General features: G+C 48.0%; 29 protein-coding genes, 5 long non-coding RNA genes and 1 pseudogene across 50 annotated transcripts in view; 21 read left to right on the plus strand and 14 right to left on the minus strand.

The window, feature by feature from the left end:
- The first annotated feature begins 2810 nt into the window (after positions 1–2810).
- LOC120697684 lies at positions 2811–4965 on the plus strand. Its single transcript, XM_039980978.1, has 4 exons — positions 2811–2970; positions 3190–3433; positions 4165–4225; positions 4336–4965. Exons 2-4 carry the CDS (start codon positions 3222–3224, stop codon positions 4606–4608), a joined length of 546 nt encoding a protein of 181 aa, XP_039836912.1. The 5' UTR covers positions 2811–2970; positions 3190–3221; the 3' UTR covers positions 4609–4965.
- A 586-nt stretch (positions 4966–5551) lies between these two features.
- Positions 5552–7330, minus strand: LOC120697685 (protein NEN4-like). The gene is made up of 2 exons (XM_039980980.1): positions 6727–7330; positions 5552–6554 (listed from the first exon to the last, which is right to left on the minus strand). Exons 1-2 carry the CDS (start codon positions 6995–6997, stop codon positions 5938–5940), a joined length of 888 nt encoding a protein of 295 aa, XP_039836914.1. The 5' UTR covers positions 6998–7330; the 3' UTR covers positions 5552–5937.
- A 3621-nt stretch (positions 7331–10951) lies between these two features.
- LOC120701231 lies at positions 10952–13807 on the plus strand. The gene is made up of 2 exons (XR_005686010.1): positions 10952–11374; positions 11497–13807. It is a non-coding gene; the product is annotated as an uncharacterized LOC120701231 (long non-coding RNA).
- Positions 13808–20429: 6622 nt separating this feature from the next.
- LOC120697686 (probable jasmonic acid carboxyl methyltransferase 2) lies at positions 20430–22133 on the plus strand. Its single transcript, XM_039980981.1, has one exon. It carries the CDS (start codon positions 20745–20747, stop codon positions 21915–21917), a length of 1173 nt encoding a protein of 390 aa, XP_039836915.1. The 5' UTR covers positions 20430–20744; the 3' UTR covers positions 21918–22133.
- A 694-nt stretch (positions 22134–22827) lies between these two features.
- LOC120697687 lies at positions 22828–24838 on the minus strand. 2 transcript variants are annotated; one of them, XR_005684585.1, is made up of 2 exons: positions 23217–24838; positions 22828–23126 (listed from the first exon to the last, which is right to left on the minus strand). It is a non-coding gene; the product is annotated as an uncharacterized LOC120697687 (long non-coding RNA). The 2 variants fall into 2 exon arrangements; XR_005684586.1 differs by having other exon boundaries at positions 22828–23145.
- Positions 24839–26619: 1781 nt separating this feature from the next.
- LOC120697688 lies at positions 26620–28718 on the minus strand. The gene is made up of 2 exons (XR_005684587.1): positions 27419–28718; positions 26620–27243 (listed from the first exon to the last, which is right to left on the minus strand). It is a non-coding gene; the product is annotated as an uncharacterized LOC120697688 (long non-coding RNA).
- Positions 28719–32926: 4208 nt separating this feature from the next.
- LOC120700612 lies at positions 32927–37421 on the plus strand. The gene is made up of 5 exons (XM_039984860.1): positions 32927–33149; positions 33876–34088; positions 34373–34424; positions 36592–36636; positions 36712–37421. Exons 1-5 carry the CDS (start codon positions 32927–32929, stop codon positions 36842–36844), a joined length of 666 nt encoding a protein of 221 aa, XP_039840794.1. The 3' UTR covers positions 36845–37421.
- A 904-nt stretch (positions 37422–38325) lies between these two features.
- Positions 38326–41711, plus strand: LOC120700390 (abscisic acid 8'-hydroxylase 4-like). Of its 4 annotated transcripts, none has more exons than XM_039984605.1 (8): positions 38522–39817; positions 39933–40012; positions 40129–40215; positions 40310–40388; positions 40486–40592; positions 40680–40804; positions 40920–41052; positions 41406–41711. In XM_039984605.1, exons 1-7 carry the CDS (start codon positions 38674–38676, stop codon positions 41011–41013), a joined length of 1716 nt encoding a protein of 571 aa, XP_039840539.1. In that variant the 5' UTR covers positions 38522–38673; the 3' UTR covers positions 41014–41052; positions 41406–41711. The 4 variants fall into 4 exon arrangements, with proteins under 4 accessions (XP_039840536.1, XP_039840539.1, XP_039840538.1 ...); XM_039984604.1 differs by lacking the exon at positions 41406–41711 and adding an exon at positions 41160–41401; XM_039984603.1 differs by lacking the exon at positions 41406–41711 and adding an exon at positions 41135–41384 and having other exon boundaries at positions 38523–39817.
- A 419-nt stretch (positions 41712–42130) lies between these two features.
- LOC120700391 lies at positions 42131–43703 on the plus strand. Its single transcript, XM_039984606.1, has one exon. The coding sequence runs from the start codon at positions 42261–42263 to the stop codon at positions 43398–43400; it is 1140 nt and encodes a 379-aa protein (XP_039840540.1). The 5' UTR covers positions 42131–42260; the 3' UTR covers positions 43401–43703.
- A 1920-nt stretch (positions 43704–45623) lies between these two features.
- On the minus strand, positions 45624–49707 carry LOC120700392 (peroxisomal membrane protein PEX14-like). 5 transcript variants are annotated; one of them, XM_039984609.1, is made up of 11 exons: positions 49547–49707; positions 49210–49424; positions 49063–49114; positions 48450–48625; positions 48188–48371; positions 47946–48116; positions 47721–47752; positions 47585–47627; positions 47425–47492; positions 46488–46532; positions 45624–46383 (listed from the first exon to the last, which is right to left on the minus strand). In XM_039984609.1, exons 1-11 carry the CDS (start codon positions 49596–49598, stop codon positions 45946–45948), a joined length of 1476 nt encoding a protein of 491 aa, XP_039840543.1. In that variant the 5' UTR covers positions 49599–49707; the 3' UTR covers positions 45624–45945. The 5 variants fall into 5 exon arrangements, with proteins under 5 accessions (XP_039840543.1, XP_039840541.1, XP_039840544.1 ...); XM_039984607.1 differs by having other exon boundaries at positions 47425–47495; XM_039984610.1 differs by having other exon boundaries at positions 47425–47495; positions 49210–49418; positions 49547–49704.
- A 27931-nt stretch (positions 49708–77638) lies between these two features.
- LOC120700393 lies at positions 77639–84515 on the plus strand. Its single transcript, XM_039984613.1, has 21 exons — positions 77639–78004; positions 78097–78159; positions 78347–78633; positions 78710–78806; positions 78881–78958; positions 79023–79082; positions 79194–79298; positions 79697–79807; positions 80224–80265; positions 80375–80482; positions 80569–80756; positions 81462–81742; positions 81825–81946; positions 82070–82112; positions 82223–82314; positions 82818–82866; positions 83127–83197; positions 83293–83412; positions 83813–83901; positions 84120–84165; positions 84260–84515. The coding sequence occupies exons 1-21, from the start codon at positions 77855–77857 to the stop codon at positions 84305–84307; spliced, it is 2250 nt and encodes a 749-aa protein (XP_039840547.1). The 5' UTR covers positions 77639–77854; the 3' UTR covers positions 84308–84515.
- Positions 84516–85771: 1256 nt separating this feature from the next.
- LOC120700394 (proline-rich receptor-like protein kinase PERK8) lies at positions 85772–89357 on the plus strand. 2 transcript variants are annotated; one of them, XR_005685884.1, is made up of 9 exons: positions 85772–87052; positions 87141–87560; positions 87643–87729; positions 87832–87902; positions 87993–88069; positions 88164–88311; positions 88508–88594; positions 88689–88850; positions 88932–89357. XR_005685884.1 is itself a non-coding variant. In XM_039984614.1 (8 exons), exons 1-8 carry the CDS (start codon positions 86386–86388, stop codon positions 89136–89138), a joined length of 1839 nt encoding a protein of 612 aa, XP_039840548.1. In that variant the 5' UTR covers positions 85780–86385; the 3' UTR covers positions 89139–89357. The 2 variants fall into 2 exon arrangements, 1 of the variants encoding a protein (XP_039840548.1); XM_039984614.1 differs by lacking the exon at positions 88508–88594 and having other exon boundaries at positions 85780–87052.
- Positions 89358–91239: 1882 nt separating this feature from the next.
- On the minus strand, positions 91240–96993 carry LOC120700395 (putative phospholipid-transporting ATPase 9). The gene is made up of 10 exons (XM_039984615.1): positions 94637–96993; positions 94378–94488; positions 93972–94248; positions 93801–93889; positions 93602–93710; positions 93159–93362; positions 92918–93043; positions 92724–92822; positions 92429–92620; positions 91240–92303 (listed from the first exon to the last, which is right to left on the minus strand). The coding sequence occupies exons 1-10, from the start codon at positions 96478–96480 to the stop codon at positions 91617–91619; spliced, it is 3738 nt and encodes a 1245-aa protein (XP_039840549.1). The 5' UTR covers positions 96481–96993; the 3' UTR covers positions 91240–91616.
- A 1389-nt stretch (positions 96994–98382) lies between these two features.
- On the minus strand, positions 98383–101572 carry LOC120700396. The gene is made up of 2 exons (XR_005685885.1): positions 98991–101572; positions 98383–98784 (listed from the first exon to the last, which is right to left on the minus strand). It is a non-coding gene; the product is annotated as an uncharacterized LOC120700396 (long non-coding RNA).
- A 5867-nt stretch (positions 101573–107439) lies between these two features.
- On the plus strand, positions 107440–115260 carry LOC120700397 (paired amphipathic helix protein Sin3-like 4). Of its 5 annotated transcripts, none has more exons than XM_039984616.1 (20): positions 107440–108113; positions 108196–108294; positions 108371–108502; positions 109258–109528; positions 109669–109802; positions 109947–110022; positions 110134–110163; positions 110237–110502; positions 110578–110732; positions 111327–111451; positions 111567–111821; positions 111938–112603; positions 112692–112780; positions 113018–113644; positions 113724–113824; positions 113896–114034; positions 114105–114257; positions 114481–114644; positions 114723–114834; positions 115004–115260. In XM_039984616.1, exons 1-20 carry the CDS (start codon positions 107796–107798, stop codon positions 115154–115156), a joined length of 4065 nt encoding a protein of 1354 aa, XP_039840550.1. In that variant the 5' UTR covers positions 107440–107795; the 3' UTR covers positions 115157–115260. The 5 variants fall into 5 exon arrangements, with proteins under 5 accessions (XP_039840550.1, XP_039840555.1, XP_039840552.1 ...); XM_039984621.1 differs by having other exon boundaries at positions 108371–108451; positions 113896–114022; XM_039984618.1 differs by having other exon boundaries at positions 107441–108113; positions 108371–108451.
- Positions 115261–123796: 8536 nt separating this feature from the next.
- On the minus strand, positions 123797–126078 carry LOC120700399 (annotated as a pseudogene).
- A 3937-nt stretch (positions 126079–130015) lies between these two features.
- Positions 130016–134704, plus strand: LOC120700400 (rho GDP-dissociation inhibitor 1-like). The gene is made up of 6 exons (XM_039984622.1): positions 130016–130187; positions 131714–131896; positions 132036–132102; positions 133186–133404; positions 134081–134205; positions 134321–134704. Exons 2-6 carry the CDS (start codon positions 131738–131740, stop codon positions 134399–134401), a joined length of 651 nt encoding a protein of 216 aa, XP_039840556.1. The 5' UTR covers positions 130016–130187; positions 131714–131737; the 3' UTR covers positions 134402–134704.
- Positions 134705–135723: 1019 nt separating this feature from the next.
- LOC120700401 (histone deacetylase HDT2-like) lies at positions 135724–138491 on the plus strand. Of its 2 annotated transcripts, none has more exons than XM_039984624.1 (10): positions 135724–135859; positions 136532–136602; positions 136688–136902; positions 137013–137041; positions 137113–137154; positions 137263–137441; positions 137527–137610; positions 137687–137786; positions 137921–138056; positions 138143–138491. In XM_039984624.1, exons 1-10 carry the CDS (start codon positions 135847–135849, stop codon positions 138201–138203), a joined length of 930 nt encoding a protein of 309 aa, XP_039840558.1. In that variant the 5' UTR covers positions 135724–135846; the 3' UTR covers positions 138204–138491. The 2 variants fall into 2 exon arrangements, with proteins under 2 accessions (XP_039840558.1, XP_039840559.1); XM_039984625.1 differs by having other exon boundaries at positions 137690–137786.
- Positions 138492–138967: 476 nt separating this feature from the next.
- On the plus strand, positions 138968–139751 carry LOC120700402. Its single transcript, XR_005685886.1, has 2 exons — positions 138968–139265; positions 139377–139751. It is a non-coding gene; the product is annotated as an uncharacterized LOC120700402 (long non-coding RNA).
- A 2265-nt stretch (positions 139752–142016) lies between these two features.
- On the plus strand, positions 142017–143558 carry LOC120700404 (reticulon-like protein B12). Its single transcript, XM_039984627.1, has 3 exons — positions 142017–142347; positions 142433–142837; positions 142959–143558. Exons 1-3 carry the CDS (start codon positions 142296–142298, stop codon positions 143135–143137), a joined length of 636 nt encoding a protein of 211 aa, XP_039840561.1. The 5' UTR covers positions 142017–142295; the 3' UTR covers positions 143138–143558.
- Positions 143559–143622: 64 nt separating this feature from the next.
- On the minus strand, positions 143623–152130 carry LOC120700403 (protein argonaute 4B). The gene is made up of 23 exons (XM_039984626.1): positions 151898–152130; positions 149071–149335; positions 148763–148968; positions 148441–148665; positions 148190–148326; positions 147979–148076; positions 147781–147878; positions 147387–147540; positions 147182–147298; positions 146970–147077; positions 146806–146868; positions 146604–146717; positions 146299–146464; positions 146105–146217; positions 145882–146016; positions 145633–145760; positions 145472–145537; positions 145259–145322; positions 145051–145162; positions 144893–144966; positions 144332–144426; positions 144205–144236; positions 143623–144125 (listed from the first exon to the last, which is right to left on the minus strand). The coding sequence occupies exons 2-23, from the start codon at positions 149308–149310 to the stop codon at positions 143950–143952; spliced, it is 2721 nt and encodes a 906-aa protein (XP_039840560.1). The 5' UTR covers positions 149311–149335; positions 151898–152130; the 3' UTR covers positions 143623–143949.
- Positions 152131–158713: 6583 nt separating this feature from the next.
- LOC120700405 (putative RING-H2 finger protein ATL12) lies at positions 158714–160478 on the minus strand. The gene has a single exon (XM_039984628.1). The coding sequence runs from the start codon at positions 160265–160267 to the stop codon at positions 159017–159019; it is 1251 nt and encodes a 416-aa protein (XP_039840562.1). The 5' UTR covers positions 160268–160478; the 3' UTR covers positions 158714–159016.
- Positions 160479–162223: 1745 nt separating this feature from the next.
- On the plus strand, positions 162224–164243 carry LOC120700407 (double-strand break repair protein MRE11-like). Its single transcript, XM_039984631.1, has 3 exons — positions 162224–162451; positions 162567–162766; positions 163758–164243. The coding sequence occupies exons 1-3, from the start codon at positions 162377–162379 to the stop codon at positions 163999–164001; spliced, it is 519 nt and encodes a 172-aa protein (XP_039840565.1). The 5' UTR covers positions 162224–162376; the 3' UTR covers positions 164002–164243.
- A 225-nt stretch (positions 164244–164468) lies between these two features.
- LOC120700406 (aspartic proteinase NANA, chloroplast-like) lies at positions 164469–166432 on the minus strand. Its single transcript, XM_039984629.1, has 2 exons — positions 165747–166432; positions 164469–165614 (listed from the first exon to the last, which is right to left on the minus strand). Exons 1-2 carry the CDS (start codon positions 166430–166432, stop codon positions 164702–164704), a joined length of 1599 nt encoding a protein of 532 aa, XP_039840563.1. The 3' UTR covers positions 164469–164701.
- Positions 166433–179991: 13559 nt separating this feature from the next.
- On the plus strand, positions 179992–185249 carry LOC120700408 (leucine-rich repeat receptor-like serine/threonine-protein kinase BAM3). The gene is made up of 2 exons (XM_039984632.1): positions 179992–183019; positions 184163–185249. Exons 1-2 carry the CDS (start codon positions 180313–180315, stop codon positions 184525–184527), a joined length of 3072 nt encoding a protein of 1023 aa, XP_039840566.1. The 5' UTR covers positions 179992–180312; the 3' UTR covers positions 184528–185249.
- Positions 185250–186430: 1181 nt separating this feature from the next.
- Positions 186431–189432, plus strand: LOC120700410. Its single transcript, XM_039984634.1, has 8 exons — positions 186431–186618; positions 187578–187726; positions 187816–187927; positions 188023–188105; positions 188239–188302; positions 188391–188508; positions 188632–188786; positions 188937–189432. Exons 2-8 carry the CDS (start codon positions 187608–187610, stop codon positions 189048–189050), a joined length of 765 nt encoding a protein of 254 aa, XP_039840568.1. The 5' UTR covers positions 186431–186618; positions 187578–187607; the 3' UTR covers positions 189051–189432.
- Positions 189433–189986: 554 nt separating this feature from the next.
- On the plus strand, positions 189987–193283 carry LOC120700409 (rhamnogalacturonate lyase B-like). The gene is made up of 5 exons (XM_039984633.1): positions 189987–190883; positions 190965–191298; positions 191375–191725; positions 191808–192220; positions 192692–193283. The coding sequence occupies exons 1-5, from the start codon at positions 190771–190773 to the stop codon at positions 193074–193076; spliced, it is 1596 nt and encodes a 531-aa protein (XP_039840567.1). The 5' UTR covers positions 189987–190770; the 3' UTR covers positions 193077–193283.
- Positions 193284–193698: 415 nt separating this feature from the next.
- Positions 193699–194350, plus strand: LOC120700613. The gene is made up of 2 exons (XM_039984861.1): positions 193699–193917; positions 193988–194350. The coding sequence occupies exons 1-2, from the start codon at positions 193699–193701 to the stop codon at positions 194348–194350; spliced, it is 582 nt and encodes a 193-aa protein (XP_039840795.1).
- A 16526-nt stretch (positions 194351–210876) lies between these two features.
- LOC120700411 (nucleoside diphosphate kinase IV, chloroplastic/mitochondrial) lies at positions 210877–213790 on the plus strand. 2 transcript variants are annotated; one of them, XM_039984635.1, is made up of 7 exons: positions 210877–211289; positions 211425–211562; positions 211737–211774; positions 212130–212180; positions 212864–213031; positions 213110–213222; positions 213397–213790. In XM_039984635.1, the coding sequence occupies exons 1-7, from the start codon at positions 211199–211201 to the stop codon at positions 213518–213520; spliced, it is 723 nt and encodes a 240-aa protein (XP_039840569.1). In that variant the 5' UTR covers positions 210877–211198; the 3' UTR covers positions 213521–213790. The 2 variants fall into 2 exon arrangements, with proteins under 2 accessions (XP_039840569.1, XP_039840570.1); XM_039984636.1 differs by lacking the exons at positions 210877–211289; positions 211737–211774 and having other exon boundaries at positions 211437–211562.
- Positions 213791–214417: 627 nt separating this feature from the next.
- LOC120700412 lies at positions 214418–218429 on the minus strand. Its single transcript, XM_039984637.1, has 4 exons — positions 217978–218429; positions 215614–216159; positions 214948–215112; positions 214418–214837 (listed from the first exon to the last, which is right to left on the minus strand). Exons 1-4 carry the CDS (start codon positions 218140–218142, stop codon positions 214742–214744), a joined length of 972 nt encoding a protein of 323 aa, XP_039840571.1. The 5' UTR covers positions 218143–218429; the 3' UTR covers positions 214418–214741.
- A 26553-nt stretch (positions 218430–244982) lies between these two features.
- Positions 244983–245811, plus strand: LOC120700415 (pathogenesis-related protein PRB1-3-like). Its single transcript, XM_039984639.1, has one exon. It carries the CDS (start codon positions 244988–244990, stop codon positions 245594–245596), a length of 609 nt encoding a protein of 202 aa, XP_039840573.1. The 5' UTR covers positions 244983–244987; the 3' UTR covers positions 245597–245811.
- Positions 245812–247520: 1709 nt separating this feature from the next.
- Positions 247521–252239, minus strand: LOC120700414 (UDP-glucose 4-epimerase 1). Its single transcript, XM_039984638.1, has 9 exons — positions 251834–252239; positions 250561–250610; positions 249696–249831; positions 249058–249159; positions 248724–248951; positions 248542–248626; positions 248306–248388; positions 248102–248193; positions 247521–248006 (listed from the first exon to the last, which is right to left on the minus strand). Exons 1-9 carry the CDS (start codon positions 252026–252028, stop codon positions 247910–247912), a joined length of 1068 nt encoding a protein of 355 aa, XP_039840572.1. The 5' UTR covers positions 252029–252239; the 3' UTR covers positions 247521–247909.
- Positions 252240–268015: 15776 nt separating this feature from the next.
- On the plus strand, positions 268016–269235 carry LOC120700416 (probable pathogenesis-related protein CaO19.6200). Its single transcript, XM_039984640.1, has one exon. The coding sequence runs from the start codon at positions 268171–268173 to the stop codon at positions 268954–268956; it is 786 nt and encodes a 261-aa protein (XP_039840574.1). The 5' UTR covers positions 268016–268170; the 3' UTR covers positions 268957–269235.
- A 79-nt stretch (positions 269236–269314) lies between these two features.
- LOC120700417 (sm-like protein LSM8) lies at positions 269315–271810 on the minus strand. Its single transcript, XM_039984642.1, has 5 exons — positions 271621–271810; positions 271485–271525; positions 271314–271388; positions 269743–269795; positions 269315–269569 (listed from the first exon to the last, which is right to left on the minus strand). Exons 1-5 carry the CDS (start codon positions 271658–271660, stop codon positions 269479–269481), a joined length of 300 nt encoding a protein of 99 aa, XP_039840576.1. The 5' UTR covers positions 271661–271810; the 3' UTR covers positions 269315–269478.
- Positions 271811–272796: 986 nt separating this feature from the next.
- LOC120700418 (notchless protein homolog) overlaps positions 272797–274276 on the minus strand; it is a 4833-nt gene continuing 3353 nt past the window's right edge. For both annotated transcript variants that reach the window (XM_039984643.1, XM_039984644.1), the window contains exons 10-14: positions 274266–274276; positions 273794–273936; positions 273659–273713; positions 273230–273286; positions 272797–273139 (exon numbers count right to left, since the gene is read on the minus strand). The exon at positions 274266–274276 is cut by the window's right edge and continues 127 nt beyond it. In XM_039984643.1, coding sequence (XP_039840577.1) covers positions 273056–273139; positions 273230–273286; positions 273659–273713; positions 273794–273936; positions 274266–274276 — 350 coding nt within the window. In that variant the 3' untranslated portion in view covers positions 272797–273055. The remainder of the gene's footprint in view (positions 273140–273229; positions 273287–273658; positions 273714–273793; positions 273937–274265) is intronic.

The raw sequence follows: 274276 nt of genomic DNA on the forward strand, positions 1-274276 counted from the left end.
TACTCCATGCATGGGTTATTTACTATATTTAATGTTTCGATGTGATAGGAGATGTGATGGATGTGATGGAAAGTTTGAAAATTTGGTGAGAACTAAACACACCCATGGGCGATGCCTCCAGTTGAATAACCCATGGGTGTGTTTAGTTCCCACCAAATTTCCAAACTTTCCATCACATCCATCACATCTCCTATCACATCGATACATTAAATATAGTAAATAATCCATGCATGGAGTACTAAATGTAGTTAAATAAAAAAACTAATTGCATAGTTTTGATGTACGTTGCGAGACGAATCTTTTGAGCCTAGTTAGGTCATGGTAGGATAATATTTACCACAAACAAACGAAAAGTGCTACAATGTGCTACAGTGACTGATGTGACTTTTTCTCCTTTTCACCTCATCTAAACACAGCCCATGTTGAAGTGATGATAGCAACTGGAGGCATTTATCCGTGTACTATCTTGGCAGAACAAGTCCTCTTTTTATGCATTTGAACCTATTCCTCTTATCCATTCTCGTCCAACTTTTGTGTTGGAGAGATTCCATCTCTCTCCATGAAGTTTGTTGTATCAATAGGCCTTTCAAAAGATAAAATCACTCGTCTCCGATTAGAATCAGCCATTTGATGATTACTGCTATCTGTAGCAGATAGCATACATGCATAAGCTAGCGAATTCTTTCCTGCTTCCTTTTCATGTCTAAAGAAATGGAAAAAGAAAAGGAAAAGAGACATGATGTTGCCCCAGGGATTCCCAACCCAACCAACAGAAATATTAACTAAGGGAAAAATAAAAGAAAAGAAACACCAGGAGACTTTTCATATTCGTTGTCTTAAATGTGGGTGCTGCATAAAAAAATATAAGGGCAAAATTTAGTGCAATTATCACCTATGGCATGGTAGGGAAAACAAATGAACTTCCTATAGATGGCGATATTTTAAAACACTGTTAAATGACAGGCAGATCTTTCATCCTCACCCAGATAATTTCATATATCAACGAGTAACCTAGCGATCTACTTTATTTTATAGCATAACTACCAACAATCAATTGACAATCTGGAACAACAACTGCGATAAAATTTTATTGAAATAAGAAACATGCCTACTTGGTTGTTCATGCAGCAAATATGTACTGATCATGTGCCCACACCGTTGGATTGTGCCGAAAGATTGGACCGTGAAAAAAGATCTAAAGGGTTAATAACATAAAATATTCACCTATACCCCATAGTCTAGCAATTTACATTTTGCTACGCCTGTGACATTTTTCATTGTACATATCCCAAAGAATCTAACTTAGGTCAGTACGAGTTTTATGAGCACAATTATTTAGACCGAGAACTAGGTAACTGAGCCAGATGAGTTTCATAGTGATTAAAATCTCCTCACATCTCATGAAACTTTATTCTTTTCTCTCCTGGGCCAGCAAAATTGATGATATTTAATATTATGAAATCCTCTATAAAACTCCATCGAGACTGGCCTTAGACCGCCTACAATTTTTAAGTGCGTTTGAGTCTTTTCATTTTGTGCCTCCCCCCCCCCCCCCCCAAATATGAGGTCAGAACTAGCGGGATCAAATCCCAAACACCATCACAAATCTTGGACAAGACATTAGTACATTACATTGCCGTCGCTAAATTTCTTGAAATGTGTTATTTTACACTATTTTTTCCTTAAACAAACGCTCATCTAATATGGAGGGATGTTTGAGTTGATGCAATATTGGCATGTATGCGTGATGCGTGCCTCAATAAAGTAGCACACACTGCAATGCCATTGTAAAATACTATCAGTGGATGCCGACACAGCCAAAGTCGTTTTCTTCTAAGCTCAATTTATTTAGTTCTCGAGCGGCTTTGGTGCCTACTATTTTGCTGAAAAAAAAACAATGTACACCTTGTTTCAGTTTGCCTTGGAGGCTGGCTTTTGTAGTTTTGTTTGTCCAGGTCCTTGCGGAATACAGGGATTTTTTTACCGACCGGTCCCCTGAAACCGCCGGGGTTCGGTTCCGGTAAACCAGACCGGTTTGACCGGAAACCGATAAAAACTAGTCAAATTCAAATTTCAAACTATAGATGCCAGTTCAATTGGTTTCCACCGGTTAGCTAACCGGTTTGACCGGTAAATCGATCCGGTTTGAGTGGAAACTAGTCCGTTGAACAAAAAAACCGACTTTAGTTCAAAATTTGAATTTTTGTATAACATATTTTTAGCTTAAATGAACCCTCCAACCATCTTTTGTACTACTTTTACATTAATATAATGTATAATATATTTTATATTATATTTGTATACTTTTGTATGCACGTTTTTTATTTAACTTTAAATGCCCGCAAAGTATACTAAATGAATGAATATTTGAAAAAATTTAACACTATTAGATTCGTCGCAACTTGAAGTATTTTTAAATTCTTTTAGAATTTTATCATTTTTTTAAATTCAAATTCAAATTTTAAATTTGGGCCGATTTGAAACTGCCCCAAACCAGAACCGGTACGACCGGCTACCGCGGTATCCGGTCGGTAAATTTAACCCTGGCGGAAGACCGGAAGAGAGCGGTTTGCAATGCTGGCTGACCGCTGACGTTGCGAACCGTCCAAGGCGCGGAAAAGGGTGATCGGTTACGGGGGTGTCCGAGGGAAATGCGCCAACGCCAGTACTAAAATGAGACAAGGGTTTTGTACAAGGGGCTCGATGCAAAATACCACGCAAGCTCCCGCCGCATCGATCTGGCCCGTTGCTTCCGCATCGTGCGGGCGTGGATGGACGGCGCCACGGCCGCACCTCCCCTGAGGTGCTCGTAGGCTAGCGCCCGACCCGAGCTCTTCCCTCGCCTCTCCTCTCTCTTATCTCTCCGGGCTCCGGCCTTCCCCTTCCTCGTGGCGACGGCTGCGCGGGCGAGCGGCGCCATCCTCGGCCAGGTCTTCGTCGGGCCCGGCGCCGGCGACGAGTACCCACCAGGTACGCCGCGCTTCCATTCCGTCCCACCACCGCCCCCTCCCCCGCCCGCGCGAAACCGAGCTCCCCAAACCCTAATGCGAGTTGTTTTTATTCGGATCTGACCCGGCTGCAAGATCCGCCCCTGATCTTGCTGTCCGGCGCTTTCGCTACGCTAATCCGATCGACACCGCACCTGGTGCTCTCGCCGCTGAGCGATTTCATCTCGCCTCTGTTTTTCAGGAGCCACTCTACTTGAGGAGTCCGCTGGGGACATGGAACACTACATGATGAGGCTCGGCGCGGGGGGCGGCCAGCAGCTCTCCAGGGTAGAGCCGATCCCCGACCGAAGGTCGAGGTTTTGGCAGATGGATGCGCATGCGCAGCCTGGGGCTCGGATAGACCTCATCTGCCCTCAGCCTCGCCGCGCCTCCCGCCCGCCCTTCCTCATGGACTCGCTCAATAGACCCAGCCCCAAGCCTAACGGGTTAGTTCTTTCTTGTCTCCTCTGCCCACCACGTACTTGCATGGACCTCGGATTTTTTAATTCTAGGCTACTGTTAGTTGATTTATCTAAAATTGTGGTACCTGCTGGATGCCATAGGTTGCATGTTTGTGTAATGATTTTTAGTGTCAATTGGTAGGGCATAGGCTGCATGCTTGCTTACCTGCTAGATTTTGAACGCCAATTGGTTGGGCGTTACTTGCGTATGCTGATAGCGAGGACAGCAGATATAGTATCGTTATGCATATGCAAGCTTGCTTCAAATTTATGATGCAGTATAACGCGACAAATGTTGTGAGATACGTTCACACTAGCTGCGTGCGGATAGGGTTACATGTGGCGACAAAGGGTACTCATTCAGGCAGTATTTCACACATGTCCGTTACAAGCTTTCGTCAGATTTGGCAACAAAAGCAGGTGATTTATGCTATATAGTGTTGCACGTGCTGCTCAACATACCTGTTGATAGACTGCTTTATGTCGCAAAGTCTTAATTGCAATCGTGCACATTTATTAGCGAGGCGAACTGGAAACGTTGGGTGCGGTTACATATACTGGTAAAGTAGGTAATAATCACTGGATAGGATTTCATATTTTGCATAGTCCGTTTCAAATCACTGAATGTACGATTGGCAAACTTGGATGCTTGACAGTTGCAGCAGCCAAGCAAAAGACTGGCCCTTTTTCTGACAGTGTGTGTTCTGTGATGGCAGGGCACTCCCAGTGTATAGAGCGGACTCCGCTTGTGATATCCTTGACCTCATCCTTAACAAGGTATAAGTGGTTTTCTTGGTATTGAAAATTTAGAGACTTCATGTTTTTGGGCAGTATCGTATTCTTCTGGATATCTGGAGTGATGGACAACTTTCTCTCCCCTGTTTCAGAATGACCCTGATGTGGATACTGATTCAAGCAGCCAGGCGGGCTTTTTCTGTGGCTCGCCTCCTGTGCGCACTAACAACCCTGTTATCCATGACCCACTGTTTGGTAAGAAAACCCCATCCTTTTCTCCTCTAGGGAGCTCTTTCGGCAAAATGGGAGCTGGAAGAGTTGAGGTAGGTTCTCCGTCTTGTGGGGCGAGCAGCCCAAAAGTAAGAATCGAAGGTTTTGCTTGCGGGAACAAAGAGCCCACCAACTGTGCAGTTACATTTGCCTGAGCATTTGATGATCCCCATTGACCCTAATGCTATTTTGCACCCTCACAACCTGTACATTGTCCAGCCCGCCTGAGGATATAACTAGTTTCTTTCTATAAGCTGCTAGCTGCTCATTCAAGAGCTGAGTCAGAGTCTTGAGTCCAGTGCCTGATGCCCTTGCGGTTGTGGCTTTTGAAACTGCACAATCGCAGGGAGCAGAGGTTTCGAATGTACATATGAGTTGTTTGTTGTACCCAGTAGATGTTGTATGTCTAGTAGATGCAGTAAGGTTGGGTCCATGTGTCGGTGTCTGTAAATACCGTGGTACATTTGGATTTAAGTTGAAATATGAAATTTATCTTATTCTGTTGGTGCGCTCTTCATTGGTTATGAATCATGAGCATATCGTGATGCTGCTGCAACAATAGTAGTACCTTTTTCTTTTCGAAAGACACAATAGTGGTACCTGAAGAGGCGGCATCTGAAATTCTTAATGTCTGTTTTATGTGGCTCTGTAGTGTGTGAGGCAAATGCCTCGAGGGCGTGGGTTAGAGATGCTAGATGCGGTTTCGTTTTCCTGGTCTGGGATTGGCAAAATACAAAATGTTAATTCCTGTGTTTTGCTAGTTTGGGCTTGGCAGCTACTTGTATCATTCAAGTTGGTATGTACCTTATCAAAACAGTATTATATCTGTGTATGGTATGATTTTTGCGCAAAAGCAAAAAGGTTTTTCCTTTTGAGAAAGTCCAGGAAGTAGTAAAGAAGAATCTCTGCCGGCCCGCCCGTCCTGCCCTGCCCCTTACAGAGCTAGCTTTTGTCCCTATCGATCATGTGAAAGAATCGAGTGAAAGAAACGTGCGTGCGCAGGGAAGACAAGAAGTTACGACCGTTAACCCTTGCCCCTTGGTGTCATCAGCAGGTATGATCCGTTTCCTGAAATTCCTAGGACGCAAGCAGAGAGCATTTGCAACAACATAGTTGTACATAATTTACAACAGCCAATGGTACTGGACATGGGAAGAGATTTACAAATGGAATAAAGAATGGCGTGCTATGTCAATCAATTTACAAATGAACCAATACAAGAACATCAACCTAAATGATCTGAGTCATTCAACTAGCTTGCTGCTTGCATGTACATGAACAGGTAACTGAATCAGGTGCTTGGATGAAACGAATCATTGATCTGTACAAATGAATCCAATTAGTCGATGGACCGATCGAATGGATCTTCGATTTAGTATGCTGCGACTGCGAGCTGGGGAAAAGATGGACCGAGCTCAAATCTGTCAGCTCCATGTTTTCCCCAAGCACAGCACGGTTGCAAGCATCATGCAGTAGGGCATCCATTATCTGAGGATGGCCCTGGAGTGCCTGAGGATCATGTGGAAAGGCGTCACCGCCGTTGGGCGCCTGGGCGGCCTGGCGCTCAATGCTGCTGGAGCAGCAGCGGCTTCTGCCACCGGCTTATTGCTGGTGGCGTTGGCCGCCCTCCCCACCGGCTTGCCCAGGCTATCCCGCTTGCCGCCGCTCTTGTGAGCAGTGCCAGCCGCCGGCACGGCCTTCACAGGGGCGAAGGGTAGCTTGGTCTGCGACATGGCGGGCCGGTGATGAGCGGCGGAGGCGGTGGAGCCGCTCCTCCTGGTGACGGCGCCGTCGCGGCCAGCCAGCTGCATGGCCTGCGGCAGGGTGGACTCGAGCAGCAGGACGGTGGCGCAGTGCTTGAGCACCTCGAGGTTCATGCGCGCGTCGTCCAGGCTGCGGTGCTTCTGCGTGCCGATGCCGAAGTAGGTGGCCAGGGTGGCCATCTTGAGGTCGCCGGCGCGGCGGCCGAACTCGGCGGCCAGCACGTTGAGGGAGTCGATCACGCCGGCGGGCTCCGGCGCCGGGCGGCCGATGTCGGCGAACGCCTCCCGGAGGCGCGGGCAGTCGAAGCGCTGGATGTTGTGGCCGGCCCACACGCGGCCTGCAGTGCATGTCCGGCAGACAGCAGGTTTCAATTCGTGCGTCAGAGGCCGGAAAGCTAATTAATTACTAATAGGCGAAGCTGATGTCGTCGACGCAGCAACATATATAGGGCAAATCCCCAATGGAAGGAGGAAGAGGGAGAAGAAATTAAAGGAGGCGTATGCATGTACCGTCGAGGATTTCGAATATCTTGTCGGCCACCTCCCGGAAGGTGGGCGCGGAGGCGATGGCCTCGACGTCCGTGAAGCGCCTGGAGACGGCGGAGAGGTCCCCCGGGCGGATGAGCGTCTCGTAGCTGGCCACCTCGACGAGCTTCCTGGGGCACACGAGGATGGCGCCGAACTCGAGCAGCCACCACCGGCCCGCCGGCGACGGCGCCGTCGTCTCCACGTCGAAGAAGACGATCTCGCTCATCCTCCTGTTATTACCGCTACCGTTCATATGGATCAACCGGATGCCGTCACGTCGTCTATCAAGGAAGCAGCAGCAGCAGCAGCTGGTCTAATACTCGATCTAATCTGGGACGCACAAGTTGTTGCTCTTCCTTCTACTTGTCCCTATCGAATGATCTCTGGACCCTGGAACCTGGATGGAAATGGGATGGAATGGAATGGAATGGAATGGAATGGAAATGGGTTGTTGGTTGATCTCCGTGCTCTTTCGTCGTACCGTTGCATATATACATATGCATCAAAGCCGATCGACGATAGGAGAGGGGATGCGAATATTTGCATGCGTCGGTGGTGGAGGTTAGCAGTGCCCGCCTTGGCTCGCTTGCAGCTCAAGTTGTGCTCTCTCTCCTTGCTTCTCTGGCGCCTGGCGGCGGCGGCCTCGCACGCATTGCCACATTCATTTCGTGCGCTTTCCTGCTTGCTTGCTTTGTTGCGGTCTGATCGAATGCGGCGGAGTCTTCCCTTTGCAATGCTCCGACAGCTAACAGTGCGTGCAAGCAAGGCCCAAACAAACCCAAAAGCTTAACGCCTTAACCCATGGAGCGAGGCAACCTGCGGCTGCATGCCCTAGATCGCCGGCAAAGCCTTGCAGCCCCCCCCGGCGGTGTTTAATTTCGTCTCAGCTAGCTAGCTAGCTAGCTAGTAAATCTAGCGGATGCATCGGATCGGATCCGAGCATGCATCACGCTTGGCTGACGATTTCTAGTAGACAAAAAAAATCAGCAACTCCTAACAATGCGATCTTTTTTTTAGAAAAAAATATCAGGCCGGATTTTTCTTTTCCCAGCATCGAATAGAACATGCTGAACAAGGTCTTCTTCAAACGAAAACTTGAAAAAAAAGATGCCTTATTATATTCTGACACGGCACGGCCGGGACGACGTCCATGCGATACATATATTGTTTTGTGTTGTGAAGCGAGGTTTCACCGTGCAGTTTAGCTTATTGTTAATTAGTTCGTTATAGAGATCATCATCGATCGATCTGTTGCCTTTAATTTTGCTCGCTTGTTGCATGTGCAAGCAAAGCGAGCATCTCCATCGGTCTCTATTTCTCTAATAAACTGATAATATTATGAATAAATTCCAGCAGATCCTTAAAATCTCTCCATTTCTCAATATTTCACTCCAAATACCCTCAAATAAAAGAAGAATTTTGGTTCTCCCAATATATTAATTGTATTGGGAGAAGTTTATTGGAGAACTGTAAAAATATCTTTCTCAATAATCTACAAAAGTAGTATTAGAATATTTCAATATTATTTTATTGCGGGATGTTTACTGGGGAACCGTCAAAGATCTCTTGCAAATTGCCTGCCGAAGATCCCCGCGACTTTAATTCAGGTAGGTCGATGCATGCAGGGGATAAGTCAGCCCGGGGGAGGACACAAATATTCTCTTCTCCGCCATGGAAGGGAGGGGAAGGGAATTGAAGCAAAGCAAGCAAACTTTATTTGGAGAGGGAAGAAAGTAGTGTTTGCTTCCGTGAGTGCAGGGGTCGCCGTTCTACCCACGCAACCTGCCCGCCCTTGCTAGTAGATTCCGCCGTGGTTGATTCCGCTAATTAAACTTGTGAGAATTTGACCAAGCAAGGCTTCTTTGCTTCCGGCCAGTAATAAGGGGGGTAATAAAGAGAATCAAAGTAGCTCCGCAAGGGGATGCATGGGAATGCGGAATATGTATCTAGTTACCGTACTCCTTAGTTGGAGTTTTATAGGCACAATTATTTAGATTGAGAACTAGATAACTGTGACAGAGTTTTATGCTCCTCATATCTTATGAAACTTCATCCTTCTCTCTTCTAGCCATGTCCAGTGGCGGAGCGTAATGGAGGCAAAACTGGGCCCCGGCCCCCCCTTGTTTCGCGCTCACCTTGCCTGTCCCTTGCTCTCCGGCAGTCCGGCAGATGCTGTGCTCACTGGGCGCCACCGCAAGGAACGCGGGAGAAGATGAACGGATGGCTAGGGCAGTGTCTTCACGTGCTGCGAAGGGGTATGTGGGCTAGATGGGCTGTGAGTACATTAGTTAGTTAGCAATTACATGAGCCCAACAAACAACATGTATCATTGCAGCCCAACTGAAATAATGATGGTCAAGCGCATGCAATCTAGCCATTGGCTCGACGCTTCGTTCTTGACAGGCCTGGTTCTTGATCCGTTCGGTGAATGTGATGGGCAATAGTTGATAGCAATCCATGTCGCCCCCCTTGGTTTACTTCCACGCTCCGCCACTGGCCATGTCAGCAAAATTAATGATATTTAATATCATAAAACCATTCGTAAAACTCTATTGAAACTGACCTTACAATACCTAGATAATCCCCACCTGCAAATTAGTAGGGTCTTATTGTTAATACCCAATCAAGCTGAGCTCACTTCCTTACGGTACTAAACCTGCAGATTAATTTCACGTGTTTTCTTTTATTAAGTATCCTGCGTCTCAAACTCTCCAATGACCTACTGCTCGCGCTGCTAGCCTGCCTAACGGGTAGAGGTGGTAAAGGGCTCTAAATTTTGGTCTGAAAAAATTTAAGGGCTGGGCCCTAAAAGAATTGAGCTCTAATCTTATATAATTTTGAGCTGGATAATTTAAAGATTTTGTTGGGATGTGAAGAGACCACTAGTGTCATGACCCATTATCACCCCTACTCACAAGGCCGGCCCATTTTCTTTGAGGTCATATATCATCATAATTGTCCTATGTGGTCTCTCATATCTACAGCACAATTATATTCATGCGACAACATCTTTAATTTAGCACGATCTGCTCATCCATGGGATGAGCCAAGCAAATCCTGAGGTCAAAGGACAACTATTTTCAGCTGGTCAACATGTATAAATGGAATATAAAAACACATAAAACCTAATGTAAAATGTTAGACTGTAAAGAAATGAGATGCTTCATTTCTAAAATGACGTACAAGAGGCTTTTAGCTAATTGCATTGCTTTTACAGACTGCAACATTTTCCAACACTGCTACCACCTAAACTAAGCCAACAGCTAAATGCATCTTGATGTTGTTTCCTTACCCAGCTAGTGCAGTACAGATCGGGCTAAGTAAATATAACCGACAACCGAACTGAACTGAACGAACTAAGAATCAGAATCGAAAAAATCAGAACCGAAAATTCGGTTTCTATTTCTCAGAAACCAAATTTACTCGGTTAGTCGGTTCGGTTCACCGAGAACGGTAAACATTCGGCCCATTAATTCATTATTAAGCACATCGAGCACCGGCCCAACTGACAAACCCTACACCCTCCACCTCGCAGCCAACGCACTGCGCACCTCCCAACCGCCCCCTGATCGTAGAGGCACAGACCCCTGTCCCGCCCAAGACCGACCCCCGCCTCCGCCATCCGCGCAAGGCGCGACCGGCAACCGCCCCCTAGACCCATGCGGTCACGCCCTCCGGCCGTCGACGCTCAGCGCCATCCACTTGGACCTGCGCCCCTAGCCCTCGCTGTCGTCCAGCTCCCCTGACTCCGGTCGCCCAACGCGGCAACGCCCTCGACTCCAGCCGACGCCTCCGACTCTGGGCCGCGCCCACAACTCCGGCCGCCCAACGCCCCCAACTCCTGCCGGCCAGCGCTCGCAGCCGTCAGATAGGCGGCCGGGCGGATAGCCTTTGGATTGGGCCAGTTGCGGGTGTTGCAGAGGCACGCGAGCTCCGCACACTCTGAGGACATGGGTTGCCGGTGTTGCAGAGGCGCGCGAGCTCCGCACACTCTGAGGACATGGCGGCGGCGTCTGTAACATCCCACCTCCCCGAGGCCGGGCCCGCTTACATCTGGCAACTTAACTAAAACACAGACTATCCTCACAGACTTAACCTCGGAGTTTTTTAGAGACTGGCTTTCGAAAAAAAAATTACAACTTATTAATATAAATATCCTATTAACCCTGTTAAGTCCTGTGCTGGCGATTGGTCGCCGGGCGGCGAGGTGAGAAAATACTACTCCTGCGTCTCCCTCGCATCGACAGAAAAATGACCTCCCACATCTGTTGCCTGCCGCTCGCTTGATCCTGCGAGCTCTCCCGGCGATCGACCTTCCGCATGCTGCCCACCTCCGACGATCTCCTAAACGGAACCCATACCACACCCCAGTGCTAACCCTTGCCCGCCCTCAAGCTGATTGCGCCGTCATCCGCGCCCTCGCCCGCCCTCGCGCGCGCCCCGTCCACCCTCGTGTTGGTCGCGCCGTCGTCCGCGTCCTCGCGCTAGCCCCGTCCGATCGATCGCAGGCAGCGCGACGCGTCGATTGGGAGACGGCTGCCCGTGCAGGTCTGCCTTCGATCGGCATACTTTCGAGGAAAACAGATCGAGTCCAGGCGCCTCTCCCATCTTATTGCCTGAACCAGTCCAGGTATGTTGCACACGAGCTGCTTGATCCATGCCATCTCCCTTTCGTACTTGTCCAGGGTTGTGCCGCTGACGGGCCCCTGCGCTGAGCCACTGCTATTTTACGCCACTACCGGCTCCGATCAGATCACCTGGTGATTGCCTGGATGAGCGCACCCTTCTCCGACGGGTCGCGGCAAGTTTGCGAGGCTAGCTGCCAGCTCCAATTGGATCAATAAGGTATGCCAAATCTGATCTGGAATGCACATCGTGGAAACTGAAATTTCTAGGGCAGCAGGAGATTGTTTCTGTGGTGTTTCCTGAGTTTGCGGCACCGACGTGATCTGCTGTTCCCAAAGTGTTGCTTGCATGACTGTATGAACGAATTGGAATTGGATTTCTTAACGTTATGTTTCTATTTCTGATCCATGCTAAGTTTCTGTTTTTGATCCATGTCTCCAAGAATGAGTGCCTCTTGTATCCCAGTTAGAGTAATGGCGTTGCCTGATTTCTTTGTCATGAGTCTATGTCTCTATCAGTTCCTTTTCTCTCTACGATAGCTAATTTTTCTCACTACAATGCCTGAGTACGCATGCCTAATGGCCATTACAGTTTGTAGACCATAAAAGTAGCCGACTGATTTACTGCATCTCGAGGCTTAACCTTGTTTCTTTACATGGCCAGGGGACTTATTATTCTTTTTAGTCATAAGCCATGTTTATTTGTGCCATTTTTTCATTAGGTGATCTCTCAATGTGTCTCCACAGTAGTTTTTTTCTCATTCACCTGAGTTATATACGGATTTGATAAATATATGTTTAGTGGAGATCGTATTATTCAAAATGCAAGACTGGTTTCAAATTTTTTCCTAAGCGGTAGAAAATGGTCTTCATTGCTGTTGCTACAGTAGGGCTAAGCCTTCATGCTCTGTGATCGTTGATCAACTGCGTAGAGTCCATTACCTTGAACACCATTATCCTGCTTGAGTAGCCCCATCCATGCAGTAAATATTTTTTTTCCTGATATTGGATTGTTCACAATCTTTATTGTTTCCAGTACCCGAGCCATTTTGGGTTGAGAATTGAGTGCAGGACAAAGTAGTTGGGTGCTGAACCAGTAGTTCAGTACAAGTGCATTAGATATTCAGCAAGAAATGGCTGCACAACGAGGGGTGGATCGATCATATTACATTTAGGTGTATGGACGAAATTTTACAAGCAGAAGTCTTAGCTTACACATGCATCCGTTGTTATGGAAGAAGCCATCAGTGTGAGTTCAGCTTTTATATTTTTAGTTAATATTACATATAGGAATCATGCATTTGATTCTTAATCACTTCATGTGTTTAAGTTCAGTTTCCAACCAATTATTTTGCATTTAGTGCAGTTTAGAAAGTTGGCAATCTTGTTCTGAATCTTCTTTTCTTTTTGCAATTGGTGGCAACTGTAAATATGCAAAATGTTTTCAGTCAAACGGGCAATTTCACCTGAACTGACATTCTAAAATTATCCTAAGTGTAAGGACTTTTTGCAATTATTGGAAGCCATGCAAAAATTTATAATATATCAATTCAATTATTTTGCATGTGGCCCTATAGGTTTATTTTGCATGTGGAGGATGATTGCATGATGGATGGTTAGGTTTGTCCTATCTTAATGCCTTGGACATGATCCTAGCTTTAGAATCTTTGTTGTTTACATATGTGAGAGAACTTGGGTTCATGGTTCATCTTCTATTCACCACAAGATCATCTCGACTGTTTCAATTTTGATTGTCATTTTTCATCACATCCTCTCTTTTTTTTTGGCTTAACCACATGACATAGAATTTTAATGGTTGAGTGATGGATGTAATATTTAGGTTGTTGCAGCTTGGAGCAGAGGTGCAGATCATGCAGCTGCATGGTGACCACAATTCATTTTAGGCAACCACTCTCATACATCTCTGGTAGATGCAGATATGTAACAAGAATTAAGTTTTGTTTGTGCTTAATTTCTGTTTCTCTATTTATGCTTCCCTGTTTCCTCGTGCAACTTTCAACGGCTCGTGGCTCACCTGCCTGACTCGACGGCTCCCGCCGAAGACTCACGCGGATCAGCTAGATAAAGTATATGCATCACATGAATGATGGGATCAGCAAGGGATAGAGATGGATGGACAAAAGCTGCAGTCAGGTATTCAATCTCCGTTTTCTATCTTGTCAAATCTGAAAACAGTTTCTTTGCGGTAACTATTTCACTGATACTGTGACACATAGTGCAGTTTGCCACTAGACCCACGTATTAGGAATACTAGTCCCATTGCCATAATTGCAGAGAAGATTCGTCCAGCGGCGCCGGTGAACGGCGAAGGTGAGAGAAAAAGAATAAAGTTGGGTTGTTTATACTTGGTTGAGTAGACTTTTTTTATGAAATGATTTGTACTTCTATTTAAAAGAATGTAAATTTTCATTACTATATATACCATTGCAAATGTTTCATATGATAAAAATTCATGTTAAATGAAGAGAATTTATTTCGTCCGTGGCAACTCACAGGCATACACCTAGTTATGAAAAAAAAAGTTCATGCATTAGCTGTACGACTGAAATTTTTGTGTATCTGAAATGTTTGCTACTAGTCATTCAAGAGCCAAGTAGACACAACGCGAGGAATGACGAATGCATGATCCAAAGCTGAATCATCACAAGTCCACAACATATCGATCCCAAAGCCGAACCTAAACCCGTCGCGTCGCTGGCTCTCCAAACCCCAAATCCTCGTGTACGATCCGCCGCCGCCTCTCCAAACAATCATGTAACCACTAACCACCTGCCGCCGGCGATCGTCACCATGAGTCGGCGTCCTCCAGCCCCGAGGCTCGTGGCCCCTACCACTACCGGGGCCAAAACCCTCTTCTTTCCCCCATCCGCCGCCCCAGAGCTCGCCCTACCGGCCAGACGGGAACGGCCCTCCGGTGCTACCGCCTCACCCTGACGCGTTGCCTCCCATGGCTTCCTTTGGGAGCACCCAGCCAAAACCGCCTCCTCCGATTCTACTGCAACACCTTCCTTTAAGACACATTCCCCCGACCTCCCCATTTGTCTCGAGTCACGCCAATTGCCAATTCAATTCGCTGCCTTTGCCCCCCAACACCAGCAGCCCCCCCTCATCACCCGTAGCCGACGCATTTCGGGCCGCCCCATCACCCGCAACTGACGCATTTCCGGCTGCCCCCTTGTCACCCGCAGCCACCACTTTTCGGGCCGCCCCCTCATCACCCGCAGCCACCGCATTTCGGGGCATGGGCACCCACCTTGCCATATTTGTGTGTCGAGGATCACAACAACCAGCAGCCGCCGCCCCATCAACACCAGCAGTTGTTGCATTTCGCTCCCCCAGTGCAACAACTACAACAGGGGTCATCAGTGCAGCAGCAACCACAGTCTGACCTATTGTTGCCATCATCAAGCCTGAAGTGACCCTTTCAAGGTACTGAACAAGGTTCTAAATATAGCCTGCTATAGCCTTTGGAAGAGGACAAAACAAGAATATCCATCTTTTAGCTTTAAAATGCTAAATCCGCTAATAACCGGCTATATTCCGCTATAGCCGCTAAATTAAGATTTATTTAGCTACCTAAACCATATAATTAATCTCTATTTATTGTTAGTTAAGTATTGAACTTCGTCATTTACAAAATTTAGTATTTCATCAATGATGTAACAAGGGAATGAAGCCCAAGACGTACTTCAGTATATGATTTTTTTATTTGATGTTTATATATGCAAAATTATTCATAGATTTATGCATGGTGTTGAAGTAGAAATGTATAATTGTGAGAAACTTCTAGAAGATCAGAGAGTATACATGAATCATGATTACCATGCTTCATGGTGAAATATAGAATAGTCTAGAAATTAGATATTTGTATGGTTAGATAAGTATGAGAACAATTCTAAAATTAGATATTTTATAAAGAAGTGTGTAGAAGATGAACACAAGGCAAAACCATATAAGCTATGGAGTCCTATAAATAGGGGTGCTTTCTCCCCTCTTGCCATACCATGGAATAAGAGGTCTCAAATAGGAGATGACAATGTCGTCATATAGTGTAGTAGTGTTATGGTATGATAGTTACATAAAGAGTGCAAGGGTTCTGTGTTGTATTAAGTTATGGTGAATAAATAATTGAGTTCCCATATAGAGTTGGTTAGAGTCGCCAATTTCTCCACACATGGTATTTACAGAACCGCTAAATTTAGCTATATTATAGCCCGCTATTGCCTTTCTTAGCCTCTACAAACACCAACCGCTAAATGTTTTAGCCCGCTATTTCAAATACTGGTACTGAAGATGTGCCGTCTAAAAGGGCAAAGGTGACCAAGAGCGTCAAGTTCGTTCATATGCTTTAATTTGTTGCCACCCATCCTCTAATCCACGTCTTTGAGTTCAAAGCGGGATTTTCCAAAGCACTAGCCGGTGTTGGTAGCATAGACCCTCCAGAAATTGTGGATAAAACAACAGTTGGTGCTTCATTGGCTGATGGGTATGTACAAAAACTTTCAATTGCACATGATAAGGACAAAAGTTGGGGAGGTGGCTTCTAGGAACACGACATGCTCGTATCCGACGAGGGGTCATTATGTGTCTGGATCAGCAAAGAACCAAAACAGGATGCAACTGATGACAATATCGCGCGAGATTTCCATCAACTAGTGGTAACCTTTCTGTTGAAGTATGTTGATGAGGAGGACATGAGACCACCTTATCTTACTGATTTCCTGAATTGAATTAAGAAAATAACAAGCGAAACTGATGACTATAAGAGGGGAGTCAACAGATGGGTGCTAATACACCAGCCTTTCCTGGTGCAATCGGTGAAGTGGCGGGTCTTTATCGAGGACTTTTACACATTTTACAAGACTGTCCATGTTGATAGCGTTCATGATCGGAATGACCTCATTGCCGGTATGAACACATATATCTGTGATAGATGGCATCTCAATATTGTTTCCCGAGACAATTTTCTTGACTTGGTATACTGGAAGGACAATGAGCACAAGCTTCCACATAACTACTACACAATAGAGATTACACCATTAAGCTGGATGGTGATGAGGACCGAAGATTTATTGTTACACTAGCGAAGATGGATACTTAGCTGCTTTTATGAGAACATTTTTCATCCGGTTGCTATATACCGGTACTAACGCACCATTTAGTACCGGCTATACAGACATAGTGCCGACGGGGACCATTTAATACCGGCTGTATAGACATAGTGCCGACGGGGACCATTTAGTACCGGCTGAAGCCACGAGCCAGTACTAAATGCCGCCACCGGGAGCTGAGGGCAACATATAGATTCATCTCAGGCTCATTTAGTACTGGCTTGTGTTACCATTGATTTTTGTGCTGCACCTGCGTGGCTAGGTATTTGGCCAAGATAAGAACCCTTAGTGATTTAGTTTTGATTAAAACTATTTAATTTGATATTCAATATTGATAATTCACCCTCACTATTTCGGATATGTTTGATTATATGCACTGTTAAGCTAAAAAAGCCAATATATTGATATAAACTATTGGTATCTTTTAGGAGCTTGGTACATATATTTTTAAAGCCTCCTATATTCGTTAAAAAGGAAAAATGACCAAAATAAACATAAACAAACATGATGCTAATGGTGTAATCCTAAAATTTTATTGAATTTAAACTAATAAAAAATTGTACATAGTTGAAAAACAACAACCGGATCACCATCAATAATTTTTATTTATAAAATTTAAGAATTATCACTGTTCATCTACTTTGCTTAATATGTTGCTGTTGTAATGGTGGTTAAATAATATATTATTTTTAATAAAACCACAATTAATTTATTTTGAGAATAGAATTATTAGCGTCCATTGCGATATGAATATCTATGATCAAATAATACATTTCAATGTGAATATACTCTTTATTGTGACTAACGTTAGCAAATACATTGTCGTGTAACGTTTGGACTGTGAATACACTAATTTACCAAGTTATTGTATTGAATTAAGTATTTTCTAAGTTGTTGGATCAATCTGCACCCACTTGTCAAGTTCTTGTACTAAATTGAGCATTTTACAAGTTATTGGACCAATTTGCACCCATATGTCCACGTCAGTAGGAAACTTGCTCTAGAAACGAGAGCACACAACGCATACTTTGATTGAGTGGGTCCTTTGGTTAAACCGACCAATCGGTTTTCTCGTCCTCTCTCTCCCGTTGTCTTCTACCTCTCTCTCCGCCCACCAGTTCATGCAGCTTTTTTTTTTTGTTGAGAAAACCAGTTCATGCAGCTCGCTGAGCAGGAATTGCACCTCACCGTTGAAGACTTGAAGTGTTGTCTCATGATGTAGCAAGCACGTTGGTGTAGTCTGGCAAGCAATGACCATCAAATGAAATGGTCAAAAGCAAGCAATGCCAAACTCATTTTTCCTCGTTTCCATCAGTGGGGCCCGCATCCTAGAACTGCCCGCCATGGCCGGAGCGCTCCCCCCTCACGTCCTGCTGCTCGTCACCGCCGTCGCTATTCACCCACGATTCTTTTTATGCGAGGTAAAATTGTGCATGGTGCATAAAAAGAGAGGAAAAAACTCTGTGCGTGCCACGATTTGGCCTCGTTGGATGACCATATATGATCGAGCTTACTCCATGTCGTCCAAATATTGTATGGTTAGAGATCTAATAATTGATTGCCATATCTTGATTACGATGGCCAAATTGAAATACGAATTGGTCATTGTTCATGTATTTTAGCATACATACCAATACCATCAATAATATTGTGCTTTAGTTAGTTGGTAGCTAGGAGATGTGGGTGAGCTCAAATTTGGATATACACAGCATAAAGCCACATACACCGTGTTCGGCTGGTGGGTAGGGCTCCGGCCCTACAGTAATTCTCTCTCACACCACTCCAGCTCTAGCCTCCAGCTACCAATCAGGTAACAGTATTTTTCTCTCACACCACTCCAGCTCTAGCCTCCAGCTACCAATCAGGTAACAGTATTTTTCTCTCATACTATTTCAGCTCCAGCCTCCAGCTCCAGCCTGCCGAACGCGGTGATAGTGTATTCCTTCTAGACTCATATTGAGGCCGTGTTTGGTTCCATAAATCAAAATTCCAAAAAAAAATTTCGACACCTGCATGGAGACTTAAATCTAGACGAAATAAAAAATGCATTGCGACTGCTGCTTGTAAATCGCGAGACGAATCTAATGAACCTAATTAGGACGCAATCAGACACTAAATTGCTACAGTAATGCTACAGTAAACAACCTCTAATGATGGATTAATTAGACTCATTAGATTCGTCTCGCGATTTACAGACGAGTTCTGTAATTATTTTTATGATTAGTCTATGTTTAGTACTTCAAATGTAGAAAGATGCCTTTTCAAAAACTTTACAGAGTGCAACCAAACACGGCCTGAAATTTGCATAATTTGCAGGACGGAGCTGGCTAATACGTTACTTCGTTAAAAACTGAATGTCCGTGAAAGCGATAGGCTAGATCTGTGTGTAGGTCTGTCGGGACATTATTGCGGGCATGTTCTCATGTCCTGTGCTGTACCAAACCTCATTCTGTTGATGCATGTACCGTGTTCGGCTGGTGGTTAGGCTTCCAGCCCTACAGTAATTCTCTCTCATACCACTCCAGCTCCAGCCTCCAGTCATCAGTCAAGTAACAGTGTTTTTCTCTCACACCACTTCAGCTCCAGCCTGTCGAACACGGTGGATGGGCCTTGCTTATTGTCTTGTCTTGAACGTCTGGCCTAGCTATATTATTGCTGCTCATGACGTGGTCCTCCGCAAGCTTTGTCTCTATTTTACACTCAGCCTGTGAGTAGTGATGACTACTATACTCGACCTGCAAAGAAGGATAAAGATTTACTCGGTGCAAGAGTAAAACGATTCTTGCATGCTGATGCCTCATATTCATACTTTTTTTTGTTCGAGCAACATCATATTCATACTCGCTTCTTCCACAAAAATTGAAGTCACGTACGTGCTCCTGGTGGTGTACGCGCGTGGAACCATCTCGGCCGAAAACGACTTCTCTGGCTGTGTGGCTGCATATATATGCATCAAATAATCGGCAAGCAAAGAAGAAAAGTATCCCCGTGTCGTCCATGGTGTTGGATGAGCCAGTCCATGGTTCTCTAGCGAGATGTAGCTAGCTAGTAATCGGATGCCTAGCTAGGAAAGTTTGCGCTGGTCGACGTTTTAGGCCGTGTTTAGTTTCACACTTCAAAATTCCAAAAATTTTGTAAATCACTTGCATGGTGTATTAAATGTAGTCGAAAAAATCGCATTACACAAATGGACTGTAAATCGCGAGACGAATCTAATGAACCTAATCAGACCGTGATTAGGCACTAAATTGCTACAGTAAAGTTACAGTAACATGCTCTGGTGATGGATTAATTAAACTCGTTAGATTTGTCTTGTAGTTTACAGACGAGTTCTGTAATTAGTTTTGTGATTAGTTTATGTTTAGTAATTCAAATATGAAAAAAAATTCCCTTTCAAAATTCCAAAAACGTGAAACTAAACACGGCCTTAAGCAGTGACGTGCATTGAGTAGTAGTAGTGAACGCACAGTGGCCACATATATGCATGGCTAATGCTATGGGTGTGCTGTGTACAAGTATATATTATTTTGGCACGTTTTCCTCATGGCCCTAATACACTCTTGGGAGTACACACGTATTGTAACGATCCGGCCCGTGATAACGGCTAAGATCTACTCTACACTTTGAGTAAACCACACCTGCTAAATAACTCTCTTGCGGTTTTGTCCTCGCTTCGCGCAAAAGATTCGAACCGGAGTTACTAGATTCCCAGGGACCGGCTATTTAAACTGGTTCAGCTCACTCTCTGCTTCCAGTCGGGCTACAGAAACCCACGCGGCCCAGGCGGGCTGTGGGCCGTGACACGTATGGACGACGCTGTATGTGCGGGTACGGTGACTGGTGCTCCGCTAGCACAGTGACGGGGACGCACGACGGCACAAGACACCCACCGATGGAACCAACAGGCGGACACGTACGAGAGTATCTATTCTCTATCTACCACACGGACCAGAAAAACAATCCTGTGGAGACGGTATGCAACAAGCGTTCCCTGCATATTTACCGTCACTCGATGAACTACGCGTGGAGGAGCTAGCTAGGTTCTTGGCTTCCTTTCCTTCACACGACGACCGGGGGCTATAAATACTCGCGATTAGCTAGGCCACTCAGCTCATCCTCGTCGTCTCATCGATCGGGAATTTTAGCTAATCGCGATTAGGCCATTCAGCTAGCTCCTCCGACCCTCGTCTCATCGATCGGGAATCAACAATATCTCAATAATATAGCTACCTAGTACTAGGTGATGCTTCTGGCCAGCTCGTCGTCGGCGGTCGTGAGCATGAACGGCAGCGGCGAGGGCGACACGAGCTACGCCAACAACTCCAACTTCCAGCGTGTCATCGCCTCCGTCACCAGGAAGGCCAGGCGGGACATGGCCGCCGCGCTGTACTGCGCCCTGGGCCGCCCGGCCTCCCTGGCCATCGCCGACCTGGGCTGCGGCACCGGGCCCAACGCGCTGCTCATGGTGTCCGACGCCGTCGACGCCGTGCTGGCGGAGACCAACAACAACAAGGGCGCCTCGGCGGCGCCCCTGCCGCAGCTGCACGTCTTCCTCAACGACCTCCCCGCCAACGACTTCAACGCCGTCTTCCGCCTCCTCCCGTCGTCACCGCTCGCCGCCGCCGGCTGCCTCGTGTCGGCCTGGCCGGGCTCCTTCTACCGCCGCCTCTTCCCGGAGGCCAGCCTCGACTACGTGGTCTCCTCCTCCAGCCTCCACTTCCTCTCAAAGGCGCCGCCGATGGCGCCGGAGCATCTGAACCGGAGGCGCGTGCACGTCTCGGCGGCCGGCCCGGCGGCGGTGCTGGACGCGTACCGGGCGCAGTTCCACGCCGACTTCGTCGCCTTCCTCCGCTGCCGCGCCGCCGAGACGCGGGCCCGGGGCCTCCTCCTCCTCACCTTCGTCGGCAGGAGGAGCGCGCGCCCCACCGCACACGACTGCTACCTCTGGGACCTCCTCGCCGACGCCCTCATGGACATGGCCGCCGCCGGGCTCGTCGACGAGGAGCGGGTGCACTCCTTCAACGCGCCCTACTACGCGCCCTGCCCCGACGACCTCGCCAGGGTCGTCGCCGAGGAGGGCTCCTTCGCCATCAGGACCATGCACCTCTTCGACACCACGCGCTGCCACCTGCTCGCCGGCGGCGGCCGCTCTCACCCGCCGACTAGTAATAGTAATAAACACGACGGCGAAGGCGACGACGAGTTGCCGCGGTGGCTCGCCGCGGAGACGGCGGCCACCATCAAGGCGGTCGTAGAGCCTATGCTGCGGACCCACTTCGGCTGGGCCGCCATGGACGGGCTCTTCTGCAGGTACCGCCTCCTGCTCGAGGCATACTACCGCAGCAAGGCCACCAGGAACAAGGATGACATCACCAACGTCTTCCTCGTCCTGGAGAAGAAACAACGCTGCTACTAGCTAGCTCCCCCTTCGGCCGGCGGTGGATTATTCAGCCGGTCGAGGATCTCTGGTTGGATTGTTTGGAAGCGCGACGGCGGATGCTGCACATAGCCCTTCCCTTTTTTATTTTTCATTCGTGATGTGTGGCGTCAAATTAAAGTTTGAAACGCTATATATATTCAAAGCAGTGTATCATGATTATTTAATATATAAAGTATTTTATAGGTTCGTGCCCGTGTGTTGCTACAGACGAAATTAAAACAAATACAACAAATCAAGACAATATACAATAACTAATAATCATAGAAGATTGAAAGTACATTAAGCGTCAATGAGAATCACTACTAAAAGAGCCGCAGAGCATATATACAAACAAAGCCAAGTAGGCATACAGTGAAGTATAAAAAGATGATTGATTATTCAGTTAAGTTAGAAAAGCTGAACCATTTCCTTGCACTTGGTATTAATATTGAACCTGGCAAAGATAGATGACTCATGATGCGTCAGGCCATACAATTTGATCGCTGGTTACCTAGCTTCAGCATTGGAGCCTGCTAGTCTAAGGCAATGGGTGACATGACCAATTTAGCTATGCCATCTACAGAATGTGGTAAAGCTAGATCAACAATCTTACCATGTATTTTCTAAAAATACGGCAAATAGTTGCACTCAGTAGAGAGCATACATATCACAAGAAAGATGTGACTATGTAGTGTATGCAACAGCCCTTAAGCATATTTTTTTTCTAAGTTTGCAAGCAAGATGTCATGATACAATGTAGCAAGTTTTTCATGCTGAAAGTATTTTACCTGTGCAAAGTTTATGAAAGTGATATTGGAAATACAAGCTGTAGACAGATGTGACAAGAAATGCTGAAATGCAGATAAGTTTGCTACCCGCAACAAAAATCATAAATTCAATAAGTTAGTTTTCATGAGCATTGAACAGCTAATTGAAAATTCATGTAACTTTTGCATGTACAGATGGGTTGATTGTAGTCAATCACAGTTCAGTGCCTATAACACTTAAAATTTGTCTTTTGAGTGCTCGCATTATAATATTTGATTCGGAGTTCAAATGAAAACACGAACATAATAGGTAGAATCCATGACGATCCACAAAGCGCAAATTCAATTGCAGGTTGCAGAACTTATCATGAACCATGCCACTATATCAGCTCTAAGACAGGAAGTGCTTGACTCTTTGAAGCAGCTTGGTGGAGGAATCCTGAAACACAGATAACCAACTACTTCTGATTTAGATACAACAGGTTCACATATGTACCCACTGGTATGCAATGAAGACATGAAACCCTACTTTCTTTTCCTTAAAATGGCACAGGCAAGTAAAATCTGTAGAAAGGTGGTACAAGATCAGTGAGCTTGCGGAGTGCGATATCCTTTCATGCAATAGCCCGCTTCTCACTATGGCAGCACAAAGCATACTATTTTCCTCCTCTCCAATGTCATTTAGCACCTTGACTTTTTCTGGCTAACATACCAGCTCAACGATTCTCGACATAAGAACTCCTCCATGCCTCCCACAGCCACCAAACAATACGAAAATGAACCATGATTAGTAATTTCTATTTCTACCTGCAGAAAAAAGAAGGCACACCAAATTAATCAATATATTGGCATTCCAAATAGATGAATCATGATTAGTAATTTTTCAATAATGACAAATAATTTTTGTATTGTTGCCACATAATGGGTTATCATCATTTATGGAATCAACCATGTAGCAGGCAGGATGCCTCTAGTGGTCTACCTGATAATCACTTTTGACTGAATATATTGAAAAAACAACTGAACAGTAGATTAATAGCTAATGTAACTCAGTTGTAAAAAATGAATATTTAGAGCTCTGCAAGCGGGCTTCACAGCACATTATAACACTATACTTTTTTTTGCAGGTATTATAAAACTGCACTAATGTAACTCAAGGATGAGTACTGTATGTCCAACAACATGAGGGTTAAGCATTTCATCAAAGCCATCATATCATCATGAGTCATATCACCAAAAGTATATCCATCATATTTCATAGCAGAAATAGTAGCACGTATTAATTTCACAGTCCAACACTTTAGGACATCAAAGCAAGGCAGATTGATAGGCGGATTGATATTGGCTTACAGTAGATGCAATCCAAGAAACATAACGTTGCTTTTGCTACTAACACTTGGAAATATGGATTTCTAATTGCAAAGGTTTACTAATTATGTTAGCAATGAAACCTGTCGACTACACTGTCAATTAATCTGTAATAATGGTAGCAGTGAAACCTCAAACCTACCCGCTACATATTTCAAGAAATACTTTTGCACACTATCTATTTTTAGCACAAATGAAGGAATATTGATAGAAAAAAAATATGCAGCTATGGGTAAAATGCAGTGTCTAGCCTAAATAAAGGAATGGGGAAAGGAGGAATCACGGTTCTTCTTCCAGAAATTGTTGGATGGCTAGTTGCTCCCTCAGATGGGATAGGAACATCGGAACATGGACTGGCTCTCTTTCGCATTAATAAGAAGGCAATGCTTGAAGAGGCCTTCAATCTGGAGAAGAAACACTTCTATCTGCATGCTGAATTTGTTTATTTGATCCAAAATGGGCACAATTAAGCATTACAATAAATTAGATAAGTAGCTGAAAGAAGGAACCATTTACTTTGATATCAGATATCAGGTCATGTTTTCTTTTAAGCAATTTTTGGTTCCTGGGCTTCAATTAATTGTATTTTCCTTTTATCCATAAAGAAAGCAACATTGATTTTAAACCCATGAAATAGAACCAGTTATCATAACAGCATATAAGAATATTAGAACAGGTCGAAAGATTAAGTGGGTGGTGAAGGCAACAGAATAAATATTGACAAAATATAATAGGTTTGAAATCACCTGATACATACCGGAAAAACTTGCATATATAGCGAAGTGTGGGAAAGATAGGATGCGTATAATGTGGTCGATGTATTGCATTGAGCCCCTTGGGCGTTATATATAGAGTACAGAGATTTGGGGGGCAAGGCACCTCCTCGATACATATGGCAGTCCGGGATTACATATCGTAACCTACCAAATATACTCTAACACCCCCCCTGCAGTCGTAGCGGTAGCAACACGAACGGTCAGACTGGAGAACAATGGAGACGTATCCCCCCTACAGTCGGAACGCCAGTGCGAAAGTTTTGACTAGAGACTCATGCAGATGATAGCCCTTTAGTGTCGTAGTAGCCGAAGTCGAGGTGGACGTGGTCGAAGCCGTGGAGGGGGCGCGGGTCGAAGCGTCGTCGAGGTGCTCGAGTACGCAAACTCAGCAGCTTCTTGCCGAAGACAGCAACAGGACGGTGCGGCGGATGACGAAGGTAGACGGCGCGGTTTGCGACTTAGGTCACGCTTAGGACAGGGGTGGCGACGGCGCAGGTTGCAGCAAGTGTCGCGCTCAGACCAGGGGTGGCGATGACGTCTTCCTTCAGGAACATCGGCGGCGATGTCCGCGCGAGAAAGGCTGGAGGCGCGGAGGCGGATCGAGCGCCTGTTTGACGAAGACCGGCGGCGAGTGGCGCCACCGCCTGAAAAAGGCGACGACACCAGTAGGGTGGCTTGATCACGAACGTCGTCGCTGCAGCCTGGAAGGCGCAGCAACAACCTCGTCCTTCGGGAGGGTCGACGATGAACGGCGATGAACGGCAGGGCGATGCAAACCGATCTTAGATCGGAAAAAAAATAGCAGCAGCATCAAGGCGAACCTGCGGGTACAATCTCGGGTGCACCAAGTCATGCCCTCCCAAACCTTATCCTCATCCGCCTGTTGGCTAGAGGGCAAAGGAAGGAAGGGGCAGGAGCATCCCGAGCGGCTCCTCTGCTCCGGCCGCGCAGCAGCCCGACGACCCCCAGAAGCCGCCCCCGCTGCCGCGACCTTGCGGACGGCGGCATGGCGTTGAGGGAGGAGGGGAAGCAGGCTCGCGGCGGTGCGTTGGAGAGGACCGGTGGTGGAGGGCGGCGGCAGCGCTGCGGCCCGGCGTGGACGTCGATTGGCGATGCGGCGGCCCGCCGGCCCCGATGGTGCAGTGGCCTGGCGTCCCCGCGGTGGTCCTCCGTAGCCACGCACTCGCGCTCATGGCAGCGGTGCGGCGGCGCTGGTAGGAGTCGAGGCGCCTGGCCTGATGCGCGGGAGGGGCGGGCGGATCCGGATGTGGAGCCGAGGGGGACGACGACGCGGAGGCGTGCAGGCCCAGTGGCGCCCCCATGGCGATGTGGTACCCGACGGGGACGTCGAGCGGTGCCGCCATGGGGCGGCCAGGGAAGAGGTAGGTCCTTCTGCTGCTGGTTGACGACGGCGGCGCGGATCAGAGGGATCCGCGGCGCATCCTACGAGGGCGCTGCCTCCGGCGGAGATTGATCTCCCCGGGGGTGGCGCGGGTTGCAGCGGAAGCGGCGGCGGCTAGGTCAGGATCTAAAACCTAGGCTCTGATACCATGTGGGAAAGGTAGGATGCGTATAATGTGGTCGATGTATTGCATTGAGTCCCTTGGGCGTTATATATAGAGTACAAAGACTTGGGGGGCAAGGCACCTCCCCGATACATATGGCAGTCCGGGATTACATATCGTAACCTACCAAATATCCAAATATACTCTAACACGAAGACCTTGCATCAATTATCTTTATGGATCATAAAAATGTATTTCAATTAAACTACAAAAAAAATCAAAGTGTTAGGTTGTTTTGAACAGTTATTCAAACAACCATTACCACTTTTACCAGGATTGAAGAGGCAGAGAAGATATATTGACTTAGAACCTGGTAAGTTTCAGAGTGAACAGAGGGAACAAAATATTTTCACCTTTTTAAACTAATCAAATCTTTTCTAACATACCCAGACTGGTACGCATCCTTCTAACAGTTGTTTTGGCGTCCATTCAATCGAATGAGTAGAGATTGGATTTGTATAGGTATTGAAGGATTTTTTATCTACCACAGATTTTTTAATGGAAACATATCAGGTGCAAACCAATCTATCCGTGGAAATTATGCAAACTTCAATTTAGACCACCGGATCAACATTTAAGAGGAGTGATCAAAGTTGAAGTAAAACAAAAAACATCAAACAAACTATAATTTAGAATGAAGAGAGTACTAGAGCACTTATTGTAAACTAGCATCACTACTGTCTACTGCAGCATACTTTCTTCACCGTACTAATACGAGGACACAAGGTCATGTGCTCTGTGATAACCTGGCAAAAGAGACCTGCTTGCAGATGCAGAGTTGGAACAGACGTACGGGCGTGTTTGGATGCCGGCCATACCCTGCCACGGAAGTGTGGCGGCGACGCACCTGTGGCGATAAAAACACCACCTAAGCTTTGGTGTCTTTTTTCACTAGAAAAGGCGGTGGCGGCCAAACTTGAATGCTAAAGCAAACAACAGCCATCCATCCGTGGCTGCCCAAGAGCAACTCCAAGAGCTTATGTAAATGGACTTGATTAGATAAAAAAAGTAGAAAAACTTACAAAAACTGGATCCAACAGCTTATGCAAACATTCCCAGTAGCTATTCCATTAACCATTCCCGGTCTCCCGGAAGGCAAAAATGCACACCCAGCTCCGTTCGGGGTCCGCCCCTCACCCCAAGCTTTGCGGCGGCACCGTGGTCCGGTGTGGCATGGCGAGATCTGCGGCGGTGCAACAGTCTTGAGCTCCTGGCAGCACGGCGGGGCCGGAGCGTGGCGGCCCAGCGTGGCCGGGCCAGAGCTCTGTGCGGCGAGGCGGATTCGAGATCTGCCCATCCGGCCGTGGAGCTGCGGCGCTTGCACCCGCGCTGGCAAAGCTCACCCGTGGCGGCGGAGCTTGCGCCCGCCGGCGGGCCGCAGCAGGTGCCGGCCGCAAGCTCGCCATATCCTTGCCCGCCTCCCGCGCAGGTGCCGCGGTCCCTCGGAGCTAGTGTGGCGGACGGCGGCGTCGACAGCAGCGAGGCAGGCGGTGCGGATCGCAGAGAGGCGAGGCGAGGCGAGGAGGAAGCGGCGCAGAGAAGTCGCGGCGGCCGGCAGCATCTAGTGCACGACGACTCCTGCAGGGCCCTCACGCACATGCGTCCTGCGCGGGGAGCTTGCGGCGGCCGGCGGCGTCCAACGCACGGCCGGATCGGAGGTGCGTGGAGGAGGGGTGGATAGAGAAGCTGTTGGATTTCACACTCTTTTGATAACTAAATGGCTAGCTAAATAGAATTTGATTAATGTAATTTGTTGAAGTTCTTGGAGATACTCTAAGTTGTGACTGGCATGTAATTTGTTGAAGTTCTTGGAGATACTCTAAATTGTGAGTGGCAAAGTGAGGTAGCCATCCAAACACCCCATTGGTCACACAGAGAACAGAACAGAGAAAGAAAAGCCCACAACCCGTGAAGAAGAATCTTTCAAAAAACAACCCGTGAAGAACATGGGGAACTATAGCTGGTGGAAAGGTTTCTCACCAGTGGGCTTGGCATGCGTGTGCTTCCACCACAATTGTCGCTTCGCATTTTCGGCAGATCACAAATCCACACCGAATCAACGATGTTTTAGCACTCAACTAGTAGGGGAATATTTTTTTATAAATCTAACAAGTATATCAGTTCAAAGATTTGCACTCAACTATAGTATTAAACACACAGTATTAGACACTAGGAAGAATGGCGCGCTTCGCCGCGCTCGCGCTTGCTATTCGTGCCGGTCCCTGTGAGTAGTGTTGTTCCATCATGGTGGGTGCAGTAGTGACGGATTAAATCCATCAACCTGCCTACATGGAAAGGCTTAGTGTTGCGACGTAGCACATGAGAACATTAGCGTCTGGCTGGTTGAATAACAATAACATCGCTGGCTGGTCTCGTGCCCAAATCATGTAGCCGTGATAGCTTCTTTGTTTAGAGAACATAGGCCATCATGCAATTATCTTCAGTCTCAAAAAATGTAAAATGTCATTTTTCATCACCTATTTCTCTGCTGCAAGAGACATAATGTCATAGCTATAAGACATGCTACTCAGTTACATATAGGAACATTTGGCACTTACTGAAAGATGAGATCAATAACACATGCAAGAAGAGACATGGTTGTTCAGGTTTACTTACTTGGTTTCACTTAAAAGAGAGGCACCCACAAATCATGACGACTATCTTTTCAGCAGTAATTGAACTAAAAGCACAGAAGACTTGAGATAAATATGCCTAGGCATTTCAAATGAATACTATTTGCATTGGCAAACGTAAACCAATTATCGTCTGCACATTTGGTACACCAGCCATAAGGGCAACTAAATGTGCAGAAAATATAGCCTATTTACACTAAAGCTGAATGATGGTTTTACAGTAAAGCTGAATGATGACCACTATAAAGAAAGCAAATATCCAGCCTATACTGCAATTTGCATCCTAAAGCTGAATGCTTGTTTGCTCAACAGTACTATAGAGAAAGTAAATAACATCAATTTTAAAGGTAATTTTTTAGACTCTGTAATATGTGCCTATCCTTCTAACATGTGGAAAATATAATTCACACCAAAACATCATCCAATTAGATCTGCCTAGTCACTCACAGAGCACTCTGGCAGAAACAGAACTTACAATGCACAACTCAAAAGTGAAGCTATGGAGTCACATCCTGCAGCCACAAAAGTAGATGTTAATACATTTTGGGCATACTTTGACATTTATACTTTGGGGTGTGGACTTGTAGAGGTGCGTGGATATGGTCTTTTTAATTTTGCTTTTGCTATATTGCAAGCAACCATGCATTTATGCACATAAGATTTCCCTGAAAGTACGATGATCCAAAACGAACATTCATATTGATAGCAATTAAGATATCAGTAATGCTCTATCACAAAAGATCGAAGAAATGAACAAAAAAAAATTTGCAGCGAGAATTTTAAGAAACGCTACATTGTTTCCTGTCTTATCTGTTTGAACAGGATCTGCTTGTTAAGGGCAGTCCCAACCCAGACTCTACTATGGAGTCTAAGCCTCCTATTTATTGTGTTTTGCTGATGTGACAATATATTTATGGTAGAGAGAGGGAGAGAAATCAAGACTCCAAGTCTTATTTAGACTCCAAGTCTTCACGCAAATCAAGAATGAATGTGAGAGAGACAAGTAGGCCATATAAACCAAAATAACACACTTTGCATTGGGAAGTATAGTTTCTTGTGATGGAGTCTTTGAGGCTTAGACTCTAATAGTAGAGTCTGGGTTGGGACTGCCCTAAGGTAACATGAAACTGGAACCTCATGCAAACATAGTAGCCTGTAACTCAAATATGAATGGGATAGAGAAGTGGAGGCATCTGGAACAGAAGCAGCTAAGGCAATCGAAAACAAATGGACAGAAGGGAGATTACTTGATGCTGCTCTACATCCCAAGATGCCGTTGGATAGAAATGGATTCACCCGTACCCATGCCCACTAATCACCCGTACCCAAATTATCCATCCCCAAATAACGAGGATAATATCCAGTGAGTATGGATAACCAATGGATAAAGATCCGTGGGAATCGAGAAGCAATAAAGCAACAGCATCGTGAAGGTGCAAGCGTGACTGCATGAGCAGGAGGTGGGCAGGTGGCCGCGCGCCTTCATGGAGGCGGTGAGGCGCGCGCTTCGCTGCTGCCTGCTGGTGTCAATTTGATACTAGTTATTTGTTCGGAACGGGTATATGGTTAAATGAGTAATTACTCTCTAATATCCTATCTATACCCATACATATACGGATAACTCATACTCTCTCTAAATAATTCACCGTGTTCGGCCGGTGTACTAGCCTCCAGCCCTACATTATTTCTATTCCACACCGTTCCAGCACCAGCCTCTAACCACCAGCCAGCTAATAGTATTTTTCTCTCACACCACTCCAACTCTAGGCTCCAGCTCCAGCCTACCGAACAGAGGCAATATGGATATGGATTTGAGTATTTGGGTACGGGCAATGATTAACCAATGGCATCTTGATCTACATCGCGTCGGCGTCAGCTCTCCTTCTCAGTCCCGTCATCATGGATCAGAGCTCTGTGCCAGTGTCCGCATCGGGCCTTTGGCGTGTGGCGTGCACGTGGTGCATTTCGACACCTTTCAGCAATAAGTGTAATTTTTCGAGACGAATTTAGTGAGTCAAGTTCCACTATAATTGGCTGCAGTGATACTACAATAACCGTCCTTAATCATCCTCTAATCAAGCGGTCAAATGCCTTATTAGCTACAGCACATAATACAAATTGTTTTGCAATTAGATTTTATTTAAGTAGTGGTCAAAAGAACAAGAAAAATTACGTAAAAACTTTTTCAACCCCCAAACAAGGACGCTGCAGCTGCCTCGGGCGTACCAAGAACGCGACCTCGACCAAATCACGACGGATTGACTGAGGTCTATCTCCGTGGCAGGTGACAGGACAGTTTCGTTGAGCAGCGAGAGGCAACACGGTATATTGCCACGCGACGTGCCTCAGGTGATAACTTTTTTCTCTCTCTCGCCACTAGGGATGTCAATTGCACCCACGGATGCGGGTATCCGCGGATTTTAGACCCGACGGGTGCGGGTGCGGGTTCGATATTCCACCCGTGGGTGGATCCGCACCCGCACCAGCGTATTGCGGGTGCGGGTTTGAGATTCCACCCGCGGGTGGACCCGCACCCATCCACAAACAAAGAAACTCTAACCCAACGTGCTTAGGTAAGGCTTATTCTAACTATCCTAACTATAAAATGAGCACAAAAATTTATAGATTTATTGTTAATTTGTCATTAATAATTTGAATTTGGGAATTTGTTGTTAGTTTGCCCTTATTACTTATAGAAATGTAATGTTTGGCTATTTAAATTAAAGGATTTGTGCATTTTTATTATATCTTTTGTCACACCCGCGGGCACCCGAAACCCGCCCGAAACCCGCGGGTGCAGGTGTAGAAATGCACCCGCGGGTCTACCTGCGGGCGGGTTTTTTCCAACCCCGCGGGTTTGCCTATGGGCGGGTTTTCATCAAACCCGCACCCACATCCGCGGGTGCCATCCCTACTCGCCACAAGAGCAACACGCATTGCGATAGCACTGGTGGAACAGGCAAGAAGCTCTCGCAGAGCTCCTTTTGATTCAGCGATATACATCTACATATATTGGAAAGATGATCTGATAATCGCAAATAAATAGTTTCCTGTTGAGATTTTATTTGTAACTAACGTTATTGAATTCCATGTCCACATAATGATCTAATTATCCATGAGCTTTTTCCCTGCATGTGTATTTGGGATTTATCCATATGGTATTACTATTACGGCCTGGACTTACCTGTTTGGGATTTGACCCATACACGTCGGCGCGGTGGACTAAAGAGTGAGGTGGTTTAGGAAGTTGTCTTAGCACCGTGTAAATGTTAAATTTTCTCTTTAGTAAGTTTCTCCCGCCCGGAAGTTCAAAAATTATGGTGAGATTTAAGAGCCATGTGAAATAGTTTGAATTAAAATTTTGAATATTTTTTACTACTTTCTCCATTCCAAATTGTTGGTTATTTAGATACATAATTTTTTGTATATATCTAGGCATGATGTATATCGTATATTTGGATAAACAGCAAAAAATATTACAATTTGAAACAGAGGGAGCAGTAATGATAAAGAACTTATATTTTCCTTCGGCACATGCTTGCCACATTGAGTTGGTAACAAAGCAGCAGAATGTTCCCTGAAGCTGTGTTTTGTATGCTGACTTGGTTGTGCAAGAGCGTGACACTACTACAGAAATCTTATTGGGGGCAGGTAAAATCGGTTTTCCGAGACGGTTTGGTGCCACTCTCGGTTAATCAAATAAAAAAATTAAAAAAAAGAAAACACGTGGATGAGCCCACGGAGCCCATCCATGAGCAGCCGCCACCGCTCGCCGGATCCGCATTGCCGCTCACCGGATCCGGTCACCATGGGCACGGATCCGCCGCACACGCGCCACAGCACGCCCGGCACCGCGTATGCCCGTCGCCGGCCGGATCTGGAGATGGAGGAGAAAGCATGGCTGATGGGGGAGGGAGCCTCGCCGGATCCGGTGAGGGAGCCCCGCCGGCGTCCTCACCCGCGTCGCCGCCGGCCATCGCAGCCTCTCGGATGAAGGAGAGGGAGAGGCTCGCGGCCCGCCCACCGACACCGTGGCTGCTGCTACTCCCCGTGCCGCCGCGGATGAAGGCTCGGGAGGGGCGGCTCAGGTGGGAGGTGGTCGTGGTCGTCGGATCTGAGGGCACGCCGTGAGGCACCAGTCGGCACCGAGGCTAAGTGTTGAGAGAGAGAGAGACTGCGGCTGCGAGAGGGAGCGAGTGAGGGAGAGTTAGGGTTTTGCTTTGTTATATACTCTTCTTAGCAACTGAGCTCATATGGACCTCGTTTGGGCTGGTCTATTAACCGAGGCGGACCATTATAAGGTGACCAACTTTGAAAATAGTTCTATTAATCGAGGCGGTTATTTTAATGGTGAGGCGGTTATTTTAATGGTGATCGCATTAGTTAATCGATTTTGCGAGGTGGTTTTCTAACTGTTCATTAACCGAGACGGTCAAAAAAATGTGCCTGCGTCCGAGGTCATTTTTAAAGATCGCGGTTAATGTTTTTTAATAGTGTAAATACGTTCATAGTTGGTTGTACATTTCGAATGATCTTTGAATGGCACGTTTTGCACTCTATCTCAGAGGGTAAAAAATTTGGTCATTCTTATACATTATAGTCACTCAGTTTCGAAATGTAGACTATTTTGACTTTTTTACATTCAATAATTTTTCTACGCAATTACTATATACAAGTTGAGACGAAATATATTTCTACAGTAGACGAGGAGCTCGGGACTTGGCGAGCCTATCGAGAACCGAGTTGGAGCTTGTCTGTAGAATCGGCGCGGGATGTCAGGCTCAAATCAACCTCGGCTCGGTATGCTATCGATGCTATGCTATCGAACTCGAGCTTGAGGTGGCAGGCTCGCTCGAGCTCGAGCTCGAGCTCGGCTCGTTGACAGCCCTCTCCCCCTCAGGGCTCAGGGCTTCAGGCTCATCTCTGTTTCTTCCCCTTTCCCTTCTCTCTGACTCTCTCCTCCCTTGGTCTTCCTCCCCTGGCGGCGACGACTGGGCGAGCGGCGGCGCCATCCGTCACGCCTTCGCCCAGCCCTTTGCCGGCGAAGAGCATCCACCAGGTATGCCCGCCGCCCCCTTCTCTTTCCTCCTGCTGTGCGAGGCGGAGCACCCCAAACCCTAACAAAACTATCTGTACCCGGATCTGATCCGCTTACAATTTATTACCTACTAACTTCGATTTCGTTTGCAAAAATTATCGGTGTGCATGTGCACGCCCATGTCCTATGCTGGGTCCGCCTCTGGTGTATCCTGGGTCCGCCCATGGCGCATGGAGACTAGGGTTGGCCCTCCGCCGGCCGCCCCAGATCCTACCCATCCTGACCTTTTCCTCCTCTTGCTGCAGATCCGCTGTACCGCCAGCAAGGAGGCCTCGCAATCCCCTCCGGAGCAGCAAGGTATGCCCTGCTCGATTCCTCAAATACCAGACGCTCGCTGCACGCTCCAGTTTGAGCACTCGAACACACCAGTTGTAGTAGTATAAAGTTAGTTTTGCATAGCATTATTGGTTTGGTTATTTATTAGCTCACTCAGCAGTACTTAGTTGCATGAGTTTGTCGCAAAAAAAAATGCAAAGTATATTGTCATGATGCTTTTTTTTTCATACGAGGGAATTCTCAAATCCTGGTTATAACTCTAAGCTTATCTGAATTATTTCCAATCTTAACTGAACCTTATGCTAAATACACAACATGGGTGAGTTCTGAGGCTGTTTTTCATTTCATATGTGATTTTGATTTGTATCTGTCAATTTCTAATTGCAATTTATCATTTGTTAAAAAGTTTAGATGGATGATTTGACTGTCAAGCGGTGCAAAATTATTGGTCAGGTTGCTAGAGGTGCCGCTGCAATGTGCATAGACGCAGTTTGTGCCACAGACCACCTGTCACCTACGGTCCCTTAGCTGAAAGAGACAAAATTAGGATCCAAACCTTAGGTTCATTTTCTACGATGATAACCAGCACTGTGTAGAACCACTTCTCATGAGGAGAGTCCCCTTTTCCACTTGTGCACATTGCTTAGTACAATAACCGCTTGCTTACAGACATAATTAACAGCTCAATTGAAGAACAGGTTCCCATGTTCCTGCAAGTGGTTGTCCACAATTGTAGGTTTAGGTTGATATATCTTAATTTTAGAAGAATTTTGGAAACAGTCAGTCGTTATTTCACCAAATTCTCTATGCTATTGGAGAGATGCATGGAGAGATGATTCGGCTACCGTCCCTTGAGGTCCACCCTAAAATTAAATCCGACTGAACCAATTGTTTTGCAGGTAAAATTACAAAAATTAACTTAGTTCTACTAGTTTAGTAGCTACAAATAACTCCCATGCTGTTGTCCCACAACAAAATTAGCTACAAAAATTATCTTCCACAAAATCTGTAGCTTCTAAACTAGTAGACTTCCTAAGTTAATGAATGATGGTGCTGAATGTGACTGAGTACTTTGGTACTTTTTCTTGGTTATACTAGCATACCCTGTAAGATGTTGGATTGTTGGTGCAGAATGTGAGTAACTTTTGCTTATTTTTTTTGCTTTAGTAATAATGTTTTCTGTGAATCCGTTAGGTTTTGAGTTTGGTTATCATTTGAATACTACAAACCTCTAAACTCTGAATACTTTGATGGTTCTTTCTTCCAACTGCTGAGTGTTGATGTAGTTTTCATGTAATAGTTTACTTCATCTGTATTTTCCCTACTTTTTTTAGGCTGAGAGGTTTCTTGGATTGTAATGAGGTTTCCTTCATTTTTTCTTGTTTTCGCTTTCCATTGACATGCATTGAAATATTGATTCACCTAATTTTCGGCAACCGCAGGCAGTTATTTTGCTACCTTTTATCGGTTGCAGGTGGAATTACCCAATTTGACATAATGCGTTCAATTAAAATAATTTAACTTGTTGGTTCCTGCCTATTCCTGTTGCCATAGTTCAAAATCAAATTTGGCCAAGGATAATACTAATTACCAATTGGTTCATGTGTTTACTTGAAATCAATGTTCTAATTACTGAACTATTAGCCAAAAGGGGTCATTTCCATGGTTCCCGATTACTTTAAGTTTGAAGGATATTTCACAGGCTACTACGGCTTGGTTGCACGATCCAGGAGTGGTTAAGTAGCTGAGATGAGTTATGACTGCGGCGTTTATGTTAGATGCCATTATTGACAATTCCTAATCCTAAATTTTTATCATCAGGAGCGATACATTACATATTTGTTATGCTATAAATGTAGACATAAATCCAATTTCAAATAGAAAAATCAGTTATGACTTACCAGGATGATTCTTGTGCTCACTACAAGATCAAGTGAGAGGGAGCACCATTTACAGGGTTGTAGTACCTTGTAATATTTAACTAGTATATGATATGACAATGGTCTTTTCCCAAGTACTTTAGGCCGAAATTGAGATCTGGGAATAGCATTTGGATCCATATTGTTACTTGAAATCTTGTAGTTAGTATGATCATGCCATTTGAATTGTATTTTCTAATGTCCCTGTGCATATTACTTATTTAAATTCTTTACTAACATGAACATCTTCTATTATTTCTCCAGTGTAGGCAACAAGCTGTTGGAATATGGACCAACATGGCAGGGATGACCATGTAAGAACTATCAGAATATAACCTTGCATAGGTTCCCAATTACTTCCTCTCTTACGATGGCTAGCCATGATGCAGGAAGGGGTCCATGTTGTTGGATTTGAAGTCCCACCTTCACCGGATGCTAGCTACAACAACCCTGTTCCTGGAAATGAAGATGAAGGTCGGGAGCCCCCGTTGGTCCCTCCTCATCTCCAGCATACCCTTCTGAGCTTCCCACCAAGCCAAGATGAATCGAGCCCCCTACCTCAACCCCAGACCGTGGTGCTCAACCACCTTTACATCGAGAAAGAGAACACAAGATCCGTGGTTGCTTTGGGGATCACACACCGGTTCAGGGCGAAGTTTGTGACAGTTGTTCTTTACAAGCCAGTGCTGAGGCGGTAGGGTGTGGCTATTCTGCGCCTTGCTCCTGCCTCCGTTTCTCTGCTCAGGAATGGTAATTAAACACGCTTGGGTTGCGACCCACCCGAACAAATAGAACCCCCTCTCCTGTTGTAGTTGTGCAGATTCTGCAGAAACAGAAGAACCCCCAGTTGTAGTCGGTGCAGAAACATGCAAGAAATCTAGGCTGCCCGTCATTTTAGAATGATTAGCCTTGTACTTAATTGGCTGTTGGTGGTGGCAATGATGGTCCTGTTGTAGTTATGATCCGCGCAGCTTAACTCTGTTGTGTCGTTGACAAAATAGTGAGAATCTGTGTGGTGATATGTATGTGTGCGTGACTGAAACTTTCGCCCCCGATATGGTTTCTGGTCCTGTTTAGTTGGTGAAAAGTTGTTGATTTTGGTACTGTAGCATATTAGTTGATAAATAATGTTTAATTATGGACTAATTAGGTTTAAAAAATTTATCTTGTGCTAATCAGTTAGATTATGTAATTTGTTATTTTTTCAACTGTATTTAATGCTCCATGCATGTATCTGAACATTCGATACGACGGTTACTGCAGAAACCTGGAATCTTAATCGAGAGTGCATTTTTTAGGCACCAGCTGCTGCTAGTAGTGCTGTTTGGCAGTAATCTTGCGCTGACAAGCTAGATGCTACTTCCATGTGGCGGTCAGCATGATGGTGATGGTGAGGACCGAAAGGCTTGGCAAGGTGGCCTCCGCCCTCCAGGTGCAGGCGTGCAGCCATAAAGCAAGCAAGCAAGATTTCCCCCATCTCGATCGGGAATGCATGATCGACGGCATCCAAGCAAAGGCGCCCGCACCGAGAACATCTGTCGCGTAAGTGACCATGCCGCATCTTTGATCTCAATCATGGAGCTAGCTAGCAGGAGGGAAGGAATGATGGCGCCATGGCGAGACGAATAACACCACCACTCTCGGCCCGGCCCTGATGATCCTGCTGCTATGGATGGATGGATGGTGGATCCACAGTCACAAGAGTTACCTAATCGATTACCGAATCGATGGATTAAGAAACGTGGAACGTGGCACGTTGCTTAAGACACTGTGTCGCTGTGTTATGGCTGGTGGCTGATGAGTACTGCTAGCTGGTTGGTCTGGTACTTAGTTTGGTGTGAAAAAAATACTGTTGGCTGATTGCAGCAACACTAATTGGAACGAAAATGTGCCCGCGTTCCTTGGACGGCGTTCCCAGTACGCGCTCCCGGTGTCTATGGGTGGATCACGCACGGATCCACGACAGGGTTTAGGTGGCCCGGTTGCTAGTGCTCGATCACTGCTCAGCTGCACGATCCCTGAAGGTGCGTGTGCGGCGGCGATTCATCGCTGCCATCATCGGGCCGGGGACTGCGGCGGCGGCTCAACTCCGGCACGCGCGCCGGAACTTTGGCGGCTGGCCGGCCTGTCGTGCCCTGCAACTTGTTGCATCATCGTGACTGACGGACACCAGGCGGCGAGGCCATTGGCTACCGAGGATCGAGGAAACAAGCAGGAGCATCTATCTTCTTCAGTGGTGGCCGAGCTGACCTCCTCCTGACCTGACAAGTGACAAGACACACCACTGTGCCGCAACTTGACGGATTCGAGGGTCTAGGCAGGCTTTAAACTTGAGCTGTTGCGGACGAGCAATGGGGAAGCCAAAGCTCTTCTCCATCGTATCCATGGACGGCGGCATGCGCCACCACCAGCTCGAAGCAGCAGCATGCCAAAGCCAGAGTCTTCCTCCTCCTCCCCCTGCCGGCGCCAGTAGTTTCTGCGGCATCTCCTTGGTCGCCGCCGTCTGCCTCTTCCTCGTAGCAGCTTGGTCGGCGATCTACTGCTTGCGTGTCGTGATCACCTCATCTAACAAGGATAGCCTCCTCCTCAAGCTCAAGGGCTGGATTTCCAAGGAGGAGAAGAGCCGGCGGCATCAGCTGGGCGACAATGCGCGACGGCCGGAGCCGCCGGGAAGGGGGAGCGGCTGGTGGTGGTCCGCCGTGGAGACGCTGGCCTTCGTGGCCGCCAACGGCAGCGGCAGGGGCTTCTACAGCTTCGTCCACGCGCGCCACCGCCGGCACGGGCCCCCCGGCTTCCGCACCGCGCTCTTCGGCGCCACCCACGTCTTCGTCTCCTCGCCCGACGCCGCCCGGTCGCTCCTCGCCGCCGAGCCCGCCGGCTTCTCCAAGCGCTACGTGCGCACCGCCGCGGACCTCCTCGGCGAGCACAGCCTCCTCTGCGCCTCCCACGCCGCGCACCGCTCCCTGCGCCGCGCCGTCGCGCCCCTCTTCAGCGCCCGGGGAGCCACCGCGTCCTTCGCCGCCGCCTTCGACGCCCTCACGCTCCGCCTCATGCGGGGCTGGGCCGCCTCCTCCTCCTCGGGCCGCCGCGGCGCCGGTTCCGTCGTGGTGCTCGACGCCGCGCTCGGCGTAACCTTCGAGGCGATCTGCGACACGCTCGTGGCCACGCTGCCGCGCGACGCCAAGAGGCAGCTCCAGGGTGACGTGCTGGCCGTGACGCGGGCCATGCTGGCGTTCCCGCTCAGGCTGCCGGGCACGAGGTTCCACGCGGGCCTCCGGGCGCGGAAGCGGATCGTGGAGGTGCTCCGACTAGAGATCGCCTCCAGACGGCGGGACGGCTGCCTGCGGCAGCGCGGTGATCACGGCGGCGACGACATGGACTTCCTGCAGAGCCTTCTCCTCCGGAGCCAGCAGCAGCAGCAACCGGACAAGGACGACGAGGCGCTCCTCACGGACGAGCAGATCATCGACAACATTCTGACGCTCATCATCGCCGGTATGTGCCTGAGATCCAACATGGTCGAGTTGAATGAGCACCTTCGTTCTGTGCTACGCATCATAATTATCAGAGAACATCATCTATATATACTGCCTGCTTGAGCTGATTACAGGCCAGGTAACAACAGCGACCGCGATTACATGGATGGTCAAGTATCTTGCCGACAGCAGAGATTTCCAAGAAACCTTAAGGGTGGGGTCAATCAATCAGTTAGTCCGTCCAAATACGAATCTGATTCGTCTGTATCTTATTCAAGGTGGCTGACGAATTTCCTGTTGCTATTCATGTGTGTGTGTGTGTATATTCAGTCGGTTCAGCTGCAGCTGGCGCCCAAGCAGGATCAGGATTCCCTCCTTACGCTCCAACATCTCAGCAGCATGGAGCTTGCATACAAGGTCTGAATCCTGACATCCATCACAGCTGCCCATCTGATTATTCTGATGCAATCAGCTGGAATAATTTGTGGTGTTCTTGCACTGTGCATACTAGACGGTGAAAGAATCACTGAGGATGGCCAGCATAGTTTCCTGGTTTCCAAGGGTAGCACTCGAGGACTGCCAGGTTGCAGGTATTCGATCCGCTCTAACTTATGAAAGCCATCTATCGGTTCTGAAAGTGTGCTCATGAAGAACCCAAAATACTGAACGTACTGCAAGCTGCAACAGGGTTTCAGATCAACAAGGGCTGGATTGTGAACGTCGATGCGAGGTCCCTGCACTATGATCCGACGATTTACGACAACCCCACCACGTTTGATCCTTGGAGGTTCAACGTACGTAAGCCTAAGAAGAAGGCAGCTAGAGCCAGTTTAGTTTTGACTTTGACAGATTAATACACATGTATGCATTGGATTGAACAGGGGGAGGACACGAAGCCGCCGTACAGCTTCCTGGTGTTCGGAGCAGGCGGGAGAACCTGCTTGGGGATGAACCTCGCCAAGATCATGATGCTCATCTTTCTGCACCGGCTTGTTACGACCTTCAGGTTCAGACCATTTATCAGTAGTTACTGATGATGGTGAATGAATCGAAATCTATTTAGCCGATCCACAGGAGGGACTGAATTCAGGCAGGCTAATCCATAAGGGTATTTGTTGCAGATGGGAGATGGCAGACGAGGACACAAGCCTTGAGAAGTGGGCAATGTTCCCTAGGCTCAAGAACGGATGCCCCATTCACCTTACACCCATCTGATGAACCATGGATCAGATCGGATCAGATAATAACTTGGGGGTAGGAATGAATCTCCTGTAAGGTTTTATTTCTCATATATGGCCTAGCTAGTAGATCATCATCACTCATCATACTGTGCTAGGATCGCGCTCGTGGGATCAATGAAGAAAGTCAAGCACCTAACTCTGTATGGGAAAGAATGGCATGCTCATGTGCATACTCCTAAATGCTCCCATTCAATAATACAAGGAATTTCTTTATTTCAACCTAGTCTTGAAGTTGATTAAGATTCTGGCCATCATTAGTTCTGTCACAAATGTATCGTTTATATAAAATGCAATACTCTATTTTTTTTCTAATGGAGGGAGCAGGTGCATATATGTTGCACTAAACTGCATTTGCATGGTGAGCAGATTTGAGTTCCTGATGTCAACATCTGATTTGGGACTGCATTGGATAGCTCATTAGGGGAGGCCACACTGCGGGTGCTCTTACACAAGCATTGACAGAAAGATTTGGAGCAAAGATCCATTATGAATAAAGATCCTCGAAGATTTGGAATAAAGATCCATTATGATCCTTGCAATCTTCAGCACTGCCAGGACGACAGTAGGGCACTCAGAGCTGGGCTGTGCTAGGCCTTGTTTGGTTTCTTCTAGAAATTTTAGAACACGCATTCCAAAAAAAATCTTATATATATGGAATATTAAATAAAGTGTATTTATAAAATCTCTTCAGGGATAGATGCAACTTCCCGTAACGAATCTAAAAATGATAATTAATCGATAATTAGCTACAGTGATGTTACAACAACCATCCTCTAATCATGCGGTCAAAATATCTGAAGTTATTTTATAAACTATTTTTATTTAATATAGTGTTGATTTCTTATGATTCTAGGAAGTCCCGACCAATTCATCTTCGATTACTCCACATTTCATATCATTTCACGTGGGAAAAAGGAGTTTTTTTGGACCTCTCTGAAAATAATCGTGATCAGTGGATAGACGCGTGTCTCAGATCCAGACAGGGGGCCGCACAGGCACAGGGCGCAGTTTGCAGCTTGGCTGCACATAACTTTTTTTTCCCCCGCATAGTGTGCACGTGGAAGGGAGGGAGAGCGCTTATTCCCAGGAGTGGCGGGTCCCACCCTCCACTTCCCAAGTCCCCAGTCCAGCAGTCCACTCCACCCTGCCTCGCCGCCGTTGAGCTAGAGCTTCCTCTCCCTCACCGTCGCCGCCCCGGGCCCCCGGCTGCCGCCCGTTTCCATGGAGTGGGGTGGCAGTGGCACTGGCATTGGCATTGGCGGCAGCCCGCTGGCCCAACCCCAACCGCCTCCCGCCAAGGACGTCGACGAGGCGGCGCTGGCGCTCACCAAGCGCGCGCGCAAGAGGAGCAGGTACCTCTCCCCTCCCTACACCGACAGGGATGTCCAGGAGGAGGAGGTCGCCGGGGAGGAGCCGCCGCCTGATGCCTCCGCCGCGGAGGCGCTGTCCGCTGTCCTAGCCGCTGCGCTCCGGCACGGGCAGGCGGTGGATCCGGCGGCCCTCCGCTTCCTGGCCCTGTACAGGAGGAACAGGAACAGGGCCGCCACCGCGACCTTCGACACTCACCCCGGTTGCCGTGCCGCCGCCGGCGGCGGTGGTAGCAGCAGCAAGCCCCCATTCCCTGCTCCTGCTGCTACTGTTGGTGGCGGCCACACGGTGGTCAACCCCAGTGCAGGCCCTGCCATTAGGCCTGGCGATGGATCCCCAGCCCCAGCCAAGAAGAAGAATCCCCAAGATAATCCTCCTGCTGATGGACAGATTTGGGCGCGCAAATCGGCCGCCGGTTTTGCTGCCAATGCATCAAACGGTCTCGCTAATCCTACTCCCCCACCGAAGAGGAAGAAGAAGTACAGGAACCGGATGAGGGGCGCCGCCGGGCACGAGCAGCAGCACTCGGGGAACCCCGCGGCACTCGTCCTCGACTTCGCGGCGGGGGCTCCTCTGCCCTCCAAGGAGGACCTCGTCTCCGCGTTCCGCGGGTTCGGCGCCGTGATCGACTGCGAGACCGCCATTGCCCAGGACAAGCGCAGCGCGCGCGTGGCGTTCGCCACCAGGGCTGAGGCGGAGGCCGCCTTCAGCTGCGCGGGAGCTCTCGGCGCGTTCGGGCCGCCGGACGCGGTGCCAAGCCTCCAGGACCTCCCTCCCGCCGTCCGCGGCGCGCCGCCGCCCGTGCCAAGGCTCCCGCTCACGTACATCAGGAGTAACCTCGAGAAGATGATCGCGTCCTCGTCGTTCAGGGCGGCCAACTCGCCTGAAGAGGCAGCGCCGGCCATGGGCAACCTAGTGGGGGAAATGCAAGGTCTTCTGGCCAAGGTTGACAAGATGCTGCAGGGTCGTTCTGCTGCAGCTCTTCACCATTAGGCTCAGTGTTTCTTTCTAGCAGCTGATCGTCAGTCTTCTGTAGTTGTAGCGTAGATCCTGCGATCCATTTCAGCAGCTGTAGTCCAAGTCCAAGCCGTCATCTCATTTAGTCGTGTAAATGGTAGACCTGCTGCATGCATCGCTGCTCCATTTAGTGGTAATTTGTACTGGACTCTGCTAGTTATATCGTTATCATCCCCTTTGCTTTTAAAATATTGTGCTGGTGCGGTTCATTAACCTGTCTTCTCAATAAAATAACCTGTCTTCTAAAAAAAAGTTAATTAGCCTGCAGCTGCAATCCTAGTTCCCATCTAGTCCAAAATTCAAGAAGACAAGAATCGAATAAGCACGTGTTTTTCGTTTAAAGAAAAGAATAAGCATGTACTATTTGGGAAGCAGGCTGACGGAATTATCAAAGGGAAATTCCTTGCATGGCCCTGGAGAAAATAGTACTTCCTTGTGTGGCCCTCGAAAACTAAAACTTCTTTGTATGGTCTCCATTTTATTTCATATCCCTTCTATGGCCTTCCCGTCAGCTCCTGTTAGAAACTTTCGTCAACGTCAGACGGATCCCGCCGGCCGTCCGTTCCACATCCCCCCACCCCCGCGATGCAGGCCCCGGCGCCGTCCGCGGCACCGCGCCCTGTTGACCTGCTGGAGGCGCCGCCTCCGTTGCTGGTGAAGGCACTGACGCCCTCCGCCCGTCCCGCCGGTCGCGCCATGGATCCCCCGCGCTGCAGGCCCCCATGCCCCCGTTGACCTGCCGCTGCCGCTGGAGGCATCGCCACCGCCACCGGTGAAGGCAACGACGCCCTGCGCCCGCCCGCCCGCCCCGCCACACGCACGCACCATGGATGCCCTGCTCCTCGCCATGCTCGTAGCCGCGGCCACGACCGCCTCCCTCGCACGTTCCCACCGCCCGTTCCCCACCGCCGATTCCGCGATTCGGTTCGGTGCCGCCGCAGTGGAGCCACCGCCTCCTGCGATCGAGAGTGTGGCATGGGCAATTTGGGAGGGAGGAAAACCCCCCGCGCGCGAGCCTCAGCGAGTGGGACTCGCGTCGCGCCTCCGCCTTCACGAATTTCTGTTTCGCCTGCTCGCCGCGGCGATGCCCGCGAGCTCGGAGCCAACCCGGAGAGAGAGGGGGGGCGGGGAACCCTAGGGTCGAGCGCGACGGACGGCGGTGATGGGGAGCAGGGGAGCCAGCGGGGTGGCGGCGTCGGCGTCGGCGGGGGACCCGAGCAGCCCGAGCGCACGGGCGTGGGGCGAGGACGAGGCGGCGCCCGGGAAGGTGAAGCTGATGTGCAGCTTTGGGGACGGATCGTGCCGCGGCCCGGGACGGGGCGCTGCGGTACGTGGGGGGCCAGACGCGCCTCATCTCCGTCCCGCGCGGCGCCTCCTTCGGGGAGCTCCTGCGCAAGGTGGAGAAGGTGGAGGCGGTGGATGAGGCCGCCGCGTCCGGCTCCGGCGCCGGCTCACACCAACTCGCCAACGCCGCTGTCGACGAGTCCGGGCAGCGTTACATCGACGCCATCAACTGCGTCTCCGCAGAGGTCGTTGCCGCGGCCATGCACCGCAAGGACAGCGTCGCCAGCGCCGGGTCCTCGGCGCACAGCTCCGAGGCCTCTGAGTACAACGGCCTCGTCGAAGGTATGTCGCCGCGGGCAGTGCCGGCGTCGGCATCGGCGTAGCGAGCAGCGGCGCGGCGTGGCGGGCGGCATCGACGGAGGCGGCTGCCTGGCGTGGCGCCAGAACACTGCGTCTCGATGGACCACAGGGATGTGGAGTGTTCTCGGTGGCATTGGCAGTGAAGCAGAGCAGGGAGTGGACGGCCGGCGGGACTCCGTATGACTTTGACGGAATTTTCTAACGGGAGGTGACGGGAAGGCCACAGAAGGGATAGAAAATAAAGTGAAGGCCATACAAGGAAGTTTTAGTTTTCCAGGGTCACACAAGGAAGTGTTATTTCCTCTAGGGCCATGCAAGGAATTTTCTCAATTATCAAGCAATTGGATCCTTCCGTGCAATTCCAGCTGAAATGAGATGGGGTATGCCTTTTGAAAAATCCTATAAGATGATGCATGCACAACAGAAATGCCCAACTGAATCTAAATGATGCGTGCACGACCAGTGAATAGACGATGACAATCCATGTGCACGTCACTCGTTCTCATCCTTGGAAGACCAAGAAAGACAGCAGCTCACCCTGAATGGAAAACAGCAAACAAACAAACAAGCATCTCCATTTTATTCATTATGGTGGTAATAGCAGATTGCACGATCTAAAGACAACAATTCATAAGCACATTTTGTAAGAACCCCCAAATGCACAACCATGGAATCTTATTGATACGTTTTTCTGTGTACAAGTAGCATTAGCCTAAATATAGAAACTATTTGTAAGTTCTTGAATCGTGGGTATCCATCTTCCACTGCTGAGCTGTTGTTCTGATATAGATATTATTCAGAAATGTATGTCAAACTCCAAAATGTACCCGGATCTAGCTTAGATTGCTTCTCGGTTCTTGGTGGACCTCACTTTTGCTTAGATGGCCTCTGATTGTTCTTCGATCTCGCTACGTCCAGCATCACTTGCAGCAGCTCCATTAACAGGCACCTCAGTGACAACAGCCGATGCACTTGAAGCACCATTCACCTGCATCTCACTAGCTGTCTCAGAGACGTCGCTCGATGGCTGCTTAGGAAGGGTCTTTGGTTGACGTATGGCAGCCACTGCTTCTGGCATGATAACACCTGGAGGCTGAGGGGGGACCCAGCGGCGCTGAGGCGGAGGCCTTTCCTCAATCCCAGTGTTGTAGGTCAAAGGCCTAGGCTCATCTGCTTGAAAATCAGGGGCCTTTCCATTCTGGTGATAGGAAGGAGGATAGCTGTCATGGGCATCGGTGTGTGATCCATCATCACTCAGCTGAGAGTTGGATCCATAACCAGGCCGCTGCTGTGAATACTGCTGCATCTCCCATGGCTGTAAATTTTTTTCAGGGGAAAAAACACAAATGATGTGGAATCAGTTCAACTCGAAGACATCATTCTGTCAGTAAATGCAACAGACACGGGACATCTCCTCACCTTACTGCTAGAAGACCTATCCCCTCGGTGTGCAGTGGACATTGTCTGCTCAAAGCACACAGATACAATCAGGGTAGTAGTTAATTCATAATAGGGCACATGCTTTCAGTGACAACTGATAAGTTAAATGGACTACAACAAAATACATGCTGTTATGCATTACAGTTATAGATACGAGAATGGTCAATAATACAAATATGTGAGATATTTATCAATTATGCAGGTGCGTCTATTTAGCTGAGTTCCACAAAATTATAGAAACAGGTGACATCGTGACAGAGCTGAATAGCTTTCAACTGATCAGTAAAGAAATCGTAGAATAAAATATGCTAACCATATGCACATCTCACAAATAAACGTATTTGGAAGATCAAGCAACATGTATATTGAGAAGATGTAATAGCCAATATATTCTAAAAGGACTTTGTCAGGAACATGAACCTCTATATGCCTAGTTAGAAAGGAATAACATATCTTTTAAATTTCCGCCATGTAATCTTATTAAACATACTATTTTAGATCTGATCATATAATGTCTAAGAAGAATACAGAAGCAAACATTTGTGTATGGCGGATTTGCAAACAACTCTTTGGTGCACAATCATATCAAGCTGATGCAATATTTTCTGGAGCTGACCAAGATTTAAACTGTTCAGAAACTTGAAAGAAGGCCGGCGGCCAGCAAATACTAGATGCTCCAGATAGTTGATTAGACTGGATGTGCCACCTCACCTCAGACTGTGCGCAAATCAATCGAACTAATTTTGCAGATGTTAAATGGATGCCAATTAGTTTTGCTTCTTTTGACTGGGTTGTTTCTCCACCTGGGGATCAACCTCAGGTGTCATCACTCATGAGTACGCTCACCTTTGGGCTAACCAGCTGAATTTATCTATGGTTGCAGAGTATGTCAAATATAAACTGGTCAGCTCCTTACCTCCGCATATGATCTTGAAAATGACCCAGACGTAGGTTCCATAGGTGCTGGCGCAAATGAAGACCTCCCTGCTAAAGAAATCCAACGGTAGGTAAAGAAACAAGGAAACACCACAATCAGAAGGCAAAGAAAGAAAAAGGATATCAGAAAAGATACCAACCAGAGCCAAAGTCGCCGTTTGATGCGCCGTAAATGTTAGTTTGCTACAAAAAGGGAAAGTTAGAAATAGGACACTGATTCAAAGCAAGAGCATGCTAGTGGAACAAGAATACGTGATGGACATTCTAAGTGCACACCTGAGAAGCTCTCCATGAACTGTTAACTGGTCCTGGAATTGCAATCAAACAAACAGTAGTGTTGTTAGATTCTCATAGATAAGGGTCAACCATTACATGGGAACAAGAAAGCAAAATTTTCTAATTTATGGCCTGCATGCAGATATTTTACACAGCACGAGGTATTTTCTGATAGCAGAGCCATGCAATGAAGCAAGAAAGACAACATCAACTGTCGACACTGACCATTCCTTATAGCAGGAGGGGCCTGCTCTTCCAGTGGACGGTACTGAGAAAACCTATCCTCCCTGGTAATGTTTATGGACTCCCTGCTATGATTGAGTGACTCACTCAAATATTTTAACTCCTTGGCTTGGGAATCTAGAGCTTGTGTTAATGTCACAAGTATTTTCTTTTCTGCCAACAAGAATACAATAAACATTACTGGCAACAAAGAAGAAGCAAAATATGAACAAGTGGAGTGAAACCTTCATCTTTTGAAGCAAGCAGTTGTTGGTTCGTTTTAGCAATAGCAGAAACAGCAGACGCAGAAGCCTTTACAGCCTCTGCTGTTTCCTCATCAATCTTGGCCTTAAGTTGATTGCCTTGAGTTTCATCGCCTTCTGCTACAACTTTGCGTATCCAAGACTTGAGCCTGGGAAGGAACAGTTTCTACAAGCAAACATGCCTCACTTAGTCAGCCAGAAAGTTGGAAACATTTAGAGTGGTCTGGGCAGCAATGAGAAATACCTTGACGAAGACAGCAGCACTGGCACCAAAACCAAGCAACAGCCCTGCAGCAAGGAATGCTCGGTACCAGCTGAACCTGGGCTGTGTACGAAGGACTACAGGGCCAGCAGTTCCTGGCTGCAGAGACTGCACTGGTGTGTAAGTTTGGACTCCAGTGGATTGATTCTGGATGTTTGCTGAAAATCAGGCAAATCGACACAAGGCAAGCTCGTTAGTGACTGAAATCAACCTGATGGGATCAGAGTATGAGACAAGCAAGAGAGACCGACCAATTTAGGGGCCGTTTAGTTCCAAAGGCAAAAAAATTTGGATGTCTCGTCGTGTGTTTGACCAGATGTCGGGAGGGTTTTTCGGACACTAATTAAAAAACTAATTTCAGAACTCACTTGGAAACCACGAGACGAATCTTTTGAGGCCTTTGACCGCAGCATTAGCACATGTGGGTTACTGTAGCACTTATGGCTAATCATGCACTAATTAGGCTCGTCGTGTACATCCAAACTGTGTAATTAGTTTTGTTATTTAATTACATTTAGTGCTTCATACATGTGTTTAAAGGGGAGGTGAAAATTTTTGGTAACTAAACGGCCCCTTAGCAAGTAGTTTTACTTACCCTGCTGCTGTGATTGTGAAGCTGTAGCAGTAGTGGCACTTGGTTGCGGATCCTGCAGCAGAATGGGAAGCAGGTTATAGGGCCTGAGTAAATCTGCTGGCGGTCTTTATAGGAGTGGATCCAAGGAGGCGGTGCGTGGTATCTTACAGGGACTCTTCGGAAGGCCTCGTCGATCTCCTGGGTGGTGAGGCCCTTCTTCTCGAGGAAGGAGCGCCTGTAGACGACGGGGGAGCCCCTGACCTTGGGGTGGGAGAGGAACTTGACGGCGTTCTCGACGTAGTCCTCCCTCACAGGCTGCGGCGCCGCCTCGAACACGAGCTTGTCGGCCCCAGCTCCCGGGTTAGCATCTGCTGCTGCTGCTGCTAGGGCAAGGATCCCATCCAATCAGGCATCAATCAGGATCCCAAACCCTCGTAGAGTTGGGAATTGAGTCGACTCTAACAGTGAGAGGAGGGACGATGATCGAATTGCAAGAGGCGGGTACCTGTGCTTGGGGATTGCTGCTGGCCGGAGCCGGAGCCGGTGGCGGAGGCCATGGCCGCGCCCACGCCTCTCGCGGGAGTCGTCGGGAACGGAACGGGACGGGGGGAGCCGTCGTTTCCTTGTGCTCCTCAACCACCTCAAGTCCTTAATCACCTCATCAGACTTTCAGTCGTCGACTCCAAAACGGGTTGCCGTACCTCTGGGCGCGTGCATTTTCCCCCCTCAACATTATCGTGTTATTCGCAAGCTCGCAACAAATATTTTTGACATGAGAAAATAATATATGCATACTCCTTTACAAACAAAAAATAGAATTTTTTGTGTGCATTTTGTAATGTAGTGTACTAATAATAAATAGATCTATGTTTGGATACTCCATTACATTTTCGTAGCTAGTTTTGTGTTGTATGTTTTGTGTTTTTTAAATAATCGGTAGGAAATCCTACAGTGGTGAAGATATGAAGTACCCCGAAGTACATAGGATAAAGTATCTAACTTCTAAAATGTTGGCCAAAGGATGACTGGCCAATTGGTTCCGGCAGTCCGGCAGCACTCCAGAGGTCGTGGGTTCGATCCCCGGAAGGGGCGAATTTTCGTCTCTGGTTAAAAAAATCCCCCTCGACTGCCTCATGTCCAAAGCACTGTGGAGCCCGGCATAACTTACAAGGCGACGGGCCCCGTGTACGGGTGGGGCAAGGGTTCGGGGGTTTTCTTGGCCTGCTGTGAGAAAGTCATTCTACCTCTCAAACAATGCCGTGGGGCGGTCTTACCCCCCGCAGGTCAAGTTTTTTTAAAAATGTTGGACCAAGTACCAAAAATTGGACCGAATACTAATTTAATTTAATTTTTATAAATACGTTCCATAGATCAACGGCTAGAAAAAAAATTCAAACTAAAAGTACGTGAAAATACTCATTGATACTTTACAATCATTGTATTGTAAAAGAAAAAAGCTCTATTATTAATTGAGGCACTCGCAAAAAAAAGTATTATTAATAGAGGGAAATATGTTTTGTGTAAGGAGGGAGGAGAAAGGAGATGGATGAGCAGGGTCTTGGGGAGACTCGCAAAAAAAGCACCATGAAGAGGAATTGACGTGAACCAGAAGGCTAGCACGCATCATCTTTTTATTTTTAAGTAGAAAAATCTTAATATCAAGATATTTTGCATCTTCCTCACATCCGAGTATCTGACCTTTTTTTTCATTGTCACGTCTCCGATCGGTGGCAAAGGCAGGATTGAGGTTAGGCCTTGGGGGCTCTCTTATCTTCTCTCTTCTCCCGCTTTACCTTCCCTCATTCCTCCTCAAATTTGTAGGGAGGCTATTTTTTACGATACAAAAAGGGTCATTTTGATCCATGCCACTCCAATTTCTTGAAGTTGGATCTCATGTTCAAAATCATGCCATTGAGTGGCATGATTTTGAACGTGGCACTCAATTTCACGGAGTTGTGGTGGCACGAATCGAATTTTCCCATACAAAAATGTTTGGCAGAGCTTCATCAGGAGTCGGAGCTGGAGCCATTACCAAACCCCAGCTAAACATGAATGAAGCTCTGAGCTGCAATATAGCCGGTCCCCGCAGCGGTGGGACGGCGCCATCGGCCAAGGTGATGCTAGGTTCTAATTGGGCTAGAGTTGGCCTCAGAACTATTATTACAGCAACAATTGAGGACGGATGAATACTCACCCATATTTAGGTACTCTCTCTGTTTTAAACTGTAGGTTATTTTGGCAAATCTAAATACATAATTTTTTATCATGTATCTAGACATATTGTTTATCTGGATGCATAAAAAATATATATATCTAAATTTGCAAAATATTTATAAAACGATCTATCATTTGGAACGGAGGGAATAAAAGAGAGCAGGCCGGCTATAGCGTCATTGGCAAGGTGAAGGGCAGCTTGGGGGCGCGATGAAGTGGATGAAAGATAGATAGAGCAGGTTAATGACGCGTGTTGATCGTAAATCTAAAGGTTCAAAATTCAGGTGTGATGATAAAAAAAAGAAAAGATCGAATACCTCGATTACCATTTTTATTTTCCGCTTACTAGATTATAGCATGAAAATTGTGTAGATTTGTTGCCATGAAACAAGGGAAACAAACTGGTGGTGTCTACTAGGTCTAACACCGGACGATTCCGTTGCTGCGTAGGTCTCTCGTGTGCGGTGCCCGTATCCACGACGCAACGGACTGTACGTGCAATGCATATATATATACACATGACTACTGCATCTACATGACGTCGCAGCCTGCTACTTGGAACAAATCCAATCCAATCCAATCATCGTGAGGATCTGCTCGGGCCGATCCATGTCGATGGCATCCTTGCGCAGCATGATCCGATCCATGTCGACGGCATCGGCATCCCTGCCCGACATGATCTGATCCATGTCGACGGCGTCCCTGCCCAGCGTGACGATGCAGGAGCTGCGGGAGGCGTCCAGCTCGCGCGTCGCCTTCATCGTCAGCGTCGCCCTACTCGCGACCGCCGCCGCCTTGCTCGCCTCCTCCTACGTCGTCGCCATCGTCAAGCGCCGCCGTGCCGCCGCCGGTCTCAAGCAGCAGACGCAGCACGGCAGCGTGGCGGCGGAGGGCACGGCGCCTGGCACTGGCAGCCGCGACACCAGCGATGATCGCCGCGGAGAACCAGCCGCGGCGGCGGCCGTGGACGACGACACCGCGTCGGCGGCGGCGTCCGGCAACCGTAGCAGCAGCAGCAGCAGTAGCAGATCGAGGACGAGGAGCGCCACTTTGGAGGCCGCGGAATCGTCGTCGATCTTGGACGACGACGACTACGATGAGTGCTCAAGCGACGAGGGCACGCCATTGGAGACGGAATCGTTGACGACGGGGGGCAGCCGCGGAAGCCCTTCGTTGTCTGATTGGTGTAGCTGCCATGTCGTCGAATCATGATCCATGGATCCGTCCATTGAAGATCGTCGTCCGAGCTAGTAACTACTACCTACCTATAGCAGATTAATGTGATGAATAAGAGTAGATCACCTCTTTGATTAGCAGTGGCAACTTTTTTTTTTGTTTGGATCGAGAACTCGAACTCGCTGTTCTGTTAATTATCGTTTCTTTTTAATCTGCACTAGCTACTGAATTAAGTGTTCAAAGTTCAAACACCGAGCTGAGCAAGCGATCCTTGTTTAAGCTCCTCTGTTAGCTCGCTCGGTGTAGATGTCAGACCCAGTTGAATTTGTGGTTTGTGCAGTACTATCTAGGATTGGATGAACAAGCAGAGCCCGGAGATCACGCATAGAATCATTGCCATGGTTTAAGCAGTTCGAAAATAAAATAAATGATTCTAGCTTGTCTGATGCACGAAAGATACGTCAATTGAATACACCGTACCTTGCTTAACCCTAGTCCCTCTCCAATGCTCCCTTGTCAATCACTTTGGAAACCCCCCAACTACTCCTTTGCTATCTTGATCTGTTGAATCCCCATCATCTCTCTCATAATCATTGCCAACAAAATCTGTATCATCAATTCATCATATAGTTACTATTATTTCTGTTAGTTCCGCCCTCATCATCAGTATGAGTTTTTCTTTTTAATCTACATGATCACCAGGAGTAGGTCTTTTCATAATATTGGGACAGAACTTATTAGGCAGTTTGTCGCCCACATTCTTCTCAGCACAGCAAAAATTCTCTGGGCTCAAAATTTTGTAATGTCATCCTAGCAATCCCGTGGCATTGCATCCAAGTGGCTTCGCTAACTGTGATCATAAACCCACTAAAAAAAAACTGTTATCATAAACAGGTGTGCTTTCTCCTCTCTGCTTCAAACTACTATTACCGTCCAACGGAAATAGCGTATTTGAACAGGGCCATGGTCGATGGCTCCACGCTCCTCCGGCTACAGATATGATCACTGCCACATTCCCATCGATAATCATTATCTCCTCACTAATCGCCACCGCTCGAATTCCTTATAGAGCGCGCGTGCGTCGCTGCCGATTGCAGCGAACGGTGGCCGCGTGGATAGCACTTCCCTATTTACGTTTCGTATTTAGCCCGTGTCAACTGTTTTGCATTTTTTTTATTCATTTTCTTCTTTTCCCTTTCCCCTTCCTTTGGCCTCGAGGTGCAGGCGAAGGGGATCGCCGGATTCAACCGCTCCAAGGAGTATGCACGAGAAAAGGGCGAAAGCTACGATGAGCTTGCTGCACCTCTGCTTCGCCGCACCACGCTCCACCGCGCCCCCACTTTGCCACGCCAAGCTCCCCTACGCCTCTGTTCCCTTGCATCTGTTTTGTTGTGCCGAGCATCGCTGCGGCTTTCGGTCCCCTACATCGAAGGGAAGCCACGCCGTCGTGGATCGAAGGAGATCGCCCGGATCGAAGGGGATCGGCGACGAGGGGGTCACAATCGCCTGGCTCGGCTGATTTTTGTTGAACGCGCCCTGCTTTTTGGGAGGGATCTATCCTCCTGCTTATCGACCCTCGTCACTGATTTTTTCAATTTCAGGTGAGCTGCATCAGCTCCATCCCTGCCTGCCCCTAGATTTTCATTGCAGACTGTTCGTTCCATTATCAACATATTGCATATTATTTTGAATATTATGCCTAAAGCCGCCCCTAGAAAAAGACATAAATATAGTTTTTAGTCATACCAGTTGTCGGTGTCCTGACCCGGCGGTCCGGACCCAACTAGTAATGATGCTGTGTGTTCCTCGTCCCAGATGGTTGATGCGAGAGGCAACACAGTAACGCACGGGTTTATCCTGGTTCCGGCCGCAGGGCTGTACGTCCAGCAAAGGGGTGTGCGAGAGCACTGTACTATCTTGCACCGGGGGTGCTTGTAGTAGGGTGTACAAGCGAGGCGAGAGAGGGATGGAAGCTCCCAGGTCTCTACTAGAGGAGAAGTTGATTGATGCGAGTGCCAATATCGGGACTCAGAGGAGCGTGTGTGCTCTGTGAGTGGTGCTAGGTGTTGTGCTGCTAGGATCCATCCATCGATCCCCCCTAAGGGAAAGCCTGCCTCCTCCTTTTATAGACACAAGGAGGGGCGGTGTACATGCACAGGGGATCGTGGAAGTCGTCATCTTCTCCCCGAATCGCGGGGGTGCAGTGGTCGAGCACTGTGGAAAGTACACTGTGGGGTATGGCGTCTGGCATGACAGTCGTCCTTGGCTTGGCGGAGATCGCGTCGGCGCCCTTGTAGCTCCAGCGAGCAGCGTGATCGCTGCTGTAGAGGGTACCGTCCTCCATGCGTGGCGTGGTGACGCTCCGAGGGTCCTGCAGGCCAGGACCCTGTCCTGGTCAAGGTCGGAGCCGCTTCCGAGGGTCGTGCCCATGCCATCCGAGGGCTCCGGGGAGGGAAAAGTTTGAAGGAGGTATGGGGAGTTGGCAGCACAGTGGCTGGAGCAGTGCCGAGCACGTCTCGCACTGCGTCGCAGGTTCCCACAGTATCACCATAGTGTCCGGGATGGCAGAGCAGTGACCGGAGTTGGCGGACGGGACTCCGGTCACAGCCACTGTGAGGAATGGCGGCCTGACGCTGTCTGACCCAGGTGCTGTTGGAGGAGTGGTTGGCGTTTAATGCCTATGTACGGCGGACGGGTGAGCGGAAGGGTCGTTCGTCCTTTCCATCGAGGGGTGGCCTCGAGCGAGGTGAAGATGATCCGCTCCTCCGAGGGTAGGCTCGCTACCCTCGAGCGAGGCGGAGACGCGGGGCGCGGTCGAGGGTCTCAGCGGGGAGCCCTCGAGCGAGGTGGAGATCGCCCCGTGGGTCCGAGTGGGGAGTGCGGATGGGCCGCACTGTGTACGTGGGCCGTGTATTGGGCTTCTTTGAGTCTTTTCCTTTCTTCCGGATTGGAAGGAGGTTGTAGGCCTTCGTGGGCCCAGTTGCCTAACATGCGTTTGCGCTTTTTAGGGCGATTTTAGTCCCATGGTTAGGGTGCCCCTAATCATGGTACCCGACAGTAGCCCCCGAGCCTTTGATCGAGTCAGGGGATTCGGCCAAAGGGTATTTTGGCAATTTTTCTTCTTGATGTGATCGATCGGCGTTGCCTTCCCGCCAGGCGCGTCCGGGTGCTTGCCTAGTGGACGTGACAACTCGCCGGTCGGGGTAGTGCGCCTGCAGAAAAAGTACTCCGAGGCACATGCCCCTTCTTGTTTGTTTTGGTGACGAGACGCGTCAGTGTGCTGAGCGGGCCAGGGTTATGATGGCGCCTGCTGCTCTGCAGCCGGTGCTAATGCCGCGCTGTCCCGCGTGCAGGGTCTCAACCCTGCTTTCTCTGGTTGCCTTGCGACGCGTCGTTCGAGGGTGGTCGGCCAGTGCCGATGCTACGCCGCGCAGCGTCCAGGGGCTCGGCTTTGCTTTGTCCGGTCACGTCTCGGCACGGTAACCGAGGGCGTCTTTCGCTCGTGGGGTGCTGTGCCGTAAAGGGCAGTCCAAGCCTTCCCCCTGCGACAGGCTTGAAGCTTGGCGCCCGACGCAGCTATAAATAGGGGTCGTGGGACTCCCTTTCCTCTCCAACTTCCCTGCTCTTACTTCTAGCTTTGCCTAAGTCTATTAATGTTTCCCTTTGCCTTTCATGGCCGGCCCCCAGATTCGGTGGCCTGGCTTCTTTAGGCCTTGAGGCTAGAAGAATGCTTGCGAGCGGCGGGGGAAAGCCGGAGAGGGCGTGCTCACCATCCCTCAGCTTCAGTGGGATTAGCAGAAGAGCATTGGGCCTGTGGGGTCCTGTTTCTGCTATGTCCCTCAGCCTGAAGGGGCGTTGAGACGCCTGACCATGGCGTTGGTGCCAGGTTTGGTGGCCGTTCTTCGCATTGTCCCTCTTGGCAACAATGTCGCTATCGGGGAGGTGGCGTAGATGGTGCTGTCCGCCAGCTTGCCCCCCACAGGGTCTTCGGTGGAGGAGACGCTAGAAGAAAGCTTGCGAGAAGTGCATCCCGCCGGACCCGTGCGGTCTGGGGGCTGCTCCTCGCAATCCCCAGCAGCCTGGCCGTAATGTCGGCCAAGGACTCGGTGCTCTTCATCGGCGCTCGCTCCTCCCCAAGATAGGGAAAATTGCCACGCAGGTGGCAATGCATTTGTACTTTTCGACGGCTTTGAGCCGGTAACCCTTTGTAATCTTTGTTTGCAAAGATCAATAAAGTCTCCCTCTTCTTCGCGGAGAGGATGACCGAGGGTGTAAAGGTGAGCGTCAGCCCTGCAGAGGCTTAGTCCCTCGACGGTGCGACTCGGGGTACTAACCGTGGTGGTCTTGGTTTGCCCGGCGGGGGGCGCTGCGGTGCTCCGGGGAGCATTGTTGGAGGAGTTCGATCCAGGATCGGGGTTTGTCGCTGGGCAAGCGGTGAGGTGGCCACTCCGAGTTGCCTATGCAGATCTTAGTCGCCTCGAGCACCATGGTGCCGCCGCCGGGCATGTTGCCGTCGTGCAGCTGAGGGCGTTCGAACGGGCCTACAGAGGATTTTGATCCTCGAATGCGTGAAGTTTCCTCCGTGGGGGCACGTCAGTGCACCCGTGGGAGTAGCCCCTGAGGCCTTGGAGGAGTGTTTGCACTCGTCCAAGGGCTATAAATATCGCCCTGCTTGGTTGCTTTAGTGGGGAGGCCGCCCAGCTTCCTTTTCAGCCGGCCTCGGCATTTTTCGTGCTGGTGCAGCGACTCGGGGTCCTGTTGAAACATCTGGCGGGCGCGCATTAAGAGTGGGGGTTTGGGTTAGACACGCGGAACTTCACAGTTGACGTTTGTCGATCCACTCGAGGGTGCGGCCTGAGCCGCGGTGTGCGAGGAGCCCCCGAGCCTGGCCTGCGTGAAGGCATTCAGGGGACCCTCGACTTTTATTATGACCCTCGTCGCCCTTCCGCAGGGAAGAGGGGTAAAGCGCACCATGCTACCCATGCCCGGGCCGCAAGCTATGGCTGCTTCGGTGAGCTGTTATTGGGTGGTTCAAGTGGAAGTCCGTGCCCCGTTCGATAAGCGTCGGCTCGTGGTCCGTGGACACATCACATAAAGTGCTCACAAGGGTTCACTAGGCAGTCCGAGGGCTCGATGCTCTCCCTCGATGGGATCCCCCTGCTAGGCACCCTCGACTGGCCTTGAACACTACGTAGGATGTCTCGAACTCCGCGTTCGAGGGCAGCTTGTACGGCACATCCATGCAGTCACTGATTCTGGTGATCTGGAGCGCCTGTCGAACCCTCGACGGGCCAGGCTGCGAACCCCTGATCAGTAAGGCCTCGGAATAAGGTTCCTTTGAGGGTGAAGAGCCCTCGAAGGGAATATTCCGTCATGGTTTACAAACGGCGCGGAGTCGCGGGTCGTGCGTGCGGGTCTTCCGTCGGTCGTGGGCGACGTGGCCTGATACGAGCGTTGCATTTTGGGCGCGCCTTTTCAAGCATCTACCTCGGGTAGGCGAAGAGACGTGGGCGGCAGCTGACGAATGGAACAGTGCTACAGTCGCGCCACGCCCGTCGGTTACCGTGCCGTAATCCGCCCATCTTGATGGATAAAAGCAGGAAGTGGGGATTGTTTGGGCTTACCTGGCCATTTGCCTTCGTCTCCCCTGCCTTCTCCACCTCCCCTGCATCCAGAGCCCAGAGCCAAGAGCGAGAGGAGGAAGAAGGAGAGAGTGAGGGCGCACCTTAGCCACCGTCGAGCTTACTTCTCCGCGTTCCCCGGCGATTCGAAGCGATGTCGGAAGCCCAGGAGCCGTTGCCGTGGGGGAGGTCCACCGCCACCGCGGCAGTTTTGGAGTATCTTGGCATCCCCGTCGGCAAATTCATGTGGGCGTTGTGCCACTACTACGGAGTGGAGTTGCACAACTCAAGCCCCAACTCCATCTCATAGGCGGTGGTCTTCGTCGCCGTCTGCGAGGGGTATTTGGGGATCGAGGCGCACTGGGATCTATGGATCCATTTGTTCCACGGCGAGCTCTTCATCGAGAACGTGCGGGGCCAACCGAAGAGGTTCGCCCGCGCTGACGGTCTGATGCTCCACTTGCGCCCATCCCGGAAGAGTTTGTACATCCCCAACAGGATGACGATGAACAACGCCGGGTGGACCCGAGTGTAGTTTTACCTGCGCAACTTCAGCAACCAGCTCCCGGTGCTCACCAACAAGGTGCTCCGAGAGAGGCTGGAGAAGTGGGACTGGGGGGTATCACCCCCACCGCATCAGGCCAGGCTCTAGGTGCTCATTGACGCATTATGGCATCTGGCGAGGAAGGGGTTGACGGCGGTGGCCATCATCGCAAACTTTCATCGGCAGAGGGTGATTCCTCTCACGGAGAGGAGCCTGCCAATTTTTGAGCTCACCTCCAAGGCCCCGAGCTCGGGCTCGAGGACATCGTACGTGCTGCTCCCCCGTGATATTGCTGCCCGGAGGGCGAAGAACGCGGTGGCGGAGTTCCCCGACAACCTCGAGGACCTTTGGAAGATCAACATGCGCCCCGAGGTGGGGTACCTTTTCTGTGGTGTGTCTAGGTTTCAATTCATTGTCGGCTTGTGCTACTCCTTTCCCCACTCCTTAATCTTGACTTGGTCGCGTTTGCAGGGGGTGAGCCGCAAGGGTTACACCTCGAAGCCCCTGGTCCCGGAGGAACGCGAAGTCAACCGCCTACACGCAGAAGCGGTGAAGAAGCAGAAGGACACGGCGGAGGCGGCCGCCACCAGGTAGAGGAAGAGGAAGCAAAAGCACGAGAAGGCGTGTAAGATTGCACACGCGGAGGGAAAGCTGCGGCTCGCCACGCCGAGCTCAACTTCTCGGACGACGATGAGGGGGCGACAGGCGTGGGTTCCCCGCCGGTCTATCGAGGGGTTGGCGATGAGGATATGCCTGTGACGATGGGTGAGGCGATGCTCACATCAGGGTCGTTGGTGAATCCGCTCCCCGCGGGGATAGAGCGGAGGTCACCCGTGCCGGCGGCGGGACAAAGGTCGCCCACGCTGGTGGCGAGCAGGAGATCGCCCACACCCGTGACGGGGCAGAGGTCGCCCCCGCCGGCGACGGGTAGGAGGACACCTGGGCCCGCGGTGTCGACGGGTGGCGGCGGAGGGTCCGCAGCGAGTGCGGAGACGCCCGCGTAGATGGCCTCGAGGCGCCAGGCCGACCCGAGGGTGGCGCCCTCGGGCCAGTCATCGGGAGGCGTCAGCGTGGCACAGACCCGGAGAAGCGGCACGGGTAAGCGCAGTATGAGCGCCCGGTCAAGGTATGTGATCTTGCTTTTATCCTTTGCATTCGTTTTATCGACCCTCCAGTCCTGCTGACTTCAGCGTTTCTTCCCCGATTACCCAGCTCCGGGGCCATCACCAGGGATGCGGCCCAGCTTGTGCCGACCAAGGCCCTCAAGACCGGGGCACACGCAACGCCGCACACGGCGCCGCTGCCCCTGCCCGTAGTGGACATAGTGGCAGAGGCCGCGAAGCTCCAAGAGGCGATGGCTGGATGTAGCAGCACCGTCCAAATTAAACCGGCTTAAATGCACTAACCATCATCTTAATACTTAATCAAGTTACTGTGCACTTAAAACGGTGTAACCTGACAGGCTGTCGGGTAAAATCCCGATTAAACTACTGTACTCCAGGATCACAATTGCACTTAGACCCGTACGAAGACGAGCACAGGTGTTACCAGCATACAGAAATCTTCAAATAATTTACAATACAGGTTTTACATAAAAGTCTTAATACAAGCGACAGAGTTTAAAACACAGCGGAAGCTTAAAACTGAGTTCGAAATACAATACGATAACTACGACGATGATAAAAGGTGAGCTCCACATCCTGCCCACCGATGTGACGCCAACCTGCCCAATATTCACGGGGAAGACGGGGCCCACTCGACGGTCCACCCAGGAGGAAGCGGCTGTCCAATCCAGGACGCACAGATCTCCTCGAAATCAGCGGGGACACAACCTGCTTAAAAAGGGGTACAACAACAACCCTGAGTATACTAATACTCAGCAAGGCTTACCCGACTCTGGGTATACTTAGCCCATTACCTAGACATGCAAGGCTTTTTGGTTCTGGAGTTCTTTTGCTGAAAAGCTACTAGGAGTGAATCCTTACTTTCAATATTTTAGCTCCGTTTAGTATGCCAAGTATTAACTAAGTTCGCCTAATCATCTAGAGCACACATGGTAAATTAGATTAATCTTCAGAACAACAGGTAAAGCATTCCATCGCTACCTTTCAATACTTATTCCACTTCTTACTAAGATGTGACGCAGTGACCAAGGTTCTCTTAACCGAGAGAGACGGCGAATCGATCTGATTTAACCTTGCAAGGTGGACCTAACTCACACGACACGCGTAAACCCCGTCGGGCCAAACACGTCAACTGTTCCCATCATCACCCCGACGTCTGAATCACGCCTGCCAAAACTCGGGTGAAGGGTCCCTCACGGCGAACTCCCGGAGAACCCGGAGGCGACATACTATCCAACACCCGCCATCATTCCACACCCAGAGTAGCAAGTCGCGATTCAAAGTATCGTTGCAAATCAGGTAATTAGCTTACCGGTTTCGACTACCTCCTACTTCCGGCATGTGGTTAGTACTGTTCAAACTCGGTCATCAGGGCCAACAACGGTACGGTCCTCAATCGACACAGGCGGAAGTTCATTTTCTCACCTATTCCAACTCATTCCCGCCCGGTCTCCAATTCTTTTTACTCATCAACGTATTTCCAAGCCAAAGCTAAGCGATCAAGATCCTAAACTCGCGAGTGACAGCAATCACTCGACTTCTACCAAAATCCTATTTAGCAAAGCATTTCTATCGACACCTGCATACTAGTATAGGCCCACGGTACCTAGGGAAAACATGCATACTATGGTTCCATTCAACTCCTAGAACATAAATGCACAATACTTAAATAAACATTGAATAATTTAAATTATGGTTATGCTCCGGGGCTTGCCTTGCAGGTCAGCGGGGTTAACTAGGTCTCCGGGGGCGTGCTCAACGGCGTCCTCCTGCTGCGCTCCTGCTCGTGGCTCCTGGACCGGCTCAGCAACTAGCTCGTGGACAGCGTCGTTCGTGGCGTCTACACGAATAAAATATGTCATGCAACAAATTAGAACTCAGTGCAATGCATGAGAACCTAAAGCGATAAAAAGATTAACTCAAATTAGCCTGAAGTGGTTCCTTCCAAAATAACTACTACTAACTTGCTTAGAGCAGCAAGGAGTGAGACACAACTAACTTTGCTAAAGCTCCACAAGCATGAAAAATAAACCACTAACAACATTGAAATAAAGAAAAGGGCAAAGCTAGGGCAAAAATATAAGCCAAACCCTAACCTACAAACATGACCTAGCAACAAAATTTAACCAGCGTAACGTGAAAGCAGTAAGCATGCCACCCAAAATTTTCCAACAATTGTTGATGATAGAAAGTATTTATTCTTGCCCTAGCAAGCTAAACCCAACACAAAAAGATCTACACAAAAGTACACAGCAACAGGTCATGGATATTTTACAGTGGACTACACATGAAATGAGTAAGCCACTGCGAATTTTTCATAAATTTTAGAGCCACAGAAAAAGTGGTTATAAATAAACTAGCGCTAACATAAACTGAATTTTCAGCACAGCAAAAGTGACAATTCATATGCACAAGTATTTTTCCTCAGAAGCTTGTGATTTTAGAAACCTAACAAAATTTATTTTGCATTTTTAGCACTTTTCAACAAATTTCTATGCAATTTTGAATCATCAGCTGAAAATAAAGAAAAAAAATAAACTGGAAACATAAAGGATAAAGGGGGGCGCTGACAGCCGGGCCCCACATGGCAGTGGGCGCCGGCCCAGCAGCCTTCCCCCTCCCTTGCTTCGCCCGTGCCGCGCACCACGGCTCTCGGCGGCCAACAGGGCGGCGGCGGCGGCGGCGGCGGCCTGAGCCGCCCGCGGCACGCCGGCGGCGCGCTCTAGCCCGCCCACGGCCAGGGCAGGGCGGTGGGGTAGGGGCGCGCGTGGGGCGCAGAGGGCGGGGCGCGGGCGCGCAGCGGCCTGCGGCGGTGCAGGCTCAGGGAGGCCGAGCGGCTCCCTGGCGCGCGGCGGTGGCTCGCGGGCAGGCGCAGAGGCGCTCCGCGACGGCGAGCAGCGGCGCACGGCCAAGGGCGGCGGCGGCACACGGCGTTCCGGCGGCGGCGGCTTGCGGCGACCGCGGGGTGGGGCGGCACAAGCTCCAGTGAGGCCAGGCGGCCCTAGGGCGCGCGGCAGCGGCGCGTGGGGAGGCGCAGGGGGGGCTGGCGGCGTGCGCGCGCGACGGGCGGCGCGTTCGCGGCGGCGCGGCGACGATTCGGCAGCGACGGCCACGGATTCGGTTGAGGAAAAGGTCGGGGAGCGAGAGGGGGTCGTAGGGAAGCTCACCATGGTTCAATTTGAGGCGGAGGATGGCCGGAAGATGGAGCTCGACGTGGGGGGCGAAGCTTGGGGCGACGGCAATGGTGGCCACGGTCTGGAGCTCGACTTCGGCCGGGGGTAGGGCACGGTCGCGTTCGTGGAGGGATGGACAAGCTTCGGGGCGAGGTTGCGCAGCTCGGGGCGCGATGAATCGAGGCGGGGTGGCGAGCAGTGGCTGGTGCGACGAGCGACGGCGAGCTCTGCTCAACCTAGCTCTGAGCGAGCCGAGGATGGGGATGGAAGGGGAGGACGGGACGAGGCAGGAAGCTTCGAGGTCATCTGCGAAGTGAAGAGCGGCGCTCAGACGCGATGGCCGACGCGTGGAAGCTCGCCGCCGGCCACAGTCGCCGGTATGGCGTCGGGGCGTCACAGTGACAAGCACAGTGGAGACACTGTTTCTTCGTTTGGATGATTTTGACTTGAAATTGACTAGCTGAAACTCCAAATTCCATATGGGAACATGAAATTTGGCCAAAATAAAAGTTGTAGAAGAAAAGAAGATCTACAACTTTCGTTTTGGGCGGAAGTTGATTTGGAGCTCAGATCAAAGACAAAAACGAGATCGAACATCGCTAAAATAAAGGTTTCTATGCGAACCTGATTAGCGCTAACAACAACTTAAGTCCACGATTAGCGAGATAAAACGTGATTAGCGGGACGATTAACACAGGGGTGTTACACCGGAGGGGCTCAGAAGGCCCAACAGGCTCGAGCGCCGGAGAGTGGGGGCGATGCCGGCCAGAGCAGCGTTGTGACAGTCGCTCAGGCTGACGCTGAGGGGGAGATTGGCCGGGGCGGTGCAAATGGAGCCACCCAGCTGGACATCGAAATCGAGGCCGGTCGGGGCAACGCAGATAGTGTCGCCCGGCCGGTTGCAAGAGAAGAAACTGATGGGGGCGCGCAGGAGCGCCCCACCAGCCAAAGAGAGGTGGAGACCCTCGTCCTCGAGCCCCCGAGGGCTGGGGTCGAGGGTGTCACGAAGGAGGAGTCGGTGCCAAGGGCGCCGGCAATGCAGGAAACCTGCGTCTCGGAACCAGCAAGGGCTGGGGACAAGGGTACTATTGCAGTGGCGACAGCGCAAATGGCGTCACAGAACGTGGTGCCGGTGGTGCAGCTGCCAGAGAGCAGCGACGAGTTTGGGGACTCGAGGGACATCGACTCTGCTGCTGCGGCCAGTGCCGCCGACCGGTTCGCCGAGTTCGTGTCGGCCTCCGAAGAGGTGCTTAGCGCGGGGACGTCCGAGGGGCCCCGTCACGGGGCGATCATCCAGTCCGGGGTCCCCTTGGAGTTTCTCCGCAACGAGCAGGAGGAGGAAGCGGTCTGGAAGGCGCGGATTGAGGTCGGCTCTCGGATTATGGCCCACCTCGATCGCGCCTTGGAGCTCCATAGAACGACAGATTTCCAGATCAGCAACGTAAGCGCCTTTCCCTGGAAACCGCTTGTGTTTGGTTTTGTTTTTGTGTGCTTTACTCACGCTCTTCTGTTTGCAGCGGCAGAGGGACATTTCACGCAGAAAGAGCACCGAGCTGACCCGGTTGTACTCCCAAATGAGCTGGCTTGGGCAGTACAACGCCGATTTGGTGCTCTGGAATATCCACGCCAACACCCAATTGACCAGCCTGGGAGCGCACCAGCGCGTGCTGGAGGAGGAGCTGGCGCGGACCACCGGGGAGCGCGACATCCAGAGGGCCACGGCGGAGCAGAAGGCTCAGGAGGCCGAAGCGCAGACTGCCTAGCTGCAGCGCATTAGGACGACGCTCGAGCAGAAAGAGGCCGAGCTCCAGTGCGAGAAGACGATCGTCACCACGCTCACCGGGACCCTCGAGGAGAAGGGCAGAGCCCTCGAGGAAAAGGAGGTGGCCATCCGGAACACGGAGGCCACCCTCAAAGAGGAGGACTCCTTGTCCTCGCTCGAGGGGGTCGCCCGGGTCCAACAGAAAGAGGTGCAAAGGTTAATCGCAGGTAAGTACTCGAGATTTCGCTGTTGTTTTGATTCTAATTTATCGCAGCTTATCTTAGTTCCTCTGATCAGAGCTGAGGCAGAAAGTGGCGGACGAAGCTGCGGCGAAGGAGGTTGTCAACACCGCGCTCATGGCGTCACAGGCTGAATATGCTGACCTGGAGCGGACCGCTGTGAGCGTGTGCCAGGAGCTCGAGGGGGACGGTGCCGTGTCTGGTAGCTCGGTGATCAGCCGCCTGCGAGTGCTAGGTGGCCGTATCGCGGAGCACGCCAAGAGCACCTTCCGCCTCGGTGTCCTGCGAGCCCTCGCCGTGGCCTAGACGCACTACATCATTTACCTCCAGAGAGTGTCGTCGGGGTACGTGGTCCCAAATGACGCCAGCCCGGACACTGCGTCGGCCATCATGGATGACGCCGACGCCACCGTCGGCCATCATGGATGACGCCGACGCCACCGTCGAGGGGTTCGCCACCGTTCTGGCCAGAAAGCTTGAAGCTGACATCCCCCCATAGCTGAATTCGATTCCATTGAAGACCCGCAAGGGGGGGAATGATAACCTGTAGGAAGTCTGGGCCTCGGAGCCCATGTAATAAGTTAGTACTTTATCGTAATAGTACTTTTGGATTAAGAAATCAGTTATTGCAAATTGACAGTGTGGCCCCTCGAGGCCTTGTGCGTTCGAGCCCTCGTTTTCTTTACTCTATTTCCGTATTCTCGTATGCAACCTAGATAAACTTTTGCGAGGAATTTCGTGTTCATAAGAGACTTAGGCGTAGGGTGGTGAGGGGGATGCCATATCCCGGAGGCGTAGGCGGTCCCGCGACTCGGCCGGCCCCGTACCATAGTTGCTTATGCCTCGCGTCCGTTTTTCCAAGTGTACGAGAAACTTAGAAATGGAAATTTTTCGAAAAAACGTTGGCGATTTTTGGGGACGTTCGGGGGTTCCCCCCGTAGTAGCCCCCGAGGGAGGCTTGGCTTTGCCCAGGGTAAAGCCAGGTGTACCTCAGTGTTCGTGCGCATCCGAGCCCCCGGAGGTCCGGAAGGTTCCCAAAAAATAAACAAGTAAAGCATACTCCTTTATTATTTCCGGAATCGTAAATACGAGTACAAACGATGTATAAATAGCTGGGAACTCTAAGGATAGAAGCGATGTAGCTGCTGTATGTTCCAAGCATTGGTGAAGACTTCGCCATTTTCGTTCGCCAGCTTGTACGTGCCGGGCTTGAGCACCTCGGCGATGATATATGGGCCTTCCCACGGTGGTGAAAGCTTGTGGCGGCCCCTGTTGTCCTGTCGAAGCCTCAGCACCAGGTCGCCCTTGTTGAGGTCTCAGCGTCGAACCCTCTGCGCTTGGTATCTTCGTAGGGACTGCTGATAGTGCGCAGAGTGTAGGAGCGCCACGTCTCGAGCTTCATCCACTTGATCCAGCGAGTCCTCGCGAGCTTGCCGATTCTGATGTTCTTGATATGCCTGGAGCCTCGATGACCCATACTCCAAGTCCGTGGGGAGCATGGCCTCGGCGCCATAGACGAGGAAGAATGGGGTAAAGCCCGTGGCTATTCTTGGGGTCGTCCTCAGGCTCCTGATAAACGAGGGCAGCTCCGTGAGCCACCTCCGGCCAAACTTATTCAGCTTGTTGAAGATCCTTGGCTTGAGGCCTTGAAGGATCATACCGTTGGCACGTTCCACTTGTCCATTCGTCTGTGGGTGCGCCACAGCCGACCAGTCCACGCGTATGTGGTAGCTGTCGCAGAACGCCAAGAATTTCTTGCCTGTGAACTGGGTGCCGTTGTCGGTGATGATCGAATTCGGGACCCCGAACATGAGGACAATGTCAGTAAAGAAAAGAACAGCTTGCTTGGATCTAATCCTACCAATGGGTCAAGCCTTGATCCACTTGGAGAATTTGTCGATTGCCACCAACAAGTGGGTGTAGCCCCCAGGCGCCTTCTTTAGTGGGCCAACGAAGTCCAGTCCCCATACTACAAACGGTCACGAGATGGGGATGGTCTGCAGAGCGTGGGCTGGGAGGTGCATCTTTCGAGCGTAGAACTGGCAACCCTCGCAGGTCCGCACGACGTCGGTAGCGTCGGCGACCGCGGTGGGCCAGTAAAAGCCTTGTCGAAACGCGTTACACACGAGGGTGCGCGGTGCATCGTGGTGACCGCAGATGCCAGCATGGATGTAACGGATCAGCTCCTTGCCCTCGGGAATCGAGATGCAGCGTTGCAAGATGCCCGAGGCATTGCGTTTATACAGCTCTTTGTCGATCATAACGAAAGACTTGGCCTGCCTAGCGAGGCGCAGCGCCGGAGCGCGGTCCGAGGGTAGGATCCCTCAAATCATCCAGTCGAGGTACTGGGTGCGCCAGTCTCGCAGAAGCGGGGCCTCATCGATCTCCATTGCTATGGCCTCGTCCATGGAAGAGGTTTCGAAGTCAGTGTCCATGGGCTCGGCCTCATCCGCCGAGGGGTTCCCCCCAGGGGGCTCGGCTTTCGAGGGGCCGGGTTCCGCTGGATCCTTGAAATCGACGGAGGGCTTGGTGATGTCGCGAGCAAAGATGTTCGAGGGGACGGTGGTCCACCCCGACGCGATCTTGGCAAATTCGTCAGCATCCTCGTTGTACTTGCACGGGACGTGGTTGAGTTCTAGGCCGTCGAACTTGTCTTCGAGGCGGCGTACTGTGTTGCAGTATGCCTCCATCTTAGGGTCGTGATAGCTAGACTCCTTCATCACTTGGTCAATGACGAGCTGAGAGTCACCGTGTATGTTGAGGCGCTTGATGCCGAGCTCGATGGCGATGCGGAGGCCACTGAGGAGGGCCTCGTACTCCGCCATGTTGTTGGACGCAGGGAAGTGTAGGTGAATCACATAGCGTATGTGCTCTCTGAGGGGTGAGATGAAGAGGAGGCCGGCGCCGGCGCCAGTTTTCATCATCGACTCGTCGAAGTACATGGTCCAACATTCATTTTGGATTTGCGGTGGAGGCAGCTGAGTGTCCGTCCACTCAGCAACGAAGTCGGCCAAGATTTGGGACTTGACCGCCTTGCGATGGGCGTAGGTGAGAGTTTCTCCAATTAGCTCCACGGAACACTTGGCAATTTTATACTCGGCTTCCCTGTTGCGGACTATCTCTCCCAGAGGGAAAGACGAGACCACGGTGACGGGATGGGCCTCGAAGTAGTGGCGTAGCTTGCGCCGAGCCAAGACTACCGCGTATAGCAGCTTCTGGATCTGCGGATAGCGTGTCTTGGTTTCAGACAACACTTCGCTGATGTAGTACACGGGCCGTTGGACAGGCAGAGCATGTCCCTCCTCTTTTCTTTCGACAACGATCACCGCGCTGACCACTTGGGTCGTCGCTGCTACGTACAGATAGAGGGGCTCGCTGTCTATGGGTGGTGTGAGAATGGGGGCATGAGTGAGTGATGCCTTCAGCTTGTCGAGGGCTTCTTGAGCCTCGGGGGTCCACGAGAAGCGTTCGGACTTCCTTAGGAGCCGATACAGAGACAAGCCTTTCTCGCCGAGGCGCGAGATGAATCGGCTGAGGGACGCTAGGCATCCCATGACTCTCTATACCCCCTTTAGGTCCCGGATCGGCCCCATCCGAGTGATGGTCAAGACTTTCTCAGGGTTGGGTTCAATGCCCCACTGAGAGACAATGAAGCCCAGAAGCATGCCTCGAGGGACTCCGAACACGCACTTCTCGGGGTTGAGTTTTACCCCCTTAGCCCTCAGGCAATCGAACGCGATCCTGAGATCGGCGACCAGGTCATCCGCCTTCCTAGATTTTACGACGATGTCGTCGACATATGCTTCTACGCTCCACCTGAGATGGTCCCCGAATACGTGGTGCATACACCGCTGATATGTAGCTCCGGCGTTTCTGAGGCCAAAAGGCATCGTGACGTAGCAGTACATGCCGAAAGGTGTGATAAAAGAGGTCGCGAGCTGGTCGGACTCTTTCATCTTGATTTGGTGGTAACCAGAATAAGCATCAAGAAAGGATAAAAGTTCACATCCCGCAGTTGAATCAACGATTTGATCAATACGTGGCAAAGGAAAGGGAACCTTCGGACATGTTTTATTTAAACTAGTGTAGTCTACGCACATCCTCCAATTTCCATTCTTTTTATTTACTAGTACAGGATTAGCTAGCCACTCGGGATGGAATACCTCCTTGATGAATCCGGCCGCCAGAAGTTTCTACGGCTCCTCGCCGATCGCCCGGCGCTTGAGTTCGTCGAAGCATCGCAGGCGCTGCTTCACCAGCTTGAAGTCGGGTCGGATGTGAAGGGAGTGCTCGGCGACCTCCCTCGGTATGCCAGGCATGTCCGAGGAGCTCCACGCAAAGATGTCTGCGTTGGCGCGGAGAAAGTCGACGAACACCACTTCCTATTTGTTGTCGAGGGTGGCGCTGACCTGCAACGCCTTGTCGCCGGGGTGATTCGGGTCGAGGGGCACCTTCTTGATACTTTTGGCGGGTTCCAAGCTGCCCGTGTGCCGGTGCGTGGAGTCCAAGGCCTCGCTTGCTATCTTGTCGAGGGTGGCTGCGAGGGCCTCGACCTCTGCTTGAGCCTCCGCGTGCTCGACGCACTCGACATCTCACTTGTAGGCATGCTCGAACGAGGACCCTATGGTGATGACACCCTTTGGACCTGACATCTTCAGCTTGAGGTAGGTGTAGTTGGGGATGGCCATGAACTTGATGTAGCAGGGACGGCCAAGAATGGCATGGTAGGCACCCCGAAACCCCACCACCTCAAAGGTGAGCACTTCCTTGCGGAAGTTGGCTGCCGTGCCGAAGCAGATGGGTAGGTCGATCTGGCCGAGGGGTTATACTCGCTTCCCCGGCGCAACGCCATGGAATGGCGACTTGCTGGGGCGGAGCTTGTCCAATCCGATTCCCATGAGCTCCAAGGTGTGGGCGTACATGATGTTGAGACTGCTGCCTCTGTCCATGAGTACCTTGGAGAAGCGGGTGTTGCCGATGATGGGGTCGACAACAAGTGGATACAGTCCCGGGTGCGGGACGTAGTCGGGGTGGTCCTCGCGGCCGAAGAAAATGGTGTCCTCCGACCAGTCGAGGTAGGATGGCGTGGCCTTGGTGACGGAGAAGACTTCTCGGTGCTCACGCTTGCGCTGCCGAGAGGTCATGTTCGTTGTCGGCCCTCCGAAGATGAAGAAGGTGTTCTCCACCGAGGGGAACTCATCGTCTCCACCTTTGTCACCAGCATCCTTCTTCTTGTCCTCATCGTGATGCGCGATGCGGTTATAGTACTTCCGAAGAATCTCGCACTACTTGAGGGTGTGGTTGACCGAGCCCTTGTGGTAAGGGCACGGCTTCTTGAACATATCGTCGAACAGGCTGCCACCGCCTCGAGGGGGGCCTCGAGGTCCTTTGGAGTCCTCCGCATGTCCCGATCCGCGCTGGTTCGGTGGGGCCGGCTTCTTTCCTTTCTTCCCCCGCTTTTGCTTATTGGCGGGGGCGTTGGTCTTGGCGTTGTTGCCCTCTGAGGGTGCATCTTCCTTGTGCTTGTTCGCTTTGCCGTCAAAGATGGCACCAACTGCCTCCTCGCCGGCGGCGTAGTTGGTGGCGGCATCGAATAGTTTGTTAGTATTGGCGGGACGGCTTCGCGCAAGCTCGTGCACTAGGTTCCTGCACATTGTGCCCTCGAGAAATGTGTTGATGACCTCGACGTGGGTGGCGCTGGAAAGCTCGGTGCATTGCTTGGAGAAGTGCCGCACGTAGTCGCGCAGGGACTCATTGTGCTTCTGCCGACACCCTTTGAGGTCCCAGGAGTTCCCAGGGCGCACATAAGTGCCCTGAAAGTTGCCCACGAAGATCTTGACTAGGTCGGCCCAGTCGTGGATCTGGTCCGCGGGCAAGTGCTCGAGCCACATTCGTGTGGCGTCAGCGAGGTGAAGGGGGAGGTTGCGGATGATGACCGCGTCGTCCATCGCACCACCCAGCTGGCATTCTAGGCTGTAGTCGTTAAGCCAGACCGCGGGATCGGTCTCGCTCGAGTATTTGACGAGGGTGGTGGGCTGTCGAAAGCGCGGGGGAAAGGGAGCGGTACGAATCTCCCGGCTGAACACACGGGTGCCCGGAGGCTCCGGTGATTCGCCCCTGTCGTGCTCGGGCTCGAAGCGGCCACCCCATCAAGGGGTGTACTTCCTGCCATTGATGATGTTGCGGGCGTTGCCATTGCCGGCATGTCCGCGCGTGTCGTGGAGTCTCTCCCTTGCGGGAGTCTTTCCGATGCGGTCATGCACCGAGGGTGCTTTCGCACCGTCTGCCGCGGCTGCCTTTCCCCTCCCTCCTGGTGGAGTGTGCACCGAGGCCTCGTGGCCCTGATGTGCTGTACCTCCGGGCTTCGAGGCTGTCGAGCGCATGCGAGACGCAGAGCTCTCGGCCTGCTGCACAGCAGCCTGCTCGATGAGCACCTGTGCCTCACGGCGCCGGTTGCGACCCGAAGTCGTCGATGGCTCGGGCATTGCTTGGAGTAAGTAGGCTACAGCGATGAGTTTTTCGCTGGCCGTTTTCAGTTCCGGAGGTTTGTCGACATTGTCGTCGGCTAGGATCCGCTCCCGGGCAGCGCATCCCGCCGCCTGGACACACGCGCCATGCGCAGTGCGCTGCTGCTCGAGTGCGGTGCGCAGCTCCTGTGTCTGCCGGCGCTGCTCGTCGAGCTTGGCTTGAAGCTCCTTGAGTTGCGCCAGCTGTGCCTGCCGTGCCGCCGAGCTTGACGAAGAAGAAGGGGTCGCAACAGGCACCACCTCTTGATTTGCCTGCGCGTCTGCCCCGTCGTTCCCGTCATTGCCCGGGGCGTTATCGTTCAGCCCGTCCGCGAGCTCGGCCATGAAGCACTCCCGAGTGGGATCGTAATCCCCCTCGCTGGAGTCCTTGGAGCAGGTGAGGCAGTAAGCCGCCGCGAGCTGGAACGAGTGGAAAGCATTGGGTTCACGGACCCCGGAGTAGTCCTCGGCCTCCTCGGCCGTGAAGTTGTTCATGAAGAAGTTGATGTCGTCGGCGATCGAGCTCGCCGTCTCGGGGTAGGAGTCGTCAGGAGATGATGCGATGAGGTTGCGGATCGACAGGAGGTGATGACCCGGCAAATCCTCGTACTCGGTGAAGTTGGTACTGGACGAAGAGGTATAGGTGGCAGCGTTGCACATCCCGAAGGGAAAGGGCGACGGCGCAGTCGCGCCCCCCTTGGAGGCACTGGGGCTGCAGTCGATGTTGGTACCGGCGCAGATGACGCCGGGGCACGTGATGACGAAGTGGTGGCTCCGTCGACCGGGATGCTGAGCTGTGACATGCCAAACTCAACCCACGTAGGGGAGCTGAGGCGTGCCGCCCTGCGCCACTCCGTGCGCGCTTGTCGCGAGCGCTGGCCCGAGCGCCTGTTGCGTCGGGCTAGTGAAGTCGGAGCGTCGGGGTTGCGTCTGGGCGAGAGGAGCTCCATGAGGTAACCGTTGCCGGTTGCCCTAAACTCAAGACTCCCGAACCAAATCACGTATCCCGCTGGGAGCGGATCCGAGGCGCCCATGGCAAATGGGTTGGATCTGCTCGCCATCCCTGGAGATCAAATGGGAACAAAAGAGAAATGTAACGCAGCGTCCCCTACCTGGTGCGCCAACTATCGGTGTCCTGACCCAACTAGCAATGATACTGCGTGTTCCTCATCCCAGATGGTTGATGCAAGAGGCAACACAGTAACGCACGGGTTTATCCTGGTTCCGGCCACAGGGCCGTACGTCCAGCAAAGGGGTGTGCGAGAGCACTGTACTGTCTTGCACCGGGGGTGCTTGTAGTAGGGGGTACAAGCGAGGCAAGAGACGAAGAGAAGCTCCTAGGTCTCTGCTAGAGGAGAAGTTGATTGAGGCGAGTGCCAATATCGAGACTCAGAGGAGTGTGTGTGCTCTATGAGTGGTGCTAGGTGTTGTGCTGCTAGGATCCATCCATCGATCCCCCCTAAGGGAAAGCCTGCCTCCTCCTCTTATAGATACAAGGAGGGGCGGTGTACATGCACAGGGGATCGTGGAAGTCGTCATCTTCTCCCCAAATCGCGGGGGTGCAGTGGTCGGGCACTGTGGAAAGTACACTGTGGGGTATGGCATCTGGCATGGCAGTCGTCCTTGGCTTGGCGGAGATCGCGCCGGCGCCCTTGTAGCTCCCGCGAGCGGCGTGATCACTGCTGTAGAGGGTACCGTCCTCCAGGCGTGGCGTGGTGACGCTCCGAGGGTCCTGCAGGCCAGGGCCCTATCCTGGTCAAGGTCGGAGCCGCTTCCGAGGGTCGTGCCCATGCCATCCGAGGGCTCCGGGGAGGGGAAAAGTTTGAAGGAGGTATGGGGAGTTGGCAGCACAGTGGCTGGAGCAGTGCCGAGCACGTCTTGCACTGCGTCGCAGATTCCCATAGTATCGCCACAGCGTCCGAGATGGCGGAGCAGTGACCGGAGTTGGCGGACGGGACTCCGGTCACAGCCACTGTGAGGAATGGCGGCCTGACGCTGTCTGACCCGGGCGCTGTTGGAGGAGTGGTTGGCGTTTAATGCCTCCGTACGCCGGGCGGGTGAGCGGAAGGGTGGTTCGTCCTTTCCGTCGAGGGGTGGCCTCGAGTGAGGCGAAGATGATCCGCTCCCCCGAGGGTAGGCTCTCTACCCTCAAGCGAGGCTGAGATGATCCGCTCCCCCGAGGGTAGGCTCGCTACCCTCGAGCGAGACGGAGACGCGGGGCGCGGTCGAGGGTCTCGGCGGGGAGCCCTCGAGCGAGGCGGAGATCGCCCCGTGGGTCCGAGTGGGGAGTGCGGATAGGCCGCACTGTGTACGTGGGCCGTGTATTGGGCTTCTTTGAGTCCTTTCCTTTCTTCCGGATTGGAAGGATGCTGTAGGCCTTCGTGGGCCCGGTTGTCTAACATGCGTTTGCGCTTTTTAGGGCGGTTTTAGTCCCATGGTTAGGGTGCCCCTAATCATGGTACCCGACACCAGCTTAGAGTTGTTAATTGAAAGGGTCAAAGTTTATCTCACGAGTTTGATATATTCATTATTTCCAGACTGAATATTCTAAAATTCTTTGTCAAAAGTTTCTATACATGATTTGAAAGTTTCTGAGTATCTGCATTCAAAGTTTTCAAGTAATGGGTTCAAAGTTTTAGCATGTGCCTTTTAGAGGTTGAGACAAAGGAAGTTTTTAATATGAACTTTCGTATCTTGGATTATAAATTTCTTATCTAGTAGGACCATAAACTTTGTGTCTAGGACTACAAATTTTTAATTGCTCTTGTAGAAAGTTCTTCAATTAAGTGTGCAAAGTATTGGACTTGAGAATACAAACTTTGAAAATGTGCTATTAGAAAGTTCCTGAATTTGAAGTGCAATGTTTGAACTGAAGTGTTGGATTTGGGAGTAGAAAGTTGGAAGTGGGCTACTTGCAAGCTTCTAAATTCAGAATGCAAGATTTTGGTGTTCTACTTATGAACAATATTTTGCCAAGTGTTCCTAAATCAACTATCACATTTGGTGCGTGCTACTTCAATTCACCTGCAACTAAAGCAATTTTCTTAAATCTGCCATTGTTTTTCTTGCATTTTGCTAGTGGAATACCTATTTAGCTATCTCAACGAATTATGTACAGTACTGTTGTCTGCATTCCGCCACTGCATGAAAATATAATAGAGAATGGCTATCCCTAAAATTTTTCAGTTTATATCCATAATTTTAATGCTAGACCAAAGTTCTATATTTATAATTTGTAAGTTTGCAATATTCTAGTAGAAAGGTTTTGATCTAGCATAATAGAGTTTAGAGTCAAAAAATATTCTATATGTTGGTTAAAATCTTTATATGTAAGAGTAAAAAGTTTATAAAAGGCTAGCACAAAGTCCCCAACTTCAGAATGCAAAGTTTTTAGTTAAAACATTCCTAATTTTTTAGCATAAAGTTATGTATCTAGGGGTAATTTTTTTGAAGATGTGCCAACATAAAGACTACGAATACTACTATTTTTTTAAGAAACTACCTGACTGTGCCTAGCACTCTCCATCAGAAAATAAACTAGTGCTTTGAGTTGCTTGTAGTTTTGGCAATTTGTCAAGTTATTTGCACAGTAGGGTCTTTGTTTTGACTAAACGTGGTGAATTTATTTTTGTGAGTTGTGACCATGATGTGTCCACATTAACAAGAAGCTTACTAAACTCCCATTTTGTACAGGTGAAACCAAGACTCATTGATAGCTCTGAAACAATTATTTGGAGCACAACACTTCTCAAGTATTCAGGTGAGACCAAGGCACATTGATTGCTGTGAAAACAAATTCTATACATAATTTCTAGGTTTATAAATTTTAGAACTCAGAGGTACAAAGTTCATGATATGTTAGGTCAAAGTTCCCAATATGGGAATGTAAAGTTTTTTAATTACAAAGTATTAGATCTAAAAGGACAAAGTTTTAAATGTGCTATCTCAAAGTTTCAGATTTTTGAAGAGTAAAATTCGAATTCAAGAGTGTACAAAAGCTTACCACATGCCAGTAGAAAGTTTCTAATTTTGACTGCAAAGTTCAGAGTTTATTTTACTAAAATATTTTTGACAAGTGATTTCAAATATCCTAATTGAAAGTGCAAAGTTATTGAATTTGGCGTTAATCTTTTATTTCAGTATAATGTTTTTATGTAAAAAGTTTATTGATTTTCTAAAAGGTTTCAAATATCCATGTATAAAGTTTGGTTATGTAGTTTTATAGATTTTAAAATTTAATTGTATAAAGTTCTTGAATTTAGTGTACAAAGTTTTGGAATTACAAAGTTGTGGACTTATGTGTAGAAAGTTTGAAAATATATTAGTAAAAAGTTTCTAAATTTAGAGTTTTTGAAAGTTTGCAACATTCTAGTACAAAGGTTTTGGTTTGCAATATGAGAGTTTATATATAGAAATTTTTTTCTATATGTATATATATGAATAAAGTTATATATATGTAAAAAGTTTATAATAGGTTGGTACAAAGTTCCTAGCATCGGAATACAAAGTTTTTTAGTTAAAAAGATCATGGTTTTGGAGCATAAAGTTCTATTTCTAAGGTGTAATATGTTGGTATAAAGTTAACATGTATTAATGTCTGACTTAAAGTTTTGGACCTAGGAGTATTAAGTTTGAATTATTGTCACATAAAGTTTGCAAAGTTTAGGATTACAAAGTTCGGAGCTAGGTGTACAAAGTTTATAATATGCTAGTAGAAAGTTTTTAAATTTAGTGTGCAAAGTTTGAAATTACTAGATTTTGGATCTTTTGAAGTGCCATGTTTGAAATGTGCTAGTAAGAAATTCCTGAATTTTGAGTGCAAAATTTGGGGCTTTTTTTCAAAATAATTGACTAACTTTTGGAATGCAATTATTTTTAACATGCAACTTTGAAATATGAAGATGTGTAAAGTTTTGAAAATGTATTTTAAATGATTTTTAATGTGTTTTTGATTCTAATGTGTTTTTCTAATCACTTCTCCTTATTCTGAAGTGCAGCAGTAAACTAAAACTAGAGAGTTTTAGAACTATCTTTAACATGAAGAATCAAACAGATATGAAGTCATATAGTTTTGGTAGCATTCTTGAATATAATTGTTTTGAAGCACCACGTCCGTGTCTTTCTGGCTAGCAAAAAGGATCCATGTGAGCACAAGGATAAAAAAACCTTTTGATCCTTTCTTCAAAATTACTATTGTCATCTTGATGGTTCAAGCAATAAACGCTCACAGTGGCTCAAGCTTCATCCTGGAACTCTTTCACTATTCACCAAATTATTGTTGTCAAAAATTTGATATTCTCTATTCACGATTCACAATTACTGTTAAAATTATAAAGTTGTTTAATTAGAAGTACAATATTTTAAAACATGTTGGTCTTAAATTCCTAAATTTGTAAGCTAAATATTTGGAACTATAAAGTTTTCGAGTAACACATTTACACTAAATAAATCTAAAGAAAAGAAATATACATTTCAAGCAGAGCTTCTACTTTCATATGTAGGTGACCCCCTCTCGAAAAAAAAGAGAGTAGAAGGCGGAGTAGAATTTAATTAATTAGTGATGCCAAAAGTACTTTCCACATGATCAAATCAAATATGTATTCGCTACTCCAACTATTGCTTCACATGCATGCATTGCTTCCAATTCCAGCGCCGTTCACCGGAGTGCCGCCGCGGGGCACGATCGCCAAAAATAGCAGCCCCGGCCACCGCTCCTCTCCGCTCGATTAACTGGAAGGATGGGGCAGGGAAGTGAGGAAAGTAGGCCGTAGGGGGTTAAGTGAATAAATTTTTTTATTCACGTAATGTCAGATGCTGATGCGGTAGGATTGGGCTGCTAACGATTCACATGAAATTTTTCAGGAAGTCAAAAATGCAATTTGGTAGTTCCGAGGCTCGAATAACATGGAGGGAATAGTATAAGGACTGTTAGAGAAATTTTACTCTCAAAAGATATTTAAAATATGATTTTTTTGAGATTACGCAACATTATGTTGCAGTTTTAAAAAATATTTAAAATATAATTTTTTCACACTACGCAATAATTTGTTGCAGTTATAACTTTTCTCTCGAGAGAGCACGGCCTGGTTGTTGAACATTTCCATTCTAAAGACAGAACATTGTTTTCTTTCAAAAAAAGACAGAACATTGTTGCTTATTTTTTTCCTTAAAAAAGGGAATAATGCGAATAATCTTATTTCTCGTGTGGCTTGTTATTTTGGGCTCTTCTCCTCCCACCTCCATCCACGACTCCCACCCAGTCCTGCAGTCTCTCCACTCTCCAGGCTCTGCTGCGGCGGCCTCCCTTGCAGGCTTGCAGCCCCGTCCACCGTCGTCCCGTCCCCTTCCCTCCTAGCCTCCCTACTAGGGCAGGGCGGGGCAGCGCCGGCGCCGGGCAGGTAGGGTTTCGCGTTCCTCCGTGCCCATCCTTCCCCGCCCGCATCCCGCACCCGCCATGGCCGATCCCGACGAGCTCGGCCGGCGGCTCGCCGCGGTCGGCGTCTCCGAGCCTCCTGCCGCCGCGGCCGCGCTGGAGAGCAGCAACAACAACCTCTTCCAGGTGATGCGCGCCGTGGAGGACGCGGAGGCCACCATCCGCCAGCAGGTAACCCCCATTCTCTCCTGAATGAATGCCCCGCTGCCGAGTGATGGATTCAGTCGAGTGACGCCCGCCCTTCTCCCCCTTCTCATCTGCAGCTGGAGGAGAACAGCCGGTTGAAGGACGAGCTGATGCTCAAGACGCAGGAGCTCCACAGAATTGTAAGCCCCTCTACTCGTGCCCGATCCAAATCCCCCCGCTCCAAGGAACAACTGTCACTGTCTGTGATGTCTGCACGAACAAGACACTGTTGCTGCACTGCAGTATAGGATTCCCTTTTGATTACAACTTCCTTATTATGCGTTATGATGCCATGCTCCTAACAGCTTTCATCTGTGCCCAAACCAGAGGTCGGAAGCCACAAACACAAACCAAACTTCTTCTCGTGGGATCCATCAGGATCGCACCATCGACGCCCATACAAACACCTTCTCTGGTGCTCCGCTTGGGAACGCAGAGGCCTTCAAATGGGGAGCTGGGGAGCCCATGCTGCAGGATGCCACGAGGCACAAGTACCTCGAGGCTGCCCAGTCTAATGGAATTCCCCGGATATTATCAGGGGACCAGAGCGCCGCTGATAGTGCTTTCCCATCGCAGCTATCTACTCCGTCATCTCGTTCCCTCTCACCGACTAGGTGCATTCCAATTCCAACCTCTCTTATAAAAGCATTACATTTTCTTTCTTTACCTTGACCTACCCTTTCCTTGCAGGCACCGCAAAGAACCAGACTATGATTCAAGGTTCAACTTATCTGGACAAGGTGCACTGCCTGTTTCAGAGCTCAACTCAAACGTCATGTGGAAGCAGGTATCAGCTATTTGCTTTGTCTGTCATTGCCATTTCTTTCTATTCACTCTTGATGAAGTTATTTCCTTCCACAGGATCTTCTTGCCAAGGTTAAAGAACATGAGGAGGAGATTGCACAACTGAGAAGGCACCTTTCTGATTACTCCGTCAAGGTGACTATAGATAATCTTTTCCCCATTTGTTCCTTCAATCTTTGACTCATATTGCTTTTAACAGGAAGCCCAAATACTTAATGAGAAACATGTCTTGGAGAAACGCATTGCATATATGCGGATGGTAAGCAAAATTCTTTTTGGTCTTATCAGGCATCAACTACTATCTTGGAGTGCACAAACCTATGTTTCAGTTTTTCCTTTTTCGTTTTCATTTTCTTTTCTTTTTTGCTAGGCGTTCGATCAGCAGCAGCAAGATTTGGTTGATGCTGCATCGAAAGCTTTGTCTTACAGACAAGACATTATTGAAGAAAACATCCGTCTGACATATGCATTGCAGGTAACTTCTTTTAACCAGGCTATTGTATCATCTCCTAAACTTCTGAGAGCTATTACTTTCCTAATTTGCTTGCTTTTACCCCAAGATTCCCTTGTAATCAATTCACTTTTCATTATATTTTTCTTTTTGTATATCTTTTGTTTTGTAGTAAGCTACAGCATTCATATAATCATATACTGAATGAACGTCCTTTCTGATTTACAAAGCAACTAGATTCTGTGCAGAAGTGTTTACAGGGCTTATTTCTGTTAAAATCACTCCATTATCAGGGTCATTCTTACTTTATTCCATTTGCATAAGCTAGACGTGTATGATGCATATAATTTTCTTCTTCAAACCTCATTGTCTGGATTTGGCAAAGTAAAATGAAGAACACTGAGTTCTACTTTATTCTATAGGCAGCGCATCAAGAGAGATCAACATTCGTATCCTCTTTATTACCTCTTTTGTCAGAATATAACCTTCAGCCTTCTGTTCTTGATGCTCAATCCATTGTCAGCAATCTGAAGGTATGTACTGTTGTGATTAATTGCTTGTTTGGCATTGATTAAATACTATATTTTCCACCAAGTGAGCTTACACATGTCGAACTGGGGAGCTTCTTTGTATATTGTACAAGGGAAAATTTACTTGGCTTAGTTGGATATGTCATTCATACTGAGAGGAAGCTAAACTACCATCTTAGTGATGCTGATGCCAAATTTACTGGGAGTCTTGAACTATCTTCTAATTTAAGATATATAGTTTCATTGTTACACAAGAGAAATGATTAACATAATAGTTGCGAAGAAATCAAGAACCAAAAGTAAATGAACTTCCTTGATTTTTCTTATTCCTTGCTTGTTGGAAGCAGGCACTCTTAGTTAACCTTTCTTATTACTTGCTTGTTGCTTGACTTAGGTAACCTTTCATTTTCATCTTGCAGGTTCTGTTTAAGCATTTGCAAGAAAAACTTATTATTACTGAGGTGAGTCACATTCGTCCTTATTTTTATGTACTTCAAACTAGAGCTAGTATAAAACTGCTGCTGGCTAGTTATGCTTGGCAAGTGTATCACAGAAACTTGGATGTTGTAGGAGAAACTGAAGGAATCACAATACCAAATTACTCCATGGCGTGCTGAATCTTCAAATAATACAAGTGCTGCTGCACAGCCACCTTCTCATCCTCCTGGAAATGCATTGGTTGCTTCTATATGGCACTATGCTTTTCATCATATACTCTTGGAATTCATGCATGATTGCATAATCTAACTTTTCACATTTCCCAGGTCAAAGCCAACCTTGACATTGTGCCCCAGCAAGCATATTCCCATGTTCAGTCTCCAGTTTCTTCTCCTGTTCGAACCAGACGTGACTGGGATTTGTTAGGGAATGAAAACCGTCAGGCCATTCCAAGTGAGGTTGCCACAACAAGTGCAGAGCATGATAGCACTGGAAAGACCTCACCTTCAACCAGGTTGCCAGTGGTTATTTCTACAATTCAATTGGATTGCTTTTAGCTATTTTCTGCGATTGAACAATTATTTGTTTTTGAAGTAAATACAGTAGGGGGAGACCCCTACTGTGCTAGACATATATTAGGGAAAAAGAAGAAAAACAAACAGACCTTTTTTTGGATGTGTATATTGTAGTTACTCCCCTGCCCTTTTTTGTCTGACATCGTTGGCTTCTCATCATCTTCAAGGCAGGACTTGCCCACTACTTAATACTTATAAGTTATAATTGATATCAATATACAATAATAAATCTATGTTTTATTGAGCCATTTCTAAACTTATGATTTTTAACATAGTACTTTGTTACTATTTTATTTTATTATTACCTTTTTCTTTATTTCTCTTTGCTACATGTGGCTCTTGTTGGGTTCCGGGGACGCTTTGTTGTTGTACTCATGGTCAAGGTTTTGTTAGTTTCTCTACAGCATATATTCTAGTATTGAAAATAGAAGGAGAATGGAGGGTGTAAACTGGTTGTTTAGAACATTAAATATGGTGTTCTTCAAGTGTTGAGAAGTGAAAGATTGCTTAAGTCCCATACTTGCAAAGAAGCAAAACGTTCTTGTCCCCGGGCTTTCACACAGGAACATCAATGAGAATTTTCTTGGGGAAAAACCTTTGAATATACTGAAATTTTTATGTTCCTCGCTTCTAATGTTCTGCAGCAACCACAATATGAAGGATGTCCCTCAAGGAACTGAACATGATTCTCGTGTTGTTCGATTTAACATTGAATCCAAGGATCAAAACCCATCATTCAAGGACCTTATTAGGAGTGATGCCTCTGAAAATCTGGAGGGAACCGAAGCCCAAATTCCACAAGAACCTTCTGCACAATGGGATACTGAAGGCTCACCAAATTTGGCATCTGGCCTTGATGATGCAAATCCTCCATACCCTTATCTTCCTACTGTCCTTGAGGAGCCCAGTTCTTCTTTTTCTGAAGGTGTTGCATCTTAAAATTTGTGGATCTGGCCTGCCATATTACCTCAGATCTGATGGCAAACAACATTTTTATGAATGGGCAGTTGCTGAGGATGATCCACTTCCAGCCATAGATGGACTGCGAATCACAGGTGAAGCCTTTCCTGGAAGAGAACTTCAAGCAAGTGGGTACTCCATTAATGGGACTACAAGTTGTAATTTTGAGGTGTGCTAAATTGGCTTTGCCATCCATGCTCTGAATATTCCAAATTCTTCTATATTCAGGAACCTTTTCAGTTTCATATTTTCACCATAATCTTTGTTTTTGCATATTCTTTTTGTGCTGCAGTGGGTGCGCCATTTGGATGATGGATCAGTACATTTCATAGAAGGTACCTTGAGATGCAAGAAAGAAGTTCAATGCTTGATAGCTCGTGGCATTTTTGTTTCGTTTTGGACATACTTTTAAAATTTTGGAATTGACATTTATTCGCTGGTGAAGGTGCACGGCAGCCCACCTATCTAGTAACCGCTGATGATGTGGACTCTGTATTAGCGATTGAAGTCCAACCTTTGGATGACAGAAAAAGAAAGGTATATCTTTGCAATATATGCTGGCCATGCTTAAACAGCACTATTTTCAGTCTTACATTTTTTTTTGGATTCAGTAGCTTCTTGGATATTAGATGATGGGTACCTGTCTGCAGTGATATTGGCCTCACGTTAGTGACTCATTCTATTCTATAATTACTGAGAAGCAAATGGATAAAAATACTGTCCATTTGCTGAAAACCTCAACCACAGTTCTTTTTTTATTAATTCCGCAATAACTGAAAGGTGGCAAGGGCTGTGATTAAATTAATGTGGTACGTTTTCTTTATTGGTCAGAAAAAATATGTAAAGGAGAGCAACTATATTGTTTGGCAAAAATATACAGGTTTTCTTTTTGTTAGAATTCATATCACTGCTCATTAGTAGTAGGCTGGCTGAGTGCTGACACAGCTGATGGTTTGAAAACTATAACATGAATGATTATTACTGCAAGTTGGATGCTGGAAAATACTTGGTTTATTGAAAATCTTTTTTTCTTGTTGTAGGGGGAGATTGTGAAGGTTTATGCTAATGATCAAAGAAAAATTACTTGTGGTGAGTTTTCTGAGATGATTAGTTCTTTTAGTAGGGACACCATTTTTCTTCTTCTTTTAGTTGCACCTCACACGTCTTAAAAATCATCGGGTATCTGGGCCCCATTTCCTCTTAATAGAATTGCCAGAATAATGTGAAGTCTGGTATGTTTGTTTGTAACAACAGTAAGAGAGAATAATCATGTTATGGTGTACAGGGGTAACAGTTTCTTTTTGGCCTATTTGATATATCACAGTATTTGAATACCCATATTTGTGCAGATCCTGAAACCAAGGAGCTTATCAAGAAAATTCTTTCTACTGGGCATGTGTCTTATGAAGTTTTGTTACCTGTACGCCCAAATTCTTCTCAAATAGTCTGCCGAAAGCACTCTTGCTACACATTTCCAATGTCATATAACCATGCAAACATTAAACTGTTTTGCAGGTTAGATTTTTAGATATGTGGGAACCCGCTGTCTTGGCAATAAAGAGGGAAGGTTACAGCATTAAGTGTAATGGACAGCGTGGTGTTGTCGTTACAGAGAAATTCCAGCAAGCCATGGCTGTATGGTTTCCAAAATAATTGTCCTTAAAATTACTCTGTGTGGTACTCAGTTTTTTTTAATAAAATTGTCTTGGGATTTGGGACCAACCTTTTATGTTTTTTTTACCAGCATTACCTTTGCCAATGTTTAAATTAGTTGCATGAACTTGTATCAGTAGGTGTGTCATCTCAAGCGCTTTCATCATGGTGAATTCAGTAGGTGTAGTGTAACAATATTTATGCTGAAAGGCGTTCTAATGCGGATTCATCGTTCTAGGGAAATCTAAGGTTCATTGTAGTGTAACAATATTAATGATTTAGAACTATTCCTTTCTTAATATGTTATATGTATAGTGATTTAGAACTATTCCTTTCTTAATATGTATAGTGATTTAGAACTCATCTTGTACAATTTTCGCAGATCAATATTCCATATGGTCGTCCTAATGAATTTTCAATTGTGTCTGCTGATGGTGCGGAGTACAATCTAAAGCCTGCAGAAAATGCCCCGTGAGTTTCATACTAATCACTGGCACTATTTATTACATAGCAGTATATTGCGGTTTGTCTTTTGGTGCATCAATTTACTACTGAGTGCATGTCAGAGGTATGACTTCCCTTTATGAATGCATGACATCTGTTTACTTTTGCATTTATCGTAGTTCTTTCTAAAGTAATGGGCTATTTCATAACAATGTTAGTTACTGAAAAATTTCAAAAAATTGCAGATCACGAGATGCGATTGTTCTAATATTAAGGCTGTTCAGAATGAAGGTACAGGCCTGTTTCTCACTGAATTTTCAGGCTTATAATTTCCTTTTGTAATGCATCGATGATGAGTTTGGAATGTGTCTATGTGTGACTGCAGGCCGTTGAGAAGAGTAAAGGAAGAAGAAAGGGCATATTCTTCAAGTAGTCTCAGGTAGTGGCGAGGCAGGTTGTGTGTTTGTATTTACCTATGTTTTCGCGAGTTACGTATGTAGAAGGAAAGTGTGAGTAGTTTGCGTTGCATGCTTCTACGTGCCAGCATTTGTAAAGGTTCCATCCGATTCAATTCAATTCGATTCAATTGGCACCTTACCCAATTTTGTCTTGTTGAAAAGAGGGATGAATTCAATCTTCAATCTGTGCATGCATCCCGTTTCAACGCTGCTCTGGCAGCCTAATCTCGTTGGCAGATTGCCAGTGCCAGATTGTTGAACTCGATGGGTGTTGCCGTAAAGCAGAAGCAATTCAGATTAGACATCAGCAGAGGTAATCTGGTGCCCTACACATATAGATTCCTAGCATGGCACTTGATCATTGTGTCTGGCTGCGTGCTTACCCAATGATCCAATCATCCACGATCACCAAGCAACTCATCGCCAAGAATGCTAGTCTACTTACCTGTTTGTTGATTTTGGGAGAGGAAATCTGTCAAGTTTTTGCTCAAAGATGCGTGCTGCTTTGTTCACTGTTTTGCCCTTTTGGAGTAAAAAAAACAAAGCACTTTGCAACTGTGATCGGGCCTTTTGATCTCTGGGTTAGTGGTTGCAATGCAATCCGCGTCCGCGTGCAGAGCAACTTATTGATGAGTGAGGGCGCGCCAGCAAAGCAGAGGGGCCGGGCATGTACCTTAACTTGTTGGCTTTGGATGACAGGAATCTACACCGGAAGCAAAAAGTGTAAATCAAACCATAGTGACGCCGGTTCCATTTACACAAGATGAAAGGTTCGTGAATCGTTTAAGAGAAGATGTAGATTCGCTACTAAATTCAACGCATAAAAAATACTAATTTATAACCAGATTTAAAATGGTTGACTTAAACAACACCAAAACGTCGTTTAGGTAAGTTCCTATGAAATTCCACTAAAATAGATGCAATTTGTATATAACGACTTCTAATATCCTTTATTTTTATGCCATGTACTGTTCACTCCCTAATACCCTGAACATGAATTTCCTTTTGCCTTGTCACTGTACAGATTTTCTGATGGAATCTAATGACAGAAAGCTACAAAGTTCGGCAACGAAGCCCTAGAGCAAACTTACATTTAAAAGGAAACGGTTGGTGACCCGTGGAGCAAAACTTGTTTGGCAGCTGCACAGGAGGGGCAAGGCACGTAGCTAAGATGGATCACACACACCTGCCCCGTGAAAGAAATGCTATTGTATGTCATCTCTTGCGGGGATGGAGAGGCACAGTTATCTTGTTTGGTGATGGTCCAACCCAGCACCCCGAGCCTACTCTTCTGCAGCACAGCGCTCGTCCCACCGACACGTGGGCCCCGGTCCGGCCACAGCACTCCAACCCCACAGCAGGAGAGAACTATCACAGCACAGCACTGGTCCAAGTCCAACGACCATCCGGGCGGCGGCCCCCCAGCGGACGGAGAAGAGGAATCATCATCCATCCCCGTCGTCCACTCCTCCGACACCTCCCACTGACCGCTGCTGGGCCGCCACTTGGGTTGCCTTCTTCAACCTTCCTCTCAATCTGGCATCTTTCCCCTCCCTTCCCCTTCCATTGGATAGGTAGATAGATTCATTGGTTGCCCCCCCTGAACTGTAGACTGAGACTGGAGGCTGGAACTGGGATTGGATTTCCGGTACAAGTGGAAATGAAATGAAATCTCCACCCCACTGATCGATCTTTCTGGCCGTTCCTCTCCCTTGGGAGAGGAGAGAGAGAGAGGAGGGGGGAAAGAGGCCGTCGAATCCTTGCATCGTCGTCTTCTCGCTTTGCTTGGCGTTGGTTCCACTTGCACACCATTCGATTTCTCTGGTGGCGTCCGCAAGTCAAGTCCACCTCGTCAAAGCAAGCAAACCTCTCTCTCTCTCTCTCTCTCTCTCTCTCTCTCTCTCTCTCTCTCTCTCCTGCCATCAGTCAGAGTCAAGCAAAGCTCCCATTTTTCCCTCGCAGCAGCAGCGGCAGCCCTCCCTCTGCCATGTCCGGCACCACCACCGCGGCGGCGACGCAGCCCAAGCCCCACCACCTCCCAAAAGCCTGATTCATGGCCCCGGCCCCATCCCCGGCGCCCGCGTCCTCGCGGCCCACTGCCACACCGGCCGACGCCGCTGCCACTCCGCCGGCCGCGGCGGCGCCCCCGCCCCGCCCCTCGCCGCCGCGCGCCGCCCCTCCGCCCTCGCACTCGCAGGCTTCTCCACCTCCCCGGCCTACTGCCTCGCCGCCGTCCGCCCCGCCGCGGACAGTTGCTCCTCCTCCAAGGCCCACGCCGGTCTCGCCCCCGCCAACGTCCCCGCCGCCGACTCCCTCGCTCTCTCCGCCAAGGACGCATCCGCCAGAGTCCCCGGCCCCTGCTTCACCTCCTGCCGCCGCTCCGCCGCGCGTGCCGGTGCCATCAGCACCGACTAGCCACAAACCATTGCCTAAGCCTGCCACCGCGGCTGACCCGGTCCGCCCTAGCACGAGCAAGAACTCAAGTTCCAACAAGCCGTCGGGCCCGGCTCCGCGGCACGGGAGCCCACCTGGCTCCCGTGGGGTCTTTAGTAATGGTGTCGTTGTAGCCATCGCTGTGGTGCTTGCCGTTCTTGTGCTTAGCCTCCTTGTCACAGCAGTTTGGTTCACGAACAAGCGCAAGAGGAAGAAAACTGATGGTTACAGAGCTGGTTTCATGTCGCCCACCTCGCCTTTTTCCTCGCAGCAACCTTCCGGTTCCGGTAATTTGTTTCTGCATTTCGCTTAACGCAGTATTCAAGTCTGCTGGTAGCAACACCGCTACTAAGACTCATCTCCCACTTTCTTCAGGTGACTCGGCAAATGCAGGCTTGCCAATCGATCCTTCTGTCCACACCAGCTTGTCTAATAGTGCTGGGAGCCCCAGGCTGAATCAATGCTTGTCCGATATCAGCATGGGCAACTCCAGGTTCTTCTCATATGAGGAGCTGTATCAGATTACCGATGGTTTCTCAGCCCATAAGCTTCTAGGGGAGGGAGGTTTTGGGTCTGTGTACAAGGGCTGTCTGCCAGATGGTACAGATGTCGCCATTAAACGACTAAAGGATGGTGGTGGACAAGGGGAACGTGAGTTCCAGGCTGAAGTGGAGATAATTAGTCGGGTGCATCACCGTCATTTAGTTTCCCTTGTGGGATATTGCATTTCCAATAACCAAAGGTTACTTGTATATGACTTTGTGCCTAATAACACACTACATTATCATCTTCACGGTATGTTATAGCCCTTTTCTATAATTTTGCAAGAGCATTTCCATTTTTTGCCAGTAAAGCTGAATTGATCTTGCAATCACAGGACGTAGAATGCCTGTGTTAGAATGGTCCACCAGAATTAAAATTGCTGCTGGTGCTGCTCGTGGAATTGCTTACCTACATGAAGATTGTAATGTTCCTTCCTACTTCTTGTCTTCTTTGCAGTTTTCATTTCCAGCAATTTTCTGTGTGTTAATTGTTAAATCCTTCTTCCTTTATTATCATTCTGCAGGCCATCCTAGGATAATTCATCGAGACATCAAGTCCTCAAACATTTTGTTGGATAACAACTTTGAGGCAAAGGTAACTGAATTCCTTAAATAACCCTGATTTTGTTCTCACAGTATAGTAACTATATTTGATTTCTGATTGAATGCTATCCATGAGTTCTAGGTTGCTGATTTTGGTCTTGCGAGGTTGGCTTTGGATGCGGTAACCCATGTAACAACCCGTGTTATGGGCACATTTGGGTAAGTGAAGTGCTGTCATATTTCAAAGAGGACATCAATATATGACATAATCATACAGAAATAATGTCTGGAATATTTTTCCCGTCTCTTTCAGGTACATGGCTCCGGAGTATGCATCGAGTGGGAAATTGACTGATAGATCGGACGTATTCTCTTTTGGTGTAGTCCTCTTAGAGCTTATTACTGGTCGAAAACCTGTTGATGCATCGAGACCGCTGGGTGACGAGAGCCTCGTCGAGTGGGTGAGTGTCAGCTTTGAACTTATTGCTTAAAGCCTGGTGATGTCCCTATGGCACGTTTTGTACACTATGATTTTTGGTCGTTTCTGTTCTCAGCCAGCACAAGATTGTTCACTTTGATTTATATTCTAGAGCACTTTGGTAGTTTGTTCAATTTTGGACTGAAAAGGACTCATTATACATGAATGATGTAACCTAGGCATTATCTTGTGGGTAGAGAATCGATCATGATGTCTGCAACAGCATAGTAGCTAGAGCTTGTCAATGTTTGAAGAATTGCTGCACGGTAGAAATGCTTCATGCCTGCACCGTTAATGTTTCTTTACAATTTACAACTGGGACATTTGTCGGTTGATTCCCCTTTCCCAATTTATTTGCAGGCTAGGCCATTGCTTTCTCGAGCTCTTGATACAGGCAATTTGGAAGGGTTGGTTGACCCCAGGCTTGAGAAGAAGTTGAATGAACCGGAGACGTTCCGTATGATCGAGGCTGCTGCAGCCTGCATTCGGCACTCGGCGTCAAGGAGACCCAGAATGAGCCAGGTACCTAAAAGCAATTCTGTGGTTTTTGTGTAGATTCATGAATCCGAAAATGACATTTGTGTGGTTTCAAATTCGGTTCAGGTGGTGCGGGTTCTTGAAAGCTTGGCGGACATCGACCTAACAAATGGAGTTCAGCCTGGGCAAAGCCAGCTTTTCAACGTGGCCAACACGGCGGAGATAAGGATGTTCCGGCGGATGGTGGCCGGCGCGCAAGATGACAGCTCCGACTTGAGCCTATACGGTTGGAGCAGAGGCACGGACGCTGACCCGAGTTCCAGGATCTTGTGATGATAGCCTTCTAAGCTTTCTGACTGTATGTAGTAACTCTTCAGTTACCTAGTAGCGAATTTAGGTGATTGTATCGAGTGAAAGTGGTTCCATGACCGACCTTAAATTCTTTAGGAAATCAAAGTGATTTGTAGATTATTCCCCGAATCTTGAAATGTAATGTATTTCGATTTGTCCTAAATCAAAGCAGTCTAAGTTTAATCAAAATTAGAGAAAAAATATTAGCATCTAACACATCAAAGTGGATAATGAAAATATATTTCGTAATGGTTCTATTTATTATCATTTGACATTTAAAATATTTTCGCAATTTTCTATAACCTCTGTCAAACTTAGAACAAATCAAAATGCCTTACGTGTCAGGATGGAGGGAGTACACATGTGAGATAGTGGTCGTTCTCTTTGTCTTTGTACGAAGAAAGATATCGATTTATGCAGACTTTTGAGAAACTCGAAGACTTAAAAGAAATTGTAGAGAAACGCATGGCGCAGCCAGGCAGGCATCTTTCAAACTTGTTTGGTTGTCTGTTTCTGTGGTCTAGACAGGACGTTTTGGGGGGTTCTCGAGTCGGTCTGAAGCCAAAGACGAGAGTACTCCCGCTGATGGCGCCGCGGCTGGCGTTCCCGTCCTAAACCCGCCTAACCTGTGCAAAGACATGCGCAAATTGAAGAGGCTGACGATCATGGTCTACAAAAGAGTGCCCCTCTTTCCTGGGGCCTTCTTCGCCTTCCAGAAGCACGAGTCGAGTCAGAGAAGTGACCAAAGAAAGCAAGGCATAAAGGGGCAGGGAACACGGGAAAATGCACCTTGAATTCAGATCGCACAAGACTAGGCATCAGATTTGACCATGCCATCAGGACAGGACCAAAATGCTCGTTGTTCAGGGCACTCAGGGTCAATTTAGGAAGCGCGAGCAGCTTTCCGAATTCCGAACCACCGCATCCATTCATTTAGCCTGGCCTCGTGATTCATGTGATTCTGCTCCACTTAAAAAAAAGAGAGAGAGATTCTGTTGTGTCATTTGTGCGAATAGTCATGCATTGTGAGATTGAGCCGGTCCGGTCGTGGCTAAGTTACGCGTATCGTTTTCATTTAATCAGGACAAAAAAAATCCCAACGTGTGATAAACAAGACCCACGAGACACAAGATTTTTTTATACTTAGACAAGTCTCAGTCTCTCAGAAAGAGTCTCATTAGAAGTTTCATAAAAAATAAATAATACTAGCCTATCAACCCCCACGGGCTAATTAAATTTAATATAAAATAAAGCTTATAGCTAATAATTATAATCATCTATCTCACATCCTTTTCCATCTACTAAATACTCTAATTCATACTCTAAAATACATATTTAAATACATATATATATTATTATCTAATTGCGATAGATTTTATTTTGCATTACACCTCTTATGTGTGTTTGATATATATTTAATTAAACCATTATTTATGAATTGGTTCTTCCATCATACATGAATGCATGATGACACGTATCATACATATTAGTAATGATAGAAATAGTAGTTTGGAATTGTATATTGGTATATTTTTAATATTTATTATAGATTCATATTTAGAAGTTACTTTAACTTTTAATAATGATATAATTGGATAATTTATATGCAAATTTAGAAGGTTATTTGTCTTATTTTTATAATGGCATAGGTGGATAATTTACACAAAGATTAGGGTGCTACTTTAGATATTTTTTATAATGACAGAGTGGGTAATTTAGATTTGTGTTTAGTGGGTTATTTAGTCCATTTTCATAATAGCATATGTTGGTAATTTATTAGAAAAAATAACAAATTCAATTACTATTATGATCATATGTTTCTAATTTTTGTAAGAATTTCTCTATTTTTGTAGAGTATCCACCTAGAATTATACGTGGTTTCACGTGAAGGCTTAAAAGGAGTCTTCAATTAGTTATAATAAGATAAGATGCTACACCGGCAATTTTAGGAGAGTTTATGAGATGTTAGAGGAATTTTATCCTCATAAAACTCAACAAATATAGTTACCAAACTGTGCACTAAGATAGGCCTTACGAGACACAAGATTCAACTCAGACACCCATTAATTCAAAACATAATCCAAGGGGACAAAAGGAAGGGGCTTTATTTCTTCTTATTTCCCACCTTGGTGGTGTATATATTGTTGTTAAGAACAAAAGGAACATCATCCCCAATTTCATTAACCAGGGGAAAATCAATAAATGAAAACGAACTTAGCTTTACCCCTCCCTCCCTCCAAATGTACATCGCCTACCCATTCCTAGTCCATGCAAAAATATTGGCTCCTACTCCCATCCTCATGTACACATCCTGCGTTGACACTACAGCTAGCTACTCTTTCTAGCACCAGCTCCAAACTCCACTGCTTCTCCTCTTGTCCTATATATTTACATGGCAAATATTTGTATGTATAACTATATAGTATACGTCGATGGTCCATGGATGATCCGTGTTGGTTGTCACGACGACACCTCCGGCTGCTGGGGCGAATCCGCGTGGTGAACCTGCGTGCTGTTGAGCCGGAGGAGCACCGCAGCGTCGCGGCGCGCCGACACGCCGACGCCGGTGGAGCGCACGGAGAACTGGCGCAGGGCGTGGCTGAACTCGACGTCGGCGCTGCTCTCCGGATCCGGATGCGTCCTCTCCCTGTGGCTCAGCCACTGGATCTGGTTGTGGTAGTCCGGGAAGAACCACGACTTGGCCACGGAGTAGGTGAAGTAGGGGACGAGCGCGGCGATGGACACGAGCAGGGTGACCACCCAGTAGGACGGCGCGCCGGCGAGCGCGCCAGCGAACACCATGTAGTAGGTGGTGGAGAAGTACGGCGTGATGGCGCCGTAGGCGGCGAGGAACACGTACCAGAGGGCGACGCCGGCCCAGATGCAGGCGTGCTGGACCAGGGTGAAGTAGTTCACCGTGAGCGCCATCTGGAGGTTGACGGCCCAGACGACGGACGTGTAGGCCGTCGCGCCGAGGGTGGCCTGGTCGACCACCTGCCCGCCGCGCCGGAACGCCTGGTGCTGCAGCGACGCCGTGGTGAGGAAGAAGATGATCACGGCGCTGGCAACGCCGTACACCATCCACCCGATGATGCGCCGCCACCGGAACAGCAGGTTCTGGGGGCCCTCCTGGTATAGCATCGGGAACTGCCATGCATCGATCGGCATTATTAATTACAGCAAGTCGATCAGCAAGGATGACGACGATCAATTGTATACTATAGTATCTTGTATGTACTTGTAGTGATTGACGACCAAAACAGATGTCATACCTTGAGACAGAAGCGAGCAGAAACATCTTGGTTGAAGACGCCCATGGCGATCACAGAGAGGGAGGTGAAGAGGACGTTGTAGCTCGCCATTGCCCAGTCGTTGTAGAAAGGCTGGCCTGAGAACGATGTGTACGCCTCGTACAGGAACAGGGTCACACCGAACGTGATGTTCTTGTAGAAGAAGTAGCATATCTGCGGCGAATGAAGCACAGTCAGTCAGTGGTTCATCCAGCCAATTCGATCACAAGGATGTGCGAACGCCAGCAGCAGCATTATTATTCATTCGAGACTATACCATTGCTGAGATCCTGCTGTAGCACCAGTGCCCATGCACAAGAAGCAGACGCTCCAGGAAGCGGAACTGGGCGATGGAAACATCGCTCGCCATGACAGCCTGATGAGCAGTAACAGAGCTGGTTAGGACGGGCCTTCAGAAGATTCCATTTGGAGTTGAAATTTGGTGAGTGTGAGTGAGTAGCAACAACAAACCTGCATTCCTTCAGCGCCACTGATCCCAACCCCAATATCTGCCTCTTGAATCATGCCGACATCGTTCGCGCCATCACCGATTGCCAATGTGACTTTACCGGTGCCAGTTTTCACAAGCCTAGTCACCTGCATCACCAATAAAAGTAGCAATTTAGAAAAGAAATACTTTTCACGCAAAAACAGAGAGAGAGAGAGAGAGAGAGAGAGAGAGAGAGAGAGACTGAGATGCAGTTGAGCTTACAAGCGCTTTCTGCTTGGGTGATGAGCGGCAGCAAATGACCGATCCACAACCAATTGCAAGCTCAAGGAACGTGCCCTTTGTGTCGTCCTCCAGCGCATATGTAAGTGACTTCCCGTCAATAATCAAGGCAAAGGATTCGCCAGCAGACGCATTTGCAAGTTTCTTTCCCTCATTTATTTGCTGCACCACACTATCCTTTGATGCCTGCAATATAGCAGAAAATTGACAGAATTAGATTTTTCCCCCCTGAACGATAGATTGACAAAATCACTATCCTCAAAACATACTCCACAACAAAAACGAAAATGTACAGTATGAAATGAAAATAAAATGTGCAGCATCAACTACTGAGGCGGACACGATTCTGGTGTTTCTTTTGAAACAAAAAACATCTGTGTGCTACATAAAACCTTACTAATTAATAACCGATAGTATTTTCCTACCTTTGTTATGGCAGCCTTGTCACCACCTTTCTCCAACGCAATGATATCTGCTGTCTCAAGAGTAATGATTATTTGCTTCATTCCTTGCCTTAATAAACTGCAGGCATATCTGTGAAACAGAAGTATTGTGTTTAAAGTTCGTGAAATTTACTAAGTATTTATTTCATCAGTACCAAAACTGTCACAAGAGATGGCATACCCAATGTTGATGGCGGTCTCCATCTTGTCGCCTGTCAGCACCCATATCTTGATGCCAGCTTGAGCAAGTTTGTCAACACATTCTGGCACCTAGAGAAGGGAATAAATATGAGCAAACTTAAGGGAATTCTTAGATTCTCACAGATTACCACATGGAAGAAGATTTTCTCACCCCCTTCTGTAGCTTATCCTCAACAGCGGTAGCACCAAGAAGGATAAGATCCCTCTCAAGCAAATCTGCAGCCTCTTCAATCTTTTCATCTCTATCAGTGCTGATAGAATTCTTAGCCGCTGTGAATTTCCTGTCAAAATACGCATATTCATCCTCCTCGAGCTCACGGTATGCGAGAACCAGTGTTCTCAAACCGGCATCAGCGTATTCATTTATGTGCTGTTGGGTCACTTCTCTATACGCACTCTGAGAACCCGATAGCCTTTCAAACATTACACTGCATATATCGAGACCAAGTCAAGAGAGAGGCATTGCATAAAAGGAGATCAGAAATTGATGCATCATGCTATCAGCTTGCAGTATTTAACTCATCCCAGTAGATTACTGAACAGAGAACACAACATACCTGTCAGCGCCCTTACTAAACAGAAATATTTTGCCCTCCTCATTCTTAACTATTACTGACATCCGCTTCCGAGCACTGTTGAACTCAAGGACGTTCAAGATTTGATACGATCTGCCAAAGAAAATTGTAAACATAAGTTTTGTATTACAAAAGTTATCAGGACACTCATGATTTTTTTTAATGCAAACAACGAAAGGATGCTACTGTGTGTCACTCCTAAACTTTTCCAGGAAAACAAAAATAAAGTTCAAGCTCATACCTGTCAACTTGTTTTCCGGAAACGGGATCTAACTCGTGCAGAAAGACATTTGTCTGAGTCCGTTGGTAAAATGTGAAACCGAGTTCCTTTGCTGCAACAACAAAGGCTGCCTCATCAGGAGACTCTGCTTCGTACGAGATTTTCCCTGATTCTTCATCAACTTCAGGTATGCATGTGTGACAGACCGCCAACAACCGGAGGAACATCTCGATGACATCAGAGTGGGGTTCGTTAACCCAATTACCCTCCATGACACGCTCATCCCTGAAATTAAATCCTTTGACTGCAACTTTCCCCTCAGGCTGAAAATACTGAGTGCCACTGTCCATGTCGGCGATCAACGGCGAGCCTTTCCTCTTGGCCATTGCTCTCTCGACCTCCGTTACACCACGGCCATACGCGGTCCCCGCGATTGAACACTTGATGAACTCCATGGAGTTGCAGGTGAGGGTCCCGGTTTTATCTGTGAGGATGGTGTCGACTTGGCCCAGCTCCTCATTCAGGTTGGAGGTTCTGGCATGAGCCGGTGTGTCGCTCTCCTCGTGGTACATGTGGATGTCCTGGTTGATGAAGTGCGCCTGCAAGAGCTTGACGATCTCGATGGAGATGTAGAGGGAGATTGGGATGAAGTAGCTGTAGAGCTGCATGGCCGTCAGGAAGTGGAGCAGTGCTGCAACAGCCGACCTGTCTGGATCGAAGTATATCTCGGTGTCATCAGGCCTGAGGTACCATCTCTTCATCCTGCCATCTCGCAGGTCGTCCCTGGTCGCGACGCCGAAGAAGATGGAGCCGACGACCGAGATGAGGACGAGCGAGAAGAGGAGGAGGTAGATGACCCGGTCCATCTTCCTCTCGATGTTGCTCCTCTTGGAGGGGACCTTCATGGCGTTCTGCATGACCTTGGTGTCATGGCCCGTGAAGACGACGGCGCCGTACACGAACTCGGTGTTGCGGAGCTTGGAGTCCCTGAGGAGGAGCTGCTGCGGCGAGAGGGGGTGCTGCTGCTGCTGGTCCTGGATCTCGATGTTGCCGACGAAGGAGTAGAGGTGGGCGTTGGGGTCCTCGCACCTTATCACGGCCCCGAAGCCGCGGAAGCTCTCGTCGTCCGGGAGCGAGGTGGAGGTGGCCTCCAGGGACTGCTTGAGCTTGAGGTTGGTCTCGCCGTCGAGGTTCATGGTCTCGACATAGCAGATGGCGTCCTCGTAGCTGGAGGAGAGCAGGACGAGGTCGGCCGGGAAGAATTGGTCCTTCTCGACCTTGATGATGTCGCCGACGCGGATGTCCTTCCACTTGGCGTCGCGGAAGGCGCCGCCCTGGAACACCTTGGTGCTCCTGTTGTTCACCTCGGTGTCCTGCTGGTTCCTCCTCCAGTCCTCGACGGCCTCCTTGAGCATGGTGGCGACGATGACGAAGATGAGCGGCGCGATGGCGCTGGCGGAGCTGTAGGCGGCGAGGGGGCTGTAGGCGATGCCGGCGGAGACGAGGAAGTAGACATTGGCGACGCGGCGGAACTGCTCGAAGAGGGACTTGGGGAGGAAGGTGAGCAGGTTGTACTTGGTGGTGGAGATGGAGTTGCTGGAGCTGGCGGCGAGGAGCTGCCCCGCGGAGGGCGGCTGCCCCTGCCCCTGCTGCTGCTGCTGCAGGCGGAGGGCGGCGTCGCCGGCGTTGACCACCCGCGAGAAGCCCGGACCCCCGATCCTGGACCCGGCGTCGTCGTCCGCGACGCTGGGCCTCCGCCCGCACGCAAAGCTGTAGAGCCTGCTCAGCCGCAGCGCGGCCCTCCGGCGGCTCCTCCGCCGCCGCCGCCTGTCGGGGTTCGGGTCGTCCCCTTGCTCGCCGGCCATTGCACGTACTATCCGATTGCGCGCGGCAGGAATGGACGAATCCAAGAAGAGCTTCCGAAGATTAATTGGAGGCCGCCGGCAGAACTCTCGCTCTATCCTCTACCACGCCGGCCGATAGCAAGAAGAAACAATTTAAGCTCCAGGCTGCCCGCCGGACCAATTTATTTGGTTGTGTCCTAGCCTAGTCCTGTGGTGTGTATGCTTGCTTCTTCCCTGGAAAGCTCCGCGCGGAAGCCAAGAAATGGAGCGCCCCGGGCCAGGCAGCCGCGTTGGTGGCTGCCGCTGGCAAGCAAGCAAGCAAGCCGGACAGGGGAGACCGGATCAAATCAAGCGAGGGAGAGGCGCGCCAGGCCAATAGTGCAGGCCGGCCGGCTCGGTGGTGGTTTGGTCCGGTCCGGTCCGGCGGCGGCTAATCCTAGGAGCAAGCAGGTCTGGTGGCGCAGCTGGAGCGGCAGGTGGAGTTGGAATCTCGTGCTCGCCAGTCGTCGCCGCGGGGGACGGCGTTCTATGGTTGACTTGCCTCCTAATTTCCCCTGTTTCCTTCTTCTGTCTCTCTCCTTGGTTGCCAAGAAATTCCTCATCCTCTTGTCTTCGCCTCCCTGAATGATGTGACGTCTCTCTCCCTCTCCCTCTCCCTCTCCCTCTCCCTCTCCTAGTTTTCTAGATGATGTCGGGCTAAATAAACGAGTTGATCAGTGTTAAATTTTGATGTTGTTGTAAAAAGAATGTTAGGAAAAGTAAGAATAAGGGGGGAAGAGCACTACTAGCCAGCAGTCGAGCGTGGCGACCGCTGAAAATTCTACACGCGTGCCCTTTGCGTCAACAAGCTCCCCCACTTTGAGTCAAATTCTGTGACGTGTTGGAGATTACCGTCTGTTGTTACCCTCTGTTTCCTCAGCACGCCTTGACCGCCGCAGCAAATCCGTTAGAACCTCCTTATCGAGAAAAAAAATCCATTAGAACCTTCCCGGCATCTCTTTTCACACAATATGTACTATATTCATTGCGCTCCAAATTGTGACCCGTTTATGGTAGCTTTGTTCTAGTCAAACTTCTCTAATTTTGACCAAATTTATGAAAATATGTATATAAATTCCTACAACTTCAAGCCATGCATTTGTTCGATGTTGTATATGTTAACATAATTTTCTATAAACTCGGTAAAAATTAGATAAGTTTGGCTCGGCACAAAATTCAAATGATCTACTATTTGGAACGGATGGAGTAGCGGAAATTCCTCCTCAATCTTCCTGGAGTTGTATGCATTCCTATTATAGGACTATATATATACACGCTTCTAGAAGGACAAAAGAAAGAAAGAAAGTCCACCTACCTACCTATACAGACTCTGTTTGCCACATGTACGTACGTCCGGCGCAGAAATGTACCCATCAAAATTTTGGACCTTTCATTCGCTACTAATCAACATGCAAATACTCTTCATATTTACAAAGATACATATAGTCAACCTGCACATCAGCACATGTAATCGCATCGGTTTACTCCCAATATACCAACTTTTCTTGTTTTTAAAAAAACATGGGGAAGAGTTTACTGCTTTACTGGAATAACATAATAACCAGACTTGTACACGAAGTGAAGCTTGAGTTTCACAAGTGCCTCTCCTCGGAATTGGAGCTGCCTAGCAGATCCCTTCACGGTCACATGGTCCACGTCGAAGCCTTCAGTCTTATTTCCCAAAAAAAAAAACAGTCTACATACCATGCAGATTGTTCAACTGAAGGATCAATCTCTGCATACGTGCATTGATCTGTCCCCATTGATTAGGCGATGATATTCAATTCCTATTTTTCGCCTTCTTTGCAGCTTCTAGAAGGTCTCGTGTATTATTACCGACACTTTTGTTTCCTGCTTCTTTCCATTCCCACTGAGACAGCTGAATCCTCTACATACCGAAGCTGTTCATTCATCGAGCAGCTGAATATACACTGTATTAATATACATAACGTACTACAATTTTTTTTTGGCAAGGAATATAATGTAGCATACATTAAGATGCCAGAACCCTAGGTTTGTAATTTATCTAGCATTGCACAAGATCAAAAAAGGTGGAGTCAATCGCTTGCTTTTCCATCCACCTGTCGTCCTAATCTTCTAGACCAATACAAGTCGTGCTTCGCGATTTGCCACCAGAAGATAGCCTCCGATCACGTGGGTACCAAACAGTTCAATGCAATTTGCACAGCAAGGGTGTTATTAAATTACGAGCAAATTTTTTTTAGGTTAAATAATGCTCAGAATCTGTGCTTCACGTGATTCCTTTGTAGCCGAGACAAGCTTAGCCTAGATAAGAATTTCAAAAAAAAAACTAATGTCAAACAGGATGCAATCAATGCTAGCTGCTAACAATCTAGTTATTGTAAGTATATAAATCAGCTGGGGATCCAGTGATGCATATGGCTGCTGGCATATCAGATAATATTATGTATATGGATGAGCTACGATTACGGCCACATGGGAGGAGCCGAGCACGGTGGTTGAATACATACCATCAGCTTCGCCTTGCTCTGTGTCAGCATGCATAAGCGCTGACGAAACATGTACATCTGCATAGTCAGGCAAAAAAAAATGTATGAGATTTCAAGGTTTTTTATACTACTATTCTATGCCTGGGTAGTGGTACCTGCTAGTTCCTTCATCTAGTGCTTGATCCGGGGAGGATTAAAAAAAGTCGTGAACTCATGATCGATGCCGAGTACCAGTTTTTTTTTTAAAAAAAAATCTCAATGCAGGACAAGAGAGAAAAAGTCAAAGTGCGTAGAGTCAGCAATTGGGTTAGTTGGTCTCTCTCCCTCCCCACAAATGGAGCCAGCAGCCACGATTGAAGGGTTCTGCCAGAGTTTGACCAGGAAACAAGACAGAATTCCAAAGAAATTTCTCCCATCTTTTCCACGGTTAGCATTGATCAATGCAAGCTATATGGTGATTTTTTTAAAGACGTAGATCATGTGCTCTCTTCATTCTCAGAATTCAGATCAGCCAAAACTTAGCTTTGCTCGCCATCGCACACCAATCCATCTGGAACCCTCAAACCCATACTAGTACTCATGTTTAGCTAAACATGATACTAATGATAGTATAGCACTATCTGGATTATGGCACAATGCATGATCCAGTCAGGGAACTATGATGGAGGGCACACCGCGTACGCTAGTAAGAAAGCTTCCAAAGCTAGGCTATCCTTGGCAAATAAACTGGAGTCTGGAGCTGAAGCCAACTGATGAAACAAACTACTATAACAAATTGGGAACACATACAGCCACCAACTGTCCGTTTGTTGTCTATGTAAGCTTCATGTCAACTTATGCACATGGTACAGTACAACAAAAGGAACAGCCAGGTCTAAACTGATTCACATGAGACGTGAATGAAGATTTGTTCTCATCATTGCTCCACCGTAGAAGCCACATAGTCTATATAGGCCAAGATTATTTTGAATACACCTTCAGTTGCATTGTTAATTAGTCCAACATATGTACCCCACAACAGAATATCCACGAAAACCACAGGATTGATTAATCTGGCTAGCTACTGACTATGCTCCTAGACGGAGACCAAAATATCCAGTGAACAATAAAGAGATTAGCAAAAAATGATCTCACCACGTATACAGCCATCATTCATGAAGTTTTGTAGTTTTAGTAGCCTTGTCGATCCCATGTGGCAGTCTTTAAAGTCGTATATGTATAACCAGGAAAGAAGAAAGAAATTGCAGCTCGCCTATGTAAGAATTGCAAGCAGTGTATTGCTATTAGATATGGCATTGGGGAATATGGGTCTTCTCAGACAAAAAGAAAAATAATTGCAAGAGGGGGAAAAAAAAGAAAGCACAATCAAAAGAGATGCAATGGGTACAAATTTAAAGTTTTAAACAACATATTAGCACACTGATATTGTTCCATGTAACAAAGAGCATTAGCTGCAACATGTCAAATGCTTGATAAAAGGCATATGTATTGCTCAAGGTAATGGAGGCCACAAGCCTATTTGCCATTCTGATGGCAATGACCAACAGGTTTCGTCAATCGAGCAGCTGATGAATGCCAAAGATGGTAGTGCAATCTAGCTTGCAAAACAATGCATGAGCTCCGATGAGTTAAGGAGCTAATGATGAACCCCAAAATGACCATGCAAACTTGGGATGGTGCACACACAGGAAACATATTGTGGGACCATTTCTTCAGAGTTGCTTCCTATACCCAACCAACTCTAAACATTCTGAGGGGGTGAGGGCTCGTATGCCTAAAGTGGGATTACCCCACAGGGAGAAATTAATGCCCATCTTCTGAGACAAATAGATTCCTCCTACATTGACCATGCAAGGTTGTCTGGTTGTGCATCTGTGGTTTTCCCCTGCAAGGGGTTTCCTGTTAAAATAGGTGTATCTCCTTGTTCTTGTTCACCTTTGACTGATGCACCCATCGATCGATCAGAGCAACAGAAAATTTAACTATCAGAACTGAAAACAAGTAGATTAATGCAAATTGTGCAGAGTATTGAAACTCAGTAAAGATGGACCAGAAAAGCGACATCTACACCGACGGTATGGTGTTGATGGGGGCTGATCACGCGGCAGCAAGCCGTGGGGGCCCAGTTCAGGGAGGGGCAGGGCATCGTGGGGTGGGTGCGGAACAAGTTCTGGATCAGAAAAATTGAAAATGTACATATCTGATTATAATAAGTATAGCCTGAACATATGAGGCGGTCTATCCTCTCTGTTTGCATTGCCCTGAAATGAAAACAAAAAAACGCAAGCAATAAACTTAGCTTTTACTTTGAATGGACTAGAATGCGAGATTATTGAACTACAAACTTTGCTTGTGCTGGACATGGATGATGGTCAGCGCCTCATTGTTTTTGAATTTTCTCCAGTTTTGCCAGGGAACCCATGCAATGGAAAGTTGATGGAAATTCATTTTCTTGGCTGGCAAACTCATTAATGGAACAAAAGAGTCTTAAATCAAGAAATTAGTTAGTTTTCATGTGATAATAGCTTTCTTGCTCAAACATGGGATCAACACTAGGTGTGCAGTGTTTCATGTCTTGGTTCATTCATGTCTCTGAATATTAGAAAGCTCTTATTTGATTATCGTAACATTTTTATTTTGTGTGTGTGTGGGTGGGGGGGGGGGGGGGCACAATCTAGATTCTGATGGTAGATTTGCTTTTCCTATGTGTATATCTTGCAGCCAACTGAGATTTTGGAGGATGAAATATAAGTTAGGTCTGGCCTGAAACATTAAACCAATATCTCTTAACAAGGAACAAATTTACCTAGATGCCTATTGAGAAAAGCTTACAAAACATGGATGTAAGGGGGAAGGAGGTGGTTGCATTAAGTTCTAGCAGGAGGAATATATTATATTCCGATTTGCGACTCTTATCACCAATAGATGTAAGTTAATCCACACCATGTAAACCCATATTCTAATGCAAACCCATAACGGTATCAAGCCTTTCAGGCCAGCATGTAAGTTTATCGCCAAAAGAATCTGCAAGGATGGTTCTGGCCCATTGGGATTTGGGGGCATTAATAGTATTTGCCATGACCAATACTTCCACATGACTATGTTTTCAAAAGAAAAAATCCTCAGCAAAAGTAATGGCAAAAGACGAGTTAGAGACTTTCCAAAATTCAAAATATCAAGTGAAAAAGAACATGTGTAGTAATTATTTTAGCTGGCTCAAATTTTCTATGCTGGGTGCAAGGCCCATGCATTTAACTAATGAAACCCCCAAAATTGAAATACAGATCTTGGTCTAAAATTCCCCTAAAACCGACAAAGTTACCAAATCATCACCCTTACATAGTAGATTCCTAAGAAGAGAACAAACTATGCATGTTTCATAGACTCATATTGATGCCCGGCACCAGCCATTCAGTTGTAGCCACGAGTTGCCAATCCAAGTTTGGAGATTTGATTCATAAGCACAACTGTGGCAAGATATATTTCATGCCACAAGGTCAAGCGTATCAGTGACTCATATAAAGTGTGTCCATCTTGCTAGCCAAAGTGTACGGTTGATTTTGATGATCAGAATAAGTCAAATTGGCCAAAGCAAAAACGCATTAAGCAAGAGCTGTCTTATATGAAAAAAGAAGGCTCTTTATCTAGATAAGTAGATAGCATATAACATGTATATGAAAGAACATCATACGACCATAAAGATAGTTCATACAGTAGTGTTGTTGCTCCAAAGCATTGTAGTACTATGCGTGATGTGAAGAAATACTGGAGCAAAGAAAGGGGAATGCGCATACCATCAAAATGCATCGCTCCAATGGTCTTGTTTCTTGGCCTTCCTGTCAGATGAAGTTCTCTGCATTAGGACCATTGAAAGTCACGTTAAAGAACCCATAATGCGAATGGTACCAAGAATGCATCCCAGACCACTAGAGGGGTAAAATGCAGAAAATTGATCTTTAGAATAAGAGAAAATGTACCAACAACAATTTCCGCTCGCCTATCCAACATTTCAGCAGGCAATATTTCTTTCATCCCCAATTGATCTAGGTAAAAAGAAAAGAACTTGCAGTACATATTGTTGACAGATAAAAGGTGTAGAATCACGAATACTCCAATCCCCTCCATGCACTGTCAAGACACAAAGAAATATGCTAGGAGGGAGTGTGGCTCGTGTTCATGCTCACGGCGAAGGCAACTAATTAGACCGGGACGACCGGGCTGCTGCTTGACTCACCAAAGAGAAGACTGCAGCAGAGGTACGATGACGGTGATCGGAGAACATCCATGAGAGGCGCGGGAAATGAATTTGGTGCCTCTACATCACCGCGTCGCTAGGGTTCCGGTGAATCGGTGGGAACCTCCGTCGGCGGCGGCTGAGAACGCTAGCTATCCCGCACCACGGGGAGACCTCGAAAACGGCCATTGCAGACTGGAGCAAGAAGGCATGGGGCGCTGTCACACCCGGGTTTAAGAAGAAAACCGAATACATAATTATATATATATATGTATGTTAGAATCAAATTTTATACATATAGAGATATTATAAATGAATAATCAGTAACAGTATCACGTAAAAGCAATAATTAAAAGATTATCAGAATTATACAGCTTATCCTGGAAACGAAGGCTTCAAACTTCACAGGCAATCGACTGGGGGTTGCGCATGCCTAGAACTCAGCATCATCTTCAAAATACTTCTCACACCTTCTTCTTCTGAGCAGCAGTAAGCAAGGGTAAATACACTTATGGTTGGTACTCAGCAAGGCCACAAGAAATAACCAGAATGTGATTTATATCCATCTTTAAGTTTATTAATCATGTGAGGGTCCAAACCGCTCTTGACCGTGAGCACGGCTAACCGGTTAGTTTTAACTCTGCAGAGGTTGTATACTTTCACCACAATTCGCGTAAAAGTTCCGAAGAACTTTGAACCCAACCACGCAATGTGCTAGCTAGGCACAGTATCACACTTCCGAGGTGTGATTGCATAGGGACGCTACGAGGCCTTTACAAAGATTCCCTAACCCATGACAATCCGCTAAGGTTTCAAGCCAAAGTGATCATAACACTACCCTAATGAGGTGATACCTTGCCAAAGGATCATAAAACAATATCAATTGCCCCAAGAGGACTGAGCTATATCCCATCAATGCGTCCCCTCTTGCCCTTTCGATAAGATTGTCACAAGTTAGAGTCTCTAATTAATCAGCCAAGACCAGAGCCATATAGTATTGTGGTTGTACTGTTTTCTTGGGTGGTTCTCCATGTTCCAATTAAATCAAGTACTCTTGTAAATAAAGTATAGATAGAAGTATGGTTAGGGTCACTTGCCTTTTTCCAACGAAAAGCTACTCTTACTGCCCTTCACTGCTCTTCAGCTTTTGTTCACTTGCAATTCTTGATTTTCAATCTTCAAACAACGATCCTTCTACTCGTAACAATCATCGGGCAAACATACAAAGCAAACAAGAAGATACATCTAAGAACAATACACCAAAACCAAAGAAAGACTTTAAAAGGGCGTACTAAAGGATAGGGGTCACTGGTACGGTTACGAGAGCACAAGAAACGCGAAAAACGGAGCTAAAACGGCGATTCTATGGGTTAAACGGTGAGTCAGAAATTTATTAGTCGCGATTAACCAAAAGAGTCAGGAATTTTTTAGATCGATGATCAGGATTAGATCAAATCCCTAGTCAAATCCAGAGTACCGGTCAACCCCATCCCCCTTTTGCAAAAGAGCCCCTGTGTTTAACTAAAATCAACCCGCCGTCCCAGTTAGTTCAAAAGTATTTCTAAAACAGCTCTTTGTTTTATGTTTTAGACCCTGACCTTTTAGGAAATAGAACCCGCCGTCCAGAAAGTGTAGTTTTGCTTTCTAACCCTCGCGAGTTAGGTTTAATTATGTTTAAGTCCCTGGTTTCTTTAGAGTTAGCCCCTGAAAGTTCAAAACTCTCACAAACAAGTCCCTAGAACCCTATTTTAATCATAACTTCTTCGTTTCAACTCCGTTTTCATCGATTCTCGCGCTCACGTGATAAAAGGAGAATGGGAGTGTGTTGGGCTGAAAGGAGATAGGGTGAGGGAGAGGTTTTTTTTCAACAAAAGATTCAAACAATGCAATTCAAATTTAAATTTCAAATATTTGAATTCAAAATTGAACCACAAACAATAAAACAAATGCAAGGTAGCATGGATGCACAACAACAAAACATTTTCGCTAAATTTTATAAAAAAAACAACCCATCATTATTTATTTTTACTAATTTCTCTGTAAAGAAAAATAAATGTTGGCAAAAATTTTAAAAAAAATTATGAGAAAATTGTTGTTTTATTTTTAATTTTAATCACATCCTGAAATTCAAAAATTTCAGGGTGTGACAAGCGCCGTGACGGCAGGCGAGCAGTAGCGACAGGAGCGAGAGAGGAGGCAGCGAAGGCGGGAGCGAGCGGCGGCGAACGGGAGATGGAGCGGCGAACTTTTTGTAAAGATAAAAATTGGCTATTTGATACTGATAAAATTGAAACTTTCTTATTTAATATTTTAATTTTTCTATTTAACACTGAGTTGAACTTTGATTACAAATTTGATACTTCAATCAGTTTCATCAGTTATTTCATATGAACAGTAACATTGACTTTCTCCTCTCTTTTCTTGGCTATATAAACAACCATCCAATTATCTCCAAAATTCATAAATTTCTTTTTGAGATATAGCAAATGGAGATAAACTCATTTTGCACAGAACACATATACAAAATTTAAAATCTAAAAACTAAAATTCAATGAAATAGACTTTGTTTTAAGACTATCTAAATTTTTAAGGCACAATATTACTTTAAAAGTTACGAAATATATAATTATTCTATAATTCATTAAATAGTTTATAAAATTATTTTTAATTATACATTACTTAGAGAATCTTGAAGTTATTTCAAAACTTTATTTTGGAAACAACTTTGAATTTGTTTTTGTTTAATAAGTTCAAATTTTCTTTGTGGCTTATGATAAAATGTATTTTATAAATTAGTTTAACCTACTACAAAAAATTAGGTATTTTTGTATAATTGTTGGCTAGTATTTTTGTACCATAAAATTCGGATAATTTTCAAAAGTGACCTACTATGATGAATTTTAATTTTAACATATTAATTGCTACATATAGGCTTTTCATACGAAATGGGTTCATCTCCATTCTTTGTATCCTTTTTACAAAATGATTTATGAATTTTTAAGATTTAATAGTTGTTTTATAGTCTAGAAAAGAGAGAGGAGAATCGACATGTTATTGTTCATCTAAGTTACTGATGGAACGAACAGAAGTATCAAATAAGGAATGAAAGTATAACTCATAGGGAGATTAAAATTTTAAAGTTAAATAAATTTTTAAAACTTTCCTGGTGTCAAATAGAGAATTTTCTTTTTTAAAAAGAAAAGATAGAGTGGGTAAGTTTTAGAATGTAGCTTTTAAAAAATATTATATACTACGTACCACTGATTAAATAGTACTTGCCGTGTTAGGTGGTACTCCATAGTCCATAATATAAATCTACAACTGAGGTATTTGCAAATGTTTTTTCTAGTATGTATTTTTTTTAAAGGAACTCATTCCAACTAGAATTCTGTGAGATAGGCGGCAGATCTTATAATTGATAGTTAATATAAGATTTGTAGTGATGTTTTTCATAATAATATTCATAAATAGTTAGGCTTAGCCCACATATCTAAAAGGATTACATTTATTTTAGGAATCCATTTAGCTTATGCCATAGGTAATGCAATTGTCACCCTTTTACATTATTATTGAACCATTATATATTCCCGTGTGACTCACTGGTATAAAGGTAGCTCTCTCCCTTGGATATGTAGGCTGTAGCATAGCTGGTTAAGGATTATCGTATAAATAAATATAAAAATGATACGGATGCATAACGAACAACACAAAAGTGATATATCCAACTAATAGTAAGTGAGGAATGTAAGTACTGTGGTTATGGAAGCCGTAGTTTCCGGAGAAGAAACCGAAGTAGTAACGGATTTGTAGAACTTATTGTTTAGTGCTCGTGCTCATTCCATCATTATTTTTGTTCAAAATGTAGACTTGGATGATAAAAACGGTTAAATTGGGCAATAGAAAGAAAGCAGAGTTTTATAGCCAATGAAAAATAGAGGGACTTATTTATTGAAGGAAGAAACTCTAATTTTTTGTTCTATAAAGAAAAGAAGCCTTTGCTTCTTTCCAATACTGTGACACTCACTTGCGCATAAAACGTGACCTTCAAACACGCTGGGCCTAGGGTTTCGCGAATTTTGTTCTAATAGGCGTGATTTTTTTAAAATAAACACTCAAAATTTGTCGAGGAGAAAAAAAACGAGTTCCCCTCTTGGATGAATCCGTGGGCGAGCTCTTCGATCGGACGGCCCAGATCAATCGTGGCGCGGGAGTGCCGCTGAACTGACGAGCGGAGTCGGAGAAGAAGAGGGGGGAGCGTTTCGGTTACCTCTCGCCTCCTTTTTCCGTCGTCGGCCACCCGGCGTGAATAAATCGCCTCTCTCCTTTGGTGATTCGAGAGAGGAGAGGCTAGGAGTAGGAGAGGTGAGGGAGCTCTGGAGAGAGCAGGAGAGAGACGGGGAGGGCTCGATCGCACCAGCTGGGAGTCCGGCATCGGATCCATCTGGGCGTCGCGCCGTCAGGTGCCGCCGGTGCCGTCGTGCCGGTGGGTTGGATTGGGCGGCGGCGTGGCCCCTTGCCCTCGCAATCCAATCCAGTCTCGTCCTTGAGAGGGGACTAAGGGAGCGATCCCATTCCCTCCCCCTCCATTCCACATGGCGCCGCCGGCGCCGGCGCCGCAGGGGAACCTCACCACCAACGACGCCCTCACCTACCTCAAGAACGTCAAGGAGAAGTTCCAGGACAGGCGCCACAAGTACGACGAGTTCCTCGAGGTCATGCGCGATTTCAAGAGCAACAAGATCGACACCGCCGGCGTCATCCTCCGCGTCAAGACCCTGTTCCACGGCCACTCCGACCTGATCCTCGGCTTCAACGCCTTCCTCCCCAAGGGGTACGAGATCAAGCACGAGGACCTCGACAGGAAGCCCGTCGATTTTGCCATGGCCATCAGCTTTGTCAACAGGATTAAGGTTCCGTACCATTCGTTCGCGACCCCGTTCCCTCTTTCCCTCTGCAAACCATCCATCTGATTAACTTGACTCCCCGCCACAGAGCCGATTCCAGCAGGAGGACCGTGTCTACAAGTCATTCCTCGCGATCCTCAACATGTACCGCATGCATAACAAGCCCATCCAAGATGTTTATGAGGAGGTACCGTGCCTGCTCTCCACATGTCCTTGCGCATGCCAATGCATAATTCTGCCTCACCACTTATCTTCCGCCACAGGTCGCGAAACTGCTCCGAAGCCATCCTGATTTGCTTGAGGAGTTCAAGAACTTCTTGCCGGAAAACCCCACGCCTCCACAGGTAGCCACCGTCTCTAGAGTCAGGCATGCTAGGAGTGTTCAGACCATCAAGGTGAATCTACAAATAAATTCATCTGTCTTCATCTCCAGTGCTTCGGTTGCTATATACTCCCTCCGTCCATCACTGTTGGCTGTATTTTTTTAGGACAAAGTCTTCATAAGTATATTATAGTCTTTAATTTCTCTTACATAATCATACAATTCATTTGAATAAAAATCTGTTGATGCAACGTTTGTACACTAAATGAGTACATAATTTGGCAAATTGTTTGTCAAACATTACAATTTTGACTTTCAAATCAGAAAACGCTTTACATTGATGAATGGATGGATGGAGTACCAGTTGGCTGGGACTTTTTCCATGACTAAAGTGTTTTGTTTGGCAGATAATTTTTTTCCGTTACTACCAGTTTCACTAACTGTATTTTTTGTTTTGATGAAATTAAGAATTTTTCCCCGTTACTACCAGTTTTACTAACTGTCTTGCCATGTTTGATGAAATTAATGAGATGTAATGTGGATAAAACTTTTTTTCTACTTGTGTTTTAGGATAAGCACAAGTCAATGAAAAGTTGTATGTTGTACTTGTGGGTCATGGTGCACAAATAAAACATGGAAGTGCATGGAATAATTTTGTCTATTTAGTTTCCCTTGGCTATACACTATTCTTCGCTTCTGTTCTTTCCTTTTGTCTCTTGTTCCTGCATACAACAACAACAAAGCCTTCTCTTGTTCCTGCATATACCTAGAATTATTGAACCTACTATTAAAAGAATTCTGGTATGTGCTTATTTTCTTTATTTGCAGAGGGAGAGAGCTTTTCCGACAACTGCTGATCCTGACTCCAGTGTTGATCGCCCTGATTCTGAGCATGTTGTCCAGAGGAGTACTGAGGAGAAAAATCGCAATGCCTGCCACAATCAGGATAGAAGAGATTATGAAAGGAATGATAAATATGACAATAGAGAGCTATGTGGCCGTAAACCACAAAGAAAGGTGGAGGGTACAGGTGATGATACACTAGGGGGGCCTAGCATCTCTCCTTTATCATTGAATGATAATTATGTACTGATGAAAAGTAAGTCTCTTTCCATATGGGATAGTACTATATTGATTCATCCATGTATATACACATTCTGAATTGATTTATGCCTCCCCCCCCCCCCCCCCGTCTGACATTTTAGGATCTTGATTCATCTGTTACTGTTTTTAAATCAGGTTCAAACACACAAGAGTTTCACTTTTGCGAAAAAGTGAAGGTGAAGCTAGAGCCTGAAGCTTACCAAAAGTTCTTGAAATGCCTTCACATATACAGCCAAGAAATTATTACAATAAGTGAATTGAAAAGATTGGTAAGCCAATATGGTATTATTTTTTAAAGCTGATTCTGGTTTGTAGCTAATTATCTATGGGACTTGCTATATGAGTAAATGACAGCTAGGGTAGGTAAATCTAGTTTGAATTTTCTGAACATGGAAAGGTTTTCTGTTTTTCAGGTAAAGGACATACTTCAGCACTACCCCGATCTTGTGAGTGGATTCAATGAATTCTTGGAACATTGTGAAAACATAGGTGGGTCACATGTTACCTTTTGAGAATGCAACTTTATTGGATGCACTTCTGTGATTTAATATTTGAATATATTGTGTTGTTCAATCTCTAAATGGTCCTTTTACTTCGCAGATGGCTTTCTGGAAGGACTCTTAAATGATAGTAAGTGAAGCTGGCTGTGAAACTTGTAATTTCATTTGTTGTACTTTTGTAGGGATGTTTATGTTTATGTTAGTATTCTGGAATGAAGGGCAAACATCACGGACAGATAAGACTCTGGAAAAAGAGAGAGACAAAGAGCAGGGAGATCCTGAGAAAGAGAGATATAAGGAACGGGGAAAACCTGAAAAAGCATCGCCATTCAATTCTAAGGAAGGAGCTAGTCACAAAGCTACTGCAGTCCCAAGCAAAGAAAAATATAACTTATGCAAACCAATATCAGAGCTTGATCTGTCAAACTGTCAGCGGTGCACTCCAAGTTACCGACTTTTGCCTAAAAATGTGAGCTAAGCCAACTCTTTGCAGTTTATGATAATGTCTTGCATGTCTTCTCATGATTTTACATTTCCTATCCAGTATCCAATGCCTCTTGCAAGCAACCTGACTGAAATTGGAGCTGCAGTGCTTAATGATCTCTGGGTATCAGTGACCTCTGGAAGTGAAGACTATTCATTTAAGCACATGCGCAAAAATCAGTATGAAGAAAGCTTGTTTAGATGTGAAGATGACAGGTATGGAGTTTTACGCCTTGTTTGACTATGCCTACTTTTTCGTAGATAGCAATACTGAGTGTATTGGCTGACAACTTCCAGATTTGAAACATCTAATTTCTATAAGAAAAACCTAACTAACCAGGACTTATTCTACGATGACTGATGTTCATTCATAGCATCTGTTTTGTTACATTAAAAAACAACTCGACCACAGAGTTATAGTTACATTTAGTAAATCCAGTATGTTTATTGGTATCTGTTTTTGGTCCACAAGCAGTAGATGGTTAAGTTTTTGCTTAGGGGTGACTGTTACTTAAAAGTGCAGAGGCTAACTAAGTTACTCAGTAGGGTAACCCATCTTCCTTAGATACGGATATGAGTATCCGATATGTGGGTATGATACAGGGATGTGGCTGGTATATTTTAATACTAACAATTACATATAAATAATAAAGCAATAGTAAGTTGAGTGAGTTCAACAAATGGAAATTTAGAAGGAACAACTTACATAACAACCTAATTTATGGGTTTTTTTGGGTACTTGATGGTCTTTCTATCGTGTTGCAATAGCTCTCAAGATCATAGTCAAAACTTGTGGAATGGTGATTTCAGGTTTGAGCTGGACATACTGTTGGAATCCGTTAATTCCACAATTAAGCGGGTTGAAGAGTTGATAGAAAAGATGGACAAATCATTTAAACCAGACAGCTCAATCGACATCGATGAACATTTGAATAGTAAGCATTCACTTATGTGCAATTGACCATGCATCAAAATGCTTATATGTGCGGTGATTGTCTCTCTTTTTGTTGAATGACATGCATATTATTGAACTTTTGCTTCTCTTGATAGCTCTGAATATGAGGTGCATTGAGCGGGTATATGGTGACCATGGACTTGATGTCGTGGATGTTCTTCGCAAAAACGCTGATGTGGCATTACCAGTTATTTTAACCAGGCTTAAACAAAAGCAGGAGGAATGGTCAAGGTGCCAGTCAGATTTTAATAAAATTTGGGCTGAAATATATGCAAAAAATTATCACAAATCTCTCGACCATCGCAGTTTCTATTTCAAACAACAAGATACAAAGAATCTGAGCGCAAAAGGTATGCACATGTTCTATTGTTACTAAGCATTAATGCTGGAACAATCTATTCATTGTGTATTATCCTTCCTTTGGTAGCTACCTGCTTTTAAACTACTTCCTCGTGGCCTTGCACAGTTCTATTGTCTGAGATTAAAGAAATCAATGAGAACAAAAGGAAGGGGGATGATGTGTTACTTGCAGTTGCAGCTGGCAACAGGCGGCCTATAGTTCCCAATATGTCATTTGAGTATGTAGATTCAGACATTCACGAAGATCTTTACCAGATCATCAAATACTCTTGTGGAGAACTCTGCAGTTCTTCAGATCAAGTTGACAAAGCGATGAGAATCTGGACAACATTTTTGGAGCCTATATTGGGTATTCAACATCAAGGTCATGGCACTGAAGATGCAGGTATGGTGAAAGCAAAGAGTCGAACCAGAAAAGTCAGTTTGGCATGCGGTGAGAAAAGAAATAATGCAACACCAAATGGTACAGTTGCTGTTAAGCCTGCCAATGGTGATGAAAATATTCTAAAGGAATGTGTACAACCTCCTCGTGCTATATTTGTAAATGAAGCTACAGAAGATGCCCAAGATTGTTCCCATGAAGGTGAGCAAACTTTCAGCAGAGATGAGGACTTACCAAATGCTGCAATGCATGGAAGAGTACAAAACGCCAGTTCTGCAGCTGACAAAGTAGCTACTGCACAAAACATCTCCACCAAAGGATCTGTGGGGAACACTGATCTTTCTCCGACTGAAAAAAATCAGTGTAGAGCAAATATGGACCTTGTACCAGGTTTGGCTGTCTATTCATCACCCTTTGTAGCTACCTTAACTGTTTCATAGCTTATAATTGATTGCCATTTTGCCATTTAATTATCCAGTTCTCAATGGTTTAGGTAATACTACCTCTGCTGGAGCTAAGGCTGTGGTCGAATTGAAGGGTAGGAATGAAACAATTCTGTCTACAGGGGTATGGTCATTCTTAAACTGGGTCTATTTTCTTTCCATGACTGTTCTACTACTGTGTTATTCCCATCTTTGTTTTTCGATGTTCAATTCAAGCATACATGGTGAAAGAAAAAAGGCATGAAAGCTAGAAATAGGAAGTGTTAGAATTTTCATGGCTTCACATCATTTTTGTTTCCTTGAAGAGCATTGAGGAAATACATTTAACTTTTTTAATATATAAGCATTATCATTTCAACAGAAAAGAGAAGCTGGGACAATCAAATCTTTGCATGGAGTGGGTGCTAATCCATTTAATAAATATTCTGGTTCACACAGCAATTTAAAGCCAGAAAGAGAAGAAGGTGAATTATCTCCTAATGGTGATTTTGGAGAGGAAAACTTTGGTGTTTTCCAAGTTGAAGCTTCAGATGGAACTTCTAATCTGAAGGAAGGTTCAGCCTGCAGACCTCTCCAGGGCAGACATAAGGAAGTTGTCAAGTTTGCTGGCGAGAATAATGCTGATGCAGATGATGAAGGTGATGAGAGTGCCCAGAGGTCTACAGAGGATAGTGAAAATGCATCTGAGGCTGGTGAAGATGCCTCTGGCAGCGAATCTGGTGGTGGTGAGGAATTTTCTCGAGAAGATCATGAGGAAGAAGAGGATGGTATGGACCCTGATACAAATTCCCAAAGTGACGGTGGGGCAGAGGTCACGGATGCACAAGATCTGGATGTAGGAATATCACTGTCATTTTCAGAACGTTTGCACAGCACAGTTAAACCACTTTACAAGTATGTTGCCTCCACATTACAAAACCATGACGATAAAGATGCACATATATTTTATGGAAACGATTCGTTTTATGTTCTGTTCAGGCTACATCAGGTTAGTTTCTTCAATAATCTCGCATTATCTGCTGTATGTGCCTATGTGGTCTCCTTGGCTAATTTTGTATTGATTGCAGGTCTTATATGAGAGAATATTGTCAGCTAAGATACACTCTTCCACATTAGAGAAGAAGTGGAAGGCTTCAAAGGATACAAAATCTTCAGACCAATATTCGAAGTAATATTCTCAATACTCTGCTTTCATGGAAACATGGCTTGTTGTATATGGCTAATGTATTGTTAGTGCAGGTTTATCAGTGCCCTATACAGCTTGCTTGATGGTTCTTCTGACAGCACCAAATTCGAAGACGACTGCCGCTCCATCATTGGGACTCAATCATATGTTCTCTTTACTTTAGATAAACTGATATACAAAGTTGTGAAGCAGGCAAGTCGTCTCAGAGACCATATCTACCACCACAGATATTAAATACATTTTTTTTTCTGCTCGTCTGCAGCTTCAAGCAGTAGCATCTGATGAAATGGACAACAAGCTTCTCCAGCTTTATCTGTATGAAAAATCCAGATCTCCTGGGAGATTCCTTGATCTGGTATATCATGAAAATGCACGTGTCCTTCTCCATGATGAGAGCATATACCGATTTGAATGCGTAAGTTCCATTTCAGTATCTGTATACTGTATTTCTTATGTCTTCCATAAATATACTTGCACTTTTTACTTAGCGTACCATGCAATGCAATGTCTCTCTGAAGAATCTTTGTATCTTACTATACATGAGGGAGGGGAGGGAGGAGGGACATCAATTTCTTTGGACATTGCATGTTTGATCTTGCAGCTATTTGATCACAGACACTTTCTGTTGCAATTTGCAGCATTCAAATCCTACAAGATTATCTGTTCAACTCATGGAGTATGGGAATGAAAAACCTGAAGTGACAGCTGTCACATTTGATCCAACCTTTTCACAATATCTTTATAATGATTATCTGTCAAGTATTCAAGATACCAAATTGGCTGATGATGTCTTCCTTAGGAGGTACTATCCTGGCAGTATAATGAACCCCTCAATTTCATTTTCCTTGTTCGCATTCGTGATTTTACATCTTTATTCCAGGAATAAGCGGAAGCAAGGGGGAAATGATGACCCCCCAGCTTCATTGAAGACCATGGACAATATCATGTTTGTCAATGGTCTTGAGTGCAAGATATCTTGCAAAACCTCAAAGGTACATACAAGTTAGTGGGACACAAAGTTATGTATTGCATAGTCTGGAGTCACTATTTCGTAGACACTACCGACTCTTTTCGTTGTCTGCTATTGTTTTGACCATGGGCTAGCAGTTTTTATCACCATAAATATTTTTTGAGTGCCTGAGTATGATATCACATTTGCAGGTTTCCTATGTCCTTGACACCGAGGATTTCTTATTTCGAATGAGAAAGAGGAGGAGAGCTCCATCTAGTGGAACCATGCCTGCAGAGGCAAATTTTGCGAAAGCTTATACTGTAAAATCACAAGAATTTCATAGATTTCTCTCCAGGCCGTAGGATCTTGTGGCAGAATTAGGGTAATTATTATAATGACATGTACAGTTGGGGAGCCTTATGTGTACTGTTGTTTGAGAAAAAAAGAAAAAAGTGTTGTTTCCTCATTTGTCACTTTATTGGAACATGCTTGCGGCCCAATTACGGCAGCATTATCCGTTTAATGATTCTTTGTGATTTACTCTCGTAGCAATTATCAACGTGTACCTGGTTGTGGATTAGATTCAGCGCCTGTTGTTTCAGTCTCCCTGGCTGTTGAGGGGGTGCTGAAGGCGAACACATTTGAAATACCCGAGGTTTTTCCCCCCGACACGCAATATGCTCATATTATTTTTATCTTACCACCGATGTCAATCCAAGACGTGTACAAACAGCGTGTCCATACCAACAATTATTGCACTACATGCTCTTGATGGAATGGAAGCACAAACTTTTTGGCAAAATATGAGAGTGGGACAATGTCCAAGACGTGTCAAACTTTTGATGCAAACGGAACCGCCCACAGATATTGGGTACTACTTGTAGCATGAGACACTAAGAAGTAAGAACAGGAGAAAAACGATGCTAAGCACGGCACCTGTGCTCTGAAAGACCTGTTCAGAGCTGGTGATCGATGGACGACAGATGGAGGGCTGCATGGATGGCTCCCAAAATTAGGACGAACAGGGCCCCCATTTTCACGCCAACACCACAAAAGGACCCCTGCCCCCGTCCCTATAAATCCAAACCTGCTCTGCTTCCTCTCCTCAACTACAGGAACACGCACAGGCTACCTGAAGATCGATCGAGTCGACGAAGGCATCGTCAGAAAAAAATAATAACAAAAAAGAGATGTCGGGCGGCAAGATGAGCGCGGCCACGCTGAGCTTGGCCCTGGTGGGGCTCCTCCTCCTCGGCCACCTCACCGCGCCCGCCGCCGCCAAGAAGGACGGCCATGTGATGAGCGTCGACGGGCCGAGCGGCGGCGACGAAGGCCGGGTCGTCTACGCGGACATGAAGCTCTCGTCGTCCGACGCGCCGGTGCCGGCGCCGGCGCCGGGACCGTCGGCCAGCGACTGAGTGACGGCCGTAGTTACATGCTGCGCCTCGTTCCTACCATTTGTTGCTTGCTATGCTACACGCACGGATCGGGTCCAGAGAGTACATCATTATGCATGTGTCTTTTGTTTTCCTTGTATGGTTTCCAATGTTTTTCTGTGTATCGATTACCAGGTTGTTTGTCTACTTTTCATGATATGGTATTCCCTCAAGGTTGGAGGGTAGATTGTTGTTCATCTGTAAAGATGTTATCACCTCCAACGCTCCCGGTTATTAATTATTATTACCTCCAATGTTCAGGACAAAAATTATCTGGCCTGCATGCAGTGCAGTGCAGTTCGGTTGCTGAATGTCTTTCTCTCATGACTGAAGGGTGCAGTAAGTTTTCTTCTTCTTCTAGCTCGAAGCACTCGGCAGTCAGCACACACATAGGAGTAAAGTACATATGGAGACTCACCCAATGCAAGGCCACTAGTTGAGACAGTACAGTATATGGTTGTGCTGTTTGATTCTTGGCAATATATGGTTCAGGCTGACCCTTAAACGGGTCCAAAAAAAAAGTTGAGACAGTACAAATGAACACATTGTCCGGCAAGGTCCGCGATGGTGCTGACCGCGCTGGCACGGCCCATCGATTTCACATTCCGAACTTACTTCAGGACTGCTCTTGTCTTGCGGCAAAGTCTACTCGACGAGACTCAATCGGCATTGCTCGCCTCTAAGGACTAAGAATGAGGTCTGATCCTGAAAACTGTGCAGGCAGGGAGCTGGGGTTGCAGCACAAGAACAGGCCGGGGCGTCATGCCTTGCTCGCCCCCTCGCAGTCCGCAGCCGCCTGCGCCATCATTAGTGGACCGAGTTTTCAGTTGCAACCAATTGCGGAACGTCAGAGGAGTGGACTACTGAGCTGCGGCATCAATTGCTGTCGATGTTGCCGCAGATAGCGCAGCGCCATGGATGTCGGCCACCGGGAGCAAGGATATGAAGGCGAGTAGCGGCGGGGATGCGGCGGCGGCGTGGCGAGCCGGGGCTGGAAGGTGAGGCGGCGCTCGCGCCTCGCGGAGGGCCGTGCCGGGGGTCGGGGGTGGACGGTATTTCATTTACCGTCCACCCCTTGGGGGCGTGGAGACCGTTCGATTCGACATGTGCGGCCCGGATTCGATAAGGTCGCGGTCTGACTTGGTCGTTTCCGGTCTCGGGAGCCGGACGGAGGTCGGGCGCTTCGCGCCAGGATGGCGAGCGGCGGAGCTTGATGGCGGCCACGCTGCTTGAGGGCGCCGGCAGTCCCGCTCCCGCCGCCGCGTCCTTCGACAGACACCTGAGCGGGTGAACGGCGGCGGCAGCCGACGCTCCACACGCAAGGACCTATGGACCTGCGTGATGATCCTCTGCGCCGCGGGTCATCATCTTGCCCTGTGCCGTGGATGACGCGGCGTCCGAGGCCCACCCCGACCCGGTGATCTCCAAGGCTTCGACGTCGGCAGCGTTGCTTAGGGTGGGGGGGGGGGTGCTCGGCAGGGCGTCGTCGGCTGCCGGCGCGGGTTGTTTAGTAGTGCTGACGACGACAGGAACGCGTTCCCGTTTACTGGAGGCTCGAGGCGGCGGCGACCCGGGAGGCAGGGCCGCATGTCCGGCGCGCCTTCTATTCATCGACCGGCGTTCCACGCGCCGCCGCAAGCCCCGATCGATCTCTAGCCGCCGGAGCCAAAGACCGTGCGTAATCTCATCGGCATCGGCGCCATGGCGTCGGGATCGGGGTTGTGCACGTGGCCACAGGACGGCGTCGGCGAGGCCGCGTCCGTGCCATGCATGGCGCGGTGGTCGTCCGTGTTGGAGGCCAGTATGCGGTGGGGACGCGGCGGCGCGCTCCGGCGAGCCGAGGACGAGGCACGAACTCAGGTCGGGGTGGACGATATTTCATTTACCGGCGTCCACCCCTTGGGTAGCTGGGGACCGTTCGATCGGATATGTGCGGCTCGGATTGGGCAGAGCCGCGGCTTGACTCGGTCGCTATCGTTTTCTCGCCTTCTTCGGAGGCTCATGGCGGCGGCTGATCGCGCGAGAATGGCGCGCGCGTGGGCGAGGGCGACGTCCTCCTCCCTCTCTACGGCGCGGTCAGCACCATCGCGGCCTGGAGCTTCGCCACCACCCGGAGTTCCTAAGTTCCTTGACGGTGCGCGCGTCCGCGTCGGCGCTTATCGTCCCATTGGCCCATTCCAAGCAAGCTCGCCGAGCACTCCCAGCTGGCCATGATGAAACACCAGCGTTATCTCATCCAAGCCCGCAGCGATGTTGATTATGCAGTGAATCTTGTCCCAGCTTTGAAGCTCACTCGACTCTGATGGCCGCATGTTTTCGGCCTTCACAGGAGGAGCCGTATTTTGGTTCGATGACTAGCTAGTCTCTGACAGCTTCAGTATGGAGGCATTCGGACGTAGTATATATTTCTCCAACATTCAGATTCAGCAGTAAGTGAAATCTTCGCACTGTATTCATATGTGGCTTTTGTTGTTGTAGCATTCAAACAGAGCAGAAAAAAGTAAGTTTACACCTCGGAACGGGAACAGAAGAAACAACTCCCCAATTCAAACAGAGCTTGGGGCTGCAGGCTTGCAGCACAAGAACAGGCCGGGGCGTCATGCCTTGCTCGCCCCTCGCAGTCCGCAGCCGCCTGCGCCATCAATTTGCAACAAATTGCGGCACGTCAGAGGACTATACTGAGCCGCGGCATCGATTTCTGTCGATGTTGCCGCAGATGGCGCAGCGCCATGGATGTCGGCCACCGGGAGCAAGGACATGAAGGCGGGGATGCGGCGGCGGCGTGGCGAGCCGGGGCGTGAAGATGAGGCGCCGCTCGTGGAGGGCCATGCCGGGGTCGGGGTGGACGGTATTTCATGTACCGTCCATCCCTTGGGGGCGTGGACACCGTTCGATCCTACATGTGCGGTCCAGATTTGATAAGGTCGCGGTCTGACTTGGTCGTTGCCGGACTCCTCGTGGGGAGCCGGAGGTCGGGCGCGTCGCGCGGGGATGGCGAACGGCGGAGCTCGATGGCGGCCACGCTGCTCGTGCTCGAGGACGCCGGCAGTCCCGCCGCCGCGTCCTCCGACAGACACCCGGGAGGGTCAACGGCGGCGGCGGCCGACGCCCACGCAAGGACCGACGGACCTGTGTGATGATCCTCTGCGCCGCGCGTTATCGTCTCCTCAGGATGGTGGATGACGCGGCGTCCAAGGCCAACCCCTACCCCGAGAGGCTGTGCCTGGTCTAGGACCTTGCTCCTCAGGATGGTGGTCTCCAAGGCTTCGACGTCGGCATCGGCGCCATGGCGTCGGGATCGGCGCTGTGCACGAACACGTGGCGCAGGACGGCGCCGGCGAGGCCGCATCCGCGCCACGCATGGCGCGGTGGTCGTCCGTGCTGGAGGCCAGTTCCTGCACCTCTTAACTATTCCGGTGGCCGGCGCAACCGCTTCCGCCATGGACGTCGGCCTCCGGGAGAAGTCTGCGGTGGGGACGCGGCGGCGCGCTCTGGCGAGCCGAGGCGCGAACCCAGGTCGGGGCCTCGGGGGTGGACGGTATTTCATTTACCGTCCACCCCTTGGGTGCCTGGAGACCGTTCGATCGGATATGTGCGGCTCGGATTGGGCAGAGCCGCGGCCTGACTCGGTCGTTATCGTTCTCGCCTTCTTCGGAGGCTCATGGCGGCGGCGGATCGCGCGAGAATGGCGCGCGCGTGGGCGACGTCCTCCTCTGGGAAGGAGAGGGCTCTCTCTGCGGCGCGGTCAGCACCATGGCGGCCTGGGGCTTCGCCACCACCCGGAGTTCCTAAGTTCCTTCACGGCGCGCGCGTCCGCGTCGGCGCTTATCGTCCCATTGCAAGCAAGCTCGCCGAGCACTGGCAGCCGGCCATGGTGAAACACCAGCGGCGGTGCCTCATCCAAGCCCGCGATGTTCATTATGCAGCGAATCTTGTCCCAGCTTTGAAGCTCACTAATCTCTGATGGCCGCATGTTTTCGGCCTTCACAGGAGGGGCCGTATTTTGGTTCGGTGACTAGCTAGTCTCTGACAGCTTCAGCATGGAGGCATTCGGATGTATTATATATTTTCCTCCAACATTCAGTTTCAGCAGTGAGTGAAATCTTCGCAATGTATTCATATGTGGCTTTTGTACCGCACAGTTAAAACACTTAATTAAGCGTAACCGCTATTCTTTGGCGCATTAGCTTAATTAAGTGTAACTTGACAGGTTGTTTCCAACCCACGGGCCGATCGAAACACACCAGAAGTCTCGCACGAAGGCAAGCACAGAAGGTACCATCATAATAAAAACTTACAAAAATAGTAAATAATATCAAGGCTTTTACAAAACCGCTTTAAATTTAAAATTTACAAAAGAAAAGATAGCAGCGGAGAAGAATCTAACTTACAGAGCATTTTTACTAGAGAATAAATGAAACAAACTAAATAAGTCGAGGACTACCGAGACGTGAAGACAAGGCGCCACATCGAGCCCACCGATGTGAAACCTAGTTAGCTCCTATACCTGAAATAGGGTAAACAACGAACCCTGAGCAACTAATACTCAGTAAGACTTACCCGATCAGTGGGTATAACTTAGCCCACATATCTAGACATGCAAGACTTGTTGGCTGGTGGTTGATTTTGCAGAAGAAGTACTAGAAGTGAGTCATTATTTTCCCAGTTTTAACTTCCAATTATATCAATAAATTTACTAACCATCTAGGATTTGCAAAGCTGCAACAAGCAAGGTGAGCAAACCATTAATTAAATAATATCATCCCTCATTGCATCTCATCTCATTCTTATTTCATTTCCTTTCTACGATGTGACCAAGAGATCAAGGCTCTCATAACCGCGAGACATGGCGAATCGATTCGATTTAACCTTGCAAGGTGGACTTAACCAACACGGCACGCAAAAGTCCCGTCGGACCCCACGCACCAACCTTTCCCCTCCCCGCCTCGAACTACAGAACCGCCCCACCTACATATAGTCAGTCGAGCTCAACGTGAGACCACCAAAAGTAAACATATGCATCCCGTTTCTCCGCGACTACTCGACTCGCCCTAAGGGATGGTGATGAAGTTCTGTACTTTCGAAGCGATGCAGTACTCGGCTTACCGGTTTCGACTACCTCCTACTCCCGGCATGCGGTTAGTACAATTCAATCCCCGATCAGCACAGCCAACAACGGAACGGTCCTTAATCACACAGATGGGGCTACACATTCCCCCATCCGGTCTCCCATCCCATACCTTCCATCTTGAATATAATAATTCATATACTGTAATATAAAGACATCCTATATCTCGCGAGTGACAGAATTATCACTCGACTTCTATCGAGCCCTATTAAGCATAGCAGTGCTAACGGCCTATTCATACTAGTATAAGGCCCAGGAAAACCTAGGGATCATGCAACTAAGGTTTCAAACAAATTCCTAAACCTAATGCACAATTATTAGAGACATATATAGGTGTCATAATTTGAAATAGTAGGATGTGTACCGGGGCTTGCCTGAGGGTAACACTAAGTTAGTGTTAAAGCTATCAAGGCCTTGGGCCCTTCCGACCTTGGGCCCGGGTCTTTGGTTGCTTCTTAGGGTCCTTCCTTCTTCTGGAGATATCCGCCAAACACCGTCTTGTGGTTCGACTCCACACCGCGTGCTTCATGTCCACATGTCGTACATCTAGCGTACCTAAGTGAGGTGCAACGATGCATATGTATGAATGCATGGATAATGCAATAAAAAGTGGAGCAATACAAGCACAAAGGTCGATATTGTCTAACTATAAACAACTACACCGGCGGAGGTTAATTAAACCTTACATGAGTCTACACAAAGTTAACCCAACTGGTTTTGTATTTTTAGAATTCTCCTAACTCCAACTATGCATTTATAAACTATAAAAACATTTTATCTAGCACCATTAAAAATTACATGTAAAAATTGTCAAACAACACACTTTATAGTTCTATCCTACCGAGCATGAAAATATAAAGCTAATAAACCTAGTTTTACATTCACCACCGTTCAGATTCGAGACCAAAAATCCGGAGTATCCGGGCACATTCTCAGAGTATCCGGACTCCCAAATCCGGAGTTTTTGGGTCTATACCCGGAGTTTTCCCCGGAGTGCTCCAAATCCGGAGTATCCGGGCTTATACCCGGAGTTGTCCCCGGAATGTTAAAAATCCGGAGTATCCGGGCTTATACCTGGAGTCTCCGGGCCCGACAGCATTTTTTTCTACCAAGAACAGAAATTCTCATGGTGGAAAAACTAGCCCACCAAAATTGAAACCCTCTTGAATCCTAGTTCAAGGATGCATAAGGAGATGATTGACCAAAAGAAATCACCTAGAACCTCCTAGAAAATAGATCGGGCCGGCACAAGTTGGAGTACCTTGAACGGGCTTTTCCTCCTCGCGAAGAACTTGAAATCCAACGCTCCCCGGGGAGGAGCATGTGGAGGAGAAGGTGCTCCACGCCATCTTGAAGTCTCCTTGGCCTTGAGATGGATTTGGGATGGGGGATTTGCACCCTAGGGTACTAGAGAGAGAGGGAGTTCGTGAGGAAGAGGGGGAGCTCGTGAGTGAGAGAGGGAGAGAGAGGGTGACGTGAGGAAGAGGGAGTGAGCTGTGAGGGAGAGAGATATTAGTTTATAGACTTGTGGGGTCCCTGTAATATAGGACATCCGGAGCAACCGGTCAGACCAGTCAGTCACACCGGTCATACCGGTCCTGACCGAGACAAACTAAATTTTTGGTAATGTTGGTTTCAGTTTTTTGCAAATTCAACTTCTTATCATTTCAAAATTGAAACATAATTTCTAACCAAACTCGAACTCATCATTTCATGTGTTTAGATGCTTAAATTAGAATTCGATTTGATTTCATTTTGAAAACTTGTTAAAGGATCTCATGTGAAAATTTTTGGTATAAATTTATCCAACATTTTTATGTATGCAAACTCAGTGCTAATGATGAGGTTAATCGTGTGCTCAGCCTTAATGCAAGGTGATTAACACCCCGGGTGTTACAGTAGCATTCAAACAGAGCAGAAAAAAAAAGTCAGTTTACACCTCGGAACGGGAACAGAAGAAACAGCTCCCCAATTCCTGGTGCTTTTTCATGTTCAGAAATGTTTAGTACTTTGGTTCCTCGTTTAGTTTCTTCTGGTGCGTGGTGCCGTTTTAATTGGCTTCTGCAACTCGAGTAGTATATGCGTTGTGCCTACATTTTTGCATCCTGTGCAGGATGCAGCAAACACTGCCGTGCCTTGTTCTCGCTTGCTTGCTTCACATCGCCAGAAATTCAGCTCTGCTACAACAGGAAGCTGTTGCTAAACACAAAGGGTGACAGCCATGTTGTTGACACACACGCCAAGGGAGGTGTTGGGGCGATGCGTGAACGGGTTGCTGATGGACCATGTCTGAATGGAACTGAAGCTAGTTGAGTTTTCAAAATGAAATGCTAAATCCCATAAAAATCTCCTCCCAGCTCCCCTTTTTCTCCCTCTGGCACTCACAGATCATGGGGCCCGATTTTGATTGATCACTTACCTGACCAGACACTTAATCATGGCAGCTAAAGCATCCTCTGATGTGTGTTGACAGTATTAACATTTATAAATATGTATACATGTATATGGGTACACGGAATGGAAGTCTGAGATGATATATATATGTACATATTTGTGCTCACTTGCAGACATCGCATTCCACCACCGCGTCACCCTGGTAGAAGCAGGAAAGCAGGGATGAGTTTTATTCGACGAATAGAATCTGCTGCGGCTGCACATAGACATGGCCACACTGACGCACACCTCGCTGTTCTTCCCCGGACGGCGTCTCCCCTTGTGCTTGCATCGACACGAGCTCGGCGCCAGCCTAGTGACGCGGAGCATGTGCCGCGGCCTTGACTGCGCATGGTTGTAGATGTTGCAGCAAGAACACAATGCATGGACTAGATGAGCTAGCGAGCGGTTCTTTTTACAATGTGTTTTCTTCGCAAAAAAAAAAACAGAGAGAAAAAGAAAGACAATGCAATGCAATCTGTTTGGCTCATGGGATGGATTGGAAAGTAGTACCTGAGCCTGTGCCTATTGCAGGACGCGAAGAACACCGATATGCCATTGAGTATGCCCCTGAGGGCGCGGAAGATCTACTTGTTATATATGAAATCAGGGTGCTACTACTTGTTATATATATGTATGTATATATTTGCATTGCAGCGCGAGAAAACAAAGAAAAACCTGGGAGAAGAGGTCGTTCCAGAGCGTCTTGATCTGCGACATGTCGAAGGCGCTCTGCTGCGCCGCCTCCGACATGTGGTTGAGCTCGAAGATGCTGCTCATGGTCTCCCAGATGTCCTTGGAGAAGTTGTAGGTGGCGGAGAGCAGCGTGCCGGCGCATCCCGCCAGCGCCGCGGCGGCGCGCGCCGGCAGCATCGCCACCTGCAGCAGCGGCCACAGGCAGCCCGCCACGGTGTCCAGCACCAGGTCGAAGGGCGCCCACAGCACCTCCGCCACGTCCACCAGCAGCGCCCACGCCGGCGCCAGGCCCTCCGCCAGCAGGCCGCCCAGCTCGGCGCAGGCGGCCAGCAGCGGGCCCGCGGCGTCGGCCAGCGGCGCCGCCACGGCCGGAGCACCGCCTGCGCCGCGCGCAGCAGCGCCAGCAGGCTCTGCAGGCACTTGCGCAGGTTGCGGAGGAAGAGCATGGTGCCCAGGTACTGGATCCGGGTCACCATGTCCCACGTCTCGATCCACCCGAAGAGCGGGCCGCAGATGCGCGCCGCCGCCGACTTGAGCAGCGGCACGTTCTTGTAGAGGTCGTAGAAGCCGATGAGCACCGTGACGAGCGACGCCAGCAGGTAGAGGCTCCGCACCAGCGGACGCATCCACGGCCGGTAGAGCTGGCACAGCAGCGGGTAGGACTGGAAGAAGATGACACACGGCGGCAGGCCGGACTCGAGGAGCGTCAGCAGCCGGATGTCCGCCATGATGATCTGCCGCAGCTTCACCGGCAGCAGGCTGTCCCGGAACCGGAACAGGATCAGCGTGTCGCTGTACTGCGCGGGGGCCACGATGGGGGCCTCGGCGCGCGCGCGCCGGGCCCGGACCGAGGCCGACGGGGAGCCGACGTAGTCGGCCTCCGAGGAGTAGCCGGTGCGGGGCATGCCGCCGGGGTGGCCCGCCGGCTCGCCGCCGCCTCCGTCGTCGTCATCCTCGGAGACGGCGCTGAGGGACGAGGACGAGCACGTCCGGCGCAGCGCGACGCTGCACTCCTCCAGGTGCTCGCTGGGGTCGGAGTGCGCGTGCAGGGCGGCGAGGTAGCCGCGCAGCGCCCGGGCCTCGGCGGCGCGGCCGAGGAACCAGAGGTGGGTGCACCCGGCCGCCTGCTCCGCGCTGTAGAACTCCCACTTCTTCATGTAGCGCGCCTCCAGCGCCAGGGACGTGTCCGTCAGCAGCTCGTTCAGGTAGTTGATGCCGTGCACGTCGCGCCACGACACCTCGAACACCAGGAACCCGTGCAACGCCCGGCTCAGGTCCGCCACCGCGAACCACCGCCGCATCGCGTCGCTCTCCCCGACGGCGGCGGCGGCCGAGGCGGCGGCCGCCGCCGCGGCCAAGGACGGGACCTGCTTGGCGCGCGAGTTGGCGAACGGAGACATCCTGTACTCCAAAAAAACTACTAGGACGGATCAGCCGAGGCGAGGCTTCGATTATTCGTCTCCGGCGGGCGGCGCGGTGCGGCAGCACGACGCGATTGATTTACCTTGGTGACCATGAACTGCCACAGCCTCGCCGACCGCGACTGCTTGCCGACAGCCAGGGCTGGTTGTCCACGAGGATGAACACCTTCTTACTCAGCGAGGCGAAGTAGAGGAACGCCCGCGAGATGTAGGATTGAATGTCCCTGCAAGCACGACACCGAAATTCATATATACTACGTCTTCATCGTCTTCATCAGAAACCAAATTGATGAACAAGAATTTACCCAATCTGCAGGTCTGTCAAGGGGTAGATATCTGGCAAAGGCTCCATGTGTGCTAGCTAGCAACTGCCAGGAGGAGAAGATTACGATCGAATAGATGCGTGCGTAATCAAGCAAGAAACAGAAAAGGCAATGCATGCATCGGCATCAATCAGTGGGGATTCGAATTCGATCCTGGCCACGCACACAAACCAGATGAATAAGAATCAATTAGAGAGGGCACCAAGTAACCAACAGAACTAAGCATGATCCCTACGAGGAACAAGATGATCGATGCATGCATGCTGCCGAACGCAAGATGCAGTGGAATGATGGATCAGCAGGTCATACCGTGCATCTGGGGGGTCGTCGATGGATCGCCGAGAGGAGAAGAAGATGATGGCGGAGGTAGAGGTGCAGGCGGAGGAGGAATCAAAGCAAAGTGCTAGCAAAGCTGGGTAGGGATGGAGAGGGGGTGTTCTAAATTTGGGCTCGTCCAATCCACTCCACTGCGCGCGAGAGAGAAGCACGACGGTCCACTCTTTGCTCTTGTTCCTTTGTGTGTTTGGATTTGGAAGACACGGGACACAAAGGATCATACTCTATATATTTTCTCTCTCCATTACCAATAGTACTTTTTATATTTTTTTGTAGCAACTACTCTAGCAGATTACTCAAAAAATAGTGTGGAGGGAGAAAACCCCTACATTTGAGGGAGAGGGTGTTGTGTTTTGGGGATTGCCAAAAAAAATTTGGTATTGGCGATGGGATTAATAGTCTGCTGGAGCACCTCCCATTGCCTTCCATTACCTCCCATTCCTTCGTCATCTATTTATTTACTACACTACTGGTAGCCATCTTATTTATTTAATGACGAATGCAAATAAGAACCTATGATATGATATGTTAACATCCAGCTATTTTGGTTTGTGTTCACACTCACATTTTACAATCAACGAGCACTATACGCATAAGGCAACCCATGGCATTATGCAATGCAAGGAGAAAAAAGCAAGTGCCAAAATCAACTTCCGCCGATTTTTTTCACCAAACCAAGCATATGATTTGAAAAAAATATACCCTACAACATTACAAATCATATAGTGGAGGGGGGAAATCACATTGGCATTTTTTTCAATACTGGGTATGGTAAAGTAAGACTTTTTTAGCTGGAACAATTTATTATAATACTAGCAAATATGCTAGTGCATTGATATAGGTGACACTGTGAAGGATTTATTAATCTTATATACTTAAATATAATCATGTTATAATTAAATTCCATTTGAAAACATCTTATTTAAGATCTTTTCAAATAAAATTTGGACCTATAGCACTTCTAAACACTTTCATACATGCCACCCATCCTCCTTCCTCAAAAAATCTCCTCGAAATCCTTCACGGTGCTGGAGACAAACCCTGACTTTAGCACCGATAAAGGGTGACCACCATATTAGTATGCGTGCTTGTTCCGACACTGTGATGAGTGAGCTAACCCTTCTTTCACCAATTGTTTGCTCTCTAAGGTTGTCACTGGCTTTGTTGCGTGGTTACCTTGAAAAGGCTGCCTCCATATCAGTGGCACGGTCTACTTTGTGCTGCTCATGCCCTTTCCCTTCCCCTCTTGGTAATCATCTATCTATAAATTATATAAAAAAAAGATAAGGCAAACTCGATTCCAAGTTACAGCAGACTATAGAATCTAGATAGGAACTCTTCAATTCTATATCTGATGAGAAATTTAATAGCCAAAATTAATGACGAATTAAGAAAAAAATCTGCTCCTTATAAATATGTAGAGATATTAATTGAAATGTTAGGAGCCGTTACTTGATTGTACGATAAATTAATATAATATTACTTTCTATACTCCATTTTAAGAACATATTCATTTTATTGCAAATAGCTATGCTAAAAAAAATCAATGCCAACAAATGTTCTAAATGACGGATTATAAGATGTCAACAATCCTAATATTTTCATTACGATTAGTCGAACCATCATCTATTATAAACACTAAATCAAACAGTTGTTCTGACATTGTATCGTTATAATTCTTAGTGGTGTTTTTTAAGCCACGATCTAAAGTCGAATTGGAGAAGATAAACGGTTCCCTATCTTGTTTGTTAGATATATGTGTTTGTAGATACGTGATCTTTTGCTTGTCAGAATTTTGTTGATTAGTATTTGCATGGAATGTTATTTTCTCGCTATTCGCTAATATTTCATGTGTGTATATATGCACATGTGTAGGATTTGGATAATAGCCAATATTAAAAAGATTAATTCAGTAGCATAATAATTAGAGCAGAGCCCAATTTAATTGGTATAACATGTTTTATATGGCCAAATAGAGTATTATGAAAAGATAAAAGTCCGGTTTGCACCCTCCAACTATCACAAAAGTCCGATTTTGAACCTTCAACTACAAAATCAGACAACATAGGGCAAATAGAGTCAAAAAAAATTATGAAATGGGTATCAAAAGTTTTCTAAAAATATAACCTATCTATTGTCACATGACTTGTGAGCTATTCAGATCTATTTTTTATATTCATAATATTTGGTTGCTTGCATTTATGCTTATTAGTTTTAATAACTAAGATTCAAATAGAGCAATAATAGATAGGTTACATTTTTAGAAAATTTTTGGTACTAGTTTCATATTTTTTTGATTTAAAGTGAATTAGTTTTGATTTTTTAGATCTAATTAGATTTATTTAATTTTTTTAGAAAATACAAAACCACCTCAAGGGTAAAATTTGCCCGGTTTTGACAGTTGAATGGCCTATGTTGTCCGATTCCGTAGTTGAAGGTTGAAAATCAGACTTTTACGATAGTTTGAGGGTGAAAATTGGACTTTTCCCTTATAAAAAAGATGATCAAGATTTTTATTATTTTGTCTATTAAATTAAAAAGAAAAGAGGAGTATAAAAAAGAGAGAAGGAGAAGTAAAGAAATAAAACACGTCACAATTAGTTGATTTATACTTGCGGGACTACTGAGATTCACAGTTCACTCCTATTCCTCGGTAGGCCTACCAAAAATGCTTTTAAACAAACTGTTTAAATTTGACTTACTAAGAATTTAATTTAAGTTGAGCTAAGCTTGGACCAAATCTTGCGAAAGGGTCTGTAAAGAGCCTCAGTAGCATCTGAGGTCCTGGATTCGACTCCCCGTGGGAGCGAATTTTCTAAGATTTAACGGCGTTTGTGCTTTCAGTGATAGGCGACGTTTCCGTCGATAGCGGAGCGCCTGTGGTGACTTCGTCAATCTCGAGAATTTGCCGGTTCAGTCTCTCGGAGGTGCTCATAGGGGTAGGGTTGCGTGCGTGTATTCATAGGGATGAGTGTGCGTGCGTGTTTGTGAGCGTCTGTGTTTCTCAAAAAAAAACTTGGACCAAATCTTGAGATGACTAGGTCCATGATCCGTGACCGAGCTATTTGACGAAGTTTGAGTTTTTCTGTTTGTATGTACATGCACATTGCCACCTCTATTAATTTTTCAACCATCCGAAATTAAAATTAGAGCCTTCCGTTACGTAGCGAGCTGCTGTGTCGCACAAGTTAAAATAAACATAAAATAATAAAGCTAAATATTCAGATACGCTTCCTTTTCCATTTATTTATCAAATTGAATCCGTCTCTTATATATATGTCTCCTCACCTATATTAGAAAGAAAAAAAAAAGTTAGCTCAGATCGATCTCGGCTCGGGGTGCTCCAGAGGTGGCAGGGCTCGCTCGAGCTCGGCTCGGCTCATTGACAGCCCTCCCGCTCTCAGGGGCTCAGGGCTCAGATACGCTTCCCCTTTTTTGGGTGGAATCGGCTTGGTCAGGTAGTCAGGTTGATCTCCTCCCTCTATTTCTTAAACATTTCCATTCTCTCGGACTCTCTCTACTCCCTTGCTCTTCCTTCCCTGGCGGCGAAGACTGAGCGAGCGGCGGCGCCATTTGTCACGTCTTCGCCCAACCCTTTGCCGGCGACGAGCATCCGCCAGGTATGCCCGCCCCTTCTCTTTCTTTCTGCTGTGCGAACGGAGCACCCCCAAACCCTAACAAAGCTATTTCTATTCGGATCTGAATCCAGTTACAATATATTACCTACAAACTTCGATTTCGTTTGCAAAAATTATCTGGTGTACATGTGTATGCTGGGTCCGCCCCTGGGCCCTGGCTAACACTGACGCGCTCGAAACCTATGAGCCATTGGAGTTTCGTACTAGCCAGACTGATTATTCCATCTGGTTCGAAAGTGTACATCCTTGCCATTTGTTTGTGCTATGATGACTTGATATCGTTATTAAGCGACGCAGTAGGGTTTTCTCCATTTTTCTGGTGCACGGATTGAATAGCATGCTATGCCTTGTAAGCTTGAAGAGGAAAGTGTAGGCGCAGATGTTGCCCCTTAGTAAATGTCACCACTAGTTAATTGACTGAATAGCTCGTGCAATGCGATGCTCTATCTTGGTTCCATCAATCGGAAAGTAATATGGACTTGATATGGCAAATGTAGAGACAAACTATTGAATTAGAGTACTATACTGTACTTTGATTTGATTACATAAGCAATATGTGAAGATAAGCTTCCTTTTTTATGCTTGTTAGTTCGTGTTGTTTGGAATTGCACAATACAAGCAAGTGTGAATGCATAACTGTTAAAGTTGCAATGATTGTTTGTCTATTTGGTTTGTTTTTATTATTGGTTATAACGGTCTGTTGTTTGTATCTACCCCATATAAAATTAATTTATTGCACGTTCTGCCACTGGTTCTTGGAGTTGTCTTTGTGCCAGGATGCCTTTTCTTTTTATTGCCATGACTTGTGAGCAAGCAATCTAAATTGTTCTTTCTTTCAATTGTGGCATCCAGTTGCTTGTGGATTTTCTTGCTGCGGAGCTGCAGTTGCGCAGCCTATTTTCCAGAAATATTTGCCATATATGTTGATTCGCCACTCCAGAGTAAAATGAGATGCCCTGAGGGGTTATCCCATGCTTGAGGAATGAGCATACTGCAACCAAGCTGCCATTGAGAATCTACCTCTGATATCCTGCACCTAGCCGAGATCTTGTAAAGACATGCTCACGCACACTTAGACCAGGGCTTAGCAGCCTGGAATGCGGGATGACACCACATTCCCTGTTCCTGGAACTTTGTCATAAAACTAGGAACGTGGTCAACGCAGGACACCACACTGTTGTAGCTGGATCATCGTTCTGGTAGTGGGGACAAAGGTCCCCATTCATCGCTCTCTCCAGCAAAAAAAAAGTATAATTTGCCATTGAGCACACCCCATGTTGATCTGCATGTTACAACAACTAGTGTGTGACGTGATGCGATGCTACTAAACGAAACTCCAAGATTTGATTCACTTATTTATTTGGCCCTTGCTTTTAACACTTTGCCTCTCCTGCACAACAACCTGCAATTAATCTAGCTTGTCATATATTGGTTGCCTAGAATGTTAGGAGGGACTATGTTTTTGCTCGATTCATTGTCATCATCTGCATTTTTTATTGTATTACAGGAAAGAAGCCTAGACAAGGGGGAGGATGGATAAGGAGGAGAATAAGGAAGCATCAGTGAGCATTAGCAACAATGACACGGGTACCAATGATATGGAGGATGACGACAATGATGACAATGATGGGAAGCACACGGTGGTGCTTGGCCCTCAGGTTCCCCTCAAGGACCACCTTGAGCTCGATAAGGTAACACAATTATGCCCAATCAGGCAATCACATATGTGACTTTATGATATCTTCAGTATGTAGATTAGGCCACCATTGACAGCATGATTACTATTGTTTGCCCACCCATTTACCCTTTGGATGTGATTTATTTGCCTAGGATGATGACAGCCTAAGGAGGTGGAAAGAGCAGCTCCTTGGAGATGTTGATACCACTAAGCTTGGAGGTACATTTTAATTCTGCACTATTGTTCGTACGTGTATTGAAATGTCAAAAATGATAGTCAGTATACAAACCAAAAATGGTGTCCATGGAACGATGTGATATTAAATTCACTACATCATGCAGTTGTGGACCCAGCATAAAATATTAGGTAGGGTGGATGCAAGTATATATATGCCAAACCATATGAAGTTGCCGTTGCACCATCACTTGGATCATTTTTTTTCCATGGTACGAGTAGATGCACGCATAAACACCACAATTGGGCATTTGATCAAATTCATACTGAAATAATTTACATATGGATTAGAGCTTTTGACAAAATTTTGATGGCATGTTATGCAAAGTACATATATACCAAACTACAGTCTACATACAAATTATAATTTTGCTTGACTGAACATCCAGTGCATGGCCTGCTACTCTAATCTGCTATGTCCCACGCCGTGCTCTCACATGCATCCAGCAGACACCATCACTCCTCTGCCGCTGTTGGCGCTGATTGCTTGGCTGTTGGTATGCCGGCGCTGATTGCTTGGCTGTTGGTATGCCCTGCCGAGTGTCTCCAATGACCATCTTCCGCTGCTGCATTCGAGGGGAGGGAGCAGGCGAACCGCGCTATAGGACACACAAGGGTGTCTAGACTAGAATGCATAGGCAGCTGTTAATTGGGCTTTGCTTCTTAATCAAATAATGTTGGACTGGTCTAATTAGCAAATGCATAGCTCATAAGGCCCATACTCCTTCGTTCTCTTCTTCCAAACGCTGCCAGTGCCAACTAAGGCAGTGTGGGTGGATGTGAACTGGAGCACTCAGAGAAGAGCGCGAGGAGCCTGGGTAGGCCAGCTGCCCTACCTCGCCCTATTGGTGGGTCCACCAGTGACATCATGTTTCGCAGTTTCTTTCATTCAATTTCACACGCTAATTAACAAATAAGCTGACCTTTAAATTTTTCTCAAGCGACAAATTAACATTGAGCTAATGACTCCAGTGCAGCTAAATAGATTAACAGGAACATGGCCTGGAAAGTGCAATCAATCAAACGAAGTTTTAGATGCTTGGACTGATAGTCCCTTTATGTATGCAGAGACTGCAGAACCCGAGGTGACCATATTGAACCTGACCATCCTAACTCCGGATCGACCAGATCTGGTTCTGCCAATCCCACTTGTACGGGATGACAAGGGGTACGCATTCGCGCTCAAGGATGGAAGCACCTACAGCTTCCGCTTCTCCTTCACTGTCTCCAACAACATTGTGTCTGGTCTCAGATATACACACACTGTCTGGAAGGCTGGAGTAAGAGGTGATTCATAATGAAACATATGCATAGCTGTGTGTCATCTTTGTTGGTTACGTGCTGATGCTGCACTTCATGAGAATAAGGATGGTAGCATGAATTTTGACTAGTTTTACATGACCCTTGTTAATTTACATCTGCATTGCATTACATTCTAGTGCTTGTTTATGTAAATGCTTACCATGAAACTACTAACTATTTGGCTCATGAATTCTGCATTATACATGATTGATTTTCTTTATGTAAAAATAATTGCTATTGTCCTTTTTTTTGCAATGAATGTTAATTTCATCTGTACTTATCTGGATCATGTAGTCAATTTATCTGGATCATGAAGTCATGTACTCAAGTGTCCCTGCTATTCCGTTTGCGCCAAATATTTTTTTCCATGGAACTTGACAAATGTGGTGTTGGGTCAAGGCGTCCAGCACTTGAAGGACACAACACTAGTTATTTATAGTATGGATGGATTCACAAAATTTTTATATGTTGTCTACTTGTCTGTAGCTTTGTGGCTCATGATTCTCATTATATAAGAAAGTTGCATTCAGTATGTCGAATGCTATGTATGGCAAACCCCTCATGTGGTTCAATTGGCCTTTCATATCGAAATCCCAGTCATTGAGTTAGTGCGCATGCTCTCCCTAGGCCTAAGACAGTTTACCCCCGGTTGGTCTTGCAGTGGAAAAACAGAAGGTGATGCTGGGGACCTTCAGTCCTCAGCAGGAGCCTTACATGTACGAGGCTGAGGAAGATACGACACCTAGCGGCATCTTTGCGAGGGGTTCATATTCTGCAAAGCTGAAGGTAAGGAAACCCTAAAAGTAAATGTTATATCTTTACATATTTGAAGACTACCTCCCTGATAAGAACCTTGGAAATGCATAGAGCCTAATGAATTTGTATGAATTTGGTTTTCCAGTTTGTGGACGATGATGGGAAAGTCTACTTGGACATGGGCTACTGCTTCGAGATCCGGAAGGACTGGCCATCCTCGGCCTAAAACTGTGAGAGAAAACAGGGCTTAGCTTTAGGTGGCATGTAACAGGGGATGGTTGGTGCTGTGTCTTGTATGTACGACTCTCGCTGCGCGTGGCGTAGCCCGGCAATATGAGCTGAAAATCCAGATAACAGAATTTATTATGTTGATGGATGGGCATGGCTCAGAAGAATCCCCGTGCAGATGCTGCATTGAATCGTCGGACTGTTGCGATCGTACCTCTCACTCTCTCAGCCTGATTATATTGTATTCTATGGGTCGCTTACTGCTATAGTTTTTGTCCTGATTATTGTTGGCTTGGGCAAATCTTTGTCTTTATCTTTAGCTATTTCTAAAATATATGTAATATTTCCATCAGAAATTTTAGTTTAGTCTAACACGCATCATCGATGGTGCATTCAAAACATATATAATGAGAACCCAACAACAACATTGTATTTGTAAGCTGAATTTAAAAATAAGAATGTGAAAACACAACAAAATCTGTATCGAGAAAATTATTCGTAGAGGAAAAACAAAACAATCGCGCCACGCGCGTGTCCTTTAGCAACATTGTTTTGCCAGTCCCATGCGGTTTTTTTGGACTCGAAGGTTACATCACGTGCTTAGCTTGACGATGGTATGACCAGAGCGCCAGGACCTTCGGCCAGAGCATGAGTTCACCGTTCACGCATCAACGATGCCAATAGTAAGGGTCAGCAGGAGGAGATGTTACACCATATTTATCGGATGTCTCTATATTTATAACGTCAAGCATGTGCATATTTGCCGGTGGCAAATTTTTTTAAGGTATTTTCCAGTGGCAAACTAAGAGCCTAAATGGTTGGATGTCAATTTTTGCAAAACCAAAATCATGGCAAAACAATATATTGGCTTACCAAAATCAGAGCATGCCAAAGTGCTGGGAAGAAATTTAGTTACTCATTTGGTTTACTGCCAACTAATACTCTCTTCTCTTGTAAGATTTAAGAAGTTTCTAGTGACTTGCTATGATTTTGATTAAAATGATTAATTTCTAGACATAAACCAACTGATAGCTAAATCTTATTGGCATGTCTAGATTTTAGCATGGCAAAAATTGGTAGCAAACCAAGCAGGCTCTGACTGATGAAAGAGGCTTGAGCATCCAATCCGCGGCATGGACACGGCCCGTATCTTCCGAAGGGTTGAGATCTATCACGGCCCAAGAGGAGTGGGAAGGACTTCCTGGGGCCCATTTAGGCCGTTCTCTCTTTTCTCTCGCACACACAATAAAAAAAAGAAAAGAAAACTACGAGCGGTCGGGATGGTCCAGAGTCAGGATCGGACGGTCAGGCCGTGCTCTGCTCCTTTTAAAAGCCTGCCCCGGCTCTACTCGGTTCCTCCATTCGTTCCATCGGCCGGCGGCTTAAACCCTAGGCTCCTCCATCGCCGCATCTTCTCCGCCGCCGCCTTCGCCTTCGACGCCGATGGAGTTCTGGGGTAACCTCTCGATCCCTATTCAGCCATCCCTTTGTTCTCCGGGTATTCTAGGGCCTATTAGGGTTACGATTGGTTTCTCTCTGTATGTTGTGTTGCGTTCCGTTCAGCACGTGTTTTTATGTTCTAGCACCTTAGGGTTTGCATATCTTTTCTTTGCTGCGGTGCGACCTCTAGGTTATTTTCCCTGTCGAGTCGACTTGTGATTATTATGCGCTTATTTTCATCGAGTCGTATCGTTGGCTATATTTACATACCATGGCAGGCAGTCTTAGCTTGTATTTACATATTCGCATTGTGTTGCGCTTGGAGGCCCCTTTGCCATTGTGCTGACCTAGTAACCTATTTTCTGAAAATTGTAAAACTTGCTCGGCACAATATCCCTAATTAATAGGTCTTTCAACTACCCAATGGGTGCATATATATTAACCGGATTTTTGTGTGCAGTGTGCGGTCTCTAGTTATTTTACCCAACATATGATTTTCCCATTGTAGTTCAATGCTCTTGCACAGATTAGTTGATGATTTAGCACTTATTCTCTCCTTAGGATGCTAGTGAATTTGGTCTCCATGTTACCTGATACTTCTTTGAATTCTTGTTACTTGGCATTATATTCCCCTATAGTCTATGCTTAATATAATCTAATCTCATGCTGATTGGTTTATGTTTTGCAGGTCTTGAAGTCAAGCCTGGAACCACTGTTAAGTGTGATCCTAGCGATGGCTACATCCTTCATCTTTCCCAGGTTTATGCCTATTCCTGACACAAATCTTCTCTGTAAATCTCTATTCTGTCAGCAGTCAAAGTTACTCATGATTACTATCTGATAGGCTGCTCTTGGGGAATCAAAGAAAAGCGACACAGCATTGATGTATGTCAAAGTTGATGATCAGAAGCTGGCCATTGGTACCCTCTCACATGACAAGTACCCTCACATCCCGTTTGATTTGGTCTTTGACAAAGAGTTTGAGCTGTCACACACATCAAAAGCTGCCAGTGTGTTCTTCTCCGGTTACAAGGTCGAGCAACCTGGTGTGGAAGATGAATATCCTTTGTAATGTCCAATTAATTCTGCTTTTGGGAATTATCATAATGATTTTTTATGTGCATGTGGAATTTTTTTCCTTGACCTGTTTTTTTTTGCCTCGTTTCCACAATGGATTTTGATTCTGAAGAAGATGAAGGTAAATCTTGCAATTTTCACCTGTAGAAATTTGTTACGTCACTCTTCCGTATTAACCTGTCTATGTTTCAGATGTAGGGGAAGAGCAGAACATTCCTTTAATCAAGGAAAATGGTATTTATCCTATCTGTTGATACTTTTTTCGAAGATGTGTTTCTGTTTTGCAACTTTGATTATGAACTGGATGAGATATTCTGAATGTGTATCTACTTTTGCATCAAGGCAAAGCTCAAGGGAAGGAGGAGCAGAAAAGCAAGGCAGGGCCTGCGGCTTCAAATTCAAGTGCTGCTGTAAAGGATGTTGACAAGAAAATCAAGGCTGATGATGACAGTGATGAGGATGAAACTGATGATGATTCTGATGACGATGATCTATCTCCTGATGAGGAAGGCAACGATGATGTGAGTTGAAGGATGGGGAAGTTGTTTGTCTGCATATAGATTAGAGGATGGCTCTTCCTTGTTGAACTTTATTGTTCTGCTGCAGGATTCAAGTGATGAGGGTGATTCCAGTGAGGAGGATGAGGACAGTGAGGATGATGAGGAAGAAGAAACTCCAACTCCCAAGAAGGTATGTGCCTGCTTGACGGATATACTCTGGTGTTCATGTGAGTAGTCTGTTCTTACCAGATGAGTGCAATGTTTTGCAGCCAGAGGTAGGCAAGAAGAGAGCAGCGGAAAATGCTCTGAAGACACCTGTTTCTGATAAGAAAGCGAAAGTTGCCACGCCATCTGGCCAGAAGACAGGTGTGTAGTCTTGTGGCTTCTGCTAGGGTTTGGGATTTCTGCAGGAGCAGTGGGCATGTGGCCTCTGCTAGGGTTAGGGATTCCTGTGGGGAAAAGATGTTATCTGAATTTTTTATATGCATTCGTCTGAGCAGGTGGTAACAAGGGCACTGCCCACGTGCCAACTCCGCACCCAGCAAAGAAGGTGAGCAAGACCCCTGCGAACAATGACAAGTCAAAGGAGAAGTCCCCAAAATCTGGTGGGTCGGTCGTGTGCAAGTCGTGCAGCAAGTAAGTTGGCACAGTTTTCCCTTAGTGCATTCTCTTATTTGTGAAAAGGGAAATGTATTGATCCCAGGTCTTGTTTGTTTGTGCAGGACGTTCAACAGCGACATGGCTCTACAGGCTCACTCGAAGGCCAAGCATGGTGCAAAGTGAGGGACTCTCTGCTGGTTGGGATTGGTGCCTTTTTAGAGTTGGGGAAGAAATGGCGGTAGTAGGCCTTATTTTGTCACGATACGTGCCTTAGTGGTTGTTATGTGATTGGTGCGTTTCGTGGAGACTCAAAATGCAGCAGAACAAGCTGCCGTGAACTAGTATTTTGGGTTGTTCGGATGGTAGTTTTGGGAATCGTTGAATCTACCTTGATGCTGTGCTTCGTTTTAGCCTGGTTGGCTACTGCTTTTGATGGAATGGAGCTGTTGCTGTGAATCCAGCTTCTGTTTTCGTGCTGCTTTTGATCGCCACGCCGTGCTGTGGGATCCAGCTTCTGTTTTCGTTTGTTTATTTTCTGCGCTGTGAAATTTAATCTGGGTTTTCCTGCCGCCAGTGTCAGGCTGTGGCCTGGGCGAGCAGGCGCACCGTGTATTATGTGGCCACCCGTATTATGCATCCCCCCCGCCCTTTGGCTACCGTGTATTATGTAGTCATCAGACAGAATTTCGTATGCAAGACATGGTGAAAACTGCTGTTCAGGATCGCAATTGATGTACAGTAGGAAGTGATGGCATATGGAATTCAGCAGAGGAGGGAAGGCCAGTGGGCAGTGTCCCATTGGCGCAAAGCATAGAAGAGTACAGAGCCTCATTTTACCAGAGCCCCTAGCTGACTTTTATCTACGAATTTTAACAGTGAGCCGTCACCCGTCAGAGTTTTTTTTTATTTGAATTTGTCACCCGTCAGAGTTGACTGCTGCTGAGGCCCAAAGCAGCAAAGCCACAACCAGCAACCGACGACCGAATCGATTCGCGCGCGCGCGCGCGTCCTCCCTCCCGCCAATTCCACTGCCTCGCGCGGGAAACGCACGCCACCCGCCCCACCTCGCGCCGGTCCATAGATGGAGATGGTCAGGTCAGATGCAGATGGAGATGGGGAAGAAGGAAGCGGGCATGGGGGTGGTCTGGGGTCGCCGGAGAGCAGCCCCTCCGCCGGAGGAGGACGACGGCGAGGTCGAGAGGTCCAGAGCCACCAAAGCCAAGAACGACCCCCTCTCCGTCTACGGTAAACCAGCCACCGTCCTTCCTTTCTTTTTCCTGCTTGCCAAGAACCAAGATTCGCGTTGCGCTGCATCAAGGACAGATGAATAATTGAACGGTTGCTTGTTTTTGCAAGGGCCACGCTGCTGAAGCTTCGACATGGCTCGGCACAAGCTTTCACAGCCGCGCCGCCGGATGGGGATGGCAGGAACGGAGGCGGCGATGATGGAGCTGCTAGTGCTCAGAGCAAGCAAACAAACTGAGGGCATCTAGGGGCTCAAGATGCTGTGCTGTGTTGTGTTTTGGTTTTCAGGCGTTTTGTATTCATTGTGTTACGGTAAAAATACAAATAAGATTATGGGAAAATTTGGTTCAATAGCACTGAAAGATTATTGTTCTGGTCTATATCACTGGCTCCCTGCTCAACACCATAACTGTCAGATATAGCTCTGAAATTTCCAACTTGGTTGGCTGAATGATCTGAGAACTAGAAGTTGCTTGTTTTTGTTCAGTTTGACTGTGAAAAGACTTGAGATGTGGTAAACCTCACTGTATAACTGGCACAATTATAATGCTTTCTTATTAATCAAATAAAGATCTTGAACTATATGTATGTTTTCCATGCGAGTTGGCAAAAGTTGTAGTCATGCTGCCGGTTCTCTGTCCAACTGTTTCAATCGTTTGAGATCTCAGCTGAATTATTTTCCAGTTTGTGCTTATCTTTTTTTGAAACGAACCAGGAGAGCTGCTGATTATATTAAAAAGAAGAAACAACGCCCAGACTGGGCCACATAACAGCCAACACCACCACCAGCCAACACGATCACACAACTCGACTCGAAACTCGACTCAAAACCACAACTGGTTGGATTGGACGTCAACACGGTTGCGCAACTCAACTCGACTCTATACAAAACCAACACGCCGCGCCACCACTGTCCAAGAAGAAGCCGACAAGCAGCCAACCTCACAAGTGCCGTCGTCTCCAACGATGTCCCACACCAACCAGCCGCTGTCATGCAGAACTGGCTGCCGCAGTCCGCTGCAAGCCAAGTAGCCACCTTGACCTCTCCACCATGCCTCTATCATCTTCATATCACGCACACGATCGCCGATCTCCTAACTACGGCCGTACGTTGGCAGAAGTCAGCAAAGAAGCCCACCGCACCACACCGAAAGAGCCACCGCCATGCAAGACCCCTCGCCGAAGTACCGCTGCAGCACCATGCACCCCAAACACCAAAAATTTGCGCCGGATCCTGAAACTCCGAGACAACTCCTCGCCCAGGTCGGATTGGGACATCGACCTAGGCCTCAACTCAACGTGTGGGGGCCTAGCCACATCCACCGCCGCACACCACTCCTCGGACACCACCTTAAAGCACACGGGGTCTTGCCACTCCCGCCGCTGGACTCTCCAAGGATCCGGGCTTGCTTCGTTGTCGAGGGTGAAATAGAGCCATCGAGCCACTGCAAAACCCCACCTTCGTCGTGCCACTACTGGAATCACCACTGCACCACCTGCGCGGACAGAAAGCCTCCGGAGACATGGCTCATCCTCGCTGCACACCTGCCCTTCAAGTTCAAACCCGGTATCCACCCACTCCACCACAAGCCCCGGGGCACCAAGGTTGGAGTCTAGCACCGACACGGTCGACGCTACGCGTGGCCGAACGCCGCCAAACCAACCAGTGAAGCATCCAGCGCACTGCGTAGAAGGGAACCTCCATAGACAGCGTCTTCAGAAAGAGCACGACGCTAGGACGTGCCGCCGCCGCCCGCCCAATGAGGGGCAAGGTTTTCACCCAGAGATTCCACCAACAAAGCGAGGAGGGTGTCACAACAACGTCCCCAGCAGGAGCACGACGCCCAAGGCGTCGCCGTTGTCGGCTCGGCGTACTGCCAAGCATGGATTTCTCCCATCACCCACCTGCCCGCAGCCGCCCCAAACTCACTGCTTATCACACCCACCTGGAACTGATGTATAATCCTTTAATTCCGTTTTCCTCCCCTCCCTTCCCTATTCTTCTTATCTGCTTTTCTCTCTTTCTTTTGTCCCTTTTAGTTCGAGTTTACTCCTAGATGTCTCCTCTACTTGTAGCTCTAGAGAAAAATGAAGTAAGCTTTGTCCCAGCTGGAACAGGTATTGTTGTTCTTAATACTTTTTTTGAGCAATTATTGGCAGGCGCTCTGCCGTCTCATTCATAGAAGAAAAAGCAGTATTACATTTACAACGGCAGCATGTTGGGATTCCAATTCCACCCCAGCTACTGATGATTCTCTCATCCAACTGAGGAAAGTGGTGATTCTGTTTTCTGCATTCCTGGGTGAGCTGACTGTTAGATTTCTACATCGGCAAAACCTCCCAAGCCGACAACAAAAAACTCTTTGGAAACAGAAATAGAGTAAGCCAGTCTTGTTTCTCCACAGAACGGAAGCTTGGTGATCAGGATATAAATGAGCTAGACCAAGAACGGAAGCTTCTTCAGGACTTCAATAAATAAGCATACATCAAAGCCTGCTGCAACAACCACGTTTTGGAATTATATTTGACCAAAGAAGAAGGTTGCACCGTTTTACAGCCTTACAGGCTGCGAGCAAGGAGGAGAAATTCAAGCAGAAAACACGTTTTTGAACCCGGGAGTTGATGGGAATTTCAAATTTGGGCAGGGCAAGGAGAGAGTTGGGAGGAAAAGCAGGAACGGGCAAAGGGAGGGAAAGGGTGGATTGGATGATTGATGAGGGCGGGGCCTGCCCTGCCTGCTGGTGGAGTGGTGCGTGGGACCCACGCCACGTTGATTCCAGCTCATCATTCGCGCACGTCTCCTTCGTCGTCTCCGTTGCTGGCTCAGGCAGGGGCACCAGCAGCAACAGCCAACAGCAAAGGCTACTGGAATTTTTTGGTTGGGAAATCTCGGAGGAGGAGGAGCTCATGGCATGGATCGTCCGTCCTGCTGTCTGATTCGATTCCGCTAGCTGTTCCTTCCGCCCCACTCCAATAAGCCCTCCAGCTCCATCCGATTCGACTCGATTCCCCTCCCCTGCCTCCTTGTCCATGGATGAACGGATCACCACCGGCGGCGGGGCATGCTCCGTCGGAGAATTTGGTACCGTACCTACCACCCTTCCTCCCTCTCTCCCCATGAATGAGTATGAACTCGCGATTGAATTCTGGGTTGGATCGGATTGCAGCGTGGGACGTGGTGCTCTGGCGCCGGGGCCGCGCCGACGCCAGCGCCTGCCTGCTGGCGGCCACCGCCGCCTCCTGGCTGCTCTTCTACGGCCCGGGCCGCGGCTACACCGCGCTCTCCCTCGCCTCCGACGTGCTCCTCCTCCTCCTCACCGTGCTCTTCCTCTGGGCCAAGGCCGCGCGCCTCCTCAACAGGCCGGCGCCCCCCGTCCCGGCGATGCGCGTCTCGCAGCGGGGCGTGGACGAGGCGGCGGCCCTGCTGCGCGCCGCCCTCGACGCCGTCTGCTCCGGCTTCCATGACATCGCCACGGGCAGGGACTCGCTCCTCTTCGGCCGGGTCTTCCTCTGCCTGTGGGCCCTCTCCATCGTCGGCAGCCTCACCGATTTCCCCACCTTCTGCTACGCGAGTGAGCTGTTCTGTCCTTTCCTTGTCTGAATTTATTTGCTCGCGTCGCCTGTTCATCTGGCTGTTCCGATTCACCATGAATGTTGTTTACTCAGAAAGAATTCACCATGGCTCCGGTGCAGGCATCGTGGCTGTTCTGACGCTCCCGGCACTGTACCAGAAATACCAAGAATGTGTGGACACATACATGAGGTTTGCCTACATGAACCTGCGCATGTACGAGATGGTGTACGAGAGGTTCTCCATGAAATGCTTCATCAGGGTCAGGGATTGCGTCATGGAGGTCCTCAAGGATCCATGACCAGCTTCCACCGCCATTGCATCGCTTGCTTCCACAGGGATTGGATTTGATTTTGATTTGAATTCTTCTGTATAGTTTTCTTTGATTGAGCATAGTATATCCCTATCAGCACAGGAGTGGAAAATATAGAAGGAAATGAGTAGTTCTGATTGGTTCTGATGATTGTTTGTTTGTTTGCTCCGGGTGGTGTGCTTTTATCTTTGATCTTCAGCTGCTGCTGCTGTTCAGCTTGGAGCAGTCTAGGGTGATGCGAACAAATGGCTGCAGCTGTTCCAGTTTGATGCTCAGCGCAGCCACGATCGCATGTAGTTTTGTGTGCGCGCCTGTTATCGCCCAGGCTGCTTTCATGTAGCTGTTGAGTTTGTACAGAAAGACAAAACTCACTGTAAACATTTTGCTTATATCTATCATTCACCCTGAATGCATTGGACTGAAATCTGTTGGATTGTTTACCGTCAGCATTGCAAACCGCACCCGTAAACCTCTGAAAGTGAAATAATATACCTGCTAGAGGATCTGCAACAAATGACATGATATGGTCCACAAGGGAGATTAGCTTAAACCAAAGAGCTGACTTAGGTCTCAGAAACATGATCCATTCACATCTGAATGGACAATGGAGTGATGGACGGACAATCGCATCCCCTACAGGGCGCAACAAAATGACTGGTTCGACAGGCCCCCAGATACAGCAGCTAAGTCGGTTCAACAAGCCTTCAGGTTCCAAGTTGGTTAGGCTAGGCATATATACATACACCACTAACCAAAACTGACCGAGACTGCTACAGTTTGTGTGCTACAGTTTGAGCGCATTAGCAGAAGAACATAGAGCTCCTGACTTTCTCATGCAGACGTGGCAGCTCTGGCACGGGTGCACTGCCCACCGAGGTATGCCCTCCCTGGCTGGAGGAGGCATCTGACATCTCCTCAAATTTCAGGAACGAACCGACCTGCGCTGCGGCGAGATGGGCATAGCAAATTGGAGCAACTGCAAACAAACACACCCTGTCATTTGCTGTGCCGGAACTCTTGCTCCAGCAAAACTAAACTGGGATCGTGTGACCTACCTACGGAGATGGCCGTTGTGCTCCTTTGATACCTGAAAGATAGGCCACAGCAACATTATAAGCAAGTGCTATAGCCAGCAAGTAGTAACAATGAATACAGCCACCACAGCAAGCTTCCCCTACTTACACATAAGAGAGCGAATGAACAAACTCCTGCATGTCATCAGCAGAGAAGCCTATCTCATCGTGGAGAACATGATAATGCGTCGGCCTTGTTGTTCCCTGATACAGACAAGCATATACCGATATTTAGCCCCTAGAAAATCTAGGATTTGTTAGCTTCCCTGAGCTCACACACACAAACACACACACACACGAGAGGTAGAGGATGAACTAGATGAGAGGAAGAGAAGCAGAGAGTGGACACGAGGAGTTGTTGCTGCTTGATCTTCTGAGCTGCAGCTGCTCTTCTATATATAGCCAAGCCAGTCAAGGTGAGTTAAATTACAAGGTATGGCTCTAGTGCCCAGCCACCTCTAGCCTTGCTGCTACTTGCAGCTACTACTATGCACAATAGTCACTTGCCGCCCAAAATTGAAGTGGCAGTCATGACCAAAAGTGACAAGAGCAAAAGCTCCTATCAGCATTGAAAGGTACAAGCTAGAGCATGGTGATTATCTAACAGGATTCAGAGATAACTTGCAACATTTAGCTCTTGACAATGTCATTCGAATCAGAGTCAACTTACAATCATCCCAGCATGTGCACACATGTAGAAGTCAAAGTTCCTAGGATGGCACACTTTGCTGTCCACAACAGTACCTGCAGAATGACACATGTATTCATTGCACGTCTCAGGACACTGCCAACTCGCATGTAAACAGTAGCACACTTCGTAATTGTTACCCGGAGGAACGTTATCTGGAGATCCAGTCTGAAAAAACTTGGTATGATGGTTCTTCTGAGCTACAATCACAGTGAACTTGGGCGACCACTTCTCATCGAGAAACTTGCATGCCTGCATTGTTTAAACGATGTGCAGCCTAGTGGTGAGTACAAGAGTTGGCGGCAATCTAAGCAAATGTGTGAGGACAAATCAGAACAAATGGATTACCTCAATGATCTGATCGAGTTCAATGTTTATGACCTGGGTAAATTGGCTTTCACTAACTCCATCCCTAAAAGCAGCAAATAGTTGCACCTCAGTTGTTAACAAAGTATCAATACTCCATTCCAGTAAAAAAATGCACCCTACTTTTCACAAGTTTCTTAGTTTTCTCAACAGGATTTAATGATATGAGCAAATAGTAATTCCAGAATTTCAAACCTGAAAATAATAACATGGTCAGGTTTTCGCTTTCCAGAGCTAGTATAGAAGTCAATCAGTGATTCCCTGGAAGTCACAAATATGAAGATAAACATAGTATTCAGAAGGCATCATGTGAAACATACATATTACATACATCCACATACTAAGATATCTCTTACCGAATGAGGCCATCATCTTCAGTTCCCCGTGGCTTAAACAAGGAGGTCATCATTTCTTGCCTGGCAGATTGGGTGTGAACTGAAGCTCTATATTTAGAGATATTAGGCCATTGACGAGAGCTGACCACCTAAACACAGTCAATAAGTTATGGCTACAATACATTAACATAGAACTATTTCTTTAAGCCACAAAATCATTTAGACCCCATGGGAGCAGGCACTGCACAATTAAAAGAATATCCTTCTTACTGCAGCAATCGAAGGTTTATCTTGTCCTGGATGACCATGTGACACATCCATACCCAAGATGATGGTGGGTACGTCAGACACATGAGGTATTGCACGAGATGCTTCAATTTGCAGCAACGAGTTCAGCCCGCCAAGCTAGTTATGAATAAGGGAAAAGGGTGGTATAAGTACACATTAGTGAATAACACGGTGCAAGAGAAGACAAATTATGCAAAAAAAAAACCTTTGCATTAATCTTCATCAGCAAATTAAGCAGGTATGGATCATTGACTCTTATTGGTGCTAGACATTGTGTGACAATACCAAATTCAGCAAGGCACTTTCTCTTCCAAGGACCTGGTTGAAACAAAGTTTAATTGTTGCAAAGGTCCGATAACAATATGGAAGGGTTGCAATGGTAACCAAATATAAACTAACCATAGACTTCACAATTTTTCCTCTCCGAGAGAAGGCACAAGAGGAACCTTGGAGCTCCAGGAAGTTTTGATTTTATCTGTTCAAACATATCATCCACTCTTCTTGACACAGGGGCACGCCTCATAGAGGGGCTCTCTTCAAACACCTCAAAAGGTTCGTCCATTTGCTGCAAAAAATGATGTGAGGAACAGAAATTGTGATACTTCCTAACATATCATCCACTCTTCTTGACACAGGGGCACGCCTAATAGAGGGGCTCTCTTCAAATAGTGCTCTGTGGAAAATGCTTGAAAGCTAAAACATACAATTCCCTTTGCAGATGCATTTCTCATCAGGTCAGGAATAAGTCTCCGAATATCACAACGTGCTGAGAAATTAACAACCGCCCACTTATCCACAGAGCATGTTTGAATTAGCTTCTGAAAAGGGCACAGGATTTGTCATACATCAGAAAGATCCTTCCTAATCAAGAAGTACTAGAGAAGATACAAGAAGAAGCACGCTGACCCTATTGGTGAAATTCCACTTTCCATTTCGTGGCAAGATATCTTCACTGTTGGCGGCTTTCAGCTACATGATATTAGATTTGATTAGATGAATTTTGCTAGTTCACTGATACAGGAACAATGTTTTGAACGAGAAAACATCTAAAGCTCACAATGGTCACAAACCTTCGGGGCTTGCAGGACCCTTCCTTCAATTTGAGTAAACTTTGGAGCAACTGAAATACCACACACCCTCAGCATGGGGTCGGAATCGTAGTTACTACGTTGCAGCGCCTAACATTTGGGGTACTCATAAAGTGTCAATTAATAGTTGTAAAAATCAATCCCATGCAGTTATAAATGTTTGCAGCTTGCAAAAATCAAGGTAAACAACTCACATCGTTAAGGACTGCCATCCTTTCATCAGGCTTCTGTCTAGACCTCTCGACTAGGTTGGTCCTTTGTAGCGTAGACAAAGCTTTAGTGTATCTTTGTAAAGGAACAAGGTTGCACAGCTAGTAACACAGCACAAAAACATGGCATGCACCATATTTTTAGCAAACAAGAAGATGTAAGGATGTACACTAGCAAAGTGAAACAAACCTCAATGGGAAAATATGTTGGGCGCTTTGGTTTCCCAACATTTATACAGGGATAATCACCAGAATACCGCAGTTCAATTCCTTTCTTCATATAGTAGTCATAGACAGTTATTTCAACAGTATCATTACTACCATCCCTCAGTTTAAGTGGAAACCTAGTTGCATATGCCCATGAGAAAACAATTAACAAATGGCAGTAATATCATAAAACACACTGAAAGCACAAGAATAACTCAATCATATTGAAAGCACAAATGATCCGAACAGAATTAATAACAGCAATACTTGCTGAACAAAAAATGTTCTTAAACAAGCTTAACACAATAGGGTACTTTTTTTCAAATACCAAGTAAAGCACTGACAAAAACAAAGATGGTAAGAAAATATATTCTCACGTCTGTTCCTTGCAATTCTGCTCACTAAGACCAACAATCTTGGATTCTGTATTCCCATGAATTGTCTTAATTCTCAAGTTCTTCAGAGCACGCTTGGCCTATATTGAGTATGCATGCATCCAAAATAGAGTTATCAAAGAGATATTTCAATGCGTTAGTGTGATCATTCAAGAGGTTCCACACAAAGACGCAACTTACCTTTTGCCAGTCAATTTTGCTAGGATGATCAACTTTCTGGTTAGCAAGAAGAAAATCAGAAACTGGACCTGGCCTCACAATCATTGTCGTTGAAACATCTGCAGATTTCGAGAGAAAAAAAGGAAAAAACTAACATGAGCATGAAAGATCAAATGTAAGATAGATAATAAACAATCTGGTTCCATGGTACTGGTGCTGGACGAATACATACCAATGTTCAGGGAAAGTCCACTCTGTGTGCCACGAAAGCTTGAATGAAATCCACGACAACCCACAACACCACCACCCAAATCAACAAAGTTTGAAGGGTTGTTATGGAAAAATGACTGCCTGACTATAAGACAGCCCCTGCAAATAGTGAGAAAAATTGACCACAGAAATTATAAATGGCATATAAAAGCCTGACCAAAGAAGATACTTAAATCTAGCTATAATCATCTATGAAGATAAATAGTTACGTACTGTTTTGCAGAATGCTGTCTCAGTATAATATCAAGAACACGGAGAGCCTCCAGTGAGTTCTCTGATTCTTCACCTCTAATGGCTTGACCAATAGCGCTCATAGGAATTTTTGCTGCCAAACTTAATTCGACTTTGAAAGTCTTCGGCTGGTATGATCTCCTCACTCTCTTCTTGTCACCACCTCCAGGACTGTCATTTCCTTCAGGGCTCCCATTGGCAGCAGTTCTACAACCGTAAAAAATTTCAAAAATATATGGCAATACAAATTACAATTGTGTGTAGGCAAAAAAAAAAAGAAAACAGATCAAGGAATGAAACTAACTTTCCAGTAGACGGCTCCTCCATAACTACAGTGAACTCATTGTTTACTTGTGGAAGAGCACCAACAGTAAACAGGCTCTTTTCTCCATCATATGCAAAGTCCTTGTTAGAAAGCTCAGAGTGATATGTCTGCTGCAGTTTATCAATCACCTTTCTGCCTACCACTTTCCCATCAACGGGTTGATCATCCTCATACTTCAACTTCACCTATTCATATTGAACATGACAATCAGATCAGTCAAGGATATATATAGAAGAAGGGTATGTGACAATGTATTTTGAATAGGTGAGCTTTGTTGTCAGACATACATCATAGTGAAAGAAAAAGTCTTCAGTACTCTTCACCGAGACTTTAAAGTGATTTGAATAGAGCTGGATTAGTTGCCCTTTTCGTCCTACACCAGGCCTGGCCATTGGTAGTTTCTTAGGCTTTACTGGTTTATCTGGTGGCGATTCACCCAAAACATCATCAGCTTTAATCGGCACCACATTCGGTGGCACCGGAGGGGGTGGCGGCAACTCATCAGCATCACCATCATGAGAACTCATTTTAAGATAAAACAAGCTGCAACCTCTGCAAGGAAATAAGGACAACAGCAATCCATGTTAGGGAAGGTAACAAGCACTCGAGAGAATCTGGTACCAATGCAACAGCAGCATATAATCACGAAGTTGAATCTATCCATAACTTAGCATCAATCCCTATCATCTTCAACACTATAAGCTCCACATTTTTGTTAACTTCTTTATCAGGCAAAATTCAGATAAAATGCAGAGCCTATCTAATGAATTGAAAGACACGAATAGCTATGACTATGTCCAACTTCTGAACTCATCTCCCACTTCATCAGCACTAGCCATATTCCTCTGTTCTTGTGCCTGTTTCCCAATGCATTGCTTCGTTTACTCGTAGCACGTGACCTCCTAGAGTAGCCAGGACACATTTGGACACGAAATAAATCTCTACCGTAATCTCTCTTGTACAATCCATCAAACGAGCCATCAACCTTGTCTACACGCACGCCTTTAGCGGCAGCATTATGCCGTTGAGAACACACGGACTGTGCGTACTGTTGACTAAAAGAATCACAATCAGCATTATACTGTTGACTGTGCGTCCAGCGGGAGAACGAGGGGTACAAGTGTCATTTCACCCTTCGGAAAATAAAATGGCAGCGGATGCAAGAAGCGCATGTATGGAGTTCCAAATTTGCGAAGCCGATATTTGTTATGGAGAATATGTGATGTTTGGAGTCCCGAATCTACAATTTTCTCGCCCAAGCTAGTACTTTTTTTCTGAAACAAGGTTTCAGATAAGAGAGAAAAGATGGAAGCTTAGCATAGCTGAACAGAACATTTTTCCCCAAAAAAAACTAAAAAAATTGACCCAATGCCCCCCCCCCCCCACCCTAAATTGTTCTGGGAGTAAAATCCACTCTAGGTCCTTGAACTTGTCCCAAGGTCTCATCTAGGTCCATGTACTTAGGAAACCAGGTAAACAGGTCCTTAAACTTGTTTAAATGTGTCATCTAGGTCCAAAACCGGATTTGGTAGACGGTTTTGCTACAGTAAGGTGTTTTGTCTTTTTTCTTTTTTTTAACATTTAGATTGAATCTTTGAAAAATCATAGTAAATTATAGAAAAATCATAAAATAAAAAATCCAATTTTTTTGGACTCCACATGAGTAGATCTACAAGTGAACATATAATATGATATGCTTTAGTACAAAATTTTTGCTACAAAGCTTATCTTTTTCTTTTTTATTTATTTGGCTGAATCTTTAAAAAATCATAGTAAATCTTAGAAAATTTATAAAATAGAAAATCCAATTTTGTTAGACTCCACATGCGCATGTCTACACAGTGAGTATATAATATGGTATGCAAGGTTTTTAAAGCGGTAAGGCGAGGCAAGGCGATGCGCCACCGCTCGGACGCCTAGGCGTAAGGCATGAGGCGAGGCGCCGCTGCCCTCCTCTGCCTCCGCCTCCGCCTCTGCCTCCTCCGTCGCCGCCCACCCCTTGCCTCCTCCGTCGCCAGCCTCTGCCTCCTTCGCCGCCAGCCCCTGCCTCCACCCGATGCCAGACCGGAGGAGGAGGAGGAGGGGGAGGAAGGACAGGAGGCGGCGGCGCAGCTCCGTTCCCCGGTGGCGCGGCACTGGAACGCCGGCCTAGGCGAGGAATGGTAAGGCGACGCCGACGCCCAGCTTTTTTTTCCGCTCGGACGCCTAGGCGACGCCTTAAAAACCTTGATGGTATGCTTTAGTCCAATAAAATAATTAGAAGTTGCAGCTACGAATTATTTTAATTAATTATAGAAAAGTATAGATCTAAAGCTAAAAAAAATTGTACTAAAACATACCATATTATATGTTCACTTATAGATTTACTCATGGTGAGTCCAAAAAATTTGGATTTTTCGTTTTATGATTTTTCTATAAGTTACTATGATTTTTCAAAGATTCAATCTAAATGTTAAAAAAAAAGAAAAAAACAAAAACCACCTACTGTAGCAAAACCGCCTGTCAAATCCGGTTTTGGACCTAGATGACACATTTAAACAAGTTTAAGAACCTGTTTACCTGGTTTCCTAAGTACATGGACCTAGATGAGACCTCAGGACAAGTTCAAGGACCTGCAGTGGATTTTACTCTTATTCTGGGGTAAATTCCTAAGCAGTAACTCATCGCGTTAACACTGCTTTTTATGTTTGCATTAAAAGGGAAAAAAAGAAGACCAAGAAGACGAATCTCCGGTGTGATTGAACCACAACGGAAACACCCTAGCCCTTTGAAATTATATTTCAAGAAAAACAAATCTGTGAATGCCAGGAAGTCGCTATGTGGCTACGAGCGCGTGAAAACCGCGAAGGAAAAACCCTAGCCCTTTGAAATTAGGAATATGTCAAGAAAAACAAATCTGCGAGTGCCAGGAACTCGTCATGAAACCCTAAGAAAGCAGAAGATGCATGGAAATGGATGGGGGGTTTTTGGAGGGGACTAGGGTTACACATGCCGCAGCATTGTGGCCACGAGAGTCGATTCGTTTCCCATGGACAATACTCCAATCGAGCAATGAACCGAGCAGAGGGGGAAAGGAACAAAGATTTATGGCGCATTTCATCTTCACTCACTTACCCAAGCAAGGAAGAAGCAGAGGCCTCGGGGCCTCCGAAGTCGTCGTCCTCCTCTCGCACCCAAGCCAAGAGTGTGGAGTGGAGTGTGGTGGTGGAGGAGCGTAGTGGTCTCACTCCTCGCAGTCGCCGACGCGTCGACGCCCCGACTCCCTGCCCTGCCGCTGCTTAAATGAGGCAGGCAGGCAGGCAGGCGCTCCTCGATCGGCGCGGCGGCTCCTCCACCATCTCCTCGGTGTCTCCTCCGCGGCCTGCTCTCTCTCTCTCTTCAGCGGCGCGACACCTGGACATGTGGACGGTTGGGATGCACTAGGGCGTGGCCGCGTGGCTGGGCCGGACCTGACCGTCTCGGGGGCGAGGCGACGGACGGATCCAAAAAGTGGTCGCGTTCCTGGTGGGCCGCTCGGTCCGCACCACGAACGACCCACAACAACGGCGGGCACACAGTAGTTGTTGGCTGTAAATATTACTAGAACATAATGCACACTTTGAGCGCCCGATCACGAGTTGCATACAGTATCCAATATCCCATGCAAATATTATAATAATATTAATATTGTTGATTGAATGGGATCTGCAGCTCATAGGTGCTGTGAAAACCATAAATTATATTTAACAATCAGTATTAGTAGCTACCAAACATTTTAACAGGTAACTTAGAATACTGATCCAAATAAGAGTGGAGTACTAAGATATTAAAAGGAGGAGATAACACATTTTGTACTCATCCGGTATCCAAAAGAGTTTCACTGATGTTGAAAACACCAGGTTCTAAAGGGCAGACCCCCAAAGGCTCCCACTCGAGTGGGGTCTGGGGAAGGAAAATATACGAGCAAGCCTTACCCCCACAGTAAACTGCGGGGAGGCCGCTCGAACCCACGACCTGTCACTTCGGTGAGCAAGCGCTCAACCAACTGCACCAGGCCTGCCCTTCATATAAAATGCCTAAATATATATAGCACCAAGCAACAGGGCATCAGATGCAGATCAAGGCATGGTTGGAACTGTGTAAATATAAAATAAGCTGCTCCCCTTCTTCCTTCTAAGCATCGCCATTTGGAACTGTAAATATAGGAACGATAGTTAGTTGCTATAGAGCTTGTTAATAGCCGCACGAAGAGTTTACAATAAATCTAATATTTTGAGGAGGCAGCCATATTTGAATGAGGATCTGATGTTGAAAAAAATTAAAGTGATCAGAAGCATCTCTATGGTACCTATGGCTATGTCTCTCACATATACTCGCAATTTGGAAGAGAAAGATATAAAACAATAAAGAGGCACATGTAAAGAATTATTAGAAATTCTATGTTGACATTCAACTTGAGAGGAAGGCTGTTGTCTAGGTAGGCAAATTATATAAGCAGGAGGATATGTAAATAGGGCAGCAATATGCAAAACCAGATATATTTTTGCATTGCTAAGTAGAGGAAGATGCTTACATTAGTATAAATGATATATGCACTATCAATTTTATAGATACTATGATATACCAAATGTCCAACTTGGTGACGACTAATAAAGATAATGCTTTACGATCAAGTGCAGCCATGATCTAGTCGGTGGATCTATTTTATTTGCAGTTTGTAGCAAGGAGATACCTAGATTTGGAAATGCCATGTTCACAACCACGAGCTTTGCTTCCAGTGTCTTTATCAAGCAGTAGCTTATTGATGATTTTCTTGTTAGAGGAGTAGTGAAACCTGAAAAATAAACATGTTAGTTACTATGGTATTACTTGAAATGTTGAAGAAAACAAATTTATGTTTATAAGGTCGATCTTTTCTTACGATAGCCTTTTCTATCTTTGTTGCAGAATTGCCAGCTCTCTTGATCCAACTGACTTCGCTAGCGAACGAATCCAGCAGACTCCAGACTTTGGTTACTTTTTCGCGGGGCGTCTATACATAACACGCACGACAGCAACCGTCGTCGCCGCAGGAGGTCGGTCCACCGTGGCCCGCTGGATGTGCACCCATGAACTTGCATCATAAAAGATGTTCTAAAAATAAATAAAAAATTGTTTTAGAAAGACAACAATATTTTGATTGTGTTGTTACTAAGGAGATGTAAAAATGTTCATCATAGAAAGATTGTTTAAAGATAAAATAAATTATTCCAAAAATAAAATTTCATATTCTAAGAAAAATATTTTAAAAAATATTTTAGAGCAAAAAATATTTTAAATAGTATTTTTCAAACGTAGGCAAGTGTGATCTAGTTTTGAAAGTCTTAACACAAAGATCACTACGGTGTAATCATAATTTGATTTAGATAATTAGTTTGTGAAATACAAATTTTTTTAGTTGGAGTACATGCACGTAAACTGAGATATGTCAGGTGAGGTATGCAGCCGCTAATTTTTTACACTTGAATGCTCCGCGAGTGCTGTGGTTCGTTCGAGGCAGCTGGCTAGAATCGACCCATGAAAATAACAGATGGGCTAAAAGCATGCGCCAGCAACCGTGACGTGGTGCATTATGGTCTGGGAGCATGGAGCAACCCAGTTCTTACAGCAACACCAGACCCATCCGTATTACGCCCTGTACATGACGTGGCGAGAAGCAAAGGGCACCGCAAGCCGCGAAACGCGGACGAGCGAGGAGGAGCTACCTCTCTTTAATTAACCCGATTAGAACAGTCCCAACTCACACTCTATCATGGAGTCTAAGTATATTTATAGTCTTTTATTTATATTTTTTGCTGATGTGGCACCCTGATTACTGAAGAGAGAAAAAAAACAAGACTTGATTTCTAAATAAGACCTCAAGTCTACGCGCCCTTCAATAGCCAAGAAATCAGAGAGACTTGCGTTATGGAGGGAGCGTGGAGTCCATGAATTTTGTGATGGAAGAAAAACAATAAATAATTTTATGTATAGAAACTACTATTACACACTTTGTATTGAAAAATATAGTTTGTTGTGATAGAGTCTTTGAGGTTTAAGACTCTACGAGTGGAGTCTGCATTGGGACTGCCCTTATAGTCTATCTCTCAGCCAATTAGTATATTAGTTTAATCTTCTGTTCATGGCAACGTATGCTATACAAACTATTTTCGTATGCAAACTATGGAAACTCCAATCTAAACCACCGAATTAAGATTCAAGGGGCGTAAGGAGGGAGGGTAATTTACAATTAACCGCCGCCCTTGGATTAGATAATCACACTTTTATAAATCTCCCTACCACTCCTATTCAAGGACGGACGGTTAATTGTAAATTACCCTCCTCCTCACACCTCTTGGATCTTGATTCGGTGATTCAGATTGGAGTTTTCATAATTTGCATATGAAGGTGGTTTGCGTAGCATACGTTGTCCATTAATATAAGGCTGACATGTTTCTCTCATAAAGTTTATCGGTTTTTGTGTCTAAGTTGGTTGCAAGTTTGCAGCCTACCACTCCTCTCTCTTTCCTCTTATTTTCTCTCCATTTCAATATTTAGTCTTCTTACATACTGTTATAATACACTGCTATAATACACGGAACTTTTTTTTTAAGACTGTCACGCGAGTTTGGTAGGTTCCTTTTGAAAAGCCATTGACATGAATATCTTCTTTTTTAACGGGACCAGTCCTTCCAAATTATTTTGTCCGAGGATTCACTTCAAAATTTTAAAATTTTATAAGATTCTCCATCACATTAAATTTTTTAACCCATACATGAAGTATTAAATATAGCTAAATAAAATAACTAATTACACAGTTTGTCAATAATTTGTGAGACGAATCTTTTGAGCCTAGTTAACTCATGGCGGAACAATAGTTAGCAAATACAAATGAAAGTGCTAATGTTTTACATCCAAAATTTTATGCATCTAAACAAAGCCAAAATGAGATTTTATTGATTTGGGGTTGTAGAGCTTGTTTCTCTCACACGGTTAGACTAGGCAATCAGCATTTTAATAGTCATCTAGCCTTCTTCACTCATTTCCAAAAAAAAAAAAATTTGGTTAGCGTCCGATTATGATTTCCTCTATTTCCCATGTAGCACACTTGTCCAGGACTCCCGTGCAAATGCAATACAAATAAAAGAGGATTTCCCTCAGAGACACCAGGCCACACCCTGCATCCTCCCAGAGATAAGTTCTCTTACCATTTCCTACCACCATTAGCATTCTTTGCCGCTACTTGTTTACCGCACATTTCCGATATTTTTAGGAAAAAATTAAAATCAGGATGTTTAAGCCAACAAGTCTCAAAACCGAAAAGTGTTATGATTTGATAGTATATTGATTAAAATATTTATTTTCAGAGCAGAGTTGATGTATAGGGGAAAAGAATGATGCATCATAGTCAAACCAAACAAATTTAAAAGAGTAAATTGCGCCTAGGTCTCCGAACTTGCCCCGCAGTTCTATCTAGATCCCTAAACTCTCGGGGCAATTCAATCTAGATCCCTAAACTCTCAAATCGACTATTTATGTCCACAAAATTGTGTAAAGGTGTCCATCACAAGTTCAAGATGTGTCATGCAAGCGTTGTAGAGCCTAGCGATGGCAGGGGGATGGGGCTGGAGATGCCCGGAGACGGCCATCCAGGAAATGGTGAGACGGCCATCCAGGAAATGGTGAGGAAAGAGAGGTTGGAGAGCCTAGCGATGGCAGGGGGATGGGGCTGGAGATGCCGGGAGGTGGTGCAGCCTGAGACTCCGGAGGTGGGTGAGGCTGGCGACGGCGTCGGGGATGGTGGCCAGTCAGATTGGCGTTGGGGATGGTGTCAGTCAGGTCAGGTTGGAGAGGGAGGGAGAAGACAAAAATATACAGTGGTGTTTCTGCAAATATTTACCACTGCGGCGCTATATGACTGCCACATCGGCTTCAGACGCTTGACACGTTTGGGATTTCATACAAAACACTTAACAGAGTTTAGGGATCCATATACACGATTTTAGAGTTCATGAACTCAACTGAAATCTCGGGGCGAGTTTGGAGACTTTGGTGTAATTTCCTCGATTTAAAACATGACGCAGGCTCGGTTTGGTCTAGTCTGGTTGCGATCTATGCCTAGAGTTATCTTTGGTGACTTGTCCGTGAGAGCTCCTGTTGATATTACTTAACACAAACAGCCATCCGGTCGAATCAATCTATAGATATTAGCCTATTAGATTTTGATGGGCAGATAGACACATCTGCAGGGCCTGCCTGCCAAATGGTGTACTATACATATATATGTAGGGGATGGAGTAGCTAGTAGAGTTAGAGTCCACGTAGCAGTTGTGCTTGCTATCTTGTTACTTTAGAACGGAAGTGCTTGCTAAGCTCACCATGATGCATTTTCCTCTTTTTTTTTCCCTACAAATATATTGACCTGATTCTAAACCAAGTATTCTTGAAATATACTCCCTCCATAATCAAAATAATTGACGTTTAGGATAGCAACACGGTCTCCAAAACACAACTTTGACTTCTTATTTCTCTAAAAATATTTATCAAAAAGTGATATATGTATACTTTCATAAAAGTATTTTTCAAGACAAATCTATTCATGATTTATATTCTCAAGGTTTGACTCAAATCTTATCCAAAATGTCAATTATTTTGGGTATGGAGGGAGTACTAATGGCCAAAGTTTCAAATACAAGCTTGGCCGGATTTTATTCAGATAGAAATACTTTTGTGTATACGACGACCCTGCATATGCACTGAGAGAAAGGCAGAGCAGTAATTAATTAGTTAATTATACGTCATGCGTCATCGTCAGGCTTGAACTCGCCTATTTCAATAATGCGCAGTCGCCATTCTTGTAGCTAGTTGCATTGGCCTGCCTAATGCGGCACTGTTTACTAGTATTATTTTGTACGGTAGCCGCCCTCGATCTGAACTGCCGAACCGATAGTAGTATTGTTACCTGCCAATTGTATATACAAATGAATTAACAGACCAAATGGAAATGGAATCATCGATAGTATAGTAGTAGTCGGTGACATTATATTCCCCAAGGTTGCTCCATTATCGTGTTCCATCTGTATTCGTTTTTCTTTATTTCTAAGTGCTATAGCAACCGAGCACTACGCCGTATTGATTATCAACGGCTCTGTCGCTCTGATGAGAGAGAGAGAGAGAGAGAGAGAGAGAGAGAGAGAGAGAGAGAGAGAGTACATTACACTTGGCCATGTTACTATAGAATTCCATCGTGTTCTTCTACGCGCATGTTGGGAGTAATGTATAAGGCAGCCATGGATACCTCCATGTGCGTCGTCAGCTAGCTCTACATTATATCCACCGCATTTGGCCAGCAAGAAGAGATGGTACTTACTAGGCTGATGAACCGCATTTGTTTAATACATCTGTTCCTTTCAAAAAAAAAAGAAGAAGAAAAGAATCGTGGATGACGCAACAAGTAGAGATGATACTTACTTGAAAAACTCAACGAGCTAGCTAACTTTTAGGTAGCTAATTTTAGTTTGGATGAATCCCAACTGTACGAGCTAATGCCAAGCTAAAATATTTTTTTATACATTGATAGCAACTACCCAATTTACTGGCCCAATACAGCTAATTTCAACTAGCTAACTAGGTGCATCTAAGCAACCTCTTAGGTGAATCCCAATACGCACGACTCCATCCTTTACCGCGTCTTTTTTAGGATCCTTTACCATGTCAGTCATATAAAGAAGAGAAGAACGGATACAATTTTATCATGATGCATATACTATTATGATGGTTTTTCCTTAAAATTCACTCACTCAATTAGACTTGTCTGATAAAATCTCAAATTGAAAGGGATTCGGGGAGATTGAGGGGATATTCGTAGGAAATTAGTTCTATCTGTTGTACTCTAATTTAATTATAACTAAAGCTACCCGTTACAGCTTCAAGTAGAGCTCTCCGTGAAACAATTCAATAAGCTGTGTCAAAAGAAACCTTATTCTGAATCGTCTATTGGCGAGTGCCCAAATGCTCTAACCTAAGATGAAGTGTCTACATGCTGCGGCCCAAGCTTGCTGTGCCGAGGGCGACGACGCATGTAAAATTTTGTAAACTTGCGTCGTCGGTTGACCTGGCCGTGCCGCTCAATAATTCACATTTTCTTCTCCTCTTCGACCGATCTCGACTCTTTGTTTGTTTACACTTTTGTTCCATCCAAAATTCAATCCATTTTTTTGATCGATTCTATCCTATTCACACATGCGCCGCCACGACGTGGACACCCGCCGCCACTCCCAGCTCGGCCTCCTCCTCCCCCCTGGCGCGGCCGGCGAACCACCGCGCCGTGCGCCGCGCGATCGGCAGCCACCGCCGGTTCTCCTCCTCCGACAGCCGCTCCCTCGCCGCGCCGCGCAGCCGGGGCAGGCTCACGATCTCCGATACAGACCGCACCCCGGAGGATATCCTCCTCGACGCCGCCGCCGGCACGGCGTCAGCCGCCGCGGAGCTGCTGCACCACCCGCCGCCTCGGCCGTCCACCAGCAGCCGCTTCCTCTCTGTCGTCAGGGCGGCACCACCCACCTCCTCTGCTGCTGCTGCTGTTGACAGCTTGGCTTCGTTGAACTCCGGGGAATCCGGGAGCGAGAAGCGGCCGCTGGACATGGAGCGCATCATCTCGGTGTCGAGGCCGATGAGGGCGGCGGAGTTGAGATCGCTCCACCGGCTCTTGAACACCAGGGCGGACACGATGATCCGGTGCTTGTGCCTGTCCAGCTCCGGCGACAGCGCCCTCGACGTCGCCGGCGCCTCCTCGTCCGCCTGCTTCGGGCCCGTGGCCCCCTCGAACCTCGCGGACGGCACGCGCTCGACGAAGATGTCGAGGAGGTCGCGCCCGCTCGCCGCGCCGTCGTCGAAGCGGCTGGAGGACAGGCCGTCACCGCCGAAGACGATTCGGGCGCTGGAGGGGTACTTGAGGCCGAGCGAGGCGTCGTCGGCGTCGACACGCGCCCGACAGAGCGGGCAGCTGGCGTTGGACTCGAGCCAGCGGTCGACGCAGGCGAGGTGGAAGGCGTGGCGGCAGCGCGGGAGGAGGCGGAGGTGGTCGGAGTCGTCGAAGCGGGCGAGGCACACGGAGCACTCCATCCCCTGGCGCGCCCCGCGCAGCGTGGCGAAGCGGAAGAAGGGCAGCGACTCGATCACCGGCTTGGGGACGCCGCCCCGCGCCGCATCATTACCGGGCGCGGGGGCAGTTGGGATCGCGGCGGGCAGGGGCGCGGAGGACGAGTGGCAGAACTTGGCGTACATGAGGAGGAGGAAGGTGAGGGAGAAAATCATGGTGAAGATGCCAACCACGATGGCCACGCTGGGGCGGAAGGAGACCTTGATGCCGGCGCCCGGCGTGCTCTCGGGAGCGGCCTCGGCGGTGGCCGGCTGCGCGACCGCGGAGCACGCCGCCGCGGAGACGAGGACCGCGACAAGAGGGAGGAGCTGGCGCGGCAGCGCCATGGCATGGGCGGCCGCCGGACAACTAGCAAGCGACCGGGGGATTCTCAACTCTCTCTCTCTCTCGCGCGCTGCTCAAGGTCTGTGCGGGGGCGGCGCAGCCATGGTGGGAGTCGGTGAGAATGATCTCTTGGCCTGGGAGCTGCGGGGTGCGGACAAGAGGAGGTCGGAAAAGCAGAGGGCGAGAGAAGACAAGCAGGAAGAAAGAAGCCCGCGGAGCAGGGGACTAGGCGACGACTCCTGGTTTCATGCAGCAGCGGGGCGGCTGGGTCCCACGGCATCCCTTCCATGTGGGCCCTGCTGTTGGCTGTGTGCTGTTAGATTGTTGCTCTTTGATTTCATTCCCCGTGCGCTGTGCTGTTCCACACAGTAGGACGGGAGAGCAGCGTCATCTTCACCTGCTGCGTGCTGACTTTGCAACGGGTGATGCAATTCATCGGGCATTTGAAATTGATCTCGTTGGTAAAATCCTAATGGCAGACAAGGTGAATGGAAGGAGCTGCTGGCCTTGCAACCCTGTGTTGCTCTCTGTGTGATCAAACGATGGGATCAAGGAGGAGTTGGACCTCCATGTGCAGCCGTGTGGGGACTGCTCAGCCCATGCTGTTCCCATGTTAATTGTCTTTCTACTTTGTTGTTTTCGAGTACTTCTAGTCAGCACTATAACGGTTGAACACTCTTCTTCTCCTTAAATGATGTATGTATGGAAGCGCTCTTGCTAATCTTTCAAAAAAAAAATAAAACGATCTCGTTGCGGCCGATGATCTCAGCCGTTAATTCCCAAGAGGGGCCAGGGGGAGTTTGGGCCTAAAAGGACTGCCTATATCAGTTCGGCGATGACTTTTTTTTTTGTCGCAAGGGATGAGCTGGGCTTCAGCCCACTCTGAACGGCGAGGTATTTTTATAGCATGGATTAAGCGGGCCTCTAACGCACGAATAGTCTCCATTTTAGGCCCAAATTTTTTTCCCATATCGGGACGAACCCGGATTTCATTACTTAGAGCAACGAAATTACAGAGGTTCAAATACGTTCAGTTTTGAGAAAAATAAAAGATGCAGCTCGATGCTCAGCACGAAGGGCTGGCCACACCGGCTACACTAGTGAAAGTTCACGCACAAACGAGGTGGTTGCATTATTACAAAGTCAGGGACAGAGCCCAAAGAGCACAGAAAAGAAACGGAATGAGGAAACTGAAGGTAGATAGTCATCTTCGCTCCCCTCCGGCCTGCTTGTGGGCACAGCATCTCGTAGGGGTGCATCTTCACTGCAGCAGAACGGCCCCAGTATCATCTTGTGTAGCCTCCTGAGGGTGGTAGTGGAGTGCCATTGCCTTGAGAGCCTCCGCGCCTTCTTCCAGCATCTTCCCGCTATCACCTGTTTGAAGTTCTGTCCAAAAAAGCAAAAAATGGGCATGCCATGCAAATGATCTCTGTTGGCGATCTGATCTTCTTGTCCTCAAAACACATGGCGTTTCTTGCTTTCCACAGGGCCCAACATATGGCCGCCAGACCAACCATATACAATTTCTTCCCTGCTGGTATATATCTCCTTGCCCACAGCCAAAATTGGTCAAAAGAATTTGGTCTACAATCAGCACCAGCAACCATAGCCAAAATTTCAATACTGATTAAATATAGGTAGGATAGGGTGTGGCATATGTGCCTCTCGCTAGATCAGCTTAAATCAGCTGATTGTCAGGGATAACTCTGCCCTTACAAGGCAGGAACTGACATTGGCTCCACAAACATTTGCCGGCATCTTTAAGGCGATTTGGTGGTGGAGTCTTCATTAACCCCCAAACCCTTTCTTGACAAATTTCAAATGCCAGGATCAGGAAGGAATAAAACGGAGTAAGAAGGAACCTGTGTCCTCCCAAAAAGGAAAAGCTGAGCTTGGGCCGGGTCTGCTGCTGCTGGCAAGCAAAGTGGGAGAGAATGGAAAGCCGAAAGCAGCTAGGAATCCGACAAGCAACCAACCAAGCACGGAAACGGAAACTGGCTGCAGACCAGAGGGAGGCAGCTGCCCAGGCTGCCTGGCTCTGAAACCCACGCATCCAATCCCTCCACTCCTCGCACCCAACTCCCTTGCTGGAGCTGCCCCGCCGCCCGGCGATGTCGTCGTCGTCCTCGGCCCTGGCCAAGGGCAAGTCCGCAGCCGGATCCTCGTCCGGATCCGCCAAATTCGAGGTGAGACCCTCCCTCTCTCTTGCTGCCCGCTCTGGCCCTGCACTCCCCGAATCGAATCAGATCCTCCTCCTCATATGGCAGCTCTGTGTGTGTCGCGTCGCGTACTCGCGTGCAGGCCAAAGGGAAATCCTCGGCGGCGGCGGCCTCCGCCAAGCGAGCAACCACCACCAGGGGCAGGGGCAGAGGGAAGGCCGAGAAGAAGGTCTACTCGCTGCCCGGCCAGAAGTTCGATCCTCCGGAGGAGAGGGAGCCTCTCAGGATATTCTACGAGTCCTTGTCCAAGCAGATCCCCTCCAGCGAGATGGCTGAGTTCTGGTATGTGCTCACGCCCCCCCCCCCCCCCCCCCACCCCACCACACACACACACACACACACACACACACACACACACCCCTCAGACTTGTTTCCGCCCTGTACGTTAGCCTAGCCTAGCCAATAGCCACCACTGCAGTTTGTAGCGCTGCTGTTCTGCTGTGCTTTTAATCTTCGATCACATGCTGCAAACACAGGGGATATGCTAACATTCAAAGTAGGCAGGATCTAAGATGCTATTTATAGATTGAGTTCCAATTGCTGGACACTATGAAGTATAACTCTAACTCGTATTTAGGTCTCTGACAGTCCGACGACATTACCATTTACACAAGATAGGTGCTCCTATATGCATATCGGAGAAGTTAAGGCAACATGACAATCAACTAATCAAGGAAGGGAAATGAAATGGTAACGAAATTTTGCGTGTAAACAACTAAGAGGGCTCATAGCTTGGCAAAGATAGTTCAAAAGTCAAAACCAACCCCCATCTACAAATAGGCAGCCAAGCACCTTGTTCGGAGTATATGAGAACGAGGTGAAATAAGCGTAAAGGACAGGCTATTTGGGTGCAAGAGGGTCAGGAAAAAAAAAACGGAAGCTAACTAGCTCGATTTTACAAAATAGAATTACTTGAACATTACTGTAACTACCTCCTTGAATGTCCAAATGGAAAGAAAATCTTCACAGTGAAAGCATAAGAAATTGGAATCATTGGTCATTGTCAGCAATTGTGTTTCTCTCCTCCCTTGCCCCTTCCTTGCTCTGTGTGCGCGCGCGCCAGCTTTCATAATTTATTTCTGTATGCGATATCATGAGATTTGAATTTACCATGGAGGTGGGAAAGCAATTTTTTGAGGAATCACAACAATGCATCTTTTAAAGGGTACAATGCTACACTAACTTGCAACACTTTTCATCAAAACTAACTTGCAACACGCTTTGCCTGATCATCTTGCTAATGGCCTCACATGCAAATGAAAATATGTAACAGGTTAATGGAGCATGGTTTGTTGTCTCCGGAGAGAGCAAAGAAAGCATATGAAAGGAAACAAAAACGGCAGCAGCAAGTGCGAATGGGTACCCCGATTAAGCCCAGCGGAAGAAAAGACAGACCAGCTGAAAGTTCAAGGAAACCAGCCGCATCGAGCAATATGAACTTGAAGGCAAAGAAAAGAGTTGATTACAGTGACGACGATGACGATTTCATTGTGAAGTTGAAGAGATCCAAGGGATGACAGTTTGACAGATGAGGTGGATACATTTACTTTGGTTTCTAATAGATACCAACAAAGACATTCTTTATTTAGGATATACTATCTGTATGGTGAAATAAATATGTATTTTGCTGCATACTGTAAGTGTTTAATATTTTTCAAAACAGGCAGGCGGTTCGTCATGCAACAACTGTATCTGTATCTCGAATATATATACATGGTCTGCAAGGAAATGCTGTTGAACAGGAAAAGATTGGTTGGAACTGTAATTAAATGTGACGAATCTGTCTAGAAATTGATGAACAGTATTCTGTATGAAACGAAACGAACACAACAAAATCGAACTCATAATAATATCATCATTCACCCTTATTTGTACACATATTGATGACTAAATTAAAGTAAGTAGTGAATACTACCAGTAGTAATTACATACATCACCGATCCAAAGAGGGTGAAGAAAAGAAAAAAGAAAAATCAGAGGGGCCTGGCGCATATTATGCATATGGCTACATCAGCACATTGACACACAGGTAGGATGAGGCCGGGTTTTTGTCATCATCAGTACATAATAAATACAGGAGTACAATGGTTTGGCCGTTTAAAAATTAATTAATTACAAAAATCAATCAATCTTGTGTATGTAGTTTCAAAACGAACAGTACTACTCCACGTACGCTTGGGGCCGGGAAGCAGGGCGATGCGTGAGATCGATCGATCATCAGTTGACGTATCTCGGGGCTTGATGGACGTTTGCGGTGGAATTGGAATCGGAACCGTCTTTGAGATGGTGGTTGGCGCACTTGTCCTTCCTGAACCTCATGAGCCCGGTGCGGTGGTCGAACTCCCAGATGTGCTCCTGCATGAGCACGTTGCCGATGATGTTGGGCCCGCCATCCAGCAGCTTCCGGAACCCCAGGCACGCCACCCCGGGGTGCACCTCCGGCATGACCACGCTCTTGGCGTCCGCCTGCAGCACCGCGCCGCCCTTGAGCTGCACCTCGAAGCTGGGTATCGTCACGTTGTGGGCCGGGTCGACGCCGTCGCCGGTGAAGGTCCAGTTGTAGCAGAACTCGAAGCCGGCGATGTCGGCCCGCGGCAGGTGCCCCAGGTAGCTGTCGAGGGCGCCCGTCACGGCGTCGTAGGCCGCCGGCACGAGCCCCGTCACCGACGTGCCCGTGTCCAGGATGACGCCGCCGTACTTGACCTTGTCGTTCCACACCTCGGGCGGGATGCTGTCCAGGGGCTGGCCGCCGACGGTGATGCCGGTGACGTGGAAGCCGAAGGCCACGCGGATGAAGTCGTTGTAGCTGATGTCGGTGACCATGGTGCCCGGCCCCATCACGGCGGGGTTGGGGCCGAAGGTGAGGTAGCTGGAGGCGCTGCGATCGCTGTTGGCGCTGAGGAGGCAGAAGGAGAAGCGGCTGGCGAAGCGGCTGGCGGCAATGACGCCGAAGGAGATCTCGCCGTTGCCCAGCGAGAGCACGCCGTCGTGGGCGTCCACGTTGCTGCCGGCCTCCATGATGGAGCAGCCCAGGACTAGGCCCGGCAGCTTGGCCATCTTGCCGTCCGACAGCGCCACCGTCGCCTTCTCCATCCCGTAGATGCCGATGGTCACCGTGCCGTCTTGCACCCTGCACATATGTATACATATTATATATATATATATATATATATATATATATATATATATATATATATATATATATATATATATGCCTCAACAGTTAATAATAATGATGCCTATATATCTGACGTGGCTGTACTTTTGGTGGTAGCTGCACGAGGCCGTCTCGGTCGGTTCGCACGTGATGTAGGGCAGCGCCCCGCACACGGGCTGCGTGCACCGGATCCTGCGCCACGACGACGACTTGGACGGCCGGAAAAAGTTGGTGGTCGCCTTCTTCACCGGCGCGCCGTCCGCGCCCACCGACATCGTCTTGGCCGGCGACGACCGCCCGTAGTGCTTGCCCTTGCGGCGCCGCAGGCGGCAGCTGATCCACGTCAGGTCGTTGGCGGTGTCCAGCACCAGGTTGAAGGGCAGCGCCGGCGTGCCGAAGCGCACCGACACCAGGTACATGCCGACGTGCGCGATGTTGAGGGCGCTCCGCATCGGCAGCTCCGCGAACTCCGACGTGTCGGACAGCACGTCCGGCACCTTGGACGTCTGCCGCGCCTGCCTCCGGCTGCCGTTCCGCGCGGCGGAGGAGGACATCGCCAGCAGCCGCTCGTGCCGGAACTGGTCCTTGGCCGCCAGGGCGCGGAAGTGCTCGCGCCGCTCCTCCGCGCCGTCGGGCACCACCGGCGGGGACACGGGGAAGTGGATGGAGCTGCCGTCCTCGATGGACCCGTCGTCGCCCTGCATCTCGGCGCGGGCGCCCAGCTGCAGGCAGAGGAGGCCATGGAGGGCGAGGAGGAGGGCGGAGGCCACCCAGCGGCACCGGCCCGGCATCATCTCGCCGCTAGCTAGCTAGTGCCGAAACCTGGCCTGGCCACCCAGCCAGATGCTGCTGCTTATTCTTAGTTACGCCTAGAAATTGAACGCTCTAGCAGCTAGGATTGCATTGCAGGGTCGTCGACGAAGTTTGTAACTGATCGAGGTGCCATTGCTAGCTGCTTCCATTCATGGCTGATCGGCTCTTCCTCCCTGGCTTTGCGTCATCAAGGCAGGCGTACGTGAGGACGCCATTGTTTGGGCCCTCCGCATTCCTTCCTGTGGTGTGGAGCGTGCACGTTTAGTCTGTGGCCAGCAGCACTTTTCGAGGGGCCTGCTGCATCTCCGTCTCCCTCCCTCTCCTAAAATAAGAAAGGAGAGAAGGAAAGGGGAAGGATTTTGTCTATAACTTGCATTTAAAGTGAGAATTGGTGGAAGCGCTCTAGCACGGAAAATCCCTTTAATTTGGTCCAAGCTCGAGCCTTACACACTTGTAAAACTCGAATCAGCTCATCTGGTGAGGCAGTGGTGATGGAACCCTTCCTTTCTATATTTTATATTATTTTGTCTTTGCAAATATTCTTTGCATAATTTATTTAAAAATATTCAAATCCTAAAATTGTTATTCAAATAACTCTATTTTCAAAACAAAATCCTTAAAATTTTTATTTATGGACTCTTTCATCAAAAGTTATGTGAACAACTTTTTCCTAAAATCTGAGTAACTTTTCCGAGTAGGATTTTTTTAAAAAAAACACTTTTACTATGAAGCTTTCTGAATTTACTTTTCTAAAAAACCTTTCAGGAGATGTATTCTTATTTTTTCTAATTTTGATTAAACAACTTGATTATGAAAAACGTTTGTAAACAACTTTATTTTGGAAAAAGTTTGTGAAGAAAATTTATTTGTTTCTTGAGGCTGAGGACATTAGGACCAAGTGGGAAAGGATTGTCCCATTTTGTGTTTTGCTATTTCTATTTATGAAGGACAACCTTCAGTCAATGCGGGGATCTGTAGACCCGCACTCGTCACCTATCATGCATGAGACTACCTAATTGTACTAAGGCTGTCTGCACTGGCTACGGTAAAAGAAACGGTACGCAACGATCCAGTATAGGAGTAGCGTTTTTTTTCTCCCGCAGCGGGGGACGCTAAACCATACGGAAAGATGCCGTTTGGGCGCCGGTACTGGATTCCCAGGGGAGAAAGCGGACGAAAGGCAAACGCCACGTCGACCTGCTCCCGCCGCCGCTGCCAACTGCCCCGCCTTCGCGTCGGGCCTCGGAACGGAAAGGAGGAGGGCGCCACCACCCTCTGAGCTTCGAGCCAGGCTGCCGCCGGCCGCTTGCTGCCCGCGGCCACTGTCCATGGCCGCCGCCTGCTACCCCCGCCCGGCGCATGCATGGGAAGGAGGCCGAGGAGGGAAGTAGGGGCGCCGCCGCCGTGCCGGATCGAGGGAGGCAGGGGCGCCACCGGAGGGAGTGGCGCGGGGGTAAGAATGGCAATGGGTCGGGTTCGGATCGGGTGGAGTCTCCGTGCACCCAAAACCGTAACCCGAAACCGAAACCCGAAACCGAAACCCGAATCCGAACCCGAAACCGATTTGGGTGGAAATCCATCACCAAAACCAAATCCGCGGATACCTGAAACCCGGGGATAAATATACACATTCATATGTATAAACAAGAGGCAACAAATAATAAATATTTTCATGACTCAACTTTCAATAAATTTAATAGTCTAAGTAAACAAATTATCATTAACATATTATAAAACATGAGTTTTAATTCCAAATAATTTATTTCGGATATCCATTGGATATCCATGGGTGGAAACCAAAACCCGAAACCGAAACCAACCCCAAACCCGAACCTGAAAACCGTGGGCGAAAAACCAACACCAAACCCGAAACCCGAAAAACCGAAACCCGCGGATACCCGCACCGAACCCGATCCGTTGCCATCTCTACGCGGGGGCCAGGGAAGGGGCGCCGCTCCTCTGCACCTCCCCCAGCGGACGAGGAGTCACAGCAGGGGAGCAGGGTCGGCCCCGCGCGCGCGCTCGCCTGCCGCCGCCGTCGCCACCGTGCCGTCGAGCTGGCCAGCCTCGGCCGTTGCTGCCGCTGCTCCACCATGCGCTCGCCTCGGTCCTGCGCGAGCCGCCCGCCGCGCGCTCGCCTGCCTCGCGCAGCCGCGAGACCCGCCGCCGGCCTCCGCGCCACGCCCCGCGGGCCTCCGCGGGTGGGCTCCTCACCGAAGAACGATGCGTGCCGCCAGCCGAGCTCGAGCTCGCAAAGATCGAGGCCGTCCTCAAGCTTGCCGCGCGGCAGCTCGCTTCCGCCATGTCGCCGCCAGCCCAACCAGGAGGCGCCGCCGCCGCCGGCCCGTGGAGGAGGAAGGAGAAGGGGAGAGGGAGGAGGGGGCGCCGCCGCCGGCCCGCGCTCGGGGACGACCCGTTGCCGGCGTTGAGAAGGAGGAACCGGCGCAGGGGCGGGAGGGCGACCGGGGAGTGGGTAGGTCATGGCAAGCGCGCCCGCACCGTGCCGCGCGCTCGCCAGCCCCACAGCACCGGCCGCACCGCCTACGACCTCCCACACATCGCTTCGCCGCAGCTCCCGCGCGCAGGCGAGGAAGGGGCCGCACCCTGGCCGACGGCGGAGGGAGCAGGGGGCTCGAGGGTCGCCGCCGCCGCCACGCCATGGCCTGCTTCCCCGCCGACACCGCCAGAGCAGGGGAAGGGGGAGGGAGGGAAGGAGGGGGAGGAGGGGTCTTGGCGCTCCTGGGAGGAGCCGGTGGAGCCGCGCTGCGCCGCCGGAATCCGCGCAGGGAGGAGGAGGGAGGAGGGCCGCCACCGGCGGCGAGGGAGGCGAGGAGCCTGGGCGGCGGAGGAGAAGCAGGGAAGGAGAGAGAGAGAGGCGGTGGCGGTGGGAGAGAGAGAAGGGGGTTTAGGGTGATAAAAAAATCTGACTTGTGGGTCCTATGAGTGGGTAGTTGGTATAGGAGATGAGATATAGAGGATGACAGGTGCGGAGAAACTGAATATAAAGATGAGAATATTGATGACTGGGACAGATATTCTCTTTAGAGTATGAATTTAGAGGTCGACGAGTGTGGATAGCCTAAGAGCACCTCCAGTCCTTGTTCGGACTCGCAAAAGCAGTCTTGCCGAACCAAATCACGGTTCGGTCTCTCTAGCATCAACATCGAATAGTGGGGCCCACATTAGAAAAAAATCGTGATTCTCATCCGTCCTTCCCTTCGCGCGAGCAGGTGGAACTCTCCTGGCCGTCTCTGTTGGTGATATGCCCAAGAGCCCATCATTACAATACGGTTTAAAGGCCCAAGTGGATATTGATCCAAGAGGGATTAGGGTTACTAATGGGCCTATGAGATAGAAGCCCATTAGTACGCCCTATATATATGAGGGAGGGGCTAGGGGGGCGATGACCTGAGCCGCGCCACCTCCCTAGCCGCCGCCCCTCCCTCTCTCTCTCGGCCGCCGCCCTTGCCGTGCGTGCGGTGCTAGCACACCGACGCCCGGCGTTTCATCCCCGTACGTGTGGACTCCGTGGAGGCGCTGCTGCGACTGCTGCGCTGATCGGCTGCTGGGATCAAGTACGAGGAGCTCGGTTCGTGGGACGTGATCGACTACTTCCTCTACATCGACGCGCGACTTCTTCCGCTGCGCTGCGCGTCTAGTGGTAACGATCTATGATCTTCTACTCGCAAGTATCTTGGGTTTATGCGGTAGTGATGCTAGCGTAGCCTACCCGTTTCCCTACAGACAGTGGTACCAGAGCCATCTTGCGTAGTTTTTGGTCTGGATCTTTTGCATATAGGTGATATGTTGTTGTAGTAGATTGGATCTATTACTTTTGCACGGTTTGATTAGATCAATTGGTCATAAGGGGTTAAAACTGGAGCGAGTTGATTGCGCGGCATGTGACAAAAGATTAGTTTGTGTTCTTTCTCTGTTATGCATACGACATGTCCCTACCGGCTGGAATCACCATCGGGACTAACTGTGTGCATAGTCAGTAGATTGAACCAACAGATCAAGGTCATGTGTAGATGCAGTCTTCTCAAGTGCAAAGTTTGCACGGTCAAGGTGATTGACCTAGTGAAAATTGAGGCATTATGAATGGCTCGGATTTGAGGTGATGTGATCACTTTGATGAGATTTTCATAGGGATTCAATGGGACCGCCGTTGCTTTCTCGCTGTAGCGGCTTCCCAAGCGCTACTTTGGTAGAACACGTCGTACGCCTAACTTGTTTTTGCAGGGTGTGATGTGAATGGTATGGCCTCAATGTCATGTGATGATGTATGTGATGATTTGTGCGACCTGCGTGTCGCAAGTTAACACAACCGGGTTGAGGTTGCACCATTATTGTATAACGACCTGCGTGTCGACTTGTGATGTTTGAATCCTCATGTAATTATTTCACTAGCTATTAGATGTAGTAGCTTAGTATCTTTTCATGGAGGTTTCAATCATGATGGCGATGATGATCACCACAAGACAGGACGGATGGCAATGGAGGTCACCTTGGAGCCATGGCGATGGAGCCCATTGTGATGCAAGAGGCCATACTATTCACAATATAATATGATTATATGCCTGTGATGTTTATTTTCCTGTCATACTATTCTTTCATGCTTTTACATATGGTGGATGCTTTAATCATGATAGAATAGCTTCCCTCAGAAAAGTTTGAGTTTTTGATGCCTTTTACCAATAGCTGCACCTATAAATTTTGATCGTTGTGTGGTAGGTTTACCAAAGTAGAGTACCCTCAGCTATCACTTTTGTATAGGGTGGATGTCGGACATTCACAAGCATAGTATTGGTTTACTCAGCAAAGCTATCAAAACAGTTTTGGGCTTTAAGGCATAGGGTTGGGGCCGGGGCATTGGATGCCACCCAACAAACAAGAGTCGCATAGAGATGTGATTAGTAATTTGTTACTTACCTGTATCACTACTTTTCTAGCCGTGATGTTAAAGCTCACTAGAATTTTAGTGATTATGGATCTTGAACCACTATATGTCATTAGAGGGAAGATGACTTTGATATAGTAGGTTGTCTTTTGTTAAATCAGTTAATGAAAGTCTTTACATAAACTTAGTGCTGAAATCTTGCTTTACTTTAATGTTGTAGATCATGTCTGCCAGTAACAATTCCGCTTTCAATTTGCGTTCTGTTCTTGAGAAAGAAAAGTTGAATGGAACAAACTTTATTGATTGGTACCGCAACCTGAGAATTGTTCTCAGGCAAGAGAAAAAGGAGTATGTTCTTGAGCAGCCATATCCTGATGATCTCCCTGACAATGCAACTGCTGCTGATCGCAGAGCTTATGAGAAGCACTGCAATGACTCACTTGATGTCAGCTGTCTGATGCTCGCCACCATGTCCCCTGATCTGCAGAAGCAGTATGAGCATGCGGATGCTCATACCATGATCGAGGGGCTGCGTGGGATGTTTCAGAACCAAGCCAGGACTGAGAGGTTCAATATCTCAAAATCCTTGTTTGCGTGCAAGCTGGCAGAAGGTAGCCCAGTCAGTCCTCATGTGATCAAAATGATTGGTTACATTGAGACTTTGGATAGACTTGGTTCTGAACTTCACCAAGACTTGGCTACTGATGTTATTCTCCAGTCGCTCCCGGCGAGCTATGAGCCTTTTATCATGAACTTTCAGATGAATGGCTTGGATAAAACATTGAGTGAGTTGCATGGGATGCTAAAAATAGCAGAGGAGAGCATTAAGAAGAATCCCAATCATGTGATGATGATTCAGAAGGGGAACAAAAAGAGGAAGCGTTGGACGCCTCCTAATCCCAAAGGTAAAGGCAAGGAAAAGAGTTCCGGTGGTGAGTCCTCAGGCTCTAAGCTAAAGCCAGCACCTAAGGCCAAATCTGGCCCTACTTCTGAAGATGAATGCTTCCACTGTCATGAAAAGGGACATTGGTCTTGGAACTGCAAGAAGTACTTGGAAGAAAAGAAGAAGAAGAAGGGAAGTGAGACTTCCACTTCAGGTATAAATGTTATAGAAATAAATATTGCATTATCTTCTAGTGAATCATGGGTATTTGATACTGGATCGATGATTCACACTTGCAAATCGTTGCAGGGTCTAAGTGAGACTAGAAGATTTGCAAGAGGCGAGTTGGACGTTCGGGTCGGCAATGGCGCAAAGGTTGCGGTGTTGGCGGTCGGCACCTACCACTTGTCTCTACCCTCCGGATTAGTTTTGGAATTAAATAATTGTTATTGCATTCCTGCTTTGAGCAAGAACATTATTTCTTCTTCATGTTTGGAAGAAGTTGGTGATTTTAAGATTGTAATTGAGAACAAACGTTGTTATATCTTTTGCAATGGTATTTTTTATGCTCATTGTCCATTGGTGAATGGATTATATGTTCTTGATCTTGAGGATAAATCTGTCTGTAACATTAATACTAAGAGGCTTAGACCAAATGATTTGAATCCCACTTTTATTTGGCATTGTCGCTTAGGTCATATAAATGAGAAGCGCATTGAACAACTCCATAAAGATGGATTGTTAAGCTCATTTGATTTTGAATCATTTGACATATGTGAGTCGTGTTTGCTTGGAAAGATGACCAAAGCGCCTTTCACTGGTCAGAGTGAGAGGGCGAGTGACTTGTTGGGACTTGTACATACCGATGTATGTGGACCAATGAGCTCAATAGCCAGAGGTGGTTTTCAGTACTTCATTACTTTCACTGATGACTTTAGTAGATATGGCTATATCTACTTAATGAGGCACAAGTCTGAATCGTTTGAAAAGTTCAAAGAATTTTAGAATGAAGTACAAAATCAATTAGGCAAGATAATTAAATTTCTGCGATCTGATCGTGGAGGAGAATATTTGAGCCTTGAATTTGGTGATCATTTGAAGCAATGTGGAATTATTCCGCAGCTAACTCCGCCCGGAACGCCTCAATGGAATGGGGTATCCGAACGGAGGAACCGAACCTTGTTGGACATGGTTAGGTCCATGATGAGCCAAGCTGATCTTCCATTGTCATTTTGGGGTTATGCTCTTGAAACTGCTGCGTTCACACTGAATAGGGTTCCAAGTAAGTCTGTTGAGAAGACACCATATGAGATATGGACTGGGAAGCGTCCCGGATTATCTTTTCTCAAAGTTTGGGGATGTGAGGCTTATGTCAAACGTTTGATGTCAGATAAGCTCACTCCAAAGTTAGACAAATGTTTCTTTGTGGGGTATCCTAGGGAAACCAAAGGATATTATTTTTACAATAAGGCGGAAGGCAAAGTGTTTGTCGCTCGCAATGGTGTTTTCTTAGAAAAGGAGTTTCTCTCAAAAGGATTTAGTGGGAGCAAGGTGCAACTTGAAGAAATTCAGGAAACACCCGAAACTGTTTCAGCACCCACTAAAGATCCACGGGATGTGCAAGATGTTGCACAACCCGTAGTTGAGGCACCAGCCCCACGAAGGTCTATAAGGGCACGTCGCGCTACTGACAAGCTCAACCTCCTTATTACGGAGGAGCGCCATGTATTATTGATGGAAAATGATGAGCCCTTGACCTACAAAGAAGCAATGCTGGGACCCGACTCCGACAAATGGCTTGAAGCCATGGAATCCGAGTTAAAATCCATGCATGGTAATCAAGTTTGGAACTTGGTCGATCAGATTGACAGTGTAAGACCTGTCGACTGTAAGTGGATTTTTAAGAAAAAATTAGACATGGATGGAAATGTTCACATCTATAAGGCACGATTGGTGGCGAAAGGTTTCCGACAAATTCAAGGTGTTGACTATGAGGAAACCTTTTCGCCCGTCGCAATGCTAAAGTCTGTTCGGATTCTCCTAGCAATTGCCGCATATTATGACTATGAGATATGGCAAATGGATGTCAAAACCGCTTTTCTTAATGGACATCTAAGTGAGGATGTGTATATGACACAGCCTGAAGGTTTTGTCGATCCTAAAAATGCTGGGAAAATATGTAAGCTTCAGAGGTCCATCTATGGATTGAAGCAAGCATCTCGGAGTTGGAATATTCGTTTTGATGAAGTAGTCAAAGGGTTTGGCTTCATCAAGAATGAAGATGAGCCTTGTGTTTACAAAAAGGCTAGTGGGAGCGCACTTGTGTTTCTGGTCTTATATGTGGATGACATATTACTGATCGGAAATGATATTCCAATGCTTGAAGCCGTTAAAACCTCATTGAAAAAGAATTTTTCGATGAAGGATTTAGGAGAGGCGGCTTATATTCTGGGTATTAGGATCTATAGAGATAGATCAAAAAGGCTAATTGGATTGAGCCAAGACACGTACATTGACAAGATATTGAATCGGTTCAATATGCAAGATTCCAAGAAAGGTTTCTTGCCAATGTCACATGGCATTACTCTAAGCAAGAGTCAGTGTGCTACGACACCTGATGAGCAAAAGAGGATGAGTACGATTCCTTATGCTTCAGCCATAGGGTCGATCATGTATGCTATGCTTTGCACGCGCCCAGATGTTTCCTTTGCTCTAAGTGTTACGAGCAGGTATCAGTCAGATTTCGGTGAACCTCACTGGACAATTGTAAAGAGTATCCTTAAGTACTTGAGAAGAACTAAGGATATGTTCCTAATATTTGGAGGCGAAGATGAGCTCCTTGTAAAGGGTTACACCGATGCTAGTTTTCAAACAGACAAAGATGACTCCAAATCGCAATCCGGTTTTGTTTTCTGCCTCAATGGTGGGGCAGTGAGCTGGAAGAGTTCCAAGCAAGATACGGTGGCTGATTCAACGACAGAGGCCGAGTATATTGCAGCTTCCGAAGCTGCAAAAGAAGCTGTTTGGATCAGAAAGTTTGTTTCTGACTTGGGTGTTGTTCCTAGTGCGTCCAGTCCAGTGGACCTCTATTGTGATAATAGTGGTGCCGTTGCACTAGCAAAGGAGCCTAGAATAACTAAGAAGTCCAGACATATACTGCGAAAGTATCACCTCATCCGTAACTTTGTTGAGAGAGGTGATGTGAAGGTTTGCAAGGTGCACACGGATTCAAACGTTGCTGATCCGTTGACGAAGCCTCTCCCACAACCAAAGCATGAGGCGCACATGAGATCTATGGGTATTAGATACTTACATCAGTGATTTTAGTGTGCGTGGGAGATTTTGTGTCATGAGTATGTTTATGTAATGATAAATAATTGTTATTTGTTCCATGGATGATTATTTTACATTGATTATCAAGTATGTGACTTGTTCGTGAAACTCTTTGTTGAAAATGATATGATTCTAAATTATCCCTAGTTTATGTCGTTGTGTGGGACAACAACGACGTTGAGACTAGCACATGCATTAATTGATGATCATGTTTCACGGATCATGGATATGGAGATATCGGATTAATGATGTGGACACATGTTGGTGAACATGGTGTTGGATTGACCCACTCCAAGACAATGTTGGGATTGTTATTTTGTATGTGCCATCAGTTGTTCTTGAGTGTTATACCTACTGAATCCTTAGACCTGAGATCGCCATTGTTTCTCACTGTGTGTAGTGGTGCATCTTGGGGCTGCTAAACGCTACTCCGTGACTGGGTAGTTACAAAAGCAGCTTACAGGTATGTCATGAAACATGGAATGGGATGTGAGCGGATCAAGATGGAATTTGCCCCTCCTAGATAACGGGAGAGATATCTCTAGGCCCCTCGAGATAGTTGGATTTGAAAGTGCATGGCCATGCCAAAGTGATTAAAGAGTTAATCATGATGACTAAAGGTTAGTTATGAATAGAATCCACTATTAGATCGAGAGAATGGTCGAGCTATCACAAAGGTGGCACGCATCTCGCTTTGAGCTTGACTGGTATCGTGTGGCAAAGGGATCGGTGTATGAGTATATCTATGGTTCGGCCGATATGATCTTTATGTGTATTTGTGAGTCACTATGCCCTGCTAGGTGCCGCTATTGACTTGTGATTCGGAAATGATTTCCGATCACGACCACCTACACATGAACCTAACGGGTCACACACTTAAGGGGTTTGGAATGTTGGAAAGCTTGCATGTATGATTGTCTCTAGTGCAAGTGGGAGATTGTTGGTGATATGCCCAAGAGCCCATCATCACAATACGGTTTAAAGGCCCAAGTGGATATTGATCCAAGAGGGATTAGGATTACTAATGGGCCTATGAGATAGAAGCCCATTAGTATGCCCTATATATATGAGGGAGGGGCTAGGGGGGGCGATGACCTGAGTCGCGCCACCTCCCTAGCCGCCGCCCCTCCCTCTCTCTCGGCCGCCGCCCTTGCCGTGCGTGCGGTGCTAGCACACCGACGCCCGGCGTTTCATCCCCGTACGTGTGGACTCCGTGGAGGCGCTGCTGCGACTGCTGCGCTGATCGGCTGCTGGGATCAAGTACGAGGAGCTCGGTTCGTGGGACGTGATCGACTACTTCCTCTACATCGACGCGCGACTTCTTCCGCTGCGCTGCGCGTCTAGTGGTAACGATCTATGATCTTCTACTCGCAAGTATCTTGGGTTTATGCGGTAGTGATGCTAGCGTAGCCTACCCGTTTCCCTACAGACAGTCTCTTGTCTCGCGTTCTTCCCTTCCCGTTCCTCTCTTCCCCCTTCCTCACATCTCATCCTAATCCTTTGAATCAAGCCATGGATTCTAAAATTAATCCCACAAAGAGAGTAGATCAGGTCAATTTACATCTATTGGAGCAGATGAGGGAGGGGCAGCGCTCTACTGGAGCATATCAGGGGGGAGCGGGGGCGGCTCCTGTGGCTCCCGGCCGCACGGCTGGCGACGCCGCGCTGTTGGGGTCGGGGGCCGCACTCCTATGGCTCGCGCCCCCGCACGGCCGGCGACGCCGCGTTGTTGGGGTCGAGACCGGCGGTCCTGTGGCTCGCACCCGCATAGCCGGCAACGCTACTGGCGCTCCTGTGGCTCACGCCCGCACGGCCGGCAACGCTTGCGCAAGGATGGAGGCTGATGGCCATCTACTTCGACATGTACATGAAAGGTAGTTTTTTGTTGTCTCTAACCTCTACTATAATGCTGTAGTATTTGGGATGGCGGTATTTGGGATAAAAAAAGCTGTAGTTCAACCATAATAATGCAGTTCACAAGACGATTTCATACGATTTCGAAGAGAACTAGTAATACAGTTACATTGCAGTTAGAATAAAATAATTTGAGATGGTGCGTTACGTAAAATAGCATACATGATCTCACCAAGTGTTCGTGTATGCCACACACGTGGTGCGTTACGTAAAATAGCAAAACGAGACTACAAAACATCCTCCCTCCTTTCTTTTCCTCATCTGAACCTACATCACTCCATTCTTCACCTCCGACTGCATCTTTGTTTGTATGCTCTACAGGAAGCATTGGAGAAGTGACTGGAGAAGCTGAGCTCTCGCCTCTTGAACCACCAACTCCAAACATAGCTACTGAACCAATTGGTGAAGATGGACCACCAGCCATGTCGCCCACATGAAAATTGCCAGGGAAAGGAATGCCATGCTGGTAACTTGCTGCTGGAAATTGGTAACCTTGTTGGACACCAAATGGATTGAAATTTGGTGGGTAGTACTGGGTGGAAATGGGTTGGGACCAAATTGATGGGGTGGGAAATTCATGAGAAAATGGGGTGGAAAACTAGGCTGTTGTTGGGTGTTTGGGTTTTGAGGATTTGAGCTTTGGATTTCTGAATTCATCAGATTTGTAAAGCTAGATGTAGAATGATTCTCCATTGTGGCAATGTGTGAGTTTGAATGTATGAAGTTCATGTATATAGAGGAGCAGGCAAGCAAGTCCCTCTGTAAACGGCTATACCAATGCCCAACGGCCATATGTACTGTACAATGCTTATTTTATTTGGAATGTGAGGAGGAGGTAACAGCCGTGCATGTATCATTATTTTACTGGCTTTGGTTCGGCGCATACCTAGAGTTCGCTTTCACCCTCTGACAACAAGAGTGCGAACCGTCCAATGCTTAAGGTTCGCATGCAGTGCCCCCCGGTTCGCTTTCATGCGACGCTGGAGCTGCTCTAATACATTCAGAGCAAATTGTTGGTATGTGAAAGTTACAATGAGGTTGTACGTACTCGTCACAGATCATGCATGGCTTGCACATCAAACTGCAAAACTGATCACTTGATGCAAAAAGAAACTGGAGTATTGGACAGAAGATCAAAATGGTCAAAGATATATCAGTTCACGGATTCACCAGTCCGACCAATTGTTTCACCTCTAATAATGATTTACCGTATGGGTAACTAAGACCTAACCAAACATATGATATAATAAATAAGATAACATAGTAATACTGAAACACCCATTATCAAGAAATTTTAGAATATGGATCTCAATTCGTAGGCTTTTCGATATTTGACACTCGATTCACAAGACTCACAGCATTTGACGTCGGGGCATGCGTATTCTTTCATTTTAGGTATTTCTCTCATTTTTTCCCCTCTTTTTCTTATTTCCTTTTGCTTTTCCTCTCCTGGCCAATCTAAACTGACACATTTACCCCTGCCCAAATCCTCTTTCACCGATTGAATCAAGCGAACGCCCGACCGGACACGTCTCTCTTTCGCTTGCTCGTCCTTGGACGAAGCTGCCGTGGCCTGACATCTCCTCCTGCTCCTCATTGTCGCCGCAGTGGCGTCTCTCCTCACTGCATCCCCCGTCTACACTGTCGTCGCCTCCATCCCAATCTCGCTCTCTCCTGCATCCCAATTGTCTATTCATGTGAGCTGGGGCAATAAAAGAAAAGAAAGGAAAATACGAAGAAACATCTGAAATGAAGAATTAGTAGTACCAAGTGTTAAATTTTGGAAGGCATATGAATTGAGTGTTAAATAATAAAAGGCGTACGAATTGAGACCTAAATAATGAAATTTCGCATTATCCAGATTTCTAAACTGATGTCCAAACTTCGAACTAGCCACCGGTTCAATGGCCGCCAAAAATGGTTGGTTCAACTAGTTTGCACTAGTCCAACTACATAGCGTATCTTGATCGAGCCAAACCGATAAGGTCAGTAGTTCATGGTTTTTCAGGCTACTACAAGCGTGGAGCAGACACGGCAATGCTAGGCTCAAGGAGGCCTGCAGCACAGAACAAGTGATGGGAACTGTAGCTGTTATTGGTCCGGAAATCAGACGTTTCATTCCTCGCCGACTCCTCCTGAATCCCGAGCACCACGCGCGCTGTCAGGTTGCATCTTCACCTCCTGTAGATCGGTGACCTCTTGTTCATACCGAAGCAGGCAGGAGCATCACCCAATCAGAGCAGGGGACCGTGTCGTGCACTGCAGCAGACCAGCACTGCGTCGCATTCCTCTGCTGCCGCAGCAGAGGCGAATCCTGCGTGCTCGTCGGGGTCGGGTTGCGCTGCCGATGCCATGCACCGCTGCACGCCGGTACGCAACATTCCTGCCGCTGCTGCTCGCTTGGCGGCTGGCCCTGGCCTGGCTTGGCTTTGCTCCATCTATCAGCAGGCAGGCGGGCACTCGATGGATCATCTTTTGCTTTTGCTTTGGCCCGACGCTTTATCGCCGGTCGGCCGCCCCGGCCCTCCGAGAGCGATCGAGCTGGGGGTGCATCAGAGACCGATCCATCCGTCCTTGAAAAGAAGAGAAAGGGGCCATCCGTTACTGATCGATCGCGACCCGGCCTCTCTCCTCCCTCCATCACCGTCACCAGCGGACTCACAACTCCAAAGCCCCAGCTCCATCGCCGGCCTCACCTCCGCCCCCTGGCCGCAGCAAAGGAAATGCCTCGTCCCTCAGCCAGCCACCACCGCCTACCATAGCCACACCTCCCGCCCGGCAGCTAGCTACCTTCACCACCTTCACGGCTCCGCTGCATTACCACCCCAATGGCTCGGGCTCTTCTCCCCCGCCACCTCGTCCTCGTCCTCCTGCTGCTGCTGCTGCGCACCGCCATCGCCATCGCAACCACGGCCACCACCCCTCAAGCTGGTGACGACGACGCCCTAGCCAGGCAGGCCGCGATCCTGGTTTCCATCAGGGACGCCTTCGCCGCGCCGCTCCCGCCGCCGCTGCGCGCGTGGGCGCTCGCCAACAGCGCCTCGCTCTGCACCTCGTGGCCCGGCGTCGCGTGCGGCCCCGGCGGCCGCCGCGCCGTCGTCTCGGTCGACGTCTCCGGCTACAACCTCTCCGGCGCGCTCTCCCCCGCCGTCGGCCGCCTCGCGGGCCTCCTCTTCCTCTCCGCCGCGGGGAACTCCCTCTCCGGCGCGCTGCCGCCGACCCTCGCCGGCCTCCGCGAGCTGCGCCACCTCAACCTCTCCAACAACCAGTTCAACGGCACCCTGGCGGGCATCGACTTCTCCGCGATGCGGGAGCTCCAGGTGCTGGACCTCTACGACAACGACCTCGCCGGCCCGCTCCCCGATCCCGAGGCCGCCGGCCTCGCCGCGCTCCCGGGCCTCCGCCACCTCGACCTCGGCGGCAACTTCTTCTCCGGCGCCATCCCGCCCGCCTTCGGCCGCCTCCCCGCCATCGAGTTCCTCTCGCTCGCCGGGAACAGCCTCGCGGGGCCCATCCCGCCCGACCTCGCCAACCTCATCACGCTGCGCCACCTCTACCTCGGCTACTTCAACCGCTTCGACGGCGGCATCCCTGCGGAGCTCGGGAGGCTCGCCAACCTCGTCCACCTCGACCTCGCCAGCTGCGGCCTGCAGGGCCCCATCCCGGCCTCGCTCGGCGGCCTCGCCAGGCTGGACACGCTCTACCTGCAGACCAACCAGCTCAACGGCACCATCCCGCCGTCGCTCGGCAACCTCACCGGCCTCAGGTTCCTCGACGTCTCCAACAACGCGCTCACGGGGGAGATCCCTCCCGAGCTCGCCGCGCTCAGGGGGCTCAGGCTGCTCAACATGTTCATGAATCGCTTCCGCGGCGGCATCCCGGACTTCGTCGCCGACCTCGACTCCCTGCAGGTCCTCAAGCTGTGGCAGAACAACTTGACGGGGGCCATCCCCGCGGCGCTCGGCCGCGCCGCGCCGCTCCGGGAGGTGGACCTCTCCACGAACCGCCTGACGGGCCAGGTGCCGCGCTGGCTGTGCGCGCAGGGCCGGCTGGAGATCCTCATCCTCCTCGACAACTTCCTCTTCGGGCCGGTGCCGGAGGGGCTCGGCGCCTGCGAGACGCTCACGCGGGTGCGGCTGGGCCAGAACTACCTCGCCGGGCCGCTCCCGCGCGGCTTCCTCTACCTGCCGGCGCTCACCACCGTGGAGCTGCAGGGCAACTACCTGACGGGGCGCCTGGAGGAGGACGACGCCGGCGTGCCCGCCAAGCTGTCGCTGCTCAACCTGTCCAACAACCGCTTCAACGGGTCGCTCCCGGCGTCCATCGGCAACTTCTCCGCGCTGCAGACGCTCCTCCTCGGCGGGAACCAGCTGGCCGGCGAGATCCCGCGGCAGGTCGGGCGGCTGAAGCGGCTGCTGAAGCTGGACCTGAGCGGCAACAACCTGACGGGCGCGGTGCCCGGCGAGGTCGGGGACTGCGCGTCGCTGACGTACCTGGACCTGAGCGGCAACCGGCTGTCCGGCGCGATCCCCGAGCGGCTGGCGCGGATCAGGATCCTCAACTACCTCAACGTGTCGTGGAACATGCTCAGCGGCAGCATCCCGCGGGAGCTGGGCGGCATGAAGAGCCTGACGGCCGCCGACTTCTCGCACAACGACCTGTCCGGGCGCGTGCCGGACAACGGGCAGTTCGCCTACTTCAACGCGACGTCGTTCGCGGGCAACCCGCGGCTGGTGATGGGCGCGCCGCGGCGGTGGGCGGGGCCGCAGGAGCAGCAGGAGCAGCACCAGCACCAGCAGCTGGTGGGGCGGCTGAAGCTGTTGGCGGCGCTGGGCCTGCTGGGCTGCTCCGTGGCGTTCGCGGCGGCGGCCGTGGCGACGACGCGGTCCGCCATGGTGCGCCGGCGCGGGCGCGGGCGGTCGGCGCGGGCGGGGCGGTGGCGGATGACGGCGTTCCAGAAGGTGGCGTTCGGGTGCGAGGACGTGGTGCGGTGCGTGAAGGAGAACCACGTGGTGGGGCGCGGCGGCGCCGGCGTGGTGTACCGCGGCGAGATGCCCGGCGGGGAGGTGGTGGCCGTGAAGCGCATCGTGGCGGGCGGCGGCGGCGGGTTCCAGGCGGAGGTGGAGACGCTGGGGCGGATCCGGCACCGGCACATCGTGCGGCTGCTGGCCTTCTGCTGCAGCTCGTCGGCGGGGGACGAGGCGATGCGGCTGCTGGTGTACGAGTACATGGTGAACGGCAGCCTGGGGGAGATGCTGCACGGCGGCGGGGAGGCGGACGGGGCCCGGCAGCCGCTGGCTTGGGCGGCGCGGCTGCGCGTGGCGACGGAGGCCGCCAGGGGGCTGTGCTACCTCCACCACGACTGCTCCCCGCCGATCCTGCACCGCGACGTCAAGTCCAACAACATCCTCCTGGACGCGCGCATGGAGGCCCACGTGGCGGACTTCGGGCTCGCCAAGTTCCTCCGCGGCAACGGCAACGGCGCCTCCGAGTGCATGTCCGCCGTCGCCGGATCCTACGGCTACATCGCGCCTGGTAACCACCACACCACTAGCTGCCGCCATGCTCTATCTGCACACTGCACTGCATGTAGTTCCAAGCAACGTGCTGTTGCTGTCGTCGGTCGCAGGTACGACCATCAGAGGTAGTGACGCGACGGTCATGGCGCGATGATCCCTAGGTTAGCCAGGCCGCCTCCTCTGCATCATCTGCATGCATGCACCCCGATCCACATCTCTCTCGCGCTCTCTCTGCCTAGCTGCAGATGCATGCATGCCGCTCAGGTACAGGGAGGGTGCTGCCGGCGGAAGGGAATAAAACAAGACAGGACGCCAGGCCGGCCCCACACTCCGATGAGGCGATGATGACTAGACGCCTCAAAGGAAGCGCTCCGCTGCTTTGCGTTGCGCTGCGAGCATGCATGCCCGTGCCCCTGCCATCAACGCCCTCTTTTGCTTTTGCTCACAATGCATGCCATGCCATGCCATGCCAGCCGCAACGCAACGATGCGTCCTCCTCCTTTCCATGTCCCTTTTCCCTCTCTCGTCTTTGCCTCGGCAGCCTCACACGCCTACTTCTGCTGTAGCGGGGAATGAACCTGGCTTTTTGACCAGACTAATCATATGCGTGGTTGGCTCCAGCCGCTTGGGTACGGTACGGGCGGGTACCGCTAGACTGCGTACACTGCAGTATATACTATGTAGCGTGTGTCCTTTTTTATACGTATGCTAAAAAACAAAGTGTACCTTTGAGGTTTGAGCTGATAGATTCTCAGTCTAGTGCGTGTGCTGTGGTGTGGGGAGGGGTCTCTCGATCGGTCTTTTTAGATTGCGTTGTGATCTGAGATGGGCTTTAGCAGACTAGCAGTACATGCTTTAGTGGCTCACTGTGTGACCGCCTTTTAATCAGCCAGCCTTATTACTAGACACATCCAGTAACTTTGCTTGCTTTAGTTTCATCCCGTCCAACAAAGTTCCTTTGCGACCCTTTAATCGTACACGTTAGGTGCATGCATCCTTTTAACGTTTAACCGTGTGTGGTCACAAAAGGTAGCAGAGGCTCTTTTTCACTGGCCGTGCAAGAGCGAGCGAGCATGCGTGTCAATTTTGTGTTCTATCGGTATCGATGAGCCTTTGCACCAAGTTTACTGACCATCTCTCTCGATCGATGCGTGTGCAGAGTACGCGTACACGCTGAAGGTGGACGAGAAGAGCGACGTGTACAGCTTCGGCGTGGTGCTGCTGGAGCTCCTCACGGGGCTGCGGCCCGTGGGGGAGCACCTCGGCGAGGACGGGGTGGACCTGGTGCAGTGGGCGCGCGCCCGCGCCGGCGGCGGGGTGCTGGGGCTGCTGGACCCGCGCCTGGGCGGGGACGTCCCCGCGGCGGAGGCGGCGCAGGTCCTGTTCGTCGCCATGCTCTGCGTGCAGGAGCACAGCGTGGAGCGCCCCACCATGCGCGAGGTCGTCCAGATGCTCCAGCAGGCCAAGCACCACCCGCCGACGCCGGCGCCGGCGGCGGCTCCGCCAGACGCCGCCGCCTGCTGATCGACCGACCTTATGGACGCAGTCACGCAGCACGCTGCTTCGTCGTCGTATAGGCAGGCGTCTGTGCGCTGCCACGGCTGCATCCTACACTTCTGTGCTCCATTCTTCTGCCTCTGTAAATGTGACGACGATGGTGACTAGTACGGTGCGTGTCCGTATAGTCAGCTGTTAGCATGCATGCAGGGTCGTGCCATGTCGCCCGGCCGGCGGTCGGCGGCAGAGGCCGCCATGGGAACATAACCGTGTCATACTGTACGTGCTATGCAAATACAGTGCGTATTGTCTGGGCACGGCCACTGCCAGTGGCCCCTAGCTCTGCAATAGTCTATATAGGTAGTTGTCTGAATGGTCGTCTCTGTCTTCACCAGCGCGGACGCATGCTGACATGCATGTCGCCGCAGGACAGCAGCAGGGGTGTACGTCGTGTCTCTGTCGAGCCGCCGCAGGGATTCGGTGGCCGGAGGCGGCGGAGATTGTTCCTTTCTTTCGCCTCTCCCTTGGTCGTCGGCATCTGCCAGCATGCATGCACGCCGCAACAAGCCCGCCATGTCCCTGTCAACGATAAGCAAGCGGCGCTCTTGTCTCGGTCCACGCTCTCTTCTTTGCATTGCACATACGGCATGTGTGTCCCCTCTGTCTTTTTTCTTTTTTGCTTTTTTTCATTTGCGGCAACTTGGAGGCTCTCCTTCATGTCACGTACAGTACGACGTTTGTATCCCCCCATTCTGCCTTTATTTCCCTTATTATACATACATTTTCCTTTCCACTTCCTTTGCCCTTTATATTAGTTCTTTTCTTTCCCTTTTTGCTATTTGTATTGATCTCTATTAAAACCTAGCAAGTTGTTTTAGAAGAAAGTATTTGAAAAAGTTTTCCACTTGAAGTGCATGTTTGAAGAAGTTGATCAGAATGCGTGTTTCAAGTTCCCTGTGACGTAAAAGAGATACATATACGCAATACACACATGTATGCTTATATACATACTCCCTCCGTTCCAAATTATAAGACATTCCGACAATCTTGGAGAGTAAAAAATTTTTATGTTTGACCAAATTTATATAAAAGAATAATGACATTTATTATATAAACTAAGTACCATTAGATTCTTTATTAGTTATATTTTCATAATACATCAATTTGATATCATAAATCTTTATATTTCTCTCTATAATCTTGGTCAAATTTGAGATTGCTTTGACTCTCCAAGATTCTTGGGATGTCTTATAATTTGGAACGGAGGGAGTATAAAACAATGCATGCTATATCCTTATGGATACATCTGGAATTCTGGATAAACAATATGTCCCAAGCAATAAGCATATGGGAGAAAATGGATTGAAAGATTTTGAGATCGACGAAATCACCATAGGTGCTGCAATGTTGAGGTTAGGTCAGCCTTGATAGGCAAATTTCACCCCAAGAGAAAAACATCAAAACTCATATCTAAAACTTTCTAAAGAATTTATGTTCATCAAAATAAATTTTAGATGAGTTTTTAGAAAACTTATCACATAAAGGATTTCTCGAGAAGTTCTACTAAAAGGTTATCCGAAGAAATCCTCCTAAAAAGTTGTCCGCAAAAGGTTGCATCAGAAGTTTGTTAGGAAAACAGCTGAAATTATCTTTGATAAATTACCTAATATTGTAGATGTTGCGCTATTCAAAAACTGAAAACTATTTAAGGAGAAAATACTGAAAATCATAATTCCAACTAGCGTATTCCGATTTGTTTGTTTGTTTATTATTTTTTTCTTAGCTGGATTTATAACCAATGCCATGGTAGTCGGTAGCGCCATGGTCGTTGGCAGAGCAAACGGAGTCGGAACCTGCCCGGCAGTGGGGTCGGTCATCGCGTTGGCGTCCGACCTGGGCCTCCCTCTTCCTGGTCTGACCTGTACCCCACCCGCGCCCTTGTTTTGTTGCCTTGTTCATCTCAACAACCTTTTCCCTTCCCGTCCCAACCGCCGACTTGCCTCGCGCCGCCGGCCCGCCGCCGCCCATCTGCCCCCCCGGCCGTCTTCCTCTTCTGAAGTGGGAAAGAAAAGGGAGAGAGTAAACGAGGCCTGCCGCCTGCGCCGCGCTGCGCCCCAGGTTTGATCCCATCGTTCTCCTTGATTTCTTCTCCGTGTTCTTTGCTTCCTCTCGATCCGCGACCTCAGCCCCTCGCCGATCCCTCCTATATGTTTGGTTCGGATCTCCGGTATATTCCCATACTGGACTGGAGGGTTAGCATTAGCAACTAGCAAGCTTCGATTTGACTTTCTTGCGGGTGTTTAGTAATTCGATTATTGAGTTCCGTTCCGTTCAGTCGTGTGTCAACTTCGCCTAATTCGGTAATCCCTGCTATTAGGTGTCCCCGCCTTCCTTCCTGGGATGCGAGGACAGGGCATGCCTCTTACGAGTAAATTTTAACGGGGTCAGGTGTTCCATGATGCTCCACATGAGCATGTTTTCTGCTTGTTCAGTTCAATGAGTGTATGAAACCAAACTATAATGTAGAGAATCCTCTACCTTTTCCTTCTTGCTGAAATTACACCGCATCCTTCACAGCCTTATTAGTATCATCAGCACCTTATGCGCATGAGATTCTATTTTCTCCGACTAGTAAAAAAGGACTGAAATTTCGCAGTCAATGACTGACTCCCTAGTTAACAAAGTCCTCTGCCTCACTACCTCACAAAACGAATGAAGTACTCAAGTACATATGCTGCGTCAAAGAGTTCTCTCTTCTACCATACCCATACTCATTAACATCTTTGCATATGTCAAATACTGGTACCAGGTGTAGATCAGTCAGCCCTGATTACTCAGGCATACCCGCGCTTGTGCAATTTTGAAAAAAAAATGGTACCTGGACTTGTAACTGTCTCTTGCAATGAATTAACTTTTCAGTTTTCTTTCATTAGCAAGTTGATATTTGGAGTGACGAATAATTTTACAAGGTCCCGCTTGATGTATGCTTGATAGATAGACATCCTAATGGAGAAGTATTACTTCATTACCAGCTTATGAGATAGCTCAGCAGCGCCATTTTACCTTGCTGTAAACAGAGTATGCTCTTCTAGCACTTGGATATTTGGATGGATGATGTTTATGGACGTATAGAGGTCTTCCCACAATACTTTATGCCATCAAAAGAAGCTATGGACAGTCCTGATGGTCTATCCACAAGTAAGAATAACCTGGATACTTCACCAAGGTGATACTGGTGGTGAAAGAGTTTCTGTTGCCGAACTCATTCTCTGCATTTGTGGGTATGATAACATGCTGTTCTTGTCATGTGAACAGCTCACGTGGACGTTCCTGGACTCCTAAACGAGCTAAGGGAGCTGCATCTATTTTGCGTTTGTTGTCCATTCCCCGCTTCAGATGGTCGGCAAGCAATGATGATGAGGACAAGGTTACTGAATCATCTATACACAAAGCTTCCTGCTTACATCTTGCATGCTAGCATGACTGCTCCTTCGCAACACTAACATTTTTCACTGAGAGCAGATTGAATTGTCCAGAGCTGAAGTGGAGTCATTACGAACTGAAATAGCGGATGCTGAGGAAAGAGAATCCCACTTAAAAGCTCGGTATGAAATATATAAAGAAAAGAACCTTGTAGTATGCAGTTTGTTGAAAAGTGTACATATTCTTTTTTTGAGGAAAAAAGTGGAGATATTCTGATGATATTATTCGCACTATGTTTATGTTCTGACCTTCTAGGTTGGAAAATATCGATGAAGTTTTAAGATATGCTCGTCTTTCTGGCTATCTCTACATTAGAAGTGTATGAAATCTGTCCTTTTTTGTTCCCATTGCTCTACTCTTTTCAAAATCCTTCAAGACTAATGAGTATGGACTTCTGGTTTATGTAGCGATGGACCCAACTTCCTGGGGAGCCACCTATCTTAGATGATGCTGATGTGGATGACTGGCTTCCTCGATTTGTTGTTCTGCAAGGGCAGTGTGTGTACTATTATCTCAAATCTACAGGTAAATTCTTCTTTTCCTTTTTTTTTGGTGATTTTTCTAGTCACAGATTATATTGGTGAATGCTGGCATATGATGTACTTGGATCTTAGCTGTCCCTGAACTTGTGGCATTTCTATGTTTCAGATTTGAGCCCACAAGAGTCTACACTGTTATGTGACATTGTTGAAGTAGGGAGGCTCCCAAACTTTGTGCCAGAAGATGAAAAGACAAGATACGCGTTTTACCTGTTGAGCCGTCAAGGCTTGAAGTTTGAATGCTCCAGTACCTCCGAAATTCAGGTAACAGAGAGGCATACCCAAGTGCAGAAAACGTATAAAAGTTGCAAGTTGCCACGAGGACCGGCCTTTTTTTTTTATCGGCACGAGGACCGGCCTTGTAGGGACTGATAAGTGATAACGGTAAATTTGCATTGGGTTTACCTTTTCCAGGTTGATTCATGGGTGAGAGCACTAAAAAGCGATTGCAAATTGCGGGGCGGTGCTGCTGGTGAGGACGAGACGAAGACGAAGAGTAGCCAGCTAGAAGATGGGTCGTCATGGTGATCGATCGGACACGGGTTCGGGTTTCCCAGCCAAGGATGCTCTGCTCGCCGGATGTATGTACATTACAGCAGAGTAATTGGCTCGTGCTGGTAGCAAAAACCTTTTGTGTTACTTTTTTTGTTAAAAAAGTCCTTCCGTTGACCGAGAATTACTGAACGTGTATAAAATACTCCTTGTACATACATACACGTATACATGTAAGGGAAGCAGCATATATAGAGAGGTGCGACACAGCAGGGCATGCATGTGTAGATTTCCTTGCTCATCATATGAAATTCTTTCGGCACGTGTTATTTTGTACGGCACGATTGCGTCGGCCGTTTGGTAGACCGTAAAGACACGTGAAAACTCATGTAAAGAAAGTAATAATTCTATTGGTCAACTAGAGAGTCCCTGTGCAGTAGTAATTGAATAAAAAAAAAGTATTGTGCCGGTGGAGTCAACTAGGGTGTCCCTGCAAAGCAAATCCCTGTATATATGGGAGCCAGTATAATCACAGAATAGCCATCCGTAGTGGTCTCGTGAACCATGGCCGCGGCACCGAGGTGGTGCCTCCAGCTCGCCGTGGGAGCGTCGCTGCTGGTGCTGCTCCTCGCCGCCGATCCGCCGCCGCCGCCAGCGGCCGGTGGCGGCGTCACCTTACACGCCGACGACCCTACCCAGGTTGGTTACTATACTACGCGTTGTGTCTTGTGTCTTGTTGCTTGCTGGGTCTCTTTGCGCATCGAATTAGTAGTGCACTGATATGAATATGATACGTCTCCGCCTGCGCCGCAGGTGGTCGTGGACAATGGCGTGGTGCAGGTGTCGCTGTCCAGGCCGCAGGGCCAGATCACCGGCGTCCGCTACGGCGGCGGCGGCGGCCAGAACCTGCTGCAGTACGACGCCAGCCAGAGGAACTCGGGAGGGTACTCGGATGTGGTCTGGAATTACCCTGGCTCGAATCGCCCAGGAACGATGGATATGTGAGTGCCCGCTCTAGCTCATCATTAGTATCTTTGTAAATCTCTCTGATAATGCTAGCAATTCCAGTTTGCGGTTCTCTAGATTTGACAGGCCTGATTCTGGCTAGCTTTGGCACTAGCTCCACAATTTAGTAACTTTTGCCACGCCAACATCAATGTCGTTGATCAATATGATTTTTTTTAATAATGGAAAAGATTGTCCGGCTTCACCCTCCTCGAGGGAGGATCAGACAACATTATTACACGCAGTATGAATCCTTCGGTTAATTTGGACTTGGTTGATTGCAGTTTTCTTCCCTTTGTTTCTTTTTTTTATTATGATTGCGATTCCCTTTTTATGTTAAGCAGTAAATGAATTATTGCAATTTTCATGAGTAAATAATTGCTAATTTAGGATCACTACAAACTAGCTGAAGTTAGGCAACACCTTTTTTTTAGATTAAGAAAAAGTTAGGCAACACATACTGAAGCGACTGTACATATTCGCTGGCTGGCTAATGCACAGGTTGGACGGTACAGAGTTCCAGGTTGTATCCTCAAGTGAGGAGCAGGTGGAGCTCTCTTTCAGGAGCTCATACAACGCGTCACGTCCGGACAGCCTCCGGCTAAACGTCGACAAGAGGTAGTACTACGTCTAAACTGACGGCGGCGCATGCATGCTTTCAAGCCATCATTTAAGTTTCAGTATCAACCAATAAAATAATTTTGCAAAAAATAAAAATATAACTGTTTCATTGAGACAATGCAGGCTTGTGATGCTGAGAGGCAGCTCCGGGTTCTACTGCTACTCCATCTTCGAGCACGCCCCGGAGTACCCAGCTCTCAACGTCTCGGTGGCTCGCCTCGCCTTCAAGCTCAACGCCGCCATGTACGGAGACACGCGCCTACCTGTGTTTTGCTTTTCGCTGCCTTTTCCTACCAATATTCATCACTGCGCATTTGATGTTAGGTTCAACTACATGGCGATCTCGGACGACATCCAGAGGTACATGCCGAGCGCGGCGGACAGGGACCCGCCCCGCGGCGTCCCACTGGCGTACAAGGAGGCCGTCCTGCTCGTCGACCCCGTGGAGCCGGAGTTCAGAGGGGAGGTGGACGACAAGTACCAGTACTCGCTGGACAACCAGGATAACTCGGTGCACGGATGGATCGGCGGCAGCGGCGATCCGGCGGCGTCGGCGTCGGCGACGGGCTTCTGGGTCGTCACTCCCAGCATCGAGTTCAAGAACGGCGGGCCGCTCAAGCGGGAGCTCACCTCCCACACCGGCCCCACCTCCCTCGCGGTAAGCATCATGTTAGCCCCAAATTAAGTGAAACCTGAATTCCTGATCGACGATTGCTGCCATGGACGGACGGCAGGTGTTTCTAGGCCCGCATTACGTCGGCAGGGACATGGTGATCCGGTTCGAGGAGGGCGAGAGCTGGAAGAAGGTGCTGGGCCCCGTCTTCATCTACCTCAACTCCGGCGACCCGAGCCGCAAGAGAGACCTCTGGGAGGACGCCAAGGCGCGGGCGCGGGCGGAGGTCAGCAGATGGCCCTACACCTTCCCCGGGTCGCCGGACTTCGCGAAGCCGTGCGAGAGAGGCTCCGTCACGGGGAGGCTCTGGGTCAGAGACGCCGCCGCCAAGCAGCAGCAGCAGCCTGCCGCGATGGCCTACGTCGGGCTCGCCGCGCCCGGCCAACCTGGCTCCTGGGCCAGAGAGAGCAAGGTACGAACCTGGCCGGCCCGGCTCCCACTCAGCTCAAATTTCGCCGGAGATCCATGGCTCACGGCCGGCGACATGCTTGCAGAGGTATCAGTTCTGGACGAGGGCCACCTCCGACGGCCGCTTCAGCATCGGCAACGTCCGGGAAGGAGTGTATAGCCTCTACGCCTGGGTCCCCGGGGTCCTCGGCGACTACGTGCACGCCTCGTCCGTGACGGTGACGCCAGCGAGCGCCGTCGACGCCGGCGACCTCGTGTTCGAGCCCCCGAGGTCGGGCCCCACGCTGTGGGAGATCGGCGTCCCGGACCAGTCGGCGGCGGAGTTCCACGTCCCCGACCCAGACCCGAGGTACGCGAGCCGGCTCTTCCTTGACAGGGGTACGTACAGGCAGTACGGCCTGTGGGAGAGGTACGCCGCCCTCTACCCCGACGGCGACCTCGTGTTCACCGTCGGCGAGAGCAACCACTCCAGGGACTGGTTCTTCGCGCACGTCACGAGGTAAACTCGGGGTGTTTGGATCATGACTGATTTTTAGTCCGCATTGCATCAGATATTTAAATGTTAATTAGAAGAATTAAATATGAGCTAATTATAAAACTAATTTAGCCGGCCGGTTTATTGTTGCCCGTTTTTTATCCGGAGTCTGCTTTATTGTTGTTTCTCTTTTTTTTAGCCGGCCGTTTTTTTTCCTTTTGCGAAGACCTGTGCTCGAGCTTTGTACAGTGCTAACTTTTTTATTCTTGCCCATCGGACACCCTTCTTTTTAATATAGCGGGCAGATCTCTTGCTAGTTTATTTCAAAGAAAAATAAAAAATAAAACTAATTTCATAATTAAGCCAAACCTAATTGACGGGATTAGTCTAATAAATCTAATTAATTTATAATTTACAATTAATATACGAATCTATTAAACCTAATTAAATTATAATTAGCATATTTTACTATAGCATCCATGTTTGCTGATGCAGGATGGTCGCCCCAGGAAAGAACAACACGGTCGTGCCGACGACGTGGCAGATACGCTTCCACCTGGACGAAGTTGTGGCGGGCGGCACCTACACGCTGCGCGTCGCCCTCGCGGCGTCCCACATGGCCAGCCTGCAGGTGCGGGTGAACGGCGGCGGCGACAGCGGAGCCGGAGGCGCCGGCGCGCCGCCGGCGTTGCTGATGGGCGACAACAACGCCATCGCACGGCACGGCATACGCGGCACGGAGTGGAACCTGGATTTCCGCATCGAGGGCCGCCTGCTCAACCAAGGGGACAACACCATCCACATCACCCAGGCGAGCGCCCTGAACCAGTTCGTCGGGGTCATGTACGACTACATCCGCCTCGAAGGCCCTTCAATGTAGTGGCCCGGGACCTCTGGTCCTCTGCTATACTCCTACTGATTAACAATTAATCCCGGCTAGGATAGCCTGGCCCTGGCCCAAAGCAAGATCCTCTCTCAGCAAGAAAGGTAAATGTATACAAGAACATTGAGCAGCTAGCAATCATCAGTGCTGTATTCTACAACATTGAGCAATCATCAAGAAAAAATATTGTTTTTGATTAGGAAATACAAATGTTCCATTAGAAAAAGGAAAAAGTCTACTTAACCCCCTGACATATCAACATGTGTCTAACCTACACCACCAACTAAAAAACCGGCTAATGAACACATTAAACTTTGCAAAACCAGGCAGGGAACCCCCTCGGGCGGTTTGGGAGGCTGGTTTTGCCTACGTGGACAGACAGCATGGCAAGCTTATGATGTGGAGGGCTGGATTGACTGGGTTGACGGTGGGACCCACCTGTCAGGCTCCCTCCCCCACATAACAGCCGACGCCTCCCCTGTTTCTCTCCCTCTCTGATTTTGCTCGCCCTCTCCGTTCGTTCTCGTCCCCGGCAGCGGAGTTCCCGAATAGCTAGGGTTCCAGCGGGTTCTCGCCACCCCTCTTTCCCCGCGGTTTGTTGCCATCTCCGGCTTGTCGGATGTCGCAGGCAAGCTCTCGGTCGGGATCGAGCAGCCAAGGTCGTGGCGGAGGCATCGGCGGCGGGTACGAAGGGCAGGGTTCACCAGTGCCGTACCGCGTTGGCCCTCTCGCGTACGAGCCCGCCGTGCTATGCAGGTGCAATGGCAAGGCTTGCAGATGGATTTCATGGAGCAATGCCCAGCCAGGGCGCAGGTACTACAGGTGCAAGAAGTCTAGGGTAAGCAATCTATCAAATCTCCCTCATTTGATTGTGTTGCCTGTTTTGATCTGCAATGATGAATCTGCAGACCGGAATTGACTGCGGCTTCTTTCTTTGGGCCGATGAGGAATGCTCTAAATGGTTCAAGGAGCTGCTCATTGACCTGAGAGATGCTGTCTGGGAGCTGAGCAAGAAGGATGGGGAGCTGGATGCCAAGGACATGGTGTTGGAGGCAAAGGAGATGGAGGTTGAGGTGAAGAAGAATGAGGTTGAGGACATGGTCATGGAGTTGAATGCCAAGCAGCAGGAGGTGCAGGCCAAGGAACAAGTTGTGGCTTTACTGGAAGCACGGCTGAAGAACAAGAACAAGTGCATTGACATGCTGGCTGTGCTTTGTATGTTCCTGCTTCTGACCATGGTGGTCATTCTGTGCAATGGCAACAAGGCATGAAGCCAAGTTAGAAGGTTTAGGGTAGGCTAAGTTTCTTTTGTAAGTATGACTGTCCCCTGGTTAGGAAGTGGTCCTATTATTTTGTATGTATGGCCTGGATGCAAGTGGTTAGGAAGTGGTCCTGGTATGCTAGATATCATGGTTGGGAACATGGCCATGTCCCTGTTATTTTGGTGGTCAGATTTGGCACATGTGGGTGATGTGGTTTGTAACATGAATGTGATGGTTATGGTATGGAACATGATGTTAATGTGGTTTGATGACCAATTATTCGTAGCAAATAGTTGTATAATTGAGCAGTAAATAATTGAGGACACAGACATTAACTAGTCCCATCCATTTCCCTCCAGCATGGAACCTTACACAGAGTGCGCATCCATCTAACACATAGTTTGTATCTTACACAAAAGGTACTCAGTTTGTAAGCGCAACTACACTGGAATTTGTGGCAGTTTGTATGCCCTACAAAATACTAACAGGCTGAAGCCTTACATCCAGCAAATGATCAGTAGTTGTCTCCAAATAGCAGATGCTGAAGCCTTCTTGTTCCTGCCCTTGTTCCACTAGAACCACCAGGTTGTCTTCCACCTCGGCCATGTGGTGCAGCCTGCCTTGGGTCTTGGCTTGACTCAGGCTGGCTTGGGCCTTGGCTTGACTCAGGCTGGCTTGGACCACCCATTTAGAGAAAGTGTTTGGGTCAGATTGTAGTAATATGTCAAATTAACTGATAAAGTTATTGTTACCTATTCGTTACAAGTTTTGCCTTTCTTCTTGGATGAACCAGCACCTTCTTGGGCCTTCCTCTTCTTTGCTTTTTCTCTTATAATGTGAGCTTTAGCTTTCTTCCCAACTTCAGGATTTTTTGGGCACTTTTTAGCATTGTGGTCATATCTCTTACATAGTCTGCACCTCATCTTGATCCCAACCCTGCTGAGCTTAGTGCCTTTCGGCTTCTCTCCAATTTCCCTCCTCCTTTCTGTCTTGGGCCTACCAGGCATCTTCACATATGCTGGGGGATCTGGCCTTGGCATGTCTGAAATTGGCCAATTGCCTGAACCTTCAATTGGTTGCAGGACATGAGCATAAGTCTTCTGGTACACAACTATGATGTAGCAGTTTGCAATGAAATCATCAACTTGCAATGATGCCTTGTATATGCAACTGATTGCATGGCAACAAGGTATGCCAGAGAGCTGCCAGTACCTACAAGTGCAAGATCTCTGCTGCAAGTTCACCACATATTTCCTATCTTCCTTCTCTTGCACCTCAAATCCATCTGCTCCATTCCAGAGAACAATGCAGCATCCTGACCTGGCAATATTGACCTTTAACTTCCTAAAGATGTTTGGACATACTGTCCATATCCATCTTTCTGCCTTGGTTCTGTTTTCCTCAATTCTGACCATTATTTTCTTCCTTATGGCTTCCATCATTGAGATGACTGGATAGAACCTTGCATCCATGATGCTATTGTTGAAGCTCTCACACATATTATTGTCCACTGAATCACAATTCGAACCCAATCTGAAGAAAGGTCTACTCCAATGCTCTGGTGAAGTTGACATCATGTCCTTAGCTCCATCTGGTGTATCCTGGGCCAGATATGTTGTATATAGGTTGAACAAAGGCCTGCAGGACGCCTTTTGTAACGACCCGAAAAAAAATTTCACCAAATAAATCACACGCTAAAAATATTTTTTTCAAAACTCTTTTTCATCGTTGAGCTCAGTTGTCCCTAAACCCTAATCCCCTCCCAGTTTTTTTTTCCGCTGTCCTGTCATCCGTTTTCAAACGCCGACCGAACCCTCCTATCTTTTTCCTCACCGCCCGTCGCGATTGTCTCCACGCGGCCGGGCCATCCGGCGCGCCGCCCGTCGTTGGCGCTCCGCCTTGCCCACTGCTCCCACGTGCGGCGACCCGCTTCGCCGCCGGCCGTCCCAGAGCTTGCACAGCGCCGCTGGCCCGCTCACCAAACCTGCCCGAGGAGTCGCATCACCCCTGCCTCGCCCTCGCCGGCCGCGCCGCCGCGTCCCGACACGAGCAAGCGGCCGGAGCGCCATTACTCCACCCCGCACCGCTCGCCGGCCACCACCCACCCCACGCCGCTCCACCCACCAAGCGCGCCTATAAGAGACCCCCCAGCGCCGCCCCTCCGCTCCACGACTGCCTTCCCAACCTCCCAGCACCACCACCCACCATCGCCGCCGCCCCGAGCAACGGCCACCGCGGAGCTCCCCTCCCCGCAGCGCCACAGCCCAAGCCAAGGTGGGCATCGGTACCCCCGAGGCTCTCTCTTCCTTTTCCCCTTCCCTTGCCCGCCGCCGTGACTCCAAGTCACCGGCCCAAAGCCGCCGCCGCCCGCTGCCGCACCCCGTCGCGGCCAGGCCGACCTGGGCCGCCTCCGCCCGAGCTGCGGCCGGGAATCAACCTCGCGGGCCCCTCTCTTCCTTCTCCCTCACTCCGGAGCCACCCCCGAGCCCCTGGCCGCCGGGATTGGCGCCGCCGACGCCCCCAATCCCCTTCCTCTGTTCCGACCGGGAGGGAGGAGGAAGAATAGAGGGCTTTTTGCCCAAAAGCCCCTCCCCTCCCTCTTATTCCTTAAAGAAACCCCGCCCCCACCTTTAGCCCTTTTGCAAAAGAAACCTTGCCTAAGTTTCTTTTTCCAAATAAACCCTTTTTCCACATAAACATAATTCTAATTTAGTCCTTAACCTTTTTAGAATAACCCAAATAGTTTCTAAAGTACAAACCAAGCCCCTGCCTTCTCAAATATGTTTACAAACAAGTCCCTGGCCCCTCGTTTAGGCCCTAAACACCCATTAACCTATCATTTCATGCGCCAAATAATCTCAGATCAATCCAAAACTTTACCACACCTCTCGTGTCATAGTTTTGGCCATGCCTTTAGGAAATCGCTCAATTATATTATCTCGAACTCCATATCTTAATTATTTCTTATTCGAGCTAAACGATAAAACTCTTATTTCTTTTTCTTGATTGTGTGTTTGTTTGTACGTGTCGTAGACCACGGTGTGAATGAAGGAGAGCCCGTTGATGAGCAGTACTGTGAGCCAGTGAACGAGAACCAGTTCCACGACCTCGAGCCCGAAGGACAGTGCTTCGACCAGGACCTTCCCGAAGGCTTCGAAGACGGCAAGTTCAATCCCATCCTTTGATGCATTTTTTTGTCCTAGCTTTTATAAACACAACCCATTGGCCTGTTTTACAAAAATTGCATATGTTTTGCTTGCATGAAAACACGGTTGGATAGCCACCCCTTGATTTGTTATAACCATTCCTTGACCACCTAGATTAATGTCTGATTTTATTTGGACGTTAATCGCTGTTAGAACGCTTAGGATCTTACATACAATATAACTTGTTTTATAAAGAAAAAGTGTGTGTGGGGGGGGGGGGAAGGGATAAAAGTGGATTTTCGAAAGATGAGTCTAGACGGGATGGATGACATTTCAGTGTGATTTGTCGTTTGGTGTGCTCGTGCCGGTGTGGCAGGGCAAGGAAGGGAGATATCCATCTTGTCACCCCTAAGGACCGAGTTGGTGTGTCATCTCACCTAACTCCACTATCGTGCAAACCACTCGACCGTTGTATGGGCAACGGCTTAGCATAAATCCCACTAGTTAGTCTGATAGTCATCAGAAGAGCTGAGAGCAACGAGTGACTAAGGAGAAGGGATAAGCCCCAAGTGACTTATGCCCCGGTTAAACCTAAGTGAAAGGTCGATGACCCCTTGGTGCATCCCGTGGTGACTTGTCAGGTCTAGCTATGGTGGGTAATGGCTTTGTTGGGATCTGCACCGACACTAAGGTGATCGTGTTGTGGTACCCCACTTGTGGGTAAAGTTGCACACCTCTGCAGAGTTAAGAATCTATTCGAATAGTCGTGCCCACGGTACTGGGCGAGTTACGGTGTGGTCACATAACTAGTGTTTATCGTGGGATGGGTTAGCGTGAGTTGTTTTGGAAATGTGTCCGGCAGTTGTGCCGTGTGCTACGGCGGATGAGGAGTCCGGTAACAGTCTAAAACTTGGATTCCATGTGGATCAACCCTTTGTGTTACTCGGTTCAAGAAAACTGGTTTTGGAAAATGCTTTCTTCCAAATGAACCTCTGCATAAAATATTGCTTTCCGCAAATTAAACCCTAGCCTTACCCTTGATTTACCATGTGTATTATACTCTGTTTATACCCCCCCTCCGTGGGTGTGGTTGTACTTGCTGAGTACGTTTGTACTCACCCCATTCTTTATTTTTACAGAAGAGGATCCAGACTTTGTACCTGACGATGTTGAGTAGGGGTACCGTCCTGCACCCAGCCTTGCCTGTGGATTTGGGTCACCCGCAGGAGTTACCGCATGGCGCAAGACTCTGATGACTTTCTTTTTATATTTAATATCGTTGCATGTGTGTGGATTGTAATCCTCGTGATAGTGGCACTTCTCTGCTCACTACCGCGTAGAATTGTACGGTAATGAACCATCTGATGTAATAAATGTGTCATCAGCCTCCTGGAACTGATGTTTGTAACACATTTAAGTCTTCTCTTATGAGGGGACGCTTCAGGTGGTATCAGAGCCGTAGGTTGGCCGTAGGACGTGACCCTCGGAGCGAAACCCTTTTTCTGGCCTTTTTCACTAGGACTTTTCTTTCCTTAATCCTTCTTTCACTCAAACACTCACCACTGGTTCTTGCCTGTTCTAGATGGCTGACAATGGATGGATTGGCGGAATCTGCCACGCAGAGCCCGGCCTTCCCAAGTTACTGATACTCAGCCTGGAACGCATTGGAGTTCTGGACCTACCAGAGTTTATCTACCGGGAGTACGACTCCAAGGGCACTCTTCGGTGCGATCTGATGATTTTCGTGGGAAAGAGCACCCGCTACCCAGATGTGGACCCTTGGTTCATATCCACCACTAGTTTCCGCTTCCCGGACACCTATCGAAAAGCCGCCCGTAAAGCCCTGCGACGCATACGCGTGATCTACAGGCATCACCTTCAGCGGACTCCTATGGGATTTTTCCCGCCGACTGAAGGAAGAGGGCGCACATGGATTGCCCAGATGAGAGGACTTGGAAGAGAAGAAGAAGACCTAGAAGACACGGTCTCTCACCTATCCATCTATCTCACCGGCCTGGATGAGCTCTACCGCGAACAAGCGGCACAACTGAAGCAACAAGTGCACAGAGCAGAGAAGTTAACCCAAGAGCTGGATGAACAACGGACAAGAGACGTACACGCAGAGTATTCCCTAGCCGCTCTCCAAGTACAAATGCAAGAATGTGAAGCAGAACTGGAAGAACAACGGACAAGGACCGCACGCGCCGAGAATTCCCTAGCCGTTCTCCAAGCCCGAATGCAAGAGTACGAGGCTCACAGAGGAATAGGTGGATGGATAGAGGAAGAAAAAGAACCCATGGAAACCCATTGGGATGTGGGCACTCAGACCGAAGAAGAAGAACCCGAAGAAACCCACTGGGATAAAGGTACTCAGACCGAAGATGACGTGATGGATCAGTATCTTCCACTGAAGAAGCGCACTCTTAGGATCGAGGAAGAGTCCCCATGATAGGAGTAGCACCCCAAGCTAGAACCTTTGCCCTGATAATCGTGTAACCATGAAGTCTGTATCCCCACCATGTTGCAATAATCATTTACTCCCTTTGTGTACCCCAAATAATTGTGCAAGTTTTTCACCCTATCTTTGTTTTCAGATGGCTGAGGAAGGATGGACCCAGGGCGACTGCCAAGATGCACCTGGCTTCCCCAGCCTCTTGATCAATGCCCTGGAAAGCCTTGGCGTTACGGAACGCCCAAGGTACTATAACAGAGAGTACGAGCACCATGGTACCCTCCGCTGCAGGGTGATCCTGGTCATCGCCAGGAGTGATCGCTACCCCGACATCCAGCCATGGCGAGTGACCGCCACGGGATTTAGGCACCAAGACACCTATCCCTTGGCCATCAGAAAGGCACTCCGTTACCTGTGCCGGATTTTTGAAAGACACCTCGCCCCCACACCAATGAGGTTTTTTCCGCCGGCCATCAGAACCCCAGTTTGGGAAGCACGCATGAGAAGTCTGGAACGATGCCGCCATGAAGAAGACCCTCTGTACCAAGTGGCTACCTACCTAACCGCCTTGGATCAGCTCTTTGACGAGCAAACCAACATTCTGAGGGAGCAGACCCATCGAACCGAGCAAGCAGAGTTCGCGGTGAGACTGCAACAAGTACGAGCAGTCCAAGCCGAGGCAAGAGCCGCAGCCGCGGTCAGCAGTGAAGCAGTTGATCAGGAGAGCCTCAGGCAAGCCCGAGACCGGCGTATGCAAGAATGGACCAGAAGTGGAACCCCAGTCCCGGCAATTGAGGAAGACCAAGTTCTACTTGGGACACCCGTCATAGGATGGGGACCACTCGTGATAGCCTCACAAGCCCCACCCGAGAACCCTGAAGGGACTACTGGCGCCGACGAAGGAGAAACTGCTACGCAACCCTTGGCAAATGGAAACCTAGAGGACGGTGGACAAGGACTACTCGCACACTCCGCCCCAGAAGAAGGCTCGCCCCGCGAGTAGAATGCCCGATGCCATCCTAGTGTTGTACCCTCCCTGGCTTAAGTTGTACCCTTAAGTTTGAACTTGTACCCGGTCGTGTAGTACGTGTTTTAGTCTTGTCCTCGTGTTGTACCCTCCCTTGCAGTAATGAAGTTGCTTATGCTTGTTGTTTGCCATGTTTGTGTGCTTGTTAGTTGTGTGCTTATCGACAGAAGTTAGATTCTGCCTTTTCAAAAATACGAATTAAACAACTTAAACATTACTTAATCCCAATCACATAAAAACTCTACCCAATTTATAGATGGCTTCCCGAAGCATTACGAGGGCTTCCCGCATTCAGAACCCTGCAGTCGCTAGCACGGGAGTGCCGCCTAATGGGCAGAACCCTCCTCAGGAAGAACAAGAAGTAAGTCAGGACAGAGGAGAAAACCAAGTAGAAGGGCCACTGCCACCACCACCACCCCTCGGAGACCTGGCACAAATAATCCACAATCAGACCCTCATCCTAGAAACACTGGCCAATGCCCTTATCAACAAGCAGCCGCGAGGACAAACCATGAATGACAAGCTGATGGCTTTTCTGAGGACCAAGCCGCCCACCTTTGCTGGATCAAGCAACCCCTTGAATGCAGATGACTGGCTTCGTGTGATCCAGAGGAAGCTCGAGCCGTTTGAATGTCAGGACCGAGACAAAGTCCTTCTAGCAGCCCACCAACTCACCGGGGCTGCCTTAGCCTGGTGGGAGAATTACTGCGCTGCTGCCAAAGATGCCTCCACCATCACCTGGAAGGAATTTGTGAAGGAATTCCGCCGATATCATATCCCCTCCGCCACCATGAAGCGCAAGGCGGATGAGTTCCGCGCTCTGCAACAAGGAAGCATGTCGGTGGAAGAGTACACCCATCAGTTCATGGAACTGTCCCGATATGCACCAGAGGAAGTGGATGATGATGAAAAGAAGCAAGACATGTTCAAGAAGGGGTTGAACCCAGAACTCTGGACCCTACTTACCCCTCAGATCTACCTGGATTTCAACACCTTGATGAACAAGGCCATTCTCACTGAAAGGGCCAAAGTTGAAGAAAGAAAGGACAACAAGCGCAAGTTTATGGAAAGCAAGGCCCGCCAGCAGGACCGCTTTCAGAAACCAAGAAGCTTCAACTATACTGCACCAAGGTATCAGGCTCCAATGCAGTATAGGACTCAGTCTCAGGTGACAGCCCCACAAGCCTCTAACACGCAGTTCAGGAGCCAGAACTCCATGAAGGCCCCGCAGAGCAATGCAAGCCAGGTCACCAACAACAGCAATGTTAAGGCCTGTTTCAACTGCCGCGAGACAGGGCATTTCATTGCCAACTGCCCATATGCCAAGAACAAGCCGGCCACATCAGCCTTCTCCAATACAGTGAATGGACCAAGGCCAGTTCTGTCAAGTGCCAACCGAGTGTCCGTCCGCAACAACAACAACACCAACAACAACAGTCAGCAGATGAGGCAGCCCCAGCAGTCATTTGGACAAGCCCGCGTCAACCACATCAACGCACAAGAGGCTCAAGGAGCTCAGGGCGTAGTGCTCGGTGAGTACCTAGTCAGCTCAGCTCTTACAACAGTGTTATTTGATTCGGGAACATCACACTCATTGATATCCTCGAGTTTTGTGGAAAAGCACAAAATACCTACAGTACTACTAAAAACACCCCTATTAACCCGGACGCCTGGAGATGACTTCGTGTGTCAACTAGGCTGTTTATGGGTAAGGATCAATTTAAGTGGGGTAGAGTTTCTAGCAGATTTAGTAGTACTTAAGTCCAAAGGAATAGACATGATCCTTGATATGGATTGGTTAAGCCGACACAATGGTCTCATAGGTTGTAGGGACAAGGCGGTACACTTAACAAACCCGAAAGGAGTACGAGTGACTTGCCATACCCAGAAAAGTGGATCTGACCCAATGGTGTTTAGCATGGAAACCAAGTCCTTGGAAGAAGTCCCAGTAGTAAACGAATACCCAGATGTTTTCCCTGAAGAACTCCCTGGAACGCCACCAGATAGGGATATAGAGTTGACCTCGACCTCGCCCCTGGAACCTCCCCTATAGCCAAGGAAACCTATAAGATGGCAGCCTCTGAATTGGCAGAATTAAAGAAGCTACATGGGAGCGTGAGGATGCCCTGAAGAAGGAATTTCCCTATCTGATTAGGAGCCAGCCGAATCTCGAGAACGAGATTCATTTTAAGTGGGGTAGGTTTGTAACGACCCGAAAAAAAAATTCACCAAATAAATCACACGCTAAAAATATTTTTTTCAAAACTCTTTTTCATCGTTGAGCTCAGTTGTCCCTAAACCCTAATCCCTCCCAGTTTTTTTTTCTGCTGTCCTGTCATCCGTTTTCAAACGCCGACCGAACCCTCCTCTCTTTTTCCTCACCGCCCATCGCGATCATCGCCGCGAATCTCTCTCCTTCTCTTTTTCTCTCTCCTTCCTCCCTCTCCTCCCTGCCGCGTGCACCCAAGCGTCGCTTGGCCGCAAGCGCCGCGCGTGCCCCACCTCCCCTGGCCCGCGCACGCGTGACAGACGCCGCACGTGGACGACCGCGGCCGCGGTCGCCGCCGGCGCGCACTCGGCCCCCTCCTTTTTCTTTCCCTTTTCCCTTTTCCCATTTCCTCTCCTCTTTTTCACCATTTCTTTTTCCCTTTTTCCTTTCCTTTTTCCTTTTTTTTCTATCTCTTCCCTATTTTCCATTTTCCATTTTCTCTTCTTTTCTTCTTTTCTTTTCCTCCTCTCTTACTTCCCTCCTCCCTGCGCGCTGCAGAGCCGCCCGGCCCCACCTTCCCTGCTCTGCTCCGCGCGCACCGGCCCACCCCTCCTCCATGCTCAGCTCGCCGCCGCACCTGGTCCACGCGGACGCGCGCGCCAGCGGCCGCCTGCCCTCGCGCGCCCCCTGGCCGGGCACCCCGCCTACTCCCCAAGCGGGCGCACGCACGCGCGCACGCCGCACCCGCTCGCAGCGCGCACAGAGCCAGTTCCGCGCACGCGCGCACACCGTACCCCTGCGTGCTCCACGCGGCCGGGCCATCCGCCGCGCCGCCCGTCGCTGGCGCTCCGCCTCGCCCACTGCTCCCACGTGCGGCGACCCGCTTCGCCGCCGGCCGTCCCAGAGCCTGCACAGCGCCGCTGGCCCGCTCACCAAACTTGCCCAAGGAGTTGCATCACCCCTGCCCCGCCCTCGCCGGCCGTGTCCCGATACGAGCAAGCGGCCGGAGCGCCATTACTCCGCCCCGCACCGCTCGCCGCCCGCCCCGCCGGCCACCACCCACCCCGCACCGTTCCACCGACATAGCGCGCCTATAAAAGACCCCCCAGCGCCGCCCCTCCGCTCCACGACCGCCTTCCCGACCTCCCAGCACCACCACCCACCATCGCCGCCGCCCCGAGCACCAGCCACCGCGGAGCTCCCCTCCCCGCAGCGCCACAGCCCAAGCCAAGGTGGGCATCGGTACCCCCGAGGCTCTCTCTTCCTTTTCCCCCTTCCCTTGCCCGCCGCCGTGACTCCGAGTCACCGGCCCAAAGCCGCCGCCGCCCGCTGCCGCACCCCATCGCGGCCAGGCCGACCCGGGCCGCCTCCGCCCGAGCTGCAGCCGGGAATCAACCTCACGGGCCCCTCTCTTCCTTCTCTCTCACTCCGGAGCCACCCCCGAGCCCCTGGCCGCCGGGATTGGCGCCGCCGATGCCCCCAATTCCCTTTCTCTATTCTGACCGGGAGGGAGGAGGAAGAAGAGAGGGCATTTTGCCCAAAAGCCCCTCCCCTCCCTCTTATTCGTTAAAGAAACCCCCACCTTTAGCCCTTTTGCAAAAGAAACCTTGCCTAAGTTTCTTTTTCCAAATAAACCCTTTTTCCATATAAACGTAATTCTAATTTAGTCCTTAACCTTTTTAGAATAACCCAAATAGTTTCTAAAGTACAAACCAAGCCCCTGCCTTCTCAAATATGTTTACAAACAAGTCTCTGGCCCCTCGTTTAGGCCCTAAACACCCATTAACCTATCATTTCATGCGCCAAATAATCTCAGATCAATCTAAAACTTTACCATGCCTCTCGTGTCATAGTTTTGGCCATGCCTTTAGGAAATTGCTCAACTATATTATCCCGAACTCCATATCTTAATTATTTCTGATTCGAGCTCAACGATAAAACTCTTATTTCTTTTTCTTGATTGTGTGTTTGTTTGTATGTGTCGTAGACCACGGGGTGAATGAAGGAGAGCCCGTTGACGAGCAGTACTGTGAGCCAGCGAACGAGAACTAGTTCCGTGACCCCGAGCCTGAAGGACAATGCTTCGACTAGGACCTTCCCGAAGGCTTCGAAGACGGCAAGTTCAATCCCATCCTTTGATGCATGTTTTTGTCCTAGTTTTTATAAACACAACCTATTGGCCTATTTTACAAAAATTACATATGTTTTGTTTGCATGAAAACATGGTTGGATAGCCACCCCTTGATTTGTTATAACCATTCCTTGACCACCTAGATTAATGTCTGATTTTATTTGGACGTTAATCGTTGTTAGAACGCTTAGGATCTTACATACAATATAACTTGTTTTATAAAGAAAAAGTGTGTGTGGGGGAAGGGATAAAAGTGGATTTTGGAAAGATGAGTCTAGACGGGATGGATGGCATTTCAGTGTGATTTGCCGTTTGGTGTGCTCGTGCCGGTGTGGCAGGGCAAGAAAGGGAGATATCCATCTTGTCACCCCTAAGGACTGTGTTGGTGTGTCATCTCACCTAACTCCACTATCGTGCAAACCACTCGACCGTTGTATGGGCAACGGCTTAGCATAAATCCCACTAGTTAGTCTGATAGTCATCAGGAGAGTTGAGAGCAACGGGTGACTAAGGAGAAGGGATAAGCCCCGAGTGACTTATGCCCCGGTTAAACCTAAGTGAAAGGTCGATGACCTCTTGGTGCATCCCGTGATGACTTGTTAGGTCTAGCTATGGTGGGTAATGGCTATGTTGGGATCTGCACCGACACTAAGGTGATCGTGTTGTGGTACCCCACTTGTGGGTAAAGTTGCACACCTCTGCAGAGTTAAGAATCTATTCGAATAGCCGTGCCCACGGTACTGGGCGAGTTACGGTGTGGTCACATAACTAGTGTTTATCGTGGGATGGGTTAGCGTGAGTTGTTTTGGAAATGTGTATGGCAGTTGTACCGTGTGCTACGGCGAATGAGGAGTCCGGTAACAGTCTAAAACTTGGATTCCGTGTGGATCAACCCTTTGTGTTACTCGGTTCAAGAAAACTGGTTTTGGAAAATACTTTCTTCCAAATGAACCACTGCATAAAATATTGCTTTCCGCAAATTAAACCCAAGCCTTACCCTTGATTTACCCTGTGCATTATACTCTATTTATACCCCCCCCCCCTCCGTGGGTGTGGTTGTACTTGCTGAGTACGTTTGTACTCACCCCATTCTTTATTTTTACAGAAGAGGATCCAGACTTTGTACCTGACGATGTTGAGTAGGGGTACCGTCCTGCACCCAGCCTTGCCTGTGGATTTGGGTCACCCGCAGGAGTTACCGCATGGCGTAAGACTCTGATGACTTCTTTTTATATTTAATATCGTTGTGTGTGTGTGTGGATTGTAATCCTCGCGATAGTGGCGCTTCTCTGCTCACTACCGCGTAGAGTTGTACGGTAATGAACCATCTGATGTAATAAATGTGTCATCAGCCTCCTGAGACTGATGTTTGTAATACATTTAAGTCTTTTCTTATGAGGGGACGCTTCACCTTTGCACACCTCCACCATTTCTTTTGCAACTTTTTGTTAGTATATTTCTTCCTCCAGTTAGCATAAATGTGTCTAGCACAGATTCTATGCTCAGCATTGGGCATCAACTTAGCAGCAGCCTTGAGCAGCCCCTTCTGCTGATCAGATATGATGTCCCAATCATCCCCACCATTGTTGATGTTAAGATCTTTCTGAAGGAGACCAAGGAACCAGTACCAAGTATCATAACATTCTATTGGAACAGCAGCCCATGCAATAGGGTACATCTGATTATTAGCATCCCTTCCTATTGCGCACAATAGGTTGCTATTATGGGCCCCTTTGAACCAGCACCCATCCAAGCCTACCACTTTCCTACACCCAGCCATGAATCCCTTCTTGCATGCATCAAAACATACATAAAATCTCTCAAACACTTTCATGTCCTCAATTTCAGGGTCCAGTGTCACAACAATGGTGCTGCCAGGATTGGTCCTCAGTAGCTCCAATTGATAATCATATACCCTTGAGTACTCTCCCTTCATTCCATCTAAAGCTTTCTACATGACAATGGATTTTGCTCTCTTACACTTGGACAGTGACACATCTGCTAGGAAATCTTTCTGAACTCTTATCTGCATCTGTCCTACCTTCCAAGTGGGGTTGTCCCTTATTTCTTGGTAGTAATGCTTGGCAATCAGGGTAGAAGTGACTAATTTGTTGTCCCTCCTTGGAGGACAAGTGTGAACATCATCAAATGTAACCACCTTCAGCCATTCAGATCTGCTTGTAATGGACCCATAAATCAACCATTTGCATCCAGGCCAAGTACACACTACCCTAACCTTCTTCTCTTCATTTTTGACAAATTTGAGGTGATGGTGTGTCTTCAATCCATACTTTACTAATGCTTTTTTTGAAATGCCTGCTTGATCTGAATGCCATTCCAAGAGTAAACACTGGAATTGGAGCCTTACTGTCATACCTGTTTTCCATGCTCTTCCACCTTACACTCTCACCATCACTGGTTTCATCATATGAATAATCATCACTTGAGTCCTGATATGAACTACCAGGTTCTTCCAAGTCAGGCACCTCTACAACTATATCCTCAAGTCTTATTTGACTACAATGAACACCCAGCTTCTTTGCTTTGTTTTTTCTCTTGATTTCAGATGCAAACTTTCTTATTTCTGCAGCTTCTTCTTCCTCTGCAGAGCTATCAACATCTGAGGCTTGCACATAATCAATGTCTAATGAATCATCAGCACTGTCTGCACCAGAGCCATCACTGTCAGCTAACTCATTTCCATCAACACCTAATCCCTTGTAATCATCTTCAACATCATTTTTTGTTACCACAACATCTTCCCCATCATTGTACATATACTCCCGTGACAGCTTGGCAGGGCTCCTATAGAATGCACAAAAGGATGCATAATCCTTGGATTGCAACTTCGAAGTTGGAGATATCACAGGTGTTTTTTCTGCTAATGCTTCATCCACTTGTATGTGATCATCATCTGCCTCATCATCTCGGGCCCAGATGTCTTCGTCATCAGCAGTCATCTCCATACCCACCTCCTCTGCATACATGTCTACCAATAGACCATCTCTGTGCTCATCAAGCATAAACTGATAGGAAGCATCATCTGTCAACATGACTAGTCCATCCCCTATATTCTTCCCTGGCTTCAACCAATAAAGCCGCAGAATACTGTTTGAAATGATCAGCTAAATGACCCTTGATCTCAAAATAAGAAACCTTGTCCACGTCAATCTAGGACTCTGCAATATCTCCACCCACATACACCGAATGACCATTTGCAGTTTCAAATGAACCACCGTAATGAAATCTTATAGCAATCTTGTCCAGGTTGTCCATCCTGATCACGAAAAACACAACACTGCATTACAACCCAACTAAAATCACTGGCTTTACCAACAGACTGCAACAAAACCTAGCCCTACCTCCATCCACTATCAATCATTGAATCACGTCCAAAAGGGTCACAAATTCACCATCAATTGAACCTAAAATAACCTCTACTGCTACTAAAATAGACATCCCAATGCAATCAAGGCAAGAAATGCGGTCGCGACAAACCCCAGAAACCCCTCCCTCCCCACATTTCCTCTCAATCGAACATGCCATCGCGGCCAAGAAATACGAAGACAACCAGCAATCACGCACCTGGATCACCTTGCAGAAGCCGAGACGGATAGGGCGAGAAAGAGAGGACAGGGAGAGAAATGAACAAGGGAAGGTGAGGCGTCGGCTGTTATGTGGGGGAGGGAGCCTGACAGGTGGGTCCCACCGTTAACCCAGTCAATCCAGCCCTCCACATCATAAGCTTGCCACGCTGTCTGTCCACGTAGGCAAAACCAGCCTCCCAAACTGCCCGAGGGGGTTCCCTGCCTGGTTTTGCAAAGTTTAATGTGTTCATTAGCCGGTTTTGTAGTTGGTGGTGTAGGTTAGACACATGTTGATACGTCAGGGGGTTCGGTAGACTTTTTCCATTAGAAAAATAGAAATTGTTCCAAGAACAAAACATAACAAAATGTTCTGAAAAAATCATTCTAGGACAAAATAAAATTCTTTCAAAAGAAAATATTTGAATACGGTCAGCAGTGGCCCTACTAGCCTTGTGCGATAGAGGCCCACGCGCGTGCGGCCCCTATCATTACCGGGCGATGGCCAGAGAACATGGTTACGTTTCGCTGCAAGGTCTGCAAGGTTATGAAAGAACCAGGTGGTGAGCAAAAAGTTGGAAAAATTACAGTTTGCGTTAGCTCAATATACCAGGGGGTGAGCAAAAGGTTATGAACCTCAACGTATGGCGATGTGAATTTACTGACCTTGAATTTGGTTAAAAAATGTAGTCATGGTCGCGAATGCTGTGGAGAATGGGAAATATGATTTTTTTTTTCTCTCCAATGATGAAACACGAGGGAAAGCACTGCAGGGAATAAAGGGTCGGGGCGAAGGGAGGAAGGAAAGGAAATGATCACTTACCGGCCTTTTGTAGTTGTTTGCCTTGTGTTGTGGGGGCGCAGGATGATGGAGCGGATGCCATGCCGCTGCGTGCCCAATGCATCGCATCAATCATTTGTTTGCTTCTCCTGCTTTCAGGGCCAAGGGAGGAAGGAAGGAAGGTACACTTTCAGAATGCGTCAGGCAGACGGTGTGCACATGAGCCATGAGATGATGAGACGGCGAGCGTCGAGCGGTGGCAGCGAGAAGATGGGATCTACCGATCTAGCCTCCGAGTTGTGTGACCGTGTGGTGGTGTCCCGTTGCTGCTGGTGTGGTAGCCTCCGATCCTGCGGCTCAACGCAACCATTTTTTTAAGCCCGCCGACTGACGCGGGTGCGATGCGATTCCCACGCGCTGGGAAACGAGGACGGGTGGCGGAGATGCCATGCGCTGGTCCCGGGCACGTCTATTCATCGCGCGCTGTGCTGCGCACCGGGACTGTTTGGTTTCAAGTAGCACAAGTATTATAAAAAATTTAACCAATAATTAGAGATATTAAATAAAAGTAATTTACAAAACCAACTCCACAACTCTGCGCTACTTCGCGAGACGAATTTAATAAGGTCTTTGACTGCGCGATTGGAGGATGATTACTATAGCATCACTGTAACCAATCATCGATTAATTACTGTCATTAGATTTGTCGTGAAAAATTACACCCATTCGTGAAAAGGTTTTAAAATAAATTTCGTACAGTCACCCATTCGTGAGATTTTTTTCTCGGGAATCATGTGCGATAGGGAAACCAGGGCCCGATGCGTCGCAGAAGGGGCAGAACGGTCGCTGCAGGTGGGCCCACGTGACTGTTCTTCCTCCTCCAGCTCGCCACGGTGATGGCCACCGGATTATGGGTGGGGCCGTGGGGGTTGCTGGGGGCGGCGCTGGTGACCGGCGGCCTTAGAAGAGGGGGGGGGAGCAGAGAAGCCCGGCGGCGGCGGCGAGTTGCTGTGCGGCGGCAGTCGACGGCGGGGACGCCGGCGGCAGTCGATGGTGGGGGAGACATGCGGTGGGCTGGCACCGGGCGGGGGAGCGCGGATCCGAGCTGATTAGGGTCGGCTGCGGCGGAGGACGGCGGCGGATGCGCTGGTGGCGGCGCCGGAGGGGAGGCGGGGGCGCGGCACGGAAAAAGCTTCTGGTTAATTCGCGCGAGTTAAGAATAGAAACCCCCTGGTCCCTCCCCTCCCCTCTCCCCCCGCGCGCGCACCGACGCCACGCGATGGCGATGCTCGCCTTGCCTCCGCAACCGGCTCGAGGAGCACGAGGTGCGGTGCGGTCGGGACAGGGTCGCGATCCCCCCCTGCCGCGCCGGCTAATTAATTGGTGGGCGTGGCAGGCGGCGAGCGAGCGCACACCGGCACACGCCCCCATCCATCTGGTCACCATCTCTCCCCCTCGCCACTCGCTGCAGCAGCCACCGACGAGCACCGGAGGAACCCTAGCCGCCGCAAGCCCACCGCGCACAACATGAGCGCCTCCAGGAAGCTGTTCCAGGCCGCCGCCAGGTCCTTCCTCTCCGCCTCCCAGCGCTCCTCCCCCGCCGCCCTCCTCGCCGCCGGTACCTTCTCCCTCCTTCCTCGAAATGCGATCTCAATCCGTTCCAGTCCCAACCGGATCGCCAGTCGAAATTCCATCTCCCTTTTTGCTAGACTGACTGATGTAAAACGGGAGCTCGTTCCGTCTTGATGCGCAGAGGGCCGCACCGCCGCGCTCGCCACGCTCACCAACCTGGGCAGGAAGACCCTCCCTGCCGCCTACGCCTACCACAAGCAGGAATCCCACCGCGCCTCCTCGGGATGGGGAGCCTTCGCCGCCGCCGTCCCCGCTGCAGGTCCGTACGTACTAACCGATCGATTCGATTGGATTCAACCCCGGTCACTCCGATCTAACAGTAATCGGTCTGGTCCGATGATACGATTGCATTTGTTGAGACGAATGGAACCCCGCTGCGATTCTCACTCTCTGACAAATTAGTAACCCACAACTCTGTCTGTCCTCTCCGCAGTTTACATGCTCCAGGACCAGGAGGCTCACGCCGCAGAGGTAAACCTACCCTGCCCCTGCTTCTCTTTTTTTTTTTTTTTTTTGATTCGTCTTCTTCTTGTGCTGTGGTCCACTGATACTGGAGCGATCAGCAAGGGGGCCTCCCTTTTCTCTCTCTAAAATCACTGCCAACCTAACGACATGGCGATGCTGCCAACTGATTGAGTGTGGGCTCCCATGTAATTTTGTGATCGATAGTGTGCTTTGTACTTGTGTAAAGTGTTACCTGTGATTTGTTACGCTGTGCTCCGCGAACGCCCCCACTCCTTTTCCATCTCCTGTTGACATGACATCGGAGGATGCCATGTGATTCTTTTGTCAGGCTCGCTAACACTCCCCTCTACTGTGATTCCAGATGGAGCGCACCTTCATTGCCATCAAGCCTGACGGCGTCCAAAGAGGCCTGGTCAGTATTAGCGATGATCACGACATCCTAATTTCTTGAGAATTCTTGATCCTAATAGCCTACTAGATTCATACTGCTTGTCATATGTTCAGTTTAGTACATATGCTATCTCAATTGGTAGGAATAGATTTTCCTTTGAAAACTTTGAGGCCTTGGGCTCTGTTCTGTTCATGGCCATACAATAATTAATTGTAAATCAATCAACTGCTGCTGTTTACACCCAAGTACCCAACCCCTAGAGTATACTCTACTAGTTGGCATTCTTTATTTTTTCGTGTGGGACTTCGTCCACATGTTCTACCTCGAGATCTCATGAGTAACTAATCTATGCTGGAAACCATTTGGATGCTTAGGGAGAAGCCAGGATACATATTATATAAAGAGAAATCTGTGGCTCATTTGTTTATCTCTTCCTCGTCCTAGTGGGCTGGGCCGTTTTCCTGATTTCACTATCAAGAGTTGGGTGCTCTAGCCCAATATATTGCCTGGTTTAACCCCCAAAAAGCTTCATGGTTAAATGGTCCACATCTAGTCATATGCAGGCTGACATGTGAACTATTTTAGTTATTCAGCCAATCAGACGTTTGCTCTCTTTAGTCTTTAGTCTTTTCTCTGTACATTTGTAATGGTGCTAATAGGACTGATGTGTTTCTTTTTTCCGCTAAATTTATTTTTTGCATCAGATTTCTGAGATTGTATCTCGATTTGAGAGAAAAGGTTACAAGCTTGTTGCCATCAAGTTGATTGTTCCATCCAAAGAATTCGCTCAGAAGCACTATCATGATCTCAAAGACAGACCTTTCTTCAATGGACTGTGTGACTTTCTCAGCTCTGGCCCTGTACTTGCGATGGTAAGCAGGTCCCTCGTCTCTGCAGAGAAAATTTGGATGCATGGACAGATACATAAGTTGGTCATACAATTTCTGTAGGTTTGGGAAGGAGAGGGTGTTATCAAGTATGGGAGAAAACTAATTGGTGCCACAGACCCACAGAAATCTGAACCAGGAACCATCAGGGGTGATCTTGCCGTTGTTGTTGGAAGGTACGCTTCATCTAGTATACCTGTGCATATAATAATCAGAATGCCCTTTTTTCGTTGCTAAATCATATAGATTAGGAAGCTCGCAATAGGTATACATTAGCTATTCATATCTTTGATGTCATGCTTATTAGAAGTTAGGATTCTTTTTTACTGACATTCCATCACTTAAATCAGAAACATCATTCACGGAAGTGATGGCCCGGAGACAGCAAAGGATGAGATTGCTTTGTGGTTTGAACCCAAGGAGCTTGTCTCTTACACCAGCAACGCGGAGAAGTGGATCTACGGGGTGAACTAACCAGCGAATCATTTTGTTTCTATTTTGCTCTCCATTATCACATAATTGCCAATAGACCAAGGCAGGATGTACTAATAAAGTTGCGACCGTCGCTTTTGAGTTGGATTGTGACCTTCTGGTGCAGTAAGGCACAAGGAAGGAAGGAAATGTACCTTGAAATATAGAGCGTGCACTTAGTCGCGATGTTCAAATCATAGAAATCAAACAATGTATCACCTTCAGTAGAGTCGTGTGATTCAAGATGGCGATGCAGATGTTTCTTTGGATCTATTCTCCAAATCCCTACCATCTTGATGGCTGTCTACTTCTGCTTTCGATTTTTGGGTGAGTGGGTAGGAGATGTTATTCTAGAGCTATGATATTGGATGTTACTTTTTTTTTTTTTGAGAATCACACAGTACAACGAAGACGCACACAACACGCACGCACACTCACACCCTATGAATACACGTATGCAAACTCTACCCCTATGAGCACCTCCGAAGGACTGAGCACCGGCAGATCTGAAGATTCCCGAAGTCACCACTGACACCTCGTCGTCGACGGGAACGTCGCTTACCACTTAACGTGTAACACCGGCAAATCCTAGGAAAATCCCAGGAAAAGATGCGAGCACCAGGATTCAGTGACAGCGATCAGTATTTTTGTGCAACATATGGCGTCAAAACTGTTAGTCATTTCTTGTACTTGGTGCTTGACAGACACTTTCCTTGATGACGATTACTCGATTAGAAGTTTTTGTTTCCTTTTTCCCCACACAGGGAGTTTCAAGCAATTTTCATGTAGGATAACCTGGGTCCTGGATCCTGTGACAAGACAGTAACAGTTCATGGCTAGCGCAGAGGATTAAACGATCCATGATCAAGAGCGCCAGTGCTACCAGTCGGATTCATCAGATTACAACATGCCAAGCAAGAGGGGAGCTGAGTTTTATTACCATCTTCAAGCCTTTGTACAGGGCCTAGACTACCATTTTCAGCTCTTCACTCCCTTGCACCAAAGGATCGGATATTATTACACAGGGGAAATAGAATAGAATGCGGCCCGAGAGAAAGAGAGATCAATTGAACTTGAACAGCTAAACGAATTCCGACGGGCAACGCGGTGCCTCTCCAGTTTCCACCTCTGGCGCAGAAGGTGGCACACCTAGAAGCTTCTAGAACCCAAAGCTCCATCAAGCTTGCTCTCGACTGTAGATTCCTTGCAAGCTTTCGCCATCGTCTACTTGCTCGGGTTCAGCAGGTCGCATTCTTCGATCTTGGCAAACCTCCCTCGCACCCTTGGCTGGCTGTCTGCCAGAGCCTTCCTGCAAGCATACTGCAAAGCAAAACTTCAATCTGTCACTTATCCTGCACGCATTCAACAAGCTAGAGCCTAGAAGCTATTGATTTTCACTCTGATGGAAAACGGTGGCAGAGGACTAGTACCTTGATCTTCCTGCCAAAGTTTCGCTTGATCTTCTTCTTTCTATACCTGGAAAGCTTTTGCTTCCTTTCCTCGGTCTTCAGATCACTGATAGTTACAAGCCTCTCACAAGGTGTCTGAAGGTTTGCTGCATTCGCTGCTGGTCGAGGCGTGTTGGCTCCAAGGTTCTGTTAACAGTGAATATGGTAAGTGGCGAGCAATTTGCTGGTGCACAAGTATCTCCCAGATTTTCTATCTGCACATTCTTGCCCACAGAATCGCGACAACGCATGTACTGACTACTGAGGTGATGGGACCATACCAATATCTTGTGCACAAAAGTAGCTTCAAAGAAAAAGGAAAACTGTGCAGAATAGGGAAGACTTGTATCAGCTAAAGTAATGACCTAAAAGACTAAGAAAAGGTTGCTTTGGGCAGATATAGTAACATCTGATCGTGTTATAGCTTTGACAGCCTTTGAGCAAAGCATAGCTGTAAGCATGGCCAATGCAAGGGAAAAGGTAATGCTTTTCGGTTTTGGTTTCTTTCTCAACGATTCTTTTCTCAACATCTGTTTTTGAAAAATACTTTTATGCTGTAAGTGCGTTATTTTCCTCAACGATTCCTTATAAAAGAATAGCTACTTCCTTATTAGCATAGTACAAGAGAAAAAGAGACGCCTAGCAAACCTGAATGTCTCCTTCACTGTAAGCTCTCCTCAACCCAAATGCTGCCTCAAAGTCCAGTCCTTGGAAGTCTAGAAAGTTCGGCCTGACAGCTCCATTCATCCAATCTGCTGAGTTGAGGCATCCAGAACTAACACTTTTCTGGAGTGAGCATTCAGGAATGGCTGGCTTCTCTTTCTCCATGGTTGGGAGTTCGGCCTGAATAAGAACTTGTTCAGCTTGCCTTGGGATTTCTTCAACTTGCAGCATGGGAATCTTAACATCCAGAAGTTCAGAGATTATCTCTTCGATTGCAGACTTCTCCATGAGTTCCTTCTCGCACTCGTATAACACTTCACTCAGGAGAGGGTCATTTTGAATGGTGCTGATGCCTGCATCCTTAATAGTTTGATCCATTGCGCTTTCACTGCCAGACATCATTGAGATGGCAGCTGCAACAGGATCAATGCTGAGCAACGGTTCTTCGATGATGACTTCTGGAGCTTTGAACAGGTCCCCTTCTCCTCCGAGGTCATATTCTGACACCAGGGATGACTGTACCATGTTCCCCTGTTCAGTAATAAAATAGAGATGAGAACAATTTCCAGTTGGCTAGAAGATAATAAAATCATAGTAGTATATGAATGAAAGCCGACAAGCTGGTAAGAACGAGCCAGTCTATCTGTCTAATTAAAATGGTAGTAGGACAAACAAAGGCGACCGAGATAATCTTGCTACGATGCTATCTGTTAATAAGAATATATGTTGTGGTAGGTATAATGGGTCACCACTGCCAATTCTTTGTTTGGTTTGGTTTTGTCTTGTAGGTATTGACTTGCTGCACAGAAGAAACTAAGGCAATCCAAGGTTCAGCAGTATGAAGTTGCAGTAATAGACAACTCCTTTGAGGAGGTAGACGTGTAGAAGCAATATTTGCAAGTATCTGCTGATGCACATGTCAACTAATTAAAAGTCCCCATCGTGCTACGGCAGCATATACTAGTGGACATAGTCAGCATCTCAGCATCAGAAATGAAATCCTGGCCAAAAACATAACTGAAGGCTGAACCTAATTAGAAGCAGAGGACGCTGCTAAATATCAGAAACCATGTGGCCTTTGTGCGACTCGGAAGATGTGGAGAAGAAGATTCAAAATAGAAAGCAAGAAGCCAACACGAGCCATCATTCAGAATAAATCTATTAGACAGAGAATGAATAAATAATCATTGGTGACTTGTACTTTGATTGGGTCCTTTTTGGGGGGACATGAAAGATTGTTTATCACTCTATTCTGCTCGCTGCGGCTGGTGGCTGGTGCTTGTTTATTGTGAGAGAAAATTACTGCTGGCTGATTAGTGATTGGTACTGGTTTGGTGTGAAAAAAAAAGTACTGTTGGTTGGCTAGAGAAGTAGCGAGCAGAACGGAATGTATTTGGGCAGAAGGCTTTCCAGCAGGTGATCATGTACTGCTTGGAAGCACCAGCCAGTGTTTTATACAGCAGTTCAGTCATGCTTAATTTGCCAAGACGATTGAACCTGTTATTGCAAAACCATTGATTCCAGAGGTGTCCAAATCCAATCCAGGCTGTGTTTAGATCCTGTGAAATCCTGCAAAATTGGAACTGTAGCAATTTTCGTTTGTTTGTGGTAAATATTATCTTACCATGGAGTAACTAGGCTCAAAAGATTCGTCTCGAAATGTACATCTAAACTGTGAAATTAGTTATTTACTCTGTTCGCTTCATCTTCGCTGCATCCCGCCAACAGTATTTCTCTCTCACACAAAACCGGCACCAGCCACCAGCACCAGCCAGCCAACAGTACTTTTCTCTCACAAAACATCAGCAACAGCCACCAGCACCAGCCAGCCGAACACAATGATTTTGTTTACCTATATTTCATACTTCATGCATGCGTCTTTTGGTACATTTAATGATTCCATGTGATGGGAATTTTGGAAATTTTGGAGGAAGTTGGGGGAACTAAACACAGCCCCAACCCTAGCTAGTCTTACAAATGGAGAATCCAGGGCTGTTCCTTCTAGTTGACATATGCACATATAGTATTTGATTGACAATGCAAGCTATCTACATCAAACCAGAGTGGGGAGCGGGAAAGAGAGGAAAGCCACATTTTTTTTTCTTTTCTGGGTGGCGGCGCATAAACAGCAGCTAGCAGTTCTATTTTTGTTGAGCAGAAATTCCTTCCTTGCTTCGAAATTGCACGGAAGCTGTTTTTTATTTTCTTTCCTACTAGTTAATCGATGAATTCAGTGGGGGGAATCCGAGAGCAAGAGGAGCAGACAGCAGAGCATACCAAGAAACAGGACACAGCAAGAGGGGAGAGCAGGAAACGAAATCGCAATCAAGACGGCGGTGGTCTGCTCACCAGGTGGGCGGCGGGCATCTCCGGCAGTGAGGCCGCGGCGTCCATGGAGACGGGGTGCGCGGCCGCGAAGGAGAAGGCGAGGTCGTAGGCCTGCTGGTGCTGCGAGGACGCGAGGGCGGCCGGGGAGTAGGCGGCGGCGAAGCTGAACCTGGCGTCGGCGTACATGGTGAGGTCTCGGGACTCAGCAGCGGCAGCCAGATCCCTCTCTCTTCCTTTACTCCAACCTCACCGCGTGACGCGTGAGCTCAGCAGCAGCTCGGCCTCGCGGCCGATCTTGTCCTGTGGTGGTCTGTTAGAGCCAGCGCAGCGGGCGGCGGTTGGTTGCTGTCTTTTACCTCGGCTGCCTTGTGACGCGCGCCCACCAAGCTCGCTGTTCTACCGGGAGTAGAGCGGGGGCGGGGCGGCGTTCCTTGGCTCGGCGGTGGGGTTTATGGCCGCTTTATAGGAGTAGCCCCAGGCCGCGCACGCAGGGAGGGAGTGAGGAGGAGGAGGAAGACGAAAGCAAGCTCATGAATGGCCGAATGGGACAAAAGTGCGCGAATCCATTTGCGCGCTCGCTCGCTGGAGCCCTTCCTGGCGCACGATTTGGCAGCACTGGTGAGCTGTCTCCCCAGTCCCCACCCACCCTCCCACGGTTTAAAGTATTCCTTAATTTTTCTCTTTCCATTTCGAATTTTCCTATTACTTCGCTAGTAGCAGTTGGTATCATTTCCATTTCTTTTCAGATTGTTCCTTTTACTTTCCATATATTTGAAGTTCTCCTGACAACTTTTTTATAAAAATTATACTAAAATGATATACTACTTAGAAGTTATACGATAAACTTATAAGTAAAAAATTGTGCGAGAAATCTTTCTAACAAAAATAACTTTACAGAAGTTATGCTAAAAGATTATGCTCCACAATTTTTTGAATATATGTATATTAATTAAAATTGTATGTATCATAAAAGTTGTGCTAAAATTCTTCAAGAAGTTGTAGGAAAGACTTATACTTAAAAGTTGTATGTACCGTAAAAGTTACGATGACAATATTTCTTTCAGAAAGCATGTACAAAAATTATGTGCAAATATTGTGTTTGCAAGTTATGACTTTCCAAAGAAAAAAAATTAGAAGAAAAAACTTTTCCAAAAAAGGAATGAAATCTGCTGTCGGAAGATCGCGCGCTAGTTGGGCTTCTCGGGCGCGCGCGCGCGGAATAGCATGGCCCATAAAAGTGAGGTGGGGCCCGATTGTTGCGGTCGTGGGGCCCGCTAACAGTAACTCGCGCAAGCAAAAGCTAGCAGCGCATGGGCTGGCCTTAGCCTGGCCTGCAGCAGCCTGCTCCGACGAGGAGCTAGTGGACGGCCCCTGATGATGCATGACAGGCCAAGGCCGACTCCGCAGGGAGTGTCCCCACCACCACCACATCGATCACCAATCACCACCCTGCCATTTACCAACCTGTTACTCCGATTAGTAATTAATCCTTTAAAAAAAACTCCGGTTAGTAATTACGGACTACGGAGTAGTAGGAAAAAATCAACCTCCGGCCCAGGCTCCAGGCTAACTCCGATCAAATTACTATGAGGTGACAAGCGGACTAAATAAAGTGTCATATCATATTTTTGTGCAGAGTAAGAAGAGAGAGAAAAAAAAGCAGACTGCAAATTTAGAGTCTGTTCGGCAAGCTCCGACTCGGATTTCTCCGGTGGAGCGGCTTCTCTAGTGGAGTTGGAGTCATTTTGAAAAATGTTTGGCAAAACGGCTTCACCCGTTGGATTGAGACTGTAAAATGTCTAAATTGCCCTTTTCTATATTTTTTCCTTTTTCTTTCTTTCCTTTTTCCTTTTTTCTCCTCATCTTTTCTTTTTCTCTCCCTTTTCTTTTTTCCTCCCCTCCTCCTTATCCATTCACCCCGTCCCCACCTCCCCTGCACCCGCGGCCCCTTCGGCCTCCGCCCGCGCCTCCTCCCACCGACCGCGAGCTCCCAGTGCGGCCGCCACAGCGAGCTCCCAGTGCCGGCCGCCGGCCGTGCCTCCTCCCCCTGCCGGCACAAACTCCCGCCGGCCGCCAGCCCGCGCCTCCTCCCCCGCCGGCACAAGCTCCCGCCGGCCGCCGGCCAGCCCCTCCTCTCCCACCGGCACAAGCTCCCGCCGGCCGCGCCTCCTCCCCCTACCGGCACAAGCTCCCGCCGGCCACCGGCCCGCGCCTCCTCCCCGCCGGCCGCCTTCGCCTCCTCTTGTGCCACCTCCCACCGACTGCCGTCCCCGCGCAACCTCCCGCAGGCCGCCGTCCCCGCGAGCTCCCGCTAGCCCTGCACCAGCCGCCACGAGATGGCGTGAGGTGTTGCGCGCGTGGGGGCAAAGGGGGCAAGCGACTCCACGGAGCCGGACGGAGCCACGTTTTGGTGGCTCCGCGGCTCCCCCAAAGTGCTCCAGAGAGCGCGTATTCTGGGGCTCCAGAGCTGAAGCCGAGGGTGGAGCACCCGTTTGGCAGGGCTCCGTCCGGAGCCGGTTTTGGAGCCGCTCGTGGAGCCCTGCCAAACAGGGCCTTACAACTTACCTTCAGCCAGCAGCAACATTCCAATAAACTTGATGAGACAAAGGAGAAAAAGAAGATGAATCAAATACTAAGGGGTTGTTTAGTTCCAGAGGCTAAAGTTTAGTTCATGTCAAATCAAAGAGAATCTTAGTATTTAGAAATATTAAATAAAAATTAATTATAAAACTAACTGCAGAATCCTAGGACTAAACTGCGAGACAAATCTAATGAGGTATATTAATTCATAATTAGTAGATGGTTACTGTAGCATTAATATAGCAAATTATGAACTAATTAGGCTCATTAGATTCGTCTCGTGAATTAGCACTCAGCTGTCAAAAAAAAAAACTATAAACAGATTTTATTTGATACTCCAAAATAGTCATATTTTTTTCGATGTGTGACAGGGACTTAAAAAAAAGCTCCGGGAAACAAACAAGCCCTAAGGCTACCGTTCACATATACAGTAAACTACTATTATATGGGTTGGTAAAATATAAACTGGCTATTAAATTGACTTAAAATGATATGGTAAGAGCATGTAGCCAAAGGCTGGCTAAATTATTAATAATTTGTCTTGCCGGAGGCGTAGAACAGCTATGTGTGTAGTATGATCCCGCAGTCGCTAAGCCTGCAAATTATATTCCCTCAAAAGTTTTTTTTGCCGGCTAGCTAGCTACAGTAGCTAGTAATGGGGAAGCCGTTTCAGTCCAGCAGTTTCTTCTACTTGTTTTCCAGTTTTCTAGAACAAACAACAACAACAGGTGATTCTTCCATCCTCGATGGCTCAATTTTGCACTATTTATTTAACTATTACCTATGTTCCTCGCAATAGCACCTTTGAGTCGTCACGTTGACCATTATGTTCAAAAATATATAGCTGTAATCTAAACGGATCTACGAGCGAGACTATGAAACTACTTTTGCAACATAAATACGCACACATACGATGTTTACGTTTCCAAAATAAACGTAACTATCGATAGTCGAGGTTTTTAAAGATTGATGAATGGATGTCGGCCAAACGTTGAGTTCTTCAGACCGGAAAGGAGTAGAAGCTGTTAACCAGCAAGCACAGCAAGTACGTACTCCAGGCGCTATGCATGGTAAAATACACACACAATTCCAACAGTGTACAGTTTGGAACCAGACAATAATGGATCGGTGGTGGAGCCAGAAATGCCCCTGAAATGACTTGCTAATTCCACCAGATGACAGTGACGGCAGGGCATGAGTCATGACTAGGGTTTCATTTACCGACCGGATCGGCCAAACCGCCGGGTCCGGTACCGGTATACCGGTCCGGTTTGGCCGGAAACCGATCGGTACCGGTCGAATTCAAATTTGAATTCAAAAAACTCAGTTCAACCGGTTAGTACCGGTATACCGGCCGGTTTGACCGGTTTGAATTCAAATCCAAATTTAAAATCGCATGTGTAACCGGTTTGGAACGGTATACCAGCCGGTTTGACCGGTTTACCGGCCGGTTTGACCGGTTTACCAAGTGGGCCTTAATGGGCCGTCTCATTTTTTTTCCTTTTCTTTTTTGGTTTAACTTTAAATGCCCGAAAAGTATGTTAAACGAACGATTTTTTGAGAAAATTTGACACCATTAGATTCGTCGCACCTTAAAGTATTTTTATGAATTTTTTGGGAATTTTTCATTTTTTTAATTCAAATTTGAATTTTGAATTTGTGCCGGTTTGATACCGGCCCGAACCGGACCGGTTTGACCGGTAACCGGTCGAACCGGACCGGTTCCCACCGGTTTTGTAAACCCTGGTCATGACCCTCGGCCCATCGATCGGAAGACGCTGACACCAATGATATTTTTAGGAATACCATCAACAGCATGTAGTGCACCAGTTAAACAAAGTTTTTTTTTGGTGTTCTTACCGCCCTTATTCCACTCTAGATCATCATCAGCGCCCCGTCGAGCTTGCATTGCTGCTTAGTTCATCACTACTAGCTAGTAACCAACATCGCTGTCATTATCTGCTGCTAGCTGCACCGTGTGTTTCTCTCTCTCCATCTTTCTCTTTCAAGATAAAAACAGGGCAACTAAGCTAGCGTCATTAGCAGCAATCATATCGGCACCGGGCACTAGCTGCATACATGCATGTACCTCTTGATAAAAGCGACGGGATTCATATATGGACACACCATGTGGTCAGGTGAAGTGTATATTTATAGGCAGTGATTTCATTCAATTTTTTTGCTTTATTGTTGTTGTTGGACAGAACAGTTAGGTGATGATCCCAGAGCTGCAGCGCAGGATAGATAAAGCCATGTTCACACCCGGAAGGTCAGTAATCACTTGACAATTACCTGTTGCAAAGAAAGGGGGTTATGTAGCAATCAGTCAGCTGTAGCTAGCACACTACTAGCTAGCTATATGGAAACAACCAAAGCTATCTACGGGAACAAGTCATCAGCCACAAGTAGACCATCATTTTGCTGGCCAGCCAAAGTAACAGACATGAATGTCACATTGGCTTCCTGAAATGACTGGAGATATACTAAAATACTGCATGATTGGTCGCAAGCATATACAGATCGATTTGCTTGCTTGCTTGGTTATTGGTATTGATAGGCTAACCATAGTAAGAGGTGGCACTCATTCACAAGTATTTAATTAGTGAAGCGACGACTGCTCGATGTCCTTTTGGTGAAAACGTGAATGCAGTTTCGTTCCACCAGTATTGTTCTAAAAATGTCTCTGCAGGTGCGTGCAAGAATTCAGAACGGGAAATCGAATCTCATTCGCAACAAAAGAGTTAGCCTGGCTTGCACATCAGGAGATAAAAATATTTATCGACAGAGAGTTCAAAAGTGCATGCTGGATGGATGCATGGTTTGCAGCCCATGTCAAGCACAGATGGAATTGAATCCCAATTCCCTCTCTCTGTTGTGGCCGTGAGTGGAATTCCCGCCGCGGCCGCCGGCACGCGGGATTCTTGTGCGCCAGCTAAGCAAAGCAGCCTGCCTGAACCTCCAAGGCACACCGTCGCACCGATCCTGACATTCAGTTGGTTTTGCGACACGGGCTGTGTTTAGATGCGAAAAATTTACGAAAAGTGAAGCCGAAAAGTATTGTAGCACTTTTCATTTGTATGTGGTAAATATTGTCTTATCATGGGCTAACTAGACTCAAAAGATTCATCTCGCAACGTACATCCAAACTATGCAATAAGTTATTTTGTTTACCCACATTTAGTGTTCCATACATGTGTCATTTGCTATATTTAATGTTTCGATGTGATTTTGATGTGACGGAAAGTTTGAAAATTTTGGAGGAACTAAACACCGCCACGGTTTGTCTTGTAAAAGGGCAATAGATAGAGATGACTTGACAGGCGACGATTATATTAGTCCAGAGCAGTATTAGTAAAAATAGAAAGCTGCGGGAATTCATCACTTGCTAACTAGCTCTATCGGAACATCGCTCCTGCGCTCCAAATTCAACGCACCAGCCACACCCTTGCAACTAATCTGCTGATATTCCCAGCAGAGGTCAAAAGGAGCCCAGCAATTAATTCCTGTGGCCAGGAAAAGAAAAGGAAACACTGGCTAGCTAGCTAGCATCGTCTGTTAGCATCTTTAGAACCTCTAGGAGTAGATCGGCGGGTTTTCTATACTGTGAGACATACCTTCCACTGTTATTGCCGTCCACGACTTCGGCACGACCTTGTTCATCGATGGAGGCAGCGCACAGGCAGCGACGGGCGGTGTAGACGCGTCGTGGTGGCGGTGCCGGCGTGGTGCAGGGGCGACGGGCTCGCGGTGGCGCTAGTGGCGGCTTCTCGTCGCTTCAGCGCCTCCCTCTCAATCGGACTAGGGTTAGGACGGTGGGACACTGTGGCGGCGACGAACCTCTTGTCATGTGCCGCAGTCCCCACCTCCTCTATATATGGCACTGTGCGACGGGGGCCCACCAGCCATCTATTGGGCTGGGCGTCCCCGATCAGGACGCCAGTCAAGGGCCCAGTTCGCCGTTGGGCCAACTGGTGGAGATCAATACTAACATTCTCCCCCTTAATCTCACCTTACACTTTTAAACTTCTCAACTTGAACTTAACTCTTTACTTTTCTTTACTTGCTTTGCTTTCGGTCCTCATCTCATTGCAGATCGGTACGTAGGGCGTGCTTCGTCATGACAGTTATTACTTACCATCAGATTAACAGCCACAATGCACCTTTCTGTATTGAAACAAGACCTTAACCTTTCTTTGGGCCCTTTAGTAATCCAGAAATCATAGGCCTCCCGTAAAACCCATGTCGACTTGGGCGGTAGGCCTTTTGGTAAGCGGATCCGCAAATATTTGTTTGATACTTTGGTGCTCCATGATTTCATATGATTCTGGATTTTCTCCTTTGCAACATATAAGCCATTGTCAATGTGTTTGGCAGCACACTTAACATGTTGCCATAGGAGTGAAAACATTCGAATGGTATATTGCTGTTGTCTACCATTATCAATTCCGGGTAATGGTTTTCTTAACCATTTTGCCTGTCCTGTAGTCTCATATAATGCCAAACTTTGGGTACACAACCCATGAATCACAACTATTTTGCTTTGGAGCTTTTCCATAATAAAACTCCAAACGCGAGTGTTAGCTACTACTATGGGCTTCACTAAACATCTCGCCAAAACTTAATTCCTTTTACTCACATCCTTTTGAGAGTACATGTTCATTTCTTACTTAGCATGAGGCTGACAATATTTTGCAAAATTGCAAAACATTCTATAACTCCATTCCAGTGATCTATTGCTGGACTGGACTTCTGCCAAAATGTCCCGGATACTTGCACTATGTCAGGGTAAATTCTTTTGAGCACTAATTTTGCTTCCAACAGCTGAAGCACATGAAACCTTTTTCTTTTGATCGATCATATAACGGTTCCTGGAATTCTGAAAATTCCAAAACTATTACCCTTGACAATAGGACAGGCGTAGGCTTACTCGCATGCATACTATATATCTTTATAACTCTTTTCTTAATATGCTTTCTGCGATAGTCATACCCCCTTTTTTCTTTTATTTCGGTGAATTTCCTTTCCTAGAGCGAATGACTCTTTACCGAGATTATTCTTATCAAAACTTAAAGGTCAAAATAACCCTCTTTGAATCTTTTCAGGAAAAGGATTTCCCATCTTTTGAATTTTGCATATTTGCAAATTGTCATTTTGCATTGACCTTTACTTAAAACCCAACTTTTCTTTGTTTTCATAAAACTTTAGATACTACTATTCTATGATCTAATATCATCAAGTGGTGTCGCAATATTCTTTTCTTTTCACAACAAAACCATTTGGTTATGTCATGTATATACTTTTTAGTGCAAATCTCCGTCGGGAGATATTGCTCTAACATCCATCTGATGCAATTTAAAAGCAGTATGCCATTAATTGCATTATGATTCTAAAAGAATCCTTTTATGAGACTGAATAAAATGTCTCATTATAACTTATTCTTTTCTTTGCACAAAACTTTTTGCCATAAGTCGTGCTTAGCAACTTTTCATGTTCCCTCCGGAGTCACGTTTCAATCTTGTAAACCCATTATAGCCTACTGTCTTGGCTCCATTAGAAACTTATTCCATGTTCCAAAATAAATTTGGAACTTTTAGGTCTCATTATATCTTCCATTGCTTCTCGCCACGTCGATGAATGAGACAACTCAATTTATGTCATTCATACAACGTGAAAACATATGTTGAGACAATTTCAGTGCTTGAATCATAGGAGTGAACATACAGTCCCACTTCTCTTCAAGCCTTAGTTCTTGACATACTTTACTCCCCCAGATTATCCCATCTATTGCAAAGATGGAATATCTTCAAACTTTTGTTTGAGTTTGTTCTTTACAAGCCTCGGTTCAGTTTTTACAAGCCTCGTAAGGTGCTTCAAGCACCACCTTTTCTTTTTCTGTTGATTTGAGGCTTAACTATATTTTCTCCCTATTTGGAGCTGAAAACTCCAGAAATTTCACTTACTTTATTGTTGGGTATTAATATTATGACCGTTGTACTCCCTTTTCGGTCGGTCATATTCACTTTAATAGATCATCTTTGTTTTTAAAAATGCATCGCATTTAACTTTGCGGGGAAATTCTCTCTAAATTTTAATCTTTCTTGTCTTTCTAATCTTTCTCCCCCTCGAAATATGGCACAAACTTTGCTGCCATAATTTCGAAACTATTTTTAACACTTGTGAACGAGGAGCATTTCATTACTAGAAGTTTATTCATATGACCAAGTCATACAAAATAATGGGAGTACTATTTCCTCGTTTCTTTTCAAGAGCTCCTCAGAGTTCTTGATTTGTTGCACTTTCAAGAACTCATCAAGTTCTTCATTTTGCTATACTTTTGCAAGTCATTCTTGCAATATTGGTTAGCATACAACTTTCTTTTGTCCTTCGATTCTTTTCAAATCACTATCCAACATGCCACTATAGCAGTGCATGGAAATTGTTGGAATAACTTTAAAAGCTCCCCTAGATTTCTTCACTTTTATGTGATACTCATGTCGCACGTGAGTCATCACAAAAACTTTCCCTGTCATGCAGGATATGAATGGCACAAGTGCCAAAACTTTTCCGACTTGTGGTAATAAACTTTAAATGCATTGGTAACACATGTTTAATTCAACGTTGGTCAAATTGAACATGCGTCAAACTCATTTCAACCATTATCTTTACTGTTGTTGAAGGACGAATAAACTTTGGTCACAATAACTAAAACATGCATATATACTTTCTTTTCTGATTAAATCTTCTCGTTGGTTCCAATTTAATCAGAAAATTTAACGGATTACAATATTCGCAAAACTTTAGTGAGAGAAACCAAAACCTTTTCGAAAACAGTTGCATCTCTTTTCCATATCAACTAAAAGTCATAATGGAACAAGCACTTTTCTTTCTTAACCTCAAAGCTTTATCTGTAGCGTTGATCGGAATCAACTTTTGTCTGTTAATTTTTCTCTACTTGGGAAGAATTATATGTCTCAATTTAACGTTGGTCAAAATTAAAACATACAACTTTCCTTTACTTTCAATTCTATATCACCGTTGGGCTGAAATAGAACACATAACTAGAACAAAAAATTATAATATTGCCATCATCAACTTTGGTCAGAAAATGACAACATCATAATAAATTTTAAATTTCTTTTCTTTTAAGAGCAAAATAATGCTCGACTTGACACTTTACAATGGCAAAATAATGTCAAAAACAATCTTTGACTTATAACAGCAGAAGCTTTCTTCACCTTAATCTTCTAAGGCAGCTTTTTCCCACAGGAAAAAAACTCATCTGAGGTTTTCTTTCTTTATTGCAGCGGAAAACTTTTCTTTCTTTCAGAAGCAATTCTTTGTCTCTCTATTCTCCGAAAATTTATCACTTCGATGCAAAATTTGTCAGAGATTTAATCTCAAACTTTAAACTCATAATAAAACCATAATATTGTTATCATCAACGTTGGTCAGAAAATAACAATACCATAATTTAACTTTAAACCAATATCTTTCTACTCCTCTATTTAAATTTTCCCGTTGGTTCCAATTTAAATGGAGGATGAAATTTTTACTTTGCAGCGGAAACATAAAGAAAAAAAAATATTCAGAAGTACTACTGTACTCATTTATCTTTACCATACTCACTTTACTCTCTAAACAATATACGCGTTGCTATAAAATGAATAGAGATGAAACTATACTCATAATAAACATCAAAACCAGCTTCTGAAAAAATAAACCATCAAACTACTTTACTGTGCTTTGCGGCCCGGCTAAGGAAACCAGCCCGCGACCTTGCTTCGCACGCGGCCCAGCTCGGCCCGGCAAAGCGCCTCCGCGCGCAGCCCGGCAGCGAGCGCCTCGGCCTGGCCTGCTTGCGTGCGGCCCAGCAGATAGCAGCTCGTCCCGCTTTGGCTCCCACTTGGGCCGGCGGCCCAGCTCAGCTCGCCTTGACTCAATCCTGGCCGTCCAACGCAATCGGACGGCTGTCCGCCTTCCTCGCGGGATCAAAACCGGCAGCGGTCGGTTCCCAACCCTAGCTTATTTTCTCTCCTCCCCTTTCCTATCTGAGCCGCACGGCGGCGGCCGCCCATGGCGACCGGCCACCTTGCCCGTCGGCGCCGGCGACGGACGCCGCCGCTGGATCCAGTCCAGCCGCCCCGGCGCCGTTCTTTCTCTTCCTTCTCTGATTTCTTTCCTTCCCTTTCTTTTCCTCTGCGAGCACACCGAAATGGCGGTGGCGGCGGGGTGGCCTGGCCCGCCGCGGCTCGCGGCCGCAGTCCTCCCCTTGGCTCTACGCGGAGCGCGGCACCAAGGAGAGAAGGCGGCGACGGCAAGGGGTGGTGGCGCCGCTGCGTATCCTCTCGTCAGCGTGTGCGTCCCCGCGATGGAGGGCGCTCCGCCGTCGAGTGGGTTTTTGCTTCGGCGCCCTGAGTCCTAGCCCACGCATGCGGCGGTTCGGGCTCATGCCGCACCGCGACGGCCGGCGGTGGTGCCGGCGGCGTGGCCTAGGTAAGGTCCGCCGCCTCTTTTGTTCTTTTCCCATCCGATTTGGTTAGGGTTAAGCCGATTCCAAATCGAATCGAATCCATTCTTCTTTTCTGTTCTTCGATTTTAATCGAATCAAAATCATTCCATTCTTTTCCCCTTTCGATCCGAGATCGATTTGATTCTTTGTTTCTATTTCATTGATTCGTGACCGAATCCTTCCCCAAAAACGATCTATTTCGCTAGATCGGCTCTGATACCATTGTTAGCATCTTTAGAACCTCTAGGAGTAGATCGGCGGGTTTTCTATACTGTGAGACATACCTTCCACTGTTATTGCCGTCCACGACTTCGGCACGACCTTGTTCATCGATGGAGGCAGCGCACAGGCAGCGACGGGCGGTGTAGACGCGTCGTGGTGGCGGTGCCGGCGTGGTGCAGGGGCGACGGGCTCGTGGTGGCGCTAGTGGCGGCTTCCCGTCGCTTCAGCGCCTCCCTCTCAATCGGACTAGGGTTAGGACGGTGGGACACTGTGGCGGCGACGAACCTCTTGTCATGTGCCGCAGTCCCCACCTCCTCTATATATGGCACTGCGCGACGGGGGCCCACCAGCCATCTATTGGGCTGGGCGTCCCCGACCAGGACGCAAGTCAAGGGCCCAGTTCGCCGTTGGGCCGACTGGTGGAGATCAATACTAACATCGTCAACTAACTTTTTTATAGTATTGTTTGCTTCTGAATGGGAATGGGGTGAGCAACAAGCAATAAACAAATTGCATGAAGTGATGGGTAGTACTCCTAGCTCTCCTTTTAGCTCCACGGAATCAGCAAGAAGGGGCGTCATGCTGCCTGCCATGCGCGCGCGCGCATATATATATATATATATAGTCATCCATGTGTTGCAGAGAATGAATACATGTATATATGTATGTGTCCTTTAGTTAGATCTTTCGAACAAAAAGAAAAGATGTTCTTTAGTTAAGTTGGGCGACTACGCCTCTGTTCGGCAGGCTGAAGCTGGAGTGGTGTGAGAGAAAAACACTGTTGCCTGGCTGGTGACTAGAGGCTGGTGCTGGAGCAGTGTGAGAGGGAAATACTGTAGCGCTGGAGGCTGGTACACCCGAACACGGTGTACTTGGCCTATCCATCAACCCATCACTTGCTCATGATTGTGTTGTGCGCAGCTCGGGCTGCAACTTGGAGGGGAGGCTTTTTGGATTCCCCCTGTTGGCAGCCAGTGCGATGGAACGGCCTAGCCGCAGCGGCTAGCTGCTGCAGACCTGCAGTGCCGCGGGTTGAGAGAGAACTTGAGATGGAGACGGCGGGAGTGAGCGGGAATCTGCGGTGGGCACTCACTCCCGCAGCTCTCCAACTCCAAGCCCCTCCATGGCTCCATATGCTCAAGACGACGGCTAGTGGGAGGCCGCACATCACCGCTCGCTCGCTCGATTGCATTGGTTGGCTCTGCACCAAGAAAAGGAAAAGGACCAGTCGACATCTGCCCGTCTCGCTCTCCCAACTTGTGAATTGTCTGTCGAGGATCCATTGGTGATGGACTCCTTTTCAGACTTATATATACCTGAACCTGACGTACGCCGATGATGCCCGGCCCGGCCCAGGTCGCGTCAAGTAACGGGCGGGCCCCTCCGCAGCGTGTCGTCTTTTATCGTTTGGGTGTTTCCAGTCATGCAAGCTAGCTCCCTCATGGAAAATTCCCGTCGGGTGTGTTTAGGCATAGTTAGGATGCAATGTTGAACCAAACTTCGTAATTTCATCATTGCTTTTTCGGGTTTGATCGTTCGTTGTGGCAAAAAAAAACTGCTCATTTCCTAGTTTAGAAGGCCTTAATCCAGACAAACGAAAGCTAAGAGTATGAATTAGTTTTGGATTGCAAAGTGGCTAAACCTGAATTGCTAATTCAAATTAATAGTACTCGTACACTGTCCTTGACGGCGGCGCACCGCCATCTGATGCCCGATATTTGTTAGGGAAGCTAGCATGATGGTGCCGGACTACTCTACTCCTTGACGTCGCCACCACTGTCCTAAGCAATGTTGTCCTGAGTGCCACCCTCTCTTTCGATCTTTCCCTACCTACCCAGTGGCAACTAGCACCATACTGGTACCACCCTTTTCCTTTTAAGTCCAATAACAATGGAATCTGTCCCACCAGAGGTAGCCATCGTCCCCATCTTCTTCTTTGTCTTTGAAGTACAGGCCACTTGACTACTTGAGCTCTCTCGATTGGAAAAGCTCAACGGCATCCTCCCCAAACAAGGGCGAAAATGACTATAATAATATAATGACAAGTGCGTACGAGCAGATCATAACACTGGGTGTACTATTTAAACGTAATTTAATTAATCTGGTATTAATATTATTATCTGATTTAGCCCTAGCTAGAGGGGCCTAGTGACCTTCACATCTTCAGGGCCAGAAAATGTCCCATCTCATGACATGATCAGTGACTTTTTTTTGTCTCTTTTTGGCTTAGGCAGGAGCGAACCTATGTATTGATTAGGGGGTGTTAGTGCACCCCTAAAAAAATGAAAAACAGGGATTATATCTAAATTTTCATCATATTTGCACCTCAACACAACTCTATGCACCAAAAGTAAGTACACCCCCTCCAATTTACTCTAGTTTCGCCACTGGGCTTAGGTCTTTTGTATTTGTTCTCGCTCTACTAATTTATAATACAAGAACGGCAAAATGCTTGCTGGTTCTTTTGTTTTTTTTAAAAGACATCATCGGTTACCAGACCCAACGGTTCCTGTCTCGCGGTTGTAAAACTACCGTGACAGACGGGTGTAGCTACGAGCCATTCAAGCTAGATTACTCTTTATATATGGAGTTATTGTTAACTCAACGTGATGTGCGCCTGATGAGCTAGCTGCTTCCAGTGGAAGATACTCCTCCTGGAGCACACGCACAATCTACAGTATGATCGCTGCGGTGGGATACTGGGATGGCGTGGCGCCTAGCCATGCAAGGCACGCATCTCCTTCTAGGGGCAGTGGACCGAGGCAGGGGGAAGAGATAGATGCATGCATCGCCGGCACGAGGAGGGAACAAGCGAGAGGGGAAGCAAAAGCAGAGTAGAAACCGTCCTCTGCGCGCCGCGCGCGCTCCATCCACTCGCGACTCGTCCGTCGCCGTCGCTCTCTTGTTATGCATGCTGTGTTGTGCGCGCGCAGGCAGCAACTAAGAGCAACTCCAACGTTGATCTTCTCATTTTTCCCTTTTTATTTTTTCTCAATATAAGAGATTGATGTTAAAAAAACCTACTCCAGCAGATTGATTTTCTATCACTTTTTCCCTTTATTTTTTCTCAATCCCCAATAATTTCTCTCTAATCCCCAATAGGAAGGGGAGACATCATATCTCTCTTTCCATATAGAAAGGGGGGAAAATTAATCTACTGGAGCACTTCTTTCATATATATTGAAATTGAGAAAGGGGATTTTCCTATATGGTGAAAAAAGAGAAAGAGGAAGATCAATTTATTGGAGTTGCTCTAACGCGAGCAAATTAAAGGCCGGCCTGCAGGCGGTTGAGACCCTGTTTGGTTTACAAAAGTCCCACCCTGTTTGTTTCCAAAAACAAGGGACTAAACCTCATTAAATGGTGTGTTCAAAAGACATTTTTACCCCTTCTCCCTACATGCATGTGCCCAGGCGCCCACCCCTCTCCCTGCGCGCCATGAACTGCATGCAAAGCTACATTATTAATTATTATTACAGTCCAAATCATTGTAACAAATGTTAATACAAATCACAAATAAAGTAAACCATAATGAAATGGTGCTCATTATTACAAATAATGTCTTCCGCAACACGAATAAACCACAAAAAGCACAACTACTTCAAACTCCACAAACCATCCGCAACCCAATCCCGGAATTGGTTCATCATTGCGCTATCACTTTCATTTGTACCGATTCCTTGAGATCTTGGTACAGCTAGTGGAACATAGTTTTCATCATGGTCGCACATGTCAAAATCTATATCCGATATCTTGCTTTCTCTAATGAAATTATGCAATGCCATGCATGTCACAATAATTTTGTTTTGCTTGCGCTGGGGGCAACTTGAAAGGTGAAACAAAATTCTCCACTTATTTTTCAGCACTCCAAACGACATCTCTAGCACATTTCTAAGTAAAGAATGACAAAAATTGAAGTGCTCCGTTTTACCTCTAGGCATTATGCCGTCACGGTACTCCTGGAAATGATATGTATGACCTTTGTACGGTGCTAGATAACTTAGTCTGTTTGGATATCCTGAGTCCACAAGATAAAATTTGTCTGGTGGTGGATGTGGAAACTTGTGTCCAAGTCTAGTCATAGCATCATTGAACACCCTTATATCATGATCCGATCCAGGCCAGCTGGCAAGGACAAAAGTGTACCTCATATCAAAGTCACATGCGCACATCACATTCTGACTAATCTCTTTGTGTCTATTTCTATGTTGGACAGCAGTGTCATTTGGAACCAGAACTTGAATATGTGTGCCATCTATTGCTCCTATACAATTATCCATGAATGGAGTATACTTTCAATTTCTCAACAAACAACTGTGTTGCAGCAAAATACTCGACAGAATCTTCTGCAGCCCCACAATCTATAGCTAAGTTCTGACATGTGGTCAACTCATCAACAGTAGTGTTAGGCCTCTTCTCCCTTGCCTGCCCAGTCTGCTTAATTAACTCGGCTATGAGCTGATTGGACTTTTCACTCTCAATTGAGAATTTCTGCAAGAAACCCCTCACTAGCTTGACTACTGGGCTCTTGCTCTTCTTTCCAGGATTAGTGGTTGTTGTGTCACAAGAACTACTCCCTCTTTTGCGGCTGCTTGTGCTCATGGGACTGTTGTTGAATCCATCATCACCAGAAAGCCTTGCAGAACTAGGTTGAACAAAACCCTCATCAACAGAAAATTCTTCAGCATCTGGTTCTTCCTCTTCTTCATCTCCAGGGAAGTATGCAGTGGTACCATCCACTGCCACACCTTGAAACAACTCTATGAGCATGTCCATGTACTCAGGATTGCCCCTCTTTACCTTTCCATCAGGTCCACACTCATCTTCGTCCTCGATGTCTTCATCGTCGTCGGCGTCGCTTGCATCTTCTGCGGATGATGATGGATGCTCGCGGCTACGACCTCCACCTCTGGACGTTCCACGGCCTCGACCTTTGGGAAGTGAAGCACCGGGTGGCATGCAGAAGCCACGGCCACCCATGGAGGACTAAAGGCCGGCAGAGAAATCGCCGCCGTAGCCCGTGGAGGTCTGCCGGCCATCTCCTCCAGAACGGCCAGGGACTGCTGTGCCGAGAGAAGAGCCGGGAGGGATGAACCCCCGCATCGACCGGCTTGATCCCGCGCCATTGTTCTGGGATCTGCTTCCGCTTGCTCCTGCACTTCCTCCCCCGCGTGCTTTTCTTCCAGTTTTTCCGCGAAGACCGCTGGATCTGCTGCCGGGGCGAATTGGTGGAAGCCTGTGCACAGATCCATCTTCAGGGCGCAAGATTTGTGCGTACCTATCAAAATCCGGGAAGTTATCGGCTCCGGAGTTGAGATCGAAGCCACCGAGACCCCACCGCCCCCCGCGGCAAGGCCGCCGAGCGAACCTCCAGCATGTGCAGAAGAAGCTTGGGAGAAGTCAAGGTCAACCGCGTCGGTGTCGAATCTCCGGTGAGAGTGCTCTTGGGAGAAGAATCCCATCGTCTCTTCGTCATTGCCGGCCATGGCGGACGCGCGGATGCCGGATCCGGGATGCGCGGCCTCCTCCGGGACTAGCTGCGCAGCGGCCACCTCCGGATGCGCTGCGGCGGCGGCCCAGGCGGCGGAGAGAGGGGAGCCAGACTTGTGGATGAGGGTCACGGGAGTGGGGGGCTGCACGTCGGGTGGGGAGGGGGCCGGATAGGGTAGGGGCAGTAGGTAGAATTATAGCCCAAAAGTTCCTAAAAGCTCCTCATGAGGGTCTTCTTAAAAAAAGTCTCTACCTTGGAAAAAAAATCCATAAAAATCTCAACTATTTGGTTTAAAAGTGCCATAAGTCTTAGGGTCTTCAACAAAAGCACCTCAAATCAAACAGTGCCTGAATCGAATCGATTGGGGCCTTGCGGGGTTTGCAATGCGATGCGACGATGCATGCATGTTGCACGGCTGACGAGGACGCCAGCGCCAAAAGTCAAACGCCGCCGCACGTCCGGTGCTTTTGCTGCGGCGTCGCGGCCGGGGCATTGGCATCCATGATCGATCGAGGCACGAGAGCAGAGGCGGCAGAGCGGCAGCAGCAGGCTCTCGGCGGCAGCTCGCCCTGCCCGGATGGCTTTACAGCTGCCGCGGCATGGATGCTCCGAGTCCGACCCTCGCTTTGCTTTGCTTGTTCGCCGCGTGCGCGCGCGTGAATCTTGTTGCCGTACGCGGTAGCTAATAAGCCACCGTCCCGCACGCAACGGAGGACAGCTATGTATAAGTTGGTCGCTGACGTCAGAACCGAAATTCGCCCGTTCCACTTTGTTCCATGCACTTTTTTTGAAAGATGATGATTATTTTTTGTTTTTCAAGATAATCAGTTTTTGAGGGCCCAAAACCAATAGAAAAGTTATTCAAATCCTGACGGACGATTTCCTTTCAACGTTAAATTCACCACAAAGGAAAAGTACAGTAAAAATGCTGCGAATGGAAAATCAACATCTGTGAAACGTTTCGAAAAAAATATACTCTCTCTATTTTTATTTGCATGTCGTATTAGGTTTGTCCTAAGTCAAATTTAGCAAACTTCGACTAAACTTATAAAAAGAAATAATATTCTCAATACCAAATTTATTTTATTGGATCCACCATGAAGTATATGATACATGATGATAGTTCATAAGTTGGATAGTATAGTTATTGCTATATTTTTCTATAGATCCGGTCTAAGTTAGTCAAGTTTGACTTAGGACGACGTGTAAATAAAAATGGATGGAGTATATTAAACTATTCTTTTTTAGGTTTTTCGTGTACCAAAAATTTTCGATTTCCCGCGGTGAGTACTATACAATATACATATATACACACGCAGCTATATTCCGAGCCGATACTAGCTATATGCACGCGGCGGGCATGCATGCAGCGACCCCAAACGGGCAAAAGAATGAACTGGACGGCAGCTGCCGCAGCAGGGAATAGGGATCACCGTCACCTGGCGGCCGCCACCAGGCAAAGGCCACTCCCCAGTGCTAGTAGTACGACTGCACCGGGCGCACGACAGCGTAGCAAGCCGCAAAGCGACCCGACGGGTTCGGCCTCGACACGCGTCGTCCACTACTACTACAGCAACAATCTTTTGTCCCCGTTCCAAATCCCTTTTCATTCCGATTTTGGGACAATGAAGCCGGGATAAAAGGCCCGGACCTTTAGTCCCGGGTGAAATAACCGGGACTATTTTATTCGGGACTAAAGGACATGTGTAATGTAATAAAATATTCTGTACAATCCAGAACTCGAACCCGAGATGTCTTGCCTCGCGTGTAATTTCTTTACCACCCCACCTACACACCACATGTGACTTTAGAATGAATGCATTCTTGTTAAACTAACACGTGAATGACACTTTTGTCCGGGTTGAAGCCACCAACCGAGACAAAAGACCCCTTTTGTCCCGGTTGGTGTTACTACCCGATAAATGTCCAGAGCCGTATCTAGTACTCCGCACACATTATTATTGCAAGCACCTATGGTACGGCAGGTCATGTACGTATGGACGATGGCTAGCGCGGCGTACGGCTCCTGAACCCTGATATGCTAGCCAGAGGCTCTGTTTGGTTAGTCTTGTGCTACTTGTGTTAAAAAATATTATATATATATGAAGTACTAAACAAAATTTATTTGTAAATTTTTTTTACGAATAAACGTAATTTTTCACAAGTACAAAAAGAATCTTACATTTATCGTGACAACATCTGCCCGGCGACCCTATATATCGTGCTGGAGCTAATTGGTGCATCAACAGTCAGTAGCCACCACGCGTCGCCTGCCCCTGCCACCAGCTGCTCTATGACATGCCTGCATCTGCATGGGCCGGGTACGATCGATCTCGATCATCAGCAACAGCAGACGTCTGCATGCATTCCCGTTGCTCTCTGCACATGGTTATCTGGACTCTGTATGGAACATTAGCTCATGACTAATTTTGAGGCTTAATATTTAGTTTTGAATTAGTAGGTTAAAAATTAGCTCAAAGTAGTTTGTTTGGATCTATGAGCTAATGTTCACCCTCTCTCTCCCATTCTCATGTCTAGATGTGTGTGCATACTCACATTTCTACGGGGACCATACAAAATTAGCATCATTATCACCTCTTAGAAAAAGTATAACAATGGACGTTGAGCCGGCTGAGATCCTATGTGGGTGGCGAGAGAGTGTGCCGGCGAAATCAGAACTCCTCTTACTGCTACGCATTAAATACTAGTGGACTCTGTTACATATTTAGGCAATTTCGGGCACAATTTAATTCCAAAATTAAATGTATAAACTAGCAATATTTCTATGACTTTAAGGAGTAAAATAAAACATGTGAACATGTTTATACTTATCACACATATAAGCATAAACAATATAAATAACCAAAGTTTCAGGGAGTACCCTGAAGCGGGGCCGTTGCCGGAGGCATTGGCTGCGCTGTTACCAACTGGAGTAGACATCTACTCGGTTGGCCTCAGTCGAAGTAGTCGAACTAAATCGGTGCAGGAAGAAGTTCGCAGTGCAGTCCCGCGAACGGTCACCAAGATGTAGTCGACGTAGTCGTTCGGCCACCAGAATGTAGTCGACGTAGTCGTTCGGCTCGTCCACTAGGAAGTAGTCGTTCAATCGGGTAAAGACTTAGTATTTTTGAGCAGTCACGCTAAAGCGTTACCCAAAAACCTGATTGCCCGCCTATCCCGTGCAGGATCTCAAGGCGAGCAAGGTTTCGGAGGCCTGCTCACGCTAATTCTGTGCGCGCAGAAATTAGCGTTGGGGAACTCAGTTGTTGCAACTGGAGAGGGAGAAGAGAGGAGCCGAGTTGCCTCAGTGCTCTGGTGCAGAATGGATGAGGGGAATGGCACTCCTTATATAGTGACTCAGGTGCTCAGGATCGTTGAACCTGGACACCATCAGAGTCATTTAGGTGATGCGGTTATGGCCATTAATTACAGATTTAATTGCACGTTTAATCGCACGATTAATTGCTGTCAACGGCAAAATAGCCATCACATCGCACCGCGCCACGCCGCACCGCACCGCACCGCACCGCACCTGCACGTCACGTCCGGCCGCGCATGCGCACGCGCACGCGCACGCGCACGCGCACCGCCCGTCCGGCCGGCCGGCCGCGCCGCGCCGCGCCTCGCCTCGCCTCGGCCTCGGCCACGGCCCGGCTCGGCGAGGCGAGCGAGCGCGCGCGCGTGTGGTTCACCGTCCTCCTCTTACCGGCTTCACAAGTGGTGTACACGAAGTCCACCTTTTAAGTCGGTTGAGATCCTCCTTAATTCCCGGTACAGAATTAAGCATTGATTCACTAGCATTAATAGTGGGCTTTAAATTCTTTTAATGCTTTAGAATAAATGGGCCAAGCCCATTACTCCAACAATCCCCACCAAGAAATTCAAGCCACACTAGAAATACTCTCATTCCCTCATTGATATACTAGTATTCGACAGAGACTGTTAAGTTGAACTTCCATCTAGGACAAAGCCTACACTTATTCACAACTGTGCAATGGACTATGCCTTGAATTGCCAGTTTTGTGCAAACAAGTTTGACCAGAGCCCTACACTGGTACTAGGCTGCAAAAGCATCCCCGCGGTTTGGAGCTTATAAGTCATACTCCAGGCCCTTCATGAGTTTCTAGAGAATACCCAATTCTCATAGACCATGACCAGTGGTCAAACTCATATAGGTGTGTTCCTTTCAGATGTTCTGTAGGACAACATCTTTGTTTCAAGAAAACAACTCATTTGTTTAAAAGAAACCACCTGGCACACATTAAGGTATAGACCAACCTGCCATACAGATTAGAAGAGAAATGCACCTTATACACGGAATGAGCCCTTTTCACAAAGGTTCTCTTCTCACAGTCAGACTTTAGTTTGTTTCACCATCCTAATTCACGGGATCTCCGATCACATAGGACAGGTTTCCACTATAGAATGACTCACGTGGGTCTCAAGCCCAATTCCATAGATGCATTGTCTATCACATTTCGTGAAAGACCCTTTGTAAACTGATCTGCCAGATTTTTAGCCGTCTGAACATAGTCCAGGGCTATAACTCCGGAGTTTCTCAATTTTCTGATAGATTTCAACCGCCTTTTCACATGTCTAGATGACTTCATGTTATCCTTTGAACTATTCACCTTGACAATTACCGTTTGATTGTCACAGTTCATTAGGATTGCCGGTAACGATTTTTCAACTATCGGCAAGTCCATAAGGAGCTCACGAAGCCACTCAGCCTCAACAGTGGCGGTATCTAATGCTGTGAGTTCTGCTTCCATAGTTGACCTCGTTAAGATGGTCTGCTTGCAAGACTTCCAGGAAACAGCTCCACCACCAAGTGTAAACACATATCCACTTGTGGCCTTTATCTCATCAGCATCAGAAATCCAATTTGAATCACTATACCCTTCTAGTACCCTTGGGTACCCGGTGTAGTGAATTCCATAGTTCATTGTCCCCTTCAGATAGCGCATTACTCTTTCAAGAGCCTTCCAATGATCATCTCCCGGGTTTGAAACAAACCGGCTCAGTTTGCTTACAGCAAACGAGATGTCAGGTCTTGTAGCGCTCGCTAAATACATTAATGAACCAATGATCTGAGAATATCTCAGCTGATCTCGTATTATCCTTTTGTTCTTTCTAAGAATTAAACTGGCATCATATGGTGTTGAGACAGGTTTATAGTCGCTATAACCAAAGCGACTTAACACCTTCTCCACATAGTGAGACTGTGTAAGAATCACCCCACCATTGATCTCTTTTACCAGTTTTATATTAAGGATAACATCAGCTTCTCCCAGATCCTTCATCTCAAAATTTTGAGATAAAAACTCTTTGACTTCCTTAATCACATTAAGGTTAGTGCCAAAGATCAGTATGTCATCCACATACAAGCACAAAATCACTCCTTCAGCCCCACCATAGCGATAGTACACACATCTGTCAGCTTCGTTCACAACAAAGCCGGCAGAGGTCAAAGTTCTATCAAACTTTTCATGCCACTGCTTAGGCGCTTGCTTGAGACCATATAAAGATTTTAACAACTTACAAACCATTCCTTCTTGACCCTTTGATACAAACCCATCCGGCTGATCCATATAGATCTCCTCTTCTAACTCTCCATTGAGGAAAGCCGTCTTAACGTCCATCTGATGAACGAGAAGACCATAAGAGGCTGCCAGGGAAAGTAACACTCGAATTGTGGTCAATCGGGCAACTGGTGAATAAGTGTCAAAGAAATCTTCTCCTTCTTTTTGGGTATAACCCTTGGCCACAAGCCTAGCCTTGTACTTTTCAATAGTACCATCTGGCCTAAGCTTTTTCTTGAACACCCACTTGCATCCAACCGGTTTACATCCATAAGGACGTTCAACGACCTCCCAGGTTCCATTAGACATAATAGAATCCATCTCACTCCTTACTGCTTCCTTCCAATAGTCAGCATCAGGAGATGAATATGCCTCTTCAATGGTTCTGGGTGTATCATCTATGAGGTATACAATGAAATTATCACCAAAAGACTTTACAGTCCTTTGTCTCTTGCTCTTTCTCGGAGCATCATTGTTATCCTCCTCAGGATTTTCTACAAGTGTATGTTCATTGTGTTCTATCGGCTCAGCAGAGCCATCATCCTTGATGAACTCTTGCCTAGATGAACTTGTTTCATCTCTCATGGGAAAAATATTTTCAAAAAATGTAGCATCTCTGGACTCCATTATAGTACCAACATGCATGTCAGGTACTCCAGATTTCACTATTAAAAATCTATATCCAACGCTGTGAATAGCATAACCTAGAAAGATACAATCCACAGTTTTAGGTCCAAACTTACGTTTCTTGGTTATTGGCGCACTCACTTTTGCCAAACAACCCCATGTACGTAAGTATGACAGTGTTGGCATTTTCTTCTCCCATTCCTCGAATGGAGTTATCTCTTTATTCTTTGTAGGAACACGGTTTAGGACATGACATGCAGTCAATATAGCCTCACCCCACCATTCCTTGGAAAGTCCCGCTGTATCTAACATGGCGTTAACCAAATCCGTTAGAGTGCGGTTCTTTCTTTCGGCAACCCCATTTGACTGAGGTGAATAGGGAGGCGTCCTCTCATGAATAATACCATGTTCCTCGCAGAATAAAGTAAATAAATTTGAGAAATACTCGCCACCACGATCTGACCTAACTCTTTTGATCTTTCTCTCAAGTTGGTTTTCTACTTCAGCTTTATAGATTTTAAAGTAGTGTAAAGCTTCATCTTTTGACTTCAACAAATAGATGTAACAAAATCTAGTACTATCATCAATCAAAGTCATGAAATATTTTTTACCACCTTTTGTCAACACTCCATTCATTTCGCACAAATCGGAATGAATTAATTCTAAGGGTGCCAAGCTCCTTGCCTCCGCGGTCTTATGAGGCTTACGAGTTTGTTTTGATTCAACACATACATGACACTTAGAATTTTTGACAAAAGTGAACTTTGGAATTAAGCTCAAATTAGCTAAGCGCATCATACAACCAAAATTAACGTGACAAAGCCTCGAATGCCAAACATTTGTTTCATCAACGTTAATAACATTGTATGCAATTTTATTACAAACATCTGACAAAGAAAGACGGAACAAACCTCCGCTTTCATAACCTTTTCCAACAAAAGTACCAAACTTAGACAAGATACATTTATTGGACTCAAAGACTAATTTGAAACCATCTCTACACAGTAGAGAGCCGCTGACTAAATTCTTCTTGATGGTGGGGACATGCTGCACGTTCTTCAGCTGCACGGTCTTCCCCGAAGTAAACTTCAGATTTACCGTACCAACACCAAGAACACGCGCATGTGATCCGTTCCCCATCAACAAGGAGGAAGTCCCGCCGGTCTGGTAAGAAGAGAACAAAGAAGCATCAGCACAAACATGAATATTAGCACCAGTGTCAACCCACCACTCGGGTGAACCAAAGACTGAAAGAACAGTAGGTAATAAATTACCGTACCCCGAAGTTCCTCCAAGCTCGCTAATAACCATGTTGGCGGAGTCGTTGCCTTTGCGGTTCGGACACTTTGCAGCAAAGTGATCCGTACTAGCGCACACATAGCAAGCTCCCGTCTTCTTCTTCTTTTTAAAAGTGGTTGTCTTCTTAGTTTTTGGTTGGTTCTGCGGTGGCTTTTTCTTGTTCTTATGGGAGTTGTTCTTCTGAACAAGATTGGCACTTGAAGCACCAACAACTCCTTTCCCACGTATGTCCTTTGCTCTCGCCTTCTCCTCAACATCAAGAGTCCCTATGAGTCCATCTATTGTGAACTCCTGTCTCTTGTGTTTTAGAGAAGTAGCAAAGTCCCTCCAAGAAGGTGGCAGCTTAGAGATTATACCTCCAGCCACAAACTTATTGGGTAACACACATGGGGACTCTTTGCTGCAATTTTTGAGATCTTTTGCCAGAGTATGTATTTCATGAGCCTGTTCCACTATAGAACGGTCTTCGACCATCCTGTACTCAAGAAACTGCTCCATGATATACAACTCACTCCCGGCGTCAGATACTCCATATTGAGCCTCAAGAGCATCCCACAATGCTTTGCCAGTTGGCAGCCGGATATAAGAATCCACCAGGTTTTCACCGAGAACACTAATGATCAAACCTCGAAAGAGGATATCAGCCTCATCGAACGCACTCCCTTCCTCTGGAGAGAATTGTTCAGGCTTACCCTCTTTCACATGGATCACTCTCGATATTGTTAACCACAGTATAAGCCGCTCTTGCCAACGTTTGTAATTTGAACCATCAAAAGGTGGTGGTTTGATTGATGCAGCAAAGCTAGATACCGAAAGCCTATTAACACATTCAGGTTTTTGGATTGTTACATATTTAGGCAATTTCGGGCACAATTTAATTCCAAAATTAAATGTATAAACTAGCAATATTTCTATGACTTTAAGGAGTAAAATAAAACATGTGAACATGTTTATACTTATCACACATATAAGCATAAACAATATAAATAACCAAAGTTTCAGGGAGTACCCTGAAGCGGGGCCGTTGCCGGAGGCATTGGCTGCGCTGTTACCAACTGGAGTAGACATCTACTCGGTTGGCCTCAGTCGAAGTAGTCGAACTAAATCGGTGCAGGAAGAAGTTCGCAGTGCAGTCCCGCGAACGGTCACCAAGATGTAGTCGACGTAGTCGTTCGGCCACCAGAATGTAGTCGACGTAGTCGTTCGGCTCGTCCACCAGGAAGTAGTCGTTCAATCGGGCAAAGACTTAGTATTTTTGAGCAGTCACGCTAAAGCGTTACCCAAAAACCTGATTGCCCGCCTATCCCGTGCAGGATCTCAAAGCGAGCAAGATTTCGGAGGCCTGCTCACGCTAATTCTGTGCGCGCAGAAATTAGCGTTGGGGAACTCAGTTGTTGCAACTGGAGAGGGAGAAGAGAGGAGCCGAGTTGCCTCAGTGCTCTGGTGCAGAATGGATGAGGGGAATGGCACTCCTTATATAGTGACTCAGGTGCTCAGGATCGTTGAACCTGGACACCATCAGAGTCATTTAGGTGATGCGGTTATGGCCATTAATTACAGATTTAATTGCACGTTTAATCGCACGATTAATTGCTGTCAACGGCAAAATAGCCATCACATCGCACCGCGCCACGCCGCACCGCACCGCACCGCACCGCACCTGCACGTCACGTCCGGCCGCGCATGCGCACGCGCACGCGCACGCGCACGCGCACCGCCCGTCCGGCCGGCCGGCCGCGCCTCGCCTCGCCTCGCCTCGCCTCGCCTCGGCCACGGCCCGGCTCGGCGAGGCGAGCGAGCGCGCGCGCGCGTGTGGTTCACCGTCCTCCTCTTACCGGCTTCACAAGTGGTGTACACGAAGTCCACCTTTTAAGTCGGTTGAGATCCTCCTTAATTCCCGGTACAGAATTAAACATTGATTCCCTAGCATTAATAGTGGGCTTTAAATTCTTTTAATGCTTTAGAATAAATGGGCCAAGCCCATTACTCCAACAGACTCCACCGCCATGTATGGTGACCTGGCATGCTCTCAGCCGGCTGCCGACGAATTCTATTAACCATGTTCTTAGAAGGGTTAAGAATTTTGAAAGAGATAATCTACTTTAGTCCAAAATTGTCCCACATGTTTGAATGCACTAGAGATAATTTCCTACGGAGTATATATCAAACAGAGCCCTAGCTATAACGTAGGCGTAGAGAGGAGTCGGATGGGTGCCTTGAGTTTTGGGCCAGCCGTGAGCCCGTGACTGCCCGGGGGGGGGGGGGGGGGGGGGGGGGGGTCCACGAGCAAGAAGAAGAAGAGAAAAGAAGCTTGCAACTTCAAATCTGTTGACGAGTCCAAACCCAACCAGCAGACCACTCTAGCGTCAAGTTTATTTACACGGTACATATAATAGTTGGGGTCAAAATTAGATAAACGGAAGGGTTTAAACTTAAAATCCCCTTATTCCACCACAAGCTATTTACAGCCTCTTGGCGTTGACCACGGTGCGAAAAATATAACAAACACACGCGTTTGGCGGGCCCACACCACCCAGCTGTGTGGCTGCGAGGCCGTGCATGCCGCATCCATGCATGCATGCAAAAGATACCCCAGCCCGCGCGTCTCGTAGGCCTCCCCGCCCAGTCGCCCACGCCCACCGATCGAACTGAGCCACCCCAACCAAAGATCACACAGCTAGGCCGCGGTTCCTCGATCGACCGGCGCCGGATCTGATTCTGATGGCGGGGCTCCTCCTCCTCGCCGTCGACCTCGCGGCCCTGGCGGTGGTCCTGCTCGCCGCCCCCGCCTCCCCGTTCTCGCTGCACGGCCACTTCTCCGCAAGCTACGGCGGCGGCGTCCGGACGCAGCACCAGGCCGACGCGTCGGCGGCGGCGGAGCACGGCGAGCACCACGTCCCCGCCGAAGGCGCCCTGGCGCACGAGTTCCTGGAGGCGCACAACCAGCTGCGCGCCAAGTACGGCGTCCCGCCGCTGCGCTGGAGCAGCAAGCTGGCCCGGTACGCGCGCCGCTGGTCGTCCATGCGCCGCTTCGACTGCGTCATGATGCACTCCCCGGCCTCACCCTACGGCGAGAACGTCTTCTGGGGCTCTGGCAGCGACTGGCGCGCCGCCGACGCCGTCAAGAGCTGGGCCACCGAGGCGTCCAACTTCGACTGGCGCGCGCAGGCGTGCCACCCGGGCCAGGTCTGCGGCCACTTCACGCAGCTCGTCTGGAACGACACCGAGTACGTCGGCTGCGGCAGGTCCGAGTGCTTCGCCGGCGGCGTGTTCATCACCTGCTCATACGACCCGCCGGGGAACTGGAAGGGGGAGGTGCCGCTCACCTGAGCTGAGCTGAGCATCGCATCGGCATCCATCCATGGGGATGGGGACAGGTAGCTGGCGCTGCTGGTCCGAGAGCGACCATTATTACACTGTGCTATTGTTGCTAACTTGCTGTTACTGCTGCTATTGCTATTCATGCTCGATTTTGGACTTGATATATACTGTATATTTGAGTTGCTCGAGGTTCTTCTTTAATTTCCTCGAAAGCAGAAAATGATTTCCTCTTCCAGCTAGATATACAGTGCCACAGACTGGGTGGATTGCAATTTGTTATTGTTGTCGTAGACACCAAACCTGAGAAAAAAAGGCCTCCCCGTCGTTGTTGCTGGATGGACATCGTTGCGTTGATGGGCTTTCTATGTTTTATGGGCTTCTTTCTTGTGGGCCATTTCGTCTTCGCCCTTTCGAGCGAGGGTGGAATCTCTAGTCCTGTGCACTCCTAGGCCCGCTCCCTTGCTTCGATTTCGTGCGTTAGGGTGTGCAGAACTTTGGTCTTTCTTCTTTTTGTTAACCCTGTCCCATTAATATCATAGCAGATTATTGCAGAGGTTACAATTAATGATTGGCTTTGAGATTTCTTGTGAGCAAAAGCATCTCCTTTTTTATTGTCTGAATATGGGCCTTTTATTTTCTTAGGCGCTCAGATTGTTTGGGCTTTCGGTTCACCAACACAGATGGGATTGTGCAGTGGCGAATCTAGGATTTGAGATTAGGGTGGTACGTCAAGGCAAAATTTTAAATATAAATAATTGATAAGGTATCTTACGAATATATGCAAATCCACAACGAAGTTAAAAATCTGCATGAAATGAAGCTTACTCACTTATGTTTTGACAATCCTACAGTACAATGGTGCAAGAAGTTACAAATTGCAATATGAAATCATACCATGGTTGAACTAGAAGCCTACAGTATGCAGTATGACATCCCTTGCTCCTACAGGGCTAATTGGCTCCCAATCTAGAATTAGAATTCGTAGTCATGTAGTGCGAGACCGCAGGCTAATTACCTTGCTGGCTTGCTCTAGCTTGTCAATTGGTGTCTTGATGCTTGCAATTTGCAAATGGCAGTGCGAATGATGCCTTTCGGTTCTTCTTGGTGGACTACACGCTAATGAGGAAGCAAGTGCACCACAGCTTGCAAGCCCCCAGCGCCGGCAGAGCCACCGAGTGGAGAACGACCGTGCAGCCAGCCTCCACAGGCCGCAGCGCCGGCAGGACTGCGAAGGGCGCCGCCGCCACGCTGCCGCGCGCGTCCAAACCAATGCGCCGTCGAAGCTCGCGGCCGCGCCTCCGGGTTCCCTCCCTAGCTAGTTTGCCGTTTTTGCCCTGCCGGACTCGGGCCGGTTGCCGTCCGTAAAGTTTTTAAATGAATCTTTCTATATTTGAAGTACTAAACGTAGATTAATCTCAAAATAAATTACAGAACTCGTCTGTAAATCGCGAGACAAATTTAACGAGCCTAACTGTGCAATGCGTTTTTTATTTCGTCTAGATTTAAATCTCCATACAGGTGCTGGAAAAAAATTTGGAATTTTAATTTTTGAAACTAAACACGACGCCGGCTTGCCGCTGGCAGTCGAGCTCCGCGCCGCCGTCCCAAACCCTACACGCTACAAGTTTGGAGGGCTGGAACTCGCGATTCACGAATCCATTGGACGCGGCCAGGTTTTCAGAAGCGCTGGGCGGGCTGTCTGCTTTGTTAGGGGGCCAAATCCCAGAGTGGGGTTGCTCGACAGGTCTAATCTTAGGGTGGGCCGGGTGGGACCCGGCCCACCCTCTAGATCCGCCCCTGGGATTGTGTGCTTAATTTTCCCTGCAAACACTCCCCTTGCCCATTACGGATCTGCACCTGAGTTGAGCAACCACAATGCACGCGTGCGACGGACAAGTTAGTTTGTCCTACTCGTTCAACAACAAAGCACGGATGGATCATGAAAGAAATCATTTATATTCTCAATTGTCATCCCAAGATCAGGGCGGAGGCAGCAGGCACAATACGTACATATATGTATCTATATATCTCTATAATCAGTAGGCATGGCACGGGGCTTATTTCTCGTCTATCTAGCAAAAAACCAATCATAAGCATGGATTAATACTAGACAGACCTAACAATAACCATATATATAACGGTAACCCTGGGTAACAATAAGCTGGATGGATGGGCAAATGGGAACCCCCTACTCCCTCCCTATGTACAAATGAGAATACGAGGCCCCATCGATCATCCGTCCTTCCTTGGATTAGTAGCATGCGGTGGTACTCCGCGACTTCTTTTTAATTGCGGCTTGCTACCAGCTGCTCCAATTCAGCCTCAGTTGCCGTTTTCGCTTGACCCGGCGTACCCGTAGGGATTCTTGCTTGCCCAGTTCCACAGGTCTCTGCACATCTCCTCAATCCCGTACTTTGCCCTGCAAGTTCAGTTTTTATTCCGTTTCCATTAGGATCCATCAGAGCCCATCAACCACCTGCAGCTGCATATACAGGCAATGTGCTAACAACTTACTTCCATTTGAGCTCCTTCTCAGCCTTGGCCGTCGCGGCATAAACAATCTCCGCATCTCCAGGTCTTCGCCCAGCAAACACCAGAGGAATTTTCTGTACAGAATCAATCAGCCAGTTGGTCAATCAATCGTCCAGGGAGCCGACGGAAGAATTGGACATCCATCAACAAAGATATGCGTGCAGGCTGGCTCAAATAAACTTTTACCTTGCCAGAAACTTTCTCGAACGCAGCCACCATTTCCAGCACTGATGTCCCCTTTCCTGTGCCCAGATTGTATACTTCACAGCCTGCGTGCATCGAGATTACAATACAACCAAACAGATCAGTATGGCATCATTAGCTAGCTTTTGGAGTTTGCTTCAATAAACAATAGCTGAGCTGTCAAAGGTAATTTACAATGAAGAGAAACTCGTAAGGTAGCTAGCAAGCCTGTCATTTACCTATTTTGTCGGAGTCCTCATAGAGCTTCCTCAATGCTGCAATGTGCCCGTCAGCCAAGTCGACAACATGGATGTAATCACGCACCTGGCAGGTGTTTATTTACAGGAATACTTATATTAGTAACGAGCTGTATTTCCTAACCTCCTAGCATATACTAACAGAGTCGAAATAAAGTACATACTCCAGTTCCATCCTTTGTATTGTAGTCTGTTCCGTAAACTGTCAGGTGAGGTCTCCTCCCAACAGCAACTTGCTGAACATAGGGCATCAGGTTGTTTGGGATTCCGCAGGGGTCTTCACCGATGTATCCGCTGGGATGAGCACCAACAGGGTTGAAGTATCTAAGAAGTATGATCTTCCAATCAGGGTCTGAACGATGGACGTCACGGCAGATATCTTCAATCACAAGCTGCAGCAATATCATATATTAGTTAGATTATTTTCCCTTCTTCCTTATTCCATTTTAGGACACATATTATGATTATGAAATTAAAAAAAATACATATAAAAAAGACCTTGGTTCGCCCATAGGGGTTGGTGGCGCAAAGGGGGAATTCCTCGGTGCATGGCACTTCCTTGGGCCACCCATAGACAGTTGCGGATGACGAGAATACCAGCTGCAATGACAAAGAAACATGTTCTGTTAGTTCGTTGGGCTAGACACATCTATCTGATGCATATATCACTCAAGTTGTTCTTGCTGCATTAATGCACACATAAATTCAAAATAGCGCTCAAGCATCAGATATGAACAATATATTGAGGGTAAGAATGATCATTTTGCATTTACTGGTCCATGTTTCACATAGTACTAAACAGAAAACACTAGATTAAAGAATGGCCTAGCCACAGCCACCAGAATCTGGGACCATCAGATTCAAGATGTAGTCACGGATGGCATGCATGCATGCATGGCTTCTCCGTGACACAAATTTACAACTTGGGTGGCAGAAGACGGACACAGGGCAGGGCACCTGGTCCAGAAGATAACTAGGACACCGGCATCCTGTGATCCCCAGCAACGCAAATGCAATGCAAAGTAGGCCAACCAAAACGAGTTGTAAAGCAATAAAGCATACAGGAGTGCCCGAAAATGCAGGGCCAGAGAAAAAAGACGGGAAGCCTACTTGGCGGAGTAGTATCAAACAAGTACCTTCTTGCAGCCATGCGCGGCCATCACCTCGAGAAGGGTGATGGTGCCGATGAGGTTGTTGTCATAGTACAGCAGGGGCTTCTGGACGCTCTCGCCAACAGCTTTGAGGCCAGCAAAGTGAATCACAGCCTCAAACCTGCATCCACAATTGGAGTTCTCTGTGTTAGTCAGAAGCAAAGGAATCTGAACCTTGTAAAGACCGACAGCAGCGGCCCAGCCCTTAACAAGAAAATAAGAATCATGGAATGCTTCGCTGAGCTGTGCTGTGCTGTGAATCAATTGATAGAAAATAGTAGTAGTAGAAGGGAACTGCTTTCCTGCAGGCCAGGAGCCAATTGAATTCAATCATTAGACACCTAAGCAAATGCATCTTTTTTTCTAAAAAGAAAAAAAGAGCAAATGCAAGCAAAGCGGCAGATTCAGCAGGCATGAAAGTCGATAGTTAATTTGATTGGCAGTGTGCAACGAACAACCAGTGCCAATATGCTAGTAATAGAACGTGTCGAGATTGGAATACTGAATGATACAGGTTGCATTTCGGCAAGTTCGATCTTTTCGACTTGTTTGTTACAAATAAACTAGTGTCCCACTGCAGCAAATCATTAAAGGTTGGTTTGAATTCCAGCTGGCGCCGGCCAAGCGCAGCAAAGTGGTTACTGCCAACCACGACTGGACGCATTGCTAGTTGGCATCTTAAATAGTTACTCTATTTAGCATCTGTACTATGTTGTAGAAACATTAGACTAGAGAGGAAACCTGGAGAGTGGAGAGCCTCGTTCAATTTTATACAAAATAACAGAACAGCGAGGTAAAAGTGCAAGTTGATTGAATTCATGTCAATCAGGACTGCAAACTGGTGGTGTACCTGTGGGACGAGAAGATGTCCTCGAGCGCGTGCCTGTCGCGAAGGTCAACCTGCAGAGGCAGCAGCCGCAGCATTTAGGAAGTTTTATAGATAGATACTGTTTCGATGTAGCATTAGAAAACACTTAATCGCGAATCAGAAATTAAAACGGGAGAATCTAGGAAATTAATTAGGTTCAAATGAGTGCCGCGTCGGGGAGGTTAATTAGATGGAGGAAACGAACAAGATAAATCGCCAAAGTCGGCGTGGTTTGATGAGTACTCCGCCGGACGCGACGGAAGCCAACAGGCAACAGCGACGTGCACCGGACAAAACAAAGGTGTAGGAATGCCAGGCGAGGCACAGGCAGGCAGGCAGACCGGTCAAGGTCCGAAGGAATACAATTAGTGCTCGCTAATCAAGCAGCATGGAAACGGAAACGAATTGATTGGAGTTAGGCGCGGCAGGCCTTGCGGCGACGACCACGACGACGCGTTTCGTTTTCGTCTTCGAACGCAACGCGCCGCGGGAACAAACCGAAGAAGAAGGGAAAGGAGGGAGGCTAGCTGCGGAGCAAGCAAGGAGGAAGGCAACGCAACGCGTGCTGCCCCCGTCTCTCAGCGTGTGGACTGTCCAACCTGCGTCCACGCCGTCCATCCACCCCCCGGCCCCGCTCCAGAAGCATCCGTCGCATCGGTCACGTGGTGACGTGGCGCGGCGTTATTGGCCGCGTCAACGCACGCGGGACCCAGGCGCCGGTTTGGGTGGCCGGAAACGGCAAGGCAACGAGGCTCCCCCAGGCGGCGCGCGGACGGTGTGACCCACCCGCCCCCGCCGGCCAGCGGGCAGGGAAGATTCGAATCTTTCTGGCGGAGCGGGGGAGGAGAGGCAGCGGTAATAGATGGAAACTGAAGAGAGATGATGGTGGTGATAACCGCCGACATGACCTCCGCATCCGGAGGAATCAGAGAGGAGAAGGCGTAGAAACGAAACCGCCCCCGCAACCCAATGCGTGGGGAAGGGAAACCACCCCGCCGAACGGGAGCAGTATAAAAAATAATCAACTCAAGGGAAAGGAAGGAAGGAAGGTTCGTGAATTCTATTCGTGCTGCGGAATTAAGAAACGAACAAACAGAGGAAAGGAAAGCCGAATGGAAGAATCGGCTCCCCAGCCCGCGGAGAGACGGAGGACGAGGACGGGGAGGAGAAATCGATCAATCCTTGCGCCTTCTCCGGCCCAGCAGCTGCGAGCAATTAATCGGCGAGAGGGCAGAGTATAACCAGCGAATCGTACCTTGTGGAAGACGAGGTTGCTGCCGTTGTGGCCGGCGAGCTCGGCGACGCGGAGGAGGGCAACCTCGGAGGCGTTGTCGAGGTTGTCGACGACGACGACGCGGAAGCCCTGCTGGAGCAGCTGCAGCACGGTGTGGCTGCCGATGTACCCGGCGCCGCCCGTCACCAGGATGGTCCTCAGCACGGCGGACACCATCGTCTCGCTCTCCTCCTGGGCTCGGCTCGATCCGGAGAGGAAGGGGAGGGCAGGGGAAGGGTGGGAGAAACAAGGGGGAGGAGGATCGCCCGGAGTTCGGCGGCGGTGGAACGGAGCGACGGGCTGTGCGTGCGCTGGATGAGTTGCACTGCCCCCGACTACTTGCTCTCTCTTTCTGTGTGTTGGTTTCGCTGGGTTGGCAACCCGCAGCGGCTCATCTCCGTCTCATATATAGCCGCTCGGCCGGCCGGACCGGTCCCTGGGCCGGGCCGGGCCGGGCCGGTGGCGCGCGAGGATTCGGGACCCTGCCCTGCCTGCCACGATGATGGATGATGGATGATGGATGATTGATGATGCAGGAGGGAGGCCGCCGGGAGGGGAGCAGATTTTTCTCCCCTTTTCGTGCGACTGCGTCCGCGAGCGACGGCGATCCCGCCGCGATCCGATTCGATGCGCGCGAGCCACGTCGGCCGCGGCTCGAGCCGACGAGCCCTCAACCGTCCAGGTGCACGGCTCCCCCTCTCTCGCTCTCTCCCCGTATCGCGTACGCAATCCTTGATCGAATTTGCAGTAAAATAGTAATCGTGTCTTGTCAAAACGGGACAGTAAGATTTTATTTCCTTTTTTTAGGAAGGATAAGAATAATATGAGATCCGCTCTGTTGCATCTTCCCGTGCCGTCTGCATCTGACACCTGAATCTTCTGCCTTTTTTTTTGTTAGGGGGTGAAAAAATTTTCTCTTTTGACCACTAATTAGAGGTATGAAATGAAATTTAATTATAAAACATCCTCCATAATTATAGTGTTGTAGCATGTGCTGTAACTAATAAAGTTTTTGATCGCATGATTAAAAGATGATTAGGAGTGGTTACTGTAGTATTACTTTAGCCAACCATGATGGAACTTGGCTTATTAGATTTATCTTGAAAAATTACATCCATTTAGAAAAAAGATACACAAATAAATTTTATTTAGTAAATTTTATTTAGTACTCTACATATACATTCATCTTTTTTGAAAAAAAAATTCAGGATGCTAACCGAGCAGGGCACCTGCTGATGTGACTTTCTGAACGGCCAGGGCAGGGCGCCAGGCAAGTGGGGCGGCGACGGCCTGGACGATAACGAACTACAGTATCCATCGGGACGAAAGCGATCGATGACATGTCCATTGGAATTGAATGGCAAATGGTCTCTGCAGACTGCTGCAGCGCGCGGCTTCGGCCGTTGCAACGCGCACAACTGTCGACAGCCGCTCGTCCAACCAACCGCCTTGCTCCAGCGTACGCATGGACCCACCCGCCGCCCCGCCGCCCGTTAATGCGCAAGCAAGACCAAGCGGCCCCCTGCTGCGTGCGCTTGTTCGTCGCCGGCCATGTGCCCCCCGTCGCCGTCGATTGGCCGGCGCCCCCCGCCGCGGCCGGCGCCACACGTCTCGACAGCGTGCGCGAGGTGACTTGGGATGCAGCACTGTGAGCCCGTTTAGTTTCCAAAAATTTTCACGCACTACAGTAACTTACAATGTTTGACCACTAATTTGAAATATTAAATGTGGATAACTGACAAAATTCATTTCATAACCCCAGGTGAAATCGCGAGACGAATCTAATGAATCTAATTATACAATAATTAGACAATGTTGTGCTACAGTAATCAACCTCTAATGACAGATTAATTAGCCTTAATAGATTCGCCTCGCGATTTCCCGTCCATCAGTGTAATTAATTTTATAATTAATCTATATTTAATACTCCTAATTAGTGGTCAAACGGTCCCAAAAATTTTTGCCCCAAAATTTTTTTGGAACTAAACGGCCCCTGTGTGTACTCCATCTCGATGGAGTAGCTGCTCTACACAACCCCCGTGACAGTGATGCGCATCAAGGCCTCTCAAAAGACCTGTATCATTCATCCCGCACGCACGGCACAACACGGCCAGGTACTACTCCATCGACCATGGATGCGGATGTGTGTATTCGTGCTCTATATATGTTTAAGGGAAAAGTCTGTTTTTGGACCCTGAACTATCACGATCGTCCGATTTTCAACTCTGAACTCCAAAACCAGACATCTTGCACCCTCCAACTATCGAAACCGTGCAAAATACACCCCTAAACCAAATCCACCCCGGTTTTCAGCCACGTCACTCGTCCACGTGGCGCCAATGGCCACGTCAACTACCATCTCCTCTCTCTTTCTCTCACAGACAGGTGGGCCACCACCTCTCCTCTCTCTTCTGTCTTTCTCCTCGCACCCCCTGCTCTCCCGGCGCACGCCCTCGCCGGCGCCGCTCCTCGCAACCCCTCTCGCCGGTGCCGCTCCTCGCACCCCCGTCGCCGGCGCCAGGCGCCGCCCTCACTCTCCTCTCCTCCCTGCGGGGCCATGGCGGGCCCTCACCCTCCTCTCCTCCCCGCGCAGGCGGCGGAGCTGGCTCGCGTGCCGGCCGCGGGCCGCGGCGGAGCTGGCTCGCCGGCCCGCGTGCCGGCGGCGGCCAGGCGCAGCGCCAGGCGTGGCGGAGCTGGCTCGACGGTCCGCGCGCGGGAGACGGCCGGGCGCGGCGGCCAGATCCAGCCCGCCGCCGCCGCCTCCTTGCCACGCGGAGGGGCGCGCAGAGCTCCGCCATGGCGAGGCGGAGACGCGCAGCGGCGGCCATGGTGGGGGCGGCAGCCCGCACCGGAGCTGAGCTCGAGCTCGCGGTGGATCCGACGCACCTCGTGCTCGAGCTCTGGCTCGAGGAACCAGCAGAGCGCGGTGGCCGGATAAGTAGCTCATCGCCTGCCACCATGGATGACAGTCGCCGTTGCTCACGCAGGAGGGAGAGAGAGTGGGAAGGGGAGGCGAGCTCGGAGCCTTCGCTGCCGTGCAGCCTCCACCGCGCCGCTAGCGCACGGGCCTCCGCCGCGCCGCCGCGCGAAGGAGCCGTGGGGGCGGGCCGGGTGGCAGAGGAGCAGGAGAGGGAGTGAAGAGCAGGGGAAGGAGCCGTCGCCCGCAGCACCCGCCGGGGGCCGCGGCCGAGCTCCGCTCGCGGCGCTGCCGAGCTCCGCCCGCACTGCGCGCTAGGGGCCGCGACCGAGTCCGCCCGCGCCGCCGCCAGGGGGACTGCGGCCGAGCTCTGCCCGGAGCAGGGTAGGAGCCGTGGGCGAGGAGGAGGAAGGGCGCGGAGGAGAAGCCGGCGTGCGCCCCACCCCGCCCTCTCGCCCAGTCCGTGCCACTCCGCCTTCGCCTTCGCCGCTCCGCGCCCTCCTGCGCGCACCACCGCTCCCCGCCCTCCTGCGAGCGCCACCGCCTCGTCGCTCCGGCCGCCGCGCACCGCGCGTCCGCCTGCGGCCGTGGGAGGAAGGGAGGCCTGGGCGGCCGGGGCTCCATCGACGGGTAAGCCGGAGGAGACCGGTGACGCCGCCGCGGGGACAACGCCATGAGGAGGTCCGCGCGGGCACAGCGCCGCCGCCGCGGCCGACATCGAGGCCGGCGGCGCCGACGCGTGTGGGCTCGTGGTGGCGGGGAGGAAGAGAAGATAGGGGGTATTTTGGTAATTACCGGTGGATAAAGACACGTAAGAGTGCCAAAGTGACAGCCACGTCAGAAACAGGTGCCACGTCATAGCAAAACCGGAGTGGTTTTGGTTTAAGGGTGTTTTTTTGCACGGTTTCGATAGTTGGAGGGTGCAAGATGTCTGGTTTTAGAGTTTAGGGTTGAAAATCGGACGATCGTGATAGTTCAGTGTCCAAAAACATACTTTTCCCTATGTTTAATTATCGATCTCATCCTGTGGTCTATCTATCTCGCGTCACGTGCATATCCGGATAGAGCTTCTGATCTTTATGTAGCTATCTGAGGTGTGCATGGGAGTGACAAAGGCCGGTGGTACGAGTAGACAAAAACAAAAGGCGAACCTGTGCGTCACATATATACGGCCGACCTTATCCATCTCAATTTCAGCATATGTGACGAAGCAGCAGCGCCCAGCGGCGACCTGGAAACTAAAACGGGGCCGGGAGAAGGATGGAGGCGTGTGAGGTTTGGTCTTCGCTCGTTCCTTGGACACCGACCTGCATGCGTAGTGATCCACGTCCACACGCTTCGGGGATGGATGGATCTTTGATCTTTCCTTCTCTCCTGCCCGCGCGCAGGCTGCACATTTTGCAGGAGGCTATTGGATGTTTGCCGTCAGCCATCGTCTCAATCTCACGGACTTTGTGGTAAGGCTCCGGCTTCCGGCAGTTGTAGCCCTAAAAACATTTTGAAGGTGAAGCGGCAAAAATGGCTTTGCTTGAGAGAAGGTAGAGCAGGCGGAGCCAAAAAACTAACTCCATCTACTCCAGCTCTGGCTCCACCCTTCTCTGCAGAAGCCGGAGCCCTCCCAAAAGGGCACTCAATCTCAGTCTCGGTAATTCTCAATTTTCTAGAAAAATAAACCAACCATCATTCTTTTAAACGTGATTTAATGTTTGCACAAGTTTTAGACCATATGCATATCCATGCATTGTAGACAAACCGGAAACATCATACAGATGCTGGCACAATAAGTAGCTAATAATGTGTTATTAGCCACACGTACACCTGGTAGCTAGAGCTGTGCTTTCGAGTGAAGCTGAAAATTAAACCGGCTCTTAATGAAATTTGCACTAGCCATTGAAAGTTAAAATATTCATGTGGCTAGTGCAACAAAATGCTATTTTGACTATGGATAATTTGATTAAGCGAAAATGGTAGGGGGAGGGAAAATGTGCCTTCTGCACAGAAAATGAAACCGTTCAACACTTGTTTTTTCGATTGCCCAATGGCCAAGCTCGTGTGGACCTTGGTGGCTATGGTGGTCAGGGCTCGCTGCAGACCATCAACCATGGAGTAATTTTGGCTCTCGGTCAATAGAGTCATGCCTGATGGAGGCAAATTTCATATGGTGGGCCTGGCGGCCATACGCCGGAGTATTTGGAGAAGCCGAAATAACATGCATGTTCTTTGGAAAAAAAAACTTGTCAGATACCCAACTCAGATCATTTGCTTGGCTTCCTCTTTTATTTCCTTTTGGGCATAACTAAAAAGATAAGAAGTTCCGTGGAGGCAGCGGAAGCTCTCGAGAAGACGGCGTTGGCTTTTCACCCCCTCTGAAATTTTTTGTTTGGGTGTCTAAACACCTTCTGAAAATGTACTCCCTCTGGTGAGTTGCAGTCCTACCCTCTGGTGAGTTGCCATCCTGCTATAGGTGCTGGCTTGACAAACCTGAACCAAAAAGACTGCTGTAATTTCGTTGCTCTCACCAGTAAGGCAGTAATGAAATTCAGGCAAAAGTTCAGGTTGGAAAAAAAAAAGAAATGGGAGTCGCTTTGCGCCCCCCGCCCGAAGTGTCGCTGATTTGTTCCTCTTTTTGCGAGGAAAGGCAGCAGCTTTGTTTGTTGCTTTGCGCCGCGCGCGGGGCGCATGCACGGGCACGGGAAAGGGGCCCCGGATCCGCTGGCTTGCCTTGCATCGCGAGCGAGCGAGCATCTCGGCCCCGTGCCTTCCAGTGATCCCGTCCGTTCCCTTGCTTTTGTTCTAAACGCGGGGACGAAGGGGCGGGCGACCTGCTGGGCCTGTGCTCGCTCCTCCCCATCGCGTGAGCCCTAGAAAGTTCCACTTCCTTCAGGATAGTAGTCAGCGTGTATCATGCAGTACGAGTATTTTTTTGTTTGTTTATGCTACAAACAATAAAACAAAGCACGCATGTCCCATTGTCTCTGTGTACGCGCAGTACAACAACCAAAAGGCACAGGGATGGCCGGATGGTTGAGTGGCCGGCCTGCCCGCGGCCGATCGGCTTCCATCCTCCGACCCACCGGCAAAACAACAAGCACGCATCGATGATTCATGTTGTTTTTTTTTTGGTCTCTGATGATCGATCCTCCTTTGCTCACTCGATCACTCTTCGGTTGACAACTGGGGGGCTGGGGGGTTGGAGTAGCAAGAAGCAAGTGCTGGTACCTCCTAGAAACTAGCGCGAGCATTTGTTGAAAAGCGACACGCGATGCCTGTCTTTTGTTGGGCCACGCCAAGCCCCACGGCCCCCGTTCTTTAATTTGGTTGACCTGATACGGTGGTACTCTATGAAAGCTTTTGCTCCTAGTCAAAGTTTCTTCGTTCATTATAAGTTTTGGATTTGGACAAACATATCACCAAAACTCTAAAATTTTTACTAATAGTATGTCAAATTATAGTTCACTTTAATATTCAACCTTTCTTTTACCCAAGCGATTCGACAGGACACCACTGACTTACAAACGTATTAATGCCGACTACCCACATCAATTTCCAAAATAGAAGCAAGCTAAGCTAGCTAGCTTCAAAGTTAGAGTCAACGCTCATACTCCAGTTGACCTTGCTTGCATGGTGGAGGGTATGGACCCTAGATATTGCTTTCGGCGTAAGTACGTGGAAATATAGGCAGAATATACACGTTGAGTGGAATTTACCGTACCATCATCCAACCGCTAGTACTTAAAATAGAACCAATATTAAAAACGGTGAGCATTCATCCAAGGTACTCTGAACTTAGCGCAGTATATAGTTTACATTCAAAATTGTGGAAAAGATAAATTATTGTATTTCGTACTGTGCACACATATATTCACCTGAAGTTGCCATTTTCATATGATTTTTCTCGAAATGATTTCGAATTCCTTTTTTCTTCATATATACTGAAGTTCTTTCTTACATGGTAGGCGTGTCTACATGCTGTGATGAGCAGGAATCGATGGATCCCCTTGTTCTTCAATTCGTGGATGCATGCGCGCGTGCTTAATCAGTGCGCGAGAGCCTAATAAGAATATGATTGGGAGGAGCAGCATGCTAAATTCCGGTGGAATCAGTACGTTGTCAGTGACTTGGTGCATCACGGAGCTGCTCTTCTCTTTGTGTGACAAACAATGCACTAGCATCCAAATTCCAAATATTTTCCAAATGCAATAAATTCAGCAGAATGTATGGGCATGCAGGGAGAGTAGCTGGCAATCATTTATACGGTTGGTAATACAAACAATTGGAAATGCATCTTTGGCTGGACCAATGCTGTTAACGGCAAGACAAGATGCAATCAAGAGGATCGATGATGCATGCATGGGTGCACTGAGACTGAGAGGTGGCTAGCGCACATGCATGCGCCGGCGGATGAGACACGCATGATTGGTGGTGTATATGATTACTTGGTGGTCGTATGATTCAGTATATACCAATATAATTAATACCATAGCAGCTGCCTGCCAAGCCCAACTGATGACAACTCTGGCTCGCCGTTTTGTAACTACTCTTTGCATTCAAGTGTGTGTCTATATATATATATGCGCTAATCTACACCCTAGGTGTAGAATGTAGAATAGCATTCTACACCTAGAACCCAACCGACCAGCCAACCCAGCCTATGCGCCCGAGACCCGCACCAAAACCGCTCGACCCATCAACTTGACCCACCCTGCGCCAGATACCCCCCCGGCACCCACACCCTGATCCTGATCCCAAATCACAAATCAGGAACGCGAATCCCCGGCGGCGATGGCGGGGTGGCGGCGACGACGAAGCGTGGCGTGGCGAGCCTAGCCGCGCGAGCGAGCGGCGGAGGCTGTAGGGCCGACCTGCGCCACCCATGCTGTGGCATCGAGGAGAGGGGCGCGGAGGCGGCTCAGTGGCATCCTCGAGCAGCCGGGTGCGGCGCTAGCGGTGGAGTGCCGACTGTGACCGGCGGCCGCCGGGCGCATTACACATGCAGTCCTGCCCACATCCGCCCGCGCCCTTGCGCGGCACTCGCAGAGGCCTCGAGCAGCAGCTGTGGGGTTGACTCTTCCTTTCTCGTGCCGGGCCCTTGCGCAGCAGCCGCGGTGGCTTGGGCGCCCCCCAGCGGAGGAGCACTGCTGCCTGACCGGGAGGGTGCGCAGCTCGAGCTCCCTGAGCGGGGGAGTTGAGGCGGTGCATGCTCCTGCTTCATGGCTCATTGGCAGGTTTGACATTTTTTGGTGAGCGCCCGTTTTCACAATGCATAGCTCCACTTTTTTTATCGACAAAGCGCATCTCCTTTCCTCCATTGCATTTGATCATGCATTTTTTTCGGTAGTTTAGTAACTTATGTTTGCTTTAGTTTCAGTAGTTTATGAGAGCATCCAGTTTCAGCATCCTTTTCAGTAGTTCATTAGGTAGTTCAGCATCCTTTTCAGTAGTTCTGTAAGCAGTTTTCAATTAAGTAATTTGTTACTGCAAGCATAAATTTTTTATTGCTTAGTTTAGGCTCAGCAATATGTTATTTTCAGTAGTACTACAGTAGTTGGGTTAGCATTTAGCATCAGTAAATTCCAGTCATTACTGAACATATGATGCTGAGTTAGTATAGTAGTTCAGTAGTCATTACTAAACATTTCACTACGGAACCTCATGAGATTAAATATAGCTCGATCAGTAAGAAAACTACTGAAACTACTCAACATAGTTTGAATAGTCTAATTACTGAACCTTCTAGAGCCAGATACTGATCTCGACGGCTAAGAACAAAACCAAAAACCATGCTATAAACTACTGAAACTCAATTACATGAGTTAGTATAGTAGTTCTATTAGCTTCTAGTATGAGTATTTTTTTTGTTAGATCAGTAGTACCTTGGCTTTTTCTCTATGGCTCAGTAATATTCTCAACACCATTTTATCAGTAATTACTAAATGTTGATGTTCTAAATTGAGTAGTTAGGCTAGTAGTATCAGTAATTTGTTAGGTTTAGTAGTTAGATCAGTATTTTTTTCTGAGTAATGGTGACCTGAACCGAGTACGTAATCTATTAGTTCAGTAACTAGTCATCAGTGAACTACTTGATCAAACAACAAAATACTAGACTACCTAACTATATGAGTTTTTAGGCTAGTAGTTTTGATAGGACTTTAAGTTTAGTTGTCTGGTCTAGATTTTTTTATTACTGAGTATTGGATGATCTGAATTGAGTAGTTAGTCGAGTACTTCTATTAGCATTTTTTGGTTCAGTAATTTTTTTATTTCAAGCACAATTGTTCTTTTTTCATTTTTATTTTAAGCTCAGTACTATATTATTTCAGTAGTAGTATAGTACATGTGTTTCTAAGTAAAGCAGCAACCCAGTATTTTAGTAGTACACATCCAACAATTTCTATGTATGTCTTGGATTCAGTATTCTAGAGATCTGATATTCAGTACCTATGTATATCTTGAATTCAGTAATTTTTTGGTTTGTAAATAGCCTAGAATTTTTTCTATTATTGATGCTTGATGAGAAAGAACTACACACCAATTCTTTCGGATATGGGTTCATCCTACCACCCTCGCTTGCGGTAGGTATATAGTAATCCAGTAATAATTACAAGTACCAGTAATCCCTCAATACCCAGCAATTATCAGTAATCCAGTAGTACTAGGTGGCATTTAAGTTATTCTCGTTAAAACAGTAACCCAGTAATTCAATATCCTGCATGTCTCACTCTGTGTTTTCTCAATAATCTTTTTTAGAGTTTTATCGGTGGCAGGTTCATGTGGGCATGGCACTCTTTTTCCGATTCATCGTCTCACACATACGATAGTGATAGTACTAAACTTGACAACGGAGAGGGTTCTAAGAGAAAAGAAAGATGCTTCATGCCTTTTCCGAAGACTTTTTTTTTACATGGATTCAGTAATCCAAAGAAGTAGCTATTCAGTATTATGTACTTTTTTCAGTAGTTTCTCATATTTTTGGTGAATTATTTTTTCCAGTAACACACCATTCAGTAATTCAGAGATCCATTATTCAGTATTTTCTATGCACATTCAGTTATTTTTCTCATATTTTTGGGTAATTCAAGACTTTCACCAATAATTATTTTTATTACACTCGTTTGGGTTCAATAAACGCAGAGATGAGCAGCTCCCCCTCTCTTTTTTTTTGTGGTTCAGGACTTCCACTAGCACATGTAGATTCCTTTAACAAATTCATACAGCAAATCCAGAGTAAATACTAGATTACTAAACTACTGAACCATCGAAGAGCCAGATACTGAAATTGATGGTTAAGAAGAAATCTAAAATCCCTTATAAATTACTAAATTCAATCACCTCAAAACACACAGATATAAGTTGTGAAAGGAGGAGGAGTAGTAGCTTAATTAATGAGAGAAGAAGTCCAAGTGCTTCATTATTTTTCAAATTCCAAAGGAAGGTTCAGTAATTTTTTTCGAATCTGCTCGATGCAGTACATCTCCAAGCATGCCCAATCTTCTCACCACACTACACCTCCACGGCTCCACGCATGGTGTACTCGCCGCCCGACGCTCCCTGCCTGGGCGGGTCGCGCCCAATCTTTTTGCACAACTAGGTACTACTTACATGCTTTTCAGGAGTCCAGCAACTTACGTTTCCTTTTAATTTCAGTAGTTTAGTAGTTTATGAGAACGCCACATCCTTCAGTAATTTTTTCAAATCATAGTGGAAGGTTCAGTATTTTTTAACCCCCAATCTATTCGCCATGGAACAGCTAGCCTGCAGGGGTCGCTGCAGGCACGGCGGCATGCACCGTCGTTGCTTCGCTCGAGTGGGTTGCGCCGCCGCCTACACAGCAGCGAGGACTGCCTACACAGCAGCGGGGACGCGCGCAGAACGCGTCACGGCGACCCGCTGGGGCCTGCGCAACTAAGATCCTCGAATGCGCAAGCGCCTCCCGCGGCCATGGCCAGCTCCCGCGGGACCATCTCCCGGTTACCGCCTACTCCTCCGCCGTTCCGTGCGGCTACCTCCCCACTCTCCCACGGCCAAAGGCCGTGCTGCTGCAGCTCCCCGCTTGCTTGCTAGCCTCTGCGGCCTCTCTGCTCTTGCCGCACATCCGCTGGTCCTTGGACGCTCCCCGCAGACTGCGAGATCGCGCCGCCGCTCCCAGTGCAGGCTGCCCCGCCGCAGCTCACCACCCAAGCCGCCCGCCGCAGCTGGCCGCGCCATGCGCTCCCGGCGCCGTATGCCACACCGCTGCTCCCCGTGCGGGCCCGCGCCGCCGCTTCTTCCTGTGCGGTCGGCGCGCCACAACTCCCAATGGCCCCGCGCGCCGCCGATCTGGGGAGGCCTCACACTCGCCGCTCGCGGCGCTCCCGCCGCTCGCGGCTAGTGCTCGCGAACGAAGAAGCTGGACATGTTGTGGCAGCCCCGCCTAAACTAATCCGGCTTAAGTGCGCTAACCATCTCCGAAACGGTAACTAGGGTTAACACACACTTAAAATGGAGAAATCCAGCAGTGCTGTCGGGTAAAATCCCGATTAAACCACTTGAAACAGGATCGACAAAGCAGTTCAGAGAATGCAACATTCTGCAAATTTTACAATACAAAGTATGAAACTGAATTATTATTACAAACCGAGTTTGAATTTATAAAAGTACAACAGAGTTTAAGTTTGATGAAAAACGAACGATAGTCTAGCGTCGAAACCAGACGTCATGATGAAGCCCGTACATGACGTCAACCGTAACCTCCGATGTACCACCTAAAAAACAAAGCCATAAGCAAGGCTGAGTATACTAATACTCAACAAGACTTACCCGACTAAGGGTATACTTAGCCCTTAATCTAGACATGCAAGCCTTTTGGCTTGAGGGGTTTGTTTTGCCGAAAAACAGTAAAGAGTAGATCCTTAATTTTCAGATTTTAGCTTCCAAATTCTAGTTCAATTAACCATTCTAGGTGAGCATCTATCCAATAGCATAAATGGTGGGAAACAATTATTTTTCATCATCCAACCGACCATATTCATCATCATCATCAGCTTTCACTTCTTACTTTATGTGGCAAAAGGGTTAAGTAGTCTCATTGTCCGTGAGCGGCGGAACGATTCGAATCGATTTTGTTAACCTGGCCAGGCAGATCTAAACACACGTCACGTGGTTACTCCCAGAGTCACACGTGCAACTTTTCCCTTTAATTCCCGCTTCACGGAACATGCCCACCGCCCTCGACTACAGAGCCCGGCTCTGCACCCGTCATCCCAGATGAGACCAAAGTCAAAACAGTGGGGAGGTATGTTCCGGCCTCGGTTCAATCCAGTACTTAAGCTTACCGATTACCATATTCTCGGCATGTGTCTAGTACGTTCAAACGCTTAACCACTACTACCACACACTGCGGCCTTAGCATTTTCTGCACTAAACAGACAAGTCTCATCCAGAAACATAGTACCCTGACCCCGCCCGTAGACCTTATATTCTGCAGTATGCAGTAGAGAACCTATCATCTCGCGAGCGGCAGGAAACCACTTGACTTTTACCGGTCCTAATTAGCAGGGCATCTACTCGCACTTAACTTCTAGTAACCAGCACCTGGGTACCTAGGATCATGCATCTAAGGTTCCAGTCAACTCCTGTAAACGTAAATGCACAGATACATAATAGGAACATAATTTGAATAGCATTTAAAATACTGGGATTGATGCACCAGGGCTTGCCTGGGATTAACACTAGGTCAGTGTTAGCTAGGGGAAAAATTGCTCAGCGAGCATCTTCCTTCGGTCGTGCACATCGGGATCCATCCGTCCATCTTCTAGACATGTCCACCATTCACCGTCTTCTGGCTCGGTTCCAACATCACATCCTTCACGTGGTACATCTATCGTACCTAAATGAAATACAACAAAGTATATGTATGAATGCAAAATTCCGAGTTGCTCAACAATATAGATGTTATTATTTTTCCTTCACGAAAAAGTTGTAGTCTAACATAAAGTGAGTTGGATGTGAAACTTCTTAATTAACATTTCCTGGGCAGTCATTTATAGAGTAGGAATTTTATCTATACTAACTCATAAAAGAGCTGGGTGCGTCGTTTTTCTTTTATATTAGTACAGAAAAAGCATTTCTACCCAAAAATAATTCTCTGGGCTAGGGAATGTAAATGCTGGTAATGAAATTTGACCAATAGGTTAGATTCCTTAAGATGAGCTTGTGGTAAAGTTTTCATAATTTATTGAGCTATACAACAAGCATAGTAATTTAGATCCCTTTCCTAGGCATTTGTCTAACTACAAATCTACAGAGTAAACTACTTAGTTTCAGTGGCTAAAATTTTACAGGCATGATCATGTTCTGAAAACCAAGCTCTAGTAAAAATATGAGATTTTTTCTAATGAAGGAAACTAGGGTTTTTGAGTTACAAAGTTTATTCATGAATAAATCAAAAGGACTAGTTATACATTACTAAAAGTTCCAAAAAAATTTCTATAGCATCTAGAAACTAAGGTAAGGCTGCTGTAAAAATTTCAGCTCAATAAAACTAATATAGAACCCTGTGGATTTAATTCTATTTAACATAGGCATTAATCAAGATCTATTTCAAAACTTAAGTTAGGAGTGAGGACTAGCCATCAAATATTTACACAAGACTACTCTACTAGCATATAGATCACTGCCCAAAAATGGTGGCCATGCAGTACATGGAACTTGAGATACATACAAATATGGATAAAACTAATATTTAATATAGAGACAAAATTATTGGTCAAATGCAAAAGTGGATGTAACAAAAGTTGTAGTTCTAGGTGCACGGATTTTAGAATAGTTGAGTTTGTATTTTTCCGATTTTTCTACAATTTTCTACGAATTTTCAAAGTTTGCTATTTGAAGTCCAAGTACATTTTGCAAACTAACCCCTGGAATTTTTGTTTCCTTTTAACTGAAGGTCCCTGGTCGGACCAGGAACAGAGGATCGGCGGCCGGCCTTTTTCCGGCGTGCTTGCTCGCCGGCGGCGAGGGAGAGATGGGGGAAAAGGGAGAGGGTGTCGAGACGCACCTGTGGGTGGTCTCGGGGCTCGCGGGGATGGCCGGACGGGGCTCGCCGGCGTGAAGCAAGGGGCGGCGGCGGGTCTGTTCACCGGCGGCGGCGTTCCGGCGTGGTTGGGCGATGGTGGCTGGGCCGAGGAGCTTCGGGAGGACGTGAGGAAGGTCGTGGTGTGCTCTATTTTGGCATAGTGGGAGCGGAGGGTGGAGTTCCGCGGGAGCAGACAGCCGGCGGCGGCGCTCCGATGGCCTTGGATGGTGGGGAAACGGTCGTCGAGCAGCACTGGCGCTCGGGGAAGCTAACTGCGGGCTCGGACCGGGCGAAGGGTGGCCGGAGAGGGGACCTCCACGGCGAGGCCGAGCCTCGGCGGCAGCCATGGTGGGTGGCGATGCTCGGGTGTGCAGGAGCGAGCCCGATTCAGCTCGGGAATGGGAAGGGAGTGAAGAGGGAGGTCGGGAACGTGCGCTGCGCGAGCTCAAGGGAAGGAGAGGGCCGAGGGCGCAGGGAGCTGGAGAAGGGGCACACGGCACGGCTCGGCGCGTCGTCGCCGTGGCACTACGGGCAGCCGTCCTCGGCGTGCGCGCCGGGAGATGGTGCCGCGTGGCGAGGTCGAGAAGCTTCGGGGAGGAACCGGGGGCACGGCGCGTGGCTGGCGGCGAGACGGCGACGAATGGCGAGGCGACGGCGTTGCGACAGGGAAGGAGGAGATGGTGGCGAGGGCAGTTCTGTAAATAACTCGAAGTTCCAAAGTCCAGTTCGTAAACTCAGCTTTTTTCCTTTTTCATGGCCTCAAACGAAAAACTTTTGAATACCAAACTTGCTTAAAATTTCGAGATCTACAACTTTGGTTTTGGGCAAAAGTTCATTTGAGTTATAAATTAGAAATTATTTTCAAAGCATATTTGTTTAAAATTTGAAAGATTGTTTAAAACCTCTAATACTATAGTTCATTTGACCTGTCATTTTATGTGCAAAATTTCATATACACAAAAACACACATACATATGCATATACGAACACACACATATATATTTCCCAAAAGAAATGCATAACTTGAATTGTTCTTGTTTATTAGGCATGATTCGATATTTATTATTTCTTGCTTAGTATTTTAAAAATCTGGGATGTCACACATGTGGGGGCGGGTCGGAGGGGGTGGGGGTATCGGTCGGTGGGTTTGCTGGTTTGTTGTTGGGTTGGTCGGGTGTAGAATCCTATTATATATATATATATATACTGAAAGTAAAATGGATTAGATTAGGTTAAACAGGCATGCTATATAGCCTTACAGGGCCCAATGCAACAACCCAACATCTGTTTAATTTGTTTAACTAGGTGGATCGGAGCAGCCCAACATTTGTTTTCTTGCATGCATCCGTGCATGCAAGGAAGAATGACAGGATGATTGCAGCGTACAGAATTGGAACGGGTAGCTTGCAGATTCTGATTCCTGAGTACTGAGTATTACCTGCTGTAAGGCCGGGGCCAGCCGGCCGTTACAGCCCAACTGACTATTGATTGTGCAGTTAAGACAGCCTGCCCTGGCCCTGGCCTCCTCTTCGTCTGCAGCTCACAGCTCAGTCAGGAAGGGCACATCGTGGATGGACGTGGCTTTACAGATCGAGCGACGAGCTGCAGTACTCATCTACTACTATATACATTTGCCGATTTGGACCATTACCAATCTTTGCGTGCATGGTTTGTCAAGTAATAATCAAGTATACGTGCTAGTTGTTTTGCTGCGCCATGCATCATTCTGCCTGCGTGTCTCAGTTGTTTGCATTGCTGCATGCCACTACTATGTAGCTAAGCTAGCTAGGCAGGCAGCCATGTCGTCGACGAAGAATCTGAATTCTAAATTGATAGGGATTAGGGAATATTTATGTCTCGATCGATCAGCAGCGGCATTTATACAGCACCTGCAGATCCGACGAGACGACCCAGCAGCGAGCTAGCAGTAGATGAGGTGATGGAGCGAGGGCGGCGATGCACAAGAACCTCCGATCCAATGAAGAACCATCGGAATTGAGGGAAGGCAAACTGAGCAACCCAAATAAGGCGGGCGGTGCTCCTGGATTGTCGCATGCAGCAAGCCTTCATCCATTGGTACGGACCGGTTGCATGCATGCTGCAGTTGGAGCAGAGCCAAGAATGGAAAATGGAGGCACGGTTATAAGGCCGGGTTCCCGAGCCAGGGTCCCTCACCACTCCCCGCCGGTCACGCTTGCGCCGCCGCCCGCCACGCCGGCCAGGCAGCCGATCGGGCACCGGACCCCCCCTCCTTCCCAACTCCGACGTTGGCAAGAGAGGCGGGCGTTCCACCGCCGGTCGAGCCATCTGCCAACCAAACCTGCTGTTGCTGATAACCAGCCAACACCCATGGCGGCGCGCCCACTCCTCCTGGTGCCGATGGCACCGCTCCTCATCGTCCTCCTCCTCTCCCGCGTCCCGCCGGCCGCCCCGGCCAGCTTCCTCGAGCCCCTCGAAGACCTCTTCCCCAAGTCGGGCACCGCCAACGCCACCGCCTCCTCCCCCGCCAACTCCAACTCCTCCTCCACCCCCGCCCCGGCCTCCGGCGGCTCTGCCACGCCGCCAGCGCCATCCGCCGCCCCGCCCCCGCCGCCGCCGCTGGACCCGGCGAAGAAGAAGGACAAGGAGGAGAAGGAGAAGCAGCGGCAGCAGCAGGAGAAGGCGCTGGACGACGCGGCCAGGGAGTGGGGGCGGGCCCACGGCGTGGTGTCCCCGACCAACTTCACGGGGTCGTACAAGGGCATGGCCCGGGACTTCGTCGACGCCCACAACGTGGTGCGCGCGCGCTACGGCCTGCCGCCGATGACGTGGGACAAGAAGGTGGCGCGCCACGCGCGGCGCTGGGCCACCGCCATCCGCCGCAACTGCAAGCTCCAGCACTCGGGCAACCAGTACGGCGAGAGCATCTTCCTGAGCCACAACAACTGGAACGCCACCGCCAAGGATGCCGTCGCCTTCTGGTGCACGGAGGAGGCCATCTACGACAAGCAGACCGGCAACTGCACCGGCGGCAAGCCATTCTCCGAGTGCGGCCACTTCGCGCTCATGGTCTCCAAGGGGCACAACAGGGTCGGCTGCGCCCGCGTCGAGTGCGTCCACGGCGGCGTCTTCGTGTCCTGCAACTACGCCGCCTAATTAAAAGCCTCGAGGAAGGAAAAGGCCGCCCTCCCTTGAGTAGCTGGCCGTGTACGTAGCTAAGCGCGCGCTAAGGAAAGCTGCAACTTTGCAAGCTAACCGGAGCTGCAAGCGCAACCGCTTTGCCTCCGACGACGCTAAGGACGATGAGGATCCTCGTTCCTCCGTTTCCGATAGTTTTTCTTTCCCTTCCAATTTTGGGCCCAGTCATTCAAGCAGATTGATTGGTTGTATCCACGCCGTGTACAGTCACGTACCTGAGTTCAGTTCCGTTGAGTCGCTCGCCTCCCGATCCAGTTGCAATGCCACATAGTATGCTTGTGCAATCTTGCAATCTTCAGAATAAGCACACAGTGCGTACGTGCAACCCGACAGCCAACACATTCATTGATTCACAATAGTAAGCACGATACAGTGTCCATATTACTCGATCCCCCTCGACGACCATGCTACATCCCGCATTCAACAATAATCAGAATACCGACGCACCCAGTCCAAGTGCATCTGATCCCGCAGCAGCGCTCAATGGATGACCGGCTTCAGTGGGTGTGCTCTTAGCTTCGACAGATCCAACCTTGCATCCAGGTCTTCGTCCACCTCACCCACAACGCTTCTGCATATATCGCACCAAGTCAGGAGATCAAGAAAGTTCGGCTTCAGTTTGGTAGAATGATAGCTAATAAATCTGAAACCAAGTGCGTGCAGTACTAAACAGTTATCCACAAAAAAACATAGACCTCCTGAAGGAAGCAATAAAAACCTGAAGAGGACGGGGGAATTGCTTACATGTTGTCACCTCTGATAATGTACAAACCAAGAACAAGTTGTTGGACTCCCTCCTGCAAGTACAAAAACAATTCTCGTGAGACTCACACATTCAAATGTCCTGCTAGATTCCCATGCACAGCAGAAAATATAGAGAATAATGTGAGGCACATGCAGTATGCAAGTACACTGGAAGAATTGGGAAACGATTTATTGTTTAATTTCAACCCAGTTGTGCTGTGCAATTGATCAATAATAATACAAGATAATTGGTAAAGGACATTGCAATCTATGAGAGAACCATCAAATATCAACAGCCTGGACCCTTAATACAATTGGTTATGCAATGCTGAATAACGAGGCATTTAAAATCAGATTTCTACAGAGATAAGTTGTGTGATGGAAACATGTGCTGAACCAAACCATCTCTAATAGTGATTACTCCAGAACTACCGAGGGAAAATTACTCCAAACAGGGCAAGGCTGTTCAAGGAAAATGCCTTATGAGGGTCACTTTGCAAACAAAGAAAAACAGAATGGCATATAATCCAATAAACAAATCTATTTGGTAATAGGCATATAGCAGTAGTGAATAGTTTACTGATAAGATATCTTCAGGAATGTTTAATGCAATTACTTGAAACTTAACATAATTCATAAACTCATCAGTGGGTATAAGGTATAATTCAGAAATATGTTAACACACTTGGCACTATATAATGTTTGACGAGAACAGTTCAATCAATACTATAAACTAAGATGCCGGCACATGAAATTGATCAGTATATAAAAGATCAAGTATTCAGACACCAGAAAGGACATGGTTCACTGCAACTAGTTCCACAGGAAATTAATCTCCAACCTTATGGAGAAAAAGAAAATTGTCACGTTTTTTTATCAAATTCCCAAGCATCAAAGGAACTAGAGATGGCATGAGATCAATCCCAAGCCATGGAAGGGTGAAAGCATCCTAGATCGCAAAAGTTGGGAAAAAACGGAAACCTAAAGAGAGCATTTCAAGACCAAGCGAAAGACAATTTTTGTTAAGTACAACATGTACTGAACCAGCCATATTTGTAGGGCTATACTGACAGAGTTCAATTCTTACAGGAAATGCCAGAACAGAGTATTTCAAAGCAGAGCATCAGTGTGACAACTTCAAGGGGGGAAATTGGGTTTTCTTTTTGGAAAGGGAGAAATTGGTTGAACAACTAGCTCCACTCACTTAATCAGCTGAATTGACAGCTTAAGTAGAGACGCCTGATTATATGAATGATCAAAGGATTATAAGGCGATGATTCCATAAGGTCAAGAGGCACTCAAGCCCAGCATAATTTATCAGACTATGAGAGGGCAGTAAGAGGTTATGTGGAGTAAGATTCAGCTCAAGGTAACCTTTTGTGTTGTCAGTACTTGGAGCTGTTGAAGCAACCATTTAAACTGAGCAATCTGGTATAGAATAACGTGTGGGTTTGGTATTGGGCTGCAGGGCATTGGGTTTAATTTTTTTACAAGGAAACAGCTGATCTGATGCGAGTCTGTCCCTAGAATAAATAGGTCAGAATTGATTGTGCAAGCAAGGCAACGCTAACCTTCGTAGAATAGACCCTCTCGTGGGACTCGTCGAGGATAATGTTGGTGGCCTGGTCAAATCCCCTGAGCGTGCCCTGCAGCAAGATGAAGGATTAGCCACTTGCAAGCACCACATGGCACTGAAGCATGAGACAGGAGGTAATTGGGCCATTGGGGGCTCGCTTGCTTACCACGATGTTGCGGCCATCGTTGGTGATGACGGAGATGACCTCTGCGGAAGCAGGAGAAGAACATCATCAGTGAGAAAGAGAGGATCGGGAAGGAAGATGTCTCGCCAGGTCGCTTGGGAGTTGGTAGGTAACTTACGGTCGACGAGCGACTCGAGCGCCGGGCCGCCGGAAGCCATCTGTGCTGCCGATAGAGGGGATTAGGGGCCGGGGCCGACGCCGCCTTGGAATCTCCTTGCTCGCTGGAGTTGGATGAGGCGGCGTCGATGGCTGCGATTTCGGACGCCAAAACCCTAGCCCCCCTTCACCTTTCTTTTTCTCTCTCTCTTTTTTTTTTGGAATTGTGTGCTTCGGTGGGCTGTGGCTCTCTCTACCACTGGGCTCGATGGGCTGGTTATGGGCTGAGGCAACTACTAATGGGCCAAGCTTCTTTGTTCTTTGTTCTCTGTTTCGTGGAGATCTCCTTCAACAACGCTTCTTCTCTGAATACTGTAGGAAAATTTTTGGAAACTAAACAGGGCCTAAAATATGGATGATCAGGCAAGGGCCGTCGCTGATACACCAGCTACCATCTCTCTTCTTCCGCTAGCCAGGCAATCCTTATTTTTTGTTGTTGTACTTTTCTTGCTTCACTTCCTGTGCTGTTCTTACGATCCACCGTAACTAATTGCTTCACTTTTGATGTACAAATTTATTTGCACTAAATACTAATCGTCAGCTCTAGGGCTGGAAAAAAAGCTCGTTAAGCTGGCTCGGTGGCTCGTTTCAAAATTGCTCCGATTACGTTCGTTCTTTTTAAAAAAAATAAAGATTAGTTGATTTGGAACAAAAGTCAATTTTGGCAAGCTCGACTCGGCTCGGCTCGTTATGCTCGATTTGAAGTTGCATATCAAACAACGCGGGAGACTATAATAAATACGAATATATTGATTTCGAAGAAAGCTCGAAAAAAGTCGAGGCTCGGCTCGATTCCACCCCAGTCAGCTCTACTAAAAAAAACTAATAGTCAGTTTGTAACCATCACTACCCTCCGATGTAACTACGTCAGTCTGCTTGGATGCTTACTTTTTGCAATTGTCACCTACCACTTTACCAGCATATATCCTGGCCTTGCGCTTGGGGCGTTGGTCATTGACGTTTCTTCTTGCTGGGAATTCCGTTTAAATCCGTGCACACAGGTAGCGGATGTGCGCTGGAGGAGAAAACCAGACCATGGAGAGTTGTATCATCTGGTAGACTGGTAGGTTTATTTGTGGGGATGCAACTGCTTGCTCCAGCTTCTGTCATGCAGTCAGTTAAGCGAGGTTTTCTGGGATGTTGCAAGTACTGGTACCTATTGATGCAATAATCAGGTGCTTGTACAAATCCATGGATGGATATGTCGATACTAGCTCCAGCTACCACACAAATAAATACAAACAGAAATAGCTTGAAATCCCACCACATTAACTCGCTAAACATATATCATCCACGGTACAAGGTTCCAAAACCAAAATTGTTTTTGTCACAGGAGCTCCATCATTCTTCTTATATTTATAGCGTATGCAGCCTTCAATCCGTAGCAGCTTGGTCAGTCAATTCATCCAAAGCTTGAGGACCCGATCCTTCCCACCAGATGCCACCTTTTCGCCGTCAGGGCTCCAATCCACGGCGTACACCTTACAATGTTCACATGCATCATCATCTCATTTCTCTCTTTATAACAGTAATAAATCAACGAACTCCAGTTGATCAAAGCAACGAGATACCTCATCCGCGTGGCCCGGTAGGTCCTGTTTCAACTTGTGCGTTCGAATATCCCAAACCTGAATTGGATAAGGATGATTCATCAGCATGAAACAGAGAACGTCCTCCATTCACAGTTCTAACATACAACAATGCGTGGGCAAGCCTTTGGGGACACAGCTATTCCCATGCAAGGAATTCTCAGTAGTAAGGAGGTATACAGCTGCTCAAGGTATGCCCACAGAAAGCATAGGATCCAATGGTTGCAAACTACAGCTAATGTTCAAGAGTGATATAATAGTTTTCCATTACGGCACAAGCAAGCTGAGACCATGAAATGCATTTGAAGCTATCAATCAGTTGAAAATACAATACACACCCATGTGAATAAAAAGTTGGTGTCAAATCAAAGACAAAAAGTTAAGCTCAAGCGGAAGAAGATATATAGGTACCTTTAGGGTTGAATCCTTGCTTCCACTTAGCAGAAGCCTACTGTCAGCAGACCAGCTGCAGATAATTAATTTTGTCAAGCATGGGAATAACTGGAAGCTAGAAAATTCTTATCTTTTTAAGAACAAAAAACTCACCTGATCTGGTAGACATCTGCAACATGCCCTCTGAAAGCTGCAACAAACTTTCCTGTGATACCGTTCCACAACTTGACAGATTTATCAAAGGAGGCACTTGCCAACCATTGCCCATCAGGTGAAAAGTACACATGGTTCACAAGCTGCAAATAGAAATACAGATAAAAGGATCACTACAAATGCATATAAAGTATAGTTTTTTTTTCAGTACACAATCTTAAAAGAAGGATGAAGCAGCCTGGTAACTTGTGGGCAACTGGTACAAATTCATAATTATTTCAAAACTACTGCAAATTCAGAGTGAATGTGATCCATTATGAACATTAACTGTTAAGTTAATGGGAAAATAAACAAAAAAAATATTTCTTAATCTATCTACACCTAAGACAACAGATATCAAGAATGCGTACATGTGGATACATAAATACTAACACGAGAACATTTATGGAGCCAATAAGATGAGATACTATACCTTCTGATGAC

The sequence above is a fragment of the Panicum virgatum genome, chromosome 3K, assembly GCF_016808335.1.
Source record: "Panicum virgatum strain AP13 chromosome 3K, P.virgatum_v5, whole genome shotgun sequence".
Lineage (NCBI taxonomy): Eukaryota > Viridiplantae > Streptophyta > Magnoliopsida > Poales > Poaceae > Panicum > Panicum virgatum.

Coding starts and splice junctions, on each gene's coding strand:
- LOC120697684 (XM_039980978.1), top strand. CDS start 3,222: ATGGAACACTACATGATGAGGCTCGGCGCGGGGGGCGGCCAGCAGCTC. Junction 3,434..4,164: donor CCCAGCCCCAAGCCTAACGG/GTTAGTTCTTTC, acceptor CTGTGATGGCAG/GGCACTCCCAGTGTATAGAG. Junction 4,226..4,335: donor TTGACCTCATCCTTAACAAG/GTATAAGTGGTT, acceptor CCCCTGTTTCAG/AATGACCCTGATGTGGATAC.
- LOC120697685 (XM_039980980.1), bottom strand. CDS start 6,997: ATGAACGGTAGCGGTAATAACAGGAGGATGAGCGAGATCGTCTTCTTC. Junction 6,555..6,726: donor GATATTCGAAATCCTCGACG/GTACATGCATAC, acceptor CATGCACTGCAG/GCCGCGTGTGGGCCGGCCAC.
- LOC120697686 (XM_039980981.1), top strand. CDS start 20,745: ATGCTTCTGGCCAGCTCGTCGTCGGCGGTCGTGAGCATGAACGGCAGC.
- LOC120700612 (XM_039984860.1), top strand. CDS start 32,927: ATGGCTGATGGGGGAGGGAGCCTCGCCGGATCCGGTGAGGGAGCCCCG. Junction 33,150..33,875: donor CGTGGTCGTCGGATCTGAGG/GCACGCCGTGAG, acceptor TTGAGGTGGCAG/GCTCGCTCGAGCTCGAGCTC. Junction 34,425..36,591: donor ATCCCCTCCGGAGCAGCAAG/GTATGCCCTGCT, acceptor TCTCCAGTGTAG/GCAACAAGCTGTTGGAATAT.
- LOC120700390 (XM_039984602.1), top strand. CDS start 38,674: ATGGGGAAGCCAAAGCTCTTCTCCATCGTATCCATGGACGGCGGCATG. Junction 39,818..39,932: donor TCTGACGCTCATCATCGCCG/GTATGTGCCTGA, acceptor AGCTGATTACAG/GCCAGGTAACAACAGCGACC. Junction 40,013..40,128: donor ATTTCCAAGAAACCTTAAGG/GTGGGGTCAATC, acceptor GTGTATATTCAG/TCGGTTCAGCTGCAGCTGGC.
- LOC120700391 (XM_039984606.1), top strand. CDS start 42,261: ATGGAGTGGGGTGGCAGTGGCACTGGCATTGGCATTGGCGGCAGCCCG.
- LOC120700392 (XM_039984607.1), bottom strand. CDS start 49,598: ATGGCCTCCGCCACCGGCTCCGGCTCCGGCCAGCAGCAATCCCCAAGC. Junction 47,753..47,945: donor CCCTCCTGCTATAAGGAATG/GTCAGTGTCGAC, acceptor TTGCAATTCCAG/GACCAGTTAACAGTTCATGG. Junction 46,533..47,424: donor TTTCAAGATCATATGCGGAG/GTAAGGAGCTGA, acceptor TGCTTTGAGCAG/ACAATGTCCACTGCACACCG.
- LOC120700393 (XM_039984613.1), top strand. CDS start 77,855: ATGGCCGATCCCGACGAGCTCGGCCGGCGGCTCGCCGCGGTCGGCGTC. Junction 79,299..79,696: donor GTCTGACATATGCATTGCAG/GTAACTTCTTTT, acceptor TTTATTCTATAG/GCAGCGCATCAAGAGAGATC. Junction 83,198..83,292: donor CTTATGAAGTTTTGTTACCT/GTACGCCCAAAT, acceptor ACTGTTTTGCAG/GTTAGATTTTTAGATATGTG.
- LOC120700394 (XM_039984614.1), top strand. CDS start 86,386: ATGGCCCCGGCCCCATCCCCGGCGCCCGCGTCCTCGCGGCCCACTGCC. Junction 88,070..88,163: donor CGTGTTATGGGCACATTTGG/GTAAGTGAAGTG, acceptor CGTCTCTTTCAG/GTACATGGCTCCGGAGTATG. Junction 88,851..88,931: donor GGAGACCCAGAATGAGCCAG/GTACCTAAAAGC, acceptor AATTCGGTTCAG/GTGGTGCGGGTTCTTGAAAG.
- LOC120700395 (XM_039984615.1), bottom strand. CDS start 96,480: ATGGCCGGCGAGCAAGGGGACGACCCGAACCCCGACAGGCGGCGGCGG. Junction 94,489..94,636: donor TCCGGAAAACAAGTTGACAG/GTATGAGCTTGA, acceptor TTTCTTTGGCAG/ATCGTATCAAATCTTGAACG. Junction 92,621..92,723: donor ACAGCAGGATCTCAGCAATG/GTATAGTCTCGA, acceptor CATTCGCCGCAG/ATATGCTACTTCTTCTACAA.
- LOC120700397 (XM_039984616.1), top strand. CDS start 107,796: ATGGCGCCGCCGGCGCCGGCGCCGCAGGGGAACCTCACCACCAACGAC. Junction 108,295..108,370: donor TCCAAGATGTTTATGAGGAG/GTACCGTGCCTG, acceptor CTTCCGCCACAG/GTCGCGAAACTGCTCCGAAG. Junction 114,258..114,480: donor GCATATACCGATTTGAATGC/GTAAGTTCCATT, acceptor TGCAATTTGCAG/CATTCAAATCCTACAAGATT.
- LOC120700400 (XM_039984622.1), top strand. CDS start 131,738: ATGGATAAGGAGGAGAATAAGGAAGCATCAGTGAGCATTAGCAACAAT. Junction 132,103..133,185: donor TGATACCACTAAGCTTGGAG/GTACATTTTAAT, acceptor TTATGTATGCAG/AGACTGCAGAACCCGAGGTG. Junction 133,405..134,080: donor CTGGAAGGCTGGAGTAAGAG/GTGATTCATAAT, acceptor TTGGTCTTGCAG/TGGAAAAACAGAAGGTGATG.
- LOC120700401 (XM_039984624.1), top strand. Junction 136,603..136,687: donor ACATCCTTCATCTTTCCCAG/GTTTATGCCTAT, acceptor ACTATCTGATAG/GCTGCTCTTGGGGAATCAAA. Junction 137,042..137,112: donor TGATTCTGAAGAAGATGAAG/GTAAATCTTGCA, acceptor TCTATGTTTCAG/ATGTAGGGGAAGAGCAGAAC.
- LOC120700404 (XM_039984627.1), top strand. CDS start 142,296: ATGGATGAACGGATCACCACCGGCGGCGGGGCATGCTCCGTCGGAGAA. Junction 142,348..142,432: donor ATGCTCCGTCGGAGAATTTG/GTACCGTACCTA, acceptor ATCGGATTGCAG/CGTGGGACGTGGTGCTCTGG. Junction 142,838..142,958: donor CCCCACCTTCTGCTACGCGA/GTGAGCTGTTCT, acceptor GCTCCGGTGCAG/GCATCGTGGCTGTTCTGACG.
- LOC120700403 (XM_039984626.1), bottom strand. CDS start 149,310: ATGAGTTCTCATGATGGTGATGCTGATGAGTTGCCGCCACCCCCTCCG. Junction 147,879..147,978: donor GCAAAATTGACTGGCAAAAG/GTAAGTTGCGTC, acceptor TACTCAATATAG/GCCAAGCGTGCTCTGAAGAA. Junction 146,017..146,104: donor TGATGAAGATTAATGCAAAG/GTTTTTTTTTTG, acceptor ATTCATAACTAG/CTTGGCGGGCTGAACTCGTT.
- LOC120700405 (XM_039984628.1), bottom strand. CDS start 160,267: ATGGCGCTGCCGCGCCAGCTCCTCCCTCTTGTCGCGGTCCTCGTCTCC.
- LOC120700407 (XM_039984631.1), top strand. CDS start 162,377: ATGTCGTCGTCGTCCTCGGCCCTGGCCAAGGGCAAGTCCGCAGCCGGA. Junction 162,452..162,566: donor CCGGATCCGCCAAATTCGAG/GTGAGACCCTCC, acceptor ACTCGCGTGCAG/GCCAAAGGGAAATCCTCGGC. Junction 162,767..163,757: donor AGCGAGATGGCTGAGTTCTG/GTATGTGCTCAC, acceptor AATATGTAACAG/GTTAATGGAGCATGGTTTGT.
- LOC120700406 (XM_039984629.1), bottom strand. CDS start 166,432: ATGCCGGGCCGGTGCCGCTGGGTGGCCTCCGCCCTCCTCCTCGCCCTC. Junction 165,615..165,746: donor TCGTGCAGCTACCACCAAAA/GTACAGCCACGT, acceptor ACATATGTGCAG/GGTGCAAGACGGCACGGTGA.
- LOC120700408 (XM_039984632.1), top strand. CDS start 180,313: ATGGCTCGGGCTCTTCTCCCCCGCCACCTCGTCCTCGTCCTCCTGCTG. Junction 183,020..184,162: donor CTACGGCTACATCGCGCCTG/GTAACCACCACA, acceptor ATGCGTGTGCAG/AGTACGCGTACACGCTGAAG.
- LOC120700410 (XM_039984634.1), top strand. CDS start 187,608: ATGGATGATGTTTATGGACGTATAGAGGTCTTCCCACAATACTTTATG. Junction 188,509..188,631: donor CTATTATCTCAAATCTACAG/GTAAATTCTTCT, acceptor TCTATGTTTCAG/ATTTGAGCCCACAAGAGTCT. Junction 188,787..188,936: donor CCAGTACCTCCGAAATTCAG/GTAACAGAGAGG, acceptor TACCTTTTCCAG/GTTGATTCATGGGTGAGAGC.
- LOC120700409 (XM_039984633.1), top strand. CDS start 190,771: ATGCTGAGAGGCAGCTCCGGGTTCTACTGCTACTCCATCTTCGAGCAC. Junction 191,726..191,807: donor CCTGGGCCAGAGAGAGCAAG/GTACGAACCTGG, acceptor ACATGCTTGCAG/AGGTATCAGTTCTGGACGAG. Junction 192,221..192,691: donor TTCTTCGCGCACGTCACGAG/GTAAACTCGGGG, acceptor TTGCTGATGCAG/GATGGTCGCCCCAGGAAAGA.
- LOC120700613 (XM_039984861.1), top strand. CDS start 193,699: ATGTCGCAGGCAAGCTCTCGGTCGGGATCGAGCAGCCAAGGTCGTGGC. Junction 193,918..193,987: donor ACAGGTGCAAGAAGTCTAGG/GTAAGCAATCTA, acceptor ATGAATCTGCAG/ACCGGAATTGACTGCGGCTT.
- LOC120700411 (XM_039984635.1), top strand. CDS start 211,199: ATGAGCGCCTCCAGGAAGCTGTTCCAGGCCGCCGCCAGGTCCTTCCTC. Junction 211,290..211,424: donor CGCCGCCCTCCTCGCCGCCG/GTACCTTCTCCC, acceptor CTTGATGCGCAG/AGGGCCGCACCGCCGCGCTC. Junction 213,223..213,396: donor CTTGCCGTTGTTGTTGGAAG/GTACGCTTCATC, acceptor CACTTAAATCAG/AAACATCATTCACGGAAGTG.
- LOC120700412 (XM_039984637.1), bottom strand. CDS start 218,142: ATGTACGCCGACGCCAGGTTCAGCTTCGCCGCCGCCTACTCCCCGGCC. Junction 216,160..217,977: donor AGATGCCCGCCGCCCACCTG/GTGAGCAGACCA, acceptor ATTACTGAACAG/GGGAACATGGTACAGTCATC. Junction 214,838..214,947: donor ACTTTGGCAGGAAGATCAAG/GTACTAGTCCTC, acceptor TTTGCTTTGCAG/TATGCTTGCAGGAAGGCTCT.
- LOC120700415 (XM_039984639.1), top strand. CDS start 244,988: ATGGCGGGGCTCCTCCTCCTCGCCGTCGACCTCGCGGCCCTGGCGGTG.
- LOC120700414 (XM_039984638.1), bottom strand. CDS start 252,028: ATGGTGTCCGCCGTGCTGAGGACCATCCTGGTGACGGGCGGCGCCGGG. Junction 249,160..249,695: donor CCGCGCATGGCTGCAAGAAG/GTACTTGTTTGA, acceptor TTGTCATTGCAG/CTGGTATTCTCGTCATCCGC. Junction 248,952..249,057: donor ACCCCTATGGGCGAACCAAG/GTCTTTTTTATA, acceptor ATATTGCTGCAG/CTTGTGATTGAAGATATCTG.
- LOC120700416 (XM_039984640.1), top strand. CDS start 268,171: ATGGCGGCGCGCCCACTCCTCCTGGTGCCGATGGCACCGCTCCTCATC.
- LOC120700417 (XM_039984642.1), bottom strand. CDS start 271,660: ATGGCTTCCGGCGGCCCGGCGCTCGAGTCGCTCGTCGACC. Junction 269,796..271,313: donor AGAGGGTCTATTCTACGAAG/GTTAGCGTTGCC, acceptor TTGTACTTGCAG/GAGGGAGTCCAACAACTTGT. Junction 269,570..269,742: donor ATTATCAGAGGTGACAACAT/GTAAGCAATTCC, acceptor CGATATATGCAG/AAGCGTTGTGGGTGAGGTGG.